Here is a 206,618-nt window from a genome sequence, read left to right as displayed (position 1 = left end):
AGGGGGCGGTGCGGAGCAGGGGAAGTGGTAGGAGCCTGGTGCAAAGGGGAAAGAACTGATTGCTGCGGTGGTGCCAGCCTGCGGCGTGGAAACCTCAGGCCGTGGCTGCGCTGGCCCAACCCAGACTTTTCACTCCTCTCCCTGCATCCCAGTCTGCACCCCACACGGCCGCCTTGTCCCTGCAAGCCCCTGCCGCCTTCCTCACGCTGGAACCTATGGCTCCACACGTTAGTACTGGGAACTCGCGCTTCGTAATGGGTGTTTTCAGTTTTGTGCCTGTGACCCACTTGTAGGACACGTAATGTGTCATTGAAAGAAGAGTTTCCGGAATCATACCCTTATTATATAGTGCAGTCTGATATATTGCATTTCATTAGAAACACACGCTAGCGGCAGCCCACCACATTCATTTCACTAGCCACTAATGGGCCTCCAACTTTTGACAGATGAAGAAAGTCCAGAGAGGTAAAACTGCCTTGTACAAAATTACAGTACAAACTGGTAGCCTACGTCGGGTCTCGACTCCTTAATGCCAACCAAGCCAGACATTCCACATTGAAGTTGCACATGTTCTTGCCCAGACCCAACACCAGCCTGAGGGCCAGCAGCTTCAACCCAGTCCCCTGAAACAATCCCTCCCTCAGTGTGTCCCACCTGGAGGAGGGCAGGGAAAAAACCAAGACTAGGACGTAGCAGAAATTTACAAACTAAAACAACAGCATCAAATCCTCAACCTCAAGACTGTTTCAAGTAACCGAGGAATTATCTGAAAGAAGCAAACCCTATCAGTTTAGCCCTTATGTTGTCAACAATTCTGAAGAAGTAGCAAAAACTTTAAGCAAATAATGTTTATTTTTATATCGATGATACACTTAATATATACGTGAATTCAAGATACAAAATTCATTTACAAGAGTTCACACCTGATGAATGTAATCACATTCCTAGAGAGAACATTTATCAATGCAAAAATGTCTTCAATACACTGACAACAAAAATCAAATATTCTGTAATCTTGTTATTCAATAAACATCAAAACAATGTTTAACTCTCCATCCTCTACTATTTAAGAGCCCTCAAGGTGGTAGGCACCATATAACAGAAGAAAACATTGGAAAAGACAAGGGCCTACTGAATCTGCTCTGCAGAATCACAGTGTTTACTCTGATATTCATTTACTTAAGTAGTGAAAGGCTTGCTATCCTTTATGACAAATCACGTACCATACAAGAGTCAAAAGTGATGATCAAGAAAATAAAATGTTTTGATAACTTCTCAATTTCTAAAGTCTATGACATATTAGCCATAACAGACAAAGCAGAAAAAGGCTGCTGAAAAGGAACACAATAGGAAAACATCCTTAAGAGTATGTATGGCTTAAGCAATTTAGAAACACAACAGGTAAGACTTTTACAATACCACAGTTGTTCAAGTCAAATGATATTGACAATATAATTTTCCCCCTTAGTCATTGGTGGTAAATAGCCCCTTCAAATTTAATTCTACTGAGAACACATAAAACTAGTGAATCCAAATGGTTTCTTGTCTCACAGAGCTGAGTTGATGGATTTTGTTCTAAAGTATTAACCCACAATACCCAAAATTTAATACAAATGAGCAACAAGACTACGTTTCAAGGATTACAGTGATTTGTGAATAGCTAGATAGGCAACCAAATAGCTTCATTATTTGCACGACAGATTAGCAGCACTTGGATAAGAACTGTTACGTGAAAATTATTGTGCTTCAACCTCTCAAAGAGAGCTAATAAATATACCTCTATAATCCTTATAGTGTTACAATTCTATAACATTTCAGTTACAGACAAGCACAATTTTTAAAAAGTATTTCACACCACTAGGAAATCAAGTAATTATATTCTCCAAATGTAATTTCTGCTATGATTGAAACAAGTGCATTTCTGCCTAATATCCATAATATAGACAATAGATTCACCATTATTTTCAGGGAAAAAAGACCAAATATAACTTATTTTAACTCCTATTTGATTATCTTAACCTTTAGTGATGACTTGAATAAAGAAAAAGGTATTCAACCTTACAATGGAAACTACTCAGAGAAAATAATAATGTGGCCTGAAATGACAAAATTCTTTAGAGCTAAGTAGGAAATGATTTAAAACTGCTTCATCACATTCAATGATTAGTGAAACCACTATTTTTACTGGTGCTACACAGTGAAGATAAACCTATTTGGATAAATTCCTTCATTTGTAAACTCTACTATGAAAATGGTAGGACATTGCATCTGCCTTTCCTATTACCTAAGACCTTTCTACTTTGACAGGAAGAAGCCTCCAAAATGTATCTCTTGATTGTTGAGTGGCAAGGTTTATTAAAAACAACAAATAAAAAACAGCTGGAGAACTAGTCACATGATCTATGTGATGAAAGGAATGTAACCAGATAACTATAAAAAGTCACAAACACAAAGTCCTAAAATATTTTACTGAACGATTGAGTTCTTTTTAATAAAAAAGAAACAAAAGTTTTTTTTAAAACTCATTCTGCAAGAAATAGTAAATAAAAATTCTCATTGCCCTAAAACATTTGAAGCAATTTTTCCTGCAGATTTTTAATACATTACAACACATACCTATAATCTTAAAAAAAAGTCAGTAACATGCAAAGAAGGGTAGGAATAGATTTTTTAATTTAAATAGTGTTTATTTCTATATGTTTGGAAATATTTACTCTTGGGATTATCATATATGATCATTTCACATTTTACAATGGTTTGATGTTTGAAAATATCAAACCATTTTACTGATTTGATGTTTGAAAAGACTTATGGGTCAAATTGTAATGTTTACAAATCTTAATTTTCAATCACAGATAAGTGGACATTCATGACAGTTTCAAAAGAGAAAAGAATATTAGTAATATAGGGCTTCCCTGGTGGCGCAGTGGTTAACAATCTGCCTGCCAATGCAGGAGACACGGGTTCGACCCCTGGCCCAGGAAGATCCCACATGCCACAGAGCAACTAAGCCCATGTGCCACAACTACTGAGCCTGTGCTCTAGAGCCTGTGAGCCACAATTACTGAGCCCACGTGCCACAACTACTGAAGCCCACATGCCTAGAGGCCGTGCTCCGCAACAAGAGAAGCCACTGCAGTGAGAAGCCCGCGCACCGCAACAAAGAGTAGCCCCTGCTAACTCAACTCGAGAAAGCCTGCGTGCAGCGAAGATCCAACGCAGCCAAAAATAAAATAAATTAAAAAAAAAGAATATTAGTAATATAAAATTTGAAATAATGTTTACTGCATACCTAAAGGAAGGCTAGCTATAATTCCCCATCTCATTCTGAAGTGACATAAACACTCATTCTATTAATCTTCATTCCATAAGCCTATCAGAAAAGTAAAAAAACTCAACCCTAAAATTACCAATGTCTCAATAAACAATACTACACCTAAAAAGATGATTGTCTTGGGATGTAGACTGGAATTGTTCACCAAAATAGGAAAATATTCCCAATTTATAGTCTGTTCTATGACCAAATTCAGGCTTTATGATTAAGTGAATCTGGAGTGCAGAATTAGTATACCTCAAACTGCTAAAAAACTCAGAAAGCACTGTTCAAATATGTTTTTTAAAAAATCATACTGCTTAGAATAGTTTGATAATTTAAAATATAACTTTAAAAAAACACAAATTAACAAAAATATTTTTAAATTAAGAAATGGTGCTTCAGTCAGTGATTAACAACGTTATATCGAAATGGAATTCTTCTGAAAAGTCAATATTACACCAAACTAAGTTAAAAATATCAATTTTAGCTTAAGAAAACATTTCATATCTACAGAATTCCAAAGGAAATATTTCTATGGCATCAACAAATTAGTTACACTTGATTTAATACATTTATCTTTACCCATTTAAGGGCATGTCCCCCTACATCATCCTGACATCCTTCCCTTCAATAGGTGATTGATTCCATTCACACATCAATTATCCTTCCTTAAACACAAGGCATGTTTAATAAATCTCTGCGTTCAAAAATTCAGTGAAGCTGGGACACAGTGTAATTATTATGTTTTGAAATTCTCGTTTGAGGAAGATGAACTGCCTTAATAAAATTGTTTTTTAAGGTAAAGTGGTCACAGTATCCAGGAAAGAACTGGAGGTACAGCATGAACAGGTATAAAGTATCCATGTCTAAGACTGCAGGAGAATAGGGGGAGAGAGGACTTGGTTTTCTAAGCAATTCTTATTTAATTACAACCTGACTGTTAGAGAGTCAGAGGTCATATTCACAATGTCAGTCTCATCTACTACACTTCTAAATGCTGCTGCTCTCCTCAAATCAATGTCCACATTAAGCATGAGTCAGTTCCATGAATTTTAAATAGCATAACATCTGCTCTGCTACTCTCCAGTTGCAATAAATGATTTGGTTACTAAAACAACTCGAACATCAGACACTATGAACGTTTTCACTGATTTTCTCAGAAAGAATACATCACCAAATTTTAATATGTATTTAAGAAAACGGCTATTACAACTTTATTTAAAATTTAACATTGTAATTGAGAAGTGTTATGAATACTTGGCTGACATATTAAAAATACAATGAAGAGGCAAACGTAACATTTTGGAGGACAGTAGAAATGACTCCTGACTTTTCTCTTTAAGATAATTTAAAATTGGATCAGATAGATTTAATCTTCTGAAGAATAATGGGGTAAATAGTTGTTTGCAGTTATATTTTATCAAGCAAAAAAATAACCCCTACTTAATTTTTGTGGTGAATGTATTCAAGTGTATATTAAATATCTCCTACACTCTTCCGTGCAAATAAACATGCCCAGTGAAGACCCGAGTAACCGAATATTGATCTCTGTGATATTCCATAGGTTCACAAATTGGCACTGCACATATTTACTATCCTCTTATCCTCCCCTACCTGTCATTCTTGGTAGAGGTTTGAAGGCCCCACTTTTATAGCATGCCATGCACCTAATATTAAGAATCCTACTTCGTGTGTGAATGTATCCATTTGCAGAACACAGTGGTCTCATAGAGACAAAGAAATACAACTGGAGGCATTTTATTCACTGGAAGCATTTTCTCAGATAAGCATACTCATCTTTGATATGCAGTTCCAATTAGAAAAATCTCTCGTTAGAAATGCCAAGACAGGACTAAATTAATCACAGCTGCTGCAAATATAAAGGTTATCAACCTCTTGTTCCTCATTAAATTCGACCCTACCTGGGTAAAGCCCTCCTCTACCTAATGCTCCATTTTCTGCCTCACAGAGGTAAGATGAGACACACTGGTGAAAAAAAAATTGTTCCCAAATTAAACTGTGGTATCAGGCATTAAAATGGCAACTAGGAACATATTTCCCTACTTAAAGGACATTTTCCTACCTATTTTGAAATGTGATCAAAGTAATTTTTTCCACTGCCCCTTGATTCTCAATATAAATACATATGTTACTAAGTAATAATACCCAACTACAGGCAAGAAAATAAAGTACTAATATAGCTTAAGAACCTGCTGGTGTCTCAGTTTCACATACTTAGGTTTTTCAGGTTCATATCACTAATTTATCATCAGTTTAAATGGAAACTGGCAGATGATTTTAAAGCTAAGAATATCCAGCTTTCTGTTAAGATCTTCATGTCCTAATTTCAACTCCAAATTAGTCCATTTTACCCAAACACAAGCCCCTCAAAATAGAGGCTCACGATTGAGATACAGCCACAACCTAATTACAGCAGCATGAACAATGCCACCATGATGTCCTCACAGAACTTAAATAAATTCAGCCCACAATGGGTATGGGTATATAATATACACATACTGTATCTCTGCATACCATATATTTACAAATATGTACATATATACAAAAAGTATACACAGAGATTCAGCATCATGAAAATATATACATGCCACTGTAAATAAAATAAGAATTTCAAATAAATAAGGACAACAAAAGAGCCCTCAATGTAAATATCCTTAATACTCTCCAAACAAACATACAGGAACATATACACCCAAAATATCACCAGGAGATTCATACCATTCATATTCATATCAAATCTTTTTACTCACTTAGGATGGGGAGGTGGTTCTGCATCACAGGCAGTAGCCAAGTTTGCAGACCTTAGTACCTTACTATATTTCCTGTCCAGAATATTCTCTGTATATCAGACTGATTACAAGTCTCTGTGGATTTTTCAACAGAGTCCAAAACCCTTCTAAGAGACAGAAAGTTACTAACTCACACAGGTCAGAGATTAAACTTGGAGAAAAATGCTAATGAAAGCTCTCATAATTAATATATACATTGGATTTGTTGCTTTTCCCTTTACCTCAAAGAAATTCAGTTCAATCACCACCTAATCTGTCTCAGGGAATACTACTGCAAGAAGAAAACAAAGCATAGTAGCCACAAGTGAGAAAAAATAAAACCCAGATCCTTTACCAGGAGAATTTCAGTCACGACTAGATTGCACTTTGCTTTTATAATCTCAAAACATTTCAACTTGGTAAAAATATAAAGGGTACAATAAATTCTATGTGCTTTGAGAGGTTTTTGAGAGCACCACTTCCTAGGAAGAAAAAACACACACACACATACACAAAGGATATACCCTGGCTAAAATCAAAGATAAAATGTCTGACTTGTGAATTTTTTTATAAATAATAAATTAAAATTTGCTGGGGCTGATTGATTTACTGGTTTCAATATTTGATATATTAAAAAAATACCATAGCTTTTGTGCCAAAATATAAATCTCTAATTATTCCTTTCTTGTTCATTATAGAAAGCAACCTGAGCTACTGGAAAGACTGGGCTGAGATTAGGAGATTTGAGTTTTAGTTCTAGCTCCATCTTTATGAAAAAAAACTGAGTTTTTTGGGGTCTCAGCTTTCTCTTCTGTAAATTAGGGAAGATAGTCGCTTTATCAACTTCAGAAATATACGGACAAAGAAAGAGAAAACAATTCCATTGTGCTTAATTTTGTTTTGTATATAACTGACTTCTTGCACTCTTACACTATTTTGTTTACAGTGGTTCTTAGGTGAGGCGAGACACTGTATCAGAATCTCCAGGGGGGAGTTTGTGCAATTTGAAAGCAAAGAAGTGCCCTTTCCCATTGTTTTGCTTTGTTCTTAGTTCCAAAATTTAAATTTCTATGAATTCTAGAAATAAATAAAGGGTTTAACATTTTAATATTCATAAAGGGGAGCAGTATATATTGAGAAAATAAGACTCTCTGCCATTGCCATCTTGAGCCCATTGAGTGATTGTCCTTTTTCATTTCCTCTTCCTCAATTAAAGTAAGGTCTTAAAATGTAGAAGCTGGGTAATGGGTATAAAAGGTTCATTAAACTCTGTGTATGTTTTAAATTTTCATAACAAAAAGTTAAAAACAACAACAACAAAGGAATACAAGTGTTTGCACAAATGTAACCTTCACAATAAGGCCTACCCCATCACTCACTGAAACATTATTTTCTGCCTAAAAACAAAAGAAAAATTTCCCTTGCCACGCTCTAAATTTTCTTCATACTATTTAAAACTTTCTAACATAAATTTACTTATTTATTATATTTATTGCCTGATTCCTCCTACTAGAATATAAGCTTCATGAAAACAAGGACTTTTAAGTCTACGTTGTCTGTTTCACCAATGCCTAGGACAAAATCTGGAGTATAGCGTTGCTCAATACACATGTTTTTAAAGGCATGAATGAAACAATAGTTTAGAATTTTCCAGCACAGTTTTCCTCTCAAGATTACTTTAGTTCACTTTAAATTTTTAACTACCAGTAAGGAATTACACTACTATTAACTTGAGGAGCAAGGTCATCATCTAAACACTAGCTGTGAGTTCCAAGACCCCTTGTTCTTAGACAAACACGTTACTAATAACAAAAGCTCCAATTTCTTCTGGAGATTCTCTCTCTGAACTAGTTTCTACAACAACTAAGTGGGACCCAGATATTTTCTTGAACAAAAACTAGGTAAAAATGATATAGAAAAGAAAATGTTGTGTATACTAAAATAAGGGAAACCAATTTTCCAGGTGGCAGGGGTGGGAAAATCAATATCTTTTGGAACCAAGAGTTCAAATTATAGAACCACAGAATTGGACAGAACCTTGGGCCAATGCCTTCATTTTACAGATGAGAGTGCTAAAAAGCAGAGACATGAAGACACTTGTCAAAGGGCATAAAGCTAGTTACCAGGAAAGCCAGGATTAGAACTCAGGTCTCCTAATTCTCAAGCCAGTGTTCTTTATGTTAATCAAGTGAGGATAAAGCTCAGGATGATAAATATTATTTTAAGCATCAGAGAACAGGAGAATATGTGTTGCTAGTACTGGCACAGAACTTCCAGGGAATTGAAACAAGAGGTCAGATAACTAAGGACAGTCTATTGCTGTGGTTCAGGTGAACACTGTTACGAAAGGAAAGCTATGAAGTTTACTAAGGTACTGGGGGGAAAGAAAAAGGAAAGCAGTCTTTATCTGATAATAAAAACCCACTAGCAAAGGAAATCCCTCTCCAGGGTAACTTTTCCAAAGCCTTCTGAAATAATGTTTAAAAGAACAAATAAAAATGACTTTTAAAAAATTAATTAAAAAACCCACAAAGTCTCCCAAACCCAAGAACAATAACTTCAAGACTTCAGATGAAAAACCAACAAATTGGAACACATATATGAATAACTTAGACCAAAATAATTCTGTATGTTAGAAATAAAAACCAAGTTAAAAATATTACAGTAAAATTTCCCTAGGGACATAGGAAAGAGGCACCAAAAGCAAACACCTCATTTCCCCTGGGACTGCCAGAGGTAGAGTTGTGAGCCTGTACAGAAAATTAGGTAGAAGGGCTTTTGATTCAACGATTTCTGAACTTGAATGCTGGGGAGTCAAAAGAGGGGAAAGAAATCATAGCTAGTACCTGTAAAATTATGAAGGGGATGAAAGGGAAGAAAAAACACAAAAATCTTTATATAATACACTGAACCCTATATAAAATAATAAAAATCTTGTGCATGAAATATAAAATAGTAAATATAAGGAGTTTTTAAAAACCTAATTTCCAAATTGTCAATGCAAAAGCAACTTCCATTTTAACTATATAACAATTCAGTTACCCTCAACTAAAATTAGTAACAACTCTGAAGTTTCATAAATCTGAACTAGGCAGAAAGATTACAAACTCTCTACTGTATACCACAGACCTCAACCTAGACAGTCTTTAAACTTGATCTCATTAATTAATAAAAGTTTAAATGGAATTCCTATGGAAACACTGTATTATGAAAACGACAACCTGATTTTTTGACTGAAAGATTTAAAAGTTGTTCTTTTTCACTTCCAGCATTCAAAGAATACAAAGAAAACAAAATATGCAAACATATCTCATGATAACACAGGACTCACACATTCCAAATGATATGTATCATCTCAAGACCTCAATTAAAGATTCAGCTTTTCAGATGCAAATCAATCCTATACAGTTACTGAAACTTTGACAGCATTTAAACGAATTAAATGCTTTTAAGAATTATCTTGGGCTTCCCTGGTGGCGCAGTAGTTGAGAGTCCGCCTGCCGATGCAGGGAACACGGGTTCGTGCCCCGGTCCGGGAGGATCCCACATGCCGCGGAGCGGCTGGGCCCGTGGGCCATGGCCGCTGGGCCTGCGCGTCCGGAGCCTGTGCTCCGCAACGGGAGAGGCCACAGCAGTGAGAGGCCCTCATACCGAAAAAAGAAAAAAAAAAAAAAAAAGAACTATCTTGATTAGGCTTCAAAGAATCACACATTTTTCTATCTACTAACTTGGAATGAAAAGAAATATTATGGAAGGGCTCTGTTCTTGATTCTTAGTAGTCCATGCTGGCTAGTTTCATATTTGTGAACAATTACATATTTTCCAAATCCACACATTTAAGGTCCAAGTATAAGAGTTGGGTTTTCCTCATTATACAAAAATAAATGATTTACTCTTCTCAGGGTGAGAATAGTGACTATATGAGTGTAGGATCAGATGTTAGAGGTAAGTATCCATACCTCAAAACCAAAAAATAAAAATTCCAAGATTGAGTTTTTAAAAGACCTGAAACATTGTATTTTAAAACAGTTACCCTAAAAGTTTGAACAATTTTTTTCAGCTTGTTTTTAAAATGGTGGTCCTAAATTGAAAAATAAAAACTAAATAACACCACTATGTGTCTGTCATCACATTAGAAAACTGCACCATTTAAAATCTGTGGCAAATGAAAACTTGTTTCAACAGAGGATTTTTGTTCTAATAGTCATCTATGGTATTCTCAAGGAACACGTTTCGCACATCCAGAATGGATGCTAATTCCAAAATGTGCTTCTGGAGGTGAGGGTTCTCCACTGTTTCATCCCTTGGCAGTTGTGGATATGATTCTGGATAATTTCGTGTTTCCTGGTAAACAAAGAAGAGAAAAGTCAATTTTATAGTTTAAGGAAAGAAAATTATACACATTAATATTACTGTTAATATGAACAGTATTAAGAAGTAACTTAATATGCATATTTCTCCTTCATATTGGTAATATATTTGTTGAACATACGAAATTGCTGACATTTGACCATTTTGACCCCAAAAATGATAAGTTCATATGGTTCAACCCAATATATTCATTTAGTGAGTTATTTCATGAATATTTACTGGGGCCTATCATTTCTGGGAACTATGCTATATTGTGGAAACCATATAATTCCTATTTGCTGGGGGGAAAATCCTAAAATACACAGAATTTCAACAAGTATTTGTTAATGAATAAATAAATACATGTTTCAGTAGAAATTAAAATGAGAGAAAAGACATGGGAAACCCTGAAAAGGTCAAATTAATGGGCCTGGGCAATTAATTATAGGAGAAGGAGGTGTCAAAAATGACTAAGATTTCAGGAATGGATGACTTGAAAGAAGAGTTGAGAGCTACTCAGAGAAAAAGAGATGTAAAGGAGGAGATAATTTGGGGATAGTATAAAGTTTCAGGTTTTAGGTATATTTTATTTAAGGTAATGGGCTATACAAAGAGGACAGCCCATCAACCAGAATTTGAAAATTCAGGACCGTATCTCAGAAGACAGGTTTGAGGGCTTCCCTGGTGACAGAGTGGTTAAGAATCCGCCTGCCAATGCAGGGGACATGGGTTCAAGCCCTGGTCCAGGAAGATCCCACATGTCGCGGAGCAACTAAGCCTGTGCACCACAACTACTGAGCCTGTGCTCTAGAGCCCACGAGCCACAACTACTGAAGCCTGTGCGCCTAGAGCCCGTGCTCTGCAACAAGAGAAGCCACCGCAGTGAGAAGCCCGCGCACTGCAATGAAGAGTAGTCCCTGCTCACCACAACTAGAGAAAGCCCACGCATCGCAATGAAGACCCAATGCAGCAAAAATAAAATAAAATAAAATAAATTTTTTAAAAAAGAAGAACACAGGTTTGAGCAGTTTATGTCATACTATATACTATATACATATATAATATATACACTGATACAATCTACATGAAGATAAATATTAATAGCCATGAAAATGGATGAGGTTTCTAAGCATATTAGCAAAGAGAGTGAAAAAAAGAGTCCGTAGAAAGAGAGATGAAAGATCAGGGGAAAAAACAAAAAAAGGACTAATAAAAGAAAAAAGAAAATAGTTTTTGTAATCACATGGACGCAAAAGAAGAAGACAATTTCAAGAATAAAGTGATTCTCATTTGGAAATTCTTCTTCATTTGGTACTTTCTATAGACTACAATTTTGCCACATACTTAAAATTTACTGAAAAAATAAATTACCATTTTTCTATACATCTAACATGACGGTCCATATATTAAAAGGTCATTTCTATCTCTCTTGTGCCTGTAGGCCTCAGTAATTACATATTACAGAGATTAAATTCTCATTTTACCACACTAAATACTATGAGGAGTGACAATAATGAAAAGCTCAAAAACCCTAAAAAAAGAAAAAAAACCAAAAAACCAGGAACTGCTGGGGGGCTACTGTAAACTGAACAATTCTCTCAGCTCACACAGGGCTGGGACATGTTTGAATTCTGACCAAACACCCCAAGGGTGGAGAATATGTGTTGAAACAGTGGACATATAAAAGAGACCCCAGAGAAATCATGCTTCTTAGTACTAGGCTGAAATAAATCTACATCTGTATGTTAATGCTACTGTAATAAATCTGCCCTTAAAAAGCTTAAAAACAAGCCAGGGAAAGGTCAAAAAGATGTTCAAGTAATTTAACTCCTGCCAGAACAAAGCCCAACGCTCTTTAAAGACAACAAAATAGAGAAATCAACATCGGAAAATTCATAATGCTCACAGTTTAACAGAAAATTACTAAACGTACAAAGAATTAGAAATATGAGACCCCTAACCAGTAGAAAAAAAACAATAAAAGCAAACCTATAAATGATAGAGAATACAGTATTAGTAGGTAAAGACTTTAGCTATTATTATTCATTCAAGAACACGAAAGAAAACATAAATATAATGAGGAGAAAAACGGAAAATGTTATAAGAACCAAAAAGAACTTCTAGGTGAGAAAAATGTAATCCCTGAAATGAAAAACTAAATGGACATAGGATTAAGAGCACATTAGACACTGCAAAAGAAAACATCAGTAAAGTTGAAGACAACAGAAACTGAAACACAGAGAGAAAACAGACATTTAAAAAAATGCAGGGCATATAAATAAACCTTTTTTCACTTAAAAAAAAAAAGCAAACCATTGACCTGTAGGACAATATTAGGTTGTTTAACATATATGTAATTGATGCTCCAGAAAGAGAAAGGGAGGAGTAGAGAAAATGTTTGAAGAAATAATGGCCAAAAATATTCTAAAATATATTAAATATCTTGATATTTAGATAGCTCTAAGATGCTCAATAAACCCCAAGCAGGAAGAAAGCAACAAAGAAGAGCATATCAAGGTAGTACATCATAATCAAATTGTAGGAAACCAATATAAAGAGAAAATCTTAAAAACAGCCAGAAGAAAACACACATTACACATTGTAATAATAGAACAATTATTCAGAAAATCAATAAGGCTATAAAGAAGTTGAACAACATTATAAGCCAACAAGACCTAACAGACATTTATAGAACCCTTCATTCAACAGTAGCAGCATATATTGATACATTCATTTCAAGTGTCCTTAGAACATGCACCATTATAGACCACATTCTAGACAATAAAGCAAGTTTCAATAAATTAAAAGGACTCAAACAATACAAAGCATACTATTTGACCACAAAGGAATTAAATTAGAAATCAGTAAGATATCTTGAAAATTCCCAAACTTTAAACACTAAATAACATATTTCTAAATAACACGTGGTCCACAAAACACCAGAGTGAAATAAATACTGTTTCAGATAAATAAGCAATGAGAGAATTAATTACCACCAGATTTGCACGATAAGAAATGATAAAGGAAATTCTGTGGTAAGAAAAATGATACCAGATGGAAGATTAAATCTAAAGAAAGAAATTAAGAGTGCCAGAAATAATAAATATATAAGCTTTTCCTCCTCATTAAAATTTTTTTAGGAATTCCCCTGGCGGTCCAGTGGTTAAGACTCCACACTTTCACTGCAGGGTGTGCGGGTTCCATCCCTGGTCAGGGAGCTAAGATCCCACATGCTGCATGGCGTGGCAAAAAAAAAAAAAGATAATTGACTGTTTAATGCTATGATAACCACAAAGTATCAAATAGTATATATCATACTCAAAAGTCAAATGACAATAATAGTAGAGACTGGGAGGGAGAAAATGGAAGAATACTATGTTAAGATAATTACATTAAATGTAAAGTGATATTAAAAAAGCAAAACGAGATATAGCATAAATCTACAGTGTTATTAAAATAGAATTCTAAAACAAAGAAAACCTCAATTAAATCAAATGAAAATGAAGGCAGGAGAGAAAGAAAAAAGGTACAAACTGCAGCCAGGACAAATAGAAAACAAATAATAGTATATTTAACTCAAACTATATTAAGAATTATACTTAATTTAAATGTAATTTAAAACTAAAAATGTCAAGTAAAAGGTAGATATGGTCAAACTAGATAAAAAAGCAGTACCTAACGCTGTTGAAAAGAATTCCACTTTAAATATTAAGACAGATATAGGTTAAAAGTAAAAGAATAAAACAAGATTTTCCATACAAACACAAATCAGAAGAAAAGTGGTATAGTTATATTAATATTGCACAAACTAGATTGCAGATCAAGGAATACTGCCACACATAAAGACAGTTCATAATGATGAATGGGTAATTTCAACAAGACATAACAACTCTAAGTATGTACAAACTCAATAACAGCTTCAAAATGAACAACGAAAAAACAGCACCAAAATGAGAAACTAACCAATTCACAAGTATAATTAGAGGTTTAGATACTTCTCTATCAGGGATAGAATAAGCAGATAGAAAATAAGTTAAGAATATGGAAGACTTGTGGCTTCCCTGGTGGCGCAGTGGTTGAGAGTCTGCCTGCCGATGCAGTGGACACAGGTTCGTGCCCTGGTCCGGGAAGATTCCACATGCCGCGGAGCGGCTGGGCCCGCGAGCCGTGGCCGCTGAGCCTGCACGTCCGGAGCCTGTGCTCCGCAACGGGATAGGCCACAACAGTGAGACGCCCGCGTACCGCAAAAAGAAAAAAAAAAAAAGAAAAAAATAAGAATATGGAAGACTTGAAGAACACTATTAAATATACTTGGAACATCAAGCTGAATTGACATTTATACATCACTCCATCTAATAATAGCAGAAGTATATATCTAATACCATGTATTAGAATAGCATCTAATACATAGTCTCTTCAAGTGCAGAAAGAATCTTCACCAAGATAATTCACATGCTGGGTCATAAAACAAGTCTCAATAAAGTTAAAAGTATTGAAATCATATAACTAAAGCAGTTAAGCTTAAAGGGTAGGTGCTTGTACTAGAAGAGAAAAAGGTTTTCAATCTAAGTTTTTTTTTTTTTTTTTTTTTGCGGTACGCGGGCCTCTCACTGTTGTGGCCTCTCCCGTTGCAGAGCACAGGCTCCAGACGCGCAGGCTCAGTGGCCATGGCTCATGGGCCTAGCCACTCCACGGCATGTGGGATATTCCCGGACCGGGGCACGAACCCGTGTCCCCTGCATCGGCAGGCAGACTCTCAACCACTGCGCCACCAGGGAAGCCCTCAATCTAAGTTTTAAAACAGAAATTAAAAAGAGCAAATTAAAATAAAATTAATTAAAAAGAAGAAAAATAATAAAGTATGAATGGAAATAAATTAAGTAAAAAAGAGACAAACAGTAGTAAAAAAAAATCAATGAAAGTAAAAGCTGTTTATTTGGAAAGATCATTAAAACTAACAAACCTTTAGCTAGACTGGAAAAAAAAAAGACAGGAAACATTACCAATATGAGTCATGAAAAATCACTAGAGAGTCTACAGAGACTAAAAGGATAAAGGAATATTATCAACAATTTTTTGGCAATAAATTAGAAAATGACTTGCAAGACACAAGTGATTAAAACTAAGAACAAAATAGAAAACATGAATAGCCTTTGAAACTGAATTCATAATTTAAAACATCCCCAAAAGGAAAACTCCAGGTCCAGATGGCCTCACTGATGAATTCTACCAATCATTCAAGGAAGAAATAATGCCAATTGAAAAGAAACTCTTTAAGAAATGCAAGAGAATGAAACACACCCCAACTCAATTTATGAAGTCAGCACTACCCTGATAACGAAACCACATGAAGACATCACAAGAAAAAATTAAATACCATACCATAATCATTCATAAAAACAGATAAAAAATCCGAAAGGAAATACTAGCAAAATGAATCAAACAATGCAAAAGGATAATACATGACCACAAAATGTGTTTAGCCCAGATATACAAGGTTCAATCAATGCTATTCACCATGTTAACAGGATTAATATATATCAGGATCAATTAATGCAGAAAAAAAGTATTTGACAATCTTTTATACCCATTCCTGATAAAAACTCAGCAATAGGAAGAGAAAGGAGCTCAGTCAACCTGAAAAAGGGTGTGTATGAAAAACTAACAATTAACATTATAATTTATGGTAAATGATTAATTTTTCGTTTAAAACCAGGAACAAGGCAAGAATATTCATTCACATTACTTCTATTCACCATTTTGCTGTAAGACCTAGCCCTGATAAAAGCACACGCATACACAAAATAGAAGGCATACAGATTGGAAAGGAAGACGTAAAACTGCCTTTGTCTGAAGATGACATGATCGTGTAGATAGAAAACCTTAAGGAATACGCAGAAAGGTAACAAAGCAAATACTTCAATTTAGCAAGATTGCAGGATACAGGTTAATTTATTATTTTTTTTAAGATTTTTTTGATGTGGACCATTTTTAAAGTTTTTATTGAAATTGTTACAATATTGCTTCTGTTCTATGTTTTGCTTTTTGGCCACGAGGCACGTGGGATCTTAGCTCCCTGACCAGGGATTGAACCTGCACCCCCTGCATTGGAATGCGAAGTCCTAACCACTGGACCACCAGGGAAGTCCCACAGGTTAATTTAGAAAACATTATTAGCTGATAATACATAAAAACATTTGTTTCTATGTATCAGCAACAAATAATTGGAAAATGAAATAAAAAATATAATTCTATTTACAAATCATCAAAACTTGAAATACTTTGGAATAAATTTAATAAGACACATGTAAGACCTGTATGATGAGAACCACAAAATATTGGTGAGAGAAACTAAAGAAGACCTAAATAAATGGGGAGATATACCATATTAATTCATTGGAAGACTCAATATTATTAAAATATAACTCTCTACAGATTGATTATATAGATTTAAATGTAATCCCAATCAAAATATAAAATTCACATAGATATGCAAAGGATCTTCTAGAACTATTAAAACACATAAAACATTTTGGCAATGGCAGGGGGGACTCACACTACAAAGATTTCAAGACTTATTATAAAGCTACAATTATCAAGGCAGCAGTATATTAGAGAAAAATGCTATCAGTCAATGGAACAGAATTTAGAGTCTAGAAATATCCCTATACATATATGGTTGACTGATTTTCAAAAAATAACAAAAGTAACTCAATGAAAAAAGGATAATCTTTTCAACAACAGATACTAGAACAATTTCATACCCATACTGAAAAGAAATTTTAACCCTTACTTCACACTGTAAACAAAAGTTAACTCATATCATAGAACTAAATGTAAAAGCTAAGACTATAAACTCCTAGAATCTTTGTGACTTTGGGATAGACAGAGATTTCTTAGATAAATCTCACCACAAAAGAAAAAAAAATTGATTCGTTCAAACTTCATCAAAATTTTAAAAGTTTAGTCTTCAAAGCCACTGTTAAGAAAACGAAAAGGCAAGCCAACAGAATGGGATAAAATGCAGCTAACAAGCACATGAAAAGACGTCCAATATCCTCATTCATCAGTGAAATGCAAATTGAAACTATGGGTTGGCCAAAAGGTTCGAATGAACTTTTTGGCCAACCAATACAATGAGATACCACTATAAATCCAACAGACTGGTTAAAATTTAAGACTGACAACACTATGTGTTGACAAGGATGTAGAGCAACTTTCACATGCAGTTGCTGGGAAAAGAAAATGACAAAACTACTTTGAGAAAAAGTCTGGCAGTTTCTTATAAAACTAAAGACATACCTACTCTATGACCAAGAAAATTCAAAACGTAAGTCTGGAAAAGACTTGTATAGGAATGTTCATGGCCACTTTATCTATAATAGTCAAAAGTTTAAAACTGCCCAAGTGTTCATCAAAAAGAGAAGGCCTAGGGGACTTCCCTCATGGTCCAGTGGTAAAGAATCCACTTTCTGATGCAGGGGACGTGGGTTCGATCCCTGGTCGGGGAACTAAGATCCCACATGCCACGGGGCAACTAAGCCCACAAGCCACAACTACTGAGCCCGCGGGCCTCAATGAGAGATCTCTCACGCCGCAAACTACAGAGCCCATGCACTCTGGAGCCCGTGCACCACAACCAGAGAGAAGCCCACGTGCCACAACCAGAGAGAAGCCTGTGCGCCACAACGAAAGATCCTGCACACCTCAACAAAGGTCCCGTGTGCCACAACTAAGACCTGATGAAGCCAAAAAAAAAAAAAAGAGAAGGCCTAAATAAACTGTGATATATTCAGAAAATGGAACTACTCAAAAGGAATGAGTTACTTCTACATGAAACAACACAGATGAATATTAAGAACATGCTTGATCAAATAAGGTTTACACTGTATAATTCAAGTTCATGAATAGGTGACATTAATCTGTAGTGAAAATAATAAACAGAGCATTGTCTCTGGGATAATGGGTAGTGGACTGACTGGAGAGGGGTGTGGAGCAAATTTTCTGGAATGATGCTATGTTGTATTACTTGATTGGGGTTTGAGTTACAAAGGAGTATGTATTTGTCAAAACTCATCTAATGGTACACTTTAGTTCTGTGCATTTCACTGTATGCAAACTTTACATTAAAAAAAGAAGTAAATAAATATAATTTTCAGTTATTTATATGCATGATGAAGTGTTGAGGGGTGAAGTCCACAGTTTACTTCAAAATGCATCAAAAACTGAGATGAACTGATAATTGAAAAGAGAGATGGATAAATGGACAAATATGTGAGAAAGCAAATATACCAAAATGTTAACTGCAGAATCCAGCTAGTGTGTATATGGGTATTCACTGCAAAACTCTTCCACATTTTAAAATTACAGTCATAAAATGGAAAAAATATCATAGTTTAAAACTAAAAATGGCAAAAGACTTTTGAGAATATTTAAGCATATTTGAAAAAGAACCAAATGTTACTTATAAGAAGTGAAAAATGGCTAAATTTTTTAAAACCTCACTGAAGAGTGTTAGTTACATGAATACACAGAAAGAAACAATCTACCTAGAGCAAAACAGACCAAAGACTTGAACACACTCTTCATAAAGACGAACACAGAGTAACACATATGAAAAGTTGTTCAACCTCAAGAGTAATCCCAGAAATGACATTTGAAAGCACAATGAGCTATTACTTGCACCCACCAGATTCACATGAAACACAAAGAATGACAGCAACAAGTGTTGGCAAGGATTAGACCAATAGCAACTCTTACACACAGCTACTGCAAGCGTAAACTGGTATAACCAGGGCTTTAACTCGTAAGGCTGAATACATCTATAGTGTCTGACCCTGCAGTCCACTACTAGTATGTTCCGCAGAGAAAATCTTATATGTGTGTGCCAGGTAACTGATGGAAGATTTCACAGTGGCATCGTTTATAATAATAACAAACCAGAAACAACCCAAATGGCCATTATCAGTAGATAATGAGTAATTTGGGATGTATAGTCAAACAATTGAATCCTATATAGCAGTGAAAACGGATGAATGAAAGCTACAGTCAGTCATCAACATGGCTCAATCTCAGGAATGTAACAGTGAGTCAAAAAGCAAGATGCAGAAGAATATGTACAATATGGATCCATGAACATGTTGTGTAGGAACACAAAAACATGTGACAAAACTATAAAGAAAAGCAAATGACAATTATAAAATTCAGGGTTTTAGTTTCATTAAAACTAAAGAGGGGAGACAGGATCAGGGAGGACCCACAGAGGGGCCTCAAAGGTAATGAAAACTTTCTGCTTCTTAAACTGGGTGGTAGCTACTCAGATGTGCCTTAGATTGTTCATCTTTATACCTTACATATTAATATGTGAATATTATATTGGACCTAGTCAAAGTTTATTTAATACAAGTGAAATATATGACTCTTAAATACCTAAAATGGCAAAATTGATCTTTAATGATATTCTTTGCCTACCCGAAAAATCTTGTGCATCCTCATGGTGGCTGAACAAAAGATAAATCTTGTGAGAAGCAAGCGAAGAAATTCATCTCCAAAAAACTGGAGAAATGCCTGATCTGCAAAGAGGAGAAAAGTGACAGTAAAAGGATACTTAAGTGGAAAATACATTTCAAAAGGCAAGAAATGTTCAGGAAAACCTTCTCAACTTTCCTGCCTTCAACAAATACCTTTACAAATTCAAACAATTTAAACAATTTTAAACCATTATAGTACATTCTGTTAAGTGTGCAGTTAGATTAGTAGGGTACCTATTGAACGTGAATGGGTCAGTAGCTGGGCAATATCGCGGTTGATTTTTCGAAGATATTCTTGACACTTTTCCCATAGGCCTCTACGCATGCTTGACAATCCAGAGACAAATAGGAAGGCCATTAGAGGATTGTTCAAAAAGAGAGTGAAGAGGCTACCTCGTTGAGATTGATCTGTAATAACAAACATGTTATATATATAGACAACAGTTTTGCAAAAGAGAGGCATTTGAGGAACATTTTAATATACTGACAATGTATAAAATTAAAGCTGTATCATTAAAGTATACTTCAACAAAGTACATTCGGCTTGGAACTACAAAAACATATCCCAGGTACATTGCTTTCTGCTGGAAAAAACTTAAGATAGAGCCTCGTAAACCTAAGAGAAATGGAAAATGAACATATTCCTTTGCTTTTTTTTCCCCTCCCACTAACAACTTCCATGCAAATATGGCGAGTGCTGGATCATGGGCAGCTCCTAATGGAACCCTCTGAGAAGTACTAGAACTGCCAATCTCTTTCATTCTCCTTTGTTAGTTGCTCTTTCTCTTCCTATCCCTTAAATATCAGTATTTTCTTTCTCCACATTGCTGATCTCACCTATGCACAAAGTTCAGTTATCATTTATATGCATACTAATTCCCAGTTCCCTATCTGCAGCCTAAACAAGCTCCTTAGGTCCAGAACGGCGCTGTCCTACAGTAGCCACCAGACACACTTCAAAAGTGATGAGTCCAAATTGAGACACACTGCGCATTATAAAATATAAATGTCTCATTAACATTCATTCCACCTGTTTGTTTCTACCTTAAAAAAAAATGTGGCTACTAGAAAACTTAAAATCACATGTGTGACTCCCATTATATTTCTATTGGACAGAGGAGCTCCAGACTACTATACCCAACCTAACTCTCAAAGGTAACCTCAAACTCAATATATCAAAACTTGTCAGTAGATTCTTTCCCATTGTTCTCCTACAAATCTGCTTCTTATCCAGGATTATCATTTCTACCAGCACCTCAGCCGGACACCTGGCAGTCCATCCCTGCTTCCTTCCTCTCCCTGATTCCCTCTCATCCAGTCCAACATCAAGCCCTACTGGTTCTCCAGAATTATTATCTCCAGCTAACCAGCCATTGTCCTCACTCTGGCCAACATTATCTCCCCATTTCCATCAAAGCTCCTCCCCAATTCATTCTTCACATGCTCGCATGCTTTTTCTCTGCTAGAACACTCTTATTCAACCATTTCCCACCCCTATCTAATTCTACGTATCCTTCAACTCAACTTTAGACATCATTTCATCCACTTTCTTAACCCTCAAGGGCTGGTCAGGAGTTCACCTTACATGTGCTTCCTCCTGTGAAACCCTCGGAGCACCTACAGTAACTGCCTGTTAGGTTGTCTATATCTTCTACCTAGCACAGCACCTGATAAATAAATGTGGAATAAATGCTTGTTGAATGAATGAAGTGACTCTTGGTTAAAGAGAGAACTGCAGAATTCAGATACCAGAGGTGCAGGGACGTAATTTGACGTTCCAAATACTTAGGTATCTGCTAGTTTTGTGTCCAGATGGGACACATTTAAGGGATTAGAGGTCTAAGTTTTACAGCACAAAAAATAGGATACTGGACTAAAAAATGTTAAGGACATGTATTTCAATTAACAATATTAATAATAACAATAGTTAGCACATATTGAATACTTACTGTGTACCCAGAATTATTTAATGAGGATGGTACTATTATTATCTCCATTTGATAGGAAAGAAACTGAGGCACAGAATGACTAAGTAACTTCCCAAGGTCACATAGCTGGTAAGTGGCTGAGTTGGGATTCAAACACAATCAGTTTGCCTCCAGAGTCTGTGTTTTTACCCTCTTCACAATAAAACCTTTCAGATTAAATAACTGTGGTATTAACCCATTAGGTTCATGCAATTTAAAATAAAGCTGCATCTTGATAGGAAAATTTGATAGCAAAAAGTACTCGCAATTGGAAAGGGTTACATTTCTCCAAAAATGATAAGAAACAGGTTAACAAAGTCCTCAAAGCAGGAGAGCTTTACCGTTGTTTGAAGGTAAGTTCTATCCCTTAGTGATTTGCCTTTTAGATACATGAACTTAGTATTTCTACATGTTTTTCCCTGTTAAATAGCAGAACTTACCTTAAAACAACGGTGAAAAGTCTCCAGCTTCTCTCGGGCATTCAAATGCTGACCATCACTTCCTGTGTCAAACTATGTCAGCAGACAGGACTTCTGGCTGGGAAGTAGCAGTAAAATGCCATCTCCCACAGAGAGACATCAGCACTATTCACAGTTAGGGAGATAGTGAAACAGTGACAAGTACTGCTAAAACAGGATTAAGGTTTGTTTAGTATTTTACCTAGCTTAATGACTGGGAATTAGATTAGATTTTATGTGTTGCTTACTGAGGACAAATTATTAAAGACAAAAAGGTTTTCATTTCTCAGCCACCTGAGAAAAGGCAAAACACTGACCTGTCTCTCTGGCACCCGGAGAAGAGGTTCTTTTATTTTAAAAATGCGAGGTAAAAATGTGAATAAAAGACACCCTTTAAGTTGTGCCAGTTAGGTTATTCTAACACTTAGGCATAGATTGAGAAGTGTTCTAGACTAGAAATCTCACGGTCTTAAAAGATACTTAAAATATGTAGCCAGAGCTGGAGGAAGTCATGCTATATGGATGACGACCCAGCACACCTGCAACACAAATTTTAAAATTCACAAATCATGAGCTCCCCAGTAGCAAGGGACCAAAACCTTACTCTTTTCTCAGGGATGATTTATCATTTCTTTTAGAATTATCTCAAGGCCTAACAGTAGCCCATTAAAGAATTCTGGTTGTTGGCAAGACTTCGGGGTTTACTTCAGACTGACACTTGCCACATCAAACTCTGTAAATCCACAACTGACCACTATAGGTGGGGGAGACAAAGATCAGAGCAGTATTATTTAAAATGTAGACATAAGTTTATTTGCAACCTACGGATACAACAGGGAATGACAAAACATACCTTGTAAAGCTTTTGGATATGCTGTAGGAGAAAGTAAGCAGACTAGTGGCTGTCCAAATAAGTTTGTGAAATTCTGTAATATATAAGAATTTAAAACTTTCATTAAAGATTTGACCAATGATAGTAACTTTCCAAAACATATCATTAGTGTATAGATTGGGTCCTTTTACTTATGAACAGATGCAGAAACATCAGTAACAGCTGAAAAGACTGTCATTCAAGTTTAACATGCATAACAGGTTTTCTTAAAGTGGTGAAGTTTATTAAGTGAGCTATTGATTTTTAAAGTAAAGGCACACACATGGTTGAAGTGTCACAAGGAGAGGGCATCTGGCTGTTTATCCAGAGGCTGCTCCATTGGGCAACATACACTAATATTTACAAGGGTAAATTTGCCAAGATCTATGATCTGGCTCTCAGCCTCACAGGCTCTAAAACCTGACTTACTGGTATGTGAAGACTGGCTTCATCTCTCATTGTGAATCATATTAATTGCTCATACAGAATGATGTATAAAACCAGAATGTGAATGTGTTAATTTACGGTGAGAATTAAACTGACACTCACTACTCTTTGCATGATTAAGAATATCCTTTCCCTAAAGGCAGATCTGCATGGGAAGTAAAATCATAGACTGTTTGGTAAAACAAGAAAGAAAACTCCTAAGAGTAAACTTAATAAGGAGTGAAAAAAACAAAAATAACTAAAAAATACTCCTGAATGATAAAAATGAAGACTTGAACAAATGGAAAGATATATTGTGTTCTCAGAGGGGAACCCATTCTAAAGATGTCATTTCAATAATTTATTAAAATTTAAACCAAGCTCAACAAAAATAGCCACAGATTTTTTTCCGTGGCTGAAAGAAATTCTAAAGCGCATACAGATAAGGTACATTAGCCAGGAAAACTCTGAAAAAGAAGAGCAAAGAGGGGGAACTAGACTTATCAGACACCAAAACATACTTCAAAGCCTCAGTAATTAGAAATATGTGCCACAGCATAAGAGGAGGCAGAAAACCAATACAAAAAAAAATGAAGAATCTAGAATTAGACCCCAAAATAGACAGGGCTTAAGGATATATGATAAAGATGATGGTTGGAATTGGTAGGAAAAACTGATAGCTATCTAGAAAAAAAGTTGGCTCCATACTTCATACCAAAACCTAGGATGTATTTCAAATATATCTGATTTAAATGTAAAAAAAATTAAACAATAACTGCTGAAAGAAAATAAGGGTTATTTTTGTCATCTAGAAGATCTTCCTAACTATTATAATTAAGATTGATAAACCCAGTTACGAAAATAAAAAATACAGCATGAACTAAATCAAAAGCTAGATGATGGAGAAAAAGGAGATAACTTTGATCACTTCCCTCATACTATTTCATACCCTGTGATTGGGCTTTCAGATTTCCCTTCTTGTAGTCATTAGATATTTTTTTCCCAGGAAATTATCCATTTAACTGAGACTTTAAAACATTTTACAACTTTAGGGACTTCTCTGGTGGCGCAGTGGTTAAAAATCCGCCTGCCGATGCAGGGGACACGGGTTCGTGCTCCGGTCCCGGAAGATCCCACATGCCGCGGAGCGGCTGGGCCCGTGAGCCATGGCCGCTGAGCCTGCGCGTCCGGAGCCTGTGCTCCGCAACGGGAGAAGCCACAACAGTGAGAGGCCCGCGTACCGCAAAACAAAAAGCTAGATGATGAATTGGGGAAAAATATTACGAGCTTTTTCAAATCCATAAGAAAAAGACCACTGTCCTAATAGAAAAATGGGTGAAAGGTAACACGGAATACAATATTGATTGATTTTCATATATGGAACCTTCATGCATTATTCAGATAGATTATTCTATTAATAGGTCTATTAGCATTTTATTTAAAATTTTCTAATCTATAATTATAAACTAATCTGGGATAGAGTTTTTTGTATGTGCTATTTTTGTCTTGAAATAGTATCATTATCATAATGATTCCTAACATTTATTGAGTGCTAACTATTTTCCAGGGACTATCCTAGGATTCTTAGCTCCTAACCCATAATCTTAACAATCCTATAAAATTATTACAGAGAAGGAAAAAGAGTCTCAGAAAAGACCAAGGAAATGCTCAAGGTCATATAAATGTCTTGTGGCCTTTTATAGAATGAATTGGATATTTCTGATATTTTCCATTGCTCTGGAATTGTGCAGATTATAAGTTTAAAAGAATTTATTGGTGAACTCAAAATGGCTAGAGCCTTTTTTATATGGAGAAAAAGGAGATAACTTTGATCACTTCCCTCATACTATTTCATACCCTGTGATTGGGCTTTCAGATTTCCCTTCTTGTAGTCATTAGATATTTTTTTCCCAGGAAATTATCCATTTAACTGAGACTTTAAAACATTTTACAACTTTAGGGACTTCTCTGGTGGCGCAGTGGTTAAAAATCCGCCTGCCAATGCAGGGGTCATGGGTTCGAGCCCTGGTCCGGGAAGATCCCACATGCCGCGGAGCAACTAAGCTCACGTGCCATAATTACTGAGCCTGTGCTCTAGAGCCTGTGAGCCACAACTACTGAAGCCCGCATGCCTAGAGCCCGTGCTCCACAACGAGAAGCCACCAAAATGAGAAGCCCGTGTACCTCAACAAAAAGTAGCCCCTGCTCACCACAACTAGAGAAAGCCCACGTGCAGCAATGAAGACCCAACGCAGCCATAAATAAATAAATAAATAAATAAATAAATAAATAAATGTATCTTTCTTCAATAGATATTCATTGAACCTACAAACTAGACACTGTTCTAGGTGCTAGGGATACTGTAGTTAAGAAAAAAAACAAAAACAGATTAAAAAAACCCTAAACCTGTCTTCCTGGAGCTGACATTTAGATGGGGGTGGAGGTGGCAGGTAGAGACCCACAGTAAACAAAATAAAGAAGTTATATAATATTACAGAAGCTGACAAGTGCTACATATGGAAAGACAGAATAGAGTAGTTAGCAGTACAGAAAGATTTATAATCAGACTGTATTTAAATCCCAAATCAGCCACCTTGTGCCTTGGTTTTATCAGTAAAATGGGGATAATAAAGTAACACCTTGCGTTGTGAGGATTAAATGTGTTAGAATAGTGCATGGCATTATATAGAAGCTAACTTATGATTATAAGAAAAGTAAAGTAAGAAAAGTGGATAAAGAGTGCTGGGGAGGCATATAATTTTAAATAGGGCAATTAGGGAGAACTCTCTTAAGAGGCTTCAGCTGATTAAACACCTGGAAAACAATGTGGGCATCTTTGGAAGAGGATTCAAGGTTGGGGGAACACAACACAAAGATCCTAAGCAGGAGACTGCCAGGTATGTTTGAGGAAGAGCAAGGTCATTGTGGCTGAAGAGAACTGAGTGATAGGGAGACCAGCAAGAGATCAGAGATGCATCTGAGGTGGGGAGGAGGCATGTGAGGGCAGAAAACATGAAGCCTTTACTCTGAGTGAGATGAGGAGCCTTCGGAGATTTTGAGTAGATAAGTGACATAATCTGACTTACAGCAACACCCTGTAGGAGAGCAAGGGCAGAAGAAGGAAGCCTAGTTAGGAAGCTACTGCAATAATTCAGGGGAGAGATGATGGTAGCATGGACCAGGATGGTGGCGGCAGAGGTGGTAAGATTCTGGATCTATTAGTTATAACCAATAAAACATTCTGAAATGGATGTGGGTGTGAGGGAAAGAAGAGTCCAGAATGAAACTAAGGATTTGGGCTAGGGCAACTATAAAAGCACAATAGTCATTAACTGACATGGGGAAAGCTGGATCTGGAAGAGGTCTAGAAATTCTGTCCTGGGCATGTTCTCTGTGAGAATCACCAAATAGAGATGTAGAGTATGTAGATTATATTCAAGTCTGGAGTAACTGAGAAAGGTCTGGGCTGGAGATATAAATGTGGAAAGTGTCAGCATAGAGATAGTAATTAGAGTCATGAAATTATGTGAGGGCATCAAGGGCAGTCTGTTGTAGCTGGAAAAGAAGAGGAAAAAGGATGGAGCCCGGGGGCACTCCAGTGACAGGTCAGAGAGATGAGGCAAAACCAGAAGAGGCTGAGAAAATCAGCTGACGGCAGGCCTCCTTTGCCCTGAGGCAATCAATCGAGCCACTTGCATTTAGGTTTTAAAGGCCTTATGCAGAGAAGGGGACAGCAGTCAGAGCTCAGGGTCTGCCTAAGATGGAGTCTAACAGAAAACTGGCCCTGCTAAATTGGAATCCCAAAGGGCTACACCCTTACTGTAAGGATGAACCAAAACCAAATTTCACACCTTCCTGCCCCCCAGGACCATGCCTCGGGGGACCACAGGAAAATTTTCTTGGTGCTGAGCAGAGCAGAGACAGAGCGAACAAACGAACCAAACAGTCCTGATGGTTGTAACTGTAAGCCAGCCCTCTTGCATGTTTGTAGCCCAGATTCATACCACCTAGGTAACCCCAAACACATGGTCCCCAAATGGCAGTGCCTCTAGGTGTCTAGCAGAAGCAAATGCAGACCCTCTCTGGATGAAAGTACCATCATTCTAGGGCTCAGTGAATTTCCCACAGATAATTTTAAGGAGAACAAGAAGAATCTAAGGATAACAAGAAGAATCTGTAAGGTCGGATCTTAACAAACGGCACCGCGAAACAGAGGAAAGCTTCAAGTGAGCTTTATTAGGGAGCGCTCCCGGGCGAGGTTCACTGGTCTGAGAGAAAGGGGCCGGAGAAGTCGCACCCGGGCGAGGGTTGGGCAAGATTTTATAGGGGAAGAAGGGAAAGGGGTGTGGTGAATCTGGGAGGGCGCAGGGTATTCCTTATTTGGTGGTCTTTTCGGGTATCCTGGGGGACCGTTAGTCCCGCCCCTCGAAAGGTGGGAAGGCTGGGCTGGGTTCAAAGTCCCCAGGTCAGTTCCTGGAACTGGGTGGTCCGGAATGTCTCCAGGTCAGTTCCTGGAACTGGGTGGTCCGGAATGTCTCCAGGGCAGTTTCTGGAACTGGGTGGTCCGGAGAATTTCAGTCTGATGCAACCTGTGAATCTGATTGTGTTCCCCTGCCTCGGGCCAGTTGGCCTTACATCCCGACATCTTTGGTGTAATGGGGCGGCGTTCTGATCTCTGGCTACTTCATGCTGAATGGGGGCGTCGAAAGGGGAGTCGGGCGACCAGAGGTCTGAGGCTTAGGGGAGACCAGTGGGGGGTTCTGTAGGAAGCAAGGTGTAAGGACCGAGGAGCATTTGGTTTGTGGCCACCCGAGAGACTTCCTCCATGCGCCTGCGAAGGAACCTAAGAAAACAGGGAGCAAACATGAGCAAGATACAGATGAGAATTAAGGGGCCTAAGATTGGTGTTAGCCAGGTATAGAGGGTGGATCGCCACCAGTCGGGAGTTGGGGAGGCGGACTGTTGGTGTTTGCGTTGGAGTTCTTCTCTTAAGCGATGGAGGGCTTTTACGTTGTCTTCGACGAGTCCTGTTTCATTGATGTAATAGCAGCATTCCTCCGGTAGGAAGAGGCAGGTACCTCCTTTGTCGGCCGTCAGGAGATCCAGGGCTCCTCGATTTTGGAGGGCAACTCGGGCTACTGAGGTGATCTGGCGCTGGAGGGAGGTGATGGAGGCGGCAGAAGCCAACCAAACGCCTAGCTGGAGTTTCTGTTCTAGGTCACGGGATGTTGAGACACTGTATGTTGGGGCTCCTCCCCCGATGCCCGCAGCAACGAGAGAGGAGGCGAGGGAAATGCCTGCGACCATAGGGAGAAAGATGGCCCTTTGGCCCTTAGAGAGGTCGCGGGCCCTCGTGAGTGCTATCAGTTAAGCCCTTTGAGAGGTTGTCCCTTCTGGGAGGCTGTTAGCCTTAATAATAGTTGAGATAGTTACCACTGCATAGGCTGCCCGTCGGTGTCCGTCAAGACTGAGTATTGAGCTACCGTCCACAAAGAGAGTGCGGTCCGGATTTGAAAGAGGGGTGTCAAAGAGTCCCTCTCTTGGTGGTTTGAAGGGTTCTATGACATGAGGGCAGAAATGGGATGGAAAACCCCCGGTGCCAGAGATAGGCAGGAGGGAAGCCGGGTTCAGGCGAGGGGAGGGATCAAGAGAAATAGCTGGGTTTTCAATGAACAGTAGGTGGAACTCCTGGATGCGGGAGGGGCCCAGGAGGGAGAGAGACTTGTGGCCTAGGAGGTCGACCAGCCGGTGGGAGGAAAACACGCTTAGTGGGTGGGCCAGAGTCAGTTTGAGTGTTTGGTCAGTTCGGCTGCCGCTGCTAGGGCCTGAAGGCATGGTTGCCATCCCCGAATGGTTGGGTCTAGCTGTTTGGAGAGGTAAGCCACGGAGCGGTAGGAAGGCCCTACAGGCTGGGCAAGGAGTCCAGTGGCTATTCCGGCCCGTTAATCCACAAAAAGGTGAAAAGGTCGGTTTGGGTTGGGCAGAGAAAGGGGAGAAGATATCAGAGCGTTACGGAGGATGAGAAAGGCCTGTCGAACGGCGGAAGGAGAGGTGATGGGTCCTTGAGGGGTTTCTTCAGCGGCTAGATATAAGGGTTTAGCAAGGAGAGCAAAGTTAGGGATCCAGTGTCGGAAAAATCCTATAAGGCCCAAAAAGGAGAGAATTTGTTCCGCTGTTTCCGGAGGCTGGAGTTCACGGATAATCCGGGTGTGGTCGGCTGTTAGACCTTTTGTGGTAGCGGTAAGGTGGAGCCCCAGGTAGGTTACAGAAGATACAGATAACTGAGCCTTGGCTGGGGAGACCCGATAACCGCGAGAGCCAAGGTAATTGAGGAGATCTGCAGTATGTTGTCTTGAGAGGCTGAGAGATGGGCTACAAAGGAGGAGGTCATCTACATATTGAAGGAGTGTGCTGGGGGTAAGGGAGCAGGAAGTGGGGTCCCGTGCCAGCGCCTGACCGAAGAGGTGAGGACTGTTGCGTAAGTCCTGGGGAAGAACTGTCCAGGTGAGCTGACTGGAAGTATGAGTATCCGGATCCATCCAGGTAAAGGTGAAGAGGAAATAGGAGTCGGGATGAAGGGGGATAGTGAAAAAGGCATCTTTGAGATCCAGAACCGTAAAGTGGGTTGTGGATGGGGGGATATGGGAGAGCAAGTTTTGGTACTACTGGGTGGAGAGGAATTATGGCCTCATTGATTAGTCGGAGGTCCTGGACAAGGCGATAATCCCCAGAGGCCTTGCGGACAGGCAGGATGGGGGTGTTGCAGGGAGAGTCAGTGGGGATAAGGAGTCCCTGGTTTAGGAGTCTGGTGATAATAGGTTGTAGGCCCCTAAGGTGAGTCTCAGAGCTGGGAAATTGGGGCCCTGATGGAAATTCGGAGGGGTCCTTTAGGCGGATGAGGACGGGGGAATGGTGTGTTGCTATTATGGGCTTAGAAGTATCCCAGACTTGGGGACTGATTGGGTTCGGTGTGATTGGAAGAGGGGGATAGGAGGGGGAGGGTTCTAGAGACAGGCCGAGAAGAGAAAGCAGGAGTTGGGAGGAGGGGACCTTAGGGTCAAGTCTGACCAGCTGGAGAGAGGCCCCTAAGTGGAAAAGGACATCTCGGCCTAGCAAGGGAACTGGGCAGGATGGTATGAGTAAGAAGGAATGAGTAAAAGGGAGTCTTTCGATATGACATGGGAGTGGACCTGTCTGGAGTGGGAAGGATGGTTTGCCATCAATACCCATGACCGAGATCTGGGAAGGAGAAACTGGCCCGGAGTAAGTAGGCAGGACCGAATAGGTAGCCCCCGTGTCCACCAGAAGTGAGATGGACTTACCCGCTACCTGTAGCGTTACCCTGGGCTCGGCGAGGGTGATGGGGGTCTTCGAGTCCGGGCGCCGTCAGTCGTCAGCCAATCCCAGCAGTTCGAGTGGTAATGCCGTTGGGCCGGCCTGCCCCCCCCGCGTGGAGACGCTGAGGGAGGGCCAGCCGTAGGGCAGTCACTGTTCCAGTGGCCCGTTAGCCCGCAGCTGGGACACGGCTTAGAAGGAGGTCGGGGATTGGGACATTGGCGAGCCCAGTGGCTTTCTTTTCCGCATTTGAAGCAGGCCCCCGGCGGGGTTGCCTTTTGCGGACCCCGTGGATGCTGTGATCCATGGGAGATGGCCGGCCTTAGGGCGGCCACAAGAGCTTGGGTTTGGAGGGCCACCTTCTGGTGCATCCGAGCCTGTCGGCTGGATTCTGCCAAATCCTCACGGCCATTATAGACTTTAAAGGCCATTTTTACCAGGTCTCGAATAGGGGTTTGAGGGCCGTCTTCTGCCCGTTTTAATTTCTTTCGGATGTCCGGGGCTGATTGGGTGATAAAACGGGTGGCTAGGACCGCTGCCCCTGCCGGGGTGTCGGGGTCCAGCCGGGTGTAGAGAGTTAAGGCCTCTGTAAGGCGATTGAGAAAGATAGCTGGATTTTCGTTAGGTTCTTGGGTTATCTCTTTTAGTTTTTCAAAATTGACTACCTTATGAGCGGCAGCCTGCATGCCAGCCAGGAGGCATTGGATCATGAGGTCGCATTTACGACGGCCATCTTGGCCATCCTGATAAGTCCAGCCTGGATCAGTGCCAGGTACGGCAGTCGCTCCGACGGGCATGGAGTTGTCGGTAAGGTGAACCTGATCTGCATGGTTTCGGGCAGCAGTTTGAATTCTTTCCCTTTCATCAGGGGTTAAGGTAGAGGACAGAACCACAAAGATATCGTGCCAGGTTAGATCGTAAGCTTGAGACAGGAGGCGAAATTCTTTGATGTAGTGGGAGGAGTCGGCAGAGAAGGAGCCTAATCGCTTTTCTATTTGAGAGAGATCTTGGAAAGAAAAGGGAACATGAACTCTAACTAATCCTTCCGCTCCTACTACCTCCCTCAGAGGCAGAGGAGATTTGAATCTTGGGAGTCGTGAGAGCGTGTATGTGCACTAATTGGCGAAGCAAGGGGCGTGGGAGTAGAAACCGTTGAGGGAGGTGGGGGAGCGGTTGGAGGGGCCAGAGCGGGTTCGGGAGGAGGAGGGACCGCTTCAGGGTAGGGTGGAGGTTGGAGAGGAGTTCTGAAGGGGGGAGTGGTAAGAGATTCGGGAGGGTCGGTTAGTGGGGAGGGGTCATCGTCAAAGGAAATTAGGGGCTTGAATGTAGGAGATGTCTGTTTGTCAAGAAGGATCTGGGAAGTGGAACAATCAACGCAGAGGGAAGGGCGGGAGCGCAAATACCAGAAGGCCTGAACATAGGGGACCTCGGACCATTTGCCTGTCCTGCGGCAGTAATTATCTAGATCACGGAGGATGTTAAAATCGAAAGTCCCTTCAGAATTGATTGTCTAGAGGATACTGTGGCCAGGCCACAGTGGAATAGAAAATAAGCCGTCTGCGACGGAGATCTTGGGAGAAACCGAGGGCTGTAAAATTGGCTAGGAGACACCCCAGGGGCGTCTTAGAATCTGGTTTCGATTGTGAGGTTCCCATGACCCCCCAGTCTGTCCCTGAGTGAATGGAGAGTGAGAGAGGCGTCCCTGGTCTCAGTCTCCAATTCACGGCAGGTCGGAGGGCGGTCAGGCGATTGGGACGTCTCCACAATCACCCGAGGCCCGGCGGGTTGGAGAGCGGTCAGGCAATTGGGACGTCTCCACAGTTGCCCGAGTCCCGGAGAGAGGACGGAGGAATCCCTGACGCGGCCGCAATTAGGGACAGCGAGTCCGGTGGGCAGGGACTCTGGGGGTCGGAGGGAACAAGGGAGGCGGACTTACCCCGTTTTCTGCAGGATCGGGTGGATGAGTAGAGGTTCCCTGGTTGTCTCCTGGGGTAGGGGAGGAGCGGCCCACGCGGTAACCCGTGGGGCTTGATACCCCTCCCGGGTTTCAGCACCAAAAGTAAGGTCGGATCTTAACAAACGGCACCGCGAAACAGAGGAAAGCTTCAAGTGAGCTTTATTAGGGAGCGCTCCCGGGCGAGGTTCACTGGTCCGAGAGAAAGGGGCCAGAGAAGTCGCACCCAGGCGAGGGTTGGGCAAGATTTTATAGGGGAAGAAGGGAAAGGGGTGTGGTGAATCTGGGAGGGCGCAGGGTATTCCTTATTTGGTGGTCTTTTCGGGTATCCTGGGGGACGGTTAGTCCCGCCCCTCGAAAGGCGGGAAGGCTGGGCTGGGTTCAAAGTCCCCAGGTCAGTTCCTGGAACTGGGTGGTCCGGAATGTCTCCAGGGCAGTTTCTGGAACTGGGTTGTCCGGAGAATTTCGGTCTGATTCAACCTGTGAATCTGATTGTGTTCCCCTGCCTCGGGCCAGTTGGCCTTACAGAATCTAATCAAAGATAATCAAGCATACAGGGATACAAAAACAGCAAAGGGTGTCTTTAAGCAGCAAAAGCAGATTTCAGGTGTAAGAATTACCGGATAAATAAATAATATAGTAAGTATGCTTATTAAGTTTAAAGAAATAAAGAACAAACTTGAACACAGAAAATAGGGAACTATAAAAAGGGCAGTGAATTATTTGAAAAAGAACCAAACAGAACTTCCTGAAATGAAAAATACCACAACTAATATAAAAATCAATAAATGGGTTTAATAACGAGTTAGTCACAGCTGAAGAAAAGAATTTGTGAACTGAAAGCCAGATCATAAGAAATTTTCCAAATCTCAGCCAGAGAAACAAAAAGATGGAAAATATAGAAGAGAGGTCAAGAGACATGGAAGACACAATGAGAATGATGTATGTAAAATCAGAGTTCCAGAAAGAGATGAAAGAGGATCTGCAGCACAGCCAAGATTTGAAGAGATAATGGCTGAGAATTTTCCAGCAATAATGAAAAACTAACCTACAGATTCGAGAAGTCCAGCAACTCCCAATAGGTTAAATATAAAGAAACAAAACCTAGATAACTGCAGAACGCCAAAAACAAAGAGACGGTCTTTCAAAGTAGCAAGAAGGAAATGGAATGAGTGAGGCTGACTGTCAGAAGAGCTCTTAGGTAATCTTGTTATGAAGGTGAATGCCTTCCTAGACCACAGCAGTCTACAGTCATCAGTCAAACACTTTAGGACAAGGCTGTTTAGATAAATATGACTGTTTTGACAAATGTGTAAGTCATGTTTACTGGCAGGGATCCATCTCTGTCATATATAATTAAATACTCAAAGGATTTTCTTCTTCCAAGGAAAGAAAAAGCAGAATTCAAAGAAGTGTTGCCCAAAATGACAGGTTTGTGTTTTTTTTAACCCCACTAGTACTACATTATTACAGATAAAGCCTATTACCTGATGGAAATTTGAGAGCCAAAATGTGAGCCACACTTGTTATGTTACAGACCTCGGCATTTCAATTCCTCTCTTCTGAAATGAGGCTCAGACTAGCACGAAAAGCTCCTCTTTTTCTAAATGTAGAAACATCTTGGGCTTTGGAATGAGAAAGACTGCTGGAATCAATTAGGCAAGATACTTAACCTCCAAGAGCAGTTACTGCAGCTATAAAATAAGGATAATGGTGACTACCTTCATTTAATCATTCAACATATATTTATTGAGAATATTTTAAGTATGAAGCACTGGGTACATAAAGGTACATGTATATGCAGATATAAACACACACGAGGGACTTCCCTGGTGGTGCAGTGGTTAAGAATCCACCTGCCAATGCAGAGGACACGGGTTCGAGCCCTGGTCCGGGAAGACCCCACATGCCGTGGAGCAACTAAGCCCATGCGCCACACCTACTGAAGCCTGAGCACCTAGAGCCCATGCTCCGCAACAAGAGAAGCCACGGCAATAAGAAGCCCGCACACCGCAACGAAGAGTAGCCCCTGCTCACCGCAACTAGAGAAAGCCCACACGCAGCAACGAAGACCCAACACAGCCAAACATAAATAATAAATAAATAAATTTATATTAAAAAACAAAAACAAAAACACATGGACTTCAGGGAAAACATAGCATAATGCTGATAGACCTTTACATTCTGGGCAGAACAGCTGAGCTTGCTCAGTGAATATGACTAGACCACGAAGACCTAAAGACACTGACATCAGAGATTACCAAACTAAATGGGCCAGCTAGATTGCCACACTGAGCAGCTCACTGTGACAAGTCCTACCTAGAACCTCAGAGATTCTAACCATTTTGCTAGCTTCCACTCTTATATCTGAGCAGAAGGGCAAAAATTATGAGTCTCTAAAACGACATATTCAGGAAAAACACCAGAAACAAACCATAATGGAGGAAAGAGACACCATGCAGGGAGAATTTTTTACATGATCATTGACATTCTCAAAGGGAAGAGAAGATATTTCAACCAGGATAAAAACCAATTATGTATGTGTATGTATATATGTTTTACATACACACAGATACATCTATATCTTTGTGAAAGAAACATCTAGAGAACAAATGAAAAGCTCAATAAAAGGGTTAGAAGACAAAGGCAAGGGAATTTCCTACAGAGCAAAAAGACTGGAAGATGGAAAATAAAGGGCAAAAAAATCAGAGGACTAGACCAGAAGGTCCAATATATGAATTACAAAAATTCTCCAAAGAAAGAACAGAGAAAATGGAAGGGAGGAAGCCACTGAAACAACTCAAGAAAATGAGCAGAGTTTCCAGATTGAAAGGACTCACTAAGTACATGCCAAGTACCATTGTTAAAAGTAAACCCAGGGGCTTCCCTGGTGGCGCAGTGGTTGAGAGTCCTCCTGCCGATGCAGGGGACACAGGTTCGTGTCCCTGTCTGGGAAGATCCTACATGCTGCGGAGCGGCTGGGCCCATAAGCCATGGCTGCTGGGCCTGCGCGTCCGGAGCCTGTGATCTGCAACGGGAGAGGCCACAACAGTGAGAGGCCCGCGTACCGAAAAAAAAAAAAAAGTAAACCCAGACCTGGGCACTCTGTTAAGAAGCTGAAAAACACTGGAGACAAAGAGAAGATCCTATATATTTCCAGGGACTGAAAACAAGTCACATGAAAGAACTCAGAATTAGAATGCTTTGTACTTCTTAAGAAATACTGGAAGCTAGAAAGCAATGGAACAATGCCTTCCAAATTTTGAAGGGAAATAATTTCTAATCAATACCAAAACTACCATTTAAGTGTGATGGTAAATCAAAAACATTTGTAGAAGTGCAAGACTTCAAATATTTTACCTCATATTCACCCTTTCTCAGAAAGCTCCATTTTGCTGGAGATGCTACAGTAAAATGAGAGAATAAACCAAAATGAGAGAGTAAATGAGAGTGTCCAAGAAGAAGACATAGGATTCAGGAAACAGGGATTCCAATATAGAAGAGAGATGAAGAATTCCCAGAATAATAATGAAAAGAGATTCAGGGAGGAGAGCTGTGCAGTACATGTCGAGGGCACCAGTCCAGAGGCTTTGCAAGAGAATTCATCCCAAAGATAAAATTAAGAGAATGATGCATCTGAACAACCTGAAAGAAGATTAAGCAATTGGTGAGGAGCTTGGGGTTGAATCTGTGATAAGTTCAGAAAAAGAACCAGGAGCAAGATAACATTATTTGCTCCAGGAAAAGTAGAAAGTTGCATAGAAAAGAAAAAGTTTACTATGTGGCTTAGATGTTAAAAGCATTGTATAGTCATAATAATATAAGCACTAAATATTCAGTGAATCAAAATTATGGTATGTCTATTGTGTGGATAAAAGTTATAAAAGGTATGAATATGAAATGGGGATAGGAAGGGGAAAGAGAGTTAAATTTTTCTTCCATAATGGGATATCAATACATGCTGCTTAAAACATGTATTTTAAGAAATACAAGAAATAAAGATATTTCTTTAAGAATCAAGGAATATCAATACCAGCATGTGATTTAGAAAAATAATGGTTAAATACCAAAATAATTAACTTAAAAAGATGTAAATGGTAGCCTCTGGGAAGAGGCAAACAGGGGTAGGGCATGAGAGCGGGAGACTGCTGTTGTTAGTAACTCCTGGCGGAACTTGGCTGAGTAGATCTCACCCTGACCACACAAGGGAATTATGCTGATACCTGAGACCCACCCCAGGCCAAGCAAATTAGAATCACAGGAGTTGGGACCCAGGTACAAGTGGTTTTGAAGAGGGCTCTGAATGTTTCTGATGCACAGAAAGAGAACTACAGCTTTCAACTATATGGATGAGTTACTTTCATAAAAATTAAAAAGTAATACTGAAATGAAGAAATAACATGAAGTGTTTGTATTTACATGAAGAAACATTTAGAAAACACATATATGTTCATAAAACATTCATATGGATGAAATGGATATAACAAAGTATGTACTGAAGAAATAATACATGTCACCCAGTTCTTTTTCATTAGAAACTTGCAAAATGATAGTTTAAGAATTTTTACGTGCTTTGTGGGAAAAGTAAATGTCAGACACTTTCATATGTTAACACAGAGAACTGCACACCTGATTCAGAGGCATTAACTAATTTTTTAAAAGACCAAATTAGTCTACATCATGCTCTCATTTGCCTACTGCACATGGGCTCCCCATTTCATTTCTAAACATCAGAATGTTCTTGACAATTTAATTTTTTAGAGGAGTGACACTGCATGTGCCATCAACACCAAACACACACAGAAATCTATTATTCCACTGTTATCCTGGGTGTTGGGATATTGAAATTTAGAATTAAATCATGAGACATAATTCCAATTATGCACAATGGTGTTTTTTCAAAATCATCATCCAATACGCAGTCTACATCCAACCGACACTCTGGAAATAGCAGGTGCATAACATGAATGATATTCTTGAGATTATAAAAGATGGTATCAAATAATGTCCAATTAAATTGAGAGAAATTAATAGATTGTGAAAATACTTTCAACACATGCTAGATCATAGTAAGCAACACACTTGCTTACTTGCATCAACACATTCTGTTACATTGTTAAACTGTAGCAAATGTTTCCTTTCCATTGACAAAGGCACAGAATGCTTTTTTTGAATTCTGTGAAGACACAAAATGCCTGGACTCTTCTGATTTTATATGTTTAAATGGGGTAGCCAATAAACCTTTTCCTTTAGCAGCCTCCCACCCTCTCAAAAAGATTAAAAATGACAACAGCACACTCACAATTTAAGAGTGTACATAGCTAGTTTTCCTAAAAATCAAAAGTTGTAACGTTAAACTTGACAAAATGGGTAGCAAGAAACATGCTGAACAATGTAGGGTGGGATGGATGCTCTTGGAATTCCGACTTTAAAAAGTGAAACTAAGCATGAAAATTAGATGGAAAAATATGCTTGGGGTCAGCTTTTTTGGCTACCAAACATTTCTATTGCTCTCCTGAAATAAACCTATTAACGTTTGCTTCCCCATCTAATTATATGAACACCCACAACAGAAATAATTTTAATTGGCAGATCTGTGTTTCCAGCATATTTCTGAGTATACTGTCCACTAATGAAATATTCCAACCACATACAAAGGGCTCCAAAAATTCTGTTTTCATTTTCCTCTAAATTACTATTGTTTGAATTCTAACATCCAACTTTAAAGTGTCTCACTGCTGCCATTCTTTATACAATCATTGAAAACCACTGCTTCTATAGCAAAATATAAAAGAAAGGATTTTCACATTAAGTCCCTGTTACTTATTTCAGAATTCAGGGTCATCTTTTTTTACTTACTGTCGCAAATCAAAAAAAACAATAATAAGTGCATCTAAAACAATTTGTGTTGATATTCAATGAATATAACTCTATAACATGGGATAGAAATTCCACTTAAACTATAGTAGCTCAGTGTATAGAGGGGAAAAAGTTTGAAAACTAGAAAATAAAATGTTCCCATATACTTCAACCTCTATAAAAGAAAACTATTCTGGGTTATATAACAAAAATAAACCTCCCACCAGTGATCTTGGAAATCTTGAATTTTTTTTCCCGCAGGAGGATTTATTATTTTCCACTGAGTGTCCATTCATGCGTTTTCTTCTTGTTTCTATTCATAGCACCAGATCCTGACTAGCATGCACAACCTCAAAAGAAAAGAAAGACTAAATACAAACTGTGTAAAATTAAATAAAATAAAGCAAAATAAAAAGGCACATGTTCAGACTGGTTACCTCAGGGTGGTGCCATAGTGTCTAACGTGGAATAGCGCTCATGGAACTCACCTTATACGCAACACTATTGGATGAATCCACAATGATGAACAGGGGCTTCCTTGTGAAAGGATAGAGATCTCCAGGATGAAGGCTGGGAAAACAACAACAAGAGTAACAGTGAATGACTGTATAACTTTATCAGCCAAGTCTCAGAAATCTTGTTCATCAGTTTGGTCTGCTCACATCTCCTTTTTGTCACAGCACTGGGAGAAAAACAAAGATTAATTAAGCAAAAGACCAAAAAAGTCTGTATTTACTGGGGTAGACAAGTTAACAGTTTTATTTGGAAAAAAAAAATTCGAACATAATTATTATTCAAGAATATTCAAGCTGAAGAGAAGTCTATATATTTAATATATATATTAATATATTTAAAGATGGATTAATAAATACACATGAAAATCCCAGAAGTCAGCATTTAGGGACTTACTTAGTATTTATAAGTTCCTCCTAAGAACATGTTCTGAAAACAAGATGTAATAACACAACCAGATTTCTATTTCAATGAATCTTTCAAAATCTATATCCATTTTAAAGATTTTTATTATTTTAAGCTATATCTTAACATTGCAGACAATAAGCAGGGGCTCCCCTTCTATTATCTACATTTCCTCTGGACATGTGCATCAGAATCAGCTGGGGTGCTTGTTAAAGATACAGATTCACTGTGGCCCACAGAAGGCTAAAGTCCAGTAACATGCATTTCAGAGCCACTGCTTAAGGTCACAATTTTGGTGTGCATGCTCTTTCCCATGGTTGGTGGACAATGTGGGTAGTTTATAAATATTAATGTAAATATACAAAATGATGTTGTCAATGAGCAATATCATCAAACCCCAATATATTTCAAATACAAGTTTTTCTGATATAAATCATTTACAACTATGGTCAACTATAGCACCAACACACGGCTTGGGGGACAATTAGCTATTATATGTGTAATTTGAAACATTTCCCTCTGCCCTCCCTTCCCCACTCTTTAATATGAAGTTATATTTTTATGTAAAGTGCTGTTAAAAATGCAGTTTCAAGCAAGTCCTGTTTCCTCTATAATGAGACTGCTCTCTCTCAGCTAGGGAAGTTTTAGAGCCTATAATGGCCCAACCAGTGAATGCACTGAGCAAACTTTCATGGATGAAATCTCCTTGAAATCATACAGCTAACTTCATTTTTGCTATATCACACCAACATAACCTTATATTAAAAAGCTTATATTGGAAAAAAAAAAAAAAGCTTATATTGGGCTTCCCTGATGGCACAGGGTTAAGAATCCGCCTGCCAATGCAGGGGACATGGGTTCAAGCCCTGGTCCGGGAAGATCCCACATGCCGCAGAGCAACTAAGCCCGTGCACCACAACTACTGAGCCTGCGAGCCACAACTACTGAGCCTGTGTGCCACAACTACTGAAGCCCGTGCACCTAGAGCCTGTGCTCCGCAACAAGAGAAGCCACTGCAATGGGAAGCCCATGCACCACAACAAAGAGTAGCCCCGCTCGCCGCAACTAGAGAAAAGCCCGCGTGCAGCAACAAAGACCCAACACAGCCAAAAATAAAATTAATTAATTTTAAAAAGGTTTATTTTGATATTAACGTGCATCATGTCCTGCCTTATTATTTATGTATATATTTATTGTCTCCTCCAACTTGAATGAACAGATCTCCAGTGATTGAATAGTTCCTGACATATAATACATACTCAGTAAAAAATTGTAAAATAAATATTAACCAACAATTCTAATTGCCTAAGATAGTCAGAGCCTGAGATATTGCTGGAATCCAAATAAGTGTTATGAATAGCAGTCTAAGGGAACATTCCATTTTACTTAATATTTTATAAGAGAGAACTATGATTTTTATAATACATACCAGTGCATTTCTTTGTGGGATTGATTTCGTTTGTGGATGGCATCTCCATTTATAATATCCCGGTTACTATTAGTAAGTACCCCTCCAAAATCATAAGGACCTATAAAAAGAAAGGGAAGAATCCTAGACTTCAATTGGAGAGTAGCATTGATCTGATGTTCAAACACAAAGGTGTTGGGTGAATCTTTCATTGATACAAATGGAGATAATTACAAAACATTTTTATTAATTGAACATTTAACATTTTAGTTTAACTTAGCATTTAAATGATTTCAGCATGTTGCCTGTTCCAATATTTTAAAAGATCATCTGACCATCTTCATCAGTTCTTCAGATTATAATGAGAAACAAAACAAGAATCTACTGCATCCCATTATTCTGGGTAAAAAAGAGATGGAGATCTGGGATGTTCAAAATGATCTTCTCATTTCAAGCAAAACTAAAATCTCAAGTCCAACAAAATTATTTAAGTAAGAAAGTTGCAGAATGGAGTCCTAATAATTTCTTAAATATAATTTTAAGAGGGCCACTAATTGTAAAATGTAGGGAAATTTTTGAATGGAACTTGAAAATTCTCACTGACAAAAACTTCATTTTTAAGAAAAGAATTACCAAATACCAGTGTAGGAAAAAATCCACTATCATTATTATTACATCAACCACTGTAATTCCGGTTTGGGAATTAGCCGTTTCCCACTGGTCCTATCAGTTAGTTAAATAAACTCTTGTGTAAATGGAACAGCAACCGTGGGATGTTAGGAATAATCTCTCTCAAAGGACCATTCAGTTAGTAACTACTGTACTTTGAAAAAAGTAAAACAAGAGATCAATACATTAGGTGGGGCCCAGAAAATCTGATTCAATAGCGTATAAGATATGGAAATAATTATTTATAAATAAAAGTACTAACTTTATCACCAAAAAATTAAAGTATTTATGATTTTGCATCACTTTTTTTTTTTTTTTTTTTTTTTTTTTGCGGTACGCAGGCCTCTCACTGTTGTGGCCTCTCCCGCTGCGGAGAACAGGCTCCGGACGCACAGGCTCAGCAGCCATGGCTCACGGGCCCAGCTGCTCCGCGGCATGTGGGATCTTCCTGGACCGGGGCACGAACCCGTGTCCCCTGCATCGGCAGGCAGACTCTCACCCACTGCACCACCAGGGAAGCCCCGATTTTGCATCACTTTTAATAGTGTTATAGTTTATCCCTTAAAAAAAATCACTGCAATGAAGAGAGATTTATTTTGTTTTGTTTTCATTTTAACACTTTAAGAGGATCTGTAGGTCATGCAAGGAAGATGGCAGGGACATGCATTGTATAAAGGAATGCAAATTTCAACAAACAAATGAGGAGGAAAATGTTAAGGATGTTAAGAACAATTTTTTTTTTGTCCAGGTAAAGATTTAATTGCCTTGTTTACATCCAAGCTACTCATCTAGTTCAACCAATTTCATATATTCTGGACTCACATGTTCTGGACAGCTTCAAGTTTTTATTCTAAAATAGCATCCCAATATTCTACAGATTGAATCCATAAAACCAAAGAAAGGACACAAAATAAAATTATGTCAAGGACTTGAACTTTCACAGTTACAAAAGTGCACTGATTTCTACAAGACTTTCAGCCACAGTGAAGCCGCTGACCAGATTCCCTAACACACTAAAGGCTCAGAAAAATTCAACGATGTGAAGTAGATAATTAGGCTTGGTTATTCCATGCACATATATGTGTTTGCTTTTAGCAAATCTGTTAGAGAGGCATGCATGTAGTATGTGAATTTGCTGATTTTTTTTAACTTTACTGTATAATATTTCAGCAAATAAAACAGACTGGGGTATCTACAAGATTGCCGATTCAGCAAACAGACCAGGTTTCAAATTTGGGAGCCTCTCTAGAAAGCTTGAGATTGTCTGTGGGCTACGGGCCATCGCCTTGTAGAAAATAAAGAGAATTCAAGCCCTGCTCACGACAGGGAGCATTCCTTTATTGTACCTTCACTATCAGAACGACCTGTGGGGAAAACGCCAGTGGCTGACAGGTAAATCAGAAGCACACTATTGGCAGGCAGCTCCTGAAATTAAAGAAAATCACATATACAAAACGACAAACAGGAAACAACAGTTTTATTGAAAGTTCATGACATTTTACAGTTGTAGGGAAACCAAGAACCTAATTTAACATATAATGGTCTCCTCCAAGAGAAAAGTCACTCTTGCTAGTTCGAACTTATAACTGTCTACACAGCAAAGATTCATTATTAACCTATAACCATTGCCAAAAGTTTTGAAGACAATCTCTGCTTCAAAACCCCATCATTTAAAGAACGTTCTCTGGAAAACTTAAGATGGAGAAGTAAAGATCCTGACTAGAGGTCTAAAAGACAAACTTCCATCCGTGCCTTTCTCTATATAAACTGAGAGGAATTCCCTACTCATGGTTCTTTCAGACGACCAAAATGTTTCCCAGAGCCACCATTCAGGTGGCTATTCTATTTATAGAACATGCCTATAAAATCTGCTCCTGTTTTTCAGTTCTGCATTGACTATTATGCCTAAAGCAGTTTAGCAAGAAAAACCCGGAGAAAGGAGAATGATAATTAATCAATATTCCCATTAATTAATGGTAGGGAACATTCAAAACATAATAAGCAATTTCCATTCCAAAAATAGCTATGATTAGGATATTCTAAGGCAGTTTTCATTTTCATATTTTTCCTAAATTCTTGACTCAAATATTCAAAGAGAAGAGTGACTCTCAGATTCCATTTAAGGCACACTTTCCCCATATGCTAAAAAGTACTGGATGATAGATACCTTAAAAGATGCTGCTAAGAATGTGTATAGTTGGCTGAATGTTGGTTTGTAGAGCAGGTACTTGTGGGGGTTTTCTCGCCTGGTAGGCTTGTCAGCTGATTCCTATATTTACACACAGAAAACAATGCACATACAGTCGGTCCTCTGCATCCATGGATTCACCCAACCACGGATCAAAAATATTTAGAAAAAAAATTCTAGAAAGTTCCAAAAAGCAAAACTTGAATTTGCTGTGCACCAGCAACTATTTACATAACATTTACAACTATTTACATATAATTTACACTCTATTAGATGTTATAAGTAATCTAGAAATGATTCAAAGCATACGAGAGGATGTGCATAGGTTGTATGTAAACACTCTGCCACTTTAAATAAGGGACTTGAGCATCTGCAGGTTTATCCACGGGGGTCCTGGAACCAATCCCCCATGGATACAGACGGATGACTATACAAACTGTACTTGACATATGACTTATCAATGCCTATTTTTACTATCCTTTTCATTAAATATCTTTTTTTAATTAGCATTATGCTTATCTATTTCTCCTGCGTCTCATCAGGAGAATTCTTTATTCACACTCATGGCTCTCGCTGAATAATAGCATTCCATGAGGAGCAGAAGCAGCAAATTGCAGATGTAGGGAGAAGGTCACCTGCATTCCTGGTTTATTCATCTGGGAAGCTAAATTCATTGGCTCCCTTTCCAGGGCTTGTAACATCCGGAACATGTCAACAGTTAGTTCACTGAACTTAACCTGCAAGGAAAACAAACCTGACCGTTAATGCAGTACACAGACCTTGAAGTGTTTAATCATATTGTTACTCTTGACTTTCATGTGTACCTGATGACACTGGATATTTTATTCCAAAAAATTTCAAAAGACAGAAAGTTAAAAAAATTGTACAGTGACACCCTTATGCTCAATAGCTAGATCCTATAACATTAACATTTTTCTATATTTGCTTCATCACATCTCGCTCCATCTATCAATACTTCTATCAATCCATCAATTTCCATAGGTATTTTTAAAAACAAAAAGTAGTCACGTAAACACAGAGACCTATATTAGATCCCATAAAACATGTTAACTTTTGGCAAAACAGCCAGGCTGAAATATGACTATGGCCCATTTTAAAATCACTTCATTACATTTTGGCACTACATAATGTTTAAGGTTGAATCCTGAGAATTGCCTGGAGGTCCAGTGGTTAGGACTTGGAGCTCTGACTGCCGGGGCCCTGGGTTCAATCCTGGGTTGGGGAACTAAGACCCCACAAGCTGCGTGGCACAGCAAAAAAAAAGAAAAAGAGAAAAGACTGTATCCTTTTCTATTTTGTTTTGTTTTTAACAACTTATTTTTTATTTATTTTTGGCTGCGTCGGGTCTCAGTTGTGGCATGCAGGCTCTTCACTGCAGTGTGCCGGTTTCTCTCTAGCTGTGACATGCAGGTTTTCTCTTCTCTAGTTGTGGCACGCGGGATCTGGGGCGTGTGGGCTCTATAGCTTCCGGCACGCAGGCTCTCTCGTTGAGGCATGCGAGCTCAGTCGTTTTGGCGCGCGGGGCTTAGTTGCTCTGTGGCATGTGGGATCTTAGTTCCCCAACTAGGGATTGAACCCGAGTCCTCTGCATTGTAAGGCGGATTCTTTACCACTGGACCACCACGGAAGTCCCCTCCTTTTCTATTTTGAATAATACTTCTACAGAACTTCATGTAGGCAAGGTTTTAATTTAAATTAAAATGTTTTAATTTAGAAATTTGCAAATTAAAGCTTTAAAATCCAAAATTGGAGAATTATAAGAAAAAGTTAACAACAACAAAAATGACAGATGTAAGGGAAGGATCCAAAATTAAAACTTGTATAAGTAATACATATAGAAAAGTGTATCCACTGGTGACTTTTCCAATATCCCATAATTTTCAGTAAATTACAGTTGTAGTACCTTAAATCCTCATTGTCATGGGACTATTCTGTCATGAAAAAATATCTGAAATTTGTTTTTGACAAATGTACTTAAAAATAACTGCTCCCCCATTTTTGCCTGATTGTAAAGGCAATATACAGATGTAGAAAGTTGTAAGGAAGAAAATAAAAATCACTTAAAATTTTGCTGAATTTTTTAGAGATAAATCTTTTATGATATTGGTAAATTTCTTCCTTGTCTTTTTCTTGTGCATATATGTATTATACGTAGACATTTTAACATATATAATAAAATAATTCTGTTTACATAGGTCCATATTATTTTCACTTGCCATATCATAAGTATCTTCTTCTGTGATTAAAAATTCTTTCTAAACCATTTTAAATGTCTATGGTACAGTCCATATATAGACACAGCATAATTTAACTATTTCCTAGCAAATGGATGTTAGGATATTTACAATGAAATAATTCTGTAACAATCAAAAGTACTATTTTTCAAAGTGAATTTTAAGCATAATTCCTTCACAATTCTTTACCTGGTTATTACAATTACCAATAATGAGTGCATCAGCCAGAGACAACTGTCCCACAATCATGCCCTGTTCCAGCAATGGGGCTCCTGTTTCAGCAAGGCGATTAGACGTGATAACAATGGTATTATCATCATTTAATACCATCACAGGGTCTGCCTGGAGAAAAAGCAGTAAGTGGTTGATGGCCAAGACAAAACGTCAATATAAGAAGTTATTCCTTTTTTTTGACATATACACATAGTAAAAAAGTATACCACATATGTATGCATTTACATACATAATTATGACAACCTTTCTTGTCAAGAACTGACCTCAATGAAAGCTGCTACTTCTTGAAGCACCAGGTTCCATTCCACTTGATCTTCAGTATTAAAGCGGTGAGTATAATCTTCAATTTCATCCGAGAGTTCCTGATTTTACAATATCACAAAGAGAAATGGTTATAGAAAAAAAATCATAAAAATACATTGTATATAGTACCATACTCCTGACAGAAACTGATACAGTTAAGAAGTTTGATTATTATCAATATACGGTCCCAGTTATAACCAAAACAGAGTGAAAATTACATGGGCTTGCTTCAAAATCAAAAACTCCAAAATGATAACACATCAATAAGATTTTCATAGAAATCCACAGTGACCCATACCTACTCAGTGCTACATCAGCAATGACTTTATTAACAGGAAACTCTTAAAGGTAAACCCCCCCAAATTTTAACATTAAAAAAAAATAAATATAAATTCTTTGTATTTATATCATACTATTTCTTTTGGAAATAATCTTATTAGTAACTGGGGATGGAGGAAGAAGGCTTGTCAAAACTAGCATGTTATACTGAATCACTTTGCTGTACACCTGAAAATAACACAATACTGTAAATTAACTATAATTCAATAAAAAAAAAAAGCAAAAACTAGCATGTTATACTCGAGCGCCAAAAAATCAAGAAGTATGCCATTGAAACCACTAACTGAATACAGAGTGTAACCAGAATGTAGCATGCAATAATTACAGATATTAAGTGAATCTAGAATGCAGTTAACTCTTAATTACCTGAGGTAATGAAGGATAGAGTGATGCAGACATACTAAAGGGAGGAAAAATCGAAACTCATTCACACCTTTGTAAAACATTTTTCTTGACCTAACTTTTCAATTATTTTCTTAAACCAAATATTTTAACTTTTGTTTGCATTTGCCAACCATTCATTGATGGGTGATGAAATGTAAAATAAACTGAGGGGACAAAAGTAAGAAATTAAGACAATTATCTCTGGTGTATTTGAAATATGAAGAGTTGGAAAAATTTTTTATCATTACCCTTGTCATAAGTTACCATACTCTCAAAGTTGTAATGATTTAGATATATCAAAATTATTTTAACCTTAAATCTATTTTTAAAAAACAAAATTATCCATAGACAATGAGAGATTAGGATTTTAATTATTTTAAAGTACATTTACCTTCACCAGATCCTTTACAACATCCATTTTGTTGAGAAGAAGACAAACTACTATAAATCTTGCATAGTATCGTAGCTTCTTAACTACCAACTCAGGTCTATGGTAGAAAAATGGAAAATCATTCATGACATTTAAAAAAATATGCTTTTTGATTTTTCTAACTTTCTGATAGCTTTTTAAACTCTTTTGATACTATTTTGCACAGTTATAAACATTGCTTCATATAACCTATAGTCTTTTAACACATTTCTTACTCAATGGTTCATTACATTGTTCATTCATATATTAAATTCATTCAAGAAGTATCTATTGAAACTTAGATGCATCAGGCACTATGCTAAGTACTAGATTAGAATGATTTAAAAAAAAAAAAACTATAGACACAGTCCCTTCCCTCACAGATCTTACAGACAGAAAAGTATTTAAAATGTAGAGGAGACAGATAAATACTTAAAATACTGGAATAAATATTACAATGATGTAATATTACAAAATATTACAATGATTACAATTTGAGCCCACAGGACAGGATCTTGGGTGAGAGAAGGCATCTTAGCGAGAGTAATGTTTAAGTTAAGACTATACGGAAGACGTTACAGTAGAAACTAACACAACACTGTAAAACAACTACACCCCAATAAAAAAAATTAAGGGCTTCCCTGGTGGCGCAGTGGTTGAGAGTCTGCCTGCCGATGCAGGGGACATGGGTTCATGCCCCAGTCTGGGAAGATCCCACATGCTGCGGAGCGGCTAGGCCCGTGAGCCATGGCCGCTGAGCCTGTGCGTCCGGAGCCTGTGCTCCGCAACGGGAGAGGCCACAAGAGTGAGAGGCCCGCATACCGCAAAAAAAAAATAAAAACTTCAGTACTGTCACCACTAGAGGTGACATGATTTTCTTTGGCAAAGTTCTTCTGGCACTCCATAATTGCCGCCTCGTCTAACCTGTTAGGACCACTACTTGTAAGATGCTGACTCTTGACACATCTGCCTGAGAAACTGTTTTTCTGGGTGGCTAACTGAAACATCTCCCCCCAGCCTCTGCGTGCTTGGAAACTTCACCTTCTCAGGATCTAACTCTGACCAGATTCAGCCTTAGTCATTTACAACCATCAGGGTTTGCAGCTTCTAGGACAAGTGATTATGTGCTATTGTCTTCTCCGCCAAACACGATGGGCCATGGAATTAGGACATGCTGAGAGTTGTGTATGTTTGGTGATAGGCAGTCACCTTGGTAATTGTTGGAACATACCATTCCTCCTGGCTTTGACACAGTCCTTAGGTACTGAGACAATGCAGAGAGAACTTGGCCTTTGGAGGAGAGATTTTTGCTTTTTAAAGCTACTGTGAAATTGTGGAATACTTTCTTACTCAGGTTTAATCTACCAGCTGTTGATTTTAGCAGCTGCTGCCAACTGCTACCTTGACTGGCCCCCTTGCCCTCGATGAACTGAGAAACAAACAACTTACCAACTGAACAAAATCTTTCCTAAGGTACAGGGAACAAGGTCAAGATTTCACAGACTGGACTGTCCTTTGATGCTATGTTAGTGGCCTAAGGCAAGAGATTTTGTCATCCTGGTTCCAAATAATCCCACCTCTGTTCGTCTACCCTGCTCTAGGAGGCAGCACAGGAAAACAATTCATATGTGGTGTTTGCTATTAGTGTAGAAAATGATTTTAGTAAGTCAGACTGTTGGGTTTTAAGCCAAGGGACCTAAGGCCAATTTCCCTTTTGGCAAATTAGAAAATGCGGAAAAGTGAATTATATAAGGTATTTTACTATTGCTTAAAATAGTTCTTTGCTTATATGTATTTTTCATACTCATAAAGTGTTACATAGCCCTTTTGCATTTTTTTAGGGATATAATTTATCTCACCAAGAATTCAGACAAATTGTACAACATGAATGCAAAAAAAGGGGAAGTTGGAGGAAATACATCTATAGTGAAAGTATCTGAAGCAAACCATAAGAAAATCTGAAAGGATAGTAATTGATGGAACTTCCTGATAGAAGGAGGAAGTAAGGCCAAAAAGTCTTGGGGGAAAAATGTAGACTTCAGCATCCACACACCTCACTTGTTTCAAGCAAACTCCTTTAGACAAGTGTGAATAAGATTTGCACGGGAATGAAGGGGATTTACAAGAGTGGGGCTTTCCCCAAAATGTTGCTGTTTAGCTGGAAAGCTTATGGTAGCCAACCACAAAGTGTTCTCTAGAAAAATAGGTAAAAACTATGTTTTCTTCTATTTCTAAGAGAATATAATCTTTCCACTTATATAACAACTGTGAGTTCTGTTGCTGAGAGTAGAAAGAACTTTCAGATATTCCAACAATTCCTGGAATGCTAGCAATAAAGATTCTCCAGCAGATCCCTGATTATTTCAATAATTACTTTCTCATCTGGAATCTACCTGTACTCCAAATATGTCTGGGACACCCATGAAAAGGTAATCATCTAAAAGGAAAAGAGAGGGATTTCCCTGGTGGTCCAGTGGTAAAGAAACCATCTGCCAATGCAGGGAACACGGGTTCAATCCCTCGTCCGGGGAACTAAGATCCCGCATGCTGTGGGGCAACTAAGCCCGTGCCACAACTACTGAGCTCATGCGTCTCAACAAGAGAGCCCGCACACTGTGAACTACAGAGCCCATGTGCTCTGGAGCCCGCGCACCACAGTTACAGTGCCCACACGCCCTGGAACCCACATGCCACAACTAGAGAGAAGCCCACGTGCCACAAGAAGAGCCCGCGCACCACAATGAAAGATCCCGCTTGCCTCAATGAAGATCTCGCATGCTGAAACTAAGACCTGACACAGCCAAAAAGATAAAGAAAATAAAGAAATAAAAATAAATAAATATTAAAAGGGAAAGAGTACACTTGCCCGGCTTCTTTTCATTTTCCTTCTCTCACCCTAGCATTGACCACACTGCGAGATACATAATAAGTGCTCAACAGATTACTATTGGGGATGAATAACTTCTACATGATTTTTTTTCCCTAGCAGTGGAGCTACACAACTGCAAAATGGTATTCGATTTATAAAAGAAAACTCAAACAGCATTACAGCCTTTTCTTTAGTCCTATATGACAGTTGTCAACAGGGTTTTGAATGTATACGAGCTAAGATGACACAGGCTAAACAGAACAAAGGTATCAGCTAAGCCTCATTTTGGAGTTGTTTCTTTTCTATGAAACTTCGTGTGACCCCAATCTCTCATAAAGAAATAATCCACCCTTCCTTTGTGCTCTGACTCTACCCTGGTACTGTGACATCTGTTACAACATCTGTAATATTTATTGTTTTTAGGTAACACATCTCTGTATGCTTAAGAAGGTCTAGCATATAGCAGGCACTCAATAAATCCCATTAAATGAATTAAAGTTATAAATAAATGTGTGATTTTCTGCATAATTTCCACAGACTAAAAATGCTGAGTGCTTTATCTTCTTCTTTCTGAAAATGGTAGGTGCATACCTGTCCTCTTTATTGACTTGAGAATAATATGATCTTTGTCTGATTGCAGAATAGAAGGAGAAAGCTTCATTCAGATAGCTGGTCTCAGATGTGCGCAGGCTATGAGAAGAAAAAGAAACTCTTTACATTTGACAGGATCTCAATCTCTTCACCATGATAAATACTTGTTCCATTATTCCTCTCTTCCTCTACTCCAGGGGATGGGAATGACTATCCTAAATTTGAGTCAGCAAAGCAATAATCATATCACCCTTAAAATGTATAAAAAGAATAGTAACGATAATAAAAAAAAACACCTCCCCGCCACTCCCAAGCCTTTTTTGATGGCAACCCAGAGTACACGTTATTCTCATTCTTCGAAGGGCCTCTCCAAACAGCCTTCCACTCAGTTAAATCTTCCCACCTGGGACCAGGTCTTTCCTGACCTTCCCCAAATTCATCTAGTAATTTGTCCTTTGGCTCATTTCTTTAGTTTTTTCTCAGAGGACTCAGAAATGGACTAATCCATATTAATCTTCATAGGATGCTGGTGAGTTGGATTTTCTGTTTAACATTTCTAGTTTGTTTTTTTAATTGGAGTATAGTTGACATACAATAACATTTGTAGTGTTATAAGGGATTTCTTAAGAAAATATTCTACCAGGGAAGGTGATTTTAATGATGGGAATCTGGGTGGCATGCCAAAAGACAGGGAAAGGAAGGAATTTTCTGGCCTATTAAACTATAAATGGTCCAAGCCTTTTTATGAAACACCTGGTATCACTTAATGACAATGAGATATTTAGATCCTAAAAGGAGCTCTCTTCTTTCCTTGACTCATGGGTGGGACTATACAGATGATATTGCACTAAGGATACAATTTAAAGTATCTTTATTGACTTCATGTAACCTTTTAGACATATATGAAGATGAGCTTTAAGGTATCCTCCTGAAAACCACTCCTTCAAACATACCAGTTATGATATGTCTCTGTACGGTATCAAGATTCAGGTGAAGCCATTAAGAACCATAAAATTCATTTAGTATTTATCTTTTATCTAAAACCAAGATCATACTCCTTTAAGTTTACAAATGAGTCTGACCAAACGAACTGTGTGGAAGGTGAGCCTCTGAAACAAATAATGTCACTTTGATTATGGAAGGGCATTTAAAAATGCTGTCTTGATCAATATGATCTGACCTTTTAGGATTTCATTTGTAACTCCTCAGTTTTCCCTCCTACCAGGTATGTATCGATGCATACTTCTGCATGCTGTGTTCAAATCAGGACAATGCTTTATGTTTTCCATTTGCAATTCACTTACTAATAATGGTAGTATAGCTGCCCAATCTTAGAAGCAATTTCCCCTATTTGCCACCGCTTCAAGCCATACCGATTATCCAAGACTTGTCTGTTTTACATAGGAAATAAGAAAATAGAAATAAGAGAATATAAATTTCAAAAATAACCAAATCTGTTAATTTAATAGGATAAAGTATCACCCAATTCATCATGAAATTTTGAATACATAAATTGAAATTCATGAATTTTTCATGAGATTTCAACATAATCATTCAATTAAATTCAAAAAGCATTTATAAAATGTCTATTTAAAGTAAGTTGAAATATAAAAACAAACTTCTTTGAGCTACATGCATGAAAATTAGAAGCAACCCCCCCCACCCCCGCCAAATAGCTTTGCCCAAAAAACAACATCTATTTTTAGAATGAAACCATGAATCTGCCTATCCATGTTAGAGTTAATCTGCACCATTTCAGATAATATTGTCTTTAAAAATCAAATAGTATTTACATTTGAAAACCTTAAATAAATGGGGAAAAATCAGTTTGCTTTCATTTGGGTCACAAAGATGAAATATATTAAGATACACAAAGAGATAAAAAGCACTGCGGTGGTATATATTAGTCAAACTGTTACTAATAAAAAATGGACCCTCACTCTCCTTTAACTGTAAAAATCCTTTACCGGTGCTGCTGCTGGAACTTCCAGAGTTTGGTGTAAACATCAAAAGTTCTTCCAAAATAAGACTGCCACTGCTTCTGCCCATACTGTGGCAAATCTCTGTAATGACAAGTAAACATATATTAATTTTAAAACTCGTATGCTACTTGGAAATTGAGTCTTATGATGATACAAACTGGATGGATTTAAAGCACTTGCATTCAGGCTTTCCTTAAAAAAAAAAAAGTTACATTTTTTAGGGCAGAAATAGTTCTATTACGGGGGTCCAGTACACATTCTTTCCTGTTCTTCTCTCCTACCTCTGACAGCTCATTTGTAGGCTCCTCTGCAGATGCCTCTCCCATGAGGTTTCTAGCACTATCTCCCTTCTTTCTGGGTGCTCGTATTCATATTTACTTATATACCGATAACTTCCACATGTTTGTCTTCAGCTAAGAACTCAGCACTTGGAAAAACATTGCTTTAGGGAATAAATCTAGAAGTGGATGTGCAGGTGGTATTGTTGTTCTCAACTATTCTACCCCCTCCCTATAAGTGAAACTATATATCCTTGTCCTTGGGCCTGGCCATTTAACTTGCTTTGGCCAATGAAATATAAGTTATCTACCACATGTCTGAGAAGAAGATTTAAGAGGTATTACATGGTTCAGCACTTTTACTTTTCCCTCTGACCTAAGACCAAGATAGGGCTGCTCCTCAGCCTGGAACACAGAAGGCACATTTAATGGAACCTCAGAACTGCAGACAACTTGTAACTAACATGGGAGCCGGAAATAAATTTCTACTATAGTAAGGTACTAAAATGTTGGAGTTATTATAGCAGCTAGTAGAGTTATTACAGGAAAAGCCAGTAGAGAAACCGGTACCAGGAGTAGGTTACTGTCCTAAGAAATACATTATGTGACACTGGCATTGAGACTGAGTGTCAAGTAACTGTTACTGAAGGCTGTCATATAATACAGTGGCAAACTGCATTTGCCTGCAATAACTTGGAAAGTAGATAATGTGACTAATGAACTTGTGGATTTATACAAATAAGCCAGGAAACAGTATGCTATTAGGCACACGTAACAAAATATGAGAAAGAGATGAACTCAAAAAAGAACTAGCTGCGAGCAGGGCTGAAAAGGAAAAGAGGAAATCCACAAATTCCAGAACTTTCAAGATTGAAAAATACAACAATTTCTAATGCATAAATGTAAAAGACCCAGTTGAGAAATGCTAGCTATAAGCAGCTATAGACAGTCTCATCCCCAGGGCAAAGCCTCTTCATTAAAGCCTGTGAAGAAATTTATGAAAGTGGCGCCAAGTACATTCTTTCAGGGGGACAAAATAGATCTGGGGAAAGAATCTAAGGATTTGGCTGTCTTGTAGAAGGCTGATAAGCTCAAGGTTACCTGTAAAAGAGTCTAGAAGAGAGAGAGGGGAGTGTCTCGAAATATTGTGGGCATGGCTATTGGTATGTGGAAGCTAACCTGAATCAAACAGACAGAGTCAATGAAATCCTGAGAGCGTTGTACTCTCAAAAGCCATTTGTGTTATAAAGGAATAATAAATACTCATTGATTACATCATGGTACACTTCTTATCTCACTCATGCAACTGTGGACAGCTAGTAGTGGATGGCCTCCCTTGAATGTTTAGCCTGGCTGGCAGCTAAGGTGCTGGGTCACATGTTTCTCATCATCTAACAGGCTAGCTTGGGTCCATTTACATGAGGTGGTTGCAAGGATCCCAACAGCAGCAAAAGGGAGGGCAGCTCAGATATGCATTTTTCTTTTTAAGACTTTCCATCATCTTTGCACTGTCCCATTAGGCAAAACAAATCTCATGGCCAAGCCCAGCTTCAGTGTGAGAGGGGGATGACTCATGGGCATGGATATGGGGAAGGGAATGACTTTTAAAAACAATCTGTCACAGAGACCTTATGCTTTTCTTTCTTTTTCAATTTGTTTAAAAATAAACAAATATATTTATTTATTTATTTATTTATTTATTTATTTATTTATTTATTTATTTATTTATTTATTTATGGCTGTGTTGGGTCTTCATTGCTGGGCACAGGTTTTCTCTAGTTGCAGTGAGCGGGGACTACTCTTCGTCGCGGTGCACAGGTTTCTCATTGCGGTGGCTTCTCTTTGTTGCGGAGCACGGGCCCTAGGTGCACGGGCTCAGTAGTTGTGGCGTACGAGCTTAGTTGCTCCGCGGCATGTGGGATCTTGCCAGACCAGGGCTCGAACCCATGTTGCCTGCAGTGGCAGGTGGATTCTTAACCGCTGCGCCACCACGGAAGTCCCTCTTTTTCAGTTTTGAAAATATGTCTCTTAGAAAACAAAAATACTATACAATGTATAAAGCAAGAAATAAAAAACACCTTACTGCTTCTCCTTTCTAGTTCCCAGAAATAACCACCACTGAAAATGCATTTTCTCTCTATATTTAAATATATGTCAGTTTATCTATTATTTTACATAAATGGGATCAAACTATATATAATATTCTCTAACATGCCTTTTTAGTTTAATAATATATCAGGTTTCTTTAATGCATATAGAATTACATCAATATTTACTGTGTAGAGTGTCGTATATAATGAACCAATCTACTTAACCAATCCCCTCCTGATGGACATTCATATTGCTTCCAGTTTTTCCCTGTCATAAAAATGCTGCAATAAACATCTTCATACTAATAAACTTGAATAGTTATGTGATATGAGTAAAAGGCAAATTTCTGTAAGTGGAATTAATGAGTAAAAGAAGATGTGCATTTCTGTACCAGATGTTAAGACAATGAGTAAAAAAGCAAAAGGTTTTCCTACCCAAAATTTTCAGACACTACAATACAAGACTGAACTAGCAATTCCAGTTTTAAATCTATTTCCATTACCCTTACGATAAGTAGAAACTCATTTCAGATTACCGAATAGGTTAACTACAGACACTAGTTTCCAAATTTATTGCAAGTTTTTATCCTTTTTATGTCTCCATGGATCTCTAGTGAGAGGGTGCATTAGGAAGAGCTAATCAGTTATTTTTATTTTTATTTTTTTTAGTTATTTCTGAGATATACATTTTAAAATACTAACTAGAATTATGACTTATAACATTATACCAGAACATATAAGATTTTTAGGAATTTCATGTATGTCTGAAACATTTATATTAACATATTTCCATACAAATAACCCAAAGAAATTTTAGTACTAGTTTTGTTTTTTTTAAGTTTTTATTTATTTTTTTATACAGCAGGTTCTTATTAGTCATCAATTTTAACACATCAGTGTATACATGTCAATCCCGATCGCCCAATTCATCCACCACCACCACCACCACCACCGCTTTCCCCACCTGGTGTCCATACATTTGTTCTCTACATCTGTGTCTCTATTTCTGCCCTGCAAACAGGTTCATCTGTACCATTTTTCTAGGTTCCACATATGTACATTAATATACGATATGTGTTTTTCTCTGACTTACTTCACTCTGTATGACAGTCTCTAGATCCATCCACATCTCAACAAATGACCCAGTTTCGTTCCTTTTTATGGCTGAGTAATATTCCATTGTATATATGTACCACTGCTTCTTTATCCATTCGTCTGTCGATGGGCATTTGGGTTGCTTCCATGACCTGGTTATTGTAAATAGTGCTGCAATGAACATTGGGGTGCATGTGTCTTTTTGAATTATGGTTTTCTCTGGGTGTTTGCCCAGTAGTGAGATTGCTGGATCATATGGTAATTCTATTTTTAGATATTTAAGGAACCTCCATACTGTTCTCCATAGTGGCTGTATCAATTTACATTCCCACCAACAGTGCAAGAGGGTTCCCTTTTCTCCACACCCTCTCCAGCATTTGTTGTTTGTGGATTTTCTGATGATGCCCATTCTAACTGGTGTGAGGTGATACCTCACTGTACTTTTGATTTGCATTTCTCTAATAATTAGTGATGTTGAGCAACTTTTCATGTGCTTCTTGGCCATCTGTATGCCTTCTCTGTGGAGAAATGTCTATTTACGTCTTCTGCCCATTTTTGGATTAGGTTGTTTGTTTCTTTAATATTGAGCTGCATGAGCTGTTTATATATTTTGGAGATTAATCCTTTGTCCGCTGATTCATTTGCAAATATTTTCTCCCATTCTGAGGGTTGTCTTTTCGTCTTGTTTATGGTTTCGTTTGCTGTGCAAAAGCTTTTAAGTCTCATTAGGTCCCATTTGTTTATTTTTGTTTTTATTTCCATTACTCTAGCAGGTGGATCAAAAAAGATCTTGCTGTGACCTATGTCACAGAGTGTTCTTCCTGTGTTTTCCTCTAAGAGTTTTACAGTGTCCGCTCTTAAAATTAGGTCTCTAATCCATTTTGAGTTTATTTTTCTGTATGGTGTTAGGGAGTGCTCTAATTTCATTCTTTTACATGTAGCTGTCCAGTTTTCCCAGCACCACTTATTGTATATCCTTGCCTCCTTTGTCATAGATTAGTTGACCATAGGTGCATGGGTTTATCTCTGGGCTTTCTATCTTGTTCCATTGATCTATGGTTCTGTTTCTGTACCAGTACCATATTGTCTTGATTACTGTAGCTTTGTAGTATAGTCTGAAGTCAGGGAGTCTGATTCCTCCAGCTCCATTTTTTCCCTCAAGACTGCTTTGGCTATTCGGGGTCTTTTGTGCCTCCATACAAATCTTAAGATTTCTTTTCCTAATTCTGTAAAAAAAATGCCATTGGCAATTTGATAGGGATAGCACTGAATCTGTAGATTGCTTTGGGTAGTATAGTCATTTTCACAATGTTGATTCTTCAAATCCAAGAACATGGTATATCTCTCCATCTGTTGGTATCATCTTTAATTTCTTTCATCAGTGTCTTGTAGTTTTCTGCATACAGGTCTTTTGTCTCTTTAGGTAGGTTTATTCCTAGGTGTTTTATTCTTTTTTGTTGCAGTGGTAAATGGGAGTGTTTCCTTAATCTCACTTTCAGATTTTTCATCATTAGTGTATAGGAATGCAAGAGATGTCTGTGCATTAATTTTGTATCCTGCAACTTTACCAAGTTCATTGATTAGCTCTAGTAGTTTTCTGGTAGCATCTTTAGGATTCTCTATGTATAGTATCATGTCATCTGCAAACAGTGACAGTTTTACTTCTTCTTTTCCGATTTGGATTCCTTTTATACCTTTTTCTTCTCAGACTGCTGTGGCTAAAACTTCCAAAACTTTATTGAATAATAGCGGTGAGTGTGGGCAACCTTGTATTGTTCCTGATCTTAGAGGAAATGTTTTCAGTTTTTCACCCTTGAGAACGATGTTGGCTTTGGGTTTGTCGTATATGGAGGTTATTATGTTGAGGTAGGTTCCCTCTATGCCCACTTTCTGGAGAGTTTTTATCATAGATGGGTGTTGAATTTTGTCAAAAGTTTTTTCTGCATCTATTGAGAAGATCATATGGTTTTTATTCATCAATTTGTTAATATGGTGTATCACATTGATTAATTTGCGTATACTGAAGAATCCTTGCATCCCTCAGATAAATCCCACTTGATCATGGTGTATGATCCTTTTAATGTGTTGTTGGATTCTGTTTGCGAGTATTTTGTTGAGGATTTTTGCATCTATATTCATCAGTGATATTGGTCTGTAATTTTCTTGTTTTGTAGTAGCTCTGTCTGGTTTTGCTATCAGGGTGATGGTGGCCTCACAGAATGAGTTTGGCAGTGTTCCTTCCTCTGCAATTTTTTGGAAGAGTTTGAGAAGGATGGGTGTTAGCTCATCCCTAAATGTTTGATAGAATTCAACTGTGAAGCCATCTGGTCCTGGACTTTTGCTTGCTGGAAGATTTTTTTTTTTTTTCCTGGTACACAGGCCTCTCACTGTTGTGGCCTCTCCCGTTGCAGAGCACAGGCTCCGGATACGCACGCTCAGCGGCCATGGCTCACGGGCCTAGCCGCTCCACGGCATGTGGGATTTTCCTGGACCGGGGCATGAACCCGTGTCCCATGCATCAGCAGGCAGACTCTCAACCACTGCGCCACCAGGGGAAACCCTGCTGGAAGACTTTTAATGACAGTTTCAATTTCATTACTTGTGATTGCTCTGTTCATATTTTCTCTTTCTTCCTGGTTCAGTCTTGGAAGGTTATACCTTTCTAAGAATTTATCCATTTCTTCCAGGTTGTCCATTTCATTGGCATAGAGTTGCTGGTAGTAGTCTCTTAGGATGCTTTGTATTTCTGCGGTGTCTGTTGTAACGTCTCCTTTTTCATTTCCAATTTTATTGATTTGAATCTTCTCCCTCTTTTTCTTGATGAGTCTTGCTAATGGTTTATCAATTTTGTTTATCTTCTCAAAGAACCAGCTTTTAGTTTTATTGATCTTTGCTATTGTTTTCTTTGTTTCTATTTAATTTATTTCTGCTCTGATCTTTATTTCTTTCCTTCTGCTAACTTTGGGTTTTGTTTGTTCTTCTTTCTCTAGTTCCTTTAGGTGTAAGGTTAGATTGTTTATTTGTGAGATTGTTTATTTGCGATTTTTCTTGTTTCTTGAGGTAGCCTGTATAGCTATAAACTTCTCTCTTAGAACTGCTTTTGCTGCACCCCATAGGTTTTGGATCATCGTGTTTTCATGGTCATTGTCTCTAGGTATGTTTTGATTTCCTCTTTGATTTCTTCAGTGATCTCTTGATTATTTAGTAACGTATTGTTTAGCCTCCATGTGTTTGTGTTTTTTACGGTTTTTTCCCTGTAATTCATTTCTAATCTCATAGCGTTGTGGTCAAAAAAGATGCCTGATATGATTTCAATTTTCTTAAATTTACCGAGGCTTGATTTGTGACCCAAGATGTTATCTATCCTGGAGAATGTTCCGTGCGCACCTGAGAAGAAAGTGTAATCTGCTGTTTTAGGATGGAATGTCCTATAAATATCAATTAAATCTATCTGGTCTATTTAAAGTTTATGTTTCCTTATTTATTTTCATTTTGGATGATCTATCCATTGGTGTAAGTGAGGTGTTAAAGTCCCCCACTATTATTGTGTTACTGTCGATTTCCTCTTTTATAGTTGTTAGCAGGTGCCTTATGTATTGAGGTGCTCCTGTGTTGGGTGCATATATAATTGTTATATCTTCTTCTTGGATTGATCCCTTGATCATTATGTAGTGTCCTTCCCTGTCTCTTGTAACATTCTTTATTTTAAAGTCTATTTTATCTGATATGAGTATTGCTACTCTAGCTTTCTTTTGATTTCCATTTGCATGGAATATCTTTTTCCATCCCCTCACTTTCAGTCTGTATGTGTCCCTAGGTCTGAAGTGGGTCTCTTGTAGACAGCATATAGATGGGTCTTGTTTTTGTATCCATTCAGCAAGCCTGAGTCTTGTGGTTGGAGCATTTAATCCATTCACGTTTAAGGTAATTATTGATATGTATGTTCCTATGACCATTTTCTTAATTGTTTTGGGTTTGTTTTTGTAGGTTCTTTTCTTGTCTTGTGTTTCCCACTTAGAGAAATTCCTTTAGCATTTGTTGTAGAGCTGGTTTGGTGGTGCTGATTTCTCTTAGCTTTTGCTGGTCTGTAAAGCTTTTGATTTCTCCATCGAATCTGAATGAGCTACTTGTTGGGTAGAGTAATCTTGGTTGTAGGTTCTTCCCTTTCATTACTTTAAGTATATCACACCACTCCCTTCTGGCTTGTAGAGCTTCTGCTGAGAAATCAGCTGCTAACCTTATGGGAGTTCCCTTGTAGGTTATTTGTTGTTTTTCCCTTGCTGCTTTCAATAATTTTTCTTTGTCTTTAATTTTTGCCAATTTGATTACTATGTGTCTCGGCGTGTTTCTCCTTGGGTTTATCCTTTATGGGACTCGCTGCACTTCCTGGACTTGGGTGGCTACTTCGTTTCCCATGTTAGGGAAGTTTTCGACTATAATCGCTTCCAATATTTTCTCAGGTCCTTTTTCTCTCTCTTCTCCTTCTGGGACCCCTATAATGTGAATGTGTTTGCCTTTAATGTTGTCCCAGAGGTCTCTTAGGCTGTCTTCATTTCTTTTCATTCTTGGTTCTTTATTCTGTTCCACGGCAGTGAATTCCACCATTCTGTCTTCCAGGTCACTTATCCATTCTTCTGCCTCAGTTATTCTGCTATTGATTCCTTCTAGTGTAGTTTTCATTTCAGTTATTGTATTGCTCATCTCTGTTTGTTTGTTCTTTAATTCTTCTAGGTCTTTGTTAAACATTTCTTGCATCTTCTCGATCTTTGCCTCCATTCTTTTTCTGAGGTCCTGGATCATCTTCACTATCATTATTCTGAATTCTTTTTCTGGAAGGTTGCCTACTTCCACTTCATTTAGTTGTTTTTCTGGGGTTTTATCTTGTTCCTTCATCTGGTACATAGCACTCTGCCTTTTCATCTTGTCCAGCTTTCTGTGAATGTGGTTTTTGTTCCACAGGCTGCAGGACTGAAGTTCTTCTTGCTTCTCCAATCAGTTTTTATTTTTTTTTTAATCAGTTATTTTTAAATTGAAGTTTCTGTTAGAATCTTTAAGACTCTTACCAAGTGGCTACTGCTAGGAAGACAGTATTTTATATAAAAGCATTAGGCAGCAACATTAACTTCATGAGAACTGATAACCCTTGAGTGCTTCTTTAAAGATACTATGTAAAGCCTCTCTGCAAATTTTCAAGTAAGCATTTGCCTACAAGTTCCTTTGCATTTCCAAAACTGACAAATTTAATAAACCTCAGTAATACATCTTATTAAGGGAGAAAACAGAATTAGAACTCAGTATTTTATTTCATGACTATATAATTTCAGGTGTTCGGTGGAAAGGGCTTTAGGGGAAGGGACTTTTCTATGAGGGCTAAAAGCACATAAAATGTGGTCGGCCTAAAAGGGTTAGAACAAGGCTCCAAACGTAAGTTGTAATATACAAGTATTTTCTGATTTATAGCTATGAACGATGTAAACTAAATTCTATACAATTTTTGTTAAAAGAATTTAGTGCATCTACCATTCCAGTCTGAACACTCAGCTATAAAGACAGCAATGTCTTTTTCAAAACAGTGTTTAAGTTTTTTTTTAAAAAAAACTTCCTAAAGGGTAAATCCCATGATCACCCTTTTTCTAGTGAAACATATCGTAGAAGCTATTATACTCTAATAGGATTAGAGTCCAAAATTAACTAAGGTACTTTATAAAGAGTCTTAGATAAATTCCTCTACTATTCAGAGCTTGACTCTGGTTTTAAACTCTGAATATACCATCTGGTCATTATTACTGTCAGTAGAGATAGGAAATTAATGGTCCATGGAATTAAATTAAATGGGGCTGTGTGAATTATCCCATAAGCTAAATGACCTTCTATTTCACATTTTGCAAAGGCACCTCTGTTATAAATTGGCTGCTCATATTCTTTTGCCAAGTTTTCAGAGGAAATCGAAAGCGCGATGCTAATCTCACTCTGTTTTAAAATCCTCAACTCTTATCAGCGAAAGTTGGGAGACTATTAGTGCAAATGATTAAACCTACTTCTCAGAGATGTTGTCGAGATGGCACTTACGAAGTTTCTTCCAAGTTTCTATAAATTGACCATCTTTACTAAACTGAATTAGCTAAGATCATTGATGCCTACCGACACCTAAAATCCAAGTCCAATAGCTACTTTCCAGTCCTTATATCAGTGCTCCCTATGACACTGACATGGCTCATCACTTCTTCACCATCTTGTAACCCTCTCTTCTTTCTGTTCTAACAGTCTCTTTCATTGGTTTCTCTTTCCTTAGTCCGGTCCTAAAATGCATGGCTTCCCCAGCATAGGTATGTGTAATACACATAAACACACAGACACACACACACACACACACACACACACACACACTAAAATGAGGATCAGAAAGCTTAAATGATTTGCCTGGGAACTCATGGCCAGTAAACTGTTGAGTTATGACTGAAATTCATAACCCCTTTGCGCCTGTAATCTAATACTCTCTCCTTTCTACCACAGGGAAAAACAACCTAGATTTTGATTCTACATTAGTAAAGTCCTTCTCTGGGAGCTCACTCTTAGAATGCTGTTGACAATAACATTGTGACTTGTTTTGACAAGTCAAAAACTCTGAGTTGTGTCCTAATAAGCCGAAGATTAGGGCACACAGAGAGACATCTGGGATGCACGTCCTCAAAGAGACGACCATGTGAGATCAGAGCAAGCAAATGGCCATTTGCAAGCAAGCCAAGGAGAGAGGCTTCAGCAGGAACCAACCCTGCCAACATGCTGACCTTGGACTTCCAGCCTCCAGAAGTGTGAGAGAATAAACTTCTGTTGTTTAAGCCACCCAGAGTGTGGTATTTTGTTATGATAGCCCTAGCAAACTAAAATAGTAAGTGATAAGGTAGCCTTCAAATCCCAAAATACAAACAGGTGGGAACAAATCAGCAACAGCCAAAAGACCTGCACGCTATCAGTATCTGTGCAGGAAGAGAGAGAAGAAACAATGGGGACAGAGGATGGACTATGAAGAAGAGAACCTCCCAAAACAGCCAGTATGTATCCACTGGAAAGCACAGTGGACCATTATGAGAACAGAAGCTAAAAGGTGGAGGAATTCTGCCTGAGCCAATAGCCACATGTGGCTAATGAGTACTTGAAATGTGTCTAATTAGAATTGAAATGTGTGAAAGTATAAAATATTCAGTGTACTTCAAAAACTCAGTATGAAAAAAAAGAATCTCAATACTTTTTTTATATTGATTACATGTTGAAAGAAAATATTTTAGATATATTGGATCAAATAAAATATACTGTTAAAATTAATTTCACTTTTTTCTTTTTACATTTTTAAAATCTGCCTACTAGAAAAATTTTAAATCACATTTGTGGCTCACATTAAATTTTTGTCAGTCAATGCTTCTCTAGATCACGTGATTATGACACCTACTGCACCCTGGTGGCAGCCCTCCTCAACTGCAAGTGCAACTATTTTGGGTAGCAAACCATATAAAATGAAAGCAGGCATCACAAGCTTGTACAGATAGTTTAGGGTATTACCTCTGAAATAACATATACTTTATTATTACCTGTTCGCAGAACTTTGCCTCTAGGAAAGTATTAACTTTTTGAAGAAGGAAGAGAAAGGGGAAAAAAAAGAGGGACGAGAGAAGTAAGAGAGAGTGCAAGAGGGGGTGGGGGGAGAAAGGGGACAGTGGAAAAAACTGTTAATTTCCCAGTTATCCTTTCCTATATAGGAACCAGGGCATCCTAAAAATAGGCTGTTGAAGAAAGCATTGTAGATGATTTCTTCTTTACTTTGAAATATAAGGAGCATATTTAATAAAAATTTCTGCCATTATTTTTATTTAAGGTCAATACACTTCACTTTGGTGCACTTCTTTGCATATTTGTTTGTTTATTTATTGCCTCCAACATTTATTTTGGCTTTGAGTATTTGCTCCTCTGGAGTCAAATAATTAGTGATTTGCAGGCCTCTGCTGTTTCAAAAGTCATGGATATCACTGGTAGGCACAGGTGCATATCTCAAATACATGTCTCAAGATGCTGCCTTAAATAATCTCATCAAGTATTCCATTCTGCTTCGACAGTCTTAGTCACCATGGTAACTAGAACCCTGCAAGCACTTCGGCTTTTGATGGTTTTCTGACATTATTGAAAGCTATTTCTAACATCATTCTCACTTCATTATTACTGTAACTACATATGCAAGAGCTATTATAAGCAATACGCCATTCATTTAATCTATTTCTCACTCTCTGGACTATGTTTTCTTACACGGTGAGTGGATAGAAGAGATTATTTATTATGCACATATTTTAAGGAGGTATTTTCAGTCAAGTTGTAGTGATGTGCATGAACCTAGTCTGTCACACAGAGTGAAGGAAGTCAGAAAGAGAAACACAAACATCGTAAATTAACGTGTATATACGGAATCTAGAAAAATGGTACAGATGAACCTATTTGCAGGGCAGGAAAAGAGACGCAGATGTAGAGAACGGACTTGTGGACATGGCGGGGAAGGGGAGCATGGGATGAATTGAGAAAGTAGCATTGACATATATACACTACCATGTGTAAAATAGACAGCTAGTGAGAAGCTGCTGTATAGCACAGGGAGCTCAGCTTGGTGCTCTGTGATGACCTAGAGGGCTGGGATGGGGGGTGGGAGGGAGGTTAAGAGAGAAGGGATATATGTATACATGTAGCTGATTCACTTCGTTGTACAGCAGAAATTAACACAACATTGTAAAGCAATAATACTCCGATAAATAAATAAAGTTGGTCTAATAGATCTATATCAAGCCCTGCTGCCTGATATCAGAAAATGCACCTTTTTTACTTACTGTTGGAATATTTGGCTGTATATTGGGCCACTACAAAAATCTCACTCATTTAAAAAATATTTTAAAAAAGATATTCATGAAAAAAAAAAGATATTCATGGCTGGGAAAATGAAAAGGCTCTGACAACTTGGATGACAACTTACTACATATAAGGCGAAAAGATACACCTTCAAGAGTAAAGAGAAAGTTTATTGTACCCAAATAAGGCATTACATATATAGACACTCTAGCCTTTCATGCACTGAAACATACTTTTTCATTCTGCTCATAAACAGTTAAAAAGCCCAAGTGAGGGAATATAAGGGGGTTGCTGCCGTGCTGTTATGTTCTCTTTCTTTGTCCAAGTACAAGGCCCATGGATATGTTCAGTTTGCAAAAAATACACTTATAATACGTGTACTTTTCTGCAAGCATATTAACACTGCAATAATAAGTTCAATAACCAGCTTGTGAACTCAAGAAAGAAAGAGAAAACACAAAGGAAAGCTTGCCAAAAGATAAGCACCAACAGTGAAGGGAAGGCTGGGAATCACAGGCCCCATGTTAAAAGCTGATTCTGGGACTTCCCTGGGGGCGCAGTGGTTAAGAATCCGCCTGCTAGTGCAGGGGACACGGGTTCGAGCCCTGGTCCGGGAAGATCCCACATGCAACGGAACAACTAAGCCCGTGCGCCACAACTACTGAATCCCACGCGCCTAGAGCCCATGCTGCACAACAAGAGAAGCCACTGCAATGAGAAGTCTGCACACCACAACGAAGAGTAGCCCCAGCTCGCCACAACTAGAGAAAGCCACGCACAGCAACGAAGACCCAATGCAGCCATAAAAAAAATAATAATAAATTTATTAAAAAAAAAAATCTGATGCTATTCCACCTGGACTCCCACTTCACCCCTTTCCCCGAAGGTCCAAAACTGGTCCAGAGCCACTCCCAATATATTTCTCTTTCTCTATAAGCACTGTGATTCTGTTTTCTATTCAGACCAACACAAAAATGGGGGGTTGGGAGGGGGACGACCAAAAAAACTCTTATTTTAATTATTCCCAAGGAATCTTTTCTATTTCAAAAGAAATGTGCAAAAACTACATCAATGCTTGAAAGCAGAGATGTGTTTAATTTCCATAACTCAAAGAGGTTCTTCGGAGAAAAGTGTGGGGAAGAATGCCACACATCCCTCCAACCCACCACCATGGGCAACTAACAGACCTACAGATGTTCTGATCGCTTTCCAATCAAGGTCTAACAATGAACAAAACACTTCCATTTATATAAACAAGCACAGAAAATACACACACTCACATGCACCAGACACCGTGAGAAAATCAGCCCCCCAGAAGAGACCAAACTGAGTACTAAGAGCAAAGAGTCCCCACTAAGAGTTAATATGGCTTATAGAACATAAATTTAACAGAGAACTTCTGATAAAACAAGATCATGTAAAACATACTATTTTCACAATTTGCTTTTTAAAATTTAACCACATACTGTGGGCAACTTTTCATTTATACCTCCACCAACATCTTTTTAATAGTTCTATATTATTCTGTGTGTGTGTGTGAAATGAATTTTCTTTAAAAATGAAAAGAAAGGGGCTTCCCTGGTGGCGCAGTGGTTAAGACTCCGCCTGCCAATGCAGGGGACACGGGTTCGAGCCCTGGTCTGGGAAGACCCCACATGCAACAGAACAACTAAGCCCGTGCGCCACAACTACTGAGCCCGTGAGCCACAGCTACTGAGCCGGTGCACCTAGAGACCATGCTCTGCAACAAGAGAAGCCACCGCAATGAGAAGCCCGTGCACTGCAACGATGAGTAGCTCGCTGCAACTAGAGAAAGCATGCATGCAGTAATGAAGACCCAACACAGACAAAAATAAATTTTCTTAAAAATGAAAAGAAAAAGGAAGAGTCAAAGTACTAATCTCTCAGTAAACTACAGACTTGCATTGGCACTAGCCACATCTGCTCAAACAAAAACCCAAAAGCATATAGAGAAGATATATACTTTACTCACCATAAATCTAGTTTTTGTAGAAATAATTAAGGCTTGTTTAAAATGAAGGGGACCTGGGATTTCCCTGGTGGCGCAGTGGTTAAGACTCCACACTCTCAATGCAGGGGGCCCGGATTCGATTCCTGGTCAGGGAACTAGAGCCGACATGAATGCCACAACTAAGAGTTCACAGGCCACAACTAAGGAGCCCACGTGCCGCAACTAAGAAGGCAGCAAGCTTCAACTAAGGAGCCTGCCTGCTGCAACTAAGACCGGTGCAACCAAATAAATAAATAAATAAATATTTAAAAAATAAAAATAAAAAAATAAAATGATGAGGACCCTTCACACGAAACACTGAAAATAAATCCCTGGTGGATTTGCTTACCCACTTTTCTAAGTCAGAATGATATCATGAAACGATCACCACAATAACTCACAATAATAACATCCATCACCATACGTAGATATCAAATTATTTTTTCTTGTGATGAGAACTTTTAAGATCAACTTTTTAGCAACTTCCAAATATACAATACAGTATTATTAACTATAGTTACCACACTGTACATTATATCCCTATTACATACTTATGCTATAGCTGTAAGTTTGCACTTTTTAACCCCCTTCACCCATTGCATCCCCACCCCCCTCTTCTGCTGCTGGCAATCACCAATCTGTCCTCTGTACCCATGAGCTCGGTTGTTTCTTTTCTTTTGCTTTGGTTTTTGTTGTTGTTATTTTTAGATTCTACATAAAGTGAGATTATATGGTATTTGTCTTTCTTTGCGTGACTTATTTCATTTCAGCATTATGCCCTCAAGGTCTATCCAGGTTGTAAATTCCAAGATTTCCTTCATTTTTAATGGTTGAAGAATATTCACATATATATATATATATATTCCACAATTTCTTTATCCATTCATCCGTCAGTGGACACTTCCATTACTTCCATATCTTGGCTACTGTAAATAATGCTTCAATGAATATGGGGGTATATATATCTTTTCAAGTTAGTGTTTTCATTTTTTTCGCATAAATGCCCAGAAATAGAATTGCTGGATCCTGTGGTAGTTTTAACTTTTTAAGAACCTCCATACGGTCTTCTATGGTGGCTGCACCAATGTACATTCCCTCCAACAGTGCACAAGGGCTCCCTTTTCTTCAATCCTCACCAACATGTGGTATTTTTTTGTCTTTTTGATAACAGCCATTCTGACAGGTGTGAGGTGATATCTCATTGTGCTTCGATTTGCATTTTCCTGATGATTAACAATGTTGGGCACATTTTCATGTACCTGTTGACCATCTGTACATCTTCTTTGGAAAAATAACCAGTCAGATCTTCTGACCATTTTCTAATCAGATTGTTTGTTCTTCTGATTTTGAGTTGTACGAAAAGGATTAATTCCTGAACCCAATATAGTTCTAAGTACTCAAGAACTAAACTGAAATAGGTATCCTAAGCATTATAACAAATTTCTCTGACAATGAATAAAGTCCTAAAGATTAGATCTCACACGATGTTTCCATGTATTAGGGTTTCCTACTATTTCCACAGACACAATTTTACTCTGCAGTTATTTTTAAAATAAATAAAACCTTTGTTACAGTTAAAATGGCACTTTAAAAGAATCAAAATGAGGGAATTCCCTGGCAGTCCAGTGGTTAGGACTCAGCGCTTTCAGTGCCATAGGCCCAGATTCAAGCCTTGGTTGGGGAACTAAGATCCCACCAGCCGCACGGTGTGGCCAAAAAAAAAAAAATCAAAATGAGAACAGTTTTGAGCTGGTAAAATATATTTACACAACCAAAACACTGAAAAAGAAGGTGAAGTTCACCTTTATTTTTAGGTAACACATATTTTTGGTATGTGGCCAAAGGATAGAGATGTACCTGAAAGTGATTTATACACCGTGGAGTGCTATGTGGAAGTGTGTTCTGTCATTGTTACTGTTTCAGCAGTCACAGAGTGATCTGAGTCCAGCAGACAGTCTCCAGCAGAAGACTACTTGAACTTTATGATTCATTTATGATTCAGAATCAGATCCAGAAAATAACCCTTTTTAAGAAGAGAAATGCCACTGCTAAATTCAATATGCTTCTCAGAAATACTGAATAAAGAATTTCCATTCACAAACACATTAAAATTTCTAGTGTCTCTCTTATTTGAATATACAGATAGAACAGCTAGTAAACTTTGGATCAAATACATAATATCTAGTTTTTTAAAAAGCAGTATAGCAAAAACCGCTGATATGAAATGACAAGGTGAAATGTGTTGGGCATATGGTGGACAAATTGAATACATTTTCTAAAAATGTTGAGAAAAAGAATAGAGATGAAAATCAAAAGAGAGTAGATGGTTAATAGAGGCTTTAGATTGCAAATTCAATCTAAGCATTACAGGTATGAACAAGAAAGGAGAAACAGGGAACAAGCAAGAAGAAAGAAAAAATGAATTAATCAATTGAAAAAAAAATGTTTTCTGATAAAGAAATGCCTAAGATCTCATACCATACACAAAAGTTAACACAAAATGGGGCTTCCCTGGTGGTGCAGTGGTTAAGAATCCACCTGCCAATGCAGGGAACATGGGTTCGAGCCCTGCTCTGGGAAGATGCCACATGCCGTGGATCAACTAAGCCCATGTGCCACAACTACTGAGCCTGCACTCTAGAGCCCATGAGCCAAAACTACTGAGCCCGCATGCTACAACTACTGAAGCCCGCACACCTAGAGCCCGTGCTCCACAACAAGAGAAGCCACCACATGAGAAGCCTGCACACCGCAATGAAGAGTAGCCCCTACTCACCGCAACTAGATAAAGCCCACGCGCAGCAATGAAGACCAAACGCAGCCAAAAATAAAAATAAAATAAAATAAAAATAATAAAAAACTTATAAAAAAGTTAACACAAAATGGTTCACAGACCTAAATGTAAGAGCTAAAACCACAAGACTCTTAGAAGGAAACATCAGCCGAGTAAATCTCAGTGACCTCAGGTTAGGCAATGATTTCTTAGATATGACACCAAAAGTACAAGTGATGAAAGAGAATGACGAGTTGGACTTTATTAAAATTAAAAGTATTTGTGCTTCAAGGGACACCATCAAGAAAGTGATGAGACAACTCACAGAACGGGAAAATATATATCTGCAAATCATTACATCTTACAAGGGACTTGTATCCAGAATATACAGAAAATGACTACAACTTTAAAATTAAAAGATAAATAAACCTATCTGAAAATGATCAAAGGATTGGAATAAATATTTTCTCCAAAAAAAAGACATAAAAATGGCCAATAAGCACATGAAAAGACGCTGAACATCATTAGGGAAATGCAAATCAAAACCATAATGAGATACAACTTCACACACACTAGGATGACTATCATCAAAAAGACAGACAATAACAAGTGTTGGTGAGGATGTGGAGAAACTGGAACCCTCATACATTGCTGGTGGTACAGCCTCCTTGAAAAACAGTCTAGAAGTTCCTCAAAACGTTAAACTTAGAGTAAGTACCATATGAGCCAGCAATTTCACTCCTAGGTATATATTCAAGAGAACTGGAAACACATGTTCATCCAAAACCTTGTTCACAAGGTTTTGGCTGAAACCCAACTCAGCCAAAAATAAAATAAATAAATAAATTTATTTATTAAAAAAAAAAAGACTTCAAACCAGGGTGTACTGGGGTCGTTTTCTGAATTATAATAGTGAAAGAAAAGAATTCTTTAACAAGATGCATTTATTCTATAAAGCAAAAGAAACCAAACTGATCTCAAAGATCTCTTCTGTAGCACAAAATAGGAAGCAGCAGAGTGTGGGAGTTAAGAACACTGTCTTTGGAATCCTTCATTTAACAGATGTTTGTGAAGCACCTGTGACGTGCAAGACCCTGGTTTAGACAGCAGAGAAACAGTGACACATAGGGTCCTACTCCTAGGGATATTTCATTCTAATGTAGGAAGACATCATAAGCAAATAAGATCACTTGAGGTAGCGATGAGTTTTATGAAGAAAATTAAATAAATATAGAGATGAGAAAGTGATTGAAAGTATAGCTTTAAATACAGTGGTCATGGAGGACTCATTCGATGACCCTGTATTATCTTTATAATTGTAAGTTTTTTTAAAGATATATATATATATTTTTTTTTTTTTTATTGTGAAGACGTATTTACTCTCATGCAGTTATTTAATAACCGATGTGAGTTAAAAGCTCCTTCAGTATCTCCAAGGTGTGCAGAAAGGTGCATTACCCAGTGCAGGTTACCCTCCTCACTTAAGGGCATTCTTCTTTGGGGAGGTGGGAATGAAAATGCGCACAGCATTTTAGTTGCTCAACATTATTTACTGTTTACGAAGCCAGGTAAATTACATATAAGTAGACTCCAAACATTCTACTAACACCACAACTAAGCAGCAGAGTATCAAAATGATTAAACCTTAAGCAACTATATAAGAGTCAAAAAATCTACAGGCAAGATTCAAAAAACTTATAAAGCAGAAGGGCAATAAACTTCTGATAGGCAGTAAACTTAATTCACAGAACTTTCTTATCCTTCCTTATTCTCTCAGCTGTATGTAACTCGATGAAGTAGGCTTTGTAAACGTGTTCCAACTCCCCCCAGTCAGAGGGTTTGCCATATTCCTAACATTGCATTTTAGAGACTTATTATTTTGATAGGTGGGACTTTTAAAAAAAATTTTTAAGGAAGTGTCTTGGAGGGCTTCCTTGGTGGCGCAGTGGTTGAGAGTCCGCCTGCAGATGCAGGGGACACGGGTTTGTGCCCTGGTCCGGGAAGATCTCACATGCTGCAGAGCGGCTGGGCCTGTGAGCCATGGCCGCTGAGCTTGCGCGTCCGGAGCCTGTGCTCCACAACGGGAGAGGCCACAACAGTGAGAGGCCCACGTACCGTAAAAAAAAAAAAAAAAAAAAAAAAGAAGTGCCTTGGCGTATAGTTGATTAAAGATATATTCTTTAGGGACTTCCCTGGTGGTGCAGTGGTTAAGACTCCAGGCTCCCAGTGCAGGGGGTTGGGGGTTCGATCCCTGGTCAGGGTACTAGATCCCACATGCATGCTGCAACTAAGAGTTCACATGCCACAACTAAGGAGCCCACGTGCCACATCTAAGGAGCCAGTGAGCGGCAAATAAGGAGCCCATGAGCCACAACTAAGGAGCCCGCCTGCTGCAACTAAGACCCAGAGCAACCAGATAAATAAATAAATAAATACTTTTAAAAAGATACATTCTTTAAAAAGAATTTTTTTTAATTAATTAATTTATTATTTTTGGTTGCATTGGATCTTCATTGCTGCGTGCAGGCTTTCTCTAGTTGTAGCGAGCGGGGGCTACTCTTTGTTGCGTTGCATGGGCTTCTCATTGCGGTGGCTTCTCTTGTTGCGGAGCACGAGCTCTAGGTGCGCGGGCTTCAGTAGTTGTGGCGTGTGGGCTCAGTAGTTGTGGCCCATGGGCTTAGCTGCTCCACGGCATGTGGGATCTTCCCAGACCAGGGCTCGAACCCATGTATCCTGCACTGGCAGGTAGATTCTTAACCACTGCGCCACCAGGGAAGCCCAAAAATATATATTCTTTAAAATAAACTCTGTCAGTACAATTCCGATCCTAGGGATGTAGAATAAAATTATAAAATATGTGAAAAGAAGATTGCATTTTTACCCAGAAATAAATTGCAAACGAAAAATAACTCACTAGGGCTTCCCTGGCGGCGCAGTGGTTGAGAGTTCGCCTGCCGATGCAGGGGACACGGGTTCGTGCCCCAGTCCGGGAAGATCCCACATGCCGCGGAGCGGCTGGGCCCGTGAGCCATGGCCGCTGAGCTTGCGCGTGCGGAGCCTGTGCTCAGCAACGGGAGAGGCCGCGGCAGTGAGAGGCCCTAGTACCGCTAAAAAACAAACAAACAAACAAAAACCAAACTCAGTGGGCTTCCCTGGTGGTGCAGTGGTTGGGAATCTGCCTGCCGATGCAGGGGACACGGGTTCAAGCCCTGGTCTGGGAAGATCCCACATGCCGTGGAGTGGCTAGGCCCGTGAACCACAACTACTGAGCCTGTGCGTCTGGAGCCTGTGCTCCGGAACGGGAGAGGCCGCGACAGTAAGAGGCCCGCGCACCGCGATGAAGAATGGCCCCCGCTCGCCGCAAGTGGAGAAAGCCCTCGCACAGATGCAAAGACCCAACACAGCAAAAATAAATAAATAAATAAAAATACTTTATCAGGAAAAAAAAAAAAACTCACCAAACACAACACTGTAAATCAACTATACTTCAATAATTAATTAATTAAAATAAAAATAACTCACAATCTTGACAATTATTCACTCCTATATAAAGTTTCCCAAAAAACCCTATTTATCCTTAGTATTTTACCCATAGCATGAATTTATTTATGACTGAAACTAAGCTATTGAAGCTTTAGGTCTGAAGTAAGTCAATATCCTAAGAATCTCATGAAATGAAATACGGCTAAACCATTTAAATAAAACAAAATGGTACAAAATTATTTACCCACCACACACAAGAATACACAAAGACACATTTTGACAAAATTGCATACAGCTTCTGCTACCAGTCAGTCAGGGCACACACAACTAATGTAAAAATAACACTGTCTAGAACACTCTTATTTTAGTTAACAGATACTTCATCCTAAGAAAAAGAAAGAATAAAAGAAATAAGCAAATAAACAAGTATACAGAAAATGTAACAGAAGAGAAGCCCCAGGTTCACTCGCATATGCATCCCAGGCTCCTTAGTTATCGCAATGTGTAAAATCAGATGTAAAATATGATGTGGAGTAAGGTATACAAGACCATCTAACAAAACAGCTCTCTCAACTTGAGTAAAACAATATAAGTTATCCTCTTCTGTTGTTTTCTCACCTGAGAATGAAGAAAAGAAGCATGATCATCTCTAGTACAGATATTTATATAACATTCTATCCATAACTTTTCAGAAACTTACCACACATCAGCCATGGAAAAAAAAGATACAGAACTAGATAAAAGTTTAAGGCATCAAGAGTCCACTAACCTTAACCCGTTGAACAGTTGCTTAGATTTATCCAGAAGGTAACAAAAATCTGTAACTGTTTTCCTCTCTCCCTGTGGGATGTCATCTTCAGCACCTCCAGAGGACATGATTTCTTTAAGAGCAAATTCAGTCCTGTAAGAAAACATATGTCTATTTACCAAGTAGGTGAAAATAAAAAGAGAAACAGACCTTAGTTATATCATCTGATAGCATTTTTTTAATGATAGAGACATCTTCTGATTACAATCAAATCATCAAAATAATTTAAGTATAAGATGGTGTGGAAGAATAGACAATCTCATATTGTGGGTGGGAATGAAAATTGGTACATCCATTTTAAAAGGCAGTTTTTATAATATTATTTCATCCAATAAATATTATTTGAATGGCTAAAATGTTCCAGGCACTCCTCTACATGGTTAAGAATAAAAAATGTTGAACCTTTTAACCTATTTATCTATTTTATCCATTCTGTATATCTGTCCCAGAAAATGATCCTACAAATGGAAAACCCTTTGTCCATAAAGATATTTATTTCGGTACCATAGTATTTAAAAGCTGCTATGAAACTAAAAAAACCAAAGAGGGAAATGGCTAAGTACTTCATAGAACACTAATGACTACACTCTACTCTATCACTAACTTACAGTTATACTTAAGATGATAAAGCAATAATATGGATATACTTCAGTATAAAAGGGATATAAAAACCACATGCACACACACACATGTACATATATTTGAAAGCTATTTATTACTGAATCCAAGCTATCTTTCCATGTAATCAATCATGTTAATCAGCCATTTTAAAAACAGCAAGTTGCCAGATAGTATACATAGTATGAACCTATGCTAAAGAAAAAAAAATTCATTTGTGTTCACACACAGATAGAAGTCCCTGGGACAACACAGGGAAATCTGGTCCCAGTGCAGGGTGAAAAAACAGGCAGAGCAGACAAGGACCAGACACCAGAGATGGTAGTTGGGGGTGGTACAGTTATTTTGGCAAATATTTTTCTCTCCAACATTGTCTTAAACAGACAATTGCGGTTGCAAGGCAGGAAAACTGTAGCAAGCCTAGAACTGTCAAGGGGCTGCAGGGTAACACATGGGTGGCACTGCAGCCAGCTGGTGGGGAAGTAGTTTACAACATGCATTGACAGTACTGGGTGGTCCTGCACGTTCACAAGTTCCTTCTTCCCACAACCTCTTTCCGCACGTCATGGACTAGGTGGTTTTAACAAAGGGAAACAGACCTTGAAAAGTGCAGAGTCTGGGAAGGGATTCCACACTACAGTGATCCTGGGTAAGTCATCTCCCACACTCAACAACCCCCTGCCTTCATTCTCTAAACCCAGAAGGAGATGCAGAAATGAGGCACAAACTGTACTTTCTCCAGCCCTCCCCATATAGTTCATGAGCCAAGGTGGCTAATATCCCCAGGACACAGGAGTTTACAGGAGAAAAACACAAAATCAAAGTTCAAAATAAACAAATTCAATAAGAAAGGATATTAGATATAAAGCAGGAAGAAAATATCATAATGAAGCAAATAAAAATACTGGGTATGAAAAATATAATCAATGAAATAAACTTAGTAGATGGATAAACTAAATAACAGAAAAGATACAGCTGAACAAATTAATTAGCTAAAACGTCAGGTTTAAGGTACTCTGCCAAAAGACATCAGGAAGAGATAGAATACACAAAAGAAAATTCAAGAGATATGGAAAAGGGAAATGAAGGAAATCAACATCCAATCATAGCATATAAAGAAGAAAGAAAAAATCATGAGAAGGCAATAAATACTTGTAGAAATAAACTTCTATAAACTTCCCAGAATTAGAGAAAATATAAAACCTCAAACTAAAAGGACTCAAAGAATGTTAAAGGAAAGAGAAGATAAAGAAATAATCCCACAGCCAGAAATATTAAAGTGAAACTTAAGAATCCAAAGAAGCCCTCTCCCATTCCCAAACTATCCAGTCCTACAGCCATTAGGTGGGTCAGAGCACAGCAGGTGTCCGTACAGAGGGTAGCCTCCTGGGTATCAGAGCACAAATTGTGAGGAGACCATCAACATCCATACAAAGGGCCAGCTTGCATGGGATGGTGGAGCTTGAGTGCAGTGATAAGGGTAACCACGAATGGGGACTGGCATGGGGAGTGAGAGCCTGAGCAGGGTGAGGAGGGCATGTCCACATGGAAGAGTTCAGAGGTAGAGAGAGATCTGTCATATATAGCGGATTCATCAAATAAGAAAATCTACTAAGGAAAAGGGGACCCAGAGTTCTCTCTGTAAGAGAAAGAAAACACAAACAAGGAAAGGGAAAAGGTTAGAATGAACCCTGTGGATTGAAACTGGAGGTATGGGTAAACTAATGGATGTTTAAAAAGAGTGATATATCTCTCAGCTCCCTTAATGACATTCTGAGTGTGGTTGGCGTATTTTCAGAGAGGGAGAGGAAGGTGCTCCTAATGCACGACAGACTGGCCCACAGTGGCCACTCTGTTCCTAGAAGTGCAACAGCTTCCGTCTGCATCTGGGGTTTCACCAACCCTCTCTTGTTTTTCCTTTCCCAGCCAAGGCCACTTTTGATGCCATTTCCAAGACCTACCTTTACCTCACTCCTGATCTCTGGAAAGAAATAGTGTTCACCAAGTCTCCGTATCAGGAATTCACTGACCGTCTTGTAAAGACCCACACAGAGTTTCTGTGCAGAGGACCCAGGCTCCAGCTGTAGCCACCACATATTTTTATATGAGAAAAGTAAAGTGAATGAAGCCAGTTAAAAAGAAAAAGAGAGACATAAACGTCTGGGGGGGGAGGGGGGCGGCGTGATGTGTACATAAGTATACTCCCCAGTTCTGTAAATCTGTCTAGTGAGAGGGCCTGGGAACAGTGACCACTCCCCCCAAGACCCCCACCAATGGTATGAACATACCTAGCATCCAAATCTTGGCTTCTAACACCATTCTCCAATAAAGGGAACCAGAGCTCCTTGGAGAATAGTAATTGTCTAATTACAGCCCTGGAGCAGAAAAAGTACAAGATGAATCTGGAATATCCTGTGCCAGAGAGCAACAAAGTGCTCAAAGAATGACAGACACATAAGAAAAGGATATAGGACTTAAGTGTCCATCAACAGATGAATGATAAAGAAAATGTGGTATATGTACACAATGGAATATTATTCAGTCATAAAAAGGGGAAGTCCTGCTATTTGCAACGACATGGATGGACCTTGACAGCATTATGCTAAGTTAAATAAGTCACACAGAGAAAGACATATACTGTATGATCTTACTTATATGTGGAATCTTACAGAAAAAAACAAACTCATAGAAACAGAGAATAGATTGGTGGTTTCTGGAAGTGGGGGTGGGGAGTGATAGAAAACTGTGAAGGTGGTCGAAGGGTACAAACTTCCACTTATAAGATAAATAAGTTCTGGGGATGTAATCTACAATATGGTGACTATAGCTAACAATATTGTATTATACATTTGAAAGTTGCCAACAAAGTAGATCTTAGTTCTTATCACAAGAAAAAAATTTTTGTAACTGTGTGAGATGATGGATGATAACCAAACTTATTGTGGTAATCATTTTGCAGTATATAATACATCAAATCATTATGTGTACACCTTAAACTAATAGAATGTTATATGTTAATGACATCTCAATAAAACTGGGATAAATAAATGAATAAAAAATAAAATCAAGCATTACAAAAGGACCTAGGATCTAGCTTGAGGGAGCATCCACTAACCAAATTGGGGATAATTTCAGCATCAAAACAAATAATGATAGTAATGGATTATAACCTATTAAATAAGAAATGATAAAGCAATACTGACATAAGTGAATGAATAAATGTAAAGTTTGATAGTGAATGGGATAGTTTCAGAGTACTTGCACACAAAATACACATTAATTCCAAAAGGAAAAAGTAACATCACAACAATGAAATCTGGCAGACATCACCTTGATTAAGTGACCAAAATGAACATCATTCATAATCAGATAAATCAAAGTCCTCTACCACCTGATAGGATGAGAAGTGATTTTCCTGCCAAAGAGACCTAATCATGAGGAAACAGACAAAACCAAATTGGGAGAGATATTCTACAAATAACCAAACTGTAATCTTCAGATATGTCAGGATATTCCCCCAAAGAAAAGGGAAGACTGAAGTGCGATGCCTGATTCAGAGCTGGATCTTTCTGCTGTAAAGGATGTTATTGGGACAAGTGGTGAAGCTTGAATGGAATCTGAGAACTAGATGGTAGTAATACATCAATGTTAATTAGAAAAAAATATGAAACCTGGAATTCCCTGGCAGTCCAGTGGTTAGGACTGCACTTCCACTTCAGGGGCCACAGGTTCAATCCCTGGTCGGGGAGCTAAGATCCTGCATGCCGCGCAGTGTGCCACCCCCCCAAAAAAAAAGAAAGAAAAAAACCTTACCAGTAACCAACGGAAAAAAAACCCTAATACAACAAAGTTAGCACATTAAAAATATACTAATTATTTAGCACACTAAATGTGTCAACAGATGAATGGATAAAAAAGATGTGGTATATATATATACAATAGAATATTACTCAGCCATAAAAAAGAATGAAATAATGCCATTTGCAGCAACCTAGAGATGAAAGTTGAGATTATCATACTAACTGCAGTCAGACAGAGAAAGACAAATATCATATGATATCAATTATGTGTGGAATCTAGAAAATGATACAAATGAACTTATTAACAAAACAGAAATAGACCCACAGACATAGAAAACAAACTTACCATTACCAAAGGGGAAGGGGAGGGATCAATTAGGAGTCTGATATTAGCAGATATAAACTACTATATATAGAATAAACAACAAAGTCCTACTGTATAGTACACAGAACTATATTCGATATCTTATAATAAACCATAATGGAAAAAGAATATGAAAATGAATATATATAATACCTACTTTGTTGTACACCAGAAGTTAACACAACATTGTAAATCAACTATACTTCAATTAAAAAATAATATGCTGCAACTAAGACGCGGTGCAGCCAAATAAATAAATAAATATTTTTTAAAAACAAAAAAAAAATAATAAAAAAGAAAAGTCTATAAAATTTTCAAAAGGCAAAATAAAGTAATGAACATACAAAAAAATACGCTAATTACTGCAGTTGAGTATGCACTGAAACCAGCATATTCACTAGGGGCAGTGTAAAATAGTGCAGACCCTTGAGACTCACTGTATGTATCGGGGGATACATTTATTCTTTCTATTAGACTCAGCAGTTACACTTCTGGAAACTTATCTTAAGGAACATGTTAACCATCATTACTGATAAATTACTCATAACACAGGGAACTGGTGTTCCCCTCCACCCTCCACTCTCATATAATTACCTATTTTTCAACCTCACTGAAATATGGGCAAGTCTCTGAACCAATGCTACTCTTACATAACATCACAATTTTACACGTTATTCTCTTCGCCTATTTTGGTCACCTGGCAAGTTTATATTCATAGTTTAAGATATTACTCAAATGACACCTTTTCAGACTTTCCTTGAAAACCTAATCTCTCCCTGGCACTTACATATGATCAAGTCGGTAGAGGCTTCTCCAGTGACACCATAAAAAGTTACACATGATACAACTGTTTGTTAAAAAAAGTCTGTCTCACTGTCTAGACCTACACTGTCCGAAACTATAATTACTGGCCACATGTGGCTACTGAGCACTTGAAACATGGCTACTCTAAGTTGGGATGTGTTGTAAATGTAAAATACACCAAATTTAGAAGATTTAGCATGAAAAAAGATGTAAAAATCTCAGTAATAATTTTTATATTGTTACATGTTGAAATAATGTTTTAGTTATTTAGTAAAATAAAATACATTATTAAAACTAGTTTCATCAGTTTCTTTTTACTTTTTAATCTGATCATATTTCTTTATCCACCAATTTTATTTTATTATTATTTTTTTATTGAAGTATAGTTGATTTACAATGTTGTGTTAGCTTCTGGTATACAGCAAAGTGATTCAGTTACACATAAATATACATACTCTTTTTCAGATTGTTTTTCATTATGGTTTATTACAAGATATTGAATATAGCTCCCTGTGTTATACAGTAGGACCTTATGGTTTATCTGTTTGTTTGTTTGTTTTAATGTCGGTTCATTGGTTTGTTTATTTATTTATTTTTGGCTGTGTTGGGTCCCCGTTTCTGTGCGAGGGCTTGCTCCAGTTGAGGCAAGCAGGGGCCACTCTTCATCGTGGTGTGTGGGTCTCTCACTATCGTGGCCTCTCTTATTGCGGAGCACAGGCTCCAGACACACAGGCTCAGTAGTTGTGGCTCACGGGCTTAGTTGCTCCGCGGCATGTGGGATCTTCCCAGACCAGGGCTCGAACCCGTGTCCCCTGCATCGGCAGGCAGATTCTCAACCACTGCACCACCAGGGAAGCCTAGTTTATCTGTTTTATATGTAGTAGTTTTTATCAGCTAATCCCAAACTCCTAATTTATCCTCCCAACTTTCCCCTTTGGTAACCATAAATTTGTTGGGGGTTTTTTCCCGCTATGTCTGTGAGTCTGCTTCTGTTTTGTAAATAAGTTCATTTGTATCATTTTTTAGATTCCACACATTAAGTGATATCATATGATATCTTTGTCTGATTTACTTCACTTAGTATGATAATCTCTAGGATCATTCATGTTGCTGCAAATGGCATTTATTTCATTCTTTTTTATGGCTGAGTAATATTCCACGGTATACATATACCACATCTTTTATCCATTCATCTGTTGATGGACATTTCGGTTGCTTCCATGTCTTGGCTATTGTAAATAGTGCTGCGATGAACACTGGGGTGCATGCATCTTTTTGAATTTAGAGTCTGCTCCAGCTACATGCCCAGGAGTTGGACTGCTGGATCACATGCCAACTCTATTTTTAGTTTTTTAAGGAACTTCCATACTGTTCTCCATAGTGGCTGCACCATTAATGTGATTATATTTCTATCAAACAGATATAAAGCTGTCAATATTCATAGATGATACAAACCTCTCCATAGAAATTTCAAAAGAACCTACAGATACATTATTAGAATTAACCAGTGAAATTAGCAAAGTTGCTGGATATAAGGTGAATTATAAAAAGGCAACTGGAAAGGGGACCTTCAAGATGGTAGAGGAGTAAGACGTGGAGATCACCTTCCTCCCAGCAAATACATCAAAAATACATCTACATGTAGAACAACTCCTACAGAACACCTACTGAACGTCGGCAGAAGACCTCAGGCTTCCCAAAAGGCAAGAAACTCCCCATGTACCTGGGTAGGGCAAAAGAAAAAAGAAAGAACAGAGACAAAATAGGGACAGGACCTGCACCTCTGGGAGGGAGCTGTGAAGGAGGAAAAGTTTCCACACACTAGGAAGCCCCTTCACTAGTGGAGACGGGGGGTGGGGTGGGCGGCGGAGGGATGCTTGGGAGCCACGGAGGAGAGCGCAGCAATAGGGGTGCAGAGGGCAAAGCGGAGAGATTCCTGCACAGAGGATCAGTGCCAACCAGCCTGAGAGGCTTGTCTGCTCACCCACTGGGACGGGTTGGGGCTGGGAGCTGAGGATCAGGCTTTGGAGGTCAGACGCCAGGGAGGGGACTGGGGTTGGCTGTGTGAACACTGACTGAAGGGGGCTACTGCACCATAGCTAGCTGGGAGGGAGCCCAGGAAAAAGTCTGGAACTGCCTAAAAGGCAAGAGACCATTGTTTCGGGGTGCGTGAGGAGAGGGGATACCTTGTCTGCCCAAAGAAAGCAGAGCATCGCCTAAATGAGCTTCAGAGATGGGTGCGGGCTGCGCTATCAGCTCAGACAGCAGAGATGGCCATGAAATGTTAACGCTGCTGCTGCAGCCACCAAGAATCCCACTATCCACACCTCCCTGGGAGTCTGTGCAGTCCGTCACTGCCAGAGTCCCGTGACCCAGGGACAAATTCCCCAGGAGAACACATGGCAGGCCTCAAGCTGTTGCAATGTCACGCTGGCCTCTGCCACCGCAGGCTTGCCCCGCGTTCCAATTATAACTACAGTACCCCTCCCTCCCCCTGGCCTGAATGAGCAAGAGCCCCCTAATCAGCTGCTGCTTTAACCACGTCCTATCTGGATGGGAACAGATGCCTGAGGGCGACCTACATGCAGAGGCAGGGCCAAATCCAAAGCTGAACCCCAGGAGCTGTGCGGAGAAAGAAGAGAAAGGGAAATCTCTCCCAGCAGCCTCAGGAGCAGCGGATCAAATCCCCACAATTAACTTGATGTACGCTGCATCTGTGGAATACCTGAACAGACAACGAATCATCCCAAAATTGAGGCAGTGGACTTTGGCAGCAACTGTAGACTAGGGGTTTGCTGTCTGTGACTGATTTGTTTCTGATTTTTATGTTTACCTTAGTACAGTTTTTAGCACTTGTTATCATTGGTGGATTTGTTTATTAGTTTGGTTGCTCTCTTCTTCTTTTTTGTATTATTATTTTTGTGTTTTTTATTTTAATAATATTTTTTCTTTCTTTTTTTCCCCCTTTTCTTCTGAGCCATGTGGCTGACAGGGTCTTGGTGCTCCGGCCTGGTGTCTGGCCTGAGCCTCTGAGGTGGGAGAGCTGAGTTCAGGACACTGGACTACCAGAGACCTCCCAGTCCCACGTAATATCAATCGGTGAGAGCTCTCCCAGAGATCTCCGTCTAAACGCTAAGACCCAGCTCCACCCAATGATCAGCAAGCTCCAGTGCTGGACGCCCCATGCCAAGCAACTAGCATGACAGGAACACAACCGCACCCCTGAGCAGAGAGGTTGCCTAAAATCGTACTAAGTTCACAGACACCCCAAAACACACCACTGGACACAGCCCTGCCCACCAGAAAGACAAGATCCAGCCCCACCCACCAGAACACAGGCACCAGTCCCCTCCACCAGGAAGCCTACACAAGCCACTGAACCAACCTCACCCACTGGGAGCAGACACCAAAAGCAACGGGAACTACGAACCTGCAGCCTGCGAAAAGGAGACACCAAACACAGTTAAACAAAATGAGAAGACAGGGAAATATGCAGCAGATGAAGAGGCAAGGTAAAAACCCACTGGACCAAACGAATGAAGAGGAAACAGGCAGTCTACCTGAAAAAGAATTCAGAGTAATGATAGTAAAGATGATCCAAAATCTTGGAAATAGAATGGAGAAAATACAAGAAATGTTTAACAAGACCTAGAAGAACTAAAGAGCAAACAACAATGATGAACAACACAATAAATGAAATTAAAAATTCTCTAGAAGGAATCAATAGCAGAATAACTGAGGCAGAAGAACAGATAAATGACCTGGAAGACAAAATAGTGGAAATAACTACTGCAGAGCAGAATAAAGAAAAAAGAATGAAAAGAATTGAGTACAGTCTCAGAGACCTCTGGGACAACATTAAACGCACCAACATTTGAATTATAGCGGTCCCAGAAGAAGAGAAAAAGAAAGGGTCTGAGAAAATATTTGAAGAGATTATAGTTGAAAACTTCCCTACTATGGGAAAGGAAATAGCCAATCAAGTCCAGGAAGTGCCGAGAGTCCCATACAGCATAAACCAAGGAGAAATATGCCAAGACACATATTAAGCAAACTATCAAAAATTAAATACAAAGAAAAAATATTAAAAGCATAAAGGGAAAAGCAACACATAACATACAAGGGAATCCCCATAAGGTTAACAGCTGATCTTTCAGCAGAAACTCTGCAAGCCAGAAGGGAGTGGCAGGACATATTTAAAGAGATGAAAGGGAAAAACCTACAACCAACATTACACTACCCAGAAAGGATCTCATTTAGATTTGACGGAGAAATTAAAGCCTTTACAGGCAAGCAAAAGTGAAGAGAATTCAGCACCACCAAACCAGCTTTAAAACAAATGCTAAAGGAACTTCTCTAGGCAGGAAACACAGAGAAGGAAAAGACCTACAAAAACAAACCCAAAACAACTAAGAAAATGGTAATACGAACATACATATCAATAATTACCTTAAATGTAAATGGTTTAAAGCTCCAACCAAAATACACAGACTGGCTGAATAGATACAAAAACAAGCCCCATATATAGGCTGTCTACAAGAGACCCACTTCAGACCTAGGGACACATACAGACTGAAAGTGAGGGGATGAAAAAAGATATTCCATGCAAATGGAAATCAAAAGAAAGCTGGAGTAGCAATTCTCGTATCAGACAAAATAGACTTTAAAATAAAGACTATTACAAGAGACAAAGAAGGACACTACATAATGATCAAGGGATCAATCCAAGAAGAAGATACAACAATTGTAAATATTTATGCACCCAACACAGGAGCACCTCAATACATAAGGCAAATACTAACAGCCATAAAAGGGGAAATCGACAGTAACACAATCATAGTAGGGGACTTTAACACCCCACTTTCACCAATGGACAGATCATGCAAAATGAAAATAAATAAGGAAACACAAGCTTTAAATGACATATCAAACAAGATGGACTTAATTGATACTTCTAAGACATTCCATCCAGAAACAACAGAAGACACTTTCTTCTCAAGTGCTCGTGGAACATTCTCCAATATAGATCACTTCCTGGGCCACAAATCAAGCCTTGGTAAATTTAAGAAAATTGAAATTGTATCAAGTATCTTTTCTGATCACAACGTTATGAGACTAGATATCAATTACAGGAAAAAAACTGTAAAAAAAGGGCTTCCCTGGTGGTGCAGTGGTTCAGAGTCCGTCTGCTGATGCAGGGGACATGGATTCGTGCCCCGGTCTGGGAATATCCCACATGCCGCGGAGCAGCTGGGCCCGTGAGCCATGACCGCTGAGCCTGCGCATCCCGAGCCTGTGCTCCGCAACGGGAGAGGCCACAACAGTGAGAGGCCCGCGTACCGCAAAAAAAAAAAAAAAAAAACCAACTAAAAAATACAAACACATGGAGGCTAAACAATATGCTACTAAATAACCAAGAGATCACTGAAGAAATCAAAGAGGAAATCAGAAAATACCTAGAAACAAATGACAATGAAAACACGATGTCCCAAAACCTATGGGATGCAGCAATAGCAGTTCTAACAGGGAAGTTTATAGCAATACAATCCTACCTCAAGAAACAAGAAAAATCTCAAATAAATAACCTAACCTTAAACCTAAGCAATTAGAGAAAGAACAAAAAAACCCCAAACTTAGCAGAAGGAAAGAAATCATGAAGATAAGATCAGAAATAAATGAAAAAGAAATGAAAGAAACAATAGCAAAGATCAATAAAACTAAAAGCTGGTTCTCTCAGAAGATAAACAAAATTGATAAACCATTAGCCAGACTCATCAAGAAAAAAAGGGAGAAGACTCAAATCAACAGAATTAAAAATGAAAAAGGAGAAGTAACAACTGACACTGCAGAAATACAAAGGATCATGAGAGATTACTACAAGCAACTACATGCCAATAAAATGGACAACCTGGAAAAAATGGACAAATTCTTAGAAAAGCACAACCTTCCAAGACTGAACCAGGAAGAAATAGAAAATATAAACAGACGAATCACAAGCACTGAAATTGAAACTGTGATTAAAAATCTTCCAACAAACCAAAGCCCAGGACCAGATGGATTCACAGGCGAATTCTATCAAACATTTAGAGAAGAGCTAACACCTATCCTTCTCAAACTCTTCCAAAATATAGCAGAGGCAGGAACAATCCCAAACTCATTCAACGAGGCCCCCATCACCCTGATACCAAGACCAGACAAAGATGTCACAGAAAAGAAAACTACAGGCCAATATCACTGATGAACACAGATGCAAAAATCCTCAACAAAATACTAGCAAACAGAATCCAACAGCATATTAAAAGGATCATACACCATGATCAAGTGGGGTTTATCCCAGGAATGCAAGGATTCTTCAATATATGCAAATCAATCAATGTGATACACCATATTAACAAACTGAAGGAAAAAAACCATATGATAATCTCAATAGAAGCAGAAAAAGCTTTTGACAAAATTCAACACCCATTTATGATAAAAACTCTCCAGAAAGTGGGCATAGAGGGAACCTACCTCAACATAATAATGGCCATATATGACAAACTGAAAGCCAACATCATTCTCATTGGTGAAAAACTGAAAACATTTCCTCTAAGATCAGGAACAAGACAAGGTTGCCCACACTCACCACTGTTATTCAACAAAGTTTTGGAAGTTTTAGCCACAGCAATCTAAGAAGAAAAAGGTATAAAAGGAATCCAAATCGGAAAAGAAGAAGTAAAACTGTCACTGTTTGCAGATGACATGATACTATACATAGAGAATCCTAAAGATGCTACCAGAAAACTACTAGGGCTAATCAGTGAATGTGGTAAAGTAGCAGGATACAAAATTAATGCACAGAGATCTCTTGCATTCCCATACACTAATGATGAAAAATCTGAAAGTGAAATTAAGGAAACACTCCCATTTACCATTGCAACAAAAAGAATAAAACACCTAGGAATAAACCTACCTAAAGAGACAAAAGACCTGTATGCAGAAAACTACAAGACACTGATGAAAGAAATTAAAGATGATACCAACAGATGGAGAGATATACCATGTTCCTGGATTTGAAGAATCAACATTGTGAAAATGACTATACTATCCAAAGCAATCTACAGATTCAATGCAATCCCTATCAAACTACCAATGGCATTTTTCACAAAAATGAACAAAAAATTTTTGTTTTGCTCATTAGAACAAACAAAAAATCACACAATTTGTATGGAAACACAAAAGAACCCGAATAGCCAAAGCAATCTAGAGAAAGAAAAACAGAGCTGGAGGAATCAGGCTCCCTGACTTCAGACTACACTACAAAGCTATAGTAATCAAGACAGTATGGTACTGGCACAAAAACAGAAATATAGATTAATGGAACAGGACAGAAAACCCAGAGATAAACCCACACACAAATGGTCACCTTATCTTTGATAAGGGAGGCAAGAATATACAATGGAGAAAAGACAGCCTCTTCAATAAGTGGTTCTGGGAAAACTGGACCGCAAACTGGACAGCTACATGTAAAAGAATGAAATTAGAACACTCCCTAACACCGTATACAAAAATAAACTCAAAATGGATTAAAGACCTAAATGTAAGGTCAGACACTATAAAACTCTTAGAGGAAAACATAGGCAGAACACTCTTTGACATAAATCACAGCAAGATCCTTTTTGACCCACCTCCTAGAGAAATGGAAATAAAAACAAAAATAAACAAATGGGACCTAATCAAACTTCAAAGCTTTTGCACATCAAAGGAAACCATAAACAAGGTGAAAAGACAACTCTCAGAATGGGAGAAAATATTTGCATATGAAGCAGCTGACAAAGGATTAATCTCCAAAATATACAAGCAGCTCATGCAGCTCAATATCAAAAAAACAAACAATCCAATCCAAAAATGGGCAGAAGATGTAAATAGACATTTCTCCAAAGAAGATATACAGATTGCCAGCAAACACATGAAAGGATGCTCAACCTCACTAATATTGGAGAAATGCAAATCAAAACTGCAATGAAGTATCACCTCACACTGGTCAGAATGGCCCTCATCAAAAAATCTACAAACAATAAATGCTGGAGAAGGTATGGAGAAAAGGGAACCGTCTTGCACTGTTGGTGGGAATGTAAATTGATACAGCCACTACAGAGAACAGTATGGAGGTTCCTTAAAAAACTAAAAATAGAACTACCATATGACCCAACAATCCCAATACTGGGCATATACCCTGAGAAAACCATAATTCAGAAAGAGTCGTGTACCACAACGTTCATTGTGGCACTATTTACAATAGCCAGAACATGGAAGCAATCTAACTGTCCACCAACAGATGAACGGATAAAGAAAATGTGGCACATATATACAATGGAATATTACTCAGCCATAAAAAGAAACGAAATCGAGTTATTTGTAGTGAGGTGGATGGACCTAGAGTCTGTCATACAGAGTGAAGTAAGTCAGAAAGAGAAAAACAAATACTGTATGCTAACACATATATATGGAATCTAAAAGAAAAAAAAAAAGGTTCTGACGAACTTAGGGGCAGGACAGGAATAAAGACGCAGACATAGAGAATGCACTTGAGGACAAGGGGAGGGGGAATGGTAAGCTGGGACAAAGTGAGAGAGTAGCACTGACATATATACACTACCAAAGGTAAAATAGATAGCTAGTGGGAAGCAGCCACATAGCACAGGGAGATCAGCTCGGTGCTTTGTGACCACCTAGAGGAGTGGGATAGGGAGTGTGGGAGGGAGACGCAAGAGGGAGGGGATATGGGGATATATGTATACATATAGCTGATTCACCGTGTTATACAGCAGAAACTAACACAACATTGTAAAGCAATTATACTCCAATAAAGATATTTCTAAAAATTTAAAAAAATAAAAAGGCAACTGTATTTCTATATCCTAAGATAAATAATTAGAAAGTGAAACTTTAAAGAAAATTAAAGCATTGACATTAGCACCAAATAACACCAAATAACTAGGAATAAATATAATGCAGATGTGTAAGACCTCATCACAGAAGACTGTAAAACTCTGAGAGTTAAATTAAAGAAAAATTAATAGAAAATTAAGAATATGCCATTTTTTTTACTGGAAGCTTGAAAATTATAAACACATCAATTCTCCCTAAATTGGTCTATAGATTTAATGCAGTACTAATCAAAATCTTAATAAACTTATTCAGATTTGTGGTAATGGACAAGTTGATTCTATAATTTATATGGAAATGCCAAGAGCCAACAGCAGCTAAATTAATCTTGAAGAACAACAAGATGGGAAGACTTACTCCACTGGATATCAAAAATTTTATAAAGTTCCAGGATTGAAGACTGTGGTACTGGTGCAGGAAGAGAAAAGCAGACCAATATGACAGAACAGAGTTGAGAAATGACCCACAAGTAAACAGATACTCGATTTATAACAAAGGTAGCAGTGTAAAACAATGAGAAAAAATAGTTTATCAAAAAAATAAAAAACAGAAGTAAAGAAAGGAAGAGAAAAAGAGCTAGTGTGGGGTCAGCTGGATATCTAAATTAAAAGAAAAAACATGAATCTTGAGACCTACTTATGTCATACATATGTCATACACAAAAATAAATTCTAGGTATATTGTGGATATAAATGTAAAAGGTAAAATAAAGTAGTACTTATATGATAATATAAGAAGCTATCTTTATGACCATGGGGTAAAAACTGATCTCTTAAACAGATCACTAAAAGTACTCATCATGAAGGAAAAATTGGACAATTTAAAAAACGAAGTATGTATTGTGTTGCTCAAAAGACACCATTAAGAAAGTGAAAAGACAAGCCACAGAGTAAAAGAAGATGTTTGCAATATATATATTTGACAAAGGACTTGTAACCAAAATAATAAATGAAGAACCCCTATAAATCAGTAAGAAAAAACAATCAATCCAATAAAAAAGGAGACAGTAGGCAAAAGCCTTGAATAGACACTTCACAAAGGGGATGGCCAAATGAAAGGGTGCTGACTTTCATTAGTCGTCAGAGAAATGCAAATTAAAGCCAAACGACACATCTACCAGAATGTCTCGAATAGTTTTTAAAAACCTGATAATCCCACATGTTGGAAGAATGTGCAGGACCATGAGCTACTAGAAAACTATCTAGCAGTATCTACTAATGTATACTCAGCAACTAGGAAAATATACCAAGAGATATGCACCGTGTGTGCACCAAAAGACATTTACAAGTATGTTCACAGAAGTAAAATTTGTAACTGCCAAAATCTGGAAGCAATCAAGTATCTATCAATAATGAATTAGATAAATAAGTGGAATACTATATAGTATAATGAAAATGAACGCACTACAGCCACCTGCAACAACATGGATGGACCCAGCATAATGCTGAGTGAAAGGAAGCAGACCCAAAAGAACACATATCATATGACTCCAATACACAAGGCACAAAACAGATAAAATTAGACCTTGGTATTTGACAGACTGATCAAGATAGTGGTTACTTTTAGGGAGGAGGCATGAAATAAGAGGAATGATAAAAATATTTTATTTTTTGACCTGGAGTTAACATTGTGAAAATTCATTAAACCATACATTTATTATGTATAAAGAAAGAAGGAAGAGGAAGGACAAACACCAGACTCAGGTGGTTTTTAAAAGTAAGTTTTGGGCTTCCCTGGTGGTGCAGTGGTTGAGAGTCCGCCTGGCGATGCAGGGGACACAGGTTCGTACCCCGGTCCGGGAAGATCCCACGTGCCGCGGAACGGCTAGGCCCGTGAGCCATGGCCGCTGAGCCTGTGTGTCCAGAGCCTGTGCTCCGCAACGGGAGAGGCCACAACAGTGAGAGGCCCGCGTACTGCGAAAAGAAAAAAAAAAAAAAAAAAAAAAAAAAAAAAAAAAAAAAAAAAAAAAAAAGTAAGTTTTACAGGGGCTTCCCTGGTGGCTCAGTGGTTAAGAATCTGCCTGCCAATGCAGGGGACATGGGTTCAAGCCCTGGTCCAGGCAGATCCCACATGCCACGGGGCATCTAAGCCCGTGCACCACAGCTACTGAGCCTGCGCTCTAGAGCCTGCAAGCCACAACTACTGAAGCCAGCGTGCCACAACTACTGAGCCCACATGCTGCAACTACTGAAGCCCACACACCTAGAGCTCGTGCTCCACAACAAGAGAAGCCACCACAATGAGAAGCCCACGTACTGCAACGAAGAGTAGCCCCCACTCGCTGCAACTAGAGAAAGCCCGTGCGCAGCAGTGAAGACCCAACACAGCTAAAAATAAAATAAAATTTAAAACGTAAGTTTTACCAAACGCTTGAAAAACGTAACACTGAGTATACTTCCCTTCCAAGATTCATTTTAATAAAGCTAATATAATTTTGACACCAAGGGCAGAAGAAGAGCAATACAAAAAAGCAGAACAACAAGACAAAGTCCATATTATATAAACAGTTGTTACTGCCTCAAATGTTTGTAATGTTAATAGATTATGGATAATTGAAATTTTAATATAAAGCAGCAAACAAAATTTCACTGGTTTACTACAAAATAAATGGTAAATTAAGACTTATGAATGAAATATATAGGTGTCTATGTCAATTATTTGGGGAAAATACATAATATGTGGTAATCTATAAACATTAGTTCTGTAGACATTTATGGGAAGCATATGTGCAAACATACCACATGGGTAACAATAAAAGATGATACAGGGCTTCCCTGGTGGCGCAGTGGTTGAGAGTCCGCCTGCCAATGCAGGGGACACGGGTTCGTGCCGCGGTCTGGGAAGATCCCACATGCCGCGGAGCAGCTAGGCCCATGAGCCATGGCCGCTGAGCCTGCGCGTCCAGAGCCTGTGCGTCCGGAGCCTGTGCTCCGCAACGGGAGAGGCCACAACAGTGAGAGGCCCGTGTACAGCAAAAAAAAAAAAAAAAGATGATACAAAGAAAAGGACATATTTTGTTGTGGGTTATGTTGTTGTGGGTTAAATTGTGTCCCCCCGCAAAAAAAAAAAAAGATGTTGAACTCCTTACCCCTTGTACTGTCAATGTAAACTTATTTGGAAACAGGGTGTTTGCAGATATAATTAAGATTTAAGTTAACAAGAGGTCATATTGGAGTAGAGTAAGCCCTTAATCCAATATGACTAGTATCCTTATAAGCTGAGGAAAAAAGACATAGAGACAGACACCCACAGAGAGAAGAATGCCATGTGAAGACACAGACACAGAGGGAAGAGCTAAATGAAGAAAGAGACAGAGATTGGAATTATGTAGCTACAAGCCAAGGAACCGCCAGAAGCTAGACAAGAGGCATGGAACAGATTCTCCCTCTGAGCTTCAAAAAAGGAACCAATTCTGCCAGTACCCTGACTTTGGACTTACGGCCTCCTGCAGTATGAGAGCACAAATTTCTCTTGTTGTAAACAACCCAGTTTGTGGTAATTTATTACAGCAGCCCTAGGACACCAATCCATATGTGATACAGTCCTAACACAGATTACAAAATAGGCACAGAAGCATAAGAGCACTGAATGCACACAACTGCTCAAAGACTTGTTCTGCTAAGTACAGAGCATCTGGCAAATTATTGACCTGCCTTGTTGACAATTTCTTTTTAAAGGAAGTCTTGACAAAAGCAACAAGAGAAACTGCTACTCTGGACTGAATTCTAAGTAAATGGTGAGCAATACAAAAGCATGAAAGAAATCTATGCAGAGTCACAACAGCAGCAGAAAGGACCTCAGAATAAGACAGAAGAAGCATTCCTGTTCCAAACACTTTCTAGTTTTCTGACTGTAAACAAACAAAAAACTTTAGCTAACACTGAGTTGCACATTTTTAATCCACAAAAACAAGCAATTTACACTTGTTCTGCTACCTTAGATAACTGCTGTGAAGACAGGTGTGAAAGAAGACTGAAAACACTATATAATGTATAATACCACCATCATTATTATTCTGCAGTTTAGTGATGTTTCAAAAAGATAGGGAACGACCCTGTGATTAGACCGAAAAGGGAAACAGGTCGAGAAAAGAATGGAAGTACATAGGAAATGAAACCAAAGTATAATAAAAAGATTTATTCTGACAAAGTAGAGAAGATATTTATAGAAATCACATGGTAGGAAAGAGACATTTTCTTATGCATTCAGATTTTTTAAGACAGGTAAAAGAGATGGAATGGCTATATAATTAAGCATCAGCATTAGAGAGTCTCACACATACGTTTTCTCAGCTATAAAAATGGAATATTAATAATAGCTTCCTCATAAAGCTGTTGGACAATAAAATGAACTAATGGATATAAAATTGCCCTGTAAATTATAGTGTACTTTAAAATTATTAGTTGTAAAATTGTTATAAATGCACTCAAAACAGAGCATAAATTGAAAAGTAGCAAGTACAAAACAATGTTGAATGTGTGTGTGCGTATGTGGGGGTTGATTATGACGGTTTTGCTATATTCAATGAAAAAGGAACAAGAAGCTACTGCTTCAGATGGCATTCCTATAATAGGAACCAAATAGAGTGCAAAGCATCTTCACGTATCAAAGAGAGCAGAAAAATATCCTAAATTATATACAAATTATTTTCTGAAAACAATTTTTCTGACTTACTCCAACATGCAATTGCAGTTAAGTTTCAAGCTATAACAACAATTCTTTGAGAAATGCATAAGTACCAAACTGCTCATGGTTCAATACAGAAAGAGACTGAATGAACTGAGGGCAAAGAGAGGTTAAGAAAAAAAAGCCAAAAGAGCGAAGGCATGGAGCAGAGGTGATACACATATAGCCAGAAGGCCATTTGTAAGATATTGTCCATGAGACTATACATATATCATTTTGCCTACCGAATGTGGAGAAACAGAAGTGTTTACCTAATACATCCGCATATGCAAATTCCAGTACTTATTCAACTGAGACATAGCACACAGCCTAAAAGAAAGGAAAGGAAGCCTGTCACTCAGTCAGCCATCTAAACAGAACAACTATCAGGACTTCCCTGGTGGTGCAGTGGTTAGAAGTCCACCTGCCAATGCAGGACACGGGTTCGATCCCTGGTCTGGAAGGATCCCACATGCCGTGGAGCAACTAAGCCCATGTACCATGACTGCTGAGCCTGTGCTCTAGAGACGACAAGCCACGACTGCTGAGACCTCGTGCCACAGCTACTGAGGCCCGCGTGCCTGGAGCTCATGCTCCGCAACGGGAGAAGCCACCGCAATGAGAAGCCTGCGCACCGCAATGAACAGCAGCCCCCGCTCGCCGCAACTAGCCCATGCACAGCAATGAAGACCCAACGCAGCCAAAAATAAATAAACTAAATAAATAAATTTTAAAAAATAAAATGAAAAGAACAACTATCAACAAGATACATGCAAAGGCTATTTATGAAGCTAATGGGGCAGGAAACACAAAACTATGTAAAATGAAAGAAAGTAACAAATATTTATACCCTGGAGAATGATGTGAGGAAACATGACTTGAAGCAGCCTGGGGCTAATAAATCATAAAAACTGTTTTGGGTGGAAAACCTACAGAGGCAGCAGTCAAATACTATGTAGATCAATTTAAAGGGCCATTTACGCACAACACAAAAACTCGAGAGGGAACAAGACTTTCAGGCAAGAGTCTCAATCAGCTACCACGACACTACTCCTATTCAGTAGGTAAAGAAGCGCAGGCCACACAGACTTTTCCTTCTTTTTTTTTTTTATAATTAATTTTTATTGGAGTATAGTTGCTTTACAATGCAGACTTTTCCTTCTTAATCACATACAAAGACAGCAGAAGCAGCAGCCAAAGGTCACGTAGACAATACGCTAAACAGGTACTATGGGGACTTCCCTGGTGGTCGAGTGGGTAAGACTGTGCTCCCAATGCAGGGGGCCCAGGTTTAATCCCTGGTCAGGAAACTAGATCCCGCATGCCGCAATTAAGAAACCCGCATACCGCAACTAAGAGTCCACAGGCCGCAACAAAGAAGGCTGCATGCCACAACTAAGAGTCCGCATGCTGCAATGAAGAAGTCTGCATGCCACAACTAAAGATCCCTCATGCTGCAACGAAGATCCCGCGTGCCGCAACGAAGACCTGGTGTAGCCTAAATAAATAAATAAATAATAAATTAGCAAAAAAGAAAAACAGGTACCATGCAAATCATTTGAGGCCACCCAAACCCAACTCTCAGCATACTCTGAGAGAAGGCTGTTAGTCATCCAAATGTTAGTTAGGTCATACCTGATTTGTATTAAGAAGAATTAAAGGGGCTTCCCTGGTGGCACAGTGGCTAAGAATCTGCCTGCCAATGTGGGGGACACAGGTTCAAGCCCTGTTCTGGGAAGATCCCACATGCTGTGTGTGAAGCAACTAAGCCTGTGCACCACAACTGCTGAGCCTGCGCTGTAGAGTCTGCACACCACAACTACTGAAGCCCAAGTGCCACAACTACTGAAGCCCATGTGCCGCAACTACTGAGCCTGTGTGCTGCAACTACTGAAGCCCGTGTGCCTAGAGCCCATGCTCTGAAACAAGAGAAGCCACCACAATGAGAAGCCCACGTACCACAACGAAGAGTAGCCCCTGCTCACCACAACTAAAGAAAGCCCGTGTGCAGCAATCAAGACCCAATGCAGCCAAAAATTAATTAATTAAAAAAAAGAACTAGTGACTTCGCTGGTGGCGCAGTGGTTAAGAGTCCTCCTGCCAATGCAGGGGACACAGGTTCGAGCTCTAGTCCGGGAAGATGCCACATGCTGTGGAGCAACTAAGCCCATGCACCACAACTACTGAGCCCGTGTGACACAACTACTGAAGCCCGTGCTCCTAGAGCCTGTGTTCCACAACAAAAGAAGCCACTGCAATGAGAAGCCCACGCAATGCAACAAAGTGTAGCCCCCCACTCACTGCAACTAGAGAAAGCCTGTGTACAACAACGAAGACCCAATGCAGCCAATAAATAAATAATTTTTTTTAAAAACTAAAAAAAAAAGATAGTTGTGATTTATACTGTAACAATTTTGCTTTCCTAAACTGCATTTTTTATCTGCAATAAGCTGGAAGCAGAAGTAAGAAAATAATAAACTTTTCAACAAAAGAAAAAGTTATTGTTTCTTTTAGCAATAACTGATTGGAGACATCTATATCTATATATGATATATATGTTACAACTTTATTGAGATATGATTCATATACCAGGCAATTTACCTATTTAAGAGTACAAGTCAGTGGTTTTTAATATATTCCTAAGTTTTGCAACCATCACCACATCCAACTTTAGAAATTTTCATCACCCCCCAAAGAAACCCCAGATTCATTAGCAGCCATATCCCCATTTTGCCCCCAAATCACCTCCCTCCAACCCTGGGCAACTACTAGTCTACTTTTGGTCTCTATGCATTTAACTTCTGGATATTTCATGTAAATGGAATCATACAATATGTGACCTTTTCTGACTGGCTTCTTCACTTAGCATAATATTTTCAAGGGTCATCCACATTGTAGCATATATCAGTACTTCATTCTTTTTATGGCTGAATAATATTCCATTATATAGGTATACCATATTTTGTTAATCCAATCATCAGCTGATGGACATTTGTACTGATTTCACTTTTTACCTATTATGAATAATGCCACCATGAAAATTTGTATACAAGTTTTTATGTGGCCATGTTTTCATTTCCTTTGGGTATACACCAACCAGTAAAATTGCTGGGTCATACAGTAACTCTGTGCTTAACCTTCTGAGGAACTACCAGACTATTCTCCAAAATGGGTGCACCATTTTATAATTGCAGCATGCATGAGGGATCCTACTTCTCCATATCCTTGCCAACACTGTCTTTTTCATTCTAGCCATTCCACTGGGTATGAAGTAGTATCTCACCGTGGTTTTGATTTGCATTTCCCTGATGGCTAGTAATGTTGAGTATCCTTCCATGTGCTTATTGGTCCTTTATATATCTTCTTTGAAGAAATGACTACTCAGATCCTTTGCCTATTTTAGGGGTTATTTGTTTTTGCTATTATTGAGTTGTAAGAGTTCATTTATTTATTCTAGATATAAGTACCTTACCAGAGACTTCCCTGGTGGTCAAGTGATTAAGACTCCATGCTCCCAATGCAGGGGGCTGGGGCTCGATCCCTGGTCAGGGAACCAGATCCCACATGCCACAACTAAGAGCCTGCATGCCACAACGAAGACCACACATGCAGCACCAAACATCCCACATGTTGCAACTTAAGACCTGGTACAGTCAAATAAATAAACAAATATTTTTAAATAAATAAATAAATAAGTACCTTACCAGCTACATGATTTGCAAATATATTCTCCCTTTTTCTGGTTTGTCTCATCACTTTCTTAGGTTGATTATATTTCTATTTTTTCTTTTGTCGCTTTAACCTTTATTTTTATCAAAATAATAGATACAGAATTAGCAATTCAACAGTACCCAAAAACACTTAAATAAAAAGCAGCAGCCCACTGGCTCACCCTTCCTCCACCAGCTCCATACCACCAGCAACAACAACTTTCAACTCTTCTGGCTGATTCACCTGGTAGTTTCCCTACATAAGCCTACATAAGAAGCATTTCTTGCAATTGCTTGATTCATCCATTTTTGACATTACAGATTTTCTAAAATAACAAATAAGGAATTAGTTCTCTTATACTTCTAGAACCCCTCCCAATATTGTTATATCATTATTTGGGGTTAAATCAGTGAATCTTTAAATTATATACCTTCCAGTTAAATCAATAATTAATGTTTAAATAATGAACGCTTTTATAACTTCATTATATGGCATCAAATAGGGTATTAAGAGAGAGGGAAGCTCAGCATATAATTGAGAAAGATCCTCAGACATCTTTAACTGATAGGAGGCTGCACTTCTTTTAAATCCTATTTGTCATTTCTTTTTTTTTTTTTTTTTTTTTTGCGGTACGCGGGCCTCTCACTGCTGTGGCCTCTCCCGTTGCGGAGCACAGGCTCCGGACGCGCAGGCTCAGCGGCCATGGCTCACGGGCCCAGCCGCTCCGTGGCATGTGGGATCTTCCCGGACCAGGGGCACGAACCCGTGTCCCCTGCATCGGCAGGCGGACTCTCAACCACTGCGCCACCAGGGAAGCCCCAACACACAGTTTTCACGCAAGATTCAATCACAAAAGCAGGAATCAGATTCCTTCCCTTTGTGAAGGGAATAAGTGCACACCACTTATTAACAAAGCACACGAATTACTCCTTGAATTATAATGATAAACAAAATGACATGCAAATTATAAAAGGTTCCTTGATTGCCTACATACTACCAGAAAACAGCTTAAAATATGGGATTACTTGTCTAGAGGAAAGTTACCAAGTAAATAAATCACCCCTCAACAACCCGGACTTGTGGTCACTTGCAGCTGAAGGAAGAGAAGGGCAGGAGGCAGGAGAAATCCAACTACCAGCAGCCAGAAACTATGCCAGGCACTTTATATACCTATTTCATCTTCACACCTCTCTAAGGCAGGCACTGTTACCAGCATTTAGAGATGAAAAAAGAGGCTCAAATAAGTTATTTATCCAAAGTTACACAATTGGAAAAGTACTCCGAAGTCATGCTCAAAGGACCCTCACAGTCAGCACCCTTGTATGAGAATGCAAAGATTACAAAATCGCGTTGCCTGATCTCATTATCCCAGTGCTTCAAATCCTGTGGGCCCTGTCTACCTTTCCCTTAAAACATAGCTTAGAGCATTTTTAAGGCTTTTCCCCCCAGTAACTAGAAATCAAATCACTCTTTGAAAAACCCAAAAGAATCACTACAACAAATATTTTTAAAGGGACTTTGGTTAGCAGATCATCCCGTTAAGGAATGAGTCCAACTACTAGATATTTGACTTTGGGCACGTTATTGAACTTTTCTAAGCTTTGAGATTTCTTCAACTCCAAAATGGGGATTATAATATTTACCCTTCATATAGCTATTATGATGATTCAATTAGACAATATTCGTAACACTATAGTACAGAAAGTGCTATAGTCAGTAATATTAAAACTGGTATACGAGTCTATCAATCACAGTACAAACAGTCCAGTGGTCATTCACTTGACAAACACTGACTGAGAGCCCCCTATATGCAAGGTATTTTTTAGGTGCTGGAGTACAACAGTGAACAAAACAGGCAGAATCCCTGCTTTCACAGAATGTACTTTGTAGTGGAAAGAAAAAAAAAAAGATAAAATAAATATAATGTTCCAAGTACTAAGAAGTACTATGAAGAAAACACAGCAGAGAGTGTGATTGGGGGTAATATTTTAGTCAGAGTAGGTGAGGCGACCTCTGAGAAGGTAACACTGGAGGGGTGATCTCAATGAAGTGACAGAGTGAGCCAAGTAAGGATCAGGGAGGCTCAGGTTCCAGGTGGAGGGAACAAGTACAAGGTGCTGAGGCAGGTATGTACTTGGTAGACTGACGAACAGCAAGAGGTTCTGTCTATAAGTACAACACTGAAAAAAAACCCCAGAAAAACCCAGCTCCTCATAAACAAATATAAACAGGATTCATGGCTGCTGCTTTTTGAGCACTACATAAAAGAGGCAGACGCATAGCACAGGGAGATCAGCTCGGTGCTTTGTGACCACCTAGAGGGGTGGGAGGGAGGGAGATGCAAGAGGGAAGAGATATGGGGATATATGTGTATGTATAACTGATTCACTTTGTTATAAAGCAGAAACTAACACACCATTGTAAAGCAATTATACTCCAATAAAGATGTTAAATAAATAAATAAAAATAAAAGAGGCAGAGCAAGAGACTAAAATCCAGACACTCATTTCCCAAGCCCAGCAACCTGGTGGGGGCTGAACCCGCCCGTAGCAGGTATGCATTTTTCTGAATGACCCATCTAGCCAGAGAGACTGCCTTGGTCTAATTTGCACATAGGTTCCAGGTAAGCCCCTGCAGCTCCTATAGGGCTTCCTTTTCAGTAGAATTTATTGGATCTACAATCATCAAAGTGGTGTTAATATGCCTGTCAACTGAGAAATGGAAATAAGCTAATTATGTTGAACTAGATTCTATAATGACATTCATTAACAAAGAGTTATAATGTGAGATAATAACAATTTTCATTGTTCTTCTTGATTTTGATAAAATGTTTTAATCTAGTAAGTTAAAATATGGCTGTGTGATATACAGTGAATCTGGACTCTGAAAACCAAAGTACAAGTCTCAATTGGGCCATTTTCCCCAAAGTCATTCAGCTGACAGTTTAACCTAACTTCGGTTTCCTCACTTGTAAAGTGAGGAAATTCTATTCAAATGTAATCATTTTCTTATTAAGACATCAAGTAAAAAAGCAAATGCAATTATAAATATTATAATAAAAGGAGACAATGGTTTTATCAAGGAAAAAGACCTTGTGTATATCAATTGACGTTAAACTAAAAATCAAATAAATAACACCAGGCTTCCACATTTAAAAAAATAAAATTCTTTGCTGCTGAGGAGTTCCATCTGTTCCTGCTGCTTATAACCCACCTAGAGGGTCAAACTGTGCCATGATGATGATGATGTCATAAAAACAGAGCAACACCGCTGACTGAGGACCTCTCACAAGAGGACCAAGCGTCAAATTGATCAGAGTCCTCTCATCTGGGCTGATCGAATCTTAATCTTCTGCAGCCCTCTACTCTTGGCAAACTTCAGGTCTGTCCTTAGCACAAGGAGGCAGCTATTTTTTAGCCAATTAGAAGTCATTAAACTGACTTAAGTGTCTCCACATTCTCAAAATGTTCCTGGATCAACCCTGTCAGAAACTGTTTTTCTCTCAACTCTAAATTACTCTCATTTAGCTCAGCTGCCATATATCAGTCATTCATGTACATTCACCATCCTCTTACTAGATTGTAAGTTACTTGAAAGTGGTAGCTGTCTGAAATCTCCTTCCTCAAAGTACCTTGTACAAGGGCTCTGAATACTGTTCCCAGACAACTCCAGAAGATGAACTGATCAAAGGTAGTGAAAAAGTCTGTGTGTACCCGCCACATGACAGGCCCTGTTCTGGGTGCTGGAGAATTTTTTTTTTTTAATATTTATTTATTTGCTGCACCAGGTCTTAGTTGTGGCATGCAGGCTCTAGTTCCCTGACCAGGGATGGAACCCGGGCCCCCTGCACTGGGAGCGCAGAGTCTTAACCACCGGACCACCAGGGAAGTCCCTGTGTGTGTGTGTGTGTGTGTGAATTTAAGATACCAAAGATGACCAGAAGTAAAGAAAAGTGACTGTGGCAGGGACTTGAGAATCTGCAAACTCTGGAGATGTACATCACCTGAGCATGTAGGGATGCCAAATAACTGGCATCTAGAAAATGAAAAAAGGTAAATGTTCACCCTTCTGAGAAAGAAGTCTATAATACATTGGCATAGTGGTGCATGAAGAGCCTGTAAGTGTCTTGTGAAGACAAGGAAATCCCTCAAAATCCCAAAGCCTTCAGCAGACTTCCGATCTAAAAATATGCAGATTGGGACTTGCTTGGTGGCGCAGTGGTTAAGAATCCGCCTGCCAATGCAGGGGACACGAGTTCAAGCCCTGGTCTGGGAAGATCCCACATGCCGCGAAGCAACTGAGCCTGTGCTCCACAACTACTTAGCCTGTGCTCTAGAGCCTGCGAGCCACAACTACTGAGCCCGTGTGCCACAACTACTGAAGCCCGTGCACCTAGAGCCCGTGCTGAGCAACAAAGAGAAGCCACTGCAATGAGAAGCCCGTGCACAGCAATGAAGAGTAGCCCCCACTCGCTGCATCTAGAGAAAGCCCGCGCGCAGCAACGAAGACCCAAAGCAGCCAAAAATAAATGAACAAAAAATGAATAAAAGGGCTCCCCTGGTGACACAGTGGTTGAGAGTCTGCCTGCTGATGCAGGGGACACGGGTTCGTGTCCCAGTCCAGGAAGATCCCACATGCCGCGGAGCGGCTGGGCCCATGAGCCATGGCCCGTGAGCCATGGCCCGTGAGCCATGGCCGCTGAGCCTGCGTGTCCGGAGCCTGTGCTCCACAACGGGAGAGGCCACGGCAGTGCGAGGCCCGCGTACCGCACCGCCCCCCGCCAAAAAAAGAACAAAAATAAATAAAAATTAAAAATATGCAGATTAATTATCAGGAGACTGACTTCTGATATCAGCATGTGTTCTACAAAGATATATTTGGGACCGGCACAGAGGCGACGTAGCAGAGTGGTTAAGAACACTGGCCCCAAACTGCCTGCGCTCAAATCGTGGCTCTGCTACTAACTACTCAAATAGAGCTGTGTGATACTCGCCAAGTTATTTCACCTCTTCGTGCCCCAACTTCCCCATATGTAAAATGTGGATGAAATAGGATCTGCCTCTTCGGGATGTCATGAAGATTAAATGAGAATGTATGTAAAGTGTTCAGAAGAGAGCCAGGCACACATTAAATGTCATTATCGTAGGATTACCATTTAATTTACCATCTAAACTGGGACAATTTGGTGAATAAAAAGAGACATTATTAATAATGACATCAAGACACTGCAAAAACCTAGACTGTATCAGGCAAACCAGACATATGGTCACGCTATGAGTCAGCCTTCAAAGAAACCTAGTGAGTGTGACCAGAGAATTCCCTGCTTCACCTCTTTACATGCAGGCCACCCACAGATGCAAATACCAAAGGTTAACAAGTGAATTATATTCATCTGCATGCACCTGTGTTGGCACTAACTGAGGATACTTAGTTTTTCCTGTAAATGGCTTCAATTGTACTATACCACTCAATATCAGCACAATCCCTCAAGATCAATGACAAGCATCCAACAAATACTGAGGACATGGTAACGGTAACAAGCAGAAAGGTCACCTGGCTTGTTAGGTAAGGTTAAGTTGTAAGGTAAGACTTGCTCCTAGCCCTCAAGAAGCTAACCACCAGTTAAATGATTCCTGCAGGTAGTTTCCTCCAATCATTCCCCAGAGGCCACCACTATAGCAAATACACCAAAGCAGGAAGGAATCTCAGAGAAATACTGAAAAAGATGAAAAGGCGACTTGAAAAATGAACACAGTAGAAAAGAGAAATAGAGTATTTCATTATTTTACATGGCACTGCCAAATAGTTTAAGACATTCTTCAAAGAAAAAACAAAATTTGCAAAAAGCATTTGTGACAGATAGCTTTTGTTTTGGCCTACGCAGCATCCACTCCCCTTTGCAGAATTAATGCTCTTCTGTTACATGCAATCTCATTAGAAACAAAAAATTCAACTTGGAAGAAAACATAATTCAAGAGAGGGAAAAAGAAGGAGAAGGAGAGAAAATGAATCAGGGAAATTGTGTGTGATAATGGCTCAAAAAGAGTTCTCATGTTTTAGAGACAGGTACTGAAACATTTACAGATGAAATGATGTGACGTCTGGAATCTGCTTCAGAATACTCAGGGTCAGGGGAGGGTGGTGGATTTGGATGAAATGAGACTGGCTATGAATTCATGATTGTTGAAGCTAAGTGGTAAGTACATTGGGGGATAATTATTCTACTTGATTTTCTCTAAGTTTAAAATTTTTCATAGGAAAAATATTTAGTTCATATACAGTATGGTCTTAACTTTATAAAAGCATTTCTCTATTCTTCTGTATATATGCATGGAAAGATATCGGGGATAATGTTCATCTAGTGTGAATGATTTCTGCGTGGTGAGATCTGGGATAACTTCATTACTTTCATCCTTGAATTTTCTACATTGTGTGAACCTCAAAACAGTAATTGTGCATTACGTCCCCAAACATAATCGAGTGATATGTCTTAAATCAAAAGCCTAAAATCAAATATGACAACAAATATGTTAACATTGGTTAAATTTGGTGTGAATATGAATAATTATTTTCTATTTGTATTTTCTGTATTATTATTATTTTTAAATATTTATTTATTTATTTTAACTGCTAGGGGTCTTAGTTGCAGTGTGCGGGATCTTTAGTTTTGGCATGCGGGATCTAGTTCCCTTAATAGGGATCAAACCCGGGCCCCCTGCATTGGGAGCATAGAGTCTTAACCACTGGTCCAGCAGGGAAGTCCCTTCTGTATTATTTTTAATTAAAACATTAATCAAGTACTTGTGAAGATTCTCTAACATAGGTTTCTCAACCTTGCCACTACTAACATTTGGGGCCAAATAATTCTTTGTTGTGTGTGGCTGTCTTGTGCACTATAGAGTGTTTAGCTGCATCCCTGGCCTCTACCCACTGGATACAAGTAGCACCACTAGCACCCTACTTGTTGTGACAATGAAAAACACCTGCAGGGACTTCCCCGGTGGTCCAGTGGCTAAGGCTCCGTGCTCCCAATGCAGGGCGCCCAGGTTCGATTCCTGGTCAGGGAACTAGATCCCACATGCTGCAATTAAGAGTTTGTATGCCACACGAAGATTGAAGATCCCGTGTGCCACAACTAAGACCTGGGACAGCCAAATAATTAAATAAATAAATGTAAAAAATAAAAAATAAAATAAAATAAAAATAAAAACACCTGCAGATATTACCAAATGTGCCCTGGGAGGTAAAATCACCCCTAGCTAAGAACCACTGCTCTAACATAACATATATCTTATCCAAAGCATTCTCAATTCTGCAAAACACAAATTCCCCAATCTTTAGGTATATCCTGCACACCTAAAAATAATTTTCAACATTATATCACTTTCTCTCTTATTCTTAATTCAGTTACAACTCTACTTGTAGTTCAGACTACCTCAAGTAGATAAACCAATTTTGCTGCTACATGTTTAATGATTCAATAAAAATTATACTATTTATGATACTTACTTAGTTCCAAAGTCTGAAACTAAAAACCTTAGGCTATATATAGTACTATAACCTTCAAAAATATGGGGAAAAAGCATTAAAAGGTTACATAATCCAATCTTCTTAAAATGTACCACTCAACCTTTGGTCAAACTAAACAGTCCCCAAACTAGTCCCAAAGCAGAGTAACTCACACAAAGATGAATGATCAAAGAATAACACAACTATCATCTAGCCTCTTACTACTCAAATGAGATCTGCAGACCAGAAACATCAGCATCACAGCAGAGCTCATCAGAAATGTAGAATCTCAGACTCCATCTCGGACCTACTCAATCAGAATCTGCATTTTAACAAGCTCTCCTGGTGATGTCCAGGCACATTAAGTTTGAGAAGCAATGATCTAGCTTTATACAAACTTGCTCGAAGCCGAAGTTTAGAGGGCTATATTCTTGTAATATAGAGAACAAGTTTCTTATACTTAAGGAGATGAAAGAAAAACTGTATAATTACAAAAAAGCCACAGGGTCAAAGAAAAATTAATGTAATCCACCTCTACCACCCCCCCCAAAAAAACTATCTCTAATCTTATGAAATCAATCTCAAGGGTGACACAAATGCCTTATTTTAAAATCAAGCTGAGAAATCCAAATAGTCATCTATAATGGATCCCTCCCATTAAGAAAGAAGAATTTAATTAACTCTCCCTGTAAAGAGTAAAACTAGTCTGAATAGCATAAAGCTATGTTTCCTAAACCTGGCTGATTATCCAGGAAATTTTTTTTAATATTTATTTATTTATTTATTTGGCTGCACTGGGTCTTAGTTGCGGCACGCGGGATCTTCATTGCCATGTGCGGGATCTTCATTGCGGCATGCATGATCTTTAGTTGTGGCATGCAGGCTCAAGTTCCCTGACCAGGGATCAAACCCAGGGCCCCTGCATTGGGAGCACGGAGTCTTAACCAGTGGACCACCAGGGAAGTCCCTGGTTTTTGTTTTTTTTTTAATAAAGATTTCTGAGACCTACTTCCAGATATTATGATTCAAGAGTGCTGGGATTCTTTTTTTTTTAACTATTTGAGTCATTTCTGATGATTAGTTCCATTCAAAAATCACTGTTTTAAGAGGATTAAAAAAAAAGATACTGTTTTCTTTCTCATTACATTTTTTAATAATGGATATGCATTTGGCCTATTTCAAATAACCAGTATACAATAAAAGACTCAAAAAAAGGGACTAATGAGTCCTGGAGAAAAAAGTTTAGATGAAAGTGAGATTATGTGGTGTCAATTAACCTACACCTAGAAAAAGGCTGGTCAGTCTAGTTAGCAATCGTGTAGTGCCCTGGAAGAAAGGAATCATTTCTGAGTGTCTAGACTTGAACTCACTTCTAAAATGACTAAAACTTGCAACCCCCTTTAGTACCACCACACTGTACATAGAGAAGCTTAGAAAATTTTTCTTAATGAATTAAGGATGCTATGAAATAACTGCTAGATTAGTTACACTGCCCTGTGCAAGATAAGATTGCATCAAGGCCTCTAGATAGGTCTGGAGTCTGAGAAAGAAAAAGAAGGAAGAGAAATAGGAAAAGAGGAGGGAGAGGAAGAGAAAGATAAAAAGGAGAAAGAAGATGATGAAAAAGAATTTTTCCCCAAAAAAGAATTTCAGTAGCAACCTAGTGGGCTATTTCATGAATCTGTCCATTTCTTATCCGTTCTACTGTCACTATCCTAATCTAAGTCAACATCATTTATACTGGAGTCTCACAACTGGTTCTCCCCACTTCTACTACTAAACCCCTTACTTCATTCTTGATGTAGGAGCCAGAGTAATCTTTTTAAAGCTCCTTGAGATAGAGCCAGTGACTCAAGAAATGGTAAGTTCAGGGACTTCTCTGGTGGTCCAGTGGGTAACACTTCGTGCTCCCAGTGCAGGAGGGCGGGGTTAGATCCCTGGTCAGGGAACTAGAGCCCGCGTGCCACAACTCAGACCTGGTGCAGCCAAAATAAATAAATAAATACATAATAAATAAATATATATATATATATATTTTTTTTTTTAAGTTTGTTCCCTTTAAAAAAAAAGAAATGGTAAGTTCAGAAGTCATTCCTGCAATAGATGCAATAGCAGGGCTCAGAAGGGGCAACAACAGTGTCTGTCTTAGTGCATTTGGGCTGCTATTAAAAATGATCACAGACTGGATGGCTTATAAACAATAGAAATTTACTTCTCACAGCTCTGGAGGCTTGAAGTCTGAGACCAGGTCGCTAGCATGGGTGGGTGAGGACTCTCTTCCAGGGTGCACACTTCTCGTGATATCATCACACAGTGCAAAGAGGCTGAGGAATCTCTCTGTTGCCTCCTTTATAAGGCACTAACCCATGAGGTTCCACTCTCATGATTTAAGCACCTCCCAAAGGCCCCATCTACTCTGGGGGTTAGGATTTGAACGTACGTATTTTAGGGGAACGCACTCATACCGTTAACAGTATCCTTAACCACACATCTCTAACCAAGGTCTTCAGGTGGTATGACTTTGGCAGTAATTCCAGGCCTTCTGATTCCCTTGTTCCTGCCTGTTTTTTGAACCAGATTCTCCAGTCTTTCCATCAGTGCTATGAGGTACTTGACAATCTTCCAATAAATTCCTTTGCTGTTTAAGTTGGCTGGAATTAGGACCTGTAATTCTCAACCAAGACCCTTTCCTGGAACAATGCCATGCCTTTTTCCTTTTTTTTTTTAAATGACCTGTCACTAAGTTTAGCCTTCCAAAAATGGGTAGAATTAAAAATTTTATTTTCTTTATTCTAATAACTTTCAATACATCAATACTTAAATATGTAAATATATTTAGATACATATAAAATTCAAATTAAAAATCAGGATGTTTTTCCTTAGAGTCTTGTGATTTAAGGAGGCAGGAAGAAGAGAAAGAATTGTATGAACTGTATGTGTATTGTTAGTCTCTCTAACTCCTATGTGAAATTTGGTGCTTCCAAGGAATATCCTTTACTTATTGGTAAAAAATATGCTGGATATTTCAGAAGGATATGTGGCTTAAAATATATCTGCATTTCAAAGAAGAGATTACAGATGCTTCATGAACCTTCAAGAATTAATTAACAGTCAACAAGCAATAGAAATTTCAATATTTCAATACCAACATTTAAGAATATAAACATATTCAGAACATAACTGAAAATATAACAATAAAAATGATCTCTTACTGGATGTTAAACCTGGATTAAAAGAGACTTACTAAAGCAGCGTAACATTTATTTACTGCGAAACGATTATACTAGTGTACAAAATCAAACATAAGCCTTCAAGAGATAAACTCTTTTGAATGACAGGATTGTTTTAAACTCATTTGGCACTGTTCAATGTTATACACCAGAAAAAATTTGGCGGGCCAATAACCCATAACATTATAATTGACAAAGATGAGGCATGGCAGTGAGATACAGTCATACTGCTTGTAAATTAAGAAACGGAGGGGGCTTCCCTGGTGGCGCAGTGGTTGAGAGTCCACCTGCCGATGCAGGGGACGCAGGTTCGTGCCCCAGTCCGGGAGGATCCCTCATGCCGCAGAGCGGCTGGGCCCGTGAGCCATGGCTGCTGAGCCTGCACGTCCGGAGCCTGTGCTCCGCAACGGGAGAGGCCACAACAGTGAGAGGCCCGCGTACCGGAAAAAAAAAAAAAAAAAGAAATGGAAAGGGTGGGGGGAGAAGTGGATTGGGAGTTTGGGATTAGCAGATGCAAACCATTATATATATGTATAACTGAATCAATCGTTGTACACCAGAAACTAACAAAACATTGTAAATCAACTTTACTTCAATTAAAAAAAATTTTTTTTAAAAAGAAATGGAGGAGGTAGATGTGGGAGAGAACTTCTTTGGTGGTGTTTTTCCTATTTGTTACTGCAAAGGAAACCTCCAATCTAGTTATTAAACTTTCAGTCTGTCTGAGGTAATAGCTATTATGCCAAAAGCAATTACAGAGACTAGAAGTGGAGATCTGAGGTTTTGTTGTTGTTTTAGCTGAAGTAAGATAATTCCTGGGTTTGTGTGCATGTGTTCTTATCCCTTAATCAGTAAGTACATTTACAATTTCAAAACTCTCATTCCTTTTTGCCATTTCTTCTCTATTGGAAAATCATAGATTAAGAAAAACCATTACCCTAGATAAATGTCTCCAATATTACTTTTGATGCAAACATTTTTAGACAGTTTTAAAAAACAGATTGAGTAAATAATGAACATGGGAAAATTACATGCCTGTTAGTAAGGGGTGTTAAACATATTAATCACTGGTACAACAAATGAATGTATGTTTTGTTTAGTGTAACTGTCTCATTGGAACAGTATCTGTAGTTTAAAACCAGTCTCTGCTGACCTTTTTAAAGCTCTATAAAAACCATCAGCAAAGCCCTTGACTGCTAAATATCCTGAGATTTGTTTTGTTTTGTTTTGTTTTACTGTGGCCATACATAACATAATATTTACCATTTTAACCACTTTTAAGTATACAATTCAGTGGCATGAAGTACATTCACACTGCTGTGCAACCATCACCACCATTCACGTTCAGAACTTTTCCATCTTCAGATCTGAAACTCTGTACCCACTGAACAACTCTCTATCCCTCCTCCCCCAACCCCTTGGCAACCACCATTCTACGTTCTGTCTCTATGAATCTGACTAATCTAAGTACCTCAGATAAGTGGAATCACACAATCTTTTTTTTCACTTAGCATAATGTCCTTTTGTGTCTGGCTTATTTCACTTAGCATAATGTCTTCAAGGTTCATCCATGTTGTAGCATGTGTCAGAATTTCACCCCTATGACAGTTGAATAATACTCCATTATATGTATATACCACATTTTGTTTATCCATTCATCCGTGGATGGACACTTGGGTTGTTACCACCTTTTGGCTATTGTGAATAATGTGGCTATGAACACCGGTGTACACGTATCTGTTCAAGTCCCTGCTTTCATCCTTTGGGTATATACACAGAAGTGGAATTATTAGATTGTGTAGTAATTCTATGTCTAAATCTTTGGGGAACCACCACACTCTAATGTAAGATGTTAAAAGCACAATTATCAGTGTATTCTACAGACCTATGAGAAGTAGCTCTTATTTTTGTGTTGACTGTTCACATTGCCTACATTTACCTTAAAATTGTAACTTGTAACACATTTGTTAGAAGTGGCCCAGGATTTCACATTTGAAAGTGGGGCGGGGGGGATAGTAATAATAGCAGCTATCATTTATTGATAGATTCTGAGCTAAGATGAATACACAGTACCAGCCAGCCAATAAATTAAAGTACAATCTTTTCCTAAACGTATTTCTCAGAAGGTTAACAGTTGTTATAATAGGGGTTTGGGGGAGTCAGTCAGTCAAACAGTTTAGATTTTCTCCTGAGGATTTTTCAGACTTTAATACGTCCTGTGACTTTCTAAGAGGTGATATATCAAGCTGTTATTCAAACTTTTTGCCTTTTGTTGAAGATCATATTGCAGAAATGTTGTGATCTAGGGCAAGGTTCTCAACTGCAGAACTCTTAGCATTTGGGCCCAGATCATTCTTTGATGGGGGAGGCTGCTCTGTACGCTGCATCAGGCCAACAGCATGCCTCTCCTCTGTACACTAGATGCCAGTAGCACATTCCCCAACTTAGGACAATCAAAAATGTCACCAGACATGGCCAAATGTCCCCTGGGAGGCAAAATCATCCTCAGTTGAGGGCCACTGGTCTGTTATTATCTCAATAAGTTCACTGTCCATTTCCCCACTTAAATAGAGGCCCTCCTGCCTCAAACTTACATGTCATCCTCCTTTCCACCTTTTCTACTGAAGAACAGCTGCTCCTCTCAGCCTCCACCTGTGCACTGGATCCCGTTCCCACTTGTCTCACGCCACGACCTGCCTGGCAATTATTCTCTGGACAGTATGTTTAATTTCTCCCTCAGACTCCAAACATGCTCATTTTTTTCGTTCCTAAATAAAACAAACAAACCCAAACCCTTTTTCCTGCCCCTTAAGTTCTCTCTCTCCTTATCTGTACAACCAAATGTTCATAAGGATCCATCTTACACTCATGGCCTCCACTTCCACTTTTTTACTTTTACTACTTTTATACATTTACTTCTCTACCCAAGAAAATCTGGGTCTATGGACATTTTTCTATTCTCTCAAAGATCCTACCTGCCCAGTTCAGTGGTCTCCTCAGGGTCCTTCCATTACCTCACATCACAGGGTGTTTTAAAATATTTTTGAAGGAACTTCTGAAGAAAATATTTGACCTGGTGAGCAACCTACCTCCTGAATTCCCTGACATTATTCTCTTTGTTCTCTTTTCACCTTATTGATGGCTTTCTCTATTTCTCTGTTTCTTCTGCATCCCCTAAATACAAGTACTCCTTTGGGGATGGTTTTTCAGTACTCGTCTCAATGATTTCCATGACTCCAAATACCCCTAGGAACTCCCTGTTCATGTCTGCCCCCATATTAAATGCTGAGCTCTAAATTAAGACTTTTTTTTTTTAACATCAAGGTGACATAATTTTGAATAAAGGGAACCAAAAGTAATATTACCATAAGCAATAACTCCCACCAAGCAACGCCTTCTGCACGCAGGCACTGAAGAAAGTGTTTTGCAAAAATACATGTTAACTCACTTAATTTACTCCTCTGCAGCCCTATGAAGTCAGCTTCCTATCCCAACATTATAAATGAGGTTATAATCTCCAAGAGGTTAAGGAACTTTCTCACACAGCTAGTAAGTTGTAAATATAGGATTGGAACTACATTTTTACTTCAAAGCCAATTTTCTTAATCAAGTGCATTGTTTCATCTTATCTTCTAAAGTTCTCAAAATTCAATTCTCTTAGCTCTTCTTGATTTCCACAGAATTACAGGATAATTTAAAGTCAACACTGGAAACTGTACACTCTTGGCCTCTGTATCAAAGAAAACATTATTTTTCTAAGAATCCTAGGGCTAAAAGAACGTCTGCATTATATAATTCATCTCCAAGCCTGCAGGCAGAATTGTATCTAAACCATTCCAGACAGATGGGTATCTTCTATTTTTAATGACATCTACCAAAGGAGATTCTCGCCTACTAAATTTAGATGGTGAGCCAAAGGAAGGAAGTGTATCTAATTTTATGCTCCATATAGCTCACCTTCACATACAATTGGCAATATATATCCTAATAGGATTACTACCCCAAGTAAAAATGAACACAAAATCTACAATCAAATACTAAGGCCAGCCACTAGAAAGGGATTCAGCTAGTCTCTTCAAGTTGACAAGAGAACAAAATCATTCTAGTCCAAAGTATGAAAGAGCTGACATCATATTCTTCTTATTATATTAAAACCCACCTAGCAGAGTAACTGGAAAAATGACAAAGGAGTTTCTAGTATGAGGTATACCTGTTACATGGCTGTAACTAGTCATGAACAGTTAACTCCAAATCTTAATGGAGAAAAGTCATGAATGCATCTTAACTGAGTAACAATTTAAGATTTATAGTTCTACCCTTGCCAACACTTCCTCTAGGCATCAGGCTTGAGGATCCAAACACTTAACAATCGCCCCAAAGATTTCAGTCTAATTCTGCCTGTCAGGTCATCTTCTTTGCCAGCTCTCAACACATCAAAGGAAAAACAAACAAAACAAAAATTTCATAAAAGCTGCAAAATGAAGCGATTTGTTGCAGTGTACTTTACTTAGTAATTCTTTGCAGGGAAAGCAAGGAAAAAAATTCTTTGCACTGTTTGTTTCAGCAGAAAGCTAAAATCACTTTAGGATAGTTATCTCAAAGAAGCTACTGGCTAGCCAAAACAAAAGTTTAATTGGCCCTTAAGTCAAATACTTTCCCAAATTAACCATCTGGGCATGCTTCTTCACAAAGTTGGGAGGGCTTTAGCATTACTTAAAATAACATAACCCCATGGGTCAAATTGTACTGTAAAATTAAGTTCATCTTTTTTTTAATGATTAAAGAAAACTTAAAGTGGATAATCACATGAGTATAAGTTTTTACTTCCATTATCATACTAAAATCTAGTACCGACTAGCAATAAATGAAAGATGACAAACCCAGGGAAATGTTTATATAAAATTACAACAGTAGTGTTGGTACAATTCCAAAAATCCAGGTTATAGCTAAACCATTTTTTAAAACAAACATTCAGGGACTTCCGTGGTGGCGCAGTGGTTAAGAATCCGCCTGCCAATGCAGGGGACACGGGTTCGAGCCCTGGTCCGGGAAGATCCCACACGCCACAGAGCAGCTAAGCCCATGCGCCACAATTACTGAGCCTGCACTCTAGAGCCCACGCACCACAACTACCGAGCCCGCGTGCCACAACTACTGAAGCCTGCACGCCTAGAGCCCGTGCTCCACAACAAGAGAAGCCACCACAATGAGAAGCCCAGGCACTGCAACAAAGAGTAGCCCCCACTCGCCGCAACTAGAGAAAGCCCGTGCACAGCAAGGCAGACCCAACGCAGCCAAAAATAAATTTTTTAAGAAAAGAGCAGGCTGCTCCATCTCCTATAAAAAAAAAAAATATTCATCAGAAATAGCAAATGTCAAAGATAAAAATACTGACCTGACCCAATCAGGCAAGTCACCAAATATCTTTCTGAAAGTAATTCAAGATGCTTCCCAGAAGACAGCATCTATTTCTATCTAAGTAATAATGAGGTAGTACATTTGCAGCCCAAACAATTCTTTCTCCCATTTGTTTAGTGAATAATTTGACAACAAATTGGAATTCAGGTACAAGGTTTTATTTTGTCACATTCTAATTTTGTAATCACTGTTTTAACCCACCTAAGTAAAAACCTGTTACAAGCACAAAATATGTATTTCAAACTAAGAACTATCTTCAATTTAAATCAAAATGGCCTACTCCAAAAAAGTCTAAACAAAAATGCTACCTTACATTTGGCCGTGCAGCAGCAACTGTATAATGCCAAGTTTTATTTGGTGTCTGCTGGAGGCTCATGCAATTTTTTTCTCAGCTGCTTCTCAGTCACCACCTGATCTGGAAGTGGTTAATTGCTTTATGATTCCAATTCATTTTTTATCACAAACAATCTTTTATTAGTCATTAGAGTAAGTTATTTATAACACAGGGTATTTTTAATAACAGCTTACTTGAGATATAATCCACATGCCATAAAGCTCACCTCTTTAAACTATATAACTCATTGGTTTTTAGTAAATTCACAAAAATTCTATGTCGATCATTACTACCTAATTCCAGAACATTTTCATCACCTCCTAAAAGAAATCTCATACCCATTAGCCGTCACTCTTCATTTTCCTCTACCCCTAACCCTGGCAACCATGAATTTACTCTCTCCCTCTATGGATTTGCCTGTACAGGATGTTTTACATAAATGGAATCACACAATATGTGGACTTTAATGACTGGCTTCTTTCACTTAACATAATGTTTTGAAGATTCATCAATACTGTAGCATGTATCAATATTTCACTTCCTTTATGGCTGGATAATATTCCACTGTGTGGAAATACCATATCTAATTTAACTATTCATCTGCTGATGAACATTCGGGTTGTTTCTACTTTTTGGCTATTAAAAATATGCTGCCTTGAAAATCTGTGTACAAGTCTTCGTGTGAACATACGTTTTCATTTTTCTTGAGTATATACCTACAAGTGGAGTTGTTGGGTCACATGGTAACTCTGTTCTTAACTTTTTGAGGAACTGCCAAATTATACAAAAGCGGCTACATCACTTTACAATCCCACCAGGTCTGTAGTGAGGGCACAATTTCTTCATCAACCTTGTAATTTTCTTTTTTATTATAGCCATACTAGTGGGTACAAAATGGTATCTCGTTGTTTTGATTCAAATTTCCCTAGTGATTAGTGATGTTGAGCATCTTTGCATGTGCTTGCCAGCCAAGTATGTATTTTCTTTGGAGAAATGACTACTAAAATCCTTTGCTCACTTTTAAATTGGATTATTTGTCTTTTTATTAGTTGTAAGAGTTTTTTAATATTCTGGATACATTCCTTATCAGATACATGATTTGCAAATCAATTCTCCCATTCTGTGGGTTGTCTTCTCAGTTTCTTGAGGGTGTCCTTTGAAGCAAAAAAAAGTTTTTAATTTTGATATAGTCCAATTTATCTATTTTTTCTTTTGCCACTTGCACTTTTGGTGTCATATCAAAGAAACCACTGCCTAATCCAAAGTCACAAAGATTTACTTCTATGTCTTCTTCTGAGTTTTAGTTTTAGCTCTTACATTTATATTTATGGTCCACTTGGAGCTAATTTTCATACATGATGTGAGGTGAGGGGTCCAGCTTCATTCTTTTCCATGTGGATGTTCAGCTGTCCCAGCACTTTTGTTGAAAAGACTATTATTTCACCACTGACTTCTCTTGGCACCCCTACTGAAACTCAATTCATCAGAGATGTATAGGTTTCATTTCTGGACTTTCAATTCTATTCCACTGATCTATATGCCCGTCTTTATGCCAGGACCACAATGCCTTGATTACTGTAGCTTCGTAATAAGTTTTGAACACTTAGTTTTTGTTTTTGTGGTACGTGGGCCTCTCACTGTTGTGGCCTCTCCTGTTGCGGAGCACAGGCTCCGGACGCGCAGGCCCAATGGCCATGGCTCACAGGCCCAGCCGCTCCGCAGCATGTGGGATCCTCCCAGACTGGGGCACGAACCTGTGTCCCCTGCATCGGCAGGCAGATTCTCAACCACTGCACCACCAGGGAAACCCTAGAATCCTAGTTTTTAAGCACTGTTTCAATACTGGCTCTGCTGTACAGGCTATAATACAGCTGCAATCTGAGCTCAAAATAAAACTTTTCTATAAAAAGAAATTTTTCTCAAATTAAGTGGCAATTTTTTTTTGCTTCTTCAAAAATTTCTTTAATGATATTATGTTGAATGCATTTTTTAAATTGTTAGTATCAATGTTCTATGAACCAGAAGTGAACTTAAGTGAACTTAACTATGAACCAGACTGATTTTAAGTCTTGCCCTAGGTAAGATTTCAATGTACAACACAGTTACAAGGACTGCGTATAACTGAAGTTACGGACCATCTCTATTCCTTTTAATATTCTATAACATTAGTCTGAAACCTATCTGTGAACCTCAAGGGGCATGCATAATAAAAGACAGAAGAGTGTGTCGCCAGTATAGAAACAGCCTAGAAAGCTTAAATTAAACAATTTCATAATAACCTTCTCTCAATTCTAAGAACCTAAAGCTATTCTTATTTAAAGTGTTAACACTGTTTTTGTTTCCTAAATGATAATGACCTTCAAAGGGGCTTGACAGTTTTTACTTTTGCTGGCAGTCACTAAAAGCGACATACCAACTTTGAGAAGCCATCTGGTGGTGAGAAAACCAAGCCATCACCATACATATCAAATTTCAAATAACTCACTAACACAACAGTAATTAAGGAAAAGTTCTATTTCCTCAAGTGCTAAAAATGTTCCCATTCCCTTCATGACACTAGGCAAATTACTTGTATCTCAAAGATACCTTCCTTGTTCCTCTTCCCCACAAAATAAACCAATCCCAGCAGACGTTCCTTCAAAGTCCTTTTAGGCTCAATGATTCTGTATAATATATCTGAATGCGTACAGTGGAAATGGGAAATGTTGTACTTTAGAAATAAAGAGAATCACAGATAAATACTCTGGTACAATTGCTTAATTATATTTTCTGTATTTCCATTTTTGGCACAGAAAAGGAAACTGCTTTAATTACTTACTCTATTTTATCCCCAAGAACTTAAAACCCCTCTCTTAATGCATTTCCAAACCTTAATCTCAGAGAATTAAATACTTTATAGGAAAAAGATATAAATAAGTTAATATTTATTCAATATGATCTTAGAAAATTTCTAAGAAAATTTTGGTTTAAATTTTTTAAACAGTTTAAATTACTTAAGTGTAAGTAACTGACTGTCTATTTAACATAAAAGCCCAATAGGAACTCCCCTGGTGGCGCAGTGGTTAAGAATCTGCCTGCCAACGCAGGGGACACGGGTTCGAGCTCTGGTCCAGGAAGATCCCACATGCCGCGAAGCAATTAAGCCCGTGCGCCACAACTACTGAGCCTGTGCTCTAGAGCCTGCAAACCACAACTACTGAAGCCCGCGTGCCACAACTATTGAAGCCCGTGCACCTGGAGCCCATGCTCCGCAACAAGAGAAGCCACTGCAGTGAGAAGCCCGCGCGCCGCAACTACAGAAAGCCTGCACACAGCAATGAAGACCCAACACAGCCACAAATAAATAAATACATAAATAATAAAATTAAATAACATTTTAAAAATCAAATAAAAGCCCAATAAAAAATACAAGCACTGGAAGATTCATTTCCAATGGCCTAGCCATCCAGTAAAAATTTTTTAGACTGGTAAGCTTTATTTCCTGCCTGACATCATCAGGGATCTAGTTTCACAGCTCTCCTGTACAATTTCTACTACAATACTTTTCTGGCCTCTCTTGGTACCTGTAAACTGCTGCTAGGTAATATTTCTGTTGTCAATGGACTACATCTTTTATAGAAAGAGACCTTCAACTGAACCCTCTCCACTTCAAACTCACATTCTTCCCTAACAGGTGAATCTTAAACTAAGTCTACTATAACAAGATGGAAACATTTTATGGTATTGAAATGTTACATAGTCACTAAATCTCCCTGATCACAGAATTCAATTCAAGTTACAATCTCTCTTGAATAGAAATAAAAAATGGTTTTGGTAAATCATATTCTGAACTAGAGTTATTTTTCTTTCAATTGCCCTAGAATTATAGACAGATATCTATTCTACTAAGTTTTAGGAAATAAAAAAATTGAGTGAAATATAGAAAAATAAATACAATAATATAAATGGTACTTCCAAAATTTAAGAACAATACTTTTTTTTTTTAATTTTTATTTATTTATTTATTTTTGGCTGCGTGGGTCTTAGTTGCTGCGCGCAGGCTTTCTCTAGTTGCAGCGAGTGGGGGCTACTCTTTGTTGCAGTGTGCGGGCTTCTCATTGTGGTGGCTTCTCTTGTTGTGGAGCACGGGCTCTAGTCGTGCAGGCTTCAGTAGTTGCAGCACGCGGGCTTAGTAGTTGTGGCACATGGGCTCTGGGGCGTGCAGGCTTCAGTAGTTGTGGCACATGGGCTCAGCAATTGTGGCTCACAGGCTCTAGAGCGCAGGCTCAGTGGTTGTGGTGCACAGCCTTAGTTGCTCCATGGCATGTGGGATCTTCCTGGACCAGGGATCGAACCCTTGTCCCCTGCACTGGCAGGCGGATTCTTAACCACTGTGCCACCAGGGAAGTCCCAAGAACTATACTTTCAATTCATTATTCCTATCTTTTTATTCAATACATAAACAACAATACCCACTGTCAAAGAGGTAAAATGTACATTGTAGAGACTGACGGAGCCCAAATGAAGTACTGAAACAACCACTTAAATCAAGGTCTCTCCATTTAAAATCTCAATACAAACCCAAGTATGCTTTAAGTTAATTCAAACATCTATTTGGCCCTAAGCTTCAGATGATACTAAGTTTTACCAGAGACAGAACCTGTTTACAATCCACCAGAGAGGATAAAAAAGTATACAAATTTAAAAGTATATATTAAGATGGTATGACATAGTCTGAAGAAGATCAGGACTGGAAGTTTTATTCATTATTAGACGTATGACCTTGAAAGGATCATTTGTCTTCTTAGAAAAACAGCTGACCAAAACTGAAACAAAAATTAAAAGATCTCAATAGTCCTAAATTTATTAAAGACATAGATCTGTAATTAAACAGTTTCCCAAATAAAATCATCACATGGCTTCACCAGAGAATTTGTCTAACCATTTATGGAAGAAAAAGCATCAATATTATGCAAACCTTTCTAGAGAAAAAGAAGGAATGTTTCCCAATCCATTTTATAAACCAGGATAACCCTGATGTCATAACCTAAGGAAGGGCAGCATATGAACATAAACATAGACGCAAAAATCCTAAAAAATATACTAGTAAATTGAATACAGCGAATATATTAAAAAGGATTATTTATCATGCACAAGTAGGGTTTATTCCCGAAATGTGAGGTTGATTTAACATTAGGGAAAAAAAAAAATCAATGTAATTCAACACACATTAACAGGGGAAAAAAAAGAGAAAAAAATATCATACGATCATCTCAATAGATATAGAAGAAGGATCTGACAAAATTAAACACTCACTCAGGATTAAAACAAAAAAGATTTCAAGGACTTCTACTTCTGGCCAAGATGTCGTAACAGGGATCAGATTTACCCTCCTACATTAAACAACCAAAAGAAATCAGCAAATTAGATAAACAATGGTTTTTCAAGACACTGTACATCGAGAAACAACAACAAAAAAACCCCAGTGATCTCTGAGGACAAAAAAAGGTGAGTTCTATAATTGCCCCCAAGACACGGCCTTGAGAGCATTTCCTGGGTGTGGTGCAGGGAAAGGGAAACCAGGCAGAGCCCAAGGGATATCACAAGCTGAAAAGACAGAGCTGAGAGTCCAGGGAGACCAACGCAGCTAGAGTTCACAGGGCAGGATATCGTATAGGAGAGAAAATGCTGGAGATGTGCGGGGAGTTCCTCTCAAGTATTCCACTGAATACACATCAGCCCATGAATGGAAGCAAACCACCAAAGACAGAGGAAAGAATCATCAGAGAGGACTAGAGGGAACAACACTGGGAGCTTATTGTTACAGGACCAACAACAGTGTCTGTTCCCACCAGCTAGACTTGGAAAACCTTGTAATTCCTTGGTATTCAGAAGGGTCTTGCCATAGTAGTAGAGAATGACAAGCCCTAGTGACAATAGCCCTAAATGCTGCCCTGGTCCACCCAACAAAGCTTAAAACCAAGACCCAGAAGCATCAAGATATTTCCAAATAATTTAACTGCATCTCAGGGAAAATCTCCAGAAATTTATAAGAAGAAAAACAAAACTCCAATCCCTCCACAATGTCTAGCATCCAGTCAAAGATTACCAGGCATCCAAAGAAGCAGGGGGAAAAAGAAGAAAAGAAAAGAAAAAAAAAAAAAGGGACTTCCCTGGCAGTCCAGTGATTAAGACTCCGTGCTTCCAATGCAGGGGGCATGGGTTTGATCCCTGATCGGGGAACTAAGATCCCACATGCTGTGGGGCATGGCCAAAAATAATAATAATAATAAAATAAAATTTTAAAAAAGCAAAGAAGCAGAAAAATACGACCACTGATGATGAGAAAAATCAACCGATCAAAACCAACCCATTATAATAGTTATCATAACTATTATAATAGTTATCATAACTACAGAGGTAAGAACTGACATTATAATAGTTATCATATATTATAATAGTTATTAACTATAGAGGCAAGCAAACTTTTCCTATAAAGGGCCACACAGTAAATGTTTTAGGCTTTGTGAGTCACACACTCTCTGCTGCAACAACTCAACTCTGACAAAAGTCTTGAACAGGCTTGTTACATAACAAACAGCATCTACAAATAACCAATAAACATATATACAAATAACCAATACCCCAGTACCAAATACCATTTTCCAATAAAATGAAACAGTATTCCTTGGAGAAATGTCTGATTCTATGACTGAGGCAAGAAATATACAAGATGAGCCTGGAGCATCTTGTAGTGCTAGAAAGTAAGAAGTGTTCTAAAAAATTTTTTTTATTTTAAACCCACAATGACAGGAGTATGTCAAAGGGATACAGCAGCCAATTGAAGAACTCTCAATGGTCAAGCTGGAACAATTTCAGCAACAACAAAAAATAAAGCAGTAATGAATTATAACCCAAAGTATAAAAAAAAATCCTTGAGTTCAACTATATAAATGATTGAATACATAAACAGATAGACAGACAATAAATTAAGTAAATAAATAAGTGGGAGAACAGACAAATCTCCAATGAAGAAGAATTTAAGATAATTTACGTATTTTGCCTTCAAGGAAGTGGTGCATAACACCCATTCTTTGAGTGTGGACTGCACATAGTGACTTCCTACCAAAGAATACAATATGAAAGTGGGGAATAAAGGAGTAACTTTACAGTCAAGAACTCTGATACTCAGCTAGGCATCAAGGTTAACATTAACAGTGATAAGTCATGTGGACAGCATGGACCCTCGATATGATGTGATGAGAACGACATTTTACCCCATGGTCTTCCCCAGTTGAAAGACATCTGAAAAACTACTTGACAAATATGCTTTAAACTGTCAAGGTCGTCAAAAATAGGAAAGATCTGAGACACTGTCACTGTCAAGAGGTCTCTGAGGAAATATGACTAATGTGGTATCCTATGTAGAACAGAAAAAGGACATTAGGTAAACACTAAGAAAAAAGTAAAATAAAGTATGGACTTTACAAACAGGACACATATATAATATTTTCTCTGATGCCTCTTAAGCATTCTATGCTCATTATAAAAGAAATGTAGAAAATCCAGAAAGTATAAAAAATAAGTAAAAATCCTACTTCCTAAAGATAACCATGATTAATATTCCAAGGCCATGCTTCCTAAAATGTGCGTCCACGCACCTCGGGGAACCACAGCAAACTCACAAGGGTGCTGCGGTTATTTTAAACTTTCAAGGGAAACATAGTGACATCTGTCGGATACTCCACAAACTACAAGCTCAGTGTTCAGCAGTTCAGTGTTAACGTTAGATCACTTTACATTCCTTGCCATAATGCCATATCTTTGCCATATCTTTGTGAAGCTGGTTTTTCCAGTGGTTGCTGCAACAAAAAAACAAATACCATGTGAAAATCATGTGGCACAGGAAAGGAGGTGATGACACCCAATATGACCCCAAGGTTTGAGAAGCTGTGAAGTGCCCAAGAATCTGTTGTTAAGAATGAAATAAAAAATGTTTTCTTAAAACACACACACACACACACACACACACACACAGAGTAATATTATTATACACCTACCACAGTGGTTAAAATTTTTAAATATCAAGCGCTGGCAAGGAAGTAGAGAAACTGGAACTCTCATGGAAGTGGATGATAGGAGTATAAATTGGTACAACCACTTTGGAAAATGATTGTCATTATTGAGTTGACAAAACCAAATGACCCAGAAAGTCTTTAGATACTTACCCTAAAGAAACTCTTGCGCATGTACATCAGGAGGTATTTTTTTTAAATGTCTGTGGTTGCATAGTTTGTAACTTAGAAACAATTCAGTTACTCACAGATCGGATAATGGGTAATTGTGGCACAGTCATGTAGTTGAGTTCTATATAACACTGAAGATGAAGGTTAAACATCTACATGTATTAACATGAAAGAATCTCAAACTCCTAATGCTGAATGAATAAAGCAAACTGAAAAGGAATACAAGCAGTATGATTTCATATATATATAAAGTTTAACAAATCTAAAACTAAACAATATATTTACAATTACATCCATATGTCAAAAACAATGAAGAAAATACAAGGGAATAAAAACCACTTCAGGGACTTCCCTGGCGGTGCAGTGGTTAAGAATCCGCCTGCCAGTGCAGGGGACACGGGTTCGATCCCTGGTCTGGGAAGATCCCACATGCCGCGGAACAACTAAGCCCGTGCGCCACAACTACTGAGTCTGCGCTCTAGAGCCCGTGAGCCACAACTACTGAAGCCCGTGCACCTAGAGCCCGTGCTCCGCAACAAGACAAGCCACCAGAAGGAGAAGCCCACGCACCGCAACGAAGACAAAATAAATAAATTTATAAGAAAAAAAAAAAACACTTCAAAGTAGTGCTTTCCTGATTGGGAAAGGAAGGAAGAGAGGCATATGAGGAACTTTCAAGCATATTGATAATGCACTATTTATTTATTTATTTATTTTTGGCTGTTTTGGGTCTTCGTTTCTGTGCGAGGGCTTTCTCCAGATAACGGATAATGCACCATTTTTAAAGTTGGCCAGTGAGACAAAGATGTTTATTTTTCTTTTTTAAAGTACCCATGGGGAGAGGAAGAGAAGATGGCGGAAGAGTAAGACGCGGAGATCACGTTCCTCCCCACAGATACACCAGAAATACATCTACGAGTGGAACAACTCCTACAGAACACCTACTGAACGCTGGCAGAAGACCTCAGACCTCCCAAAAGGCAAGAAACTCCCCACGTACCTGGGTAGGGCAAAAGAAAAAACTAAACAGAGACAAAAGGATAGGGACGGGTCCTGCACCAGCGGGAGAGAGCTGTGAAGGAGGAAAAGTGTCCACACACTAGGAAGCCCCTTCGCGGGTGGAGACTTCGGGAGGCGGAGTGGGGGAGCTTGGGAGCCGCGGAGGAGAGCACAGCAACAGGGGTGCGGAGGGCAAAGCGGGGAGATTCCAGCGCAGAGGATTGGGCCGACCGGAACTCGCCAGCCCGAGAGGCTTGTCTGCTCGCCCGCCGGGGCGGGCGGGACTGGGAGCTGAGGCTCCGGCTTTTGTCGGAGCGCCGGGAGAGGACTGAGGTTGGCGGCGTGAACACAGCCTGCAGGGCGTTAGTGCACCGCGGCTGGCCGGGAGAGAGTCCGGGGAGAAGTCTGGAACTGCCGAAGAGGCAAGAGACTTTTACGTCCCTCTTTGTTTCCTGGTGCGCGAGGAGAGGGGATTAAGAACGCTGCTTGAGAGAGCTCCAGGGACGGGCGCGAGCCGCGGCTAAAAGTGCGGAGCCCAGAGACAGACATGAGACGCTAGGGCCACTGCTGCCACCACCGGGAGGCCTGTGTGCGAACACAGGTCACTAGCCACACGCCCTTCCGGGGAGCCTGTGCAGCCCGCCACGGCCAGGGTCCCGGGATCCAGGGACAACTCCCCCGGGAGAACGCACAGGCGCGCCTCAGGCTGCAACGTCTCGCCGGCCTCTGCCGCCGCAGGCCCGCCCCACACTCCGTGCCCCTCCCTACCCCCGGGCCTGAGTGAGCCAGAGCCTCCGAATCAGCGGCTCCTTTAACCCCGTCCTGTCTGAGCAAAGAACAGACGCCCTCCGGCGACCTACACGCACAGGCGGGGCTAAATCCAAAGCTGAGCCCCTGGGAGCTGTGAGAACAAAGACGAGAAAGGGAAATCTCTCCCAGCAGCTTCAGAAGCAGCGGATTAAAGCTCCACAATCAACTTGATATACCCTGCATCTGTGGAATACCTGAATAGACAACCAATCATCCCAAATTAAGGAGCCCTGTGGATGAAAGGCTCTTGGTGCTGCAGCCAGGAGTCAGTGCTGTGCCTCTGAGGTGGGAGAGCCAACTTCAGGACACTGATCCACAAGAGACCTCCCAGCTGCACATAATATCAAACAGCAAAAATTTCCGAGAGATCTCCATCTCAACGCCAGCACCCAGCTTCACTCAACGACCAGCAAGCTACAGTGCTGGACATCCTATGCCAAACAACTAGCAAGACAGGAACACAACCCCACCCATTAGCAGAGAGGCGGCCCAAAATCATAATAAGTCTACAGACACCCCAAAACACACCACCAGACGTGGACCTGCCCACCAGAAAGACAAGATCTAGCCTCATCCACCAGAACACAGGCACTAGTACCCTCCACCAGGAAGCCTACACAACCCACTGAACCAACCTTAGCCACTGGGGACAGACACAAAAAACAACAGGAACTACGAACCTTCAGCCTGCAAAAAAGGAGACCCCAAACACAGTAAGATAAGCAAAATGAAAAGACAGAAAAACACACCGCAGATGAAGGAGCAAGATAAAAACCCATCAGACCTAACAAATGAAGAGGAAATAGGCAGTCTACCTGAAAAAGAATTCAGAATAATGATAGTAAGGTTGATCCGAAATCTTGGAGATAGAATGGACAATAGAATGGACAAAATGCAAGAATCAGTTAACAAGGACCTAGAAGAACTAAAGATGAAACAAGCAACGATGAACAACACAATAAATGAAATTAAAAGTACTCTAGATGGGATCAATAGCAGAATAACTGAGGCAGAAGAACGGATAAGTGACCTGGAAGATAAAATAGTGGAAATAACTACTGCAGAGCAGAATAAAGAAAAAAGAATGAAAAGAACTGAGGACAGTCTCAGAGACCTCTGGGACAACATTAAACGTACCAACATTCGAATTATAGGGGTTCCAGAAGAAGAAGAGAAAAAGAAAGGGACTGAGAAAATATTTGAAGAGATTATAGTTGAAAACTTCCCTAATATGGGAAAGGAAATAGTTAATCAAGTCCAGGAAGCACAGAGAGTCCCATACAGGATAAATCCAAGGAGAAATACGCCAAGACACATATTAATCAAACTGTCAAAAATTAAATACAAAGAAAACATATTAAAAGCAGCAAGGGAAAAACAACAAATAACACACAAGGGAATCCCCATAAGGTTAACAGCTGATCTTTCAGCAGAAACTCTGCAAGCCAGAAGGGAGTGGCAGGACATATTGAAAGTGTTGAAGGAGAAAAACCTGCAACCAAGATTACTCTACCCAGCAAGGATCTCATTCAGATTTGAGGGAGAAATTAAAACCTTTAGAGACAAGCAAAAGCTGAGAGAGTTCAGCACCACCAAACCAGCTCTACAACAACTGCTAAAGGAACTTCTCTAGGCAAGAAACACAAAAGAAGGAAAAGACCTACAATAACAAAACTGGTCGTGGAACCCTCAACTCTAAGCCCCCAGGTCTATATAATTATAGAGATAGAAAGGAAGGCATAATCTTTGGAATCTTGGCCTGTAGGATGTACTTGCTTGAGGTGAAAGACTTTTTGCTCCCCATGAAGTCAAGTGAAGGGACCCTGAGAGACTCCCTTGTGGAGACTGGGGATGCTTGCAAGGAGGGGATGTGGGGCATTTTGTACCAGCAGACATTCCACTCCCCTGTGGTACTGATGGAGTGGATTGGACTTGGAGGGCTTGACATGTCCTCTGGAGTTTGAGGCAATGAAGATATACAGCCTGGTGCCTACTTTGAGTCTAGAAATTTTGACAGGCAGGAGGCTTAATGGAGTAGCCCATGCTAGCAGGGAAACATGCATGGCAGTAAAGTGCCAAGGGAAGAAAAGAACCTTTTTCTAGCCCATTCATTGAGGGCTTTGGAAGGTACAGAAGGCTCCACGAGAGGAAGCATAAAGCTTAGGGGAGGGGCAGGGACACACTGGCTGATCCGCTTGGGGCTCCCAGTGTTTACTCCTAATCCCCAGCTTCTGTCTGGCCAGCAGCAGATGGAATCCTCTGTGGGCTGCTCAGCCAAGATGCTCCATTGTTTTAGGATAAGGTGGGGTCCAAAATAAAATGCTGGTACAGAGCATATCTTTGCAAGGAGCAAAGGGTTGGCATTTCTAGGGGAGGAAGAGTTTCCCGATGGTAAGAGCTATCTTTTTCATCATAAATCTTTTCTTAATCTCAGGGAGAGATTCAATGGCTAAAGTGGATGTGGAAAGAAGGTAAGATGTACCTAAGGTAGTCAGTCATTTGAGATGTGAGTACAAAGCTATGGTGAGCAATTCATTTGTTCTCATGTTTAAGTCTGGGCTGCTTGGTGAGCTGCCTGAATTTAACAAATGACAAATCCCACTTCTGGCTCTGGTTGTTATGAACATATTCAGTAATACACATAAGGTGACTTATTCCAAAATTTGTGTTAGCAAGGAAATTTGAAATTACCCAAATCTATTGGTGAAATTAGTGACTATTTAAGTTTGTCATCAGGTGGTTGGTTTCCTCATGCTTACTAATTTTTTTTCTGATTTGAAAAGTAGTACTTGTTATTGAATAAGATTTGGAAAATAATAAAACTTATAAATGATAAAGCTAAAAAAAAAAAATTAAGAATAGAACTATATTACCATATGATCTAGCAATTTCACTTCTGGATATAATATCAAAGAGATAGCTGTACTCCCATGTTCACGTCAGCATTATTTACAACTGTCAAGATATGAAAACAGCCTAAGTGTCAACAGAAAAATGGATAAATAAAATGTCTAAAATCTAAAAAAAAAATAAAATAAAATAAAGTACCCATATGTCCTATATGCTTTTTTGTACATATATTAGATTTCATTTTTAAATGATTAATTAAACTAAATGCTATTTATTCAACAAAATATTTCTTGAACACCTACTATGTTCTGGATATTATGAGTGCTTTATGAACAAAGAAACGTCCCTGCCTTCACAGAGCTTATATTCTCTTATAGCTGAGGAAGAAGACAGAAAGCAAAATGCAGCAACACACACACACTCTTTTTTTTTTTAATTGTAAGAGCAGAGAAAGGGTTATCAGGAGTAGGGCAAATTGTAGTATGAAACACTCACTGGATTACTCTTGAGATGTTAAAAAGGAAAAACCCCTACTTTCTTCCCATGTAGGGAAAAACCCAGTTCTTCCCTACTATTTTTCTCCTGTGAATCTCCATTACTACTCACACAGAACACTTCACTCTGGTCACCAAATGTGTGGCAGTTTCCCCCGGCACCACCAAGCAATTCTCTGACACCGGCAGGAATTCAGCTCAATTCTGACACTGTCTACCTGGAGCAAGCATCAGATTCCACAGGTTAAGGGCTCAGTCCCACGAGACTGATACTTCCCCAAATTCAGGTATCAGTCACAAGCCCAGGTTACCCCCCGTGCTTCTGACTGACCAGCTACAGACTGGGGGTTCCAATGACCCCCTCCTTAGGTTTGCTTAATTTGCTAGAGTGGCTCACGCAACTCAGAGAAACATTTACTTACTAGATCAAGTTTACTGTAAAAGGATATAACTCAGGAACAGTCAGATGCAAGAGAAGCATAGGACAAGGTATGTGGAAAGGGGTGTGGAGCTCCCATGCCTTGTCCAGTGGCTTCCATGCCACTCTCCCAGCACCTCCCCGTGATCGCCAACCTGGAAGCTCTCTGAACCCCGTACTTTGGGGATTTTATGGAGGCTTCATCATGTAGGCACGATCGATCATTAACTCCATTTTCAGCCCTTCTCCCTTCTCAAGAGAATGGGTGGCAGGGCTGACCAAGCTTCTAACCATGGCTTGGTCTTTCCGGTGACCAGCCCTCACCCAGGAGCCCACTCAGTCACCTCATCAGAACAAAGACATTCATCACCCAGGAAATTATAAACATTTCAGGGGCTCCGTGTCAGGAACTGAGGGCAAAGACCAATATATATTTTCTATTATCTCACAGTAAAAACTCTTAGGTTTGTACCAGTTTATAAGAAACTAGAGGGGGGGAAATCTAAGAGATGAAACCATCAACAATATGTTAAAAGAAAACCATTCTCTGTTTCCAGTATTCTTGAGAATGTCAAGTAGGCTATCTAGCCATTAAAAGTTCTCAGAATTTTAAAAAAACCACTTAGCACATCTAGATGCTTTTAGAATATCTGTTGAACAAATGATTGTTTACACATGAAATCTGTCTTAACCATCTCATTTTCTGTGCTAGTATTTTTCATAAAATGAACAAATTTTTAAAAATAATTTATGAAAATGGCTGAACTCTCAGTTACCCTTTCATCTATTATATGTATTTCTTTATCTGATGTCAATTTTCAAACAGAACAACAAAAAAATAGAACATGCTGCAGAGAATAAAGAAATCTAAACTATGACAGAAGAAAGAAAAACCTGAGCTGTTCAGGAACTCTATGCTGACTGAATCAGAGACTACATTCCTGCACCTGAAGATGTTCTTCACCCAGTAACGTGGCAAATTACTTGTCCATCATCCAGTCTCAAGCATGAGGCTTTGGCTGTTATCCAGTAAAATGAATGTCACTTAAACATTTCTGCTTTTAAATCTTGTATCTAAGAGTCCTGTAATAGCACGAACTGTCTAGAAACTGAATTCTTTTCATTCTTAATGGTCTATACTTTCTTTGATGCTTAAAAGTAAAAATGCACTAGGTTACCCACAACAATTACTTTTATCTAAGTACCTGAACCACTGGAGAGGAATACCTGCTAAAACTATACTATATCAATTATAGAAATTGGTAAAACAGAAAATAATGGTTTTGGAAGCTTTAAGGGAGTTTGAAGCATTCGAAACCAGAAGACACCACATCAAGAACTGTTTTCATTTTACTTATGGGACTTTAATAAACCCTCATAGGAAATTATCTCCAGCAGAGTTAAAAAAATATATTCCAATGTCACTATTTCAGTCTGTAATAGCAAAAAATTTATAGAGCCAGACAAAAACTGTTTTGTCTTGACTGTGCCACTTTCTAGCTATGTTACTTTGGGTAAATCACTTTATTTTTATGAGCCTCAGTTTCTCTATTTGAAAATGGGAATAATACCGTCTGTCTTCTAATGAAGTAACAAATACAACCTTGATCTGCTAATAAGCACCAGCACCCTAGGGATTAAGTTATTCTCCCTGGGTCCCCTCCTCCCATTTAGTTCATTTACTCTACTTTGTAATCAACCAAAACACTAAAGAACTAAGAACTGATAAAAACACATAGTGAACTAAACACGTCAGATCTATACATTTTATTGCATGCAAAGTATTCATCAATAAATTCAAAGGGCTTGCAAAAAAATAAACTAGTGACAACAGGTAATATATCTGAGACACCACTGCATAATCAGTAAATGCCAGTCATTATTAAGAAGTCTGAAAACCCTGTTTTCAAAATTTCTCGAACAATCTAAAACATGCTTAGTAATTCCTTAGTCCCTTCAGACTTCCTAACATCCTTCTGTCCCTAACTTCTTGGGAGTATTTACTCCATCATTTCAGATTTCTGCTGGTTATCCTTCCCCTCCCTAGTCTAAAAATAATAAGGCCAATAACAGTAATCGTGATTAGCAGTAGTAATGAACAGCCAATATTTTGTGACAGGCACTATGACTTGATATGTATATATCACCAAAGTCTCTCAACGACCATATGAAGTAGATACCATTTTTCTAACTTATTTTATTTAAAGTATAGGTGATTAACAATGTTGTGTTAGTTTCAGGTGTACAGCAAAGTGATTCAGTTATACGTATAATGTATCTATTCTTTTTCAAATTCTTTTCCCATTTAGGTTGTTACCATTTTATAGATAAAGAAACTGACTTACAAAGAGGATGCTGCTTCCCAAGGTCACACATCTGGCCTGAGTCATTCAAAAGTCACTGTTCATTATTAACACGCACACAACCTTCTAAGTTACAAGGACATGAGAATGGAGTTATCTGGGCAGGGATATTATTGTCCAGTTTTTGCTGTTTTGTACTATTCATTAATTTAAAAAAACAAAATTTAATAAACATGTAAAATGAAAGTCAATGAGATAAAAATCTATAAAGGAAGAAGACACAGGATCTGTTTTTCTTCTCTTGACAAGGCTCCTGAAGGTAGAAATACATCTAGTTCTTAAAGCTGAGGCAGTTTAATACATAGTATGGTCTCTAACTCTGGCAAAATGGAATGCCAATTCAGTTATTTTCTGTCGTACAACTTAGTGGCTTAAAACAACCTTTCACTGTGATTGTGAGTCTGCAATTTAGGCAGGGCTTGGCAGAGATAGCTCTTCTCTGCTCTGCGTGGGCACCCACTGGGGCAGCCTGCTGGGGATCTAGAGGATTATGACCTGCTTTTAGGATGGCTCACTCGCACAGCTGGCAAGCTGATGCTGGATAGCAGTTGGGTGCTCAGCTGGGGCTGAGGGCCAGGAGCTTCAGTTTCTCTCTTACACAGGCCTCTCACTTGGGCTGGCAGCTAGGTTCTAAGCATCTATCCCAAGACAGGAAGGTGGAATTACACGGCATTTCAATGACCTAGCCCTAGAAGTCATATGGTTTTGCTGGAGCCATGCTCTACTGGTGGAGACAGTTATAAAGGCCTGCCCTGGTTAGGAGATGGGGACACAGACCTCACCACTAGGTGGAAGGAATGTCAAAGGTCACATTGTAAGAACATATGGGATGAAAGATACGATTGAAGACATCTTTGGGAAACACAATCTACCACACCAATGGAATAGTTATGTTCAGAATATATTGAAATTGACTTTTTGCTGGTGTTTATTGGTCTTTATTATGTAGACTTTTCCTGCAAAAAGCAAGGGGTAAAGAGATTGAAAATAACCTTGAGGAACTCCCTGGCGGTCTAGTGGTTAGGACTCTGTGCTCTCACTGCTGAGGGCATGGGTTCAACCCCTGGTCGGGGAACTAAAATCCCACAAGCTCTGCGGTGGCGTGGCAAAAAATAATAATAATAACCTCCTCTGTGATGAAATGAATTCAGTGGCCTACGAGTAATTACCTTCAGGGCCAAATGATAGAGAAAAAGAGAAAAAAGGATGGGTAGGTACTTCCCAGAATAAAAAAGATGATAAAATAAGGAAACTGAGCAATCTCTCAATAAAAATTAAACATATTTGAGCTGGAAGAAACTTTGACATCACTTAGTCCACTGCTTTAATTCTAGCAACTACCAGAAAATTGAGCTTTTCTCATGTACCTTACAGTGAAGATTAGGGAAACCTCTTAATTTTAGTAAAACTCTAAAATGCACAAATTTTTATTCATTCGTTTCATTCCCTATTGTCACTGGCAATGAAAATGCTTAAAAATGAAAATGCATCAAATACGTTCAGAGTTAACAGGGTAAGGGAAAAGCTGAGGCACCTGCATCCTGTTTCAAACCCTTTTAAGAAGGGTTTATGAGCAGAGAGAACAACAGATTACATAATAGATGTGGTGAAAAAAAAAAGATGAATCAAACCCCTGAGGCGCACAGGAAAAAAAGAAATGGGGTAGCTAGAAACCAGCCAAAGCTCTAGGGATTTCACCAGCATGCTGTACTGTATGCTCTTTAAAAACATTCTTATATAAAGAATCCATCCTTAAACCACAGTCCTATCTCCACATACTAGAGTTAGAAATAGCTCCAGAGATATCTAATTCAGTGCTTTCCAACATTTTCAAGTATAAGAACCTTTTTTTAAGAGTAAAACTTCTGTGGCCATCCATATGAAAATTGTTGTGATTTTATTATCTGGTTATGAGAAAAATCAATAATGACAGAAATACCACAAACTCACTAACACCTCTACTAAATGCTACTGGTCTTTCTGTTACAAGCGCAATAGCACGTACATGAGACATTCGATTTAGGTGAAGTTCTTAGGAAACACTGAATACAATGTCAGGTATTGGTAAACACTAAGTAAACCATATTTGAAAAGACTGAGACCAGTAATTTTTAAGAACTTCCTTTTTTAGGTATGTTACAGTAGGATTTCCCCTGCTGTGCTTATGGTTGGACTCAACAACTAATCTCTTCCAACACAAATTCTATAATTCTCTTATAAATTATTAAAGGCATTCCCCTTCCTTTTAACTTACATCTTAAAGATTTAAAACTGGTTTGGGACAATATAGATGCATGTTTCTATTTTATAAAAAAGTAAGAATCCTCTTACTTGTTGATGACAATTTTATTATCACCATCCAGGAGTTACCTCAATAGGTAAATGGCTTGCTTATCTATTAGAAAGACAGGCTAATGGCAGTAATTCTAAATCTAAGATCTTTATTTTGGGCAGCTGTTCTCTAAAAATCTATATGTGATAACTCTACAGTTTGGCAATGATCACAATAGTTTAAAAGTTCTGACAGCTACTTTACAGGCTTTTGGGAAACCATGTGTGAGCACTTGCAACATGGGCTCCCCATCCAGGAAGAACTCCCAGGATACTGCCAACAGGCACATATGCTTTCAAGGCCCATGGACTATATGGAGAGAGCTTGACAGAAAGAAACCCAATTGCAAAACAAGACTATAAAGAATGGTGCCTAGCCTGAGAGTGAAATGTTTCCAAGACAGCTGCCAAGTTTATGAAAACACAGCACCCCTCCTGCTTAGTTTGTGGTGAAGATGGCCATTTCACGGCAGACTGCATTCATGGAGAGAATCCACAGCTAATAATGCAGAAGCTATGACAGCCTTAGGAGAACTATGGAAAACCAGGAATGAAACAAAGGCCACGAAAAAGACTAGGTTTATAGACTGAACCAACAAGATGTGGGAGGGGTGTGTGTGCGTGTGTGTGTGTGTGTGTGTGTGTGTGTGTGTGTGTGTGTAGATAATAAGGAATTGGCTCACACAATTATGGAGTCTGAGAAGTCCCAAGATCTGCAGTCAACCAGCTGGAGACCCAGGAGAGCCGATGATGTGGTTCCAGTTTGAGTCTGAAGGCCTGAGAAACAGGAGGGCTCATGGTTTAAATTCCAGTCTGGGAGCCAGCAGCCTTGAGATCCAAGTAGAGCAAGGTTTCAGCTCTCATCCAAAGGCAAGGAGGACTGAGGTCCCAACTCAAGCAGTCAGGCAAGAGGAGTTCCTTCTTACTCAGCCTTTTTGTTTGAGGTCTTCAACAATTGGATGAGGCCCATCCACATTGGGGAGGGCAGTCTGCTTTACTCAAGACTACTGATTCAAATGTTAATCTCATCCAGAGACACCCTAACACACGAGGAATAATGTCTGACCAAATATCTGGGCACCCTATGGCCAAGTCGACAGATAAAATCAGACATTATCACAGCTTACTTGACTCTGATTTGCCTACTCTTCCCAGACAACCAAGAAGGGGTCGAAACAGAGTTCAAAACCTGGTGACAGGTACCAGGCAGAGGAAAACTGACCCCTTCACCAGGCAACTACCTTTTGGCTCTTCCCTTAATAAGAGTGAACATGAGCAGAGGACTACCTTCCAATCTGTGGGACAAAAGACCAGGGAGAGAGCAAAGACTCTGAAGATGATGACATGCAAATGGCTGGAGATTCAGTTATTAGCACAGGGACACATCACTGACTGAAAGTAAACTGTCCTTCAATGCCTTTAATCAAAAGATAGCTGCTTCCAAAACACACACATGCACAGAGCACATCAGAGACCTCTCCAGAAGGAGAAAAAGCTTAGCCAGAGATTGAGCCCTTTGGGTACAATGGAGCCAGTGCTGGAAGAAAGGAGACTCTCTTTAAAAAAAAAAAAAAAATCATGGGCTCACATAACTCAGACCTTGTGAAACCAGGATAATAAGTCAAGCTGTTGGAGAGGGCTGTAGTCACCTCAAGGCTCAACTAATGTAGGACTCCCTTCCAAGCTCACTCATGTGGTTGCTGGCAGGCCTGGCTTCCTTAACATGTGGCCCTCCTCATAGGCTGCCTGAGTGTCTGCACAGCTTGGCAAGTGGCTCCCCTCTATGCAGGGTTGCCTTGCATCATGGCAGGTAGCCTCCTCCAGAGGGAGTGAGGAGTGAGGAGAGAGGGAGAGAGGGAGAGAGGGAGAGAGGGAGGGAGGGAGGGAGGGAGAGAGGGAGAGAGGGAGAGAGGGAGGGAGAAATACCCAAGATAGAAGACGAAGACTCCTTATAACCTGATCTGGGAAATGACATCTCATTATTTCTGTATTCTCTTCCCTAGAAGGGAGTCACTAAGTCCACCCCACACTCAAGGGGAGAATTAAGCTCCATCTTTTAAAGAAAGGAGAATCAAACAATTTGTACACAGTTCTTTAAAACCACCACAGGGACTAAAGGAATTATTGAGGGGAAAAAAAGAAAAAAAAAAGTAGCTGGGTAACTTATTAAGACATCAATGGACGTTTTATTCTCACTGTATTCCCCAATCCCCAAGAAAACAGTCCTTGCCTCAAGGGAGGTTTGTGTTTGTTTTCTGAAAATGTGAACTCCTTGAGGAGATTATCTGAGGGAAGGGTGGAAACATAGTGCCTTTGAGGGCAGAAAGGTAGAAACTAGAAGAAAAAAGGGGGTAATTTAACTGGGAAGAGGAAGGAGAGCTTTGGGACTCACAAAAAGAGGGGCCTTGCAATTCCACCTCCTAGCAGTGTTCTAGATAAAGGACAAGTGACAAGTCTTTACAGGGAAACGGGTATGTATTGTACCTGGGAAAGCTGAAACCTCTGCACCAGAATCCCCATACCTGGCAAAGATTCTTGTGCCTCAAGTCAGCCGTAACTATTAGAGCCGCCAAACACCAAGGACCCACACCCTCTTAGACAACATGCTTACCAGGCACAGCCACAGTGGACATAAAATAACCTTCCACCCTTCTCCTGGTTCCTCACAAGCCTCTCAGATTCTTGTACAACCCTGAGGAGGGGTGGATGCCCATTCTTAATCCCTAAGATTGAATTTTTCATCAGTTTGATAGGACTGGGGGGAGAGGGGGTGTCCCAAGGTTGGATTTAACTTCATTTAAAATAAATAATATATATAGTAACGCATGGTTACCTGATATTGTGAAATAAGATTCATACTGACTATATGGTCAATTAATTCACTACCTTATGGATATCTTTTACAATTCACTAATCTTGGTGGTTTCAAAAAAGTTCCAAACAAGTTGCTCCATCAAAATATTAAGATTTTTCCATCACCAATATATTACTCCCAAATTTTTCCAGGCTTTACTCTCCTAATATATAGAATATTAAGCAATTAATTATATATCCATGTGTATCTGCCTGGGTTTGCTACCCTCTCTGAAAAAATCCTGGCCTTGGACTTCCCAGGTAGTCCAGTGGTTAAGACTCCAGCCTTCCACTGCAGGGGGCACGGGTTCAATCCCTGGTCGGGGAAGTTCCGCATGCTGCGCAATGCGGCCAAAAAGAAAAAAAAAATCTGGCCTTGTGGGAAAGCCATCCATTTAGGTTGGGGATTCACAATTTCCATAAAAAAGAAAAATCAATTCTACCACATAATTCACAAGTCAGTTACCTGCTCTCTCAATAGATCCAACCATAACCAGCACTGCAGATTACCTATACTTCAGGATCTTGACCTAAAATATGTCCTAATTGTGTGCTATTCAACCTTTATAAAAAACCTAAATGAAAAAATACATTTTTCGTAGATTATGAAAGAACACAGTATATAATCCACTCTTCTGGATTTGCTGCTTTCAAAACTACTTTTAGATTATACAGTTCTTTCTTTCAGATAGACTCTCAGAATATAAAACAGATAGTTAGAAGCAGAAGATGCTAGAATAGATAGGTCTCCTTGGAGAATGGCCGATTCTAGGCCTAAGTAGAAAACATACAAGATGTGTCTGGAATACCTTGTCCAACGAGGAAGCTACTCTACTGGAGTCGTGTCAAAAAGACCCAAGAGCCAATTTAGAAGAGACTTCCACTGGTCAATATGAACATCAACATGAAAAATAACCAAGCTGGATGAAAATTCACTGCATACGTTTAAATCCACGAGTTGATAATATTATTATTAATAAAATAAAGAAAGAAAGCCAGTCACCTTTGGAGCATGCTAGGAAACCAATTCATATTGAAATCTGCTATAAAGAAAAGAAAGGGGTAGGGGGACAAGCATTTATCCTGCTTTTCCTTCTACAAACTGTACCTAAGGAAAATTTAACAGTCAATGAAGAACAGATCAGTTGCCAAGGAGCTGGGCGTGCAAGGAGGATGTGACTGCAATAGGACAGCAAAAGCAAGTTTTGGGGGTAATGGAAATGTTCCTTACTCTTCTTGTAGTGGTGGTTATAGGAATCTATACATGTGTTCAAATGTCATGGAACTGTCAATTTGCATGTTAATTTCAAAAAAAAAAATTAAGTCAACAAGGGAACTTCTCTTTATAAAAGCACTCCAGCTAGTAATGAAGAAGGAATGAAAGAAAGATTTAGAATGTCACCATTTGTAACCTCAAATGAAATTATAGACACATTACTATGAGTTCCTAACAGCAAAAAAAAAACAGGGCTTCCCTGGTGGCGCAGTGGTTGAGAGTCTGCCTGCCGATGCAGGGGACGCGGGTTCGTGCCCCAGTCTGGGAAGGTCCCGCATGCCGCGTAGCGGCTGGGCCCGTGAGCCATGGCCGCTGAGCCTGCGCGTCCGGAGCCTGTGCTCCGCAGTGGGGGAGGCCACAACAGTGAGAGGCCCGTGTACCGCAAAAAAACAAAAAAAACCAAAAAAAACAAAGAGGCCTTGATGGAACTACACACCACTCCTATTACGTATTCTTTCAAAAACAAACAAAAACCAATAAAACCTGAATCTCATCAAGTCTCTAAAACTAGTTCTAACTACAAATTTATAAGACACACAGGGAATAGAGAAACATGGTAAATGATACCATGGGGAGAGAGTCAGCAATATTCAGACTGTGGAAAAACTGGTCAGTGGTTGCCAGTTGGTCAGTGGGGACAGAAGGGAATTTGGGGGAGTGATGAAAATGTTTTATATTATGATTGCAGTGGTGGTTATGTAACTGTGTGCATTTGTCAAAATTGAGAAAACTGTACACTAAAATAGGTAAGTTTCATTATTATAAATGTTATCAATATAAATTATACCTCAACCTTTTAGAAATTAAAAATTCAGATTGTGGGAAACTCTTAATAACAAGCATGCTTTCTTTAACAAATTAACAACATGGGGGAAAAGAGACAGAGTGGGGAAACTATAGATTTTTTTTTTAAACTTAAGATCTAATCAACAAATTGCCAGTTCTGAACCTTATGTGGATCCTGATTTGAACAATTTTTTTATAAATAATTAGTCCACTGTGGATATCTGAACACTGATGACAAATTTAATGATATTAAGGAAATACTGCTAATTTTCAAGTTATTGTTAATGGAATTGCGGTTATGTGCTTTAAAAGAGTCCCTATCTTTCAACAATACATACTAAAATGATACAGATGAATGATATGTATAGAATACACTTCAGGTGAAGTATGTGGGTATATACGTGAAACGGGAATTGAGCTGATAATTGTTCAAGCCGGGTGATGAACAATTCAGGTTCACTGTAGTATTCTAAGTTTATCTGTATTTGAAATTCTCCATATTAAAAATATACATACATACAGAAAAGTAGATCTAGAGCCTTAAAGGCGAGCTAGCCTGCTTAACCCTTTTCTGACTACTACTGGCATCCCAACCCCCAGGAAGCCCTTGAATTACTGCCAAGGAACCTCTGGGCTCTTTCTGAACACTGCTGAAAACCACTGCTTGAGCTAGTCTAGGTTTAATTCTTGAATAAAACATTACCATGAAAATACCGAATACTTTGACCATCCTCTCTCGGGCTCCCCCCACCAGAGAGTCTGCTTTCACAGAATTAAATTCTGGCATTTTGCCCTAGGTTTTCACCGACACATGCTATAAGAAACAGCTTTACCAAAACCACTGCCTTTCTGTAGGGATACTGCTGAGGCAAACACTACCACAAAGAAACTCTGCAATATTCCTGTTTTTCAATGTAGATTAGAAGACATTCCCCTAGTTTTCCACATAAGTACCTCCAGAGTCTGTTTCTCACCAAAGAGTATACTCGCTGTATAGAGATCTGTCTCCAGAGATAAACACTCCTTGTTTGATGACTACCTACAGAAAGACTGCAATGGACAGATAATACTGCAAAGAGAGAACATCCAAAAGACAAAGCTGTCGGTTTACTTCTACACCAGGTACTGTAACATTCTATTGCCATCTGCACATTTCACTCAACATGGTCTCTCTGGGTTATCTCATTCTTTTCCATGACTTGGATCACTAAGTGTTTGCTGTTGACTTCTAAATCCGAACCTCAAGCCCTAATCTCTCTCCTCAGCTCCAGACCCATGTTTTCATCTGCCTGGTTAAAGATGGTACACCGAAGCACTTTACACTCCATATAGCTAAAGTAAACTCGTACTCTTACCCTTCTGAACTTGCTCCTGGATCTGCTGCCTCAATTAAATGTGTTCCCATCCAACCCACTATTCAAGCTAAAAGCTCCCCAAGATACTGTGAAGAAAAGGAAAAGGCCGGCCATAGACTAAGGGGAAAAAATCTGTAAAACACATACCTGATAAAGAAGTTTCAGAATATATAAAGAATTCTTATAACTATTATATAAGAAGACAAAAAAGTGACCAAAAAATGGGCAAAAGATTTGAATAGGAAACCACAAAAGAAATTATAGGAATGCCAAACAAAAACATAATGATATCACTGCACACCCTCAGAATGGCAAAAGGGGTACATATATGTCAAAATTTATCAAATTGTACATTTTAAATATGTGCAGCTTATTGTATACCAATTACATACCTCAATATAACTTAAAAAGAATGCCAAGCATTGGCAACGACATGGAGCAAATGGAATCCCATACACTGTGCTGGTGGGAATGCAAAATAGTACAGCCACCTTGGAAGACAGTTTGGCAATTTCTTAAAAATCTAAACGTGCACTTACCATAAGACCCAGCAAGTCCACTCCTAGGCATTTACTCAAGAGAAGTGAAAACATATGTTTGCACAAAGACTTATTAACTCACATGTTCGTAACAGTTGTATTCATACTAGCCAAAAACAAGCAACAAGCCATCAACTGGTGAATGAGAAACAAACTGTGGTAAATTCATACAATGAAATGCTCCTCAGCAATAAGAAGAAATTAACTACAGTTACAAACAATAACATGAATGAATCTCAAAAGCATTATGCCAAGTGGAAGAAGCTAGACACAAAAGACTACACGCTGAATGATTCACTTATATGAAGTTCTAGAAAAGACAAAACTATAGTGACAGGAAAAAAAGACCAGTGGTTGCCAGAACCATGACTGCAAGGAAACATGAGCAAATGCATGTGTGTGTAAGGGGGGAGGCGGCAGGACAGCCGTGTTCTATATCCTAACTGCAGTGGGTGGTTACACAACTGTATACATTTGTCAAAACTCCTCAAATTGTATACTTAAAATTGGTGACTTTTATCATATGTAAATAATACCTCAGTAAAGCTGATTTTTAAAAACACTGGAAGGAAAGGCAAAATAAAAATACTCAAACTAAGGATAGTCACAGCTTTCATTTATTGAGTTCTTAATGTATGTCAGGTAACATTATCATGTATTTTACATTCATTATCTCAATGAATCCTCTCAATAAGCCATTCAGGGACTTCCCTGGTGGCGCAGTGGTTAAGAATCCGCCTGCCAAGGCAGGGGACACGGGTTTGATCCCTGGGCCGGGAAGAGCCCACATGCCACAGAGCAACTAAGCCGGTGCTCCACAACTACTGAGCCTGCGCTCTAGAGCCCACAAGCCACAACTACTGAAGCCCGCATGCCACAACTACTGAAGCCCGTGCGCCTAGAGCCCATGCTCTGCGACAAAGAGAAGTCACCGCAATGAGAAGCCCGTGCACCGCAACAAAGAGTAGCCCCCGCTCACCTCAACTAGAGAAAGCCCGCGTGCAGCAACGAAGACCCAATGCAGCCAAAAATAAATAAAATAAAATAAATAAATTTATTTAAAAAAATAAGCCAATTCATTGAATCATCCAACAAAGAGCTACTGAGTACCTATTATATGTGAGGCAATGTTCTAAGTGCTGGGAACAGAATAGCAAGGAAAACAAAAATCTCTGTACTCACGCAGTTTATATGCTACTAGAGGAGAGTAATAATTCTACAAGGTGGGTACTATCATTACCTGCATCTGGCAAATACTTTGTCCAAGAGCCCAAAGCTAGTATTAGGAAGAGCTAGGATTCAAACTCTAATTCAGGATTTCACAACCTCAGCATCACTGACAATTTGAGGACAATTCTTCGGTTCGGAGGTTGTCCTGTATGCTGTAGGTGTTCAGCAGCACTCCTGGACTCCACCCAATAGATACCCCGAGTTGTAACAACCAAAAATGTCTCCAGACATTGCCAAATGCCCCCTGGGAGGGAAAATCATCCCTCATTGAGAACTACCGTGTAATTTCTAAACTGACACAACAGCCCAAGCATTTAAAAACATCTTTCTTCCCACACCTGACACTGGTCCTGAATTCACCTCACCTAAGACTTCATCATTTGTCAGTCTACATCCCGGCTCTACTCTCTATCATTTCAACAGTCACACGACTGCCAAAATTCACCTTCTAAACCTTCAGACCCTAGGTGAAATGTCTGTAGAAACTGCCCTCACTACCAGTACGAAGAATTACTATAAACTCTTTGTGTACATACAAAGTCAATTACAACACCTTATTTTTGTGTCTGTCTTCCCCACTAATGTACGAGCTTTTCCCCAGCAGGGGCCGTATCTCATTCATGTCTATAACCCTAGTACCCAGAACTAGAAAGCATTTGAAGGTTGTTTTTAATTCAACTGTAATTCAAACAAATTACATACATACACACACACACACACACACACACCACAAATCATACAATAAAGCTTTAATCAACATGAATCCTATTACGACATGAATCCTAAACAAATGGGTCTTGCTCCTAAGAGGATCTGAAAGGATTCTCTAACTAATAACCCAAACTTTATTAACAAACATATTGAAGCCTTCAGAATTTTCCAAAACCACATAGAGATCAAGTTTCCTAATCTTAAAATTCCTGTCAGTCTAGTACAGTTTGTCAGGGGCATTAAATAGCATCACATTATTTTGGACCACCAAAGCCCCATCCCACACTACCTCCCTCTTACCACCAATGCACTTGTTAGTTCAGATGCTTTTACTGAGCACCCGCTCAGTACTAGGGGCTCAAAGAAGAAACAAGGAAGGGAAACAAATGTTTAGTGGTGGGGGTGGAGGAAAGACACAAAGAACTGGTAACCGTCGGCCATGTGGTGCTTATTCAAATTATCTCAGTTTTTCTTAAACTGTCTTATAGTTTGGTCCACTAGGAATGTTCTCAAAAGATAACTCAGCCACTAAACTAATGTCTATCAAAAAGAATGACTTAATAGCAACGATCCTAAAATAAAAATCACATTTTTGGCAACTGTTTCCTAAAATGGAATAGGATACACAGTGTAACAGTCAACAACTCTACACAGCAGGCCAACTCAAAGGGATATTTAAGGCTACATTCAGCAATTAATTCACCTTGCAGTGTTCACCAGGAAGTTGTATCATTTGATGTTGAGAATTTTATGGCCACAGTATACAACTCATAAAAACAGCTATAAATAATTTCTGGCTACAACCATTACATCTTCTCTCTGTAATCCACCTTTAGAGCTTACCTGGCCATTATTTTTTCTATTTTTAGAGCAATCCCAGACCTGCTTTCTGAAGAAAATCTTGGTCTCGTCCACAGGATCTCTTTAGAGATGTATGCTGGCTGTCCATTCAGGTCAAAATGCTGACTCAATCAGGATCTGACCTTAGACATGTGGAATGTGTGCCCTCATTGGTGCCTGATGCTTACCAAAACTTGATTACAGAAATAATATTCATGGAACAAATTATTCATTCAATAATTCTATCAAACGTTCTCTAAGTGCCAGGCACCATTCTAGGTGCTGAGGATAAGCAGAGGCCCTACAGCTTACTCATTCTTCCTTATCTCTGAACCAAGCCAAACCATCGGTGAGCAGTATACCTAAATCCAGTTGCTCTGGCTCTTCGGAGGATGTTCACTGGTACTACCTAAACCTGGATTGAGAAGCATTATAAGAAGCAACCTTAAAAAACAACAACAAAAAAAAACTTCCTACTGTATTTGTCATTGGGTTTATTTTCCCCCACAAAACCACAGTGTCCCCATTATGAAAACCAGTGAGAGAAATTTTTCTCTAAAAGTCAAAAAAAGTGTGCCTCTCTTAAACATGTGTTGGATTTTACAGACACCATGAACCTGCAAGTTGAGCTTTATTTTCTTCTTAGCTTTTGTTCTAGGAAACTCAGAGCCAAATATGGAACCAACCTTTGGTAACTGTGCAGTACCTTCTAGTCTATATACTAACTTTGCCACTGATTTAATTTCATTACTATTCTCTCATGGTTTTTGCCTTAATATCTTTATTTTTAATCCTTCATACTGTATATATTTTGAAAAGAAGTGAGAAATAAAAGGTATTTAATAGGTGCTTTTTTTTTTTTTTTTGCGGTACGCGGGCCTCTCACCGTTGTGGCCTCTCCCACTGCAGAGCACAGGCTCCGGACGCGCAGGCTCAGCGGCCATGGCTCATGGGCCCAGCCACTCCACAGCATGTGGGATCTTCCCGGACCGGGGCACGAACCCGTGTCCCCTGCATCGGCAGGCGGACTCTCAACCACTGCGCCACCAGGGAAGCCCTAATAGGTGCTTTTTAACCTAAAATGTACTGTATACTCTCTACGTGCCAGGCACTATACTAAGCATTTTACAACCCTATAATGGTTGAACTATTATTATTTCCGTTATACAGATGAAGAAGCTGGGGCTCAGAGAGGTTTATTAACTTGCATATGATCTCACAATGTGTATCTGACAGAGCTAAGATTCAAATTCAGCTCAAACCATTACACCTAGGTGTATCTACAGGCTATCATAGGAACAAACAAAGCAGAGAAGAGGAAGGTGAAGGAGAGGGTAGAAAGTTTGCACGGAAGATGTGATGTTTGAGGGAAGTCTTAAAGGTGGGGAGCTTGCCAAGGAACGGGGAGAAAGTATTCCAGAGAGAAAGAGAAATCATCTGCAAAAACCCAAACGTAAGTTCTGGGAATGGCAAACAGGACACAGAGTTACATTCAGCAATTAGTTCATTGTGAAGCATTCACCAGAAAGTTAAGTCAATCAATTACTGGACGTTTAGTAGATCCATTATTGAGAATTTGGCCGTTATTGAGTACATGGCCACAGTACTCAACTGTGGCTGGAAAGATAGATAAAAGTGAAATAAAGGCAGTCTTTTTTTTTTTTTTAATTGAAGTATAGTTGATTTACAATTTTGTGTTAATTTCTGCTATACAGCAAAGTGACTCAGTTAAACATACATATACATTTTTTTATATTTTTTCCATTATGATTTATCATGATAGAGGGCAGTGTCTTTTTATGATTACGCTAAAAAGTCTGAATTATGTTCAATAAACAAGGGGAACCACATAAGGATCTTAAGCTTGAGAATTAGAAGATCAACTTGCACAGTATGTGAATGAATTACAGATTCAAGGTAGGGAACCCAGTCAGGAGGCTACTCCAAGAGTCTGGCAGTGGGGTAATGAAAGTTAAACAAGGGCTATCGAAAAGAAAATATAATGCAAGCCATATATGTAATCTTTACTTTCCCAATAGTTATGTTAGAAAAAGTAAAAAAAAAAACCTGAAAATAATTTGAGTAATACTTTTATTTAATCCAATATATCTAAAATATTATTTCATGAAGTAACTGACATAAAAATTAGTAATGAGAAATTTGCCATGTACTTTTTGTACTAATCTGAAATTTGGTGTGTTTTTTAGTAGTTAGATATATGCCTCACTTTGGACATTAAATTTTCATTGAAAAAATTTGATCTGTATTTAGATTTCATAATTTACAGATGAAAAAGCAAATTCACATACCCAAGTTGTTCCAGACATAAACATTTTCCAGTAATTAAATATCGGTTTTAAAATTTAAATTAATTACAATTAACAATATTTATTAAAAATCCAGTTCCTCAGTCATGAGAGCCACATTTTGAGTGTTCCACAGCCATATATGCCTACCACATTGGCCCATACAGGCCTAAAGAGTGACAAAGGAACTTTGGCTGTTTGCACCTTCCACCATCAGCATTTCACATCTACCTACTGTTAAGGTTTACTGTGTATTAACATCAATAACTTAGCAAGAATTAACTATTACAGTGGTCCTACTGGTTACATCCTCACTACTGTAACTTACTTTCTCTAGGCCAATGCCTACATCCATGAAAAAGGAATCTTCGAATGACTACACAGAATTGCTATGTAGTACCTGACACATGGAATGTGCTCAGAAATGCTTGTGGAATGGATGCATGCTCTTCATTACTCAAGGAACAATGCACTTGCTGCAGACTACCTAAGCCCTTTGTTTCTATCTTCCTATAGTTCAACTGCTTATTAGACTCTACGTACAATGAAAACAGTAAAAGCAATAAGAAAACCTATTTTCGGGACTTCCCTGGTGGCGCAGTGGTTAAGAATCGCCTGCCAATGCAGGGGACACGGGTTGGAGCCTTGGTCCAGGAAGATCCCACATGCCGCAGAGCAACAAAGCCCGTGTGCCACAACTACTGAGCCACCATGCCACAACTACTGAAGCCCGCGCGCCTAGAGCCCGTGCTCCGCAACAAGAGAAGCCACCGCAATGAGAAGCCCATGCACCGCAACGAAGAGTAGCCCCCGCTCGCCACAACGAGAGAAAGTCTGCACACAGCAACGAAGACCCAATGCAGCCAAAAATTAATTAATTTAAAAAAAAAGAAAACCTATTTTCAATTGTATATTTATTAGAGGCATCATAGTATAATGGTTAAGAGCTTCAGCTCTGGAGTCAGACTGCTGGGATTCAAATCCTGGTTCTATCACTTATGAGATGTGTGATCTTAGATAAATGCTCAGCCTCTCTTGTGCCTCAGTTCTCTCTTGTGTTAAAACAGTGATAACTGTACAAAGTTCATTGGGGTGTTTCAAGGATTACAGAAGATAACACAAATAAGCAGTTGCACATGGTACCTGGCACACAGCAGATGTTCAATAAACATTAGCTTTTTAAACAGAGCTGGTGAAGAAGTTGAAATTACGGCTAACATAAAAAACTAGGCCTTCTCAATTATCCACATCTCTTTCCCACATAATCTTAGATACCAAAAAAAAAAAAAAAGTACAGGCAGTACTTTGAAGTCCTGGAAGACAGAGCTTGCAGATAGTTATATTCATTAAGAAAGGAGCTAAGTAAAAAACTTCATCTACTGACAGTGTATAATTATGCAGTATAGTATAGGTGCAGCCAAGCAAACGGAAAAAAACACGAAGCAAAATTGGGAAGGCATTTTGCCTTACCTGCTTTTCCGTTTTCGAGGTGGTTTCTCCACTGTGCCAGTCAGTCTGTAGACCAAACAAATAAGATGGTAACTAAAAGTAACAAATAAGATCACATCTGCGGGCCCTACTGTGCCAGTCAAGAACTCAACGCACCACCCTCGAGCACTACAGGCTGTCTAAGCCCATACCTGCCTGACCTTACAAATGCCTTACGTTCTGTTTCCCCTAAATACCAAGACCAAGCGATCCTGGGACTCACCGTTCCCCTAATGTCTGCTTAGCCCAAACCCTGCTCTGCCTCCTGGTCTCTCACTCCATCCTCACCTCCTATTCGTCACAGCCCAGCTCCCCAAAACCACCCACCGCCACCTACTCATTGTCTGCTTCACCACCCCCGCAAGCCCCTCCGGCTTCCCCTTTCCAGTGCCCACCCCCTCCCGACACGGGCACTGCCCCTCCGAGCCCCGCCCCTCCAGGCCCCGCGCCCCCCGCATTCCACTGCCCCTCCACCGAGCGCGCGCGCCCTGCCCCTCCCGGCCCTGCGCCCCCAGTCTCACCGCTCGGCGCCCCTTCCCTCACACGCCCCTCTTATCCGGTCTGGAGGATGCGACCGCCTCCCAGCCCGCTCCGCCGCCCCTTGGCGCCCCCCGAATTCCCCGCAGCCCGACCGCCCCTCCAGTCTCGGCGCCCCGAATGCTTCACGGCCCCAAGCTGCTGCCCTGGGCCCGCTCCCGCGCCCCATCCCCAACCCCGACCTCCATTCAGCCCCCGCCCCACCTTGGGGCCAGGCGACTCCGCGGCTGCTGGGGCTGCCGGGCTCCTCTGACCATCCGGCTCCTGCTCCGCCGCGGGAGCTGCTCCGGCGGCCGTAGGGCTCGCTCGGGAAGCTGAGGCGGCGGAGGCTGGAGTAGGCGGAGAGGCGGGCGAAGGGCCTCGCGCCTCTGCCAGGCTTGCCGCAGGGCCCGCCTCCTCCGCGCCTCTCCTCAGTTCCTATTGGCTAGAGCCGTAGTGTGGCCGAAAGCCTGGAGGCCGATTGGACGCTCGGGCCGTCACATCCCGCCACCTAGAGTTTGGTTGAGACTGCAGGTGGCGGCGGAGGTGCCTTAGAGGCTGCTAACACTGCCGGGGAGATCTAAGCGCCACCGTGCGGTCGAAAGTAAAAACTGCATCTCCGGCGCCAGACACCTGCGGCGGGCAGGTTCTTCTGGCTCTGAGTCCTGCATCCCACACACCTGCTGGCGCCCCTCAACACTGCACCACGCCAGGAGCAACAGCTAAGCGCTGCAATTTCCCAAACTCCTCTGGCAGGTGCGACAGTGAGGTAAGTCTCCAAAATGAGCTTCATTTTGAACCACCTCATATCCGGTCCCTGACTACATCGTGCTGAAATGGTTAGAGCTCACAGATAACACTTCACAGAGGATCCGGCAAGAAAACTGTAAGAATCTATCAATATAAAGTGTGGTTTAGATGCTCAATCCTCTGCAGAAGAGATAGCAAGCTTGGGTGCAGGCTTCCAAGAAAGCAAGAGATTTTTAAAATAAATTACCAAGAAAGGAAAATCAACCCTGCAAACAGAATTGATGCCGTAACCAAAAGCAATGTGTTCAGTTCTTAAATGCCTAAACGGAACTGACCCCTGAATGTGTTGCTAACTGTCCTGTGATACTGCAGATGCTTGTGACTTCTACTCCAGCTAATCAATTTTAAAATAAATTTCCTTGCATTTTTAGGGTTGTTGACAGACCTAAGCATGCAAGACTACCAGCACATAAGCGTTATAAATCAGTTACCTTTTCTCTTCTACTTTAACAAGGCCATCCTTGAAAATAAGACATAACTCAGTAACATATTAAGAAAATTCTTCCTCTAAGGTGGAATCCCCTTCAGTCTTTCTGCAATCCTGTGTAGTTTTTGTTTGGTAGATCCTCGGCATATATTTGGAGCTGGGAAGAGGCATAAAACTTTCTCTTAAGCTATTTCTGTTTTATCAGAATACGCTTTTATGCATCAATAATGTGACAGCCTAGAGTTATACACACCAAAAGTTTGGGGACAAATCTCTTACTGATCTTCACAAATGGTAAAAACGAGACTACTATAGTTTTTCATAAAGCCGAATTTATTTGGTGTAAAGGGCTGTCCTTTATTCTGAGATGGCTTTTTTTACATCTTTCCTTCTATAAAATGATGATGATGGTAAATTGTAATGGGACCTTTAAAATGGCATTGACAAGGAAAAACAAAAAGTTGAACATCTGTTGGCTCCCCAAATTAATATTTTACATAATCCCAAGATAACAGAACCATAAATCCCCTCAATACCAACAAATAATATCCACCCTTATAATCACCAAGCCAGAAAAGAGAGAGAACCTCAGAATCATTTGTCAGAGAAGACTAGGGGAGATGTGGTAGGAGGAGTCCTGGTGGGGAGGATCAACTTACTAGGAGACTAATCTTGAATGTCACTCATTATGTTTCTTAAAATATGAATTAAGGGCTTCCCTGGTGGTGCAGTGGTTGGGAGTCCGCCTGCCGATGCAGGGGACGCGGGTTCGTGCCCCGGTCCGGGAGGGTCCCGCGTGCCGCGGACCGGCTGGGCCCGTGAGCCATGGCCGCTGAGACTGTGAGCCATGGCCGCTGAGCCTGCGCGTCCGGAGCCTGTGCTCCGCAACGGGAGAGGCCGCAGCAGTGAGAGGCCCGCGAAACGCAAAAAAGAAGAAAAATATATATATATCAATTAAAATCATCCGCTTGGTTTTCAAGGTCTTTCACAATTGGCCAACGCCTCTCTGATACGTGGTATTGTCAATAGAGCTGCAGCTATTCATTTCTTACGCTTTCCCAAGGAGTACCCTCAAGTTTACCTTCATATCATGTCCAAGTTCTAGTAATCCCCATTTCTGTGCTTTTACTATATGAAATACATGGCCCATCATTCTAGTATACATTTCACACTTCCTCTTTTAAGTCTTCCCCAATTACTCCACCTTACCTCAAACATTTCCTTCTCCAAATTTGTTGTACTTACATAAACTACACTATGTCAGCAATTATATATTGCCTTGGATTATTTTTACTTCCCAACTACACTGAATTTGGGCAAATGATATGTAAGTGGGCCCTCAATAAATGGCAGCTTTGGGCCAGGGACTGGGTATTTTATATGTGCTATTTTTAATCCTGAGATCAACCCTGTATGGCATTCTTATTTTAGACACAGAATTTTAAGATTCAGAAAACCCAACTTGCTCAAGGTCACAAAGCTACAATAACCAATACTGCTTAAGATGTACTACTCTAGGATGCCCTAAAGGGGTTCACATTCCAGCTCTCTTGTGCAACCCTGGGCAAGTTACCTATGATCTCTAAGTGTGTTTTCTTGTCTGAAGAAAAAAAAAAAAAAAAGGTACTACAGTCATTGAGCCATAGTAGGGGTGACATAAAATAGGGCATGTACGGCATTTAGCTAAGTGTGCTCAATACAGGTTAGCTGCTATTACTGCCTGTCAGAGCTGGGGTTTTTACCTAGATTGATCCCAAAGCCTATATTCTTTCCACTATTCCATTGCCTCCATACAGTCTTTTATAACCCATTCCCATTTATATAAAAAAGCAAAGTGCTGAGAACAGTGGCTGCCCAGGGACTGAGTGGAATATACTTACACAATAATTATTTTTGTTGACACACGCACACAAAATTCATAAATTTCATGCATTTTTGAATTAAGAAAACATTTGAATGATCCAAGCCAGCATAAGCTTACTATCATGAGCAATATGCCTTACGAAAGGCACATATTCACCAAGTGATTAACAAGGAAACAGAAAACTAGTAAGAGGGGAATAGGATCCTTCTCCAAGCATCTACTGTGTTTGGTTTCATGCTAGAGGACTTTCCAAATGCTTCTTTTTGGTGTTTTACTACTGTATGTTTCATCAGCATGACTGCACAGTTTAAATACACAATTGAAAGAGTTGTGATGATCTCATGAAGCTGGGTTCTGGGCACTGGATCCAGGACGTAACAATGAACTGGAACACTGAAGAGTCAAATGCAGAACAAGAAAAGTTTCACTTCTGTTTACTAGTCAAGCAACTAAGTGAAGGAATAAGCATTTTTTAATTTTTAAATTGTGTTATATAAAATGCTACCTTCTTGTTGGGACAGACTGCATTAGATAAATTTTTTTGCCAAACTTCCTATAATCTTTTTATTAATTTACAGAGAGAATATAGCACCTTTCATCCAAAGAACTGAAGGTGCTTTACAAACATTAGCATTTAGAAAACAAGTACATTTAAAAATCTGGATTCTTGCTGTTAAATCTCTTCGACTCCAGATACACAATTTTTTGGAGGCTGATGGAAAGCAATTCTGTTTCTGACAACGAAAGAGGCTCAGAAAGAGTTCGGATTTGCTTTCACAGTACAGGCATTTTCCAAAACCTGGTGCTGGGCTTACAACGCAAAAACACACAAATCTTAATGCAAAGAACAATATTTCAAACCTTATTTCAAAAGTGAAACACAGGGTTTAAGACATCAAAATCTTCCAACAGTTCTAGACATCCGGACAGAGTAGGAGCTGATGCAGGTTGCATATTAAAGATGTGCTCTTGATCCAGGCTTTTTAGGATCACACCCAAATGAACACATTTAGAGTTGTGAGATTTTTCAGGAAAAAGCATTAACCTAGGAAAAGCTAGCCAAGAGCATATCAGGAAAATGAGGAAAGGGGAGTAATTGGCAATTAAAAGTAGACAGTTCTCACTAGAGCCTAGGACATTTTATTAGAAACCAAGTATATCATAGGCAAATAAAAATGGTTATTACCCCCATTAATACAACATAAGGGATTTTACATTCAGCCTAGATACAGGGAATAACAGAGCCTCATGCCTACAAATCTATGACTTGCAAGTATTTTCCACCACATGATTACTCTATATAGTACATAGCCCTTATTTATCAGAGGGATCCAAATATTCCTTTTAGGCTTACAGAGTCCAATACATTCACTCTCTCTTCCCTTTACATGTCTAATAGTAAAAACTTTTTTTTCATGCAAAAAGCCATTATTCAGTTGAAGAGAAAAAAATCAGGCAAAACAGAGATGGCAATTAAGGAATGGACAGAATATTATTGGCACATGCCCAACTAGTGACAAACAAATGCAGTACACCATGACTTAAAAGTAAAAGTCACATTACACGGGTAACTAAAACAACTACATCAATCTAAGCTAAGGAGTGTCAAATGGGAAGGAAGGGCTGAGGGTTACCAATTTTATTGGTACAACTTAAAAGCAGAAGAGAGAAAGCACTTAAATACAATTTATGGTAACAGAAAAAAAAAATACTGCAGAAAGCTGTTCAAAGACCACACCAAGTTGTCTGCATCATTAATTTCCAGTGTTTCACAAGTAGTAAAATACATAGCTACATATCCCTGTAAGATAAAAATACCTTTCCCCCTGAATTACACTGGGGTCAGGGCAGTAAAACAAAGCTACTGACCCAACAGTTCAAGTGTGTGCAGCAAATGTCTTAGCCACTTCTTTCTTACAGCTATACAATTAAAAACTACACAAGGAGCTGTGTGGTTGGAGGAAAAAATCAAAACACTATTGTGCTCGCTTAATGAAAGAAAAGCCCTGATGAAAAATTATGTGCCAAGAAGCTTAGACTATAAAGATTTTTATTGCATTTTTAGGTAACCTGGAAGTTCTTATCCTGAAGGGGGACAGTTGGTTTTCAAAACTACCTGAACAGATGCTAAAGTGCTTTATTAATTGGCTGGCTTCACAAAGATTTCCTGGAATGACAAAAATTAATTATAGTAGTAAAGGGATACCAACTATTTCATAAAATGGTTAATTCCAGCATCATTTATGACCACAATCATAAGAGACACTGGAACACTTGTCCTTATTAAGTGGACAGTTGCATATCAAGAACTGATCATCACAACCCTTTGGATATTCAAATTACTTACACAAAGCCGAAACATAGTATCACAGACCTTTACAAAAGAGGACAATTTGGTTTTTTCAACACTTTTAAAAATCTGCTTCAGATTACAGTTCACAAGAACAAGAGTCCTGACTTTTCAACCTTTCCAGTTGCAGTTAAAAAATGAACACTTTCTAAAAGTTAAGGTCAAGTGTTACAGTAAGAATGATTCCTATTGAAAAGTACATATATTTTACTTAATGATACTCATGATAGATTGTAAACTGGATTGATCACATTCTACTCAACTGGTATCAAATGAACACATCAGCATTACAAGTATTAAATGTTTTTCTATTACTAGAGAGGATATAAACCAAAACATTAATATGGCAGTTATTTCTTTAGGCACAGTTTAGTGATTTGTTTTTAAAATATATAGTATGGAATTTCAGTTGAAGTTTTAAACTTAATAACCAAAGGGCCAAGAACTCCGATTAGGAAAAAAGAAAAAAAGAATAACTTGCAGCTAACAATGTACACTGTTTAAAATTTCTAACACTTTAACCTATCTGGGTTTTATTTAAGATTACTTTATTAAAAAATACAAGGAATCTGAAAACAGATCAATACAATTATCTTAATGTACAAAGTCATAAGCTGTAGCAGTTTTTAAACTAAAATTTAAAAACACAACAAGGAGGGCAGCCCTTTAGACCAATTTATTTTATATCCATTTAAAATATCATCCAACAAAGGAAAATGAAGTTTACAGCTGGGACAGGTACACATAACTCGAGGCATTTGCAGTCCATCGTGCCCACTGAATAACAACTTTGCTGCTGAAATTTCTTAAAACTTACCAAACTAAAACAAAAGACTGAATAATACAAAAGGAGGAGTATTTCAGTGTAGTCTGTTCTGTCAATTGGCTTTTTTAAAAAAGGAAACATCCTGTTTCCCGTAGACCAGTAAATAAGCAAGAGCTACATGCAGCAGTGTGAGTATTAAGACATTTCTCAAGTCTTCTCAAATGAGTCCAAGGCGGGGATGGGATGGGGGAGAAAACTGATAGAAAAACATTGCTATAGACACCATAACAAACAATAAATTTAGATAATTTAAAATTAAAAAAAAAAGGCAAGAGGCAGCATTTCAGCAGCAAAGTGCTTAATAAAAAGTATATTGTAGAGGGTAATACACGAAAGTTGGGGTAAGAGGGCAGAAAAATGGGTCAGCAGGATGGGCGAAGGCCTCAAAGGAAATACGGCGTCGTTGTCCTGGGAGGAATAACACGTTCTGAATCTGGAACTGCCCGGAATAACTTTGGTTCTCTTGTATTTACATCTTTGAAGACCATGATCGAAGCAATATTTCCACAACGATAACAGTAATTAGGAGCAGACCATACTGTTACCAGCTTCTCATCAAACATAAATTTATAGCCTTCATGCACTAGTTGGTGTGCTCTGCAGATGAGCTTTAAGTTGTTGATATGAACAAACTGCAATTTAGAAAGGTTTTGTTAAGTATCCAGCACATTTTTTAAAAAATCAACCTACATATATAAGAAAATAAGCATTTAAATAAAGTATAAATCCTATAATTACTAAAGCTCTCATGATTATAGAATCCATTCTACAGTTATCCCCACTAATTTCCATAAGTTATAGAGCCACTTTGGCCTGAGTTATAGAAATCATAGTAACATAATTAGTTAGAAGTTTCTGAAAGAAAAGCATTCTGTAAGTGCTATCAGATATGAAACAAAGTTTTTATGGTTTAATAATAAATATATTACTATCAATATCTATCATTTACTGAGGCTTTAGTATGGTTCTTACAAAATTCTGAAAGAGATTTATTATCCTTCTCTTGCAACTTCAGGAACCAGAGGCTCAGACAGGATAAAACTAGCTCTCTGACTTCATTATGCTGGATTTTACTTCACCCTGTGGTATATGTGTATGTGTAAGTGTGTGCGTATATATATTTTTAACTGAAAGTAGTTAATCTCAAAAATATTGCTTATTCACAATAAATACATGTCAAATCATTATGTTGTATACATAAAACTAATACAATGTTATGTCAATTATATCTCAATTAAAAATATATACACAAAGAAATATATATATTAAAAAGTTGCCTATCTTGCCCTTGTTATCTCATTACTTAATTGCAATGTTTGAAAGAAAAGGAACATTTATTTTACACATAGTACCAACGGATGCTAAAGGAGGTGCTTTTATTACGTGATCTCATTTAACCATTAAGGAAAGACATACAGGATAAACTAGACAAGAAATCTGATATCCATAGCCACCACAGTTTGAAGACTAGAAGTTTGGTATCTATAGCCACCATAGTTCTTTATGTAGTCCATTAGCAACCAACAAACCACTTTTCCGAAAATGCTCGCTTTACCTCATTTGTGACCTTTGCACCAAAAAGCCAACCTGCTCCTCGGGGACTGATTGCCCAAGTATCCACATCTTCAGGATCTGACCAAACCAGATCACAAAACGCTCCTTTATGAGGAATTTCCTGGTTCCGTTCAATGGTTCGAATTTGATCCAGTGTTTTGATATCAGGAGATAAACCACCATGAACACACAAAATCTGCTCATCTATTAACTAGCAAAAAAAGGAAAACAAAGAGTTGAACATATAATAATAAACTCAGTCATATATCTAAATCCATCAGTGAGTGCTAATGATATCAATATAACTGAAATGGCAATTAGATAAAAATATGCCAAGTGTTACTGGCAAGAAAATACTTGAGCTTTTTTTTTTAAAAAAGATTTACATAAACTTACAGCTGCTACTGTGAGCATGTCAAAAACTTTGGTACAGTATCTCCAGGCATTAGCGTTTCCGTATTTGGTTTGGCACTCATCTATGAGAGAAACAAAGAGTTCTCATTAATGAAGTTCTGAATCTGCTGATAAAACTAAGGAATACAGGGGAGTTCCCTGGTGGTCCAGTGGTTAGGACTCAGCGCTTTTACTGCCGTGGCCCGGGTTCAATCCCTGGTCAGGGAACTAAGATCCTGCAAGCCATGAGGTGCGGCCAAAAAATAAATAAATAAATAAAATAAGTAAAGAATACATCTAATACTGGGACAACAGAAATTTGCTTAAACTAGGATGGCAAGTTATGATGCATAGTTAGCCCTAGTAGGTCCTCCATGTAGAACCAGAAGGAGACCAGTGTCTAACTAGTCTAAGAATGTGGTCCTGCTTTTCATTCCAGAAGTGGCTCTAAGAACCAGCTGAAATTATTAGTCAAAATGCTATAATCAAGAAGAGTTGGGCTTCCCTGGTGGCGCAGTCTCCTATGCAGGAGACACAGGTTCGTGCCCCGGTCCGGGAAGATCCCACATGCCGCAGAGCAGCTGGGCCTGTGAGCCATGGCCGCTGAGCCTGTGCGTCTGGAGCCTGTGCTCCGCAACTGGAGAGGCCACGACAGTGAGAGGCCCACGTACCACAAAAAAGAAAAAAAAAAAAAGAAGAGCTAAATATTAATTTCACATAACCCAAAGCAAAAGCTTTTGTCTTACTATTAATACCGGGGGGAATTTCCTGGCGGTCCGGAGGTTGGGACTCCATGCTTTCACTGCTGAGGGAGCAGGTTCCATCCCTGGTTGGGGAAGTGGGGCCCCGCAGGCCAAATAAATTAAACTTAAAAAAAAAAATACTGGGCAATTCTATCAAACAGAGTAATGTATTTAATGTGACTACCTTATTCTAGCAGGATAATCAAACAAATTAGAAGAGCATGGATAATTCCCATTTCAACATTTTTCAGGCCTAGGTTGCCTCTTCTGAGATTTTCTGCAAATTGTGCAACTACATACTTGAGTTCCATTAAGTACCCCTGTAGTCATCACTAAGGACAAACTGCCAATCAGTTCTTACATATTCTCAGCTGAACATTCTCTCTGCTGTCTACAACAGTTAATAGGGTACATTATCTCTTCTCTCAGTTAATACCACTAAGTTCTGCTCTTTGGCTTCTTCCTTAATTTCGAAAAAAAATGGATGTATCACTAATTGCCCTAAGTACGGCTGAAAATGATACAGGATATAAGACTGTGGGGTATGGTCAATCCTCATAATTTTCTAAATTATATCTCTACATGAGGCAGGGTCCTTATTGTAAACGTCTCATGAGACAGCTCTAACATTGAGCTCAGTTTACCAGTAGGAATCTTGTGAATTTTTCACCTTAACACGTAAGCAAAGCACTTGGTTCATAATAACTGCTAACCATATATTTATCAGTGTGAACTGAAGGCCCAATATAATAGCTATATATAGACATTTTTACTACTTTAAAATCAATGTTAAGTTCCATGATGACTAAAACTGTCTCCCTCCTGAGGAGCAGATAGGCTTCCTCTTATCAAACAAAACCATAGATGAACACTAGAGCACAGCTTGGGATGAAAAAAATTCAATACTAGATGTTGTGCTGTTGTCATTTTCTTTGGTCAAGGCATCTTGATTAAAATGTCCTCCTTCCTCTCCCCCTTTTACCTCTTTTGCCCTACACTGATATGTTGGTCAAATTCTGGGGTGTAATTATATATGTAACATTAATCTTACACAGTTGGAGCCAGTTGCTTTCACTGAGCTAACACCACATAATGTATTATCCAAAATACTGATTATTTTGCAAAAGAATCAAACACTTTTTATTCCAAATGATGTTTGGCATTTTGTGAATGAAAATCTGAAGTAACTTCTAGAAAGGAGATAAATATTAGCCATCTAACTTTTCAATTCCTATTAACAGTATATCAACAATAAATTGTTGGGGAGTTCCCTGGTGGCCTAGTGGTTAGGATTTGGGGCTTTCACTGCTGTGGCCTGGGTTCAATCCTTGGTCGGGGAACTGAGATCCCACAAGACACGCGGTGCAGCCAAAAATAAATAAATAAATAGATAACAATACGTTGCCAAATTTCTCAATTTAATAATTGATAATGGCTGACAAAATCAGGAGTAAGAGAGTTCAGCTTATCTTTATAATGACAGAAGATAATTCAAAATATAAAGTCTAAAAACTAAAGGGTTATGAAATTAATATTTTCAAATCTCTCAATATCTTCCTTAATTGTGTTCAAGGAAAATTCTTATTAATAATATCAACAGGGCTTCCCTGGTGGCTCAGTGGTTAAGAATCCATCTGCCAATGCAGGGGACACGGGTTCGAGCCCTGGTCCTGGAGGATCCCACATGCTGTGGAACAACTAAGCCCGGGCGCCACAACTACTGAGCCTGCGCTAGAGCCCGCGAGCCACAACTACTGAAGCCCATGTGCCTAGGGCCTGTGCTCCGCAACAAGAGAAGCCACTGAAATGAGAAGCCCGCGCATGGCAATGAAGAGTAGCCCTCGCTTGCTGCAACTAGAGAAAAGCCCGTGCACAGCATCGAAGACCCAATGCAGCCAAAAATAAATAGATAGATAGATAATAATAATAATCTCTACAGTTCTGTTATCTACCTCCTTCAAAGAGCTTCCTAACCTCATTCTGAAAAACTTTCAACCATATAAAAATTTTATAGAAGTAGCTATTTTGCTTTTAATGGCTGCATTCTATTTATGACCTGAGGTCCTAGTATTATCTGGAGAAAGCACACAGATTTACAGTACATCCATCCAGTATAGTACAGTGCAGCTATAAAATAACATCAATGAAGTGAAAAGGCTGATCACAATATTAAAAAACAAGTATGATCCCATTTTAGCTTGGGGTGTGTGTACACACGTATGTATAAACACACACACACATACATATATATAGGATAGGTTCTCAAACTGAGTGTGCAAAACATTCCCTTTCAGCAGATTCTAAGGTCCCACCCCAAAAGTGGCGCCTAGCAATCTACATTTTTAACAAGCATCCCAAATGATTCCAGTGAGATAAACTGAAGACTACACTTTGAGGCACTGATCTAGAAAGACATACACCAAAAAGTTAAAAATGGTTCTCTCAGACTACTATGTATAAAGTAATAAGCTACAAGGATATACTGTACAGCACAGGGAATACAGCTAATATTTTATAATAACTTTAAAAGGAGTATAATCTCTAAAAATACGGAATCACTACGTTGTACATCTGAAACTAATATTGTAAATCAACTATACTTCAATTAAAAAAAAAAGAATGGTTCTCTCTACATATCAATAGTCAGATTTTCAACTGACTGAGGGAAGAAAAGGAGTTAAAGGTGAGAAAGTGGAAAAAGATTATCTGTATTTTCTAATTCTACTATGAAAAGCACATGTATGACTTGTGTGGCTTTTTTCCCAAAGAGGAAGGTAAATCAATATTCAGAATCAGAGAAATAGAAGGTCTTACCATAAAATCCATACACCTGTGTAATCTGTCTACTCTCATGATTTCCTCGCAAAAGTGTAATACGATCAGGCCATTTAGCCTTTAGTGCAAGAAGGTAAGTGAAGGTCTCCAAACTATAGTAACCTCTGTCTACAAAATCACCCTGTAAAGTAAAAATTTACAGTTACAAACAATACAATAGCAACAATATTTTTTAAAAATTATACCAAAGGGCACAAACTCAAGAGACACAGCCCAAAATAACAAAAATGAAGAGTTACACATTGAATTATTTGGAAATTAGGTTTTAACAAAAAATTCAAATGGAAATAAATAAGCTGTTCCTACTAAATGTTTGTGCTAGTCTTATGCTACAGGAGCCTACAGGAACCTGCTGTGCAATCCTCTCAAGGATTTTCCCTGCAAAACCACCATTTTTTCAATTCTCTGTTACCTACATTAATAAATGTTTCTAAAAGATCACGTGTGAATCAAAAAACTTTAAATGAATTTCAAAAATCTTTTTAACTGTATCAAAAGAGCTGTCAACTTGAAGAAAATAGTTTTTTTGTAAAAGCAATTACCATAATTATAACAGTATTCTACATTTAGCTTTGTATTTAACAACTACATAAGAGGATATACTATTTACACTTCCCATTTATGTTTTACTCGGGCCAATATTAGACCAATAGGAAAACAGCTAAAAGATTAGAAAAGTGACCCAGAAATTTTCAGAAGGAAGGAAAATAACAGAAGGACTCAGAAAAAGTTCAACAGTAACATTATATTACAAAAAGAAAGTAAGCAAATATCTACCTTAACAGCAAATGTGTATGTGTATATTAATCAAGCCACAGATTAATAACAGGTGAAAATGAATGCTCAAAAAAAATCTGATAAAATAACAGTAAACTGAAGATTTATGCCTTAAACCTGTGGGCTATTTTACAGCCTAACCATTACTGAGGGCTACAACCCAGTCCTGTGTATACAGCAGTTTACAAAAGCAATTATTCTCAACTAGAGGACACAGCAAAATGTAGAAAAGCATAGAATCACCTTTTCATGTATTTAAATAGTGATTGTCACATGGCAATGAAATTATTACATAATTTACATGTAGTAAGTCAGATCCCTTCCATTTAAAATAAGTACTTGACATCACTGGTGTTTACATACCATAAATATGTAGTTTGTGTCAGGAACCTGACCTCCAGTTCTGAATAGTTCACAAAGGTCATAAAACTATAAAAGAAAGGCAATATATGCTGATTACAAAATCCTGTGAAGGAGTAAAATAATAAAACCGAGGCCAAACTGTATAAAGAAGCAGTTAATTAAGAGGACTTCAAATATTTACATTTATACAAAGAAATGAAGTGCAAACTAAACTGCCAAGCACACAGCTCCCAAGCCTTAAAAAAAAAAAAAGCACTAAAATGAAGCTCAGTTATCACTAAAATCATTCCTAAGTCATTAATGTTATAGGCAACCCCCTTTCAAATTTCTTTCATACTTCTCCCCATCTATCACTTGAGAATTTGAAATCATTTATCAGTTACCTGTCAATAAGCTAACCCAATCACCTTGCCCCACCTTCAGCATCTATCTTAAAGAGATAAAAGATAAGGAAACAAGTGGATAAGAATTTCTTTGGAAGAATGAAGTTACATGACACTTTGTAGTGTCGGAAAGAGCAGATCAACCTACCTTCTTACACTCTACTTTGGAAGATGTGTACCCTCAGCTTCTACAGCTGTGGAGAGTCTTCTCAATAATCAGTAGAAAAAGAAGAGTATATTTCATCATATTCTACTTGACTGAAAATTTAACTGACAAAAATGTGCGTTCGATAACTTCAGTCAACTCGATTATCCTAATCCTACTTCCTAAAGTCACAGTTTTTCTGAAAAAGGATTTTAGATTAAAGGAACTGACTATAATATACCATACCAACTACAACCAATAATTTCCTTCACATCTATCTTTTACACTTGAAAGTAGTATTACTACTTAAATTTCTAACACTTAAAACAGTACAGAAATCTTAGTCATAGTGAACAAAACTGAAATTTAAAGATTAACTACTGAAATAAAGTACTACCCTTTGTAGCAATGTTTCATAAGTCTGAAGAGTTGTCACTTGCTTAAAAAAAAAAACTTTAGAAAGTTTAAAATAAAATTTTCCTATCTTCTTAAAATTAGCAAGCAAACAAATGAAACAAATTCAGTCTCAGTCAACTGGTAGACTATTATTTATTCAAAATATATGCTGTCCATTTCTACAAAGTGGAATCCCTTCCTTTGAAGGAATATACTTCTCACTTCCCACCGCATAGATATATATATGATGTGTGTATGTATATCATATATATGTATAAATACAATCACACACAATATGAGCAGTAAAAAATAAGTATATATATACACATATACATATATGTGTTTGTGTTACTTTGGCCTAGTAACTCCACTTCTGTGACTATATCCTAAAGGCAAAAAAAAAAAAAGTCTGTATAACATAAAGAAAATGCATCATAGCATCATTTCTAATAACAGAAGAAACAACCTTCGTAACTAATGTAAGGGAATATTAATAAAGTATGATCTACCAATTCGAAGACCTGGACCTTAGGCAGTCATAAATAATGATTATAATGGAAACTATGTAGCAAAGTGGGAAAATGACTAGGGAAAAGAATGGAACACAAAACTATACCTCTAATATAACTATACAATTTTGTCATGTAAAAATTGAGTATGTACACACTCAAAGTCAGGAAGGAAACATGAAAAAGTTTTATGAAACAATTGCTTCTATAAAAGTGTGGTGAAAGAGTGTCCTTAGACTTTACTACTGATGTCTGTAGAAACACATTCTTGAATAAAAGCTTTGTAAGTTTCCATTTAACTTATATATATTTAATGGATGATCAAAAATTCTGCTTTGGGGACCCATAGTTCCTACTCCATATTGGTAGTTTTTTCCAAAATTCTTTAATATAATAAATATTTACTGAAAACATATGCAGACAATTAACCTTGTCATACATTACTGGAAGCCCATCTCATTATTTCACAAATAATTTCTACCATCTATTGTATGTTTTTCATATCACACACACTCTGTAAATGTTCTCATTTTAAAACAAAACCAATCCAGAGAAGTGGATTTTATTCCATTATTAGAGGCAAGGAAATAGTTGGCTAACTCAGCAGTTTTTAAACTTTCTGGTTTCAGGACCCACTCATAGTCTTAAAAATTACAGGTCCCCAAAAAGCTTTTGTTTATACGTTATATGAATCAGTATTAACCACATTAGAAATTTAAAGTGTAACACATACCTTCATACAGGTATGTGTTACAAAAGGGAAGAGAATTTTAATAACCTTTAGAGATAATGATGCATATTCTTCTTTTAATACATCAAAACTTGACAACTGGTCTCTTCTCAAACTCTATTAGATAAGTTGGTCTAACACTTTGAGTGGGTAACACACTGGTTATTTGGAAAATGGAAATGACATTTCTTTATACATCATCAAAAAAATATTTGTTAATTTACTCACCTCATCAGAAAAGTCTTTTAAGTATCAGAAGCTAGTAGCCTCATGGTGGTAAACTCAAATTTTCTAAAATTCCAATATTTCACTTGAAAACTCAAATACTGTCATCAGCAACAAATAACGTCAATTGTTTTCCTTGAAGTGACTGGCTCACTTTGTTCACTTTTGCAAAACAGTTGCTAAATACCTGTAGTTTGTCATTCATTCTCTCAGGTAAAAACAGCGTTCCATTGAAAAAAAGAGGCTATTTCAGCAGGAGATGCAAAGAACTGCACAAGTACTTTTCTTTTGAGCAAACCATTTTTCTTTGATATGCAGTAGATGTGCTTTATGCATACTTCCTATTTCATCACAGGGACTACTCAAAAGATGTATCTACTGAGGGGTCAAGAGTGCCAATTAATATTACTGCTTCATCATGGACATTCTTAAGTGATACTGGCATTTTATTTTACTGTACATGCATGCATGCTGGTGAAGAATACAATGACAACCAGCATAGGCTGGTGACACTCCCTTGATTCATGCTGAGGCACCAACAGTTTTACCCTCAGTTGATTTTCTGCCAACTTACAGATGCTCAAGGGTCCACAGGCCATATTTAAAGAACTGAAGAGCTAGCTGAAATGGCTTCTTAAACAGCTGTTATGTACCCAAGCAGGACTTAACTTAAACCAAGCTCTGTCTGACACTGAAGTCTACAATCTCCTCACTAGATTACGTTGTTTCAATGCTTCTCAGCAACTGTATGCTTGTCAACATTTCTTATGAGTTTATTTATACTCATAAACCAATCCTGCAATTCCAAAACTAGCCCAAGGGGGAAGACAACTGTACAAGTCCCAAAAGATACACCTTACATTTGACTAGTCTGCAGACATTTAGAAGCTCCTCAAGTCCCATGCTTTTGATGAGCAATTGTTTTAAAGGGTCAAGTACAAGAGAAATACGGCTCAATTTGGTGGTAGTCTTAAAATAACATGGGCTGGGAGTTCCCTGGGGGCCTAGTGGTTAGAATTCCAGGCTTTCACTGACGTGGCCCAGGTTCAATCCCTGGTCGGGGAAGTGAGATCCCACAAGCCGTGCAGCCAAAAAATAAATAAATAAATAAATAAATAGCATGGGCTATTGGGCACCCAAATGAGTTTCAAATCTCAGCTCTGTCCCTTAGTAGCTGTGCGAATTTGGGTTAATTCCTCAATCTTTCAACTCAGTTTCCTTCTCTACAAAACCCTACCTCATAGGAACCTTAAAAAAAAAAATTGACATGCAATATGTGAAAAAGTACATTATTAATGTCAAAACACAAGATAAATGAAAGTAAGAATTGTACATTTGGCTGAAGGTATATATAATCTATCAGTAGAAGTGCAAATTTATTATCTGAATTAATTTTAGCAGTTTGAAATTGTCTCTAACTTCCTGACCTCTGATTATGACTATAATTCATATTATTGAAAAGTCTTGGGGAATTCCCTGGCAGTTCAATAGTTAGGACTCTGCACTTTCTGGTTTTTTTTTTGCAGTACGCGGGCCTCTCACTGTTGTGGCCTCTCCCGTTGCAGAGCACAGGCTCCGGTCACGCAGGCTCAACGGCCATGGCCCACGGGCCCAGCCGCTCCGTGGCATGTGGGATCTTCCCGGACCGGGGCATGAACCCGTGTCCCCTGCATCAGCAGGCGGACTCTCAACCACTGCGCCACCAGGGAAGCCCAGGACTCTGCACTTTTACTGCCAAGGGCACGGGTTCGATCCCTGGTCAGGAACTAAGATCCCACAAGCCTCGTGCTGCGGCCAATAAACACAGGTAACCCCTCAATTTTAATATTATAATCAAGGGAAAGCATTACTTGGTTTATTTCAGCTTTTAGAAATATGTTAAGGCACTGCTTACATTAATACCCTTTATGTTAGCAAAATACAAATATTTATTATACTTTTGGAGAGAAGTTACATGGAAATTAAGAAGAACTCCTAAGGTCTACTTTAGAGAACTAGAATTTTAACAGATTAAATATGACATAGTGGGGGCCTCTATTTAGAAGCTGATAACATGCAGATGTCATTTATTATAACCTCACACATCCAAAGAACAGACTGAAAAACCAAAAAGAAAAGAGCTAAGTAGTCAAAATAGAACTTTATGGGACTTCCCTGCTGGTCCAGTGACTAAGAGTCCACCTTCCAGTGCAGGGGACGCAAGTTCGATCCCTGGTCAGGGAACTAAGATCCCACATGCCACGGGGCAGCTAAGCCTGCATGCCGCAACTACTGAGCCTGCACGCTCTAGAGCCCTAGTGCCACAACTAGAGAGAAACCGGCAACAAAGGGCCTGCGCGCCGCAGCGGAGACCCAGGGCAGCCAAATTAAAAGAAAAAATAAATAGAACTGTACTCATGGAGCAGCCCTCAATCACAACCAAGCTACACACATTTCTGCTTCTTTAGGCAGTCATAGTTAAGGTCCTGTAGGAATTCATAAATACTATATTGTTCACAAATATTATGTCTGATAGCCCCAACTCCATTGCATGCACAGAGCAGGCTATGAGTGTTCTGTTCAGCTTTCATTTCCCAGTAAAAAAGAAAAAACTACAAATACACAGTTTTCTAACTAGGCTAAACACTAACAGTAAGAGTCTAAAGATGAGGTGTACCCCTCCTGTCAATGCTCTGAAACTCTTAAAAACAAACAAAACCCCAGCAGATGAAAAAATGAACTTTCTCATCCCATTCTAGCACTGACTTGCTGTAAAATCATGCACCAATAATTTTATCTTTCTGAACTGCTGCTATTCTCATTCCCACTAAGGAAATGATAAATTTTCAATAAATTTCAATAAAATTTTCAATAAAATATGACATTAAGTGAACAGAACAGAAATGAACAGAATGAATAGAAAATTAGTGCCTAACACCAAAGCATCTGCTATCAATCATAATAACTAGGAGCAGCCCGCATTTGTATTTTATACCTCCCCCGTCCACAGAGCAATAATGCTTCTTCACTTTCTAAGTATGATTTCAACAAAGTCCATGAATAATTTGACCACTGCTTTTATTCACTTTAACAGTAAACAGGAATCATTAATGTCACACAGACTGAGGCACCCTAGCCAACCACCAGCATTTTTTTTTTTTAATATTTTGCAGCACAACTGGAAACAGACATGGACAGACAGTACAAAAGCTAAAAATCTCCGCATGAAATTTTACCTGTCCATGTATGTCTCCACACACTGTTACTGGTGTTGATACTGGCTGGACGTTTGACTCTTCCAAGAGGAGGTCACAAACATAGTCACATAGCCGCTGTAGAAGAGAAAATAAAATGCAACCTTTTATTACAATATTAAAACTAAAGACCAAATGCAAAAAAGACAAGAACTAATCCGTGTATTGTTTCACAGGAAAGGAAACTATGATGATTCTGGGATTCGATTTCTGTCAGCTTTTACCTTCCTCTCACAATGCCTATTCCAAAATGCAAACTCCCTGGCTTACAGGTAATAGGTTCTAGAAGACAGAGAACTCTGCAAGGAACTGTAAAATGATGTTTTTCAACAAAAAAATGCAAAAGTCAATAAAGAGGAAAAGGTTTTTACCTGCTAATTTTTTTTTTTTTTTTTTTTTGCGGTACGCAGGCCTCTCACCCCTGTGGTCTCTCCCGTTGCGGAGCACAGGCTCCGGATGCGCAGGCCCAGTGGTCATGGCTCACGGGCCCAGCCGCTCCGCGGCACGCAGGATCCCCCTGGACCGGGGCACGAACCCACGTCCCCTGCATAGGCAGGCGGACTCTCAACCACTGCGCCACCAGGGAAGCCCTTATCTGCTAATTCTTAAAGTACATTGCAAACCACGCACTTACCAAATATGACCCAGCAACTGCATTCTTGGCAATGAAAATTTATGATCACATAAAAACCTGTACACAAAGGTCCACAGAAGCTTAATTCATAAGAGCCAAAAACTAGAAATAAATCAGTTGTCCTTCAACAGTGAACAGTTAAATTATGGTACATTCACACCGTGGAATACTATTCAGCAATAAAAAACAAACTACTGACACATGACAATCTGTATAAATTTCAAGGGATTTATGCTGAGTGGGGAGAAAAAAAAAACCTATCCCAAAAGGTTATATACTGTATGATTCCATTTATATAACATTCTTGAAATAAAAAATTTATAGAAATGGAGACCAGATTAGTGATTGCCAACGGTCTAGGAGGTAGGGGCAGCAGGAGGGAAATGCGTATGGTTACAAAAAGGACAACATGTGGACTCCTCGGGGTGATGGAACTGTCTGTATCATGAATGTGGTATTAGATACATGAGACTACAGATATAACAATACTGCACAGAACTAAATACACACACAAATGAGTACAAGTAAAACTGGAGAATTATGAACAAGATCGTGGAGTGTATCAATGTCAATATCCTGATTGTGGTATTTGTTCCACAAGACGTTACTATCAGAGAAAACTGGGTAAAGGGTACATGGGATCACTTGGTATTATTTCTTACAATTGCATATAAATCTATAATTATCTCAAAATAGAAAGGTTAACAAAATTAATCGCAAAATGTACATTTAAGAGTCACTCTACCTTTTAAAAAGAACTCTAGGGGAACTTCCCTGGTGGCGCAGTGGTTAAGAATCCTCCTGCCAATGCAGCAGAAACGGGTTCGAGCCCTGGTCCGGGAAGATCCCACATGCCGTGCAGCAACTAAGCCCGTGCACTACAACTACTGAGCCTGCACTCTAGAGCCCGCATGCCACAACTGCTGAAGCCCACGTGCCTAGAGCCTGTGCTCCGCAAGAGAAGCCACTGCAATGAGAAGCCCATGCACCGCAACAAAGAGTAGCCCCTGCTCGCCACAACTAGAGAAAGCCCGCGCACAGCAACAAAGACTGAACGCGGCCAAAAATAAATATAAATAAAGAATCTGCCTGCCAACGCAGGGGACACGGGTTCGAGCCCTGGTCCGGGAAGATCCCACGTGCCGCGGAGCAACTAAGCCCATGCATCACAACTACTGAGCCTCCGCTCTAGAGCCCACAAGCCACAACTACCGAAGCCCACGTGCCTAGAGCCCATGCTCCACAACAAAGAGAAGCCACTGCAATGAGAAGTCCACGCACCGCAACAAAGAGTAGCCCCCGCTCGCCGCAACTAGAGAAAGCCTGCATGCAGCAACGAAGACCCAACACAGCCAAAAATTAATTAAGGAATTAATTTTTAAAAAAAGAACTCTAGGGACTTCCCTGGTGGTCCAGTAGGTAAGACTCCATGCTCCCAATGCAGGGGGCCCGGGTGTGATCCCTGGTCAGGGAACTAGATCCCACGTGCATGCTACAACCAAGAGTTTGCCTGCCACAACTAAGAGTTCACATGCCACAACTAAGAGTTCACATGCCACAACTAAGAAGTCCGCATGCCGCAACTAAAGAAGTCTGCATGCCGCAACGAAGATCCAGCGTGCTGCAACTGAGACCTGGCACAGCCAAAATAAATATTAAAAAAAAAAAAAAAGAACTGGGGGGGAATCTTCCTTCCATCTGAGACCAGTTAATACTACAGTCAGAGGCCCTACTAGATTTTATGAAGATCTGCCAAGAAAGGACAAGTTGAACTACACAAGCATAATGAAATGATTTTAAACATAATTAAGGAATCTAAATGCTACAATTTACTTAAATATATGAGAGACACACTTTAACAGTTATAGCGGGCTTCCCTGGCGGCGCAGTGGTTGAGAGTCTGCCTGTCGATGCAGGGGACGTGGGTTCGTGCCCCGTTCCGGGAAGATCCCTCATGCCGCGGAGCGGCTGGGCCCGCGAGCCATGGCCGCTGAGCCTGCGCGTCCGGAGCCTGTGCTCCACAACGGGAGAGGCCACAACAGTGAGAGGCCCGCGTACCGCAAACAAACAAACAAAAACAGTTATAGCTACAACACTTTACACAGAGGCAAGCATAGGAGAGAACTCACAATGGGAGGGGGGAAGAAGAGCAAGAAAAAAGTCCCCCCCCCAAAAAATGAGGGGAAATCAAGCTGTTTAAAACATCTTCAAAATAAAAAGGTTTGCTCTTATTCATAGGATAAGTTCCTGATCTTCAAATAGCGCCTCAAAGGCAAGATCATCTTTTTGGCCTGGAGTCCTTCTGGCCCTGAGTAGGGAGCTCCTTCTGTGCTGAATTTCCTACAACCCTCAGATGCTTCAATAAACAATCCTTGGTCCAGATATATAATCCATCCATTATTTGTGAAAGGAACAGACACTGGTGAGTGAAACAATGTTTCTGAACTCAGAGCCTTAAGTTTATCATGAAAGATGGTCTCTAAGGTTCCTTCAGTTCCACTTTGCATTTGTTTAAAAAAAACAAAAACAAAAAACCTCAGCTTTTTCCTTCCTATGTAGGGAAAAACTCAGTTCTTCCCTACTCTGTGCTTCTTTCCTATGTGTCTCCCTTACTAGTCACACAGAACACTCACAGTTTTGACACTCCTGGTCACCAAGGTTTTTTCTCCCTACAATATGCAATTCTCTGCAACACCAGCGGGGTATCCTACGATTTAACTCAATTCTGACATTATCTACCAGAGATAGTGTCAGATCCCACAGGTTAAGGGCTCAGTCCCACAACACTGCCCCCCCCCACAACTCCCCTGCCAATATACCACACACTTCAGACACCAGTTGCAAGCCCAGGTTATCACCTGCACTTCTAACCAACCGGGTATAGATCAGAGGTTCCAAAGACCTCCTCCTTAGGTTTGAATAATTTGCTAGAGTAGCTCACAGAACTCAGGGAAACACTTGCATTTACCAGTTTACTAAAGGATGTGATAAAGGATACAGATGACATCCACATTTAAGAGATATACCGGGCAAGGTATGGGGAAAGGATGGAAACCACTGATCTTTTTACTATCACCATAGTTTTGCCTTTTCTAGAACGTCATATAGTTGGAATCATACATAGGTTGTCTTTTCAGGTTGGCTTCTTTCACGTAGTAATACGCATTTAAGCTTCCTTCATGTCTCTCCATGGCTTGATAGCCCATTTCTTTTTAGCGCTGAATAATATTCCATTATCTCAATGTACCAGTTTATTTAACCATTTGTCTACTGAAGGACATCTTGTTTGCTTTCAAATTTTGGCAATTATGAATAATGCTGCCATAAACATCTGTGTATAGGTTTTACAGTGGATGTTAAGTTTTCAACTCATTTGGATAAACACCATGACTGCTACATCATATGGTAAGGGTGTTTAGTTTGGTAAGAAACTGCTCAATGATCTTCCAAAGTGACTGTACTAGTCTGCATCCCCATCAACAATGAGTGAGAGTTTCCGTTGCTCTACAGTTTTGCCAGTGTTTGGTGCTGTCAGTGTTTTGGATTCTGGCCATTTTAATAGGTGTGTAGTGGTACTGCCTTGTTGTTGTTTTTGTTTTGTATTGTTTTTGGCCGTACCACGCGGACTGTGGGATCTCAGTTCCCTGACCGAGGACTGAACCTGGGCCCTCGGCAGTGAAAGCAAGAGTCCTAACCACTGGACCGCTGGGGAATTCCCACCTTGTTTTAATTTGCATCTCCCTAATGACATATGATATGGAGTGCCTTTTCATAGGCTTATTTGTCATCTATATGTCTTCTTTGCTGAGGTATCTGTTCAAGTCTTTGGCCCTTTTTTTTTTTTTGGCTGTTTTGGGTCTTCGTTGCTGTGCATGGGCTTTCTCTAGTTGCGGTGAGTGGGGGCTACTCTTCGTCGCGGTGTGCAGGCTTCTCATTGCGGTGGCTTCTCTTGTTGCAGAGCATGGGCTCTAGGCATGCAGGCTTCAGTAGTTGCAGCACATGGGCCCAGTAGTTGTGGCACGCGGGCTCTAGAGCGCAGGCTCAGTAGTTGTGGCACACGGGCTTAGCTGCTCTGCGGCATGTGGGATCTTCCCGGACCAGAGCTCGAACCTGTCTCTCCTACATTGGCAGGCGGATTCTTAACCACTGAGCCACCAGGGAAGCCCCTTTGGCCCATTTTTAATAGGGTTGTTTGTTTTCCTACTGCTGAGTTTTAAGAGTGTTTTGTTTATTCTGGATAAAAGTCCCTTATCAGACATGTCTTTCACAAATATTTTCTCCCAGTCCGTGGCTTGCCTTCTCATTCTCTTGAAAGTGTCTTTTGCAGAGCAACATTTTTGTTTGTTTTTTTAATATTCTTTTTTTTTTTTTTTTTTTTTTTGGCTGCGTGGCTTGTGGGATTTTAGTTCCCTGACCAGGGATCGAACCTGGGCCCTCAGCAGTGACAGCATGAAATCCTAACCACTGGACCACCAGGGAATTCCCATGCAGAGCGAAGTTTTTAATTTTAATAAGCCCAGTGTTTCTCAATTATTTTTTTATGATTGTTTTGATTTGTCTGGGTTTTGTTTGGGGGACGGGGAACCAGGAATTTGTGGGGCTTTTTTAACAACTTCATTGAGATATAATATATATAATATATATATAATTCACACATTGTAAAATTCACCCCTTTAATGTATAAATGGTTTTCAGCATGTTCACTGTTGGGCAACCATCACCATAATCAATTTTAGAACATTCTCATCACCCCAAAAAGAAACTGTATACTCATTGGCACTCATCTCCCACCTCCCACAACCCCACCCCACAGCCCTAGGCAATCACTAGTCTGCTGTGTCTATGGATTTGTTCATTCTGGACATCTAGAAACGGGGCCTTTTGTGACTGGCTTCTTTCACTTAACATATGTTTTTAAAGTTCATCCACATTGTAACATACATGATTTGTTTGTTCTTCTTTATAGTTGAATAATATTCCATTGTATGTATTTACCACATTTTGCTTATCCATTCATCAGTTGCTGGACATTTGGGTTCTTTCCACTATTTGGCTGTAAGAATTTGATTTTGACACACTAAGTCTGCAATGCCTATCAGACTTCAAAGTGCCTAAGATGTGCTGTAAACAGCTGACCCAGTGAGTCCTGAATTCAAGGAAAAGGATGCAGGCTAGAGAGACCAATTTGGAGATTGTCAGGAAATATATATTTCAAGTCACGAGACTAGAAGAGACAACTAAAGTTGGCTGCTTACAAATAGAGAAAAGGATAAGTTACAAAAAGGAGTCTTAATACTTCACACAGAAGTTAGGGACAGAAGGAGGAACCAGCAAAAGGGACTGCCTGATGAGGTACAAAGGAAACCATGAGAGTGTAGTATTGTGGAAGTCCGGTGAAGAAAATGTTTCAAAAGAGGAGTAATCAGCTATGTTCAATACTGATGGAAGGGGCTTCCGTGGCGGCGCAGTGGTAAAGAATCCGCCTGCCAATGCAGGGGACATGGGTTCGAGCCCTGGTCTGGGGAGATCCCACATGCCGTGGAGCAACTAAGCCCGTGCGCCGCATCTACTGAGCCTGCACTCTAGAGCCCGTGAGCCACAACTACTGAACCCGCGTACCACAACTACTGAAGCCCGTGCTCCTAGAGCCCATGCTCCACAAGAGAAGCCACCACAATGAGAAGCCTGCGCATCTCAACAAAGAGTAGCCCCCTCTCGCCACAGCTAGAGAAAGCCAACGACAGCCCGACACAGCCAAAAATAAATAAATAAAATAAACAAAATTTAAAAAAAAGAAAATACTGATGGAAGGTCAAATTTTGGAGGAATAGAGTAGGGCCCAGAGAGAATACTCCTTTACTCCTAAATCAACAAGTACCAATTGCAGGATATCTTACACAAGTAACACAATGGCACAGTTAAGAGGTTAAGAGCACAGTCTCCGAAGTCAAAGAGATCACAGAACAATATCACCTCAACTTCTTACTACCTATTACTTAGCTTACTGTCTGTTACTTAGCTGTGTAACCCTGCTAAGTTACTTCATCTCTCTGTGCCTCAGTTTCCTCATCCACAAAATAGAAATACCAACCTGGGGGACTTCCCTGGTGGTCCAGCAGTTAAGAATCTGCCTTCCAATGCAGGGGACGCGGGTTCGATCCCTGGTCGGGGAACTAAGATCCCACATACCTCAGGGCAACTAAGCCCATGCGGCGAAACTACTGAGCCCGCCTGCACACCACATTGAAGAGCCGGAGCGCCACAACAAAAGATCCCACATGCCTCAATGAAGATCCCACGTACCACAACTAAGACCCAACGCAGTAAAATGAAAAAATAATAAAATAAAATAAGCTAGGAGGATATACATCAAACCCAAAACAGCAGTTGCCAGAGATGTCAACCAAAACGCATTCCACTTTCATCTTTGTTTATTTATTTTACTTTTAAAAAAAGCATGAAGGGGCTTCCCTGGTGGCTCAGTGGTGAAGAATCCACCTGCCAATGCAGGGGACACGGGTTCGAGCCCTGGTCCGGGAGGATCCCACATGCCGTAGAGCAACTAAGCCCGTGCGCCACAACTGCTGAGCCTGCGCTCTGGAGTCTGCGAGCCCCACTGCTGAGCCTGCGTGCCACAGCCGCTGGGGCCTGTGTGCCTGGGGCCTGTGCTCTGCAACAAGCACCGCAATGCGAAGCCCATGCACCACGGCAAGGAGTGGCCCCTGCTCGCCACAGCTGGAGAGAGCCCACGCGCAGCAATGAAGACCCAACACAGCCAAAAATAAATAAATAAATAAATTTATTTTAAAATATATATATATATTGAGTTGGCCAAAAAGTTCCGTAACACCTTATGGGAAAACCCAAAGGAACTTTTTGGCCAACTCAATATATGACTCAATTTATCTGAAATGCCTGGAATAGGCAAATCCATGAAGATATAAAATAGATTAATGGTTGCTTAGGGCTGGACTTTGAGGTAAGGGGTAACGGGGAGTTTCTGTTAATGGGTATAGTTTCTCTTTGGGATGATAAAAATGTTCTAACATTGATTATGGCAATGGTTGCACAACTCTGTATATATATTAAAACCCACTGGGAAAAAAACCCCACTGAATTATACACTTTAAAAATTAATTTTGATATGTGAATTATATCTCATAAAACTGTTATTTTTAAATTAATAATATATATTACCTCTTTAAAAATAATAATTACCACGTTGACCATAACCACTCAAATCTACTCCTTGTCGATAGAGGTAGCTGTCCTCCCAATCAATTTCAAAAGATCAGTGTTGTACAACATCCTCTTTCTATTATAATCCATTAGACCTGTGATATATAATTTATTATTTGTATAGTAATTAGCTCCCAAAGTTTACAATTACTGTTTGCATTTTTTTTTCACCCTAACTCACTTCCATCTAGCTTAAGGGTAGTTCCAAAGAACAAATATGCCATGATTGGCCTGTATTTTTTTATAGTCTTTCATTACCACCTCCCTTCTCAGTCAGCCAGAAAAAAGAGCACTACTTTTTTTAGGTTAGCCTCATAGAGCAACAATTTATACTTTTAAATGTACTTTCTGAAACTATACAATTTTTAAAATAAAACAATATAGTGATGTTTTAAAGTACCTATCTCAGGACCTTACCCACCTTTCTTAGGTATAATGCCTTGCTCAATTAATATTTGCGATTTTTTTCAGGTACACTCACCAAACCTCCTCAAAGAGAATTCCACCAAGGTACCTGCAGAAGTGCTTTGCTGTAATTTGTCCAGGAGTGGGCAGAGTTTTCTGTTTGTTGCCAGGAGACCTGCTTGTTCTCAGGCACTTGTCCCATCCACACTCTTTCCGATTGCACATCTTTTAAGAACAGGTCTAACTTCCATCAGTGAAGGTCAGGGCCCATACCTAATATATTCTCTGACATAAGCGTATAATGTTGATCTCTCCTCTTGCCCACTCTTGTAAATTTGGGGGCTCCACCAAATTTGGTGTACACCCCTTTAAAGATCAATTATTAGTATGTTACCCAAACAAACCAACCTACTATAAACTCCACCATGAATTAAGCCAGACTGTCCTCTAGAGAGGGCTGTCCTCACCCTGCATTACACTGCACTCCGTTCCCAATCGCTTCTTCCCAAATTGCACTTTAATGTCAAACTATCAACCTGTAGTAAAGGACATTATAGGAAACAGTCCTCTACAGAGCTTGTCATTGCGTGGACTATAAACAAAGTGCACAGGATGCCGTGATTAAATAGTTGCCTTCAAGGAGGACTGGGGGAGGAATGTCTCTTTGTTTCTTCCATCAAGGATAGATGTGATTTCCCTGAGAAGCTTATTTTTATCATCTTACAGACTCTGTAAATTTTTTTTAATTGATCAGTTTACATCTTTCTGTAGGCTCCTAGAAAGCTTAAGGCCTAATCTCAAAGAAGTAACCCAGTCATCATAGCTTTTATTTTATATGTACTATTCTTATTTTTCCTATTGGCTCCATCTTGGTTTCCTATCTTTATTTTCTTTTTGTCTCATTTTTCTTACTTATTCTGAATATAATTTATCTTGCTATATTGAATGCTTCTTTGTAAACCACACTATATACATTTTAGAACAAAGTGAGTTATCATTTAACATTCTGAAACTAATCACAGCACAGATTCGTGAGGGACTCTATAGTTCCCATTTTGAATGCTGCAGAATTTGCACCCATATATGACTGGCTCTCCTGGCCCATAATGCCTCCTGAACTGCAAGTCACTTATGGTGACTGGCCCAAACCCCCCAGGGCTGATCTGAAAGTAACAGGAGACCATTAGCTAAAGAACATCACTGTGAAACCCTACCAAAAGCCAGTGAGTGCCTAGCGAACCATGTAAACTACTAAAGCAACATCTTCAACCCGAGGCCAGGCACGCTAACTTGAGTAAAGTTAACAGCTGCCTCCTATAACTGCCACTTCTGCAGTCCCAACAGAGGACTTAGAGCACTAAGCCTCTAAGCCAAAGCCACTGCCTCTCATCACTCCAGTTCAGCAGCAGCTTACAAATTCATGTCAAGAACACATAAAAATAAGAAGTCTATGAAATCTCAGCACAAACTCTACACATGTCAGCCAACTACACACACACTGGCCTCTCAGAGCCCAGTCTTGCCATGGGAGAGGCTCCTCCAAAGCCCTTCACAGCTTTTTTTTGCAGCTTGATTTGTAGGAAGCATGGTTTGTTTCTCTTTCTGCCCCAAAGCAGTCACTGAGGCAAGATTCTCAATCTTATCCCAAATTTAGGGCAAACTACACCCATTTCTCCCCACAGTGCCTAATTAATTCCTAATCCTTGAAAAAGTAGAGGTTCATGGACCCATTCTTAGGAGACCCTATTTCCCTTCTCTACGTTTTCCTCAAGATACTTGTTTACAGATCCACTCTATTCTCTGCTCCTGTCTCCCTGTTCTCTCTTGCCCCTCAAATACACTGGGTTTTGAATTTCTGTAATTCTTCGTTTAGCTGATCTTGTTATTGGAAACATACTATTTCCTTTAGTTACTTTTACATACTGGTATTTACAAAATCTCTTCTTAAGAAATAAAAATCTATCTAAGATTATATTCTACACAGCCTTTGAATAGAGTCTCTACTATAACACAAATCACTGAGAATGAAGAGTGGGAGCGGGAATCCAAGATGACAATGATATTCACACGCTAACAATCCAGAAGGAAATATCTGTACCTTCAGTAAAAACCAGGGTTTCTGAGCCCTGGCACTACCGACAACTCTCTGTTGTGGGGGCTGCTGTCCTGTGCACTGTATGATGTTCAGCAACATCTGGCCTTTACACCCCCTAGATAACTGCGAAAACCTACAAGTGTCTCCAGACATCGCCAAATATCCGCTCGGGGGAAAAATCACCCCCAGCTGAGAACCACTGGTCTAGACCTTTCTCCAGAGTTTAACACTATTAGAACAGTGTCTGGAGCACATTTGGTAATCAATAAATATTTGTTACCCAACAGATCTGTTTATCCAACAGTTTTCTGAACGTTTCTGCCTCAGTGTCTTGACTTGGCAGCATCTCAAATTCAGTCTGGCCCAAACCAAACTCCCTTGTATGCCTTAATCTAGTTATTAGTATTTACTAAGTAATCCATGCCAGAAACTAAGAGATTACACTAAACTCTTCTCTCTCTCTCTCTCAAACCTAGACATAATCTGTCAACAGGTCCTATTATACCATCTTCACTTCCTTTTAAACACCACAACCACTTGTTACTGGCTTACTTCAAAAGCTTTCATGTCACCTGGTCTATTGCTCCTATGACATTTTTGTCCCATTCCAATCCAAGGTCCATAATGCTGCTAGAAAATTCCTAAAACCTGTCACTGCCCCCCTTAAAAACCTCTCAAGGACACTCCTCTATGATAGTGTTTCCCAAACTCCATTCAGATATCACCTTTATGATTTTGTCATATTCCTACTACATACAACAGTGTATCTCTCTAATAGTTTCCTTTGAATCTACTTTTCAGTTAGCCATATTTTTTAAAATATCACCAAGCATGATTTATGTTTTTCCCTAAAATATAAAAACATTTCAAAGTGTTTATACATGAACCATCTCAAAGTACAAATTCAAGTTTATCAGCCTCATCTTCCATGATTTGGTCTCTGCCTGTCTTCTCTGCACCACCTCAAGCCATACCAAACTACTTCAAGTTGACCAGCCATCTTCTTTTAGATTAAGCTATACCATTGCACATGGTATTTCTTCTGCTTCATGTTCTTTCCTTCCTGTCTTGTCTACCTGAAAAAACTCTGCTCATCCTCTCATTGTTCCTCCTTTGTGAAGCCATCTGTGGCTCCAGAGTTAGATGCTGCTTCTTCTATGTTCTCCGATATGCTGGACAGCTCTCTATTTTAGCACCTACCAAACTACGCAATGATCATTTGTTTACCTCTCTATCTCCCCTACTATATTGAGAGCCCCTCAAAGACAGAGCGAAGTGCCAAATTCTATCTCTAGCATCCACAGGGAATAGTACTTGACACAGGAGACAGTTAAAGAAATGTCTGTTGTAAAGCAGTACAGTTTGATTCAACGCACCTTAACTGAGTGTCTGTCACATACAAGGCAGTGTTCTAAGACTGTGGAGAATACAAAAATAAACAAGATATGATCCTGGCCCTTCAAGAAGCTTGCAGTCTAATGGTGGAGACAGGTATATTTACTATCAAACAAGACAGAACAATACAAGTGGTAGTAAAATGAAACAAAAAGTGCTATGGGGCAAAGGTTAGTATAGAACAGAAAGAATGGAAATTATTTTGGCCTTGCCAAACATCTTGCGGGATCTTAGTTCCCGGACCAGATATTGAACATGGGCCATGGCAGCAAAAGCACCGAGTCCTAACCACTGGACCACCAGGGAATTCCAGAATGGAAATTTTAAATAGCAAATAAATTCAGGTACATACTCTGCTGACTCACTGTGGCAAAAATCACTTAAACCTTATCAAGTCCTGATATTTGCTCTGCCTATCACAGTGATAGAGTGGACATGAAGGTACTCTGAAAACTGTAAGTAGCTGTGTAAATTTTAACCATTACTAATAATTCTGACTATGGAATCCAGGAGCCCTGCATGGAGAAAGTGACGTCTGAGCTAGAGCTAAAAAGGGCATGGAGGGGAATTCCCTGGTGGTCCAGTGGTTAGGACTCTGCGCTTTCACTGCTGTGGGCCCGGGGTTCGATCCCTGGTAGGGGAACTAAGATTCCACAAGCCATTTGGCGCGGCCAAAAAATAAATAAATAAATAAATAAAATTAAAAGGGGCATGAAGGGTATTGTATAGAGGAAACATAAGTGGTAGATATGGACGTGAACCCTGGAGCCAGACTGCCTAGGTCTGAATGCAGCTCCCTCACTTACCTACTAGCTATATGCCTTTGTAAAGTTACTTAATCTGCCTGTGCTTGAGATACCTGCTCTGTAATATGGGGCAAATGTTAGTACCCAACTCACACAGTATTAAATGATTTAATATTTGTGCTATATAAGTATTAAGTAGGTAAAAGAAAGAGACTAAGCAGAAGCAAAGAAGCAGGGAAGTACAAGGCACACCGTCAGAAGAAAGCACTCTAATGTACTCAGAATGGAAGGTAAAAAGAAAGGTGATTAAGTGGAAGACATACTTAGAAAAGTATGCTATTTGCCATCCTAAAAGGCTATTAACTGTATCAGAAAGAGCTCTGCACAAAGAGGCTTTCCAACTTAATTCATTGATTAGCTGGACATCCTCAGGCAGATCATAAACTCTACAAAGCTCAGTTCCCCCTCAGTAAAGTGAGAAGAATACAGAACTAGGCAAACTCTGATTCTCTCTCAGCTCTGAAATTCTAGAAAAGGGTCTGGGGAGTCATTAGAAGTGTGCACTGTCCCATAGGAAACCTACTACCACATGTAGCTATTGAGCACCTGAAATGTGGCTGATCCAAACTGGGATGTATTGTAAATGTAAAACATATACCACATTTTGTAGACTTAATACCAAAAAAAGACAAGGTATTATGTTAGTAATTTTATATTAATTGTATGTTGAAATTGGGTTAAATAAAATATTACTAAGATTGATTTCACCTGTTTTTTTTGTTTTTTTTGCGGTACGCGGGCCTCTCACTGTTGTGGCCTCTCCCATTGTGGAGCACAGGCTCCGGCACCTGTTTCTTTTTACTTTAAAAAATTTAACAATTTGAGGCTCACATTTCTGAGCATTTTCTATTGGACAGCACTGCTACAGACTATTTTCAGAAGATCCAAGAGACTGTGATTCTGTAGCCAAAAAGACAAAATGCCAAGCATTATCAGAAAGGGTCTCAGAAAGATTATCAATGAAAACACTGAAAAAACTATTCTAGCCCTATAGAAAGCCACAGTCTGTCCCTAACTGCTGTACTGTGTTCATTTTTCCTTGAAATACCTAAAGAAAGATAATATACAAAACCAAACAACTCAGGTAAACAGAATGATCAGTAAGACAGGCAATAAGGTGAGTGACAAGACTAACAGGCTTCAAATCCAGAAGGCTCAAGACTACCATATATGAGAATCTATAAAATCAGATAGAGGCTGAATAAGGAGGTACAAAAGGCTCTTCACCAAGTCTTAGAAAAAAGCAAGGGAGAATTCTCTGAAGCTTTATGGAGGCATTTCAAACAGAGGTACAATTTTGCAGAGCAGTGGCCTTATACGAAAAACAGAGATGGCTCAGTGGCCTTATATGAAAAACAGAGATGGCTCAGACTAAACATAAAAGTGAGTTCCAAAAAAGATTACAGCAACTATCAATCCATAGAAGTGGTTACTTCTCCCTGTGTTGCATATCTGAGGTAGACACTAGTATTCTCCCAACCCCTACCATGGAAACTGTCTTCAGTTCTTCAGTAAAAAACAAAACAAACCTGAACACCAACTCAGTGTGCAACTTCTTTACTTACATGGGACCTTTAAGAACTGTCCAAGAGATCAGACAATCTCCAAGTTATAAACCTCTCCCATGACAAAATACTTAAGTGTAAGTATTCAGTAAACCTGTCTTTCATCATTCATTCTTACATTTGGTCAGATATGGAATCTGTGGCTTCTAAGATCCTCTCTAAAATTTTTTTAGTGGATGAGAATCACACGAACTCTTTTTTAAGAAATGTTATGCTTTGGTCCACTCACCTTCATATATCACCCTTATTCCTTCAAAACAGTTATGTACATTTGACCCAGGACTAGTGATTTGACCATTTCCAATTTAGATATAGAGAAATCATGATTAGATCTAGAACATCCTATGCATTTATTATTTTATTTAGTATCTCCAACTTCCAATTTAAAACACAGGTAAATTTCGGCCTATTTTTCTACCAGAACAAATCTTTTCCATAATGATCATTAAGTGGCCCCAATGATTTTTCTTCCTTTGATAGAATATTTCATTTTGGCTTTAAAGCCTCAGAAAAAGTGCGCCTGGAATACTTTCTTGGCCTGCCTAATTTTAGTTTGCACTTCATGCCAAGAGGGAGACACAGAATTAAATTTCTTTAAATACACCAGAGATGCAGCACAAGAAAATTAATCTGATAAAAACATTTCCAGGGCTTCCCTGGTGGCGCAGTGGTTGAGAGTCCGCCTGCCGATGCAGGGGACACGGGTTCGTGCCCCGGTCGGGAAGATCCCACATGCCGCGGAGCGGCTGCGCCCGTGAGCCATGGCCGCTGAGCCTGCGCGTCCGGAGCCTGTGCTCAGCAACGGGAGAGGCCCCAACAGTGAGAGCCCCGCGTACCGGAAAAAAAAAAAAAAAAAAACCATTTCCAAGACAAAGAAGAAAAGCCTCCACTTATATAGAAAAATTCAGAATTTTTTTTTTCTAGTGGTTGGTCCGGGGGGTGCGGGGGAAATTTACTAGGAAACAGATACACACTAAGTACAGTCCAATTGTGTTGCAAAGGGAAATGAAATGGTTTAATAACTATATTCTCTTAGATTAGGAAGGAAATCTAATGTTTATCAAATTAAGAGGTCTAAAGAAAATCCAACTGATTTGTCTTTCAAATTATTTCAATATCCAATATCGAGATACATTTCATAATAAGCAATATTTTACTCATTATAAACACAAAGCTTAAAACTGCCTTACATATCCTAAAGAACAGAAAATTCCACATCAATTCACTGACATGCAAAAACCAACTTTAGTTTTCCAATGAACTGGGTCACAATGTCGCGTTTTTTTAAGGAAAAATCCTTGTTTCCTAAAAAGCCATATAGCAGAAAGAAGCTACAAAACTATCGTCACAAGAGCATGAAAGTTACATTTCTACTAATACTGGCTTTGTCCCCATTTTAATTAAATTATCCTGTTAAAAAGGGGAAAATGGACAAGAATGACTCCCCTATCAAACAGCACATATAATTAACATACAAGTTAGTTACATTCACAACAGCTCCTGTGGTCTTAAACATTTTGCACACTGTTGACTGATGTTAAATATCAACTCCCTGTACCAAGAGATGGCAAAAGAAAAAACCAGTAATATCTTCCTTAAGAGAAAAAAACTCACGAACAAAAATAAATTACTTTAAACCCACAGCTTAAAGTATAAAAAGAACTCAAAATCATCAACAGTTTACCCACTTACCACACAGCAAATCAAAGTTAATTGAACAAGAACAGGCACTACCACCAACCTCTAAACACTGCTAGTCACCTAAGCACTGGTTCTAACAAACGCATAGAAACACCTGTCAAAAAAGCAGTATCCTAAAGACTTACATTCCTTTATTCTTACATTCATTTCTTTACCCAAACATAGGTTTACTGTTGCTAGGACTCTGCAGTACAAAGAACGACTCATTTCCTTTGGATAACCAAAACAATGAAATCTTGAGCTAAGAAGAGATTGGGGCAGGGGGTGGGGGGGAGCGGGGACAACTTAAAGGACAGAAACGTATTGGTGTTTATTGAGAGCCTGTTACTTTATCCACTTAAAACAGCTCAAAGACGTGCTCGAAAACGGGTTCATATTGGAATGAGCAGAAGAAAACCAACATTCCTAAAAAGCAACTGGGAGAAGTGCTCGAACAGAAGGACGACTTGACGTTCTCTCACCCTACCAGGCCGCTCGGGCCCCCGCCTGCCCCTTCCCATCCCCATCCCCATTCCTCAGGCACCTAAACCCACTGGGGCCGCGTTCCGGGAGCACGCTGCATCCCCTGTCAGACGCCGGCCTCCCCGCGCTCCTGTCACCGCCTCTGGGGGGGATGACCGCTGCCACTGCCCACTGCCCGCGGGGGCTCGCCTCAGACTCCGAGACCCAGGGTCGGGGTGAGGGGAGAGGAGTCTTGTAAGCAAAGCCGTGAAGTCTCGAGCTCCGGGGCAGCCCCAAGGCCAGGACGGGCAATCCTGGCGCAGAGGCCGCGACATCCCTTGGGATCCCCGCCGAGGGAATCGGGATGGCATTCGGGGGACTCGGGCTGCCCCCGCTCCCCGCGTGACGCCAAGTCGGAACGAGTCGCCTCGCACCGCGTTAGGCCCCCCACCGTGACGGGACAGGACACTGCCGGGGGTCCCGCGGAGAGAGGAAGGGCGGGCCGGCGGGAGCCCCGCTGCCGGAAGGGGGGGAGCCCCGAAAGCAGCGCTCCCGTCCCGTTCAGTCTCACCTTCAGGTCGTTCTCCGGCAGGTATTTGCACAGCCGCGCTATCTCCACATACTTGTCCAAGTCCAGGGGCGCCATTTTAGAAATAACAAGCCCCGACGGCAGCAGCGGCGTCCGCGGCTGTGCTAGCGGCGGCAGCGGCGGAGGCCGAAGCCGGAACCCTCCCTACGTCACGTCCGGCCCGTGAGACGCGTCTACGCAGCGGCGTAAAGCTTGACCCGATTTTCCCCGCTGCTTCGGCACGCCCCACGCTCTCTCCCGCAGAACACAGGCTGCAGGCCCCCGGAGCTCCCTGGGTCCAGGGAGCTGAAACTGCTGAGACCCGTAGTTGTTTACCGTGGGGTGTGCTGGGATTTGTAGTTTTCTATAGCGGCCAGCTACTCTTCTTTTCCTCCCCTTCCCTTCCTCTAGACTTTCACCTCTGCGGACCCAGCGAGGCTTTTCCGATGCAAAATGGCAAAGTAGGTGACACTAGCCATTCCCTGGTTTCTCATTCCGACCCTTGTAAGCATTCTCTCACCAGAATATCTTCACTTAAAAATTGGGTAAGCCTGGGGACTTCGCTGGCGGTCCAGTGGTTAAGACTATGCGCTTCCACTGCAGGGGGCACGGGTTCCTCGCTGGTCAGGGAACTAAGATCCCGCATGCTGCACGGTAGGGCCAAAAAAAAAAAAAGTTGAGTAGGCCTGGCAGTATAGTAACCTGTTTGCACCTTTCCAAGGCCTTAATAGAAACCTTGCCTAAACCCTTGGCAGAGATGTCAGGCTACCAACTTTCCAGCCTGGAAAGAAAGGAAACAAATATTAAAGCTCTTCTTAGGCCAGGCACTATACAAATGCTGTTTTTCTGTCTAATCCTTATAACGATTGATAGCAAAGGAAGGCTCAGAGAGGTTGAGTAACTTGCCCAGATCTCACAGGGTATAGGCAGGGGAGCCAAGACTGGAATAGGTCTGGGTGGCTTAAGTCTACTTCAGTGCGTGTCCCATAAGGGCAGAGAGTTTTTTTGTTGTACCAAGAACAGGACCTGGTACTTAGTACACTTTCAACATTCCTTCACTCAACAGCTATTAATTGAACACTTAACTATATGCCAGGTACAGTTGTAGGTGCTTAGGGTATTCTGCAAACAAAATAGAAGAAGATCCCTATCCTCAACCTGTAGCTATATTCCAGTAAAGGAGACAGAACATAAACCATTAAACAATAATATAGTAAATAACTGCAGAGTATATGAGAACGTGGTGGGCTTCCCTGGTGGAACAGTGGTTAAGAATCCGCCTGCCATGGGCTTCCCTGGTGGCGCAGTGTTTGAGAGTCCGCCTGCCGATTCAGGGGACATGGGTTCGTGCCCCAGTCCGGGAAGATCCCACATGCTGCGGAGCGGCTGGGCCCGTGAGCCATGGCCGCTGAGCCTACGTGTCCGAAGCCTGTGCTCCGCAACGGGAGAGGCCACAACAGTGAGAGGCCCGCATGCCGCAAAAACAAACAAACAAAACAAAACAAAAAAGAATCCGCCTGCCAATGCAGGGGACACGGGTTCGAGTCCTGATCTGGGAAGATTCCACATGCTGCGGAGCAACTAAGTCCGTGCGCCATAATACTGAACCTGTGCTCTAGAGCCTGCGAGCCACAACTACTGAGCCCACGTGCCACAACTACTGAAGCCCGCACGCCTAGAGCCTGTGCTCCGCAACAAGAGAAGCCACTGCAATGAGAAGCCCGTGCACCACAACAAAGAGTAGCCCCCACTCGCCACAGCTAGAGAAAGCCTGCACACAGCAGAGAAGACCCAATGCAGCCAAAAATAAATAAATAAATTTAAAAAAAAGGAAGTGGTAAGTGCTAGGGGGAAAAAAACAGAGCAAGGGAGATTTAGTGATGCATGTTTAGGAATCAACAAGGAGGTGGGGGAGTTAGCCACGCAGTTACTTGAGACAAATTATAGAGAGGAGCTGATGCAGAGACCCTAAGATAAAAGCATGTCTAGAATCTTTGGGAAATGGCAAGATTAGTGTGGTTGGATCAAGGTGAGAGGAGTAGGAGAGGAGATGAGAGAAAAGAACACTGATTTTTACTTTCGATGTAATGGGGAATTATTGCCGAGTCTTGAGCAGAGAAGTAACATGATCTAACTCATTTTAAAAGGGTCGCTCTGGCTGCTGTGTAAGACTGTAGGAGGCAATGATTGCAGCTGAAAGACCGGTTAGGAGACGGTTATATAGTCCAATAGTAGCAGGTGCTCAATAAATATTTGTTGTTCAAGTGACCCTGGACTGGATCCTCTGGCCCTAAAGTGTATTTTGACAACATGTGGCGAAACTTTATTGAGGTCTCTGGGTGATGTTCTTTGTATTATAACTGTTCTGTAAGTATGAAATTGTTTCAAAGTAAAATTAATTTTTAACAGTCTGTTGCAGAATGGTGCCCACAAGCATAGATTTCTTCATTTATTCAACAAATACCTATGATGTGAATGAGACAGATATGATCCCTGCCCTACGGCACTTACAATCTGATAACAAACATGTAAATAAGGAAAGAATTAATTACAAAGTATGATTAATGGCAAAAAAGGGGAAAAAAGGGAAAGAAGGAGTGCTGTAAGAAAAATGGGGTAGAATAGGCCTACTTTAGGTTGGCAACATAGTGGAGGTAAAGTGTGCAGACTCTAGCACCAAATGGCTAGAGTTCAAGCCCAGGCTCTACTACTCCCTGTGTGACTCTGGCAAAGTTATGTATCCTTTCTGTGCTCCAGTTTTCTCAGTTCCAATGTGGCAATAATAACAGTGCTTGCCTCATATGGAGATGATGAGAATACTTACCTTCTAGGCTTGTACTGAGGTTAAATAGAGTTAATATATGGAAAGGGTTTAAAACAATGTCGTGTACAGTGAGTGCATTGTGTTAGCTCTGAATATTGGGTGGGCAAAAAAGGCCTTTTTGAAGAGGTAAGATTTAAGACTTTAGGGGGAAAAAAAAGTATAGGGATAATATGCTTAGAGTTTTTTGGAGGAAAAAAAACCCCAAATGAGGGAAAGATGCTATTGTTGTTTGATTTTTTTTTTTTTTACAATCCTCTGAAAAACTGACAATTCATTTTTCATCTTTGAACCTCAGTAACTGGGAATTAATCCTATTCAAATATCGTCTCAGAATTGGGAAGGGAGACAAATAGGGAGATGGATATGAACGTTCTTTACAAACAATAAAGTGCTTGAAAGGAAGGTGTCACCAGCATCATTGCTTCCCTTGCTGATAAGTCAGTGAACAGGTAGGTAATGAAGACAATCCCCTTCCAGTGAAAATAGGGGGCAGTCCTCACATTACCAAACTGTCTGGCAGTAAGAAGGTCCCTCCTGCAGACCCACCTCATTCAGTGAACCTCACTCTTGACATTCCCAGTTGGGTGAGTTCTTAGAAAAAATGATAGACACATTGGGTGGTGTGTTACAGAGACAGTGTACAGAGCTTGCCGACTGGAATATGTTCTTAGTCTTCCTTGCACGAAACAGGAGACCTGGGTTCCTGTTCTCCCATTTATGTGGGTTAGTCATTTTAACTTCTCTGGGCCTCAATTTCCAATTTAAAAATAGATCTCCAAAGTTCTTTCCAGCACTTCCTGAAAAGTGATTTCTAGTCTAAAAGCATAGATCCCACAATGAAAATTAGTTGCTATTTTGCCCACAAACCTCTTCCAATTTTTCTTGTTTATGTGCAACTCCAGCATGGCACCTTGAAATGGATTTAGCCTAAAGACACAGGGGGTGAGAGGGCATTCTGCATCTGTGAGCAGAAATCTCCATCTGGATGCACATGGACATATGGCAGAGCCAACCTGGCCTTAGTTTTCTTTCCTGAAAGAGAGCAGGAAACTCCTCTTTGGCAAACAGTCAGTGGAGATTTTTCCATCAACATGGGAACTCACAAAGACTCCAGGTCTTTGGAATAGGATATGTGAACAATAAAAAGAGCTACAGACTGCAAATTCCATCTTGTCAATAAATTTTTGTTATGGTTTCAAGTAGCTAAAAGATTTACCAAGTTCACCTTTCAGCTGTACCATCAAATCCTCTCAACTGCTCCCTCTCTGAGGTAGGTAATTACTATTCCCATTCTAGAGATGAAGAACCTAGAGCTCAGAGAGGGTGAACTTGCCAAAGGTCAAGGTAGATGGTTAGTGCGGGACCCTGGATGTGAACCCAAGTATGTCTGTCTGCTTCCCACTCTGCTACCATAGCTCTGTGCAGCAGGCGCTCCTGTGATTTCCTTCCTTAGCTGTTTCCTCCAATTCCTAGGATGGAACAACTCAGCCCTCCTGATTGTGGGGTTCTCTGAAACATAGACATAGGTGAGCCAGCTCTCCATTTCCAGGAAAGCCACAGGGAACCTATGGTTATGAAGGAGACCCCAGTAATCTAGATGAATACATCTCACTCACGACTGGTGTCTAGAGTTCATTTACGCCTAGGAATAGCATTACATTTTACATACAACCAGCTCTGCGCCAGTCACTGGGCACTAAGCAGTTTATATACATTAGCTCATGTATTCCCCACCATAACCTTGTGACAGAAGTCTTATTAGCTCCATTTTACAGACCGGTGACACTGGGGCCCAGAGAAAAGTATCTTCCGCAAAAATAGATATTTCCTTGATGAACTTTTTATTCCTTGCACTTTTTACAAGCGTACCTAGTTATTTGTTTTTCTGTTTAATCTCTCTCTAGTTTGTAAACTCCAGGAGGCCAGGGGCCAGGTTTGCCTGGTTCGGCATAGTGCCTGCTATAGTTACAAACGCGAATTATGGAGTAAGTCAGCTCTTTAGGGCGCCAAAGCTTGAACTGGCCTAAAGACTGCACAGGGGGACTTCCCTGGTGGTCCAGTGGTAAAGAATCCACCATACAATGCAGGGGACGCAGGTTTGATCCCTGGTCAGGGAACTAAGATCCCACATGCCGCAGGGCAGCTAAGCCTGTGCGCCACAACTACTGAGACCGCGTGCCACAAACTACAGAGCCCATGCACCCTGGAGCCTGCGCACCACAACTAGTGAGAAAAAACCCGCAGGCCACAACTAGAGAGAAGCCCACGGGCCACAACTAAGATCCTCCGTTCCACAACTAAGACCCGACACATACCCAAATAAATTAATTTAAAAAAAAAAAGACTACGTAGGGAAATTTCACACCTAGGAAAGCACGCTCAACTCTCCCTTTCAGAAACCATTCTAACAACCGCTGGAACTGAAAATATCCTAGCTCCTTTAAAATAGCCCAAGGGATTTGGGTCACCTAACTGGATGCCCAACCCCTGGCATTTCGCTTGTAAGTCGTCTCCAAGTAGCTCTGGCTTACTTACTCAGCCGGGGAGGTAGGGCCCCAGGACGACCCGGCCAGTTTAGTTCTGGAGAAATACACAGCTGGGTCGAACCCAGGCCGCTAGGACCCCTCCCGGCTCCCTTCCAAGAGCGCGCCCTGGGGACCCGGCCCTGGGAGTGGAGAGCGGTTGGCCGGGGCGCTCTTCCGGGGTCTGAAGGAGGAGCGAAGATCCAAGAACCGCCCCTATTGGGGCGGAGCCACGGCCCCAAGACTGGCGTAAGCCGCCGCAGGTAATGCGGTCCGGAGGTAGGGGGGCTCTGGGACCCCGGTTTGAAGCGTTCCCGGGCGGGGTGGGGCGGGGGCGCCGCATCCTTTAAGGGAGTGGAGTTGGGCTGGGTGGAAAGCGCTCGGGAGACCTCCTCTGGCTCTGGCCTAGCCACACTGACGGAAAGGAATCGGCCTGTTCTCTTCTGACCCTGTCTCCTATCCCCTAGCGCTGCCAAGCGGGGATGGGACTGGGGGATGGACCTGGCAGGGGCGACTGCTGGAAGTCCCGGTCCAGGTGAAGTTAACCCCACTGAGCTTTAGGCTTTGGGGACAGCAGTTAGTGACTTAGGCTGAAGATTGGATTTATCCATTCACCTCCCAGAAACCTCATCCATTTTCTTTCTTCATTCACTCATCCCTCACTTCTGCTCTATGCCGGGCCTCTTGGTTGGTTCTCTGAATGAATCCGAGAGGCCCAGCTCGCTTGGAATTTAGTCTAGTGGAATTTATTCTAGAATCTAGAGAGTTTTAAATAGATGATTACATTCAGGGTGATCCCTGCAATGACGATAGCTTAATAGATACCTTCAGGTAGAGAATAAAGTAACTTGAGGATGTAAGTGGAAAGCAACAAATCAGGGAAGGTTTCACTAAGGAGGGGACATTTGAACTGGGCTTTGGAGGTTGACTAGGAGTTTTCTAGTTGATCAGAAGGGAAGGGACATTTCAGGTAAGGGAAGCAGCACAGGATGCAAGTTATGAAAGAGCCTGGCATTTTAGGGGAACAAATATAGTAAGAACAGTTCAATATAGCAAGAAATTGTGGTGAGTTCCTGAAAAGAAGGTTGAGACCAGAAGGCTTTGAATGTCATGCTGAGGCCAGGATTTATCCTAGAGTTCAGTATTTCTTGGCCTTTTAAAATGTTTTCTTTTGATAAACATAAATACCTTATGACCTCTGAAAATTATTTTGATATATACCCCTTCCTATGAAAACCACGGACACAGAAAACTTTAGGCAAAAAACAAAAAAACTCTGTAATGGGATTACGAAAGTTGTGTCATAGTTGCCTCCCAAATATAAGTTTATATCAAAAGGTTGGTAATGCTTATTCAAATTAATCAGGCCCTAGAAATTGGTACATCAACAGGAAAATTTTTAAAGAGGCAAGTAACCTGATTTGCTGTGTTTTTTAGGTAGAAGATAATTGTAAATGTCTAAAAAGTACCTTTCTTTCTTAGGCATAGGATACCATGAAGCAGCTGCCAGTCTTGGAGCCTGGAGACAAGCCCAGGAAAGCAACATGGTCTGTAAGGAAGGATTCAAACAAAGAAACACATGAGTTTTTTTTTCATTTATAAGTACTTTACTAACATATTTGATCCTCTATGAAAAAGGGTAGAGTTGAAACTGTCTGCGGTTTCTGGTAATTAGACTCAAACTGTCTGAGAAGGTCTTCAGAGGAAAGGTAGTGGGGCAATAATTATCACAGAGCAGATGTTGATTTTATTAAAATCCATTTGCCAGGAAGAGTAGGGCATTGACCATCTGGCATCTTCAGCTCCAACACTGTGTCTTCCCCCAAGCTCTAACTCATTTGTAAGACTTTCAGGGAATTGGATTTGGATTAAACTGGCTTCACTATTTCTTGAGCGCTTGTTCAACCAACCCTGCGTTCAGCAACTAACACTGGCCTGACAGGGCCAGCTGCTGTGTAGGTGCTGCAGGTACAAAGGTGAATAGTCTCAGTGTAGTGGGGGAACAGTGACTGGTGCTGAAGCAGGACGCACAGAGGGCTGTAGAGAGGAGGCAGTGCTTCTGCAGGACCTTGGAGGAGAGCCCCTGATCTGGCTTCCATGCGTCCACTCTTGCTCTCTACACATCATAAATCTGATCATGGCATTCCCTGGTTTAAAACCTTTTGTGCCTCTCCATTAGTCTTAGGATAAAAACCAGAGTCCTTAAAATGGCCCACTGGGCCCTGCGTGATCTGTCCCTGCCTGTCTTTCCAACCTCAAGTCCCGTTACTCAGCCTTTGTTCTCTTTCTCTTCCTTTAATGTGGCTTGCACTGTCCCACTCAGGAACTGTATGTGCTGGTCCCTCTACCTGGATCATCCTTTGCCCCCATCTTTTGTCCCTCTCTTTGCCCAGCTAACTTCTACTCATACTTCAGATCTCAGTTCAAATGGGGCTCCTTCAGGAAGACTTCTTTGACCACCTCTGTCCCCACCTACCTCTCCTTACAGGGTAGGGTCCCCCTGTGATATGTTCTCATACTATATATCCTGTATATATCCTGTACTCCTTTATAACACAACTGAAATGAAATGGATATTTGGAAATTATCTGTTTAGTGTTTTTCTTCCCAACTAGTCTGTCAGGGCTGTAAAGGCAGGGACTTCTTTTGTCTTATTCACCATGTAGCTGGATGGCTGTGTGCTCTTGAATAAGTCATTTAACCTTTCTAAGCCACAGGTCCTCAGTTGTAAACCTCAGATGATGATAATAGTACTGTCCCCAGAGGGGTTTTGTGCAAGTTAAGTGAATCCAGTGTTGTGGCGAAGTTAGCAGCATGCATGGTATGTGGTTAGTAGTCATTCAGGTGACAATGTGGAATGTGTGAATCTGGACATCAGAAGAGAGATCTGGAAAAGAAATAGAGATTTGAAAGTCACTGATGAACATGTACGGTAGATGGGTGGTAATTGAAGCCATCAGTACATATAAAATTGATCAGGCAAGCAAACCTAGACTGAGAAGAGAACTCATGAGGATTGGGAGAAAGCTGGAGGGAAAGGAGTCAGAGAAGGAAACAGAAAGTGCAGCCAGACAGGTGGATAGAGAACCAAATGGAATGGATGTGGGGAAGCCAGGTCAGGAGAAAGGTATGAGAAGGAGGGAAGAGCCAAGAGTACCAAATGTCAGAGAGGACAGATAAGACTGGGCCTGAAAAACAGCTGCAGAGCTTTCTTTTCCAACCAGAAAGCTTGAAGAAGTGTGCTTTCTCAGTCAGCATTCAGAATAACTTTACAGAACAGAATGAATGGATCCTGTATTTGATTTTTCAAAGTCCTAGTTTTGTCTTCCATCAGGTCGAGCTTTATGAGCAATCTGGAAAAGCTCTTAAGAAGCAGTGAATGGGGCTTCCCTGGTGGCGCAGTGGTTAAGAATCCGCCTGCCAATGCAGGGGACATGGGTTTGAGCCCTGGTCCAGGAAGATCCCACGTGCCGCGGAGCAACTAAGCCCGTGCGCCACAACTACTGAGCCTGCGCTCCAGAGCCCGCAAGCCACAACTCCTGAAGCCCGGGCTCCTAGAGCCCGTGCTCTGCAACAAGAGAAGCCACTGCAACGAAGAGTAGCCCCCGCTCACTGCAACCAGAGAAAGCCCGCTCACAGTAACAAAGACCCAGTGCAGCCAAAAATAAATAAATTAAATTAAAAAAAAAAAGAATCAGTGAATGATGGAGAATATTACATGGCAGAGGGAAGCATCACTGGCTAGTGGCAAGAGCTTTGGGGCTGTTCTCATGTGATTACACATAAAGCTCTAGCCATGATTAACTGAGTCCTTCCTGCCATGTTACAAGATTGCATCTCATTCTTCACGGGTGAGAACTATTGCTGTCTTCATTTTACAAATGAGGAAACTAAGGTTCAGAAAGGTAAAGTGACTTCCAAAAGAGCACACATCAAGAAAGCACTTGAACTGGGACTTGAACTAGGTCTGTCTGAATTTGCAAATCATGTTCATAACTACCATCCTGTGCCAGGACACACACTGGACATTTCTGGGTATCAGTTTCCCCCTCTACCAAATGGGGACAATTACTAGCCCAGGGCATCCCCACTAAGTTAATGTGAGATGAAAGTAGTGACAAAATTGAAAAGTCAAAGGTTATGTGCAAAGGGAAGGTACTGTTCATTAATTAGGAAAATGCTGCTTTGCTGGACATGATCTAAAATGACTGTGTATGTATAAGACCCTTCATTCTGGTGACTGTTCCATGAGGAATGCAAAGAATATACTGCTGCATTTATTCTCTGCTCAGGCCTCCTGAATATACCCTCCCTTTGGCAGGTACACCTTGACCCCGGTTGGAGACAGCCCCTGTGCTCGAGTTGGCCATAGCTGCTCATATTTACCCCCTGTTGGTGATGCCGAGAGAGGGAAGGTCTTCATTGTTGGGGGAGCAGATCCAAACAGGAGCTTCTCAGATGTGCACACCATAGATCTGGGTAAGACCAACAGCTGTGGGGAATTCCCTGGCGGTCCAGTGGTTGGGACTCTGCACTTCTACTGCAGTTTGATCCCTGGTCGAGGAACTGGAATCCTGCACGCCACTCGGCGTGGCCAGAAAAAAAAAAAGACCAGCAGCTGCGGAGCACATACCCTATATGGCCAGAGAGCAGGACTTTGTGCTGCCGGCCATGACCATTCCTAAGACTATCAGTTCAGACCAGACAGTAGGGTTTTTCTCTGAGAAAATGAATGTCACTGAGAGATCCCTAAGGTCTCAACAGACTCCAGGAATATATCCACCCAACCAAGACCTCCTTGATTTGGGGGAAAGAGCCCATATGGAGCCCTGGATAACCAGCCATTCATTCATCAACTATTTCTCTGGGAGGCATTGATGCCTCCACCTCTTCTATCCACGTAGCCAATTAATCACCAAATCCTAAATATCTTTTATTTTCATCCATGTCTGTCCATTTGCACTGCTACTACTGTAGTCGAAGCATCATTATCTTTCAGCTAGACTGTTACAACAGCCTCCTCACTAGTCTGCCTGCTTCCAAGTTTACCTCATGTACACTGCATTTTCCATACTTAGCTGAGTATTTTCTAAAATATAAATCTGATCACGTCACTCCCCAATTTCAGGCTATCCCCAACTTCATTTCTTAGCTCCCCCAAACCCACACTTGCTCCACTGAATATCCTTCAGTTCCTTGAACTCTTTTGGTCTCCAACCCTTTGCATATAGAGTAAATGCCCTACATAAGAATGAGTTATTTTCCAAGAGCTCACTCGTAAGTCCAGTTTGTTCATTTTTTTCCTTAATTTTTTATTTTTGGCTGAGTTGGGTTTTTTCATTGCTGCGCGTGGGCTGCACGTGGGCTTTCTCTAGTTGCGGCAAGCAGGGGCTGCTCTTCATTGCAGTGCACGGGCTTCTCACTGCGGTGGCTTCCCTTGTTGTGGAGTGCGGGCTCTAGGTGCACGGGCTTCAGCAGTTGTGGCTCGTGGACTCTAGAGCGCAGGCTCAGTAGTTGTGGTGCATGGGTTCAGTTGCTCCACGGCATGTGAGATCCTCCTGGACCAGGGCTCGAACCCATGTCCCCTGAATTGGCAGGCGGATTCCTAACCACTCCGCCACCAGGGAAGCCAATCCAATTTGTTCTTAAGTCCAACAAAGTTAGCCTAGGTACCCAACTTTTACAGATAACGCCAGACATGTGAACAAACTTATGTGATTTGGACATGCGAATGCACGTTTACATCTTTGAAAGTTTGCAGCTCAAAGGTTCGTATGTAGGGGACTTACCGTATTGTTCCCTCTGCTTGGAAGGCTCTTCCTTTTCCTTATCATCTGGCTACTATTCATCTGTCAGATCCCAGTTAAATGACACGTTCATCAGGAACCTTGCCCTGATACATCTGCCACTAGTTTAGGACTAGTTTAGGCACTGCCACTGTAAAGGAGAGACTCTTCTGTTTTCCTTCTCTATTCCCATGCCTCCTCTCAACACTAGTCTTCCGTACTTCCCTTCTGACTGACAGATGTGTGGGGATTTTCCCCCACACCAAATAATTCTGCAACACCAGCTGGACGTCCTACAACTCAGTTCAGTTCTGCCTGGAATTAGCATCCGATTCCACAGATGAAGGGCTCAGTCCACGAGACTCTCCCTGCTCCCCTTCAGATGCCAATCACAAGTCCACCTGTGCTTCTGACCGACCAACTATAAATGGAAGGTTCCCATGTCACCCGCCTCAGGTTCCATTAATTTGCTAGAGAGGCTCACAGAGTTCAGGAAAATAGCCAGATAGAAGAGATGCATAGGGCAAAGTATGTGGGAAGAGGCATTTCGTGCCCTGTCCAGGTGCCCCACCTTTGCAATACCTCCATGAGTTCACCAGCCTGGAAGCTCTTGCAACCCCTCCTTTTTTTATGGAGGGATAATTGAGTAAGTTATGACCATTGGTGGCTCTCTCCTCTCCCCGGAATTGGGGGTAGGGGGCATTGTCTGGGGCTGAAAAGTTCTAACCCCGTAATGTCATGGTTAGTTCCCCTGGCAACCAGCTCCCATCCTTAGGGACTTTCCAAAAGTCACCTCATTAACATAAACTCAGGTGTGGTTGACTGGGGATTTGTTATCAATAATAAAAGACCTTTATCAGTCTTATCACTTAGGTCGTCACAGGGATTTTCAGAGCTCTGTGCCTGGAACAGATGAAGACCAAATATGTATTTCTTAATGTAAATCACAATGACACAACCACTCTCTGTGTTTCCATAGTATCCTGTACTTTCCCATCTTTATCCCCCTTCACAGCCCTTTTCACATGTGATTGTTTGTTGTCTGTCTTTTATATTGCTTCTCATTGTATCCCCAGCCATTACCACAGGGCCTGGCACAGAGTAGGTGCTTTATAAGTATTTGGATGAATGAATGAGTGACTACTATGTACCACACAATGTCAGAAGAAAATTGGTGTTTTGTTACATGTTTTGTTAGGTCTGTGTGTAATGTTGCTGTCTACTGTTGTGTTTTTTTTTAAAATAAATTTATTTATTTTATTTTATTTATTTTTGGGTGCGTTGGGTCTTTGTTGCTGTGCGTGGGCTTTCTCTAGTTTTGGTGAGCGGGGGCTACTCTTCGTTGCAGTGCATGGGCTTCTCATTGCGGTGGCTTCTCTTGTTGCGGAGCACGGGCTCCAGGTGCGCAGGCTCAGTAGTTGTGGCTGGCGGGCTCTAGAGCGCAGGCTCAGTAGTTTTGGCCCACGGGCTTAGTTGCTCCGCGGCATGTGGGATCTTCCCAGACCAGGGCTCAAACCCGTGTCCCCTGCATTGGCAGGCGGATTCTTAACCACTGCGCCACCAGGGATGCCCCTGTGTATTGTTTTGATCTCAGTTGTTTACTAACCAAATGTGCAGGAGAGTCTACATGGTAAAACTTGAAGTGGTTTGGCCTCTCTTGATAATCTTGGAAGATCTGACATCCGTATGCCTGTATGTCTACATGGTGACAGTTTTTTGCAACTGAGCTGCCACCTATCAGTGGGGCTCTCATTCTCCAATTTCCTCCAATCCTCTGTAGGCATTTGAATTTCTATACCCTGCACTAAGAATTCAAAGGTAAATTAAATCTCTTTCAGCTCTCAAGAAGCTTGCTGTCTAGTACAGTTACAATTCTTTCGTGACCTATTACTAGCTTTGTGACTCTGGCTAAACCACCTAAACCATCTGGACTTCAGTGTCCCATAAAACAGGGATAATAACTTGCTTCACTTGGCACTTGTAATGATGTAACAAGATAATGCCTGTAAAGGTCATATGTAAGTGGTTTACTAATTAAAATAACTAATAAGTTAGGTATTAAGTCTGTGAAATTGTTTTAGCCAGAAGTCATTTACTTGCAGGTAATAGAAACTCTCTTAAACCAGCAAAAAAAAAAAAGAAAGAATGAGAATCCAAAGGTAGAAGATTTGGCCTAGCCTCAGGAGAGAGTGGAAGCAAGAATTAGAAAGCTGTCAAAAACCATCTACTTCCTCCCTCACTCTGTTTGGAGAGATCTGCTTCTTTATGTAGATGTTTCATTCTTCTCTTCCCCATACTTTGGCTTTCTCTCCTTCTCCACACATGGTAGAAGATGGCCACCCAAACCCAGAAATCTGTTTGAATTCCAAATTCTTGGGAGAGAGGATCTGATTGGCCCATTTTGGGTCCAGTGACTACCTTTGACCCTATCAGTTAAGGCTAGAAAGTCAAGGTATAGTACAACCAAGTCTCCTGGGATCTGTCCCTGGGGTTGGGAGAGTGGGGACAGTTCCCATAGAAGAGGGTTTATGGATGAGTCACACGCCCCCCCCCCAAGTGTCTGATATAAAAATTTTTGGAGGTTGACCACATTCCCTTTAAGTGATCTGATGGTTGTTCACTTATGCTTTTGACCCTTTTCTCCTCAGTACCCTCTCCCAAGTTTGTCAACCAGTATAAGCCATTGGCAGCCCCAATCTAGGAACCGGGTGAAATGTTTTCTAGGAACACACCAGTGGGATTTAGCCACCTCGGAGGGCCTCTTGCCCCGGTACGAGCATGCCAGCTTTGTTCCCTCCTGCACACCTCACAGCATCTGGGTGTTTGGAGGTGCCGACCAGTCAGGTAATCGAAATTGCCTACAAGTTCTGAATCCTGGTAAGTAGCCAAAGGTTATTTATTTACCAAAATGGATAAATAAATCCAATTCCAATACCTGTACCAAAGCGCATTTGGATTGTACTGACTAATCCACTTGACTTTGCTGACCTCATAGAAAATAGAAATTTTAACTTCTGGCAGAATCTGAAAAGAATAGAGTTACATTTTGTTTTCCTCGTAACGTGTACAAATTATCCATTTCTTAAAAGCCAAAGCTGGATGAGGCTTCAGAGAAAAGCTATGCCAAGTGGGCAACCCAGGTCCCACAAGGGGAAGTGACTTTCGTAAAGTCACCAGGGAGCCAGGGACTGGGGCAGGCTAGAACCCAAATCACCTACATCGGAGGTCTCAAATGGGGGCGATGGTGCCCCCCAGGGGACAGTTGGCTATGTCACACCTCGGGGCAGGGAATCAAGTGGGTAGAGGCCAGAGTCGCTGCCATACATCCTGTAATGCACAGGAAGGCCCCTCACAATAAAGAATTATATGGTCTAAAATGTCAGTAGTGCCAAAGTTAAGAAACTCTGATCTAGATCCTCCTAGTATGTTTCTTTTAGTCAGAAAGTGCAAAGCTCCTGACAAGTCTCACTGGCAGTCTTATCATAGAGGAAGCAGTTTGGGGACATCACTACTGCGAGGATGTTGCTGAACCACCCATGGGAGGTGGACCTGACTTTTTGTCAGTTAAAAACATTTTTTGTTGTTGTTTTTCTCTTTATAAATATAGTTTATATTCATTGTAAAATATTTGAAAAGTGTAAATAAGTGGACAAAAGCCATCCACAATCCTGTGACCTAAGGCTATTAATAACAGTTCTGTGTACTTCCTTTCTGTCTTTTCTCTGCATTTTTATAAACCTGAGATCATCCTATTTCACCACTACGCTCTTGTATCTTTTTCTTTTTAATTTCATAATTAGCACAGAAATAATTCCCTATTAATAAGGCTTTGTTGAAATCATTTTTAATGGCTGAATCACACTTTTTTAAGATTTTTTTTTATTTATTTAATTTATTTTCGGCTGCATTGGGTCTTAGTTGCGGCACATGGGATCTTTCGTTGTGGCGCATGGGCTTCTCTCTAGTTGTGGCGTGTGGGTTTTCTCTCTCTAGTTGTGGCACGCGGGCTCCAGGGCACATGGGCTCTGTAGTTTGCGGCATGCGGACTCTCTAGTTGAGGCGCGAGGGCTTAGTTGCCCCGTGGCATGTGGGATCTTAGTTCCCTGACCAGGGATCGAACCCGCATCCCCTGCTTTGTAAAGTGGATTCTTTACCACTGTACCACCAGGGAAGTCCCTCAATTTTTATGACAATACCATAATACCCCGGTTGTTTTTTTTTTTAACATATAGGTTGTCTTCAGATTTTTATCATTATAAATAACAAAGCATTGAACATCTTTGTTCAGAAATCATTGACTGTATTTCAGATTATTGCCTTAGGTAGGGGCTTTCCTGGTGGCGCAGTGGTTAAGAAGCTGCCTGCCAATGCAAGGTACATGGGTTCAAGCCCTGGTCTGGGAAGATCCCACATGCCACGGAGCAACTAAGCCCGTGTGCCACAACTACTGAGCCTGCGCTCTAGAGCCTGCGAGCCACAACTACTGGGCCCACTCACTACAACTACTGAAGCCCGCGCATCTAGAACCCGTGCTCCGCAACAAGAGAAGCCAGCTCAACGAGAAGCCTGCGCACCGCAACGAAGAGTAGCCCCCGCTCGCTGCAAGTAGAGAAAGCCCACACGCAGCAACGAAGACCCAAAACAGCCAAAAATAAGTAAATAAAAAGAAAAAAAAAGTTCTTCCATGTTTTAAAAAAAAAAGAATTATTGTCTTAGAGCTCATGCCCAGAAATAAAAGAACTAGATAAAACACTGGACTTTAAGGATTTTAGTACATGCTATCAAATTGCTCTCCAGAAAGATTTTTTTTAAACCTTTTTTCTTTTTGGCTGCACTGCGTGGCTCGCGGGATCTCAGTTCCCCAACCAGGGATTGAACGCAAGCCACGGCAATGAAAGCCCAGAATCCTAACCACTAGACCACCAGGGAATTCCCTATCCAGAAAGATTTTTTTCAACTTATCCTCTCTCCAACTGTGTTTAATAGTTCTTGTTTCACTCCTGACCAGTATCGAATTTATCATTTTTAAGCACTGCTAATTTGATAGGCAAAAACCCCCTTGTATCTAATTGTTTAAATATGCATTTTGTTAATTACTAGGAATCTGGACATTTTTCACATAGCAGTCAACTCTTGCCCAGTTCCCTCTATTGATAACAGATTTATTTTTACAACAGCTGGTCTTTGTCATTTTGGGATAGTAACAGTTCCTACCTTGTTAAGTTTGGCAAGAATTTAAATTAACTCAAATCTGGCACATACTTAATGCTCAGTAATTGTTGTTGTGGTTGATGTAGCTATGGTTCGACAGATGGAAATCAGTTCTAGATTGGATGGAGATCAGTTCCTTTGATTTTCAATGATGGCATCTATTTAAATAAAATAGTGAGAATTTGGAAAGCTTTTGTCAAAGGAATTGATTTTCCACCAGATCCTTTTTCTCTCCTAGAAAGTATAGTTTGACACCATGCCCAAGAAATATGAAAGATGTAGGGGAATCATTAGTTGCTTTTGTTACTAAGGCGAGTCCCTCAGCTGGCTTAGGACTCCTTTCGTATTATTTGTGCTAACATTTGGCTTGGTAGCCACACCAGGATCCCAGGATCTTCTGAACTTGGAGGTTGTGCCCCTTCTAACTCCCCCTAAAATCCAAAAACTACCCAAGACCTGTAGCTATAGAGACAATTACATTATGCTTTGTTTTGGGGTTTGTTTTTTTGTCCATGCAACTTGCAGGTCTTAGTACCCCAATCAAGGATCGAACCCCTGCCCCCTGCAGTGGAAGTGTGGAATCTTAACCACTGGACCACCAGGGAAGTCCCCATTATGTTTTGGATATAGGCTGAGACTTGTTTGGTCTCCAGGTTCACGTTTTGAGTCCTATACATATTACACATGCTTCGTGCGCCACTTTGTATTACTGAATGAAGACCTTTACAAAAGGCACAGAATTTCCCAGTCAAGAAATAATTCCTGGGAATTCCCTGGCACTTTCACTGCCGTGGGGTCAGGTTCAATCCCTGATTGAGGAACTAACATCCCACAAGCCATGTGGCACAGGAGGGAAGGAGGAAGGGAGGGAGGAAGAATTCCTGGTGTGTTGTAGTGGAATAAGTATGGGAGTTTTGACAGATCTGTGTTCAGAGCCCTGCTCTCCTACTCACTAACACTGTGACCTGGGAGAAAGGATTTAGACTTTCTGAGCTTCAGTTCCCTCATCTGCAAAGTGGAGATACTTTCCGTCCGCCTCCCAGGGTTGACTGAGGATGTTGGGGATGGCAGAGTGCTCAGGGCAATGATTCCGCACAAGGGAGGTGCTCAGTTACTGCTTGTGTTTCTATAAAATTCATGCTTCATTCTGGAAAGAAATAAGCTTCTGTCCACCTACCCACGTGGTGAAATTTTATTCTCAAGTCAGAAGAGTGGAAAATACATAGATCTTGGTGGTGTTGAAACAGAATTTGAATCCCAACTCAGCCATTTACTAGCCATGTAACCTTAAATGAGTGACTTAATCTGTCTCTGCTTCAATTCCTTATCTGTAAAATGAGGAAACTAGTATTTATTTAGTACTTACTGTGTAGTAGGGACAATTACTGCTACTACTGAAACTGTAATAATATTGTCTACTTTCTTTTAATGGCCACATGTCCTGAGAAACTTGGCACATTTAGTTTCTTGCATCTAGTGGGAATGAATTTTAGCAGCTGTTGGGCTCCTCTGAATGGGCACAGGGCAGGGTAGTCAGTCATCAAAGGGGAAGAGGGTTCAGAGAGGATGTTTGAAGGCCTCCAAAACCAAACTGGCCTCATTCTTAATTGTACTTGTAGCTCTTCAATCTTGGGAATTTGGGTCTATCTGGGCAAACTCTAAGTATTGCCCCCTACCCCTCCTTGAATTTGGTGGCATGAGATCCCCGCCTAGACCTACACTGTCTGCCTTAAGGATTGGGGTTTGCAAAGTGACCTTGCCCAGCCCCAGAGTTGATATCAGAGGCCCCTCAGCCTGAGTGTTTTAGATACCTACCTTCTCTGTGGACCAGAAACGAGGACTTGGACTATGCCAAAGGTGACCAGCCCACCACCATCCCCAAGAACATTCCACACGTCATCGGCAACCATCGGAAACCAGCTGTATGTCTTTGGGGGCGGAGAGAGAGGCGCCCAGCCCGTGCAGGATGTGAAGCTGCATGTGTTTGATGCAAGTATGGACTCGGGGGAACCCTGGGGCTGCCACTTACCTGGTCGGGGTTACCCCGGCCTGCAGCTTACCCGATGTAGGAAGCAGAGGTTAGAATATGACAACCTGGCTGTGTGTCTCACTTCTAGACTTCTGCAGTATATCTCTTAGCTGATATCTTCTACCCATAGCAAAATTTGCATTTAAAAAGGAATAATTTGATCAATTAAAAAAATTTAAACAGTATAGTTTATAAAACAAAAAAGTAAAATGTTGCCCCTTACACCTTTCCTTCCCACTCCCCAGACAGAGGTAAACACTGTTAGCCATTCCTAATGTCTACCTCCAGATTTTTCTGTGCAATTATAAATCATATGCACATGTGTTTATGAACATCTATGAATTTTCTATGGATTTTGAAATTATATGAAAACTTTAAAACACACACATAGAATTACTAAATTATAAATGTTGGTCTGCCTCTTACTTTTGCAGGTCTAAGGGTAGATCTTAGTACTAGTCGAAAGTTTAAACTTTGAAGCCATAGGACAGGAACTCAAGACCAGATCTGACATCTAGTTTCTGTATTACTTAAGACTAATTTCTTAATCTCTCTAGTGTGTAAAATAGAGATAGTAACAGTGCCTACCACAAAGAGTTGGAAAGATTAAATGAGATAATGTGATACAGTGCATAGCACAGTGCCTGACACATAGGAAGCACCTAATAAATAATCACTGTATTATCATTATTATTCCTTCATTTAATCACACATCATGGATCTTTCCTAAGTCAGAAATTTCCTTGCAAAGCATATCTTTCTGTGGGAATCCCTATTCATTCAGTCATTTTCCTATTGACTGACATTTTGCTGACAGTGTTACAGTGAATATATACATTAATTTCTGTACATGTTACAACATTTAATATGGACTAGATGCTAGGAAGTGGAATTACGTAGGGTCAAAATGGTATGAACATTTAAAATTGTGAGACCTCTTGCCAAATTTTTGTCTAAGTAGTATTTATTTACATTTCTTCCTCTTACTAGTGGGCATTTATGAATACTTTACAAGTATTCATAGCACAAATATTCATGTCACAAATAGCATGTGACAAAAATAATTTTCATGTGTGTTTTTGCCGCCTTTTTTGAGAAAAGGCAATAAGCAAAATTTCAAACTTAAAAAGTTTAAGAATTAAGACACGTCACAGTATGACTTTATCCAGAAAGAATGAACTGTGTGATTCTTTTAAAGCGGTTTTAAATTTTTAAATAATATTGGTTTTGAATATATAAAACTGTAAGAGAAAAAAATATATATGTATATATATATAAAATACTATCACCCCAAAATTGTTAACATTTCAGTACAACTTTGGTGTACACCCCAAAATTGTTAACATTTCAGTACAACTATGGTGGGGTTTTTTTTTAAATAGCAGAGATAATTCTAGGTGTACTATTTGTATCCTGTATTTTTCACTTAAGCATATCCCCTGTAATCACAAAGTTCTTTCAATGTTTTTAATGAATACATAGTATTCTATCATGACTGTAGCAATAACTCACCCATTCACCTGTTGATGGACTTAGGCTATTTCCAATTCTTCTCTATTACAAACAATGCTGTGGTAAACATATTTATGCATAAACTTTTTCTGATTATTTCAAATTGTATTCTTTGGGACTCTAGGGGCTCCTTGAACAACCTTCAGGCATGTCACAAATGGTAATTCAGAGATAAGTTGTTTGGCAGACTTTTGTCTCAGATAATTTTTGTAGCACTCCTTTAAGACTTATCTGGTATGTTGAAATGATTAATTTTCCTGAATTCTATATATGTACAATTTTGAAGATATGAAGGGTTTTCAACATGTAAAATACATCTGCACTATTTGGATCATACCCATATTAATAACTCTCATGTATTGAGTACTTTCTCTGTGCCTGTGCTTTCCGTATATTATCTCATTTAATCCACGCTTCAACCCTGAGAGGTAGGTATTATCAGGTAATTTCTCCTCATTTTACAACTACAGAAACTGAAGCTTATAGAAGTAATTGGTGCAAGGCCACATAGTTACTCAATGAAATAACCTGATTTTAACTCCAAATCCCATGCTCTAACCATTATCCTATACAACCACTTCAGGAGGCCCTGCTAACTTTAAAAGTAGTCTATTTTTTTCTCCACCCTTCCAGCAAATCAATTAAGAATATTGTCTTAAAAAAGAGAAAACTCAAAAAAAAAAAGAGAAAACTCCGAAGGCCTGTCCCAGAAGAAGTAGATTCATTCTTTTTAACTCTGTGGCAGTTCTAGGTTGAAGAAACTTAAGGGAGGTCTTTTTTTAATTCAAAGCAAGAAGTGGTTCCTTATTGCCCAGTAGAAGGGGCAGGCATATTAGGCAGTGAATTCTCCAGCCCTGGATGTGTACCAGTAGAGGCTGTAAAGGCTGTGGATGGATGGAGGCCTGGGTTGGGTTGGCAAGTTGCAGTGAATGACCCCCCAGGTCCCTTTCTGCTTGGAGCATCTCTGCTTACTGGGAGGTGAGGCTTGGTATATTTCTCAGGTTCTTGCTTCATAGCTTTGTCATCTAACGTCACTGAATTTATTTTTCTAGATACCCTGACCTGGTCACAACCAGAGACACTTGGAAAACCTCCATCCCCGCGGCATGGTCATGTGATGGTGGCAGCAGGGACAAAGCTCTTCATCCATGGAGGCTTGGCAGAGGACAGCTTCTATGATGATCTCCATTGCATTGATATCAGTAAGTAGGGTGGAGGGCATGGGGGCTTGTCTGCTTAAGATTGAATAAAATAGCTTTGATTGACTAGAGCCTTGCTCTTGACCAGCCAGCAGAATCTTCACTAGATTCTGTGAAATGTGGCCTGAATAATAATAAGAAATAATAATAACAATAAAAGCAGGTATTTCTGTTTGCCATGTACCTACCCATTCATTATTTCTTATCCTTCCAACAACCCTGCTCTTATTAAAATTCATTATGCTTTGTGTTTCCCGACTGGATTTCTTTCAAGCAGTACCCATTAACCCCATGGATAACTTCTAGAGTGTGTCTGGAGGTGCACAACCAGAACTGTCACGCTAAATTGTTAAGAACACTGAGAAAAGGAAAGTTAGTGATAACATGAGAATTGTCTTTATGTGTCTGAAGGGCTGATGTGCCCTAGAGAGCCTGGACTCTTTCTGGATCATTCTTGCAGACTATGAGCTCCTTTAGGGCAGAGACTTTGTCTCTTTTTTTCCGCCAGTGTATTTCCAGCATTGAGCACAGTGTCTGGCAGGTCTTGAGTGATGAGTGCATATCTGTTAAGAGTGGACAGATAGGGACTTCCCTGGTGGTCCAGTGGTTAAGACTCCGCGCTTCCACTGCAGGGGGCATGGGTTCGATCCCTGGTTGGGGAACTAAGATCCTGTATGCCGCACAGTGCAGCCAAAAAATTTAAAATATTTTTTTAAAAAAGTAGACAGATGAACAAATGAATATGTTCTGCGTTGCTCCAGACAACAGGAATTGGAATTATGGGCAGAATGCATGAGAACTGCTGTGCAATGTATCGGGCTACCTTGCCAAACAATAGGTTCTCTGGTTTGGTGACATCTGAGGCCAGCTGATACTGGCTGGGATTCCTGCATTGCCTAGGATATTTGGCTGGACTGGGTGATTCTCCCTTCCGACTCTGAGTTGCTGGACCCCTGCCTTGAACTGACAGATGGAAAATATCTTCACAGAAGCATTCCTTGCAAGCAGTCAAACAGAGTTTTAATGCTTATTTTATTTATTTTTTCTTAAAAAAATTTTTTTTTAATTTAGCTTTTTGGCTGCCTTGAGTTTTAGTTGAGGCATACAGGATCTTCACTGCAGCATGTGGGATCTTTCATTGCAGTGCACGGGCTTCTCTCTAGTTGTGGCGTGTGGGTTTTCTCTTCTCTAGTTGTGATGCACGGGCTCCAGAGAGCGTGGGCTCTTGTAGTTTGTGGCACGGGGGTTCTCTAGTTGAGGCGCGCGAGCTCAGTAGTTGCAGCGCATGGGCTTTGTTGCCTCACAGCATGTGAGATCTTAGTTCCCTGACTAGGGATCAAACCTGCGTCCCCTGCATTGGAAGGTGGATTCTTTACCACTGGACCACAAGGGAAGTCCCTTAATGCTTATTTTAAAAAAGAAAGTCCTTTTCTCTTATGCAAGGAACTACTTCCTAACTATTTTTCCTCCTTTCCAGCCCAGGTAGTTCTCTAAAACCTAAAATCCAGCGACATCCTGCCTCATTTAAATTCTTGTCTGAAAAGTTGCAACTACCTGCAGAAATAGGTTGGAAATAGGTGCTGAGGCAGCACATTACAGCATAGAGAACACAGGTTTTGGAGTCAGACCTGAGTACAATTCTAGCTCTGCCACCTGCTAGCTGTGGGATCTCCGACAAGTCTCTTTCCCTCTCTAATCCTATTTCTTCATCTTTAAGAAGAAAGAAGGTAGGCAGAAGTAATAGCAATTGCATACCGCTATTGAGAGAATGAAGTAAGCAAGATACTTAAAGTGTCTAGCCAGTACTCACAAAGTTGCTTTTTAAGGAACTGTATTTCAAACATGCACGTGTGTGCACATACAGGCATGCTTGCACACACACACACACACACACACACACACACACACACACACACACACAGTTGGAACCTCACCTACTTCTGGGCTCCAAAATACTTAATGGTGATGGTCACCAAAGACTGGATCACATTCCTCAGTGTGCTCCAAAGACCACCCACATCAGAATCACCTGGGATGCTCGTTAAAATTATGGATTACTGAGCCCCTCCCTCCCTCCCTGGACTAGCCAAACAGAATTTCAGCTCCCCCAGTGATTTTTGTGCACACCAAACCTTGCTATAGGATCTCTCAGAGCTCTCAGTGAATGAAGTTCAGTGATTGGTTTGCAAACTGCAGGAGTCTGACAGGTTAAGTTGGAAACCACAGTCTAGGCCATGTTGTACCTAAACACTTTCTGTCTCTTGGCAGGTGACATGAAGTGGCAGAAGCTAAGTCCCACTGGGGCAGCTCCCACAGGCTGTGCTGCCCACTCAGCTGTGGCTGTAGGAAAGCACCTGTATATCTTTGGAGGGATGACTCCCACTGGAGCCCTGAGCACAATGTACCAGTATCACATAGGTGAGCAAGTGTTGTTCACTGTGAGTCTTTAAGCAAATGTGACCATTCTTTGAAAAGTATCACAATGCTTTTTGGTCTTTCATTTTGGTCCCTCCACATCTAAATCCAAAAGAATGACAACCAAACTTTTAGGGAATGACATCATCAAAGCAGTAACAGTGCCATTAGGGGTTTTTCCCTTTTATTTCCTGTTTCTGTTAGGGCTCAGGTGATACAGCACATCACAGAGCATTTCTGGAAATTTCTTAACACAGACCCTTTTCTTTTTTTTTTTTCCAAAATAGAAAAGCAGCATTGGACCTTGCTTAAATTTGATAACTTTCTACCCCCTGGCCGATTGGACCATTCCATGTGTATCATTCCATGGCCAGTGACATGTACTTCTGAGAAAGAAGATTCAACTTCTGCCACTCTAAACTGTGCTGCTGAGAAAGGGGATTGCACTGAGAAAGGAGTAACCCAAGGTGGTGACTCTCACGAAGAAGGTCAGACGGACACACTACTCTGTTTTGTGTTTGGTGGGATGAATACGGAAGGGGAAATCTATAATGATTGTATTGTGACTGTAGTTGATTAATAAAACCACATTTTTACTACTTTTAGATGTCAATTACTTTCAGAAAAGTTAAATGAAACCTTAGTTGTTTCATACCTCCAAAATCTTCTGCACTATATATCCCTCTGGCTTTTACCTACTTTGGTAGGTAAAGAGATGAACTGAATAGCCCAGGGCAAAAACCTCTATCATATAAAGAGTTTTACCAGCAATACAACCCAGGTAACTAATAGATTGGCTGATTGTTAAGAATACTAATCACAAAAATGTTGCAGAAATCCTAATTGCTAGATACAACAAAAGCTGTAGAAATTAGGGAGTGGACATTCACAGGCTGAAGTGTTTTTAATATTCATGAGCTGCTCCTCAGAAAGAAGTGCAGACTGTTGGCTCTTGGTATTGAGAGCCACTGGCCCTTATCTGTCCCCACTATGCCCTATCCCACTGCACAGAGCACTGCAGGTCATTTTTTTTTGGCAGTATGCGGGCCTCTCACTGTTGCGGGCCCTCCCGTTGCGGAGCACAGGCTCCAGACGCGCAGGCCCAGCGGCCA

At 39.8% G+C, this 206,618-nt stretch overlaps 3 protein-coding genes across 5 annotated transcripts; 1 reads left to right on the top strand and 2 right to left on the bottom strand.

Annotated features, from left to right (window-relative positions):
- Nucleotides 1–10,302: 10,302 nt before the first annotated feature.
- Nucleotides 10,303–146,930, bottom strand: SCAI (suppressor of cancer cell invasion; the record flags this gene model as incomplete). 2 transcript variants are annotated; one of them, XM_082656971.1, is made up of 18 exons in its annotated part: nt 146,822–146,930; nt 146,063–146,107; nt 74,787–74,918; nt 53,390–53,485; nt 52,727–52,813; nt 51,423–51,521; nt 47,945–48,041; nt 46,791–46,889; nt 46,483–46,635; nt 44,674–44,775; nt 44,018–44,119; nt 43,197–43,275; nt 41,203–41,302; nt 39,344–39,425; nt 23,264–23,336; nt 20,220–20,393; nt 19,927–20,027; nt 10,303–10,449 (listed from the first exon to the last, which is right to left on the bottom strand). In XM_082656971.1, the coding sequence occupies exons 1-18, from the start codon at nt 146,872–146,874 to the stop codon at nt 10,303–10,305; spliced, it is 1,821 nt and encodes a 606-aa protein (XP_082513097.1). In that variant the 5' UTR covers nt 146,875–146,930. The 2 variants fall into 2 exon arrangements, with proteins under 2 accessions (XP_082513097.1, XP_082513098.1); XM_082656972.1 differs by lacking the exons at nt 44,018–44,119; nt 146,063–146,107; nt 146,822–146,930 and having other exon boundaries at nt 74,787–75,079.
- A 3,274-nt stretch (nt 146,931–150,204) lies between these two features.
- PPP6C (protein phosphatase 6 catalytic subunit) lies at nt 150,205–182,178 on the bottom strand. Its single transcript, XM_082656965.1, has 7 exons — nt 182,012–182,178; nt 165,142–165,237; nt 159,539–159,604; nt 158,378–158,519; nt 154,824–154,903; nt 154,429–154,638; nt 150,205–153,505 (listed from the first exon to the last, which is right to left on the bottom strand). The coding sequence occupies exons 1-7, from the start codon at nt 182,084–182,086 to the stop codon at nt 153,257–153,259; spliced, it is 918 nt and encodes a 305-aa protein (XP_082513091.1). The 5' UTR covers nt 182,087–182,178; the 3' UTR covers nt 150,205–153,256.
- Nucleotides 182,179–182,392: 214 nt separating this feature from the next.
- Nucleotides 182,393–206,086, top strand: RABEPK (Rab9 effector protein with kelch motifs; the record flags this gene model as incomplete). 2 transcript variants are annotated; one of them, XM_082657498.1, is made up of 8 exons in its annotated part: nt 182,393–182,469; nt 188,837–188,901; nt 191,676–191,833; nt 195,865–196,017; nt 200,183–200,344; nt 202,945–203,094; nt 205,360–205,509; nt 205,794–206,086. In XM_082657498.1, the coding sequence occupies exons 2-8, from the start codon at nt 188,849–188,851 to the stop codon at nt 206,084–206,086; spliced, it is 1,119 nt and encodes a 372-aa protein (XP_082513624.1). In that variant the 5' UTR covers nt 182,393–182,469; nt 188,837–188,848. The 2 variants fall into 2 exon arrangements, with proteins under 2 accessions (XP_082513624.1, XP_082513623.1); XM_082657497.1 differs by lacking the exon at nt 182,393–182,469 and adding an exon at nt 187,584–187,617.
- Nucleotides 206,087–206,618: the final 532 nt, after the last annotated feature.

This window comes from Grampus griseus, assembly GCF_964374135.1.
Source record: "Grampus griseus genome assembly, chromosome: 6".
NCBI classification, from domain to species: Eukaryota; Metazoa; Chordata; class Mammalia; order Artiodactyla; family Delphinidae; genus Grampus; species Grampus griseus.
This window is presented reverse-complemented; position numbering and strand designations above follow the sequence as displayed.

Excerpts from the sequence above, each read along its gene's own strand:
- PPP6C (XM_082656965.1), bottom strand. The coding sequence starts at position 182,086 with ATGGCGCCCCTGGACTTGGACAAGTATGTGGAGATAGCGCGGCTGTGC. Across the intron at positions 159,605-165,141 it reads GTGGAGACATACATGGACAG|TTTTATGACCTTTGTGAACT; the intron begins GTAAAATTTCAT and ends TTTCTTTTATAG. Across the intron at positions 153,506-154,428 it reads GTGCAAAGGTCACAAATGAG|TTTGTTCATATCAACAACTT; the intron begins GTAAAGCGAGCA and ends TCTAAATTGCAG.